The 288,358-nt window shown below is 40.0% G+C and overlaps 1 protein-coding gene across 1 annotated transcript; it reads left to right on the top strand.

Annotated features, from left to right (window-relative positions):
• Nucleotides 1-75,921: 75,921 nt before the first annotated feature.
• LOC126089246 (uncharacterized) lies at nt 75,922-253,397 on the top strand. Its single transcript, XM_049906895.1, has 10 exons — nt 75,922-76,013; nt 83,647-85,229; nt 130,592-130,672; nt 138,035-138,150; nt 148,197-148,284; nt 163,761-163,939; nt 215,736-215,846; nt 233,959-234,108; nt 249,122-249,348; nt 249,430-253,397. Exons 2-10 carry the CDS (start codon nt 83,658-83,660, stop codon nt 250,605-250,607), a joined length of 3,702 nt encoding a protein of 1,233 aa, XP_049762852.1. The 5' UTR covers nt 75,922-76,013; nt 83,647-83,657; the 3' UTR covers nt 250,608-253,397.
• Nucleotides 253,398-288,358: the final 34,961 nt, after the last annotated feature.

The following is a 288,358-nucleotide window of genomic DNA, read 5'->3' as shown; positions in this document are numbered from 1 at the left end:
ATCTTGTCTAACGGTGTTCAGATTCTGTGTCAAATTATCAATTTTGGAATTCATATCATGTTTCATATTACTGAAATTGGTGTTCATATTGTGTTTCATATCACTGAGATTGGTGTTCATATTATCAAATTTCGTCTTTAAGTTAGGTAATAGCTGCCACAGCAGTGCTTCGGTTGTACTACTGTGGTTGCTGTCAGCATTACTTTCCAAGTTAATGTTTGTGTTGTGAACAAGTGGTGTTTGTGATTTGTTGTCTAGATTCATATTTGTACCGCTCTCCAGTGCTTCATTCATGAGTGATGTATCTCTCTGGGAGATGCGTGACATTGTCTTGTCAATTGTAAACATTGAATCATCAAAGTTATTCTGCTGTGGAGTGTCGCTATAATTTGTCACACCTGCAACACTCATCTCTGACCTACTTAAACTTTCTGCGGGAGGCATGCATGGCGCCTGATTTCAATTGTTCGATTGCGCAGTTCTACGCCATCTTGGTTGATTGTGCCTTCCCTGTTACTATCAACAATGGACATATATTTCTGTGCCATGCTGTATGCATATGTAAAAATAATAATTTCACAAAAAATGGAAAAATTTCGTATGTTACTTATTACATTTGATAATTGTAATTTACGCGATGTCAAAGTCTTTTTTATGTCTATTATGATACGCAAACTATTCTGTTGCAAGACTTGATGTTTTACTGGCAATGTGTACCTCACAGAAAAATTCCTGAAATTTTTTTACAAAATTCAAGGAAGGTATGATAAGGAAAAGGTTTCTATCTACATCAAAAGATATGTTACCAAGAGTAGCCATGCAAGCAACTCACGTAGCCATCATACCTTTGCTGCGCTGAACAAAGCAGTTTACTATGGAAAATTTTACGTAACTTGGGACCAACTCTGATTTCTTTCCAAAATTTTTGCCTTTTTGCTTTACTTGCTCCTCATTGTGATTCATGTGTCCAGAAAATACAGACAGTTAGTTTTTATGACTAGTAATGATGTCATAGAAATTTCTTACTATCACAATAGTTAACAAACCGTACTTACAACCGGTGTCCTGAAGTCCTGTCACGGTCACCAGTTGTATTATAATGATAGAAAATATAATTATTAAAATGGAAAAATTAAAGGATAGTACAATATATATATATATATATATATATATATATATATATATATATGTGATGTTCCTCCCCCCATGAACCATGGACCTTGCCGTTGGTGGGGAGGCTTGCGTGCCTCAGCGATACAGATGTCCGTACCGTAGGTGTAACCACAACGGAGGGGTATCTGTTGAGAGGCCAGACAAACATGTGGTTCCTGAAGAGGGGCAGCAGCCTTTTCAGCAGTTGCAGGGGCAACAGTCTGGATGATTGACTGATCTGGCCTTGTAACATTAACCAAAACGGCCTTGCTGTGCTGGTACTGCGAACGGCTGAAAGCAAGGGGAAACTACAGCCGTAATTTTTCCCGAGGACATGCAGCTCTACTGTATGGCATGGAGAGCTGCATCAAACCAGTCTCAGGACTGAAGACCACAACAACATAACATGTGATGTTAGCAGTAGGAGCTACAAGGATCTGGAATTTTGCTACTGCAATTTCGGAGCAGGCACTGGGTGAAATCATACCCAACAAACGTGAAGCTATTTACACTGTCCTGAAGGACGATTTTGTGTAGACAAGTAAAGTACTGTACCTCAATCCTGACAAGCTACAGATAATATTTTTACAGTTTTAGCTGTGTCTGAGACACAGTATGTTCTTACAAGTTAAATACTTGGCCAATGAGCTTAGTTCAATTTCTGACTAAGTCGAAATTTTCAGTTCCCTGCCTGAAGTTTACTAGCAACTTTTACACGAGCTTATAAAATTCCATTCTTAACTCTTGGCAGGGATTCATAGCATAGGGTGGGGCAAATAAAAGTGGCCCAGAGAACAGGTCCAGGTGGAATATTCATCCGCATGATCGATGTGATATACTGGTCTCTTGCAACAGGCGTCTTGTTGATATGGTAGAACTCTGAAGCAATTCTGGTGAACTACAGACACATTTTATGGTGTGCGGGCACTCTTTGGAATGTTGGAATATTTCTTGCCTCCTTCAAAACAGATGCTGTCTGACGTCATTTTTGGAGTAAGTGTTGCATGGCACTCTGCTGGCACATTGACACCATTAAACTTCTCAGCAAACAACTGACCACGCCGTTTTCACGACTCTTTTGTCATGTAACTTCCTCAACAAACATGTGCTGCTCCATTGTGAATACTATTGTCCCCTTTGCATTGCTCAACCACACTCACACAGCCCCCACAACGCTCTGCATCAGTGTAGATCACATGGCAGCTGTACATGTGGTGTGCACATCATGGGATGTGGTTATTGTTGTGGTGAACTTAGGATATATTTTTATAGCAAGAACACAACACTTTTAGGAACAGTGATCCTGAAACGTCCTGGCAGATTAACACTGTGTGCCGGACCGAGACTCGAACTCGGGACCTTTGCCTTTCACGGGCAAGCACTCTACCGACTGAGCTACCCAAGCACGACTCACGCTCCATCCTCCAATCTTTAATTCCGCCAGTACCTCGTCTCCCACCTTCCAAACTTCACAGAAGCTCTCCTGCGAACCATGCAGAACTAGCACTCCTAGAAGAAAGGATATTGCGGAGACATGGCTTAGTAACAGCCTGGAGGATGTTTCCAGAATGAAATTTTCACTCTGCAGCGGAGTGTGCACTGATATGAAACTCCTTTCTCCAAGTGCTAGTTCTGCATGGTTCGCAGGAGAGCTTCTGTGAAGTTTGGAAGGTGGGAGACGAGGTACTGTCGGAATTAAAGCTGTGAGGACGGGGCGTGAGTCGTGTTTGGGTAGCTCAGTCGGTAGAGCGCTTGCCCGCGAAAGGCAAAGATCCCGAGTTCGAGTCTCGGTCCGGCACACAGTTTTAATCTGCCAGGAAGTCTCATATCAGCGCACACTCCGCTGCAGAGAGAACATCTCACTCTAGAAACAGTGATCTTCTCACTTTAATATCTAGAAAGATGATACGTAGCAACAAAACTTCATAGCGTAAAAGCATGAAAACGAAACTCTTAGAAGAAAAGAATTTCACACGACATAAAACCAATCACCACCATAGGAGAGGACTGGAAACACACAGTTCTTATTGATTTATTTGAACACTTCTCCCTAATTCAAACTGTGGTGAGCAGAACAACTTTTAAATTAAAAATAAGGGCTCAAAACACATTAGTTATGATGTCCTGTTTGGTTTTAAAAGCTCTATAAACATACGACCAATCTGATTTTGAGAACGTACATATTCTAAATTGATGTCCTCATTTTGATAGAGGTCCCGCACAAAATAATATCATAATTAAATGTGCTTAGAGCGTTTGTGGAACTCTGCATTTTTGACTAATTTAATGGCACTCGCTTTGTTGATGAAGAGTATAGGCGTGTTTCTTTTTCCACTCATCACCAACAGCAGTCTGTTAAGCCATACTAATTCCTTGGCTCCTTCACTTGCAGCGACGAACTCCACTTTAGTGGTTAAATAGTGCAACTAATTTCTGCAGCTGAGATGTCCACGATACAGCAATGTCGCCGATCATTGAAACAAAATCATTTGTTGATTGTTCTATTTTAGTGTTGCCAGTTAAGTCAGCATCAGCATAGGCACAAAGTTAACCGCCAGATTAAGTACAGAAGAGATCCAACTCTGAAGTAGCACGAAAATATCTGAAAATGCGTTTTACAGAGTTCCAATCAGAACAAGTGGGTTTAGCATAGATCGAGCAACTTTTGAAACAGCATAAGCGAGATCTGGACGAGCAGAATATGCCAGTTATATTAATGATCCCACAGTCGAAAAATAAGGAATATTGCTGTCCACAGTATTGCTATATTCATTATCATAGGGAGTTTTCAGTGGTTTCGAATCAGTTATGTTAAAATTATGTAGAATCTTCTCTGTATATGATTGCTGCGAAATAAACAAGGCAGACACTAGCTGCTCTATTTGCATGCCTAAAGATGATTTTAAAGATCCCACTGTTACTTTGAATTCTGCCTTTAACGTGTCTAGAAATGAATTTAGAGCGCTTTGAGTTGTTCCTGCGATAAGCCCATCATCGACATAAAACGCATTCAGCTATTTTTGTGCTTCGCTTCGTCGAATGTAGACGCAAGGATCTGCTGTAGAACTAATAAAGCCATTATGTCATGAATGAGTGAAACTTGTTATTCCAGCGACGAGGTGATAGCTTAAGTTCATAGAATGATTTCTTGGGGCGACAAACATAATCTGACCCGTTTTTGAAACCCTCTGGTTGAGTTATGTATGTTTCTGTATCCAAGCCACCGTACAAAAATGCAAATCTAACGTCGAATTGACCAACTGTTAAAATTTGTTCTGCTACAATCCCTATTACATCATAATCAAGCCCGGCATGTTGAAACATACCGCTCACAATCAAGTGAGCTCAGTATCGATCACTCGATTCATCAGATCTGTATTTAATACGAAGTACTTGTCGATTATTGATAACATGTTTACCTTTAGGCAGTTCTACCAAGTCCCAGCTATCATTCTCTTCAAACACCTTTATTTCTTCTTACATCCCATTAAACCATTTATTGGAGTTACTACTTTCCATAGCTTCGCTGAAGCTTGTTGGTGCAAGCTTTTCATGGATTGCTTTTGTCAGGCAAACTAGTGAATTTGCTTCTAGAGACTGGTCAGACTGGTGTCCTAATTTGTATCACTAAATTTCACTGCAAGACGCATTTCACGAAGTGGACGTCGATTTGGTAACTCAGACGAATGTTCTTGATCACTAGTCTCAATTTGATCAGCAGTAGATTCACTTTTCTGCCCTACTTTTTCAGGTATGGAATTAAATTCCAACTCAATAGAGTTTCCAGTTGTACATAGCTTTTCTGGTTGAAAATCGACATTGCGTAATTTCATCAAGCGATGTTTTGATATAATCCACACTTTCTAACCATCTTTGTCATTGACGTACGCAATAAATGGCCAGATATGTCTTTATCATCGAACTTAGAATGGAATTCGTTAGCAAATAAACACAGATTTTGATTAAAAAATGCATAGATACCTGACGCTGTCCGAATAACCTGCCAGTCCACAATACGAAAGGTTTTATACCTTCAACACTTGACTTCCCAGTACGATTGTGTACAAAAACGGCTGTGTCACATGCATGAGCTCAAAATAATTTAGGTAACTGGCTAGATATTAATACTGAGAGAGTTCATTCAACTATATCTCGATTTGCTTATTAAGCAACATCATTTTGCTCAGAAATGTCTGGACATGTAAGACGAAACTCAGTACCACAGTTTCATAACAGCTACCATGTAACAATGAAACTCTACTCCACTGTCAGGCCGAAACACTTTTAACCTATGACCAACAGCATCACGCTCCAACAAAATTTTTTTCAAGTTGTCAGCCACTTCAGATTTATTGCGCATGAAATATGTCCAAACGAAACAAGAATAATCAGCTTCGAAAATCGCACAGTAATGAAAACCGTTTATAGAGTCCACAGACACTGGTCCATTAACATCTGTATTGATCAACTTACTGACAGTTTGTGGGCGATCTCTGCGACACCTAAATGGTTTACAGTGGGATCTGTCAATACCACATCCATCACAAATAGATGTGGTATAAGGCACTTGCCTGATATACCAAAGTGAGGGAGCACATCTCATGCAGGACATTTATCTTGATGATTGAGTCTCTCATGCCAAGATTGTAGTTATTCTTCTAAATTTGCTAACTTCAGCATTGCTTGTGAATCTGGAGGACAATTTCGCATGTTCATAACATACTGAACCAATTAGTCTTCCTGTTGTGACTATTTCACTATGTCGCCAAATGATAACACCTTTGTTATCATAAGTCACAACATATCCACGTTGTGTAGCTTGATGGAGAGAGAAAAGTTGACGTCTGACATCAGGTACATACCAGCCATTTTCAAGCAAAACAGGTGTCCACCTTTCGTTTATGAATATTTCAGTATGAATACTGACAGTCCAAGGTATAAAAATAACTTCGTTGCCAGCTACCAGAAACTTTTCGAAGGTAGCGATATGCCGTTCTTTTGTTTTTTGGTGAAATATGATGTGTTGTGCCACAACCCAAAATCCAAGAATCAGCACTATCAAAATTAACATGAAACAACAAGCTAATGGCTAGATATGTATTTGGTTTCCTGCTCACTTTTATACTGGAACTCGCTTTATTGTTGTTAGCTGTCGTTTTTACTTCTGCTGCCATGTGCTTCGACAGTTTGTGATATGTCCAGCTTTCTTGCAATACAAACGTTTATGACTTCCTTTTTTATTCGACTTGTATTCCGCTCTGTTATAAATTTCTTCTGTTTTTGATGTTGCTCATCCGATTTTAATTTTGTGTGGAAAGCACCAGCTGCCTGTGTAGTCAGTGAGTTCTCAATCGGACACAAATTCTCAATAAGAAGCTTTGTTGTCTGCTCAGATTCAGGAACATGATACCAGGTCGACATGTAAAACTGGTGTTCAGGTCATAATATTTTGAAAATACGACGGTCAATCAGTGAAAGGGGGAAAGTTGCATTTGGATTAATTTTATTCAGTTCAGTGCATAATTCATCGAAAATATCCGCAAGTAGCGATGTGTGTTTTGTCATAGATTTGATGTCATCTTTTTATGTTTTAAAAAAAATCTAACAATGTGTAAAGCCGCTTCAATGAAGATTGTTCATATACTGACGTAGGATATCCCAAATTTTTCACCAGCCTTCTTTCCTACATGAAAAGCAGGTTCCTCTTCAAGTGCCATTCCAATGATATGTGCTGCCCATTGGCGAACAAATATCATAATCCTCACGATCTTTAGCGTTGAAACCTGGACACATAATCTGTTGTGGTGAACTTGAGATATATATTTATAGCAAGAACGCAACACTTTTGGGAATAGTTGTCTTTCCCCTTTATTACCTAAACAGATGATACACAGCGACCAAACTTTATAGAGTTGAAGCATGAAAAAGAAACTCCTAGGAGCGAAGAATTTCACAAGACACAACAAGCACCACCGTGGGAGAGATCAGGAAACACACACTTCTGATTTATTCACTTCAACCGTTATATGCATACGAGTACATTCACGTCCAATTATATCCACTTGTCTGTGGCACTTTTTTTGCCCCACCCTGTATAACAGGTAAGTTTTACTTCTTGTATTGTGGTAGTGAATCTCACAGTTCACCTCTAAATCACTCTTGTCATGAAACACCTAATACGTTAGGAAGTAAGTGAATTGTAATAATAACTATGCCCCTGAATGTACTGATCCAAGATCTTCCACTATCAGCTTAGCACTCTTCTTTAGAACGAATAGGACCTACTTTTCACTTTGCTACGCTGTCACATAAGGTTATGGCATAGGACAGTACTGAATGAAAGTATGCTAGCGACCCCCTGGCACCAGGTCGAACAGATATCGTTACTTTGCTTAACTCTTTGCGGTAAACATTCCACAACGAATTATTTTTATTACATACCATTTCCCTGTTTGCCAGAGGGTCTCTGTATAAGAATTATAAGCAGCTGCCTTCTGTCCCTATAGCTGTATTCCAAGTTTTCAGTTTTCCATGAACATGTATGACTCCTACACATTTCGATAAATTCGCCAATGAACTCTCTGTAACACTGCTAGGTATCTGCTATATTAAAATTAACTATGTACACACAGACGAAAACGCCCTGAGCTGACTCAAACATGTCTTAGCGCCAAATTTGTAGCAATCTCCTGTCCACATACTCCAACTTGTCTGCACAGGTATGATTTTAATTCACAGATTTGAGCTGTTTTGCTCAAGCCTCTAACTCCAGCTTCAAGGTTTGTACACATCTCATACCTGCGCAAATATTCTGTTCATATGCAACAATCGGTCTATGCTGATTTCATGTACACAGACATTTGCACAGACAGCTCATTGCGTGTAGATGGTCCTTTTCACTGTGTATAAATGAGAACATAACTGATGAAACAATTTTTATTAGAAACCTTCTATTAAGCGAAAAAGTCAGCTTTATTGACGGTGACAAATGAAGTTGTTTATGGCGTTATTCGCTATGTAGGGAAAAACAGGTAAGTTTAACATAGTTTAATGTGTTTGTAAGTGCACATATATGCTGGAAAATAAATGTTGATATTTTGAAATGTATTTTCACTTCTTTGCAATTTTTAATACAAAACTGATCATTACCATTCCTTACGTAACGCTTTAACATATTTTTCTTCTTTAATGTCTGGAGTGTTTGCAGTTTTTCAGCCTGCCGTTCACCATACGATCATTTTGTACTTGTCTAGTGCTATGTTCATGATTTTCTGTATTATGACGTGTATATTTCTTAGCTTCTACAGCTAGTACTATTGTTTCAAACATGCATGTAGAATAGATAGTATCTTTTCTGCCTAATATTCTCAAAGCTCTTTTCTGCAGTTTAAATGCTTGATTACTTGAGTTTTGGAAGCCACACCCCATAATACAGGACCAAATGCAAGAAAGGTATGCAGTACACCGAATTACATCTTCCTCACTGCTTGGTTGTTGACATATGGAGCTATTCTTCCTGAAACATGTAAGTCAGATGTTGCCAATTTGTTGTGCCCATAATAGTTTGCTACTTATGCATATACGTAAGAATTTACACTCACTGCAGATTTTTCGCCGGCTTGGGTGGCCGAGCGGTCCTAGGCGCTACAGTCTGGAACCGCGCCACTGCTACAGTCGCAGGTTCGAATCCTGCCTCGGGCATGGATGTGTGTGATGTTCTTAGGTTAGTTAGGTTTAAGTAGATCTAACTTCTAGGGGACTGATGACCTCAGAAGTTAAGTCCCATAGTGCTCAAAGCCATTTTTTGCAGATTTTTCCTAATGTGTTACTATCTTGAGAATCAATACAATGTTGCAAGTCATCAACATTGATGGAAATTATGTTTGATTTTTGTAAGTTGACCTTTAGACTGTTATTTTCAAACTTTCACTTTGTTATATTTACAATTTTTTACCTCTGTGCCTAGATTAAACATGTAATTTCCTCAACAAATGCCTGACGTATGTTCTGAATACATTGTAATGACGGTATCATTTTTAAATGCATTTGGGAAGTCATTGACATAGCATATAAACAGGAAGGGACCAATTATCGATACTTGAGGCACACTGAATTTAATGTTCCTGACGATTGATGTCTAACTCTTTAAGATTTCTCCATTATTGTGTGTGATTGTGTTACACTGTTGTTGTTGTTTTTTTTTAAAAAAAAAAAAGAGGACGTTGTGTAAAAGTTTTCCACTGATACTATCCCTGACCAGTTTTGATAGGGGTATCTCATAATCAACCCTAAAAAAACCTGTGATAGATGTAGAAAAACTCTAGCTACCTGCATGCCTTCATCAATCTTGTCAAGAACTTCCAGCATAAATTGTAGTGTTGCCGTCATGGTGCTGCGACCACTCCTAAAACTATGCTAAACAATCTTCCAAGAGTCACTGCATATTATAATGTTCTAACACATATTTCAGAATGATTTTTTTCAGTTAACTTACTAAAAACGGAAGTTAAAGCGATTGGTCTGTAATTTTCTGCTAGTTATTTATCACCTTTTTTTTACAGAGGTTTAACAATGGGTAATTTTAGTATATCAGGGACCACTCCTTCTTTTAAGACACTATTTATCAGATGCATCAAATGATATGCTAGATTATGTTGCCATTGTTTAACTAGAAATCGAGAAATTTCATCCCAGTTAGGAGAGTTTTTGTTTTTACATTCTCTGGCGAGCTGCAAAATATCATTGAGTTCAGCTTCTAAAAGTTGATCAGGATCAGAGTTGACCTCAGCATGATTTAGAACATGTACTTTATCTGTAGCACAAAGTCAGACTTTAAAAATCTATGACAAAGTCACTAAAAACGTTGCATATATCCTGAGGATTGGTGACACTGTTGTTATTAGATTTCTGTATGTTGATGTTATTTTTTAGTTTTGTTTTATTGTCTCTTACTATGGACCAGCCTGTCTTTGAGACACAGTCTGAGTGTTGTACTTTCAAGTTATCTTTTGAGCCCTGTTGCAGAACGGATTCTTACATTGCTAGTATTTATCCTGTCCTCTTCGTTTTCGTCTCTCTTTATATCATATGCATTTCTTCCATTTTCTCATTCAATTGTCTTGTAAAATTATCAAATTCTACAGGTCTTAACTGTAGTGCCTTATTTTCATTTATATTTATCTTCCTGATAGGAATAGTCTGATTTAGATTGAAAGATGATGAATCTAGGAAGGCATCCTTTTATTATTTACTCCTTGGGCATATAATACTAAATATTAAGATTCCTGACTAAGGATATCTCCCAGCTTAGCAGTGTTGATAACACAGAGAGTTCTTTTGCATTCAAATATTTTCTTTGATTTTATACAAGTATCTCCCTTCAGTCTTAAAAGTTGGCCTAGGAGGTACAGATGTGATCATTTACAATAGTAGTTGAAATATATCATTGGCACACTAATGTACACAGAGAAACACTGTTGTTGAAACACCAGATTGTCAAATCGTAATTTCTTTCGGTTGACACACTTCCTAGTATGTGTCGGTGTATAAGTCAAGCTGTCAAAGTTTTTGTAAGCCTTTGACAGCAACCTGGGTCTAGGGACAGAAGATCTTGGTGTCATCAGGTGAGCCAGTCGGTAGCATCGGCTGACTTCAGGTCTGCAGCTTGTAGCGCTTTATGTTGGCAGACTGTGAAAGCTTACAGACAGTAGTCTTCTGTGTTCTGTTGGCGTGATTTGATTATTGTGCGTTTTTCTGTGTTAAGATAGCTTGCATTTGAAATATGGGAAAATATAGTTTCAGTCTGTGCTCCACAACATGTGGCATTAATAAAAGCTTATATCAACAAACTGCCCAAGATAAAGGGATGATAATCAAAATTTTCGCAATGAATTTTAATCTTGCAAACAGAAATGGAAATGAGTGTTTGGCGTCATTGGGCGGGAGGCCCCTTGCGGGGCAGGTCCGGCCGCCTTGGTGCGGGTCTTACTCCATTCGACGCCACATTGGGCGACCTGCGCGACGGATGGGGATGAAATGATGATGATGAAGATAGCATAACACCCAGTCCCTGAGCGGAGAAAATCCCCGACTCAGCTGGGAATCGAACGTGGGCCCATAGATGGCAATCCGTCACACTGACCACTCAGCTATCGGGGCGGACATCTTGCTAACAATAAAATTATGGAAAGTACGATGTTGCGACGACGCCCTTCTACTGTCATCCCAAATATTACGCTTCTCGTATATGTAATTTATACCAAATTTCATCAAAATCGAAATATGAAATAAAAATACTGTACATTTATTTCATAAATCTGATATAGAAGTCTCATTTGCCACATGTGCAGTTTAAATCTAATTTCTGAGACATTTGTAAGTTTACAAATTGTATCAAAGAAACATGTTGTCATGTACTTTGTCCTGGTTCTCACCATAAAAGATTTGCTTTTACAGTTTGCTTTACCTTTTTATCTCATTGTCATTAGCAGAGACAATTTTATTTGCTTTTTATCAGCAGAAACACTAATCGCAATCAGACACAACAGTCAGTTTTTATTCAAAACTCACACTATTGTGCAGTACTAAAGTAGTCTTTATAATCAATAATTATGAATATCTGCAGCACAATTTGCACCTACTAGCAACGTCTTCATTCAAAACATCTTTAGAGAGAAAATTTCCAAGGTCAGTACCACTGTGGGAAACGCCATTGCTAGGTGTTTTGCCATCTCAAGCAAAAATTGGAAAATGAGATCCCTTCTTTTTTACTACCATTGGTCTTCTCAATTTCCCACATCTCTCCTCCATACCAGCAACATCCAGTGGCACAAAAATGCAAATATCCTGTTATATTTCTAATCATTAAATTAAGGCGGCAAGACATCCTCGTTTTCTGGGGACAGCCCTCAATTTTCATGCTTTGTCCTCAATTCCCTTAAAACTGAAGTCCACAATTTCTTATTTCTTGTCCTCAATTTTTGATATTGCTCAAAATAACTGAAATAGGAATAATGTACCCAACATTTTAAACTAGCATTCAACTAAATATACCAGTGCAACCAAATTGGCATCAATTACTAATTTTATTTTGTTTGATGAAATTGAAAAGATAACTATTTTCTGGTGCAAATGACTTTTTCCTTGGATTTAGGAATTATGCTATACTGATGGGAGACATGCTGAAGCATCAAACTAGGTCATCTGGATGATAGTGATGTTATTTCGTTTCTGTTTTACTTGAAATATTTTTAGAATGAGGTATAAATCTCAACTTTTTCAGCATCTACTTTCTTACGATTAAATAAAAACATGACAACTTGTTTGCATTTACTACTAAGTGTTCTACAACTATAAGAGGCGTTCAAAAAGAAACGAGCCAGATTCTGGAATGCGCAAACCGGTGACAGGAGGGTAATATCGTGGCATGTGGAACGAGGTGTGGTTCCAACTAGGTCCTGGAAGTTCACAGCCCATCGCTGGAGGACACGCATGCACGTCATGTGACTATACAGAGCTAGCGGCAGCGTGCATCAATCGTCAACGCTGCTAGTCAAATGGCCCACTCTCTTGCTCATCTGCAGCACTATGCTCAGGAAGGGAATGCGTTCCTGGCTCAAGTGGTGGTTGGAGATGAGTCATGGTGTCATCACTTCGAACCAGAATCAAAACGACAAAGTCTCCAGTGGAAGCCTCCAGTGTCACCACCGTCAAAAATAGCCAAGGCCATCCACACGAGTTCTTCTTTGACCAAGATGGCACCCTTCTGATTCACTTCCTGCAGCACGGGACAACAGTGAATGCCCAGCGCTACTCACAAACCTTAACGACCCTTTGCCAAGCGATCAAATCAAAACGACCTGGCAGTCTTACTCATGGGGTCATTCTGCATACGGCCAACACAGTCACGGCATTCCTGCAGAAATTCAAATGGGACGTTCTCGGCCACCCACCATACAGTCCGGACCTCTCTCCCTGTGATTACACCATTTTTGGTCACCTTAAAGAGGCTCTGAGGGGCAAACGATTCGCCTCGGACAATGACGTCCAGCTGTATGTGCGTAACTGGTTAACATTGCAGCCCCAGTAATTTTATAAGACAGCCATTCACCACCTTGTGTCATAGTGGGACAAGTGTCACGACAGCCACGGTCAATACTTCTAACATAGAGGTATTGGTTTCTGTAATTATGCGCCCAATTCGTTTCTTTTTGAACGTCCTTTATATTATTAGCCGCACTGGTGGCGCAGTTGTCTAAGAAATGTCTGTTTCATTCTCAGTAGTGGCTGCTGTAGTTTTGAATTAGGTAGAGGCAACGTCTTTAATTTCATCAAAGTAAGTAAAGACTTAAGTAACTGAAATAAATCGTTGCAGTTCCTTCGTAAGTTGCATTTTATTTCCTGATGTTGACTAGTTTCGGACACCTGTATCCATTTTCACACCCCTCATATCGTAAGTGTGACAATACAGGCAAAAGCCTATGTACAAAAAATGCCCCTGCACTGACCATCAAAGCGGAACTACGGCGCCGGCCGTGTTGGACGAGCGGTTCTAGGCGCTTCAGTCCGGAACCGCGCGATTGCTACGGTCGCAGGTTCGAATCCTGCCTCGGGCATGGATCGGTGTGATGTACTTAGGTTAGTTAGGTTTAAGTAGTTCTAAGTTCTAGGGGACCTCAGATGTTAAGTCCCATAGCGCTCAGAGCTATTTTGGCACTACGGCCGACTCAACAACAATAGACAGACCATACAGGACAGAGAGAGAAGATTTTTCATTTGCAGCATGCTGCAAGTTCGTACTTACGTAAATAATTTGGACAGTGTTTTAATTTGTCCTCGTTTCCTGTTTTTTCCTCATTTGCTCAGTTTTTTTCACTGCCTGATTTAAAATTATTTCTTTCTGTCCTTTGCCTCGCCTAAAATCTTGCCATCCTAGGCAGCTGCCTAGTCTTGCCTAACGTTAAAACGGTCCTGACTGAGGACACTACGGAGACAGTTTGACCATTTTTCAAAATATTTCATACTCTGACAAATACTACATAAAACACTGGTATCGCATAGATCATCCTCTAGTAAAGCCTGTCAGCTGTTTGATTCTCCAGTCCAGTGCAATATAGCAATAAATACCACCAAATCTGTGGCGAAGCCGTGTGCAGATACCTCTCAGCTTCATTTATTTTTAGACAAATGCATTAAGGCCATAAGGAACACAAAAAAACGATAGCTTCTTCCGAAACACAACATTATAGGGTAAATAATATTAACATAAGGACGGAAGTCAGGATTCTACTAGAAACATACAACCAAATGCCTGTTCATGTGAATGTATGTTCCTCTATTGATATTCGTAAAACGAACCCCATATAATGCAATCAGTCAGTAGAATTTAAGGCTTGTTCTTATTTTGTGTTTCTACTAAAAGGTAAACTGCATTGAAACTTAACAGTTCTTGCAACACAAAGAGTGTTCAAAAACTAAGCAGAAATTTATAGTTTTTTGTGTTGTATTAGTCCAATTTGCACTACTTTTTTGTCACTGTCTCCGTAAACATGCCTCAAAAGTATGTGTTCAATGTTATGCATATTGGATACTTACTCTGTTATCAGCTGTCAGAAAGGTTACATGTATTTTGGTAGCATGTATCATTATTTGTTTTGTATAAAAATAAATTAGAGGATCTGCATTAAATTTTGTTATAAGAATGGAATAAAGTGTATGAAATTTTTAGAAATGGTAAATATTGCTTTTGGTGAGCCTGTTATGAGTAAACCAAGGGCAGACAAGTGGTATAAACATTTCAAAGCAGGCCTTAAAGGATAGCGGTTTTACAAGCGTGGATGAGATTAAAAATGCACAGTTAAAGAAACCTATAAACTATCCTGAAGAAACAGTTCCTAAAGTGTTTTGGGTATTGGAAAAAGCACTGGCACAAGTGTATAGTATGTAATGGGGAATATTTTGAAGAGTGTAACATTGCTGTAGATTAACAAATAAAGTTCTTGCCAAAAATTAAATATTTATTTGTGAACGCACCTCTTATATCAAGCTTTCTGCTTAGAAGTCCAGAGTCGGTGTAAATGTTTCGAAGGAAATTTCAGCAGTGTTTAGAGCAGCTATGGCGCACATGTTTTAAGCAATATGTCTTAGAATCAGGTGAACAGTGACCGATATAGAGATTTAGATTTCCATAAGCATCCAAGGTTTTACGTGATTTTGAAACTGTCTGTAACGATAGGTTTCCTCCCAAAATTATTAGTTTTTCTTCGTGGCGATTCCAGTAAACCAATGCGACTTATTTTTCCTTACTTATGCGTCCTATTAGGTGAGGCTGACGTTTGCGTAAATTGCAGCCCTTTCATTGGGACTGGTAATACTAGCCAACAGTTATTTTTGGGTCACCTCTTTAATACACGCTGTAATAATATTAGAGACGATCAAACGCTCGTTATTCCCCAAATACCTCCTCTTCCTCGTATTCTGCACATTTTCTTGCAATGCTAGACGATTATCCATCACTTCCGAAGTACATCAGTAAGTATACAAAGTTTTACTGACTCTGGCAACTAAGATCCCACTAACAGAAACGACGTATATCACTGCACGCCGATCTACACCGCTAGACAGATAACGGGCAACAGATTTTGGGTGCCCCTGTAGGCCGGTGGCAGCGTTCTTCAGGGGAAAGGCCCACCAAAAGCGCTGCTCGCTCTTGAGTTTACAGAAGTTTCGTATGAGCAGTTGACAGCGGGCTCGTGCGCATGCGGAGAGCTGAATTCGCGTATGAGCAGTGCCTTCCTCCCGCTTCTGGCAACTTGAAGCGTGGCTGTTTGCTGTATCAGCAGTAGCAGCAAGTAGCCAGATGCCACCCGGAAAAATTTTTCTGGCGCGCCCAAGCTGCCAGATTCGCGCATGCGCAGAGCAAGCTGAATTATAGGGGGGATGGGGGTCCTCCTCCACGTGACCCTTGTATATGTTTCGTCATTCGTGATATATTAGATTAGATTAGATTTACTTTCATTCCAATTGATCCGTAGTGAGGAGGTCCTCCAGGATGTGGAACATGTCAGAAAAACAACAATACATGACAAATATTTACAACTGAAACAAATAAGCTAATGTACCATTCCACAGGTCCCAAGTGGAATGATCGTCATTTTTTAATGAACACTAAGAGTCATTTTACAAATACTATTGCACTGAATTTAAAATAAAAAAGTTTTTTATTTATTTATAAGGTAAGAAACATGTAATACAACTACTGTAATACTTATTTACAATGAACACATTACTGCACTGAAATGGTGCAGAAGTTAGATTATACTTACACACTTACACACACACAAGCACACACACAAACACACAAATTTTCAGTGAACACATTACTGCACTGAAATTGTGCAGAAGTTATGTTGTACTTATATACAAATCAGTTGGTTTTACTAAGAAATTCATCAATGGAGTAGAAGGAGTTGGCCACCAATAAATCCTTTAGGGTTCTCTTAAACTGAATTTCATTGGTTGTTAAGCTTTTTATGGCTGCTGGCAAGTTATTGAAAATGTGTGTTCCTGAATAATGCACACCTTTTTGTACAAGACTAAGTGACTTTAAATCCTTGTGAAGATTATTCTTATTTCTAGTATTGATTCCATGAATTGAGCTGTTGGTTTGAAAAAGTGATATATTTTTAATGACAAATTTCATTAAGGAATAAATATATTGGGAAGCTGTAGTTAGTATCCCTAGTTCCCTAAACAGGCTTCTGCAGGATGTTCTTGAGTTCACACCACATATAATTCTTACTGCACGTTTTTGTGCCCGGAAAACTTTAGCTTGGCTTGATGAATTACCCCAGAAAATAATCCCATATGACATTATGGAATGAAAGTAAGCATAGTATGCCAGCTTTTTCATTTTTATATCCCCTATGTCTGACAAAATTCGCATTGCAAACAGAGATTTGTTAAGACGCTTCAGCAGTTCTGTGGTGTGCTCCTCCCAGTTGAATTTATTATCAAGCTGTAATCCCAAGAATTTAACACCGTCCACTTCTTCTATCTTCTTGTCGTCATATGTTAGACATATACTCTTGGGACACCCCTTACAAGTTCTGAACTGCATGTAGTGTGTTTTTTCAAAGTTTAGTGACAAAGAATTGGCTGGGAACCAGTGATTAATGTCCACAAATATTTTATTGGCTGATCTTTCTAAGACTACACTTGATTTGCTATTTATTGCAATGTTTGTATCATCAGCAAACAAAACAAACTTGGCATCTGGTAATGTTACTGATGAAAGGTCATTGATATACACAAGAAAAAGTAAGGGCCCCAAAATGGAACCTTGTGGGACCCCACATGTAATTAGTTCCCAGTTGGATGATGCCTGATAGCTTGATACATGTCTCTTTCCTAATAACACCCTTTGTTTCCTGCCAGAGATATAAGATTTGAACCATTTTGCAGCATTTCCTGTTACACCATAATATTCTAGTTTACTTAAAAGGATATTGTGATTTACACAGTCAAATGCCTTTGACAGATCACAAAATATACCAGTTGCCTGCAATTTTTTGTCTAATGAATTAAGTACATTTTCACTGTAAGTGTAGATAGCCTTCTCAATATCAGAACCTTTTAGAAATCCAAACTGTGACTTTGACAGTATGTTATTTGAGATAAGATGGTTATAAAGACGACTGTACATTACTTTTTCGAAAATTTTTGAGTATGCTGGCAACAGTGAAATTGGACGGAAATTTGATGCTATTTCTTTATCTCCCTTCTTAAACAGTGGCTTAACTTCAGCATATTTCAGCCATTCAGGAAATATTCCACTGATAAACGACTGGTTACACAGATAGCTTAATATGTTACTTAGCTCAGAATCACATTCTTTAATTAACTTTGTTGATATTTCATCATACCCACTAGATGTTTTTGATTTTAAAGATTTTATGATGGACATCATTTTTGTTGGGGTAGTGAGGGTCAAATTCATATTATGGAAGTTACTTGAAATGTCTGGTCTAAGGTAATCCATAGCAGCATCTACCGAACCTGACAACCCCATCTTTTCAGTAACAGTTATAAAATGTTTGTTAAAAAGTTCTGCAACACTATACACATCTGTCACCAATGCAGCATTTACTCTTAATGCTATTTGTTCCTCTTCATGTCGGGTTCTACCAGTCTCCTCCTTCACTTTATCCCATATTGTCTTTATTTTGTTATCTGATATGACTATCTTTTCCTTGTAATATATTTGCTTTGACATCCGTATTACAGCCTTTAATATTTTGCAGTATTTCTTATAATGTGCTATAGCATCAACATTGGAAATGTTTCGGATTGACAGATACAGTTTTCTTTTTGTTTTACAAGATACCCCTATTCCTCGAGTAATCCATGGCTTCTTTGCAGACTTTGCTCTAACCTTGGTAAGTTTTGGGGGAAAGCAGTGTTCGAATAAGGTAAGCACTTTATTAGCAAAAATGTTATATTTTTCATTCATGCCATGAGCACTGTAAACATCAGTCCAGTGAATGTCTCTGAGGAGTGTCCTAAAATAATCAATTTTCGGCTTACTGATTACCCTCTTGAGCTCAGATTTAACAGATTTTATATCCTGTTCAGTATTAACATTTAACAGAAGGAACTGCATGTCATGGTCTGAGAGGCCATTGACTATTGGTTTTGTAATATAATTTTGTTCATTTGACTTTTCTATAAAGATATTATCAATTTCTGTTTGTGAGCAAGTGGCTATCCTAGTGGGGAACTTTACTGTGGGAATTAAGTTGAATGATAGTGTTACTAACTCAAATAAGTTCTTATTGGGAGAGTCTTTAAGGAAATCTACATTGAAATCACCAGCAACCACTATTTCTTTGTTTTTGGTTGTTAAATGGGCCAGTACAGCTTCAAGGTGGTTTACAAACAGATTTCTGTGGCCGGGAGCCATCAAGTAAATTAATATATATTCTCATAATCATGAATGACCAAAATAAGTTAGTGGTTTCAATTTCCTTATTTTATATTATTTCCACGTTAATATCAATCAACCATTGTCTTAACGAAGCTATTTCTGGCTGTTTTGTAGAGAAATTTGCTTTTATTAATTTATTAATTTTTTCCGCTGAGGCAGGTAGTTTATTTGAAACGAAGTGTTTCATTCCACACTATTGGCTACATTCAACTTCGTTCAATTTCAAGCGCAAATTTTCATTTTCTGGGACGAATGACATTATACCATAATAAAGAACCAGACATGAGAATACAGTACTGGACCTCCAAGAAAATTGGTATCACGAAAACCACATAGAAAAGCTGAATATCATGTATTTCAGAGTGCACCTGGACATAGAAATGTGCAATTAGAGCGGAATGAAACATATTAGTATGGTTTATGAAATTCCGATGCTGCTGGAGTAGTCTCTGATGTCCTGTTCCTTTTATGACACTGTAAGATCTCTTAATGCTATATATGTACGAACATACGTAAACATTGACTTGAAGCTGACTAAGTAAGAAGTAAGTTGGTTAGTAGTTTTGAACCAAATATTTTGTTTCAAATATATTGACAGCTGCAGCAGAATTTTACAAATATGCCTTCTGTGAAACTGTGTTATTCGATCACAAGGCACTTGTCTAGTACTTCCTCTAGGCCAGAAGTTATTTCTTAATTTGTGATTACATCTTAAATTTATAGAACGCCATTCTATGCTTAATTGTAGACTGACAGCATACCCTGTTTTATCGTTTTAACTCCTCACATGGCTTTATATTTATTCCTAGAGTAGAATATAAACTGTAATTTGTATAGTTTCTTTGCCTCACAGACAACCTTGTTAATTTTTTGCACTTTTTGAAATAGTCATGAAATTTATTGTCCTTTATTGTGTTGTAAGCTACACAAGAAACTGCTTCTTTTTTTTCTTTTTGCAAGAAATTTGTCTTCCATCCTACCAGTTTTTTGCAGTGCTGTGTAGATGGAAACCTGATTGGAAATGCTACATAACAATATTTTTGAGCACGAATTAAAAAAAAAAAAAAGTCTGTCAAAGTCACCCCATAGCAAAATCTTATGGCGCTTTGACCTGTGGAGTCTAATTTTGAAATGATATTATGCCAAGAACTGCTTCCCTATTTGCATCCTTCATCTGGGTGGGGTATGGTAAAACAATTTCTCTAAGTACATCTCTGTATCTTTAACATATTGCAGCGTGTCAGCAACTGTGAAATGTACAGCAAATAAACAATGTTTTCAGCCTTCAGTTGCAAGGTAATTTTATTATTTACCTAGGTTTCGATTCCAGTAATGGAATCTTCTTCAGAACAACAATGAAATTATTTTGTGAGCCGAACACTGGCCATGTCACAGATTAAAAATTAAAACATTAAAGACGCATAATCATAAGATTATGTCAGTCAAAATTAAAACCATTAGGGCGAACGTAGACGGAGCTGCGCCGGCCATAAATCAGGACCACACGTAAGCGGCTCTCTTACGTGTGGTCCTGATTTATGGCCGGCGCAGCTCCGTCTACGTTCGCCCTAATGGTTTTAATTTTGACTGACATAATCTTATGATTATGCGTCTTTAATGTTTTAATTTTTAATCTGTGACATGGCCAGTGTTCGGCTCACAAAATAATTTCATTGTTGTTCTGAAGAAGATTCCATTACTGGAATCGAAACCTAGGTAAATAATAAAATTACCTTGCAACTGAAGGCTGAAAACATTGTTTATTTGCTGTACATCTCTGTATGTCCTCTCAACAACATGCCGCAGGTCTGCACATGGTCACGTGATGCCCCACCACGAAAGTCTCCCACCATGAAGCGCTACGAACTGACCCGAAAGTCTCCCACCATGAAGCGCTACGAACTGACCCGAAGTCAGCCGAGCGCAACCGATCGGCACCAAGATTTGTTGTCCAGAGACATAAGTAAGACAACATGCATCTTTGGTTTGATTTGAAAGTTGGAGGAGGTTTTGGAAGCACCAATCATTTTCCTTGTGGTGGTGTTGGAATGCGTGTGAACAATGTTGTGCTGTGAGTTTCTACTACTGGCTTATGAGGACAAAATCTGATGTAGAGGTGTTAAATATCTGGACCTCAGCGTGTTTCGCTTGTTATATTGTCAACAGGCATCCGGATAATCTGCAAAGGTAATCATGTAAGGAAATTCGTAAATTTTGTGGAATGTTTATTGTAAATAGTAAGTACAGCATTTGTGTAATTGCGTGTTTTGTTCAATGTCTTTATACCTAGTAGTCATGTTTAATATAAAGTAACTGTGCAGCTGTCGCTGTGTGTAGCTGTACACTATAAATACACTTTAGCGGGCTATGTATCTTGTGATTTCTGATGATGGAAATGCAAGGAGACAAACGATGGCTTATTTACTGACCATAAATTCCCGTGGTACATATTGTAGTGAAGGCTGAATTGATAGTGTAAGCTGCAGGATTCAAACGTATTACTTTCTGCGGGATCGTTCAGGACGAAGAAAACGGAACAACTTGGCAGATCTAATTGTGAACAAATTGCGAAAGCTTTATATATTGTAACAGAAAGAGTGTCCTGTGTACGAGCCAGAATCTGGCTTTCAGTCTTATAGCTTCAGTCATCTGTTTGGTACTGCTGTTCATGCTGTGATGTAAATTTGTGGTAACTGCATCCGCGTGGAAACCGTAAAGATGAATATGATTGCCGCACACTTATCATTTTATAGCTGTTGACGGATTTTGGAAGTCGTTTAAGCTTAAGTAATCACCTTTTTATGCCGTGAAAACAAAACGTGCATATGTTTCTTTTTGCAATATCTGTATGGAAGGTTATCTCAGTCTGAATGGCTTTTGTTGTCTTTGCTTTTGTCAGTTTAAGATATTTTTTCTAAATTTGTTGTCAAAGTAATTTACACATCCACGTCAATATTATTTTTCTATTCATCCTACGTGTCAATTCAGCAGTCGTAAAAATGTATGTGTGGGTCAATTTATACTTCGCTTCATTCAATTGTGGTTAACTTTTGAGAACTGCAATGAGCTCCATAGTGTTCAAGTTAGGTTCCGTGAGAGTTGGAACACTATGTCCATTTCAGTTTGGAACACCATTTTGTGTAGCCTAATTTACTTGTTTGTTTTTCAATATGATGGGATAGCTTATTTTGTTTCAGGTAGAAAATATTTATATCATTAATCTGCATGCAAAATGACTTGTTTATAGTTGATAAAACAGTGTGTGCATCATTAGCTAGCCTGTACTTGTCACAGAAAGTGCATAAAGAGTAATAAGGAAGGGGATAACTTACATTAAAAGGTGATATAATTGTGCCTCTTGTTGGTGTGTGCTGTGCTCAGAGTTTTTACCTATGTATAAATAATACTTTTATACCTAGAAGTGTGTCCTTAGACATAGTGACTGTGTAACCTAGTACACCTACCCACAGAAGGCTATACAACATGAAGTATTTCAAATTGTGAGAAACATTTGAGCAAAGAATCATTCTCTGTGATATGCTGTTGGAGTATGCTATGTATCAGCAACTTAATACCATTTTGTACACGGTACCTGAAAAGATATTCATTTAATTTCTTTTACTTGTATTGTTTGAAATGAATTTTGAAAGACATAGTTGTCACACTGTTTCTTCTCCGAGTTCAAAATTGGGATCAGCTTGAACTGATTGGTGCAATTCCTATGTGTTGAAAGGTTTGAACTTCTGCCACTGGAACACCAAATAACAAAACTTTCATAATATTCTGTATAGTAATACATTTACAGCTTTCCTCCATGAGCCACCTTGTGATGTGTGGCAGATGGTATTTCATGTATTACTGTCACTTCCCCCTTTTCAAATTCCATTCAGCAACAGTGTATGAGGCTGCCTACTGGAATTGGATGAGCAGTCCAGTGACTCTCTTGTGCTCACTAATAATTGTCATTCATTTTTGGTGACCGTGGTAATTGAATGTTAACATTCCGAACAAAAGTGTACATAATCATTTATTTACATATGGAATCAAAATATTTTGTAACCACAGCCGAACTATGGGCAGACAGTACACCACCTTCATAACGCCTCAGTCCGTTAGTACAGTGCCACGGTACAGTCCCAGGTCTTTATCACATCGCCTGATACTGAATAGTTTACCCTTAAAATATAAACGTTATATTGTTGCACTTTTTAGTCAGATGTGGAATCAGAATGTTGTTACTTGTAGGCGAGATGGTGTGATGTTACCCTCCCATGGTCGGGGTCTCTGGCTGGTGGGTTGGGCTGATCCACTTTCTTCGCTTTTTTTTATTTTTTCTTTTACATCCCTGATTATTATAATCTAAAAATGTTACCTCATTTACTCCAGTCATTTTATTAAGCTGACCATCTCATTAGGCTTTTATAAAGATCATCGGCCTGCCACTTTAATGAACGATTTAGGCCTCTATGCCTTCCTCCACTTGACTGTCTCTGGAGGGCCTTCTGCAGTTTTCAACCACTTACTTCCCCCTCGTAATGGTACTTACCATCACTTGAAAGCTGGTTTCATCCTTCCCTTCTACCTTTTTCATTCCAGGCAAACATAATAATGGTGCCTTGGCTCTCTATCTCACTCTTTTTAGATTTTTTATTGATTTGATGCTCCCAGGATGGAGAAATTGATGATCTAATAGTTTGGTCCCTTAGAATCGTTAATCCAATCCAATGAGTGCCAATGAAGAAACTCATATTGTTTGACACTGGTGATAATGGCAGTCTCATCTGGAAGAACTGAATGACATATTGGATGTCTCCATCCCCTTCTTATGCTCCAGGAGAAAAAGTGGTTCACCAGACAAGGGAGTCGGATAATCAGCAGATTTCTTGCATGTGTACCAGGACAGGCAGTGCACCTTTTATGGTTACTAAATCTTTATTCTTTGTAGAATAGATGAAGATGAATTTAGAGTAGTTTCTTTGATAGATAAAACACGAAGTAGATCTACATTGACCAAAGCAGCATACTCCACTCAGTCATAGCTGCTATGCTCCTGCATTAAACTGGATGACATTCCTCTTTTAATCACCATACCTCATTGGGGCCTTAATATTGTTCAAGAACTTTATTTCCTGCAGTTACATACTTCAGACTTATGTTGATTTACATGCAGATGTAGAAAGATGAGTTGTCCATTTTGTCAGCTGTATCCTGTATCTACCAAAAGTTATCCGGATCATTTATTTTGACCTTTAAAGGTGACTTGTTGCAAGAAAAAGTGAAAAATAATGCTATATGAATGTGAAGTGAACGCTTAAATACCGCTCTCATGAGATGATTCAGGTGCATTTGTTTTGGCTGTATGTCATGCATCCACAAATGATCCAATTTGTGGAGACTGCAGGTGGCCGTTACACGAAAATACCCCAAACAAGCAGTCACCAATTTGCATAAATTGCAAGGATCATTTCTCCCATTGTCTCTTCCCTCTCAACACTAAGCCCTATCTACCATCCAAGTGCCAGTAGACCTGTTCATGGATTGCAGAATGATGGTAGCAGATTCCTACTCCGATATTTCTCAGCTTGAGTTCAAACTGCACAAGGAGAAAAGCAAAATGCAGGGCAAGAAAATACAATAGGTGAAGGTAGAGCCACTTGCTGTGATCACTGCCAGAGATCTTATGCACATGAGGGCAAAAGAAATTGCAACCAGTATTTCCTTATGAATTTTGATTTTCGTTTGACACACTTGTAACAGATTTTGGCACATGACATCCACTTTCAGATACTGTAGACGTTTGGTGAGGAAGAGTTCACGCGTTTTTTGTCCAATCCAAGTTGGTTCTGCAATAGCATTGGACAGGGTTTATATTTTGGTTCTTGAGACGAATTTTTAGGGAACAGGTGCTGCGTACTACAGTGCTGGAAGTAGAGCCCACATGTGTGGGCACAGAAGTCACTCTTTGAAATTTCTGTTTTACTTATGAGGGGTAGCTGACATTGTTCTACATCTACATATAATCTCTGCTAGCCACCAAGCGATGTGTGGCGGAGGGCACAATTTGCGCCAAAGTCATATTCCCCCCACCCCCTCTGTTCCACTCACGGATCGCGTGAGGGAAAAAAGACTGTCTGAACACCTCAGTACGAGCTCTTATTTCCCTTATCTTTGAATGGTGATCATTATGCAATTTGAAAGTTGGTGGTAATAATATATATATGCTCTACATCCTCGGTGAAGATTGGATTTCGGAATTTAGTGAGCAGCCCCTACTGTTTAGCGCGTCGTCTCTCTGCAAGTGTGTCCCACTTCAAGCTTTCTATGAGATTTGTAACACTCTTGCGATGGCTAAATGTACCAGTCATGAATCTTGCCGCTCTTCTTTGGACCTTCTCAATCTCTTGAATCAGACCCAACTGGTAAGGGTCCCATACAGAGGAACAGTACTCTAAGACTGGACGAACTAACGTACTGTAAGTTATTTCCTTTGTCGAAGGACTGCATCGCTTCAGGATTCTACCAATAAACTGCAATCTAGAGTTCGCCTTACCCATTACTTACCGAGCGAGGTGGCGCAGTGGTTATACACTGGACTCGCATTCGGAAGGACGACGGTTTAATCCCGCGTCCAGCCATCCTGATTTAGGTTTTCCGTGATTTCCCTAAATCACTCCAGGCAAATGCCGGGATGGTTCCTCTGAAAGGGCACGGCCGACTTCCTTCCCGAATCTGATGAGACCGATGACCACACTGTCTGGTCTCCTTCCCCAAACCAACCAACCAACCAACCCATTACTTGTGTAATCTGATCATTCCATTTGAGATCATTTCGAATAGTCACACCCAGATACTTGACTGATGTTACCACTTCCAAAGACTGAACATTTATTTTGTACTCATACAATAATGGGGATTTTCACCTTGTTATACACAGTAGGTTACACTTACTAAAATTGAGAGATAACTGCCAATCATTACACCACACATTTATTTTCTGCAAATCCACGTTGATTTGTTCACAACTTTCGTGTGATACTACTTTCCTGTAGACTACAGCATCATCGGCAAACAGTCTAAGGCCGCTGTCAGTACAATCAACCAGATCGTTTATGTAAATCGTAAAAAGCAGAAGACCTATTACGCTGCCCTGGGGCACACCTGATGTCACTCTTGTTTCTGTAACTACCCCATTCAGCATGACATAACTGCTCCTTGTCTGTTAGAAAACTTTCTATCCAACCACATATGTCATTGGATAGACCATAAGCGCGCACTTTTTGTAGCAAGCGACAGTGCGGAACTGAGTCGAAGGTCTTTCGAAAGTCGAGAATTATGGCATCAACCTGGGAGCCAGTATCTAGAGCCTGTTGTATATCGTGCACAAAGAGGGCCAGCTGTGTCTCGCATGACCACTGTTTCCTAAAACCGTGCTGGTTTCTGCAGATGAGTAGCTGAGGCTACTGACATGATTTCCCACCAACCTAACATTTCTGTCTTGAAAGCATTCATGTGGCACTTCATAGGCTACTAACAGTCAGTTCTCTCCAGTCATCGTCCTGGACTGGAACGTATGTGACATCTTACATGTTAGTATTAATTTTCCAGTTGTGTTGTCCTTACTATACCGATATATGACTGGACATTTTCCAACTGGATTTTCAAGAATGCTGATTGACACACCTTCTGCACTTCTGCGGTATTTGACATTCCTCTTCATGCAGCAATTTACAGTGCCCTCCAGGACACAGCATTTCAGTATTAGATGTGGCAGAATCAGCAGTTCTTCTTTCCATGGGACTATTTCATTGAAACTGGTCCTCTAGTGGGACCAAGAAATCACGAAACACACAGTACGCAGTCATTTCAGTTACATAAGATTCACCTGTCCAGAACACACACACACACACACACACACACACACACACACACACACACACACACACACACAGGTTGGGTCCGTTACTTCATTAAATTATGCAAGAAGGGAAGGGTACAGAACTATCATAGAGGGCTCGTGCCTCTTCTTCAAACGTATAGGCCTTGGTGGCCTCCAGTTGGTGACTGTTGTCTCCTTTATCTGCCTGGATGGTGTAGTCCAATAAGACATGTAAGCCAGTCGGACACCACCATTATTGCTGAACAACTAATACTAGACATGCTGCAGGTCCCACAATAAAGAAACTAATACTGTATTTTGCCCAAGATTTGGCATGTGCCAGAAACCCTCCCACCTTCTAGCTACCCTAAGTGTGCAGAGAATGTCAATTTATCCTATGATATACAGTGCCTGCCTGTACCTCCTTCAGTATGTGGGAGTTCTCCTACGTACTATTTCTGTGCCAAGGCAGCACCAGGTCACAATATTGATGCATACAAAAGCAAAGGCATTACAGAAATGTCTGATTCCGCCCATCTGCTTCGACCCATGACATCATCAGTATGGCAGAAACAGCTAGTTCCAGCGTATACAATATGGCGACAGTGTCCTCACTACACACATACGCCAACAACGCCTAACATAAAAGTGACACAATAACATCTCACTCCAACAAGAAAATGAGGCTAATGGAACAGCAGCAGAAAATTGGAGGTTTAGGGTGGGGAAAAGATAAATATACAATAATAAAGAAACACCGCACCATCCTGAAACAATTGATATCCAAAAAAGAAATTTAAATTACAACTTTCCGTTAAAAACCACCAGTAACTCACTGAAAACAAACACTTCAACAACCCATGTTACCGCACTAGCTACCTAAACTCGAAACCGTGTTACCACAATGATAACAAAAACTCAAATGAACCCAATGTCGCACGTTAAACTCAGCATGTCCACATCAATCACAAGTGGGCACCATCAAATACAACACAACATCTACAAACACAACCAACTCAAAAACACTGTACTGTAGTTATGTCGCACACTACATCATTACATCACGAGATAAAGCAGACGGGTGGAATCAGACGCTTCCGTTGACTGAAAGAGAGTACGAAGAAAAGAGTCTTGCTGCGTGCTAGTAGCGATGGCAGGAATGTAGATCAGATGGTACAGGAAAAACTAGCGACAGCGTACTAGATCACAAATATTGTGAAGCCGAATGACACAAGGGAAAGGGAATTTGTTTAAAGATTTTGACAGAGTATCAGTTTACCATAGTAGGTGGAGCAGGGAACATCCTGGATAAGGAAAAATTACTGCGTTAGGGATGATGTGGTTAAAATAGGACTATCAGATACATACAAAAGTGTCAATTTTGTGGAGGTCCTGCAGAGCCGTGACTGGCCCTGCTGTGAGTCATGTAAACAATGATTTAAGCAGGCTGCTGCTGGCTAAACAGAAATCTCGTATGAGTGCAGTACCTGTCGGTACAATTGGGAGATGAGGATATATGAGATATGCTGTACACCTAAATAGGGGATAGAAAGAGAGGTTGGCCGAGCTTCTTGCAGAGAATGTATAGGGTGTCACTGTCACACAAAGCAAGATATCTGTGATCGCTACTGTCAGTGGGTTATGTGTTTTATATTCAGGCATCCTGTTTTGAAAGAAGTTACAGTATCAGAAGAACATCACAAAATGTTTAAAAATGTGCAGGAAAGTAAGATTAGCTTATTTCATCAAATAGTTTGTGGACTGTGTAGTTACACAGAAAAGCTTCTTGTCTGTTTGCAAAATTTAGAGAGCTCTGGAAAGAGACACACCATGTGCCTATCTGAGTACCACATAATCACCGGGTTAGAGAAGTTCATATAAAAGATTATAGTCCAGCAACATACTCGCATACAGCTAATGTGGCAAAAAGAGGAGTTGTGACTTATATTAAGATAGAACACAAGTTCAAAAACACTGAGGCAAATAAATTTTATAGTGGTCAGCACATAGAAGTGTGTGCTGGTGAATTGATATTGAAGAATAGTTTAGTTTCAATTGTGTCTATAGATCCCCACTGGGAAATTTTAAACTGTTTGAGAAATATGTAGTCCTTACTATGGTGGCAGACAGCAGCAAGCAGTCAGGACTTTCGATATTACCTAACTCTGTGGTCATTTCATCGTAGGTTTTAAGAAGGATTCTCATAGGAAAACTGATCTGGAAACTTATTAAGAAATTTTTTTTTAAACATTGAGGAACATCCGCATTGTCAGTAATTCGGACAAGATCTACGGCTACAGGGAATGTAGTGAAACGAGACACAGGACAACAGGCCACAGAAAAGGATAACATCACCATTGCATTAAATGGAAGGTCTATAAATGGTCAGTCATGTAATGGGTTCTACAACAGTGTCTCATCAGAGCCACAATAATATCTTAAGTAAATTGTAGTCTGGATTTAGGGAAAGTTTCTAAACTGAGAATGCCATTTACACATTCATTCAAATTTTACAAGCATTAAATAACAAAATAGCACTGGTCGGTATTTTCTGTGACGTGTCTTAACGGCATTTGGCTGCTTGAAACACAATATTCTCCTAGGTAAATTGAGGTTTTATGCAATTGATGGTGTAAGCAGCCAATGGATAATGTGTTCTGAATCGCTCTCACTTCCTAATGATCAGGTCTTTTGATATTACCTACTCCAGAGAGAGCATAATAAAAGATGTAAATTTAATTTGAGGACCAGCAGAATATGGGCATATTTTATATGCCACTCCGTCTTGGTCATTGGTCTTTAGGGCCTTATATGCTTGCATTGCAAAGCCAAATCTAGTTTTTAGGCGGTTAAGAACATACTTTCCAATTAAAATGGTTTAAAAGGGTTTTTAGAAGATTAATTTTCTGCAAAAGTGTATTAATAATAACCATTTTTGGCATTTTTACAAAAATCCTCAACATTGCGCTAAGTTTGTACACTACTGAAAAGCAGTAGGACAATGAAATTTTATATTCTAAAACCTTATATTGATAAGTTACGACGTGCAGAGTTTCAGGTCTATGCTGCAGTTATGTCCAGAGGTACAAAAAGCTAAACTTCAGTTCTCTCAAGTATTTATTGTTTTGGCTGACTTTGCTTCAGATTATCCATATGAAGATTGGTGAAGAGATCTTTATTATTTCACTTAATAGAACATGAAAAGTTGTACAAGATGTAGTAGTTTTTCTTCTTTGAAGAAAATATTGGCGAGATATCATGACACAAATTTCCCAAAAACTCGGGTGCATTTTTGATAGTTGTATTATGGGGTCACACAAATGACTATTTCTGTGGAAGTATTGTATTGACAAAAGAAAAACATTTACCAGTGTTCATTGGGAACATGTACGAATGTGTACACTAAAATCCAGCAAACTTCATGATCATCATGCGGGAACTTTTTCCAAAATTAGACAACTTGGCATGGAATGCCCTGCCATTGTCACATCTGTTCCATATTAGATGAGTCTTTCTTAATAGTTGTAGGCTAAACTCACTGCTACCCTCAGTACCCATTAGTGCTGACTAGGCCTCTCTCTCTTATCTCTTGGAAAGTCAATCATACTCGTCCTGAACTTAGGTCTCATTGGTATTCAGGGGAATTATGTTGCAGAACACTAAAATGAGAAAACTACCAAGGACACTATGAAAATATCAGACTCTACTTGTGGATGATTCTGTATTATTGACTCCAGGGAACTAGGGGCTTAATTTTGCTGCTGTTTGATAACCATGAAACTAGCTAGCAACAGCCAAGTGTTGAGAAAGATCTTGGGATTTATTCAGTTGCTTAAGTATGATTTGTAAACTTTTGAGTTATTTCCTGTGTGGTCGTCTTGGCTATTGGATAGGGCAGTTGGATGTCTACTGCCACATTATCGTACCAAGTGGGTTGCAGACTGGTGAACCAGTGTGATTGCTGACCTGTGCAGTCTTTTTAAGCCTTTGCATTTCTCATTATTTTAATATGTGGGTGTTTTGTACTTCTTTCTTTACTTCATGTAATTGATTTGACTGTCTTATCCATGTTTCCCATGATTGAGATGTATGGGTACATGTTGGAGACGTGAAAGGTCTGCCTATCATCTTACAGCCTTGGGGTTCTCCACCTGCTTTCAGATATGTAACCTCATCCACTCCATGGTGTCTACAAAATCTCTTTACAGTGTCAAAAATCTATTACAATGGCAAATGACAAAATATCTTAGTAAGATTAGCGTTGTGGTCTGGGTGGTTATCAAAATTTAAAATGTCATTGCATTTGAGTGCTATATGTATCCTGTTGATGCACAGAATATTGTGAGATTAACCCAATAGAAAGTGGCTTCTCCTTGAGAGAAATCGCAGTATCATGGTTTGTTGGAAAAAAAATTGGATGTGCAGACTTAGTGAAATTTCAAAATAAGTAGGGAAGAGATTCATCACCACGTCCATCAATTCTCGCATAGCACAAGAAATTTATGGAGATGGGGACAGTGTTCAGTAAAGCGAGGAGTGGATGACTAAGAACTTCTGAGGGAAACATTGATTCTGTAAGAAAAGCCTTAGATCTTTCTCCCAGAAAGTCTATCTGTACTGCTTACAGGCATTTACAATTACCACATTCAATAGTGCACAACGTCGTACACCACAAATTACAATTGTTACAGGCATAGGTTCAAATGTTAAGCAAAGCAGCTCACATTCTGGATTGAATATATCAGATGAAACATTCCTCACCCTAGTCTGTTTCAATGATGAAGCAACTTCTCATTTTTCGAGGAAACTGAACTCTCACAATGTGGGATAAGGGAATCCTGTGGGACGTGAGAACTTCAATTAAATGGACCAAAGCTGGAAGTGTGGTGTTGTATCATATGTAATAACATTATTGGTCGTTTTCTGCTCAGTGAGACATCAGTAGGTACAAATGTGTGCCTTATAACGGGGCATGTTCCTCTAGTATTACTTTTCCCCAACAGTAGTTGTCGATACAAGTATTATTTTTCAAATTTTGGATAGGTCAGTATTATCTCAGCTGCTTTTTTGAAAACTTTCATATAATTTTATACTTAGTATGTTATATTTCAAGCTAAAATTTATGATTAGAAACATTTGAAGTTATGAGTTATGTGTCATACTTAAAATTTCTATTATTAATTACCCAATCTAGTATTGTTTACTGTGTTTATTACTGTATTCATTTACGAAATAATAATTGAAGTTAATAGAAATTCATTTGTCAAGAAGAATTGTAAACCCTTTGGAAAATGGTTATTACTACAGAGTGAAGTAGTCGCATGCCTCTGATGTGATCGGACGTATTTTTGTATTTTGGGTCAACAATGTAATTTCGACTTTGTTAATGTGAAAATTCAAAAGATTGTATGATATACTAAAATGTGACAAAATATATTAATGCAACAAAAAAATTCTGCAACAACCATATTCAAACTTGGTTACATCACTTCAAACATGAGTACCTAAAATGTGAGAATTTCAGCTTCAAGAATCGGACCCCTAGACAAGAGCAACTGGAGCCAACTCTACATGAAAAACTAAGTAAACTATGAAAGTTTATTGTAAGCTTGGTTCCTCTGAAATTTCTCGTGAAAGACTTTGCTTATTGTGGACAATATCTGGAATTAGGAAGGAAGGGGGAGATTAAAACATGGACCTTTTGATGGAATATGTGGCACCACAACATGACCTTCAACCAACCATCATTTTCCAGCTCCATGGTGCACCACCACATTTGGGACCAAAAGTTTGTGAGTTTCTAAATGAAATATTTCCAGACTATTGGATTGAAAAGGTGGATCAAATTCCCTGATCATCTTCTTCACCAGATGTTACTGCAACTTATTTCTGTAGGGTTTTGTTAAAGATGTTATGTATCAGACAATTGTATGAGGCATCACTGATCTCAGGCAGAGGATTGTTGATGACACTGCCATCATTGATAAGGTTTTGCTGCATGTGAAACATATATTTGAATGTGGGGGGGGGGGGGGTGCTTTTCCCCTCACAAAGCCATCTATCAAGATGGTTATTTTGTTGGTACAAACGACTGTGTGGCACTTACATTTGGATTGTTCATTGTGAGGTGCCTGGTTTGATCCACTTAATCCATAGTAGATTGTAATTTCAGAGCGGCGTTCCCCAGTTAACCCTTGCAATACCAGTGTGGGGGAGGAGAGAGTAGTTTATGCCCACCTTTTGAAAATATTTGATCCATCATATAGATGTGGTTGCATGACTGCAGCTGGTCAGTAACTCAGAAAAAGGATATCAGCAGCCATAATTCTTCCTGTTTTTATTATTATTTAAGCAACCATTTATGGCATGTCAGTAGCATCAAAACTGGTTGCTTAAATAATATAATTTTTAGGAAGAATTATGGCTGTTTGTAACCTTTTTCTACTGGTTTTGAAAATACTGTGTTTTAAATTTTTCAGTTAAACTTAACCCAAAAATTTAGGGCTTGGCAGTAGCTGTCACTTTCCACAGTGAATATCATATTCTGGGTTTTCAAGTTCAGGGCCTCACTTACACATCAGTATCTTTTTAAAAATTTTGTTGTTAGCTTTACGAAATTGGCATTTTTAAATTTTTTGGGTGGCCATAAAGCCACCCCAGTGTGGTAATAAATTATTGAAAAAGCATTGATATTGCAAAAAGTGTGCTAAAAGATATTTTCAGGTTCTGGACCTTACATACAAACCAGTACACCTTTAAAAAATTAATATGTTGACAACAATTAATGTTTTTTTTTTTTTTTTTTTTTTTTTTTTTTTTTTTTTTTTTTTTTTTTTTAAGAGTTGGCATAAAGCACTTCCTCCTTTAGCCTGTAATGCACGTTATGGAAAATGCATTGATATTGCTATAGTTAATGAAGTACTTACGCAAAAGTTTCTTCTCTGGGATGTGTGTTTTCTACTGATAATTTGGGGTATTCAGTTAATTTTCTAAGCACAAATTGAGTGTAAATGGTTAGAATTATTGTGATTCATAAAATAGCTTTTAGAAACAGTGTAATAGTTGCTTCTATTTATTAATGCGTGCCTTGACTTGTTTCAAGTTTCCGAAGATTCCCCATATTGATGAAGATTTGTAACATAATGTATGTGTGAGTGAATGAATGAGACACTGAACCATAGCATTTCTGAGAACAACCTGCATGTGGATTCATGTTACATAGTTTACAACAATTGCTTCTATAGAAGAATGATTACCAGAAAGAGACAGTGTTAATAGGGACATCAGACTGGAACGAAAGCTAGACAACTCAAGGTATAACGACCACTTCATAAAAAAAACATATGAACTTATAAACAGTGTAACACCACTATCAAACAACAAAAAGTGCTTCACAAAACACACACACACACACACACACACACACACACACACACCTGCAAACAACCAGTTACCATATTCAACACTGAAAGGAAATGCAGAGAGAAGTATAAAAATGCAGTGTGGAGGGAAATTTTGTGCAGTGAGATTAACTGTAGCTGGCAGATTTTATCGAAGCTAATAAAACTTATAATTGATAAACAGGATCTTTGGACCTTTGTGATCCAAAAAGTATCCTCTATGAATATTTTAATGATATTCCACTGTCAGGTGGAAAGTGTTTTTATTTCCTTGCATATCACTACTGGCCACTGTGCGTTGTTAGTTGATATGAAAAAAGGCAGAGTTGCACCATGGTTCAGAATCCACCTTAAACTGGAGGTCCTCATAAAACTGATTGGTTAAGTCAATTTATAGGAAGGCAACAGCATACAACCTCCAACAGGACCATGCCTGTTAGAGCATTGTGGTGTTCAGAACACTTTTTTAAATTGATGTTTACTCTTCTTTTTGGTATTGTCTAAGGTTGATACCATTGACTAGAAATTAAAACTCCTTGGATTTTTTATTAAAAAACATTACCTAACAAGCCCAAAGCTGCCAATAGCTTTGTCGAAGAGAGTGGAGAGCCAGATAGAAATTCAGGGCACTCTCTTACTCTTGGGATGGGAAAGTATTACCGGAGGTAGAAGAATTGGCAGTGATCAATGGCATGAGGATGCAGAAGGCAGTGGAAATCACTGCAGTAAAGCCTAACGTATATCCACAGGAAATGTAGCCTGTAATTGGAAAAGTGTCATCTCCCCCCCCCCCCCCAAATCTCTCCCCTCTCCTTCCCCCTCTACCTCTCTCTGTAAAAGATTTTGGACTGATCCCATACATAGATTGCAGGGAGAGGCTAACCAAAGGGAGGTGATGAAAGAAAAAAGGTAATTAAAATCAGTGAAAAGGTAGCAGTTATGAGTCAGGAATGGCAGAAGTTTGAATGTAGTAGGGGAGCTAGAAAATCTGGAAAGTGAAATGCAAATGATTAATCTAGATATACTAGGAGTCACTGAATCGAAATGGAAAGAAGATTAAGATTTGTGGTCAGGCAAATATAGGGTAATATCAACAGCATCAGAAAATGAAATAATGGAAGTAGGATTTGTTGTGTGTAGGAAGGTTTAGCAAAGAGTGGGTTGCTGTGAACAGTAATTAGCAAGAATCAAAAGAGGAGGTGGTATCCTTGGAACATGCTTAAACACATGGAAAGTACCAGCTGTATTACATCATGGTGAGGCTGAAATTGCGAAAGCAGGTATTGGGTTGTTAGATGTAATTGAGAGTTGATGTCGACTCGGATCACAATTTAATATTTGTGAGGATTAGACTGAAGTTTTAAGAGAATTGTCAGGAAAAATCATTGTGTAGAGGAATAGGATACTGAAGTAGTGAGCCATGATTATGTGCATTCGAAGTTTTCTTAAGCTGTAAGTATTCTGATAATGAATACCACTGTAGGCAGTCCAGTTGAAGAGGAATGGACATCCCTAAAACGACAATCACTGATATTGGACGGCAATCACTGATGTTGGACAGAAAAATAAACAATACAGTATTGCAGTGTTTGTGTAATTATTCCAAACTATAATGCAGTGTTCCTTTCTATGTGCACGCATGTCCAAAGGAACACTGCATCTTCATTCGGAATAACACATGCATTGCAATATCGTATATGTCCACCGACACTGGGCGAGCAACTTTCAAGTAAAATGTCTCCCCTGTATGGGAATATACATAATGGATGTAAGGGTACAAGTTACAGACAAATGATTGACGATGTATGGAAGTGTTTGAGTCGTGCTTGGATGCCAAATTTTAAGGCGACTGTGTGCGTTGGGAAATCTGTGTTCGATTCCTGGTCCGGCACAAATTTTCATTGTTGTAATTCCATTATACAGCTGAAGGTCATCCATATTTGCAACTGCAAATACATTTCATGTATAGAAAAATATTAGTTCCAGGAAGAGAACCGAGAGAAACCTCAGGTAAAGAAGAAAAACTCAAATTGCTTGACAAAAGAAGGAAAATACAGAATGTTCACAAAGAGGAAACAATAGAGCAACTTGCATAATTTAAGGATAAAATCTGGTGGAAGTGCATTTGAGCTGATGAGAAATGGATACAGGAAGAAGGAGAAAAAATAAACAAGGAAATGTTCACCACAAAAACAGTTGTAGCATGTAGAGAATTTAAATAACATTGATGAAACTAAAAGCAAAGGCATCAATGTTAAGATTGCAAAATGAATACTCTCTTTGCCAGTGCCAGTCTGCTTCTTCTTCGTTTTATCCCTCAAGGATTATGTTGATTCCAAGGTAGCAGAATTGTTCACGTTGTCTCTGATGTGGTCCTCAATTTATTGGTAGTCTTGTTTCTGCTGCTGTTTATTACGTTCATCTTCCTTTGGTTTACTCTCAGTCCACATCCCATTCAACAGGCCCCACAATTATTCCTTAATTTCTATGAGTATAGCAGTGTCATGAGCAAATCTTACAGTTGATATCCTTTCACCATGAATATTAATCCCACTCCTTCACCATTCCCTTTTTTCTTTTTTATCTTATTTTATTGTTAAGTTACATCATTGCTTTTCTGTTGTACAGGTTGAACAGTTGAGGAAAAAGATTGCTTCCATGCCTTATGCCCATTTTAATCCAAGCACCTTCTATTTTTTATTGTTCCATTTTGGATCTTGAAAACATTCTGTATTGCACATCTTTCCCAGTTGCTTAGACATGTTTTTCTGCGAGTTCTGAGCAATTTGCACCATTTTAGAGTGCTGAACATTTTTCTGGGTTGACAAATCGTATAAAGGTGCCTTGACTTCCCTTCACTCTTGCCTCCATTGTGAAGTGCAATGTCAGAAACTGCCTCTCTGGTGCCTTTCCCATTCCTAAAGCCAGACTGATAAACATCCAGTAGATTCTCAGTTCTCTTTTCCATTCTTTTATGTATCATTCTTGACAGCAATTAGAATTCGCGATCTGCTAACCTGATTGTGTGATAATTAGCACAGGTATCTACCTTTGTATATTCAGGATTGTGTGACTGACATTTTTCTGAAAGGCTGATGATGGTATGCCTCCAGTCTTATGGAATCCACACACTAACGGAAGGACATAACATACCTAAATACTTATTCCATAGATCATGAATATGACATTTCGTAGTGATCTGGAACATGTCACTTTAACATAAGTTTTCTTTATACAAAATAATTAATTAAAATCTTTTTTACAGCTACTACTTCATATCTGAAAATGCATCTAATGAGTAGAAGGAGTTGTCATTCAAAAATTCTTGCTTTTAAATGTTGCTTGGCTATCTGTTAGACTTTTAATGCTATTTGGCAAAAGACCAAAGATCTTTGTGGCAGCATCATTCACTCCTTTCTGTGGCAAAGTCATATTTAATCCAGAATAGTGAAGATCATCCTTTCATTTAGTGTTGTAGCTATGCACTTCGCTGTTATTTTTGAATGGGGATGGGTTGTTAATAACAAATTTCATAAGTGGATATATGTATTGCGAAGGTACTGTGAATATCCCAAGTTCCTTAAATAAATGGCATATAGGCAGTCATTTTTCCCTCGTTCTGTTTGGGAGTGGAACAGGGAGAGAAATGCTAGTTGTGGTACGAGGTACCCTCCGCCACAGACCGTATGGTGGATTGTGGAGTATGTATGTAGATGTAGAAATGTCTGCAATGTGATCTTGGGTGGGCTCCAGCTGTTATTCTGAATACACACTTTTGTGCAATGAATACTTTCTGTCTGACGAATTTCCCCAAAATATGATGCCATATGAAAGCAGTGAATGAAAATAGGCATAGTAGGCTAATTTACTGACATGTTTATCACCAAAATTTGCAATAACCCCAATAGCATAAGTAGCTGAACCTAATCATTTCAGCAGATCATGGATGTGTTTCTTCCAATTAAATTTCTCATAAATGCACACACCCAGAAATTTTGAATATTCTGCCTTAGCGACAGACTTGTGTTCATTGTCTATATTTATCTATAATGTTATGCCATTTACTGTACAGAATTGTATAAACTGTGCTTTCTCAAAATTTAGTGAAAGTCGACTTGCAGAGAACCACTTAATAATTTCCTGAAAGGCATTATTTAAACCTTCCTTTGCTGATTCTTGTTTGTTGGGGTGTGATTACTATACTTGTATCATCAGCAAAAAGAACTAGCTTTGCATCTTCATGAATATAGAGTGGCAAGTTATTAATATACATTAAGAACAATAAGGGATCCAAGATTGAACCCTGTGGGACACCATTCTTGATACCTTCCTAGTTAGAGGAATCTGCTGATTTTTGCAGACTACCTGTACTGTTAATTTCAACCTTCTGCATTCTTCCAGTTCTACATCTACATCCATACTCCGCAAGCCACCTGACGGTGTGTGGCGGAGGGTACCTTCAGTACCTCTATCGGTTCTCCCTTCTATTCAAGTCTCGTATTGTTCGTGGAAAGAAGGATTGTTGGTATGCCTCTGTGTGGGCTCTAATCTCTCTGATTTTATCCTCATGGTCTCTTCGCGAGATATACGTAGGAGGGAGCAATATACTGCTTGACTCTTCGGTGAAGGTATGTTCTCGAAACTTTGACAAAAGCCCGTACCGAGCTACTGAGCGTCTCTCCTGCAGAGTCTTCCACTGGAGTTTATCTATCATCTCTGTAACGCTTTCGCGATTACTAAATGATCCTGTAACGAAGTGCGCTGCTCTCCGTTGGATCTTCTCTATGTCTTGTATCAACCCTATCTGGTACAGATCCCACACTGCTGAACAGTAATCGAGCAGTGGGTGAACAAGCGTACTGTAACCTACTTCCTTTGTTTTCGGATTGCATTTCCTTAGGATTCTTCCAATGAATCTCAGTCTGGCATCTGCTTTACCGACAATCAACATTATATGATCATTCCATTTTAAATCACTCCTAATGCGTACTCCCAGATAATTTATGGTATTAACTGCTTCCAGTTGCTGACCTATTTTGTAGCTAAATGATAAAGGATCTATCTTTCTGTGTATTCGCAGCACATTACACTTGTCTACATTGAGATTCAGTTGCCATTCCCTGCACCATGCGTCAATTCGCTGCAGATCCTCCTGCATTTCAGTACAATTTTCCATTGTTACAACCTCTCGATACACCACAGCATCATCTGCAAAAAGCCTCAGTGAACTTCCGATGTCATCCACCAGGTCATTTATGTATATTGTGAATAGCAACGGTCCTATGACACTCCCCTGCGGCACACCTGAAATTACTCTTACTTCGGAAGACTTCTCTCCATTGAGAATAACATGCTGCGTCCTGTCCATTATAATTATCCGGGCTGTTATGCCGTGGTCGGTTGATGAATGCTGTGGTGATTCCCAACGTTTCGTCTCCGACTGCGGGAGACATCTTCAAGGGGGTCCGTAGCTTGATGGAAGATCCAACACACACACTGGCTCGCTACTGCGAGCCAGTGTGTGTGTTGGATCTTCCATCAAGCTACGGACCCCCTTGAAGATGTCTCCCGCAGTCGGAGACGAAACGTTGGGAATCACCACAGCATTCATCAACCGACCACGGCATAACAGCCCGGATAATTATAATGGACATGATATTTCCGGCCGTGAAAGTTTACATTTTAGTATGCTGCGTCCTGTTATCTAGGAACTCCTCAATCCAATCACACAATTGGTCTGATAGTCCATATGCTCTTACTTTGTTCATTAAACGACTGTGGGGAACTGTATCGAACGCCTTGCGGAAGTCAAGACACACGGCATCTACCTGTGAACCCGTGTCTATGGCCCTCTGAGTCTCGTGGACGAATAGCGCGAGCTGGGTTTCACATGACCGTCTTTTTCTAAACCCATGCTGATTCCTACAGAGTAGATTTCTAGTCTCCAGAAAAGTCATTATACTCTAACACAATACGTGTTCCAAAATTCTACAACTGATTGACGTTAGAGATATAGGTCTATAGTTCTGCACATCTGTTCGACGTCCCTTCTTGAAAACGGGGATGACCTGTGCCCTTTTCCAATCCTTTGGAACGCTATGCTCTTCTAGAGACCTACGGTATACTGCTGCAAGAAGGGGGGCAAGTTCCTTCGCGTACTCCGTGTAAAATTGAACTGGTATCCCATCAGGTCCAGAGGCCTTTCCTCTTTTGAGCGATTTTAATTGTTTCTCTATCCCTCTGTCGTCTATTTCGATATCTACCATTTTGTCATCTGTGCGACAATCTAGAGAAGGAACTACAGTGCAATCTTCCTCTGTGAAACAACTTTGGAAAAAGTCATTTAGTATTTCGGCCTTTAGTCTGTCATCCTCTGTTTCAGTACCATTTTGGTCACAGAGTGTCTGGACATTTTGTTTTGATCCACCTACCGCTTTGACATAAGACCAAAATTTCTTAGGATTTTCTGCCAAGTCAGTACATAGAACTTTACTTTCGAATTTATTGAACGCCTCTCGCATAGCTCTCTTCACACTACATTTCGCTTCGCGTAATTTTTGTTTGTCTGCAAGTCTTTGGCTATGTTTATGTTTGCTGTGAAGTTCCCTTTGCTTCCGCAGCAGTTTTCTAACTCGGTTGTTGTACCACGGTGGCTCTTTTCCATCTCTTACGATCTTGCTTGGCACATACTCATCTAACGCATATTGTACGATGGTTTTGAACTTTGTCCACTGATCCTCAACACTATCAGTACTTGAGACAAAACTTTTGTGTTGAGCCAACAGGTACTCTGAAATCTGCTTTTTGTCACTTTTTCTAAACAGAAAAATCTTCCTACCCTTTTTAATATTCCTATTTACGGCTGAAATCATCAATGCCGTAACCGCTTTATGATCGCTGATTCCCTGTTCTGCGTTAACTTTTTCAAATAGTTCGGGTCTGTTTGTCACCAGAAGGTCTAATATGTTATCGCCACGAGTCGGTTCTCTGTTTAACTGCTCAAGGTAGTTTTCAGATAAAGCACTTAAAAAAATTTCACTGGATTCTTTGTCCCTGCCACCCGTTATGAACGTTTGAGTCTCCCAGTCTATATCCGGCAAATTAAAATCTCCACCCAGAACTATAACATGGTGGGGAAATCTACTTGAAATATTTTCCAAATTATCCTTCAGGTGCTCAGCCACAACAGCTGCTGAGCCAGGGGGCCTATAGAGACATCCAATTACCATGTCTGAGCCTGCTTTAACCGCGACCTTCACCCAAATCATTTCACATTTCGGATCTCCGTCAATTTCCTTCGATACTATTGCACTTCTTATCGCTATAAACACACCTCCCCCTTCACTGTTCAGCCTGTCTCTGCGGTATACATTCCAATCTGAGTTTAGGATTTCGTTACTGTTTACGTCTGGTTTCAGCCAACTTTCTGTCCCTAGTACTATATGGGTGTTGTGATCGTTTATTAATGAGAGCAGTTCTGGGACCTTTCTATAGACGCTCCTGCAGTTTACTATTAGCACATTAATATTGTTATTCCCTGTTGCATTTTGGAAACTCCTATCTTGCCGCGTCTCAGGAGGCGTCTTGTCGGGCCTAGGGAGGGGATTCTCTAACCTAAAAAACCCCCATGTGCACTCCACACGTACTCCGCTACCCTTGTAGCCGCTTCCGGCGTGTAGTGCATGCCTGACCTATTCAGGGGGACCCTACATTTCTCCACCCGATAGCGGAGGTCGAGAAATTTGCACCCCAGATCTCCGCAGAATCGTCTGAGCCTCTGGTTTAAGCCTTCCACTCGGCTCCAAACCAGAGGACCGCGATTGGTTCTGGGAACGATACTACAAATAGTTAGCTCCGATTCCACCCCGCGAGCGAGGCTTTCCGCCTTCACCAATTCCGCCAACCGCCTGTGCGAACTGAGGATGACCTCTGAACCCAGACGGCAGGAGTCATTGGTGCCGACATGAGCAACAATTTGCAGTCGGGTGCACCCAGTGCTCTCTATCGCCGCCGGTAGGGCCTCCTCCACATCTCGGATGAGACCCCCCGGCAAGCAGACAGAGTGAACACTGGCCTTCTTCCCCGACCTTCTCGCTATTTCCCTAAGGGACTCCATCACCCGCCTAACGTTGGAGCTCCCAATAACTAATAAACCCCTCCCCCCGTGTGCCTGCTCGGACCTTGCTGAAGGAGAAGCCACATGTCCCCTCACAGGCAGAGCAGGCGATGCCACACGACCAGCCTCCACATTGACCTTCCGCCTCGTGCGCCGCGAACGCCGCTGAACCCGCCACTCCCCTTGGGGAGAGGGTGGCCCAACCGCGCCCGGTACCCGCGAAGATGTCTCGACAGCAGGGACAGTGGGTGAAGCATGTAACACCTGGGGTGTCGACTCCCCACTGCCGCTACACTCCGAGGCAGCAGCCTGAAGACGGCTGACCGCGGCCATCAGTTAAATATGAATTAAACCGTTTGTGCACTGTCCCAGTCACCACAATACTTATCTAGAAGAATTTCATGATTCACACAATCTATAGCCTTTGAGAGATCACAAACTGTACCAATGGGTGATGTTCGGTTATTCATTGCTTGTAATATTTGGCCAGTGAAAGCATATATAGCATTTTCTGTTAAAAAGCCTTTCTGAAAACCAAATTGACATTTTCTTAGTACTTCATTTTTACAAATATGTGATACTACTCTTGAATGCATTACTTTTTCATGAATTTTGGGTAAAGCTGTCAGAAGTGAGATTGGGTGGTGTATTTAGCATCAGACCTACCCCCTTTTTTATGCAACGGTTTAACAATACTGTACTTCAGTCTATCTGGAAAAATACCCTGTTTCAATGAGCTACTACATATGTGGCTGAGAATCCTACTTATTTGTTGGGAACAAGCTTTTAGTACTCTGTTGGAAATGCCATCAATTCTGTGTGTGCTTTTACGTTTGACTTAATTTATTGTTTTTCTAATTTCTGTTGAAGATGTCGGTTGAATTTCAGTTTTATCAAATTGCATAGGTATTGCCTCTTCCATACACTGGCTTGCATTTTCTAATGAATAGTTTGATCCTATTTTCTCTACAACACTTGAAAAATGATTATTAAAAATGTTTTCTACTTCTGGCTGTTTTAAGACATCAGGTAATAAGTAATTTTTGAGAACATTTCTTGTGGAGAACAGCAGTTTTTCTTCCAAGGGAACCTCCCCATCGCACCCCTCTCAGATTTAGTTATAAGTTGGCACAGTGGATAGGCCTTGAAAAACTGAACACAGATCAATCGAGAAAACAGGAAGAAGTTGAGTGGAACTATGAAAAAAATAAGCAAAATATACAAACTGAGTAGTCCATGTTGCAAGATAGGCAACATGAAGGATAGTGTGAGCTCAGGAGCGCTGTGGTCCCATGGTTAGCGTGAGCAGCTGCGGAATGAGAGGTCTTTGGTTCAGGTCTTCCCTCGAGGGAAAAGTTTACTTTCTTTATTTTCGCAAAGTTATGATCTGTCCGTTCGTTCATTGACATCTCTGTTCACTGTAATAAGTTTAGCGTCTGTGTTTTGTGACCGCACCGCAAAACCGTGCGATTAGTAGACGAAAGGACGTGCTTCTCCAATGGAAACCGAAAACATTTGATCGCAAGGTCATAGGTCAACCGATTTCTTCACAGGAGAACACGTCTGATATTTTCTATACGACACTGGTGAGGGCCTGTGCGTCACATGACAGGAATATGTTGTCAACCCACCTAACTTGTACACTTGGTGAATGGGTAAAAAGATTCTTCTACCTTGCCCGATTTAGGTTTTCTTGTGGGTGTGATAATCGTTCCCAAAAAAGTGATGAAAACATAAGTTTGTCACATAAACTGCAACAAATGAATGCAACAGTTTCACAGTTTTCCCTGTGCTCTGTCAAAACGTATGATTTTAACGTTTTCAAATTTTTCCATGTGTAGACCGTCAAATCCTGCATATGTCCAAGCAAAATCTGAACATGTCCTGGAATTTTGGAGAGTGAAGTTGATTATGTGCGAGTGCCTGAACTTTGATAATTGTCTGAAAATAAAAAAATAAACTTTTGACTCTAGGGAAGATTTGAACCAAGGACCTCTCGTTCCACAGCTCCTCATGCTAACCACGGGACCACGGCGCTCCTGTGCTCATACTATCCTTAATGTTCCCTGTCTTGCGCATGGACTACTCAGTTTGTATATTTTGCTTATTTTTTTCATAGTTCCACTCAACTTCTTCCTGTTTTCTTGATTGATCTGTGTACAGTTTTTCAAGGCCTATCCACTGTGCCAACTTATAACTAATTCTGAGGGGGGGTGCGAAGGGGAGGTTCCCTTGTTAATACTTTAAAATGAACATAAAAAGTCTCGGCCACAAGAAAATTTTATTTTTGTGATTACCGGTTTTGGTCAATTACTGACCATCTTCAGACCTCATACAAATATGAACATAGAATGGATTAGAGGGATGTGTGCAAATTGTAGTAACCTATGCAATACATCTTGTATAACAAATAATAAAAGAAAAAATTATACCCATGTTGGTAGGCATTGGTGGTGGATAGAGCAGGCATTACAAACTCCATGAACGTCAACTACTAAGGAGGGCAGTGCAGCTGTTTCTTAAATATGTGGTGCTGAGCCAACTGCACACTGAATTAAATCAGTGAGAGCCAGTCAGGTATGCAGGATGTAAAACAATTGTTACAGTAATGTGTGTACAGAATGATTACATGAAAACTAATAACAAATGAAGAAATAGGTGCCTAGCATAAAATAACTGCTATGAACAGCATTTTGTCAATCTGTGATAAAAAAATATGTATAAGAACAGTGATGACCAATCATAACCTGTTGTGAGAACACCGATAGCCATCTGTGAGGATTTATCATAAAATCGTAGGTTGTATGGCAGCAGAGATGGTGGTTAAGCGGCGCTAATAGTTCCCAAGGAGATGGCTTGGTCGTATTAGTATGTGCCATCCAGTAGAAGAGGGTTTCAGAATTGCAACTGTGACTCAATATCAAATACGTACTGGTGTACAAATCGACATGTAGAAATAAATGGATGTCAGGTGTTGAGTATTGCTCCTAGATTGTTGTGGCAGTGGAAATATTGCTTGAGCGATGTTGTTGTTTACCATTGAAGTAGCGTGGGGGTGTCAATGTGCACGTTTCACAGTTGAAAATTTCAAATTTATTACAGAATACTGGCGTGCAAGTAAGATGACTGTCGTGTTATGTGTCAGATCCCCTAGATGACATTAACCAAGTAACCAAAAAGATAAAAAGTTAAGTAGGGTTCATGATACCTAAAGAATAAAAAAATAGCAGTTGTATCAAAAGAACTACGGCACAAAATCTCATTGACCCATCGAGGTAGTCAAAGACGTAAAACAGCAAACATAAGAAAACTGAAGTTTAAAAGAATTTTGAACATAGTTGTTTACAGTTATTCCATGAAATAGATGTACACAATATCTGATGTCTAGGTATAATACACCAAGGATCCATCTAAGCAATAATAAGTGTAAAACAATGCATAAGTATTCAAAAGTTAAGACTGCAGTTGTCTGTAATCGCAAAAACTCTGTAAAATTGCAGTGAGCATCATATTACAATTCCTATTTAGAGAAATAAGAGGAGTAAATGCTAACAGAAGTAAAATAGCATTCTTTAGTTAGCATAGATCAAAATCATCATAATGCATGAAAGGAGGTGCTGCAAACGAACTGAGCCTATGCAGACAGTCACAAATAAAAAATACGAAGATAAGCAGTTAAAAAGTTTAAAATAAAGTGCGCAAAAGTTTGTTACAAACATTAAACCACACCACAAAAATAAAAAAAGAATAAAGGAGAAATGGAACAGCAGGAACATTCTATGGTAAGTCTTCAAAAAGATCATAGAAATATTTTTGTCTGAAGTCTAATTGCTCATGGAGTATGGATAAGATTTTATTTTTGTAGTGAGGTAGACAAATCACTACTTGTTTTAAGGAACACACCTTATAAATCTCGTAATAAATCAGTATTGGGTCAACACCAACACATCATAATTGCTCAGAAGGATGTATGAGGAGTAACTTGTTAAGTTCTTTACAATGCACCTAAAGGATTGTTACTTAACACCTTAGAAGAGAGAGAAAATTTATGCTCACTGCAAAAATGAGTTCAGAGGAATATATTTCCGAGATCTTTTGAAGACTTACTATAGAATATTCCCAGTGTCCCATTCCTCTTCTTTTTATTCTCTCTTTTATATTTTATGGTATGGTTTCATGTTTGTAAAAAAAAAAAAAAAAGCACAACAACAACTTGCGCACTTTATTTTAAGCTCTTGGATGCCGACATTCTTATTTTTTGTTAATGACTGTCTTAATAGAACCAGTTTGTGTACAGTCCCTCTCTTCATGCAGTATGATTATTTTGCCTTAGGCTAGCTAAATAATGCTATTTTACTTCTGTTTGCATTTATTCATCCTTTATTTCTGCCACACAATGTATAAGTTTCCAATAAATCCTCACAAATGGTGATTGATGTTCTCACAACTGACCATTGGTTCTATCTGTTTATATATACATATTTATCACAGGTTGACGAAATGCTGTTCATAGCAATTACTTTACATAATATAAGGCAGCTATTTCTTCATTTGTTATTAGCTTTTGTGTAATCATTCAGTAGATACCGTATTGCAGCAACTGTCCTGTATGCCTGATTGCCTATCGCTCTTGTCATGTGGTGTGTGGTGGGCAGAATTTTGTGTATTTAAGCAAAAGCTGCATTGCTCTCCTTAGCTGCTGACTTCATGCAGTTCTTAATGCCTGCTCTGCTCACTGTCTACCAACATGGGTATAATTTCTGCTTTTGTGATCTGTTATATAAGATGTAGTTTGTATGTTACTATTATTTGTACACATCCCTCTTAATCCATTCTGTGTTCATATTTCAGTATGAGCTCTGCTAATGATCAGCAACCACGAAAATAATGGTTTCTTGTGGTCAAGACTGTTTATGTACTGAGGGCAAAAACTGTAAGGATAGACATTGCACACGTGTGTGTGTGTGTGTGTGTGTGTGTGTGTGTGTGTGTGTGTGTGTGTGTACACACACATATATATATATATATATATATATATATATTTAAAAAGAAAGATGATGAGACTTACCCAACAAAAGCGCTGGCAGGTCGATAGACACACAAATAAACACAAACATACACACAAAACTCAAGCTTTCGCAACAAACTGTTGCCTCATCAGGAAAGAGGGAAGGAGAGGGAAAGACGAAAGGATATGGGTTTTAAGGGAGAGGGTAAGGAGTCATTCCAATCCCGGGAGCGGAAAGACTTACCTTAGGGGGAAAAAAGGACAGGTATACACTCGCACACACACACATATCCATCCATACATACAAGACACAAGCAGACATTTGTAAAGGCAAAGAGTTTGAGCAGAGATGTCAGTCGGGACGGAAGTATAGAAGCAAAGATGATGTTGAAAGACAGGTGAGGTATGAGCGGCGGCAGATTGAAATTAGGAATTAGCGGAGATTGAGGCCTGGCGGATAGCGAGAAGAGAGGATATGCTGAAGGGCAAGTTCCCATCTCCGGAGTTCTGACAGGTTGGTGTTAGTGGGAAGTATCCAGATAACCCGGACGGTGTAACACTGTGCCAAGATGTGCTGGCCGTGCACCAAGGCATGTTTAGCCACAGGGTGATCCTCATTACCAACAAACACTGTCTGCCTGTGTCCATTCATGCGAATGGACAGTTTGTTGCTGGTCATTCCCACATAGAACGCTTCACAGTGTAGGCAGGTCAGTTGGTAAATCACGTGGGTGCTTTCACACGTGGCTCTGCCTTTGATCGTGTACACCTTCCGGGTTCCAGGACTGGAATAGGTGGTGGTGGGAGGGTGCATGGGACAGGTTTTACACCGGGGGCGGTTACAGGGGTAGGAGCCAGAGGGTAGGGAAGGTGGTTTGGGGATTTCATAGGGATGAACTAAGAGGTTACGAAGGTTAGGTGGACGGCGGAAAGACACTCTTGGTGGAGTGGGGAGGATTTCATGAAGGATGGATCTCATTTCAGGGCAGGATTTGAGGAAGTCGTATCCCTGCTGGAGAGCCACATTCAGAATCTGATCCAGTCCCGGAAAGTATCCTGTCACAAGTGGGGCACTTTTGGGGTTCTTCTGTGGAAGGTTCCGGGTTTGAGGAGATGAGGAAGTGGCTCTGGTTATTTGCTTCTGTACCAGGTCGGGAGGGTAGTTACGGGATGCAAAAGCTGTTTTCAGGTTGTTGGTGTAATGGTTCAAGGATTCCGGACTGGAGCAGATTCGTTTGCCACGAAGACCTAGGCTGTAGGGAAGGGACCGTTTGATGTGGAATGGGTGGCAGCTGTCATAATGGAGGTACTGTTGCTTGTTGGTGGGTTTGATGTGGACGGACGTGTGAAGCTGGCCATTGGACAGGTGGAGGTCAACGTCAAGGAAAGTGGCATGGGATTTAGAGTAGGACCAGGTGAATCTGATGGAACCAAAGGAGTTGAGGTTGGAGAGGAAATTCTGGAGTTCTTCTTCACTGTGAGTCCAGATCATGAAAATGTCATCAATAAATCTGTACCAAACTTTGGGTTGGCAGGCCTGGGTAACCAAGAAGGCTTCCTCTAAGCGACCCATGAATAGGTTGGCGTACGAGGGGGCCATCCTGGTACCCATGGCTGTTCCCTTTAATTGTTGGTATGTCTGGCCTTCAAAAGTGAAGAAGTTGTGGGTCAGGATGAAGCTGGCTAAGGTAATGAGGAAAGAGGTTTTAGGTAGGGCGGCAGGTGATCGGCGTGAAAGGAAGTGCTCCATCGCAGCGAGGCCCTGGACATGCGGAATATTTGTGTATAAGGAAGTGGCATCAATGGTTGCAAGGATGGTTTCCGGGGGTAACAGACTGGGTAGGGATTCCAGGCGTTCGAGAAAGTGGTTGGTGTCTTTGATGAAGGATGGGAGACTGCAAGTAATGGGTTGAAGGTGTTGATCTACGTAGGCGGAGATGCGTTCTGTGGGGGCTTGGTAACCAGCTACAATGGGACGGCCGGGATGATTGGGTTTGTGAATTTTGGGAAGAAGGTAGAAGGTGGGGGTGCGGGGTGTTGGTGGGGTCAGGAGGTTGATGGAGTCAGGTGAAAGGTTTTGTAGGGGGCCTAAGGTTCTGAGGATTCCTTGAAGCTCCGCCTGGACATCAGGAATGGGATTACCATGGCAAACTTTGTAAGTAGTGTTGTCTGAAAGCTGACGCAGTCCCTCAGCCACATACTCCCGACGATCAAGTACCACAGTCGTGGAACCCTTGTCCGCCGGAAGAATGACGATGGATTGGTCGGCCTTCAGATCACGGATAGCCTGGGCTTCAGCAGTGGTGATGTTGGGAGTAGGATTAAGGTTTTTTAAGAAGGATTGAGAGGCAAGGCTGGAAGTCAGAAATTCCTGGAAGGTTAGGAGAGGGTGATTTTGAGGAAGAGGAGGTGGGTCCCGCTGTGACGGAGGACGGAACTGTTCCAGGCATGGTTCAATTTGGATAGTATCTTGGGGAGTTGGATCATTGGGAGTAGGATTAGGATCATTTTTCTTCGTGGCAAAGTGATATTTCCAGCAGAGAGTACGGCTGTAGGACAGTAAATCTTTGACAAGGGCTGTTTGGTTAAATCTGGGAGTGGGGCTGAAGGTGAGGCCTTTGGATAGGACAGAGGTTTCGGATTGGGAAAGAGGTTTGGAGGAGAGGTTAACTACTGAATTGGGGTGTTGTGGTTCCAGATTATGTTGATTGGAGTTTTGAGGTTTTGGAGGGAGTGGAGCTGGAAGTGGGAGATTGAGTAGATGGGAGAGACTGGGTTTGTGTGCAATGAGAGGAGGTTGAGGTTTGCTGGAAAGGTTGTGAAGGGTGAGTGAGGTATATATATAAAGATGATGAGACTTACCAAACAAAAGCGCTGGCAGGTCGATAGACACACAAACATACGCACAAAATTCAAGCTTTCGCAACAAACTGTTGCCTCATCAGGAAAGAGGGAAGGACAGGGAAAGACGAAAGGATGTGGGTTTTAAGGGAGAGGGTAAGGAGTCATTCCAGTCCCGGGAGCGGAAAGACTTACCTTAGGGGTAAAAAGGACGGGTATACACGCGCGCGCGCGCCCACACCCACACCCACACACACACACACACACACACACACACACACACACACACACACATATATGGTGTCTGTATATGTGTGGATGGATATGTGTGTGTGTGCGAGTGTCTCTCGGGACTGGAATGACTCCTTACCCTCTCCCTTAAAACCCACATCCTTTCGTCTTTCCCTCTCCTTCCCTCTTTCCTGATGAGGCAACAGTTTGTTGCGAAAGCTTGAATTTTGTGTGTATGTTTGTGTTCGTTTGTGTGTCTGTCGACCTGCCAGCACTTTCATTTGGTAAGTCACATCATCTTTGTTTTTAGGTATATTTTTCCTTCGTGGAATGTTTCCTTCTATTATAACTATATATATATATATATATATATATATATATATATATATATATATATTCCACGTAGGAAAAATATATTTAAAAAGACAGATGATGAGACTTACCGAACAAAAGCGCTGGCAGGTCGATAGACACACAAACAAACACAAACATACACACAAAATTCTAGCTTTCGCAACCAACGGTTGCCTCGTCAGGAAAGAGGGAAGGAGAAGGAAAGACAAAAGGATATGGGTTTTAAGGGAGAGGGTAAGGAGTCATTCCAATCCCGGGAGTGGAAAGACTTACCTTAGGGGGGAAAAAAGGACAGGTATACACTTGCGCACACACACACATATCCATCCACACATACACAGACACAAGCAGACATTTGTAAAGGCAAAGAGTTTGGGTAGAGATGTCAGTCGGGACGGAAGTACAGAGGCAAAGATGATGTTGAAAGACAGGTGAGGTATGAGCGGTGGCAGATTGAAATTAGAAATTAGCGGAGATTGAGGCCTGGCGGATAGCGAGAAGAGAGGATATGCTGAAGGGCAAGTTCCCATCTCCGGAGTTCTGACAGATTGGTGTTAGTGGGAAGTATCCATATAACCCGGACGGTGTAACACTGTGCCAAGATGTGCTGGCCGTGCACCAAGGCATGTTTAGCCACAGGGTGATCCTCATTACCAACAAACACTGTCTGCCTGTGTCCATTCATGCGAATGGACAGTTTGTTGCTGGTCATTCCCACATAGAAGGCTTCACAGTGTAGGCAGGTCAGTTGGTAAATCACGTGGGTGCTTTCACACGTGGCTCTGCCTTTGATCGTGTACACCTTCCGGGTTACAGGACTGGAATAGGTGGTGGTGGGAGGGTGAATGGGACACCACCACCTATTCCAGTCCTGTAACCCGGAAGGTGTACACGATCAAAGGCAGAGCCACGTGTGAAAGCACCTACGTGATTTACCAACTGACCTGCCTACACTGTGAAGCGTTCTATGTGGGAATGACCAGCAAAAAACTGTCCATTCGCATGAATGGACACAGGCAGACTGTGTTTGTTGGTAATGAGGATAACCCTGTGGCTAAACATGCCTTGGTGCACGGCCAGCACATCTTGGCACAGTGTTACACCGTCCGGGTTATCTGGATACTTCCCACTAACACCAACCTGTCAGAACTCCGGAGATGGGAACTTGCCCTTCAGCATATCCTCTCTTCTCGCTATCCGCCAGGCCTCAATCTCCGCTAATTTCTAATTTCAATCTGCCACCGCTCATACCTCACCTGTCTTTCAACATCATCTTTGCCTCTGTACTTCCGTCCCGACTGACATCTCTGCCCAAACTCTTTGCCTTTACAAATGTCTGCTTGTGTCTGTGTATGTGTGGATGGATATGTGTGTGTGTGCAAGTGTATACCTGTCCTTTTTTCCCCCTAAGGTAAGTCTTTCCACTCCCGGGATTGGAATGACTCCTTACCCTCTCCCTTAAAACCCATATCCTTTTGTCTTTCCTTCTCCTTCCCTCTTTCCTGACGAGGCAACCGTTGGTTGCGAAAGCTAGAATTTTGTGTGTATGTTTGTGTTTGTTTGTGTGTCTATCGACTTGCCAGCGCTTTTGTTTGGTAAGTCTCATCATCTTTCTTTTTAAAAATATATATATATATATATGCTGAAAGCTTATATGTAATAGTATTTTTCATTGTGCCTGCAGACAACTCAAATGTGTTATCTTTATGTTGAGTCGCAATGTATCCTTTTCATAATATTGTTAAACAATTGATTAAGTTAGGTTTAAGTGCTACTGTGAGATGAAGAAGTGGGTACAAAATGTATAATTGTGGCAAGTTGCATCAAATCTGTCAGAATACCAATGGTGGTGGATGAGGCTCATTGTTCTTCGGGTTTAACTACCATATTTTCCAAAAATGAATTAATATTGTGAAAGAGAATTCAAAAACCAACATTTACATTTAAAGTTGACCATGTAAATTAACACAGCACCACAGTAAAGACACCTGCTAAAACATATAGTGTTTTTAGTATGCCATTGATGCTTTCATTGTAATCTGCAGTGAATGTTACTGCTTGATTTGATTATGAACATGGTCTTCACGTTTTTCTGGAGATTGAAACATCAACTGAAGAAGGAAGGTGGGTACGAAATATGAACATGTTACCTGATACTCTGTTATTTTTTATCTATCTTGCTTTCTTGTATTTTTAATCCTATTACAGTTTGTGGCACATATGTCCATTCACAAATGGGAAAGGGCAGCTGACTGCTCTGTTTGTGCTCATTTCTTTATGAGCACAGCATTATGTAACTTTAACAACAAAATTGAATATGAGAAATACAAACCAAAATAATAAAATGTAGAATCAGATAATAATGTCATTTAATTGAACATTGAAACAAGCTCACATGCAATAGTTAAAGATCCAGCAAATATTGGACAAATGCAACCAAGAAAACACAGTGAAATATCTGTTAATTATAGTTATTAATTTTTAAATGCATTTCATCAGAAGTTCTGTGCGTGTGTGCGTGTGTGTGTGTGTGTGTGTGTGTGTGTGTGTGTGTGTGTGTGTGTGGGGGGGGGGGGGGGTTGTTTTGGTCTAAGTTGCAGTAGGCCTAATTCACATAGTGAACTTCATATAATTTCATTTTACTTTGTGCACTGTGGTGTAGTGGTTGTAGTCACAGCAATTTATCATTCAACATTGGTGATTCTTCAATTTCTCTTGGTGTGCTAGTTGATTGAACAGTTTGTGGTTATACCGCTGGATCATTATTCCAGTGGGCATATTGTTTTGGGGATCAGACACGTCTCCCTGGTGAAGTGTGCCCTGACAATAGCGTTCTGTCTGGTTGCTGAGATATTGTGCCTGCTGAACAGTATGAACTGGTAGTACCACTATGTACTGTTTGATTGTTCAGTAATGGTGATTTCTGAAAGTTGTTGTTGTTGTTGTTGTTGTTGTTGTTGTTTTTATCATCATCATCATCATTCACAAGCTCCATTAAATAGAGTAAGTAATATTACATGAATTGGCTTACTAATTATGACAAAGATATTTTAAATACAGGGTGTCCCACATAAAATGAGTACACCTCACACCCGAGCTTCGGGTAACAATGAACTATCTTAAAAACACAGATAGTGGTTAAAAAACATGTAGTTATCAATTTATGAGATGCTGGAAGTGCTGACCATGGGCATCCACTTCCAGCATCTCTTATAAACAAGTGACTACATGTTTTTTTAAGATTACCATTATCTGTGTTTTTTTTAGATAGTTCATTGTTACTTGAAGCTTGGGTTTGAGGTGTACTGTGTGTGTGATGCCATTACCAGCAACACACTGTAATTTAGCAGGTGTAATGTTATTAATTTCTCTAGTAATGCTCCATTTAAGATTGCCAATTGTGTGAGAAATGTCATCATGCAACCTCACAAACTTGCAGGAACTTCTTATATTGTCCATGTGAATTCTGTCTATAGTTTTAGGGGTGCTCACGGTCAGTCATCTGGTCCTCTTCACATTCTGAACAGATCTTGAATAATGCTGGTCATGGGGAGTTTCCTACCAGGATACTTCGCATGAAACATTTCTGTACATTCCTTGATTCAGCCTGCTCTTATGTGACACTGCACAATATCAATTCTTTGTTCTTATACAAACTGCCGTGTTTCTGTAACAACTCGTTATCATGAGCTCACAACAGCTGACACAAGAGCACACTGGTGCACTCAACTTTCCAATAAAATGCAGGGTAGCCAACTCTCAGGACAGTGTTGCCACTTCACAAGCAATTCGACTAGAGATGATTAATTGGTACATGAGACACCCAGTATTACATAATTTCTCTTACAGTGGTTACTGCTTTAAAATTAACACAGATTTTGTTTTGCAGTTGGTGACTGAAATTCATACATTTGGAAATTTGACTGAAGTGCAGAATTTATACAAGTCCCTTTTAAGAATTGTGTTAGTTCATTCTTGCTAGTTGACCAATTTCTGCTGTTCATTATTACAGTTTTCAGTAGTATGTTTCTTAGTCTGTCCAAGTTGCTACATTCCAGTAACATGCGGCCCTTGGTGTAGTTACCTCAAATGCTTGGACACAGGGCATCATTGCTTATTTTGAAATTGAGGATAGTAAGCATTCAGTTTCCTGAGGCCCTTTAAAATCTCTGTGAAGTTAGGAGAGACTGATAACCTTATTGCCAGTCTTTGGTGCACCACTGTCGATTTCTTTTGTTGTCTGTTGCCATTTTTTTCCAGTCTTCTAGAGTAGCCTTTCACAATGGTTGTTTCACACTAGTTTCAGGACATTTGGCACAAGTAACTTCCTTGTTTGGTCACAATGCCTCTTTTGACATCTGGTCTGTAAGTTCATTTTTATCTTTCTTGTTTCTTCAATTTGGCTGCTGTTGTAGTTGGAATTCCTCAAAGAATGTAATGTTGTTTTACTATCTGTATTACTGTCTTCTTTATAAGCCATCTCATGTCTTTAGTTTTTGAAGAGTATTTTAAAATGGCAAAGTGCTTTACTTGGTGCATTCATTTCCCATTGTATATTTCCCCAGGTATGTTGGCTTTTTTGTTGATGAAAATTGCTGGGCATGATCCTACTCCTCCTCCAGTTTTATCCATGTCAGTGAAAAATTGTACCAAGTACTGCATCTCATTATTTCGTTCCTCAAGAAGCACAGTATCAGTCAGATGAGGAACAACAACAGTGTTTTAATGTTTTTTTTTTAGTATCTCCAATTTTAATAATACTGGTGCTAGGCTTGACTCAATACACAGTGCTGTGTTAGCTGCTGTCCATATTCTTGGGCAGTTTTGAGGTTAGTTAATATTTGTACTCATTTGCACTTATTGTAGTTCTACTGCCTTTTCAGAGCTTTAACCCACACTGGAGATCCATATGATAACAAAGGTAGTATTGTTCCTCTATAGATGATACTTAGAACCGAGTCTCTTGTTAGGTCTAGCTGATTTCGATGGTGTGTGTGTGCGTGTGCGTGTGCGTGTGTGTGTGTGTGTGTGTGTGTGTGTGTGTGTAATTCTGTAGATTTGCCAGTGACGTGCTGTATATAGTCACTGAATCTGAACATTTCATCAATAATTATTCAAAGTTATTTTAATTGGTCAACTTCCTGCAGCTGTTTATTGTTCAAGAAGATTGATTCTTGTTCTGTCCCCTTTTTTTGCAATTTCTCCTAATTGAAACTTCTTTTTATTTTGAGCCCATTCTTAAATTTTTTGTATTTTGATATTAAAAACACTCTTAGCTGCATAGGTGTTGCTTTCTTTCATCAGTATTGTGAAATAGAAAAGACAAGTATTGTATTGTGTAAATTAAGTTGAGCAATGAGTTGTGTTGTATGTTCCAGAAATCTTGGCAACAATAAAAACCTTACGGCATCCTTTGGTTATTTGCCTCTCAGTCTTGACATTGTTGTCAGAAAAATGCCATTCCTAACTAAATATACAAGTTGTTAGTACACTGAAGTTATTGTTGAGTAATGAGAATACTAGAGCACCAAATGCCATCTAAGGCTACTTGCTCATCCAAGGTGTGTAACATGTATTGGCCATACACCAAACTGTCTTCAACAAATTTCTTAAGCATTGAAGTGCTTTTCTGCATAGTAAACCCATATTGGTTGTTGTTTAATAAGCCCTTTGAGGAAGTAAAGGGCATGATACTGTTCATTAGCAACTTTTCCAGCACTTTGGCCTCTGTATAAAGAAACCTGACTGGGCAATACTAATAGCTTCTGCTATTGGTATTATTTTGACTTCATTCAATTTATTCAGACAACAATAATTTCTGAAGCAAATGATGTACATTGCTATCGCTTCATGTTGAAAAAGACTGTACATTTAAAGGAATATTTTGCCATTGATTCCATTTTCACCAGGTCTCTTATGTGTCTTTTTATTAATTTAAGAATTTCTTGTCCTGTACATTTTCAGTCATCATTCATTTAGATTCTGTGAATTGATGGGGAATTATAATTTGCTACATCATACCATGGATGTATAAATTGGAGCTCTCTGTGTTGATGCAGGCAGTCGTCTCCTGTTATACTTTCAATGTGTTCAGTAAATGTATTGTCAGTGTGAACTGATACTGAATATCACAGACATCAACATCGCCACGCACCCACCAAGGCTACACAAAAGCCATCTGTTTCATTCACAGGAACCCAAATACACACATTACTTTCCTGATACAGATATAAGTACATCAGTGAGTCAGATTTATATCATGCATCCAGCAGTGTTTTCAGAGACACTGGCCAGGGTCCAATGAAATGGCTAAAAGTACGAGGCATGTTTTTAAGTAAGTACCGTTTTGAAATTAAAAAAAGATGTGCTAAGATATCTCAATAATTTTATTTTTACATGAAATCCTGTACCTTAATCTACTTTTCTACATAATTTCCATCAATATTGAGGTACTTGTCATAACGTTGTACCAGTTTTTGAATACCCTCCTCATAGGAGTCTGCCGCCTGACTTGTTAACCACTGCATCACCACTGTTTTGACTTCGTCATCGTCTTGAAGACGCTGACTGCCCAGGTGTTTTTCAAGTGCAGGAACAGATGGTAGTCACTCGGTGCAAGATCGGGGCTGTATGGGGGATGATTTCAAGTTTCCCACCGAAAAGATGTGATGAGATCTTTGGTCTCATTTGCCACATGCGGACGGGCATCGTCTTGCAGCAAAACGATGCCCTTGCTCAACTTCCATCGACTGTTGCTTTGATTGTGGTTTGATGTAGGCCACCCATATTTCATTGCCCATAACAATTTGGCTTAAGAAATCATCACCATTGTTGTTGTACCGCTCAAGGAAAGTCAATGCACTGTCTGAATGTTTGGTTTTGTGCACATCCGTCAACATTTTGGTACCCAACATGCGTACAATTTTCAGTAATTCAAGTACTCGGTCACAATGCCATACAAAACACAATGAGAAACATTAGGAAACTCATCCCACAAGGAGGAAATCGTAAAGCGTTTTCTCTCGCCTTATTGCCACTTCCTGCACCAAACTTTCATTAACGACCGAAGGACGCCCACTCTGTTGTTGATCATGCACATTTGTGTGGCCATCTTTAAATGCTCTCACCCACGTTCTTACCATTCCATCACTCATAATGTTTTCTCTTTAAACTGCACAGATCTCACGATGAATATTAATCGCTTTTAGGCCTTTAGCACTAAGAAATCTTATAATAGCCCGTACTTCACAGTCAGTGGGACTCATGATTATCATAGGCATCTTAAGCACTCAGTACACAACGTAAACAAGGAAGAACCAGACTGTAATGGCGTCAGTGTGTAGATTAAGGTACAGGCTTTCATGTAAAAATAAAATTATTGAGTTATCTTAGCACGTCTTTTTTTTAAACAGTACTTACTTAAAAAATGCGCCTCGTATTCACTAAATGAAACAGATGGGATGATACAGTGTGTCTTGCCGACGTCTTCTCTTACTTTGACCGTACAACACAGCAAAGGTTTGAGAACTATGACAAAAGTCCAAAGAGCTGAATAAATTTCAACTGGAAATTTAGAAAGTATTTATTAGGCAACAATCAGCAGCAGGTTCACTTAGCCATTGAACTACTGGAGAACAAACTGAACACAATACCATTGGGAGATGACGTAGTAGTATGTAAACAATGTTTTGCAACTCATATCACACAGTGAACCTGAATATGACAGAAGCTAAGTTTCCAACTTTTTGCATGACAGAGAATGCCTATGAAGCACTTCTTTTAAAGTATATCAGCACAGCTGAGGACTCAATCAAGTACTACGTTTGAATGAAGGTAAAGCTATAGAAAAGAAATTAGACAGACTTGTGAAAGCTGTATTCATCACAGTCATAGAAGACCATCAGAACATTGTGTTGCTTATATGATAAGCAGTAAGAGAAGAGGTATGAGAGTTTATAACATCTTTTTAATGTCAGACACAGTCAGGAGGAGATAGAGTTGCTGATTCAGGAAGAGATTCATTGATCATTCACACCAGACCAACATCGGGAATGGAGTCAGGAACCTTAGATGTAGTTCACAACCATCGGACAATATCAAAGGTTATCGACAACACAGATACAACCAGATCCTTCACCCATTCAACATTCGTGCAGAAAAATGTATATTTGTAGAATGAGGGACATGTTTCCAATGTGGATGCCTTAGGTGTATTGTACTGTAATTTATAGTAAGAAGTGTGTTCGACAACTGTTGTGCTGTAAGATAGCAAACAATAGGACAGTTCTGTGCAGGCCAGGCAACTGCAAATAACTACAGGCAACCTGCAGGATGAAGCCCATTGGCTTACCCCCACTGACAATGCCCTCGGATGTTTCACAGCAATTTTCTAATGGCATACAGAATTTTAAAATAAGGAAAACATTGCAGTTCCAACACTCACTATTTTATGTTGATGATGGTACCAAGTAATGTTTCAGATGTGTTGCCACCAGGGTAATAGATATCAGTGCAAGCTCACATTTGATGAGCGAAACTAGTCAAAACAAATTACATGGCATATGTGGCTGTTTTTCAGTACATGAAATCAGGAAAACTGAATGAGTCAACCATCTGTTGAGGTGAGGCCACCACAGAGTGTCATAAATTGATGACAGTTGCCAAGAATCACGAAAACATAAATGATCAACCTTTCCATGCATTGGATTATCCTGGTGTCTCAAAGGTCAAGCCATCCTCATCAGAATTGTTATACAAGAAGCCTAAAAGCGGTAAAGATCAAATATAAAGAAATACAGTAAAGTTATTTGATCACTTTCCTGGAAACTGTGTCCTTTTAAGATGTGCGTCTACATCACTGTCAACTGATAAAATAGACTAAAATGAAATTCTCATATAACAATTCTGATTATGAATGCTTGACATTTGATACACATGAATTTTATTATTCTTTACACTGTAAATTGGTGGTTGAGGCAACATTTTGCCATTGACTGTAACAACAGTGACCTCATTTCCATTATGGATGAAATCAGTTTTTTTCTGTGTTATGTCTATTGCTACCAGCTGAAGATCAGGTTCTGAGGTTCAAGTGTCATTGTGCTAAGGGTTGCTAATGGAAAACATGTCCAGCTGACAGGAACCTGTATTGTGGTGATATAGTATCTCTTCTTTCTTGCTTGTTTGCCAGATGAACAAGTATTGGACACCAATAAGCCAGCATTTCAGGATGCGCCTGTTTGCTAATATCATCAGTCTTCGGAGAGGCTCCTTCATTGTATCACCTCACGTGCAGTGCTAGCTACCTGTAATAAAGCCCCAGCAAGACACTGCACTTTCCACCACCATGATAGCAGAGCATGACAAGAATTCAGTGCAATGTGATGTAACTGATGTTGTGAACACTTTATCTGCTACAGAGTATGCTGTTCTGAGGAAAGGATCTGCTCATTTGGAGAAGGCAGACACAAGAGTGAATGAGCGCAGATTGCAGTAGGGTACTTACACCAGTTCAGAAACTTTACCCACTCATTGGCATTTCACTCCCTTGTGTCTGCTGGGGTGTAAAACCATATTTGGGACAACAAAGGTGTAATCACTCCCATCATCCAGTGCATAGATTTGCAGTCTGCTGAGACACTTGCAGTTGTAGGAAAGGCTTCATACAAATAACACAGGTCCTCATGGGTGCCATTCGGGAACTCTTGAGTGGTAAGATGGAGAATAGAACCCAGACATCGAACCAAGATGAGCCAAGCTCTGGCAGTAGGAGCCCACACACAGTGTGGTGAACTTGAACAGGATGAAGATGAGATTGCTGCACTGCAAGACCAATGTGCAGAGGGTGTGGCCTGCTTCTAGATGTAGCAGATGTTCTATGCTTGATGGCAAAGTACAAGATTTGAGCCATCTGATGCAGTGCTGCCAGCTTGATGCATCTTGTACACTAAAAGATCTTTTTAAAGTTAATTACAAAGCCACTGAATTACAAGTAAAAAAAGGGGTTCTTTTGGAAAATATTCAGCTCAAAAGTTAACTTACATTTCAGAACACTTGCCTTCGATACTTGTAGCCACTGCATGGAAGTGTCTCTTAGATTGGCTACAGTATCTAAAATGAAAATAACAAATTCTGTTAACTTGGGTACTCATAGATTAATGGCAAGAACTTGTCATCAGCTTATGAGGGAGAAGCCCTATAATTTAACAACACTGTGGTTTGATATGCAGTAGATACAGATCTTTCCAAAACTATCAATCAATGAGGCATATTATGCACATCAAATAAACTATCACACTCTATGTGTGTAACAGATGTGGATAATAAAAATCCACACCTGTATGTCTGGATAGAAAATCAATCTGGCAGAGGTTTTGTTGATGTTACTTCAGGTGTCTGCAATTTTCTGGAAAAGTTTGAGTTCCTTATTGAGAATGATAGTGTGGGGCTTTTTGTGGATGGCTGTGGAGGGCAAAGTAAGAATGCTCATGTGGTACATACTTTGACTTTCTTTCTACTTAAAAAAGCATCTTGGTGGGAACGTAACACTGTTTTCTTCCAGTAAGAGGCAACTCTTTTCTTCCTTCTGACAAAATGTTTGGAGTTTCGGAAAAACATCTTTAAGAGAAATCTGAGATACTGACACTCAAGGATTACCATATGATGTCTAAATCTGTAGGTTCAGTTCATGTTTTAGGTAAGGATTGGAGTGTGAGCGACTGCAAAGCTCCCGGTGAACATTTTAAAAAGATGGAAGATATCAGTGACATGAAATTAATTGTGTTAGGAGGTCAGTCAAAGATGAAAATGTCATCGTTAGAATATAAATGGAGCCAACTTATTGTTGTAATGATCCATCCAAGATCAGCTCGGTTCTAAAAAAAAAGGGGGGGGGGAGGGACGAAATATTATGCCGTGTTGCGGAACCATCATTAATTTCACCACACAGTAGAGTGAATGAAGTTAAAGAGTCTGATGATGTGAATAATTTACTATGTAAATGGTTTGGGGATGATTTGAGGAGCGTAGGAGATTTAGCTTTCTACACTAATATCATCAATGCAGTTGCTATGGGAACCAGCAGTGAGGAAGAAGTTAGCATGTTAGCTAGGGGTTGCTTGGAAGGAGGAGAGTGGGATTGTACCATATTATAATTATTATTATTCTATAATAATAACAAAAATAAATGCTTAATTATGTATTTACCTCTTTTCACCCTTTTATGGATGAAGGCTGTGGCTGAAAGATGTATGTGTCTTTTGAATTGTACCTGTCTGCAACTTGACATGTCTTCTTTACAGTAGGTAGCAATCTTTCTTTTGTTACATTGTTGATATTCCTACCTGGAGTTTCCATAGTTCGATATTTACCTCATTAATTGTTTTTTGTTTGTATATTTTACAAATTATTGGATCAAAGCATATTAAGTCAACACATTTTTCTTAAATGTGAAGAATACATTTGCAAATTGATTATAAAATTTATTTTTTGGATGTAATACAATTCAAAGTGATGCTTCTCAAATATAGTCTAAAGTAAATTAAACTCCACCTGCACAGGCCATGAAGGCCCAAAGATACCAACCGGCCACTGTGTTATCTTTAGTCCACAGGCGTCACTGGATGTGTGGATATGGAGGGGCATGTGGTCAGTGCATCGCTCTCCTGGCCATATGTCAGTTTATGAGACTGGAACTGCTACTTCTCAGTCAAGTAGCTCCTCAGTTTGCCTCACATGGGCTGAGTGCAACCCCCTTGCCAACAGCACTTGGCAGGCTGGATGATCATCCATCTTAGTGCTAGCCCAACCCCTTAGTGCTTAATTTTGGTTATCTGACAGAAAGCGGTGTTACTACTGTGGCAAGGCTGTTGGCTCAGATATAGTCCGTGTCACAAAATAAATCTATTGGGTGACAATCATAACCATTTTAAGCAGGCAGGGGCATTCTGGGCCACCAGTTGCCATTAACAGCCACTACTCGTCCCAAAACATAGCGCATAGTGGCAGCCAAAATAGCTTAGTGCCATTGTTGGAGACTCATGCGAAGGTAGCTTTACTGACCAACCACCCGAGAATTGTACTATCCAGCCGCCAATAGGGCCCATCTTAACCAAGGAACAATGTTGGTGAATGTTGCCCATTCCGTGGTTTTTTTTAAAAAAAGTCTGTAGTGGAGACAAGGTTGACAGGTGACCACCCAATGTGGTGCAGCATATAAACATTGGGGATCAGTATCCCTTAAGTCATTAACAATAACCTATATGCTGTGACAAGAGAAGCACAGCATATGACAGTATTACAATAGATACAAAGTAGTATGCTGTACTTGAATTTATGGAGAAAAAGCTACTGCCTCCATTCATTAGTCATAGAATAAACATAGCCATATGGCGTACTCATGTATGTATCTTCTTCTTCTTCTTCTTCTTCTTCTTCCTCCATCATGATCTAGGCCCTAAGCCTGTTCTGTCCTCTAGGTATCCAGCCCTCTCTTTCGTGGTCTTCCTAAAGATTTTGTACCGAAAGCTGTAAAAATTGACTTATTTTGGCAGTCTCAAATCTGGCATTCTCTTTAGATGTTCTAGCAAGCTCTGTTGATTAGACTTGATCTTCTCATTTATAATGTATATCCCACACTCTGCCCTTATGTATTCTTTTCTTAGTCTGTATAATCTTGTACAGCCCTTAACCCCTCTTAGAAATTTCATTACGGCTGCTTGCGTTGTACTTTCTTGCTTTTTAGTAGCAGTTCAGATTTTGCTTCCAAATAATAATGTTGGGGTGGACATTATGTTATAAAACTTTATTTTTGTGTTTTTTCTCATTTTATTTCACGACGCTCTATTTATTGTTCCGTGTATCATTTGATATTTCTGCAGTTTGTTGTCAGCGTCAAGTTCACTCTCCTAGCTTATAATATTTCCAAGGTAATTAAAGTGGCTAACTTGTTCACTGGTTTTTTTTTCCTATTTCAATCTTAGTTGTCAGTGGTTTTGTCCCTTTGAAAGCCATGTCTATTGTTTTTGGAATTGATATTTTCATATTACATTCTTTAGGAATTTGGTTTAGTCTATAGATGAATCTTTATAGTGAAGTTTTGCTATACTGTACAATTGCAAGGTTGACTCTGAAAAGCATCATATTCAAAAATATGTTGTGTGGTAATCTCAAACACAGATAAATTTGTTGTTTCCTATTTCAGTCATATCATCGATGTATATACTAAAAAGTGTAGGTGATAGCTACACCCTTGTCAGACCTCTTGGTTTATTGATGCATCTTCTGATATAGCATGGTCACTATTCATTCTTATCTTATATAGGCTTCCTATCACCTTTATTATTGGCTGAGGATATATATTCCTGTGTAATATGCTCCATAAGATTTTCCTACCTACACGGTCAAAGGCTTTCTCTGTGATGTGTATTTCCCCATTGAACTCTTTGTTTTTCTATAATTTTTTTCAGTGAGAAAACATCAGTACAGCATCTTGCTTTTCTGAAATCATTTTGTTCCTCAGATAACAGATTTTTTCAATAATTTGTAGGCATTGATTAATTATCTTGGCGTAAAACTTATATGTTGTGTCTGCTAATGTTATATCGCGAAATTTATTGCATTCCTTTCATTTACCTTTTTTAAAGATTGAAATGGTTTTTTTCTATTTGGGGTCTTTGCCTACACAAATTGTATAAATGAAGAAGTCATAAGTTTTAAAATCAATTCTGCATATTTAAATAACTCAGTGCTTATGCCACTGGAGCCTGTTGCTTTCCGATTTCTTGTTTTACTTGGGGCCTTGTTTTGTTCTTGGACCATTATGAGATCTGTGTTATGTGGTTCATCCATTTCAGGGGGTCCTTCTCTAAGGCTTAATTTGCATTACACTAGAGATGTTTATAATGTGCAATCCATTTGTATCCTGGTATTGTATTTAAGTTTGTAAATTTGTTGTCTCTTTTTCAGTTTCATTTCAAAGCTTTATCATGTTCAATTCTGCTCACAAAATTATTCCATGACTCTTCATTTGTATCTGATATGCTGGTTTCTATTCCTTGAATTTTTTGCAATATCTTCTTTCTATACTATTAGTCCCTTCTTACTTCTTTTCTCATTCTTTTTTCCTACTGACTCATTCACGGCCTGTTCAGTACAGTGCTTTTAATTTGCCCATTTGGTTTCTAAACTATCACTTGTGTCTGTCTGGCTTAGGCAAAGATTCAACCTGTTTTGGTATAGATGTTTTATGCTATCACACAGTGATAGTAAGACCTTAAAATCTTCTTCCCTTCTTGTCACAACTCTTTGTCTTCTTTCATGTAGTGAGCATAGCTAGTTTTGTTACTACTAGGTAGTGATCCGAGTAAATGTCAGTAGCTCTAAATACACAAATATCCTGAACTTATTTGCTTATTTTACTGTTGGCGATCACATAATCTGTTATTGACCTCTGTCCCTTCACGCTACAAGTGTATTTATGTATATATTTATATCTTTCTCCCTAAAAAAAAAAAAGTATATAGTATTTTTCAGTTGATTACTTGAGGCAAAATGTATAAGGCAGCGTCCATTATCATTTGTGTGTTGTCACCAAAAGTTCCCACTGTTAGAGGCACTGGATTATTTCCTATTTTGGCATTTAAATCTCTGCAGATTAATAGGTGGCCCATTTTGTTGTATTTATCTACTTCTATTTATAGGGTTTCATAAAAATCCTCAGTTTTTTCTTTTGTTTTCCATCTTCGGGAGCGTACACCCCAGTCACTGTTGGATGCCTGCGGTCTGTTTGCAAGAACCCACAACTCGGACTAAAAGTTGAGAAATGTCTCAATTTAGCCAGTGAGTCCATAGACGGTGGTATAAGGGGCATACTGTATAACTGGCCACACTTCCCCACCCAAGTCTTGCAATAATTAAGCCAGTCCGTCCTTGAACTGAGTTAGTGAGCTGCCGAGTAGGAATTCTTCCTACCCGTTATGTGGAGATGCTCTGTAGTTTTATGTCCCCTTGCAGAGCCATAGCAGCACTGTTGGATTCTGAAAGTGCAATACTACTGTCTGTTTTACATCTCCATCTATACTCTCCAAACCACTGTGAGGAGCATGGCAGAGGATACATCCCATTGTAGCAGTTACTGGGGTTTCTTCCTGTTTCATTCACATATGAAGCATGGGAAGAATGGTTGTTTGAATGCCTCTGCACCTCCGGTAATTATTCTAATGCTATTCTCACAGTCTCGGTGTAAGCGATACTTAGGGGGTTGTAGTACATCCCTAGAGTAATCTTTCAAAGCTGGTTCTTGAAATTTTGTTAGCAGACTTTCTCAGGATAGTTTATGTTTGTCTTCAAGAGTCTGCCAGTTCAGCTCCTTCAGTATCTCTGTGACACTCTCACATGAATTAAACAAACCTGTGATCATTCGTGCTACCCTTTTCTATATATGTTCAGAATCCCCCGTCAGTTCTATGTGGTATGGGTCCCACACACTTGAGCATTCTAGAACTGCTCGCACGAGTGCTTTGTAAGCAGTCTCTTTTGTAGACTGATTGCACAGCTCCAGTATTCTACCAATAAACCGAAGTCTACCAGCTGCTTTATCCTTGACTGAACCTATATGATCATCCCATTTCATACCTCTACAGTGTTACACCCAGGTATTTGTATGAGTTGGCAGATTCCAACAGTGGCCGATTAATGTTATAGGGTACTAAGTTTTTTTGTTTTGTTTTGTGAAGTGCAAAATTTTACATTTCTGAACGTTTAGAGCCAGTTGCTAATCTCTGCACGCGTTGAAATCTTATCAATATCTGACAATATTTTTGCAGCTTCTCTCAGATAGTACTTCATTATAGATAACTGCATCATCTGCAAAGAGCCTGATTTTACTTTTAATGTTGTCTGCAATGTCATTAATATACAATTTGAACAGCAAGGGTGCCAACACGTTTCGCTCGAATACACCCGATGTTACTTCTAATCTGACAGTGACTCTCCAGCTAAGATAAAACACTGTGTCCTCCTTTCCAAAAAGCCCTCAAGCCAGTCAAAAATTTCACTTGATACCCCCATATGATCATATTTTTGACAATAAGTGTGGGTGTGGTACTGAGTCAAATACTTTTCAGAAATCTAGAAAACTGCATCTAACTGGTTGCCTTGATCCAAAGCTTTCAGTACGTTGTGTGAGAAAAGTGCAAGTTGGGTTTCACATGAGCAATGTTTTCGGAATCCATGCTGGTTGTCATTGAGGAGGTCATTCTGTTCAACATACCACATTATGTTTGAGCTCAAAATGTGTTCTAAGATTCTACAACAAATTAATGTCAATGATACTGACACTAATAGTTATTTCATTCATCTTAGTGGTATGAGGATTAAATTGTGGTAATTCTCCTAGATTTTTCTTTGTAAAGGAACATTTGAAAACAGAGTTAAGCATTTCAGCTTTTGCTTTGCTACTCTCAATTTCAGTTCCAATCTCATTCACTTGGGACTGGACATGAACTTTGCTGCCACTAACAGCCTTTACATACAACAAGAATCTATTTGGATTTTGTGAAATGTCATTTGAGTATGTTCTGCTGCAGTAGTCATTAATGGCTTCAAGCATTACTCTCTTGACAGCGAAACACGCTTCATTCAGCATCTACTTCTATAGCCCTGCACTTTGTTTTACACCTATTATCCTGTAGTCTGTTTCTTTAGAAGTTTCTTTACTGTGGCTTTATACCATGGAGGTCCCCTCCCATTATGAACTGTTCCACTGGGTACATGTCTGTCCAGTGCATGGTCAACTATTCTTGTAAACTTGAGCCATAGTTTCTCTACATGCTCCTGACCTGTGCTGAAAGCTTCAAGTTCCTTATTGAGATATGACACTATTGTTTATTATATAGTTTACTTTAGTTGCCAGTTGTACTTTGGTAATCATTGTTACCACAGTCGCATCATGGTCACTGATACCGGTTTCGATGTGGACACCGTCAAAGATGTCAGGTCTGTTTGTTGTCATTAGATCCAACATGTTTCCATCGTGAGTGGGTTTCCTAACTATCTCTTCTAGGTAGTTTTCACAGGAGACATTTGGCAAAGTTTCACAGCATTTCTTATCATGCCCACCATTAACAAAACTGTAATTTCCCCATTTAATTGTTGGATGATTATAGTCTCCACCGAAGTTCTCGGTTGCATCAGGAGATGAGTCTGATGGGCAATAGAAGGATCTAATTATCATTTTATGCCCACCCCTCATACTGAGTCCTGCTCAAACAATCTCACATGCAGCATCAATTTCTATCTCGATTGATTTGAGTTTCTTGTCTGCTGCGACAAATACACCACCTCCATTTCCCATTAGCCTATACTTTTGATATACACTTAAATTTTCCCCAAAAATTTCACTGCTATCAATTTCGGGTATCAACCACCTTTCTGTACCTAGTGTTATGTGAACTTCACTGCTTTTCATGTGCACTTCAGACTCTGGCACTTCGTTGCAAATGCTTTGGCAGTTTACCATTAAGATTTTAATACTCCCATCTGTGAGAGGCACTTCTTTCAATTGTACGCTGATACCTCTGGGTTTTCTACAGTTGTCATTATCTGGATTGATGGTAGAGTCGCCTAATCTAAAAACCCCTTGTGTACACTTCACACAGAATCAGCTGCCTGAGTAGCAGCCTCTGATGTGTGGTGCACACCTGATCTATTTAGGGGGACCCTACAGTTCTCAACCCTGTGGCACAAATCCAGGAAGTTGCAGTCTAGCTTGTCACAGAACCTTCGAAGTCTCTGGTTCAGTCCTTCCACTCAACTCAGAACCAAAGGGCCTTGATCAGTTCTGGGAACAATGCTGCAGATTGAGAGCTTCGCTGAAACTCCAAGAGCAAGGCTGGTCTTCTCAAACTTCTCTGCCAGTCACTGGGATGACCCAAGAATGACCTCGGAGCCCAGATGACAGGCATCATTTGTTCCAACATGTGCCACAATCTGCGGTTGGTTACACCCTGCTCCCTCAATTGCTGCCAGAATAGTTGCTTCAACATGTTGAATGAGGCCCCCAGGCATACACACTGAATGCACTTGGTGTCATTTCCTGTCCCTTGCTGCCTAAGGAGTGTCATCATTCACCATATGTCTGAACTGGTGACGGTTAATAGACTCCTACCCTTTTGTGTTTGCCTCGCCTGACACCAGACGAGAGAGGTTTCCCCAAAACAGGTGAAGTAAGTTGCACTGGCTCAGTTTGTTTTAGTGAGAGTCAGCACCTCAAACTTGTTGATTGAGGGGATCAGTACAACACCCTGAGCCCTCCCTGGTCCCTGCCCACTCTGTATAAAAAACCTACATCTACCAGTGACAATCCATTCAGTCAGCTCGATGCATCATGACAGATCCTGTACATTCTGCAGAGGAGACAGGATCCGCAAGAGAGGAATAGTACTTAAGGAGGTACCTTTGGGTACAGGTGTCACAGGTACCCTACTCTCGGCAGCTCTTCAACACACTGATTTCCAGCAGTTCCCAATCATTTGACTTTAGTCAAGATGATTTCCAGCTGCTTACAAACATCAACCAGCTCATCCCGTGTTTGAGAACAGCATTCATAGTGGGGCTGCATTTTGGCTGGTGCAATGCATTACAAAATAGTGAACAAATGACTTTAAATTAAACTCATTGATTATCTTTTAATCTGTTGAGCTAAAAAGTTGCTAATTACCTATAAGAATTCAAGCAGATACACAAAACAAGTTTTCTATTAAGGCCAATCGAGGTTTACTTCATTTAAATGCAAGGCAGCAGCTGTTTAATTTTGTTTTTCCTCTGGGCTTATTTTCCCTAGGAAGGTTGACTTCACCACATCTGAGAGCTCTTCATACCACTTGTCTGAGCCCTCCCAGAGGCCACGTAACATGAGGCCTTCTGAAGCTTCATTATGAACTGCTCTTCGTCTGATTCAAACGCCTGTCTAGCTTGGCTGACCCTCCCAGGAGCTTAAGCTCACATCAGCATAGCTTGTTGGGTATAACAGGACATGCAAACCATCTCACTGCAGTAAGGTGGCAGTCCTTGAGGAGGCATGTATCTAGTCTCTAAATTATACACTAGCTTGTGGTTTAATCTTTTTGCCCACTACAGAACACTTTCATATAATAATACTAGATCACAAGTCAAATCTCAAGTTGATAACATTAATGGTTGCCAGAAGATAGACATTTACTGAAACTAAAAAGTTTTCATTCTTGGGTAAAGAATAGTTTTCATGTACAGTAATATGGCATAGTGTACTTGTAGAAGATATTTAGCTAAACACCTTATTTTTAAATAGTGATAAAAGAATTTTGAACAACAAAAGTAAGATGTATGCTATCACAAATATTTCAGAACATTCATTTCCATTACAAATAATTGTTGGTTAAGAATAATGGTTTTCTGTATCAGTGTGTTGTGGAGTAAATGAAGACGGTATGTGAAGAAATATTCTTAAAATTGCAAGTAAATAAGTACGTGTGTGCATGTGCATAATGTTGTGTAATAGTGTAGTGGAAGAGGTATTAGTAGACCACAAAATTATTCCACCTGGGAGTGAGAGCACTTTGGTCAGCTAATGCTGAGTTATCATCATAATATATTATGAGGATACAGTGAAACACCTGGTGGTATATGCACAGCTGTCTTGAAATTGTTCATAGTGGAGTGTGTTTACCTAAGTTACAACTGTACTTGTTTACTGTAACATCACCGCATGTTTCCGATAATGGTGGTGGGAGACCAATTGCAATAACATCATCGTTCGATATTACACTATATGAGAGATATTTTATAAAACATTCTGTATTTATATTGAGAAAGCAAGAGCTGGTTATTTAATGTGTCTGGCATTCTCTGAACTCTTAATTTGGCAATTATAAAAATTTAATTAAAGGCATAATATTGGTTGAGTATGGGTCTCACGTCACCTATTTTGGGGAAATCTGTTTGGTCCAGTATTAAGTGGCAGTGAACATAAAATGGTAGGGGGTCTATTAATTGTCGGCAGTTCAAACTCTTGTCGAATGATAGTATCTCTTAGAGAGAAATGACAACAAGGGACAGGAAACAACACCAGGTACACTCAGTTTGTATGTCTGGGGGGCCTCATTCAACAGGCTTTAGAGGCTATTCTGGCACACATTGAGAGAACAGAGTGCAAAAACTGCAGATGGTGGTCCATGTTGGAGCAAATGCTGCCAGTCATCTCAGATTCGAGGTCATACTTGGATCATTCCTGTGACTGGCAGAGAAGTTTGAGAAGACCAGACTTGTGCATGGAGCTGCAACAAAGCTCACAATTTGCAGCATTGCCCTCAGAACTGATGATGCCACCTTGGTTCTGAGTTGAGTGGAAGGACTGAACCAGAGATTTTGAAGGTTCTGTGACAAGCAACATTGCCACTTCCTGGACTTGCGCTATAGGGTTGAGAACTGCAGGGTCACCCTACATGGGTCAGGTGTGCATTATCCATCAGAGGCTGCCACCAGGTCTCTGGCTGTATGTAGTGTGCACACAAGAGTTTTTTTTTATCTTAGCCATCTCTCCATCCACTCCAGAAATTGATAGCTGTAGAAAACCCAGAACTATTAGTATAAGGTCGAAAGAAATGCCTCCCATGGGTGAGAGTATTTAAATCATAGTGGTTAACAGCTGGAACATTATCAACAAAGTGCTAGAGTTTGAAATGCTCCTGAAAAACAGTGAAGCTCACATAATACTATGTACAGAAATTTGGTTGACCCCTCAAATTGATAGCAGTGAACACTTTTGGGGAAAATTTAAGTGTATATCGAAAGGATAGGCTACTGGGAAATGGAGGTGGCGTATTTCTTGCAGTAGACAAGAAACTCAAATCCGCTGAGATAGAAATGAAGCTGCATGAGAGATTGTTTGGGCAAGACTCGGTATCAGGGGTAGGCATAAAATTGATAATTGGATCCTTATTCAAAAAGATTTCAGCTTGCAGCCAGTCGTCGTTAGGTTCCATCCATGATATTTCGACTGGACAACTGCCAGCCATCCTCAGGTGAGCCATCGAAGACTGATGAAGACGCCCTCCGTTCCGCAATATATAGCGTTCAGCTAGTATTCTGCGTATGCGTCAAAATCATATTGACAGGCGAAGCACACCGCCCACCAGCAGTGCCCTCACTGGTGGAACTACAGAACTCGGCTGTCTTCGGCATTGTCAATTGCCGCGGCCACCAGAGTACTCTGACGTCTTCGTCTGGAGCAGATCTTAGAGATGACGGGGTTCCATGCATTATCTAGCTGGTAGCCATTGTCAAGGTTCTTAAGATTGTCTGTCATGCCAATTTCCAGTGATTCTTTTACGACGGAGTCCCAAAAGGATGTTGCTGTGGCCAAAATTGTTGTCTTGTCATACTCCATTGAGTGTCCAGTGGAAATGCAATGCTCAGCAATTGAAGACTTGCTAGGTTGCAAAAGGCGAGTACAAAGTTGATGTTCAGTGCAGCGTTCTTCTACCGTTCGCAATGTTTGTCCTATATATGACATGCCACACTGACAAGGTATTTTATAAATTCCCGCCTTCCGCAATACCAGATCGTCTTTCACTGTTCCCAGCAGGTCGGAAATCTTCGATGGTGGACGAAAAATCACTTTCACTTCGAAACCGTGGAGGATTCTTGCAATTTTGAAGAAAATGTTGCCAACAAAGGGAAGAAAAGGTAAAGACTTAGTAGGCGTGCTCTCTTCTTTCTCCACTCCCTGTTCCTTTGGCTTAATTGCAAGTGCCATGCTAATTTGCTGAGTAGAATATCCACTCTCTTTGAAAACCCTATTCAGGTGGGCAAGCTCTTCAGGCAAACTATCTGCATCTGACACTACATGAGCTCCGTGTACAAGTGTTTTGTACACTCATTGTTTGCCATGGGTGATGGCAGCTGGACGAATTTAAATACAAATCAGTATGTGTGGGCTTTCGATAAACTGAATGCCCCAGAGAGCAATCACTCTTCCGTCTAACTAGCACATACAAGAAAGGGAGGCAACCATTTTTCTCTAATTCCATGGTAAACCGAATGTTCCTCATGAATGGAGTTGAGGTGATCTAAAAACTCCATTAATTTATCTTCTCCTTGAGGCCACACTACGGAAGTATCATCCACTTACCTCCAAAAAACAGTTGGTTTGAGGGCTGCTGATTCAAGTGCGCTCTCCTCAAAATCCTCCATAGAAAGGTTGGCCACCAAGGGAGACAAGGGGCTACCCATGGTGACGCCGTCAATCTGTTCAAAATATTCTTGGTTGAACATAAAATATGTTGAGGAGAGAGCGTGGCAAAACAAAGCAGTGATTCCCACCTGAAACTTATTGCCAATCAGTGACAAGGAGTCTGTGAGTGGTACCTTTGTAAAAAGACACACCACGTCAAAACAAACTAAAAGATCAGAAGTATTTATGTGGAGAGGCCCCAGTCTGTTGATAAAACCGGCAGAATTTCGTATGTGATGTGGACATTTGCCCACAAATGGCCTAAGCAAGGATGCTAGATTTTTAGCTAAATCATAAGTGGGGGGGCCCCTATATTGCTCACTATTGGCTGTAAGGGTAGTCCGTCTTTATGTACCTTCGGAAGGCCATACAGTCTTGGAGGTACGCTGCCATGAGGTCTTACGCGCTTGATCGTCTCGGGAGGCAATGAGGAAGAATTCGGGAGTTTAGATGTCTTCCATTGCACACGTCCTGTGGGATCGTTATTAGTCTTCCTGTTGGCTGAATCACTTAGTAGACCATACATCTTATCCACATACAAACTGCGAGGTAACAGTACAGTTAAATTGCCTTTATCGGCCTTCAGTACCACAACGTCTGGATCTTCTTGGAGATTTCGCAGTGCAGCCCCTTCTGCGGAGGTTATGTTACTGTGTTGAGGAGGAGCTTTCAGAAGAGCACGCAAGTTTCCCTCCTTAATTCTTCTGCAGTTTCCATAGGAAGGCGTCGTACGGCTTCTTCAAAACCACTCACAAAACTTATCAAAGGTGGTGCTCTAGGTGTAGGTGCAAAATTCAAACCCTTACTTAATACCGACAGCGTCGCGTCGTCCAAATTCTTGTCTGTGATGGTTTAGACGCATGCATGGAATACTCGCTAAACGCTATATATTGCGGAACGGAGGGCGTCTTCGTCAGTCTTCGATGGCTCACCTGAGGATGGCTGGCAGTTGTCCAGTTGAAATATTGTGGATGGAAGCTAACGATGACCAGCTGCAAGCCCGAAATCTTTTTGAATATTTAGTTCGCTGGAAAAATTTTAAATTTCACAATTGGATCCTTCTTTTATCCACCAGACTCATTTCCTGACATAACTGAAAACTTTAGAGAGAAATACTGTAATCATCAGTGGAGGCTGTAATCATCCAGCAATCAATTGGGAAAATTAGTGTTTGTTAGTGGTGGCCATGATAAGACAACCTGTGAAACAATACTAAATGCTTTCTCTGAGAGCTACCTACAGCAGATAGTTTGGAACCCCACTAATGATCAGCTGTATTGGATCTAATGGCAACAAACGGACCTGATCTCTTTGAGGATGTTGATATTGAAACTGGTGTCACTAACTAAGGCACAGTTGGGACAGCAGTGATTACCAAATTACAAAGGACAACTAGACCAAGCAGAAAGATATATGTATTCAGTAAACTAGATAAAGAATCAGTAGTATCATATCTCAGTGAGGAACTTGGGAAACTTTCAGCACAGGGCAGGAGTTTGTAGGGGAACTATGGTTCTAATTTAAAAGAATAGTTGACCGTGCACTAGATAGATGTATACGCAGTAGAACAGTTCATAATGGGAATGACCTTCCTTCGTATTCAGTCACTGTAAAGAAACTTCTAAAGAAACATAGATCACTGGATAATAGGTTTTAAAAAATCCTATGGCTGTAGATAGAGAAATGCCAAATAAAACATGTTTGACTGTCAAGAGAGCAACATGTGAAGCCTTCAGTAATTACCATAGCTGAATATTGTCAAATGGTGTTTTACAAAGCTCAAAGAAATTCTGGGTGTGTGTAAAGGCTGTCAGTGTCACCAAAATTAGTGTCCAGTCCCTAGTGACTGAGACAGGAACTGACAGTGAGGGTAGCAAAGCAAAAGCTGAAATGTTTAACTCCATTTCCAAATGTTGCTTTACAAAGGAAGACCCAGGAGAATTGCCGCAGTTTAATCCTTGAACTACTGAAAATATGAGTGAAACCAGTTTTCGTGTCAGCATTTTGAGAAACAGCTGAAATTGCTAAATCAAATGAAGCTCCAGGCCCTGATGGAATTCCTGGCTAAAGTCTATTGTAGATCCTTCGGAAAAAAAAAAAAAAAAAAAAAAAAACTTTGCCTAGTTTTTGGAAGAAATCAGAGGTCACACCTGTCTACAAGAAGGGTAGTAGAAGTGAAGCACAAACCACTGTCCAATAACCTTGCTATCACTTTATTGTAGAAACTTGAAACATATTCTGAACTCAAACATAATGAGATATCTTGAACAGAATGACCCCATCCAAGCCAACCAGCATGGTTTTCGAAAACATCCATCATGCAAAACCCAACTTAGACTTTTCTCACATGACGTACTGAAAGCTTTGGGTCAAGCCCATCAGGTAGATGCAGTAATTCTTGATTTACAAAAAGTGTTTGGTTCAGTACCACACCTATGCACACCGTGAAAAGTATGTTCATATGGGGTATCAAATGAGGTTTGTGACTGGGTTGAGGACTTCAGTTAGGAAGGATGCAGCATATGATCTTGGATGGATCGTTGTCAGATGTAGAAGTAACTTTGGGTGTGCCCCAGGAAAGTGTGTTGGGACCCTTGTTATTCTTGTTGTATGTTAATGAACTTGTGGACAATATTAAAATTAACCTCAGACTTTTTTGCAGATGATGCAGTTATATATAATGAAATACTATCTGAAAGAAGCTGCATAAATATTCAGTCAAATCTCGATAAGATTTCAACCTGTTGCAGAGATTGGCAACTTGCTCTAAATGTTCAGAAAGGTAAAATTGTCCACTTAACAATACGAAGAAAGGTAGTATCCTATGACTATAATATCAACGTGTCACTGTTGGTATCAGCCAACTTATACAAATCCCCAGGTGAAACACTTCGTTGGGATATGAAATGGAATGTTCACCTAGGTTCAGTTGTGGGTAAAGCAGATGGTAGACTTTGGTTTGTTGGTAGAATACTGGGGAAGTGCAGTCAGTCTACAAGGGAGATTGCGTATGAATCACCCTTGCGACCTGTTCTAGAATATTGTTAAAGTGTGTGGGACCTGTACCACATAGGTCTAATGAACTTGTTACAGAGATGGGCAGCACCTATGGTCACATGTGTGTTTAACCCATGGGAGAGTGTCACAGAGATACTGAAGGAACTGAAGAGAGAGACTCTTGTAGATAGACAAGAACTATCCTGAGAAAGTCTTCTAACAAAGTTTCAAGAATTGGCTTTTAATGATGACTCTAGGAATGTACAACCACCCCCTAGTTATCACTCACATAAGGGTCATGAGGACAAGATTAGAATGATTACATCATGCGCAGAGAAATTCAAACATTCTTTCTGTTCTCTATATGTGAATGGAACAGGAAGAAATCCTAAAAACCGGTACAATGGGATGTACACTCTGCCATGAACTTCTCGGTGATGTGATGAATATAGATGTACATGTAGTTTATAAAAGGACAACAACAGTGCCCATTGGCCAAAGTTTTATCTAAGCCAATCAGGAAAGGGCAAGGCCTGTAACAATTGTGCTTCGTTTAGGATGTGATTAAATTTTTTTCAATTTTGTTTTCTTGGCAAATGATAGCACCAAGTAGTGGCATTGTAACCTAATCTCCATTGTGGTGGATGCAGGTAGGACGGCAATTAGAAAATACAGTTTCAGAGAATATAAAAAGGGCTTAGAAAAAACAAACTAGAAAATAAATTAAAAAGAGACTGTCAGATAATGCAGTTTATGTGAAGTGTACAACTTCCACCATCATAACCTAATGAAAGATCTTGCCGAGAATCTGAGCAAATTCTGGTTCTACACAAAAATCACTAAGTGTGTTGTGGCTTCTATCCAGTCTCTCATAGACCAGTCTGATGCAGCATTAGAAGACAGTGAAAGGAAAGCTGAAGTTTTAAATTTCACATTCAAAAAATCATTCACGTTTGAGGATCATTTGACTGTCCCTCAGACTACGAATGGAGGACATAATAATAGGTGTCATTGGTGCAGATAAGCAACTGAAGGAGTTGAAAACAAAGAAGTCAGCATGTCCAGGTGGAATTTCGATTTGTTTGAAGTTGGCGTGCAATTAATTTCCTTCAGACAGAAAAAGCTTCTGTCCACAAATCAGCACAGATTCAGAAAACATTAGTTAGCTTGTACTTCACTCACATAATAGCCTTGTTAACCTTGTATGGAATTCCTCTGACACATTGCATATTCTTAGATTTCTGCAAAGTGTTTAACACAGTGCCCCAATCTCAACTTTTAATGAGGATACATGTGTGAAAAGGTCAAGGTGATGGTATACCAGTGTGTCATGAAACTGTATGTTATGACCCCCCACCCCCACCCCCCATTTCTATGCATTGAAATGTGAGCCCAGCCTGTCAGGACTGTGGACGACTGTACGGCTGTTGCACACGAACGTTTCATGTGCTTTTCCTCGTAATTGCATCACTGTGGAGAGCATCATTCTCTGTGCTCACGAGACTGCATTGTTTTTTTCAGGGAGAAAAAATACTGGAGTATAAGGCTCAAGACAGACTGATATACCAAGAGCCCAAGAAAAATTAAGAATGCGTCTAATCCTTCATGCATGACTATGTCGTATGCTACAGCTGTGACCATGTTGCTGCCGGTGGCACACTCCTCCATTATGCACCCTACAGGAAGTCATCAGAGCTGCTTGACCACGCTTGCCCCTCCGATGGATGGGGGCTCTCGTCTTGCTGCTTCCCTCACACCCAGTGGGGGAGCAGTGGCTCCCAACCCTCAGGGGAAGCTGATCTCAATACCCCAGCTGGAGATGCATCACTCTCATCCGGCTTCTAACACCAGGAAGGGGTTGCTCGGGATACTCCCTTCCAGAGCCAGTGGCTGAAGGAGCCATAGGCTGCTATTTGTAGGGCTTCATGGTCTTCTTCTGTTCCTGAAATTAACAAAGAAAGTTGTCCAAACCCACCAAGGAGAAGAAAGACAAAAAAATTAGATGAAGGAAATTCAGCTGGTCTTCGCACCACAGGATGCCACATATGATGCTGCTGCTGTGGCTGCAGCATCAATCCTGGTGGTCTCTGAGGCCCCAGATTGCACCACACATTTCTCAGGTCCCATGTGTGTTGCCATCACCACATCTCAACTCGTGGCCGCAGGTGACACAATCTGTTTGGCCCTTTGATGTTCTCCCAGTTTAACAACAGCACGAGTCTACAGTGGAACTGTAGTGGATTTTTCCACCACCTTGTTGAGCTGCAACTTCCTTTAAGGTCCTCCCCTGCTTTCTGCATTGCCCTTGAGGAAACAGTTTCCAGCAATGTAGACCCCTGTCCTTTGTGGCTGCTGGGGATATTTTAAGAATCATGCCGATTATGACGGGGTATGAGGTGGAGTTTGCACACATGTTCTAAACTCTATATATAGTGAACTTGGGCCACTTGATGAAACTTTGGAGGCTGTGACGTTGGGGCAGGAGTATTTCAGGATCTTACCATTTGTAATGTTTATCTCCCTCCCAATGTCAGTGGTAAAGACATTGAAAACTTCCTGGCAGGTCTCTACTCTCTCTCTTGAATATTGGTGCCTCCATATATTTCAGTGTGGGATGTGGAACTTACTCGGCCATTGTTCTTTCTATTTGCAGCTCTGGTCTTCTCTCATCCAACCACTGGAGGGTCCTCTACGACCTGTGTGGTAGTGAGCACTTACCAACCTTCCTGTCCCTCCCTCACCACTGTTTTCCTTGACTCCCTTCTATATAGGCTCTCCATAGTGCTGACTGGGATTCTTTGCCCTTCACTGTTGTACTGACCCCCCCCCCCCTCCCCCCCACTAAATGGAGGCTTTGACAAGGCTCTCCAGAACGAAACGCAACAGCAGCCATTCTATTGGCAGCCGATTAGCGACCCCATCTTATTTGGAATCCTCCCGTCAGTAAATAGTACCTTGGTGGACCTTGAAAAAGAGATCATGGCATAAGTGGCATTCATCGATTGAATACCTCATTGCCTTTAAACATGTCAGTGCCCAAGGCTGCCACTTAATAAAACGATGGAAACAAGAATGCTGGGAACGGTATGTTCCAACCATTGGGTCACGTATGCCTCCTTCACCAGGTTGGATGAAGATCAGACGCCTCTGTGGATGGATACCGGTCCTCTGCAGGTGTATTTGGTATTTTGTGAATTGTGCTGTTTTCAGTGACCCAGATGTTGTAGCCAAAACATTTTTCTCTCCTTTATGCTCGAGCCTCCACACTGAGAACTATCAACCTGCCTTTTGTGTCCTTTTCACTACACGCCACCTGGAGCCCTATAATGTTCCACCCAGTGAGTGGGAATTCTTCAGGGTCTTAGCCCTTCACCCTGGTACAGCCTCAGGACCAGACCACATCCTCAACAAAATGCTCAAACACCAATCAATGGATTGTCAGCATCATCTCCTTACTATCTACAGCTGTATTTGGAGCAAGGGTGAGCTCCCATCTTAATGGTGCGAGAGCATCATTGTCCCAGTACTGAAATGGATAAGCAACCCCTAGAGATGGACAGCTATCACCCAATCAGTCTCACAAGTGTTTTCTGTAAGTTGCTTGAACGCATGGTGAGCTGGTGGCTGTGGTGGTTTCTTGAGTCTTGGGGCCTTTTGGCTCCGTCCCAGGGTAGTTCTTACCAAGGCTGTTCCACTTCCAATAATCTCATTTGCCTGGAGTCTGTAATCCAGACAGGTTTTGACCAACATCAAACACCTTATTACTGTCTTCTTCAACCTACAAAGACTTATGACATCACTTGGTAACACTGCATCCTCACTACCTTACATGAGTATCATCTCCAGGACTCACTTCTGATTTGTCTCCAGAACTTCTTGTTGCACCATACTTTGTACATTTGAGTTAGTGCTTTCCACAGTATCTCTAGTATGCAAGAGAATGGGGTCTTGCAGGGCTCTGTATTAAGTGTCCCTGTCTTCTTAGTGGGCATCGATGCTCTAACAGCAACTGTGGGTCTTCAGTATCACCCTCCTTCTATGCCGACAATTTTTGCTTTCACTATTGCTCCTTCAGTGTAGGTGTTGCTGAACAGTGACTGCAGGGCACCATGGAAAAGTGCAGTCATGGGCTCTCACTCATGGTGTTCAGTTTTCCACCACCAAGACACATGACATGCACTTTTGTTGCCATCATACTGTTTATCCACAACCATACCTCGAAGGCCAATTACTCAATGTGGTAGAGACTTATCAATCTTTGGAGTGGTCTTTGACGCCTGGCTGACGTGACTTCAATATCTTTGTCAACTTAAGCAGAGGTACGGCTATACCGTAATACTCTTTGCTGCCTCAGTAACACCATCTGGGGTGCAGACCGCACTACTCTTCTGCACCTTTATAAAGCTTTGATACTATCCCATCTTGATTATCAGAGTGTGACGTATGGTTTGGCACCACCCTTAGCATTGTGGTCTCTGGACCCGATACATTACAGTGGAGTCCAACTTTCAAGAGGAGCCTTTTGATCTAACCCTGTGAACAGCTTACTCATGGATGCTGAGGTCCCTTCACTACAGATCAGGTGCCAACAACAACTATTCAGTTATGCTATACATGTTTGCCGCTCACCTCAACATGCAAACAACTGTGACCTTTTTCATAGTAGGTAGGTCCGCCTCCTACAGCAGACTTTGAACTGGAGTCACCATTGCAGTTTGACTACAGTGTATCTGCTGTGAACTCCAATGTCCTCCACTGTTGCCTGTTGTCAGGGACCAGTCGTGTACATCCTCATGGCGTGTAACCTGATCTTGATCTGTCTTGATTTATGCTTGGGACCGAAAGAGTCAGTTGACCTCATTGTGTTTCACGATCTGTTCCTGGCTGTCCTCGATGCATTCTAGGTTCAGAAGTGCTGTACACTGACGGCGCAATCATTAATTAATGAACATACACAAATGCAAGGGGCAGTGAACTACATTCCTTGCTGAATGGATGCAGTGTCTCTGCTGAATTGGTGGCTTTCAAATGAGCCCTTAGCCATGCTCATTTTTGCGCTTGCAGGGCGCTTGTAATCTGTAGCGACTCTCTGAGCAGCCTTCAGGCCATAGACCAGTGCTATCCTCGTCACTCATTAGTCATGACTATCCAGGATCTACTTTCTAACATCCATTGAGCTGGATGGCCAATCTTTGTTGTTTGGATCCCTGGATATGTTGGGGTGCTGACCACTTGGCGCAAAGGTGGCTACCAGGATGCTGATTTTGGAAGTGGGGGGGGGGGGGGTGGGGGTGGGACTGGACCTTTGGTCCACTAGACACCATCAGTTGTTGAATTTCTGGAACTCAGAATGGTTCGCCTTGGACTTCCCAAACAAACTGAGGGCAATGAAGGAGACCACAACCATGTGGCAGTCTTCCCTTTGCACTTCTCACTGTTTCTAATTGGAAGATAGTTGATTTGATATGGCTGCTAGCTGTTAGAGAGATGTTTAATTCACGTGAACTAAAGATTAAGAGAGATTAACAATTGCATAGAGAACTGTAGGTTATAAAAGTATGCATCTGTATTTCAGTATGAAAATATAATACCATTAATTCTCAAATTTCTTTCCTCATGTAACTGGCGAATCTGGATGTAGATTAACAGTCTATCGAGGCCAGGTTAGGGACATGTGCAGTACATTATTTTTATGGATTTTTGTGAATAAGTTATGTTGTATGTTTCCCTAGACCAGGTAACGAATTTTCATGCTTTCTGAGGTACCTGAGCTAAGAGAGAAACTAAACCACACTGCTGCAGTAGGATACGCAGTTTCATAAGTTTTCAAACAGGATATAATCTTGATAGTGTTGAGCACCATAGGTGATACTAATTTTAAAGATTGATGAAGCTGTATTATGACACTTTTATTGTCCTACAACCAGTTTCATTCTTAGAGCATATTCAGGTTGCTGAGTTGTGTTACAGTAGTGATGTAGGTGGGCTGGTTGTTGTTTGTAATATTACAGACCAAATCCAGCAACTATGATCACAAATATTTTGCCAACCACCTGGTGGAAGTACAGTGAACAGGCATGGCATGCTATGTATAGTTAAACTGCATACAGTTTACTATATGCAGTGTGCCATACCTACTCACCACACTTCCTTAAGGCAATTGGTGCATGTTTGTGATAATTGTTTTTGGACTTTCTCCTTAACATTGCCTGTTGTTGTCGTCGTCGTCTTCAGTCCAGAGACTGGTTTGATGCAGCTCTCCATGCTACTCTATCCTGCGCAAGGTCTCCCAGTACCTACTACAACCTACATCCTTCTGAATCTGTTTAGTGTACTCATCTCTTGGTCTCCCTCTGCGATTTTCACCCTCCACGCTGCCCTGCCCACCAATACTAAATTGGTGATCCCTTGATGCCTCAGAATATGCCCTACCAACAGATCCCTTCTTCCAATCAAGTTGTGCCACAAATTTCTCTTCTCTCCAATTCTATTCAATACCTCCTCATTAGTTATGTGATCTACCCATCTAATCTTCAGCATTCTTCTGTAGCACCACATTTCGAGAGCTTCTATTCTCTTCTTGTCCAAACTATTTATCGTCCATGTTTCACTTCCATACATGGGTACACTCCATACAAATACCACTTTCAGAAACGACTTCCTAACACTGAAATCTATACTCGATGTTAACAAATTTCTCTCGATGTTAACAAATTTCTCTTGTTCAGAAACACTTTCCTTGCCATTGCCAGTCTACATTTTATATACTCTCTACTTCGACCATAGTCAGTTATTTTGCTCCCCAAATAGCAATACTCACTTACTACTTTAAATGTCTCATTTCCTAATCTAATTCCTGCAGTATCACCCACTTTAATTCGACTACATTCCATTATTCTCGTTTTGCTTTTGTTGATGTTCATCTTATATCCTCCTTTCAAGATACTGCCCATTCCATTCAACTGCTCTTCCAGGTCCTTGGCTGTCTGACAGAATTACAATGTCATTGGCGAACCTCAACATTTTTATTTCTTCTCCATGGATTTTAATTCCTACTCCAAATTTTTCTTTTGTTTTCTTTACTGCTTGCTCAATATACAGATTGAATAACATTGGGGAGAGGTTACAACCCTGTCTCAATGACAACAAAACCATTTACATCATGAAACAACACCGCAACCTGAAGACGTTGTAAGAATGAAACCGGTTGTAGTACAATATGTGTGTCATAATACAGCTGAGGTAGTTTTCATTAATCATTAACATTTTTGAAAAGCATTTGTTTTGTGTCAAGGAGTTCATTAGCTACGACAGACAAACTTCATAAGATATGAGGATAAACAGGCGGTGAGATGCGTATTTACACAGTAAAAATATGTTTTGTGCAGATAAAATTTGTTTTGTTTTCTTTGTTGCAGAAATCAACAAAATGGCAGAAGCATTTCTACTTCAGCAAGGACACACAAGGGAAAAATTGATGGAAGAAGCCATGCATATTCAAAGAATCATTCCAGAGAGAAATATTGATGAGATATATTCATCACTTGAAACTTTCTTTGATGACCCAAAGAGGGTACAGAGAGTTGTGCTCAAATTTTTAGACCATGTAAGGGTAGACAAAGACACTGCTGGTGAGGCCACTGAAGAGTTACCTAAGAGAGCTAGGAAAAGAAACTATGATGCTGACCGTAATCAACCATCTACATCAGGAATTCCACCAAAAAAGCCTTCTAAAATTCATGTTAAGAGTGATGCAAATGAAGACAACAAGACTGAGAATGTTGGTGTGTCAACACATAGTGATTCTCGTCCAGCAGAGAGTGACAAAGTTACCATAGCAGATGGGCTGGATGTAGTTTTAGATCAGTGTAATTTGGTGAATAGAAGTGATTCAGTTAGTGATGTTAGTTCAGAAAGTGACAAGTTTAATGAAATTAAGGAATATTTGTGGCAAAATGAAGGATTTGCATTCTCATCTGAAGATGAACTTGAACTTTCTGATCCAGATGTAATGGATCCTAGTTCTGAACCAGTTAAGAATGTCAATGCAAGACAGAGGGATGAAGTAAGTAATGAACCATCAACCTCTTTTTGGGATCCTACAGTTCCAAGACATACTGGAAATGGAAATCATAAGAACACACTTGACAGGAACCTTCCAGTTGATTTGACACTGCCTGGACCATCTACTGCAAACTATGATGATTTACTTGCTCCTCCTCAACTTGATGACAGCGATGTTGTATGCATTGACATTAATGGGGTGGATGATGAAAAGAAACAAGCATATTACAATTCTCTCATTGAAATTTTCCCTGATGCGCAGAAGGATTTTCTGAGAGCAATATGCGATAAATGTTCACAAGATGCCGACTGGTTAAGTAATGCTATATCAGGTTTATTGGAAAATGGTTACCCAAAAGCTGCAGATAGCAGTGAACAAGAAGGGGAGCAAGCAGCAAACCAGAAACTTTCTGGAAGAACAGAAGAAGAAAAGAAAATGATAATAGATGAAAATTATACTAATCTGCTTGCTATATTTCCAAATGCTGATCCAACTTATATAAGAGAGACCTGTGAACAGATTGCAGATGATGAAGACGCAATGAAAAAATTTGTTAGTGACACTTTAGAAAGTGGCAAGTATCCAACATTAGCAGAGTATGAGGAACGAATGAAAGTAATGGAAATTAGAGAGAAGTATCTCAAGAATTTCAAAATTGAAGAGTTTCTGGAAATTTTTCCTGATCCTTTTAAGTACTTCTTTGAAGAAAAAAAAAATGATGAAAAAGAGTCTGAGTTAAGTTTAAATTACCTAAAATCCCGTTACAGAAAAATACGTATAGTAGTTTTGCAAGAATATTTGATGAAAAATAAATACAGTCTCACTAAAGCATGTGCAGAGTTAGACAAATGCCGGAATTTTATGAAATCAAAGCGTGGTGAACATGAAATACAGTACAATGAAAAAGACATGAAGAATATTCCATTTATGCAGGAGGTAAGTGTTCTGTATTATTATTCAAATATTATTAATTTTGAAATTTCTGTGGATATAATTTTATGTAAGAGTATTCTGGTGTATGTATTATTTTGTATGATGGAATTATTCCCTTACTGACGCGGCTCGTAATTAAAGGCTCTGAGGTGCAGCCGCTCCAAAATATATGTTAAAGTAAATTTCGCAAGAACGTATTACATAATTTAAATTATCAGGACGAATTTCGCATATTTCCCATTCAGATTAAAATAACGACGGTCAACATTTTTGGAACTGTTTGTATTGATAGATGTTTTCCAAACGGTTAGTAGTGTTTAGGCTGTGCCTCGGAACTTCCGTAAGCTGCATGTAGTAGCGGTTTGGGGGCATGGCTTCTACATAGTACTGCTCTTTATGGGCGACCCGAAGGCTCAGAGCTTGCAGCCTAAGGGTGTCATACCAACCACCACACGTTTTTCACATTCCATTATCTATGTAATAAAGGAATGTAGAGTGGCCGAAACTTCGCTATCCAATTTCTGTCTCTGCACATCTCTACTATGCTTCAATGCATAATTAATTAACGTTTAGTATTATTATTTTGATAATGTTTTACGTAGTTGTTTTGTTTCTGCCATTGGCTATTTTATCCATATTTAGAATAAGTTTGCAAATAACCCGCCAGAACGCACTAGACTACAGTAACATAACAGTACTGCCATCTAGCGAGAGTTTCATAAGTGATTAGAGAACAAAGTGTGCGAAATTTGTCCCATTACTTTACTTTCCTTGCTTGCTGATGCTGACTGCTTTTGTTGATACCGTGTGATATTAGCAAGTTTCTTTTTCGGAGAGTGTATTTTGCAACATTTTAGTGAGTTTTACTTGCTTGTGAATATCTGCGACATACTGCGAGTGTGAAACCAGTGCAATATGAATTCTGTTGTGGCGTTGCAAGACAGCCACGCCACTCGGAAGTAGCCGAAATGCACGCGTTACACACGCCGGCTGGCGTGAGGTCTGAAACAGGATACTTAATGAATGCTATAAAGAAAAGTACGTAGCTCCTCGAATACTTAACTTTATTCCATCATTGTGGTACATCGCTCTTGACGATACAATTGAGAGTCTTTAAATACAAGCACTGTAAGGCTAATGCGCCTTGCTAGGTCGTAGCCATGGACTTAGCTGAAGGCTATTCTAACTGTCTCTCGGCAAATGAGAGAAAGGCTTCGTCAGTGTAGTCGCTAGCAAAGTCGTCGTACAACTGGTCCGAGTGCTAGTACGTCTCACTAGACCTGCCGTGTGGTGGCGCTCGGGCTGCAATTACTGACAGTGGCGACACGCGGGTCCGACATGTACTAATGGACCGCGGCCGATTTAAAGCTACCACCTAGCAAGTGTGGTGTCTGGTGGTGACACCACATTCCTCCCCCGCAAATCGGCGAACGGTCGTGTTATAAGGCTTCCGCCCGCCGTGGGGAGGGCCCCATGTTGACGTATGCGATGAGGTGGGGAGCCTAACAACAGGCGAGGCTGTGCCACCCGCACCTGGCCATTCGGTCCGAGGGGAGCTAGCAAACGCCTGAAAACCTAGTCCAGGGTGCACATCAACATGCGGTGTATGCGCCCGTAAAGAGACAGGAGGGGCCGAAGGGTCGACCTCCATCGTGTCGGGGCACCCGACTTGCGAAGACGACAGATGGTCCGGAGCGGGCAAGAGTTCCATGGCGGAGGACAGCTGGACACGGGAAGCGATCGGCGGCGTGCGACCCAGGGAGGCGTCCGGCGGCTGCAGCGAAGCGTCCACTGCGGGCGGCGGCGGCGGCGCGTCGCCATGGGGCAAAATGGAAGGCATCGTCGGTAACACCTGGGGATGAGGCGAGCCAGTAGATGGGTCCCCAGGGCGCTGAAAGCAGACGGGGAGCGGCAGAACTCAGGCGACGACATAGGCGCAGCTGATTGAGATGCCGACGCACGTCACCAGAGGCCCCCAAAACCAAATACATCACGTGGCCGAGGCAGCGAAGAATGCGCCCTGCGAGCCAACGCCGTGAACCGCGATAGTTTCGATAGAATACAACGTCGCCTGGAGCAAAAGCAGGAGTCTGCCACTGCACAGGAACCTGATGCGGCGGATGCAGCAAAGACATCAAGGTTCGATGAGGACGACCGTGGAGCAACTCAGCCGGCGAGTGACTATCTCGGGGCTGAGAGCGATATGAAGACAAAAAGAGCAATAACGCGTCCTCCCGAGAATGCGACTCTTTCAATTTCAACATCTGGGACTTGAAAGTCCGGACCAAACGTTCAGCGGCACCGTTTGACTGAGGCGAAAACGGCGCGGATGTCAGATGTTGAATACCATTGGCCTTGCAGAATGACTGAAATTTTGCGGGCGTGAATTGTGGGCCATTGTCGGAAACAATAGTCTGTGGAAGACCTTCAATGCAAAAGATAGCAGACAACGCTTGGATGGTGGCAGATGACGTCGTGGAAGACATCCGGACAACAAATGGAAAATTACTGAATGAATCGACAACAACCCACCATCGAGCATTCCAGAATGGACCAGCAAAATCGATGTGTAAGCGTTGCCAAGGGGAAGTGGCTTTCGGCCATGCAAAGAATTTCCGCAGTGGCGCGGATTGTTGTTCGGCACACGCCATGCAAGAAGAGCACATATTCGTAATCGCAGCATCGAATCCGAACCAAGTACAGTGCTGACGAGCAAGTTGTTTCGTTCGCACTATACTCCAATGCCCTTGGTGGAGAAGCTTTAAGACAGAGGACTGTAACGAATGTGGGACCACGACCCTGGACTGATCATTATCAGAACGCAACAGCAAAACACCACGTCGTACAAAAAGTCTCTCCTTGTGAGCAAAAAATCGGCGAACCAACGGATCCGCGATCTGTGACTCCGACAAGGGCCATTGCGTAGCAACAAAACGCAAAACGGTAGCAAGGACAGGGTCAGCAGCTGTGGCTGTAGCTACACGACGAAAATCAATCGGAAACGATTCGACCACGTCATCAGTTTCCGCATCAATGAACATGCAAGCAAGTTCGGAAGAATCGAATGCTTTATCCTCAGCAACAGGCAAACGGGACAATGCATCGGCGTTTCCGTGCTTAGCAGTGGACCGATACAAGATATCGTAGCGGTACTGCGAGAGGAAAATAGACCAGCGAATGAATTTCTGCACTGTACGTGGAGGTACAGGCTGGGTCGGATGAAAAAGCGATGTCAAAGGTTTGTGGTCTGTGATGATGGTAAAGTGACGACCATACAAGAAATCATGAAACTTGATAACACCAAATACGAGAGCCAAAGCTTCTTTCTCTATCTGGGAATAAGTTCTTTGCGCTGACGACAACAATTTGGACGCAAAGGCAATAGGGCGATCATGCGAACCATCTTTGTGCGCAAGCACAGCACCGATCCCGAAATCCGATGCATCTACCATCAACAAAAGGGGTTTCCGGGGATCGTATGGCGTAAGGCAAGTATGTGAAAGCAACGCCGATTTCAATTGGCGAAAGGCGCGTTCGCATTCCGTCGACCAGACGAACGGAACACCTTTACGGCGTAAGCGATGAAGCGGAGCTGAATGGAAGAAGCGCGCGGCAGAAATTTATGGTAATAGTTAATTTTTCCCAACACACTCTGTAGCTGCTTCAAATTCTGCGGCGAAGGCAAGTTCTGTATGGCACGGAGGTGCTCTGGACTCGGATGTATGCCTTGAGCATTGATTACATGTCCCAGATATGGTAAGTCACGAGCAAAAAACACATATTTGTCCTTCCTCAAGCGAAGACCATTCTGTCGCAATACCTGAAATAACGTTCGGAGATTTTGTAAATGTTCTGCGGCCGTCTTTCCAGAGATTACAATATCGTCCAGATAGTTTGCTGCAGTAGGGACCGACGCACAAACAGTTTGCCGATATTGCTGATACAATGCAGGGGCGGATGCACACCCGAATGGCAGTCTTTTGAATCGGTACAAACCAAGATGCGTGTTAACCACCAATACGCGCTGGGATTCTTCGTCCACCGGTATTTGCAAGTACGCATCAGCTATGTCCAACTTTGAAAAATATTTTCCCGGGCACAGTTTGTCAAAAAAATCTTCCGGGCGGGGCAAAGGAAAAGTGGCAGTCACTAGTTGTGGATTCACTGTTGCCTTGAAGTCCACGCAAAGTCGCAATTTTCCGGAAGGTTTTTGCAAAATTACTAAGGGTGAGGCCCAGAGAGAAGCCTGCACACGTTCAATTACACCTTGTGATTCTAAATCGTTTAATGTTCTTGCGACCTCATCACGCAATGCGTGGGGAACATTGCGCGCTCTGAAAAATTTCGGTTGCGCGTTGACTTTGAGTTCCAAATGTGCTGCATAGTTCTTAGTGCAACCAAGGCCCGGTGCAAAAATGTCTGTAAATTCTTCACATAGACGAGAAACACTGGCGGAAGGCACAGTCTGGTTCACTGATAGGACCTGATTGACTATTGACAAGTTAAACAACTGAAATAAATCTAAACCAAACAAGTTCACTGCAGCAGAATAACGAAGAACGTAAAATGACCCAAGTTTTGTTTGTCCCTTGTATGTTGCAAGAAGGCTGCACTGTCCTAACACAGGGATATGCTGTCCTGAATAACTATGTAACTGAACATTTGCGGCACGCAAAGGAGGTGCGCCCAGTTGTTTGTATGTGGCGTGATTGAGTAGTGAAACTGCAGCTCCGGTATCAAGCTGGAACGGTATCACTTGTCCGGCAAAGTCCAAATCTACAAAAAGTTTATTGTCCTGCTGACGACAAGAGCGACTGTTTTGTGCAACTTGAACAGACACTGGTACAGAATCACTTGCGACGTGACAGGATTGCCGTCGACGTCGACGCACACTTTTTGTGGGATGAACACAGTCACTGTTAGAGAGAGTAACACTGGGCGGAGTGGCATTAACGACATGAATGTCCATGGGCGAAGGTTCCCGAGCCTGAGTGTCCTTGGTTCGATTCCAGCGCGAAGCAAAGGGCCTGGAATGGTTGTGAGTGTCCGATCGGAGCTTTTTCTGGCAAACACTTTGAACATGTCCTTTCTTATTACAGAAAAAGCAAATAGCTTGGCGTGACGGGCAATTTTCACGCGAATGTCTAGTTGCACACCGCGGGCATGATTTCACTGCATTTGCTAGCTTTCGCGGGACACGTGGCTGCGCGGACGTGCGCGAAGGCTGTTTACAGTTCCGTGCAGCTCGCCCGGCGGGCCAGTTAATGTGACACACAGCTGGCGAAGTTTCAAATGATTCCTGAGCAAAGTCAAGTGTGTCTTGCCTATCCAATATGTCCATCACTTGTTGAAGGGAGGGATTGACTAGTTTCAAAATCTGTTCCCGTATACGAACATCAGAAACGTTCTGTGCAATTGCATCACGCACCATAGTATCTGAATAAGGGAGTCCACATTCACACTCAAAAGCACAATCCCTGGTTAGGCCTTGCAATGTTGCAACCCACTCCCGATTAGTTTGACCGGCCGTACGTTTTGTACGAAAGAACGTATATCTTTTTGCAACGACATTGACTGTTTAATTGAAATAGGCATCTAAAGCAGACAAAATTTCTTCGTAGGACAGAGTCACTACGTCGCGTCGGGGAAACAATTTCACTATCACACGGTACGTCTGCACCCCGACGGATGCTAACGAAAAAGGCTGCCACTCATTACCTTGAATTCTGTAGGCGGCGAGATGGTATCCAAATTGGCGTGACCACTCCGTCCATGTTTCGTCGTCGGGTCGAAAATTACGGAACGGGGGTGCAACTGCTTGTTGTGGCTGCTGTAGCGATGAAGCGGCGGCGGCCACATCGTTTTGCAGTGCACGTTGACCCTGAACGAGCTGTCCAAGGGCATCCAATAACGCCTGCGTCTGCTGATTCTGCAAGCGATAAAATTCGGACAGTACATCTGGAGAATGTGGCGAAGCCATGACACAAGCAAATTAATACAAACTCTATTGGCTCGTCGCCAACTGTTGTGGCGTTGCAAGACAGCCACGCCACTCGGAAGTAGCCGAAATGCACGCGTTACACACGCCGGCTGGCGTGAGGTCTGAAACAGGATACTTAATGAATGCTATAAAGAAAAGTACGTAGCTCCTCGAATACTTAACTTTATTCCATCATTGTGGTACATCGCTCTTGAAGATACAATTGAGAGTCTTTAAATACAAGCACTGTAAGGCTAATGCGCCTTGCTAGGTCGTAGCCATGGACTTAGCTGAAGGCTATTCTAACTGTCTCTCGGCAAATGAGAGAAAGGCTTCGTCAGTGTAGTCGCTAGCAAAGTCGTCGTACAACTGGGCCGAGTGCTAGTACGTCTCTCTAGACCTGCCGTGTGGTGGCGCTCGGTCTGCAATTACTGACAGTGGCGACACGCGGGTCCGACATGTACTAATGGACCGTGGCCGATTTAAAGCTACCACCTAGCAAGTGTGGTGTCTGGCGATGACACCACAAATTCAATGTGCAATTTAATAGGTAAAAACTTGGGACACGACCATAGGATGAAAGTGAAAGAACTTGGTGCACCCAGACCTGATCTAATGATCAATCAAGAACAGAAACAGTGCAAATCTAGGCAAGGATACAAACACAGTTTTAATAGAGCAATGTACGATGCAGCTGAGTGGTTGTGTGGTTGTACATTTTTCTGTTTCACCTGTCTTCTTACAAATAGTACTGATAGTGCCTGGACTGAAACTGGTATCACTGACTTAACGAATTTTCACGCAAAGGTGAAAAAACATAATTCCAGCGAAAAATGTTTACATGGTTTCATTGAGTTTTCAATGCTAGGGAAAGTGGACATTATGCGCCAATTAGACAGTGCTAACTGCCATAATATAAAGATTATAATGAAAATGTATCAAAAAATTGGTATATTCTGGGTAAACTGATAGACTGTATTAAATTTTGCAGCAAATTCGAGCTTGCCTTAAGGGGCCACGACGAAACAGAAGATTCCAAAAACCCAGGAATTTTTCGAGGATTAGTCAGTCTTATGGCAGAACTGGACTGCATCTTGAAGCAGCACATTGAGAAATCAGAAAACCGTGTTTTCTTAGGCCTATCGAAGACAATTCAAAATGAACTCCTGGAATCAATTTATGAGGTATGCCTCAATCTCATCAGGAGTGAACTGTAAAAGGCAAACTTTCTCGCAATAGATGTTGATGAAACTACTGACTGTGCAAATTTGTCACAATTGGTCCTAATAATTTGCTATGAGCTACTGGGACAAACAAATGAAAGATTTATTTCCTTTGTACGCCCAAAAAGTCACAGTGCAGTTGATGTAACTGCGGCTGTTCTCTGCGAGCTAGAGAAAATGAATGTGCTTGAAACACTTGAAAAACTGATAGCTCAAGTGTTACGATGATGCTCCTGTTACGAGTGGCCATAAAAGTGGAGTTCAAACTAGAATTAGAGAAATGTACAGGAATGCTCACTTTGTTCGCTGTTATGCCCATCAGTTAAATATAATTGTTGAACGTTGTGTGACGGGCAATAAACAAGTGCGGATCTTCTTTAGCAAATTGGAAGGAATTTCCACCTTCTTTTCCCGGTCTTCTAGCCGTACAGCCAATCTTGACGAAGTAGTGAAGAAGCGTATTCCTACCTGTCCTCAGTCCATCAGATGGAATTTTAAATCACGGAGCGTAACCACTGTGTACAAATACCAAAAGGAAATTGTTAAGTGCCTAGAAAGAATTATTGGTGATGATGCCAGTGATTACAAGACAATAAACAAGGCCACGGGACTGAAGGGTTTCCTGCAAGACGAAGATTTCCTCTTCTGGTTAAATTTTTTTAATACAGTCATGCCTCATTGTGACATTCTCTTTAATCAACTCCAGCAGAGGAATATTGATGCAGTGAAAACTTTTGAATATGTATCGCACTTTTCAGATTCTATCCAGCAAATTAGGGCCTCACTTGCACAGAACACCAATATCTCACTTGAAACTGACGATCACTGGGAACAGGTAGTACCAACTGCAAAACAGGGACGTTTCACAGAATCAAGACTAGTGTGTGCACGAAATGTTTGCGATCTCATCACAACTCAGATCAGAGAACGATTCAGTTTCAATGATCACTTATCCATTGCACAGCTGTTTGATCCATCATTGTTTGCAAAACATGAAACTATTTTTTCGGAAAAAGAGCTTAAAATAGCTATTAATTTGTTCAATTTACAGTCTTCAGATTTACGTCATGAACTGAACGTGTTATACAGCCGAAAAGATTATATGAAGGCGTCAGGTGCTTTGACCTTGTTGAACTTTCTTTACGATAACAATCTGGCTAAAGCTTTTCTTCAAAGTGCAAAACTTCTGCAAATTATAGTAACCTTCCCTATGACGACCGGAGAGGCAGAAAGCTGCTTCTCTACGTTAAAGCGAGTGAAAACATTCATGCGCAACAATATGAATGAGGACAGACTTTGTATGCTTGCAATGTGTTCCCTAGAAAAAGAATTACTGAATCAGCCAAATTTCAATGAAATGGTCATAGACCATTTTGCTGTGCGGAAGGGGAGACGAGCTGACTTCATCTATAAACAAATGAATTGAGGTAAGCAAAAGTGCATTCATAATTGATAAGAGTTAATTTCTTTATATTAAGTACTACTTAGCCTATTAAGTGAAATGAGTAAAAAAGGGTAGTGTCATGTTTAGCCAGTCATAAACGTGATGACATTTTCCGAAACAAATCACTTTTTGTACCGGTACAGTGTGTTGCGCTACAGTGTCACATTTTGTGTACTTTAGCACAACAAACCATACTAAAAATGACGTATTTTGGAGAGATCGTTAATGCGTTACTTCACATAAATGCGTATTTTCATAATACACAATAAATACTAACATGTTCGCTTCTCAAACATGTGAATTAATATGGCAGTTGCACGGATTGCTCATGCCACCCAATCACAGCACAAGACCTGTATCATCACCAAAACATCACAGTATCGTCATGCGAATTCGTAAACTTCGAGCTTTGGAGGTAAACCACAATAAACGCCTTAAGTTTAGAACGGAAAACACCAAAAATATTAAGCAGCCGCAAAGTTAACATTCATCGCATTAAAGATCTCTCCGAAACGTGTCTTTTCATATGATTTGCTGCAAAGTGTCAGAAAATGTAATGATGACGTATAAAAACACTAACCAAAGATTTTTAACTCGAAGTTAGCTTCTAATGATATTTAATACCTGATTATAGAAGATACAGTATGTAAAATTATGGGTAGAGAGTGATCTGCCCACCCCCCTCCCCCTGAATTCTTAGTTGTTTGTCAGACTAATCTGTAGCGTAACCCGAGGTCTATGTTGGCTCCGATCGATAAATACCGCAGCCTTCCCCAGTATATAAACCACGAGCCGCGCCTGTTCCCTTATGTAGTGCAATATTATGGTCATGGATATTCCAGCATGGCAATAATAAACAAAAATGAGGAAAGGCTACCACTCACCCATTACTAATTGATGTGCAACATATAGATACATGTAACAGTGCAGGTTTTGCATCTTTTGAGTTACTACTCTTTTTCTGGTTTAAACACACACATGGGTCCACAGATACAAAACAATCCACTCACTTATGGTCATAACAACACTACTTTTGAGTTGGTCCTCAGGCTGACAGGAGTGAGAGGAAAAAAGGGAACTAGTGTTTCTGGCAACTGGATGGTTGGGGGGGATAGATTTGCCTGGCAAGGGGATTGAGTAAATAGGCAGGAGAAGAGAAGATAGCTGGCTCACGGTGGCAGTTTTAAAATGACTGCAATATGTGATGGTTGCCACAGCAAAGGGGGTGCGGTGGGGAAATTGGAAAATAGAGAAGACGATTTGGACATGAAGGGAATAGTGTGGGAAAGGTAAGGATAAAGAATGGAAAGTCGACTAGGGAAAGTTTTGGCTAGAGGGATTTTGAGAATAAATGATATGTTAGTGAGTGAGATACAAATGGTTCAGTTACTGAAAAGAACTGCTGAAATCTTTGGTGTTGTGGTTTTCCAAAGCCAAACCAATACAGTCCTAACACTCACTGCTGTGAAAATTGTTACTGTCTGACCATTGGAGCAACACTAGTGTACTTAGCAGTAAGAAAACAGTCTTAGGATTAACGTTCATTTTTTATTACTTTTCTACTTATTTAATGAAATAGTTATGGTAGTTTTGCCTTCTGAGCATTAGTAAATTATTGAAAGACGTGAATGATTGTGAAATAAATGTGAAACAGCCGAATCTCACCGATTCTGGATCATATGCTAAAACTTATTCGTGAGGAAATTCTTTCATATATGTGTATAATTGCAGCTTGTACTGCTAAAATTGAGAGATTATAAACACTTAGAATGTAAGCATACATTTCTATTGTTGTCTGTTCTTACAAGGCACATTCAGTAAGTAATATTTTGTTCTGAAAGCAGATTCTTTTTATTCAAGATTCCAATACACCATATTGTCTACAAAACCCCATTTTTCAGCACAGTCTGTTTTCAAAACAACACCGAGCGAGGTGGCGCAGTGGTTAGCACACTGGACTTGCATTCGGGAGGACGACGGTTCAATCCCGTCTCCGGCCATCCTGATTTAGGTTTTCCGTGATTTCCCTAAATCGTTTCCGGCAAATGCCGGGATGGTTCCTTTGAAAGGGCACGGCCGATTTCCTTCCCAATCCTTCCCTAACCCGAGCTTGCGCTCCGTCTCTAATGACCTCGTTGTCGCCGGGACGTTAAACACTAACCACCACCACCATCAAAACAACATACTTATGCCACCTTACTGGAGGGCCTATATGCATGCACAGTACCACTCTACCGATCGACATTGAAGCTGGAAGGTGAGAGATCTGGGCTGTAGGGTGGACAAAAGAGAACAATCCAGTGAATATTTGTGAGCTCCTTTGGGGTGTGCAGACTTGTGTGAGGCCTCGTGTTGTCACGAAGAGGGAGAAGTTCGTTTGCGTTTTTGTGGCAGCGAACACTCTGAAGTCGTTTCTTCAATTTCCTGAGAGCGGCACAGTAAACTTCACAATTTGTTGTTGCACCGTGAGGGAGGATATCGAACAGAGTAACCCCTTCAGAGTTCCAGAAGACCGTCACTGTGACTTTACTGCTGAGGATGCGACTGTAAACTTTTTCTTTGGAGGGGAGGTGGAGTGGCACCACATCCTGGATTGCCATTTTGCTTCCTATTCGAGGTGGTGAACCCATGTTTAATTGCTTGTGACAATGTTCAACAAAAGTCAGCCTAGTAACTTGCAAGCAATTCCACACAGATAGCCCTTCATTGCTCTTCACGGTCTTCTGTTAGCCAGTGAGGAACCCCCTTTGAGTACCCCATTTGGTGGATGAGTGTGTCGGCACTACCGACATTTATGTCCAGTTGTGCAACAAGGTGTCCCATTGTGATCTGCTGATCACCTCGAATGAGAGTGTCCGGACATTACAACATTGCAGGGGTCACTAGTGTGTGCAGCTGGCCAGCACACAAGAGATCGAACAAGTTTGCTCGACTTCGTTGCGATGGTGACAGACACCTCACACAATGGGTCACCATGCTTTTTTGTCATTGCCAGGCCTCTGCAGACATTCTACAATTGCTTATGAATATCAGCGATGCACTGGTTTTCCACCGCCTCTCCATAACAGACACCATTTTTGAAGGCTACGTGTAGTGCCATCACCTGTTGGAATTTCATGAAACTGTAGGAGATAAAGCGGGAATATTCCACAGTGTCTCACAACAAATTGTGCATTTTTAACCGAAATTGGCCAAGGGAAAACAAAGTGTTGCATTACTTATTGAACGTCCTTTGTATTATGGTAGGTACTTTCCTTGGCAGTTAATACTTTTGTATGGAGTCAAATGATTTGCATGTCCTTACACTTGACTTTCCAGTGCACAAATGTTTATGTGAATGTAACTACCTCTGATTGAAAAAAAGTGTCAAAGTCTTGCTGTTTGTGGCTCAGATGTAACAACAATAGTGGAATTGGTTTCTTTCATATTGGGAAACAGTTTTCTTATTTTGGACATTTTTATCATCACATTTATGTGTGGTTGTCCCTTCGGATACATTTGTGTCGGCTTATTTGATATGTTAAATAGTGTAGATATTGCATTCCTTACAAGTTTCCTATGTCCACATTCACTGGTTTAACTGGGAGAGTGTTCAACAGAACATCAGTTGTTGAGTAGGAGTAGGAAACATCTTTCTGCAAAAGGACAGGTTTTTTGCTATTTACCAGCCTTATTTTTATTCTGAACAGAAAAGTCATTCTTCAATAAGTACATGTAGGTTACATGACAGTTGTACCAAGCAGGTCTGTAATGTACCATTTCATACCTCTTAGGGTCTTAAAGAAACTGAAGAAAGATAAATGGGTGTCATGTTTTAGTTACTCCCCATTTTTATGGCACTATGTATTATTCCCATTGTGAACAGTATGTTACAAATCAATATAAATGATACTATTTGCACTCATCTGATATCATTTTCAAAAGTGTAACTTACTGGCCACTTGGAATGCTGCTGGCACAGAGTATAATAAAAATGAGCAGGAGTGTCATGATCATAGGTGTTAGACTGTGTGTTTACAGTATACCCTTTATGGTTTGCCATTGCATGGTGGTGGGCATTCATGCATGTTGATAGCTGGTTAGGTTTCATCCCCTCTTTGAGTGCTGCGTAGTAATTGTAGCGCAGTGGGTATATAATGTGGCTGTCTGCACACATGACACTACCTAATAGAAAATGCCTGTGACTTCGACAGCACTATGTCCATCGGTTGGACATAATTGTTCACATGGAAATGACAAAGAGTTGTAAATTGAGACCATAATTGGTCTAAAGATGGCCTACAATATTTTGTAGGTTTGAGTGGGTGGTGGAATTCTGCTTTGGTAGATAGGACATGATTTTGGGAAAGATATATATCATCTCAAAGCATAGCAAAAAGTGGTGGAAGCCACAGTTGTTGAGTTTCTTTAAGGTACAGCTGATAAGAAAGACACTGGTCACTGACTAGTGCACAATAGTAATGGATTTGGTAGTATAAGTGGCACAAAAAATGTGTTACTAGACTAATTTAGAGAATTTTGTCAGCCTGTAAAGGCTTTGGTGAGGTTACTATCATGTTTGGATTACTCCAGCTTGGCACTCAGGCGGCAACAGTTCTATCAGGAGATAGTGGTAATACAGAATGAGAGAAAGCTTCAAAATATAGGTATTGTTGGTGGTTGCTAGTTTGACTGCACAGAGTCAGCTGAGAGGTGGTAATCAACAAGTTGCTCCCTGAGTTGAGAAGATCCAGATAAACTAGATTAAAGTGCTGATGTTGAGATTCATTGAGATAGAGTGGAGGTGGTCCTTGCCATGAATCCAGATAATTAGATACATTTTATTGTAATTTTCCCCCTATTTAATGGAAATATGGCTGTGAAAATGGCAGCTTGCGTTTTGCAGTGGTTAATGTTGCATATTGCTTTGTCATCAGTTCTGTGATTTTGTTCTGTCAGATATCGTCATAAGAAAACAAAAATAAAGAACATAAAGACTTTTCTACTTGATAAACAAATCAAAACCTTACAAAAGATTCAACTGCAAACACTACTGTTCCTTCCCACTGTCATAGTGCATAACACATTGTTTATGAAACAATTTGCGCTTCTCATAACTGGAGACACTTTTGAATGTGATTAATCATACTCCTTACCAAACTGTCCAGATAAGCCTATGGGATATTGTCAGATTCCTCCACAGTAGCCTCCAAGATGCCCTGTAAGATCTCTGGGCGGACAGGACAATTGCAGACTGCACATTTTAATATGGCCCCTGCACTCTCAATGCAAGTGAGAGCTGGAGAATGTGGAGGCCATTCAGTCTGACTGATTCTGTGCTCCACTAAAAGTTGTTCACAAGATTGTGGCAGTGGATGCATCTGTTGTCATCCATCAGCATGAATCCTGCTCAGTATGTTCGTCAAATGGAGCATCAATGCATGCTAGGTTGTCATCCTAATACTTCACACTAGTCATTCTCCCATGTATTCACACAAGGGGTGTCCTGCGGTCACACACAATTCCAACTGAAAATGTGACTGAATCACCTTGATAAGTAAGGGTGGGGTGTATGATACAGTCAGGATGTAAATGCCACCCTCGTTGCTGCCATGTGACAGGAGCCCCTCTGTGAGCCCAATTTAGAAGAGAAGCCTTGAGAGGTCTTCTGGCATGTAATTGCTGCTCTTGGAGACTATTTTGCACCATTTGTGTTGATACTTGCACTCCTATAGCTGTTGGAACAGCTGCTGTAGGTGTGTACTGTTGCATTGAGGATTTCTACTTGCTGCTATCCCCTGATATCAGTCATGCAGACCTGTTGTTTCTTCTTTCACACCCACTGCTGTGATCACCCTCAGCTAATCCTGTCACTAGAAACCTGTTCCAGATTCTAGAGACACCACTTTGGCTCACAGCGACATTCGCTGCAACATCCACCTACCTCACTCCCTGCCCCGTTAGTAACTATAAGGAGCCTTTGATCGTATGTGTTGTTGTTTGATATAATGACACACATCACAAGTTCTCCAATGTTTACAGGTGATGTGGCTGACGTAGACTCAACATAATGCCCCCTCACAATACAAGTATGGACTGTTCGCCCTAGAATTTTAACTGATTCCATAGTCACGGGTTTGACACTGAACTGTGTAGATTAACTATAAAATAATTTTAAAATATCCTATATTAAAGGTTCCTCTTTCAGTATATATAATTTAAAAGGAAATTGATTAGATTATTAAGTCTGAATATAATGATACCCCCCCCCCACCCCACCCCACCCCACCCCACCCCCATGAACCATGGACCTTGCCGTTAGTGGGGAGGCTTGCGTGCCTCAGCAATACAGATAGCCGTACCGTAGGTACAACCACAATGGAGGGGTATCTATTGAGAGGCCAGACAAACGTGTGGTTCCTGAAGAGGGGCAGCAGCCTTTTCAGTAGTTGCAGGCGCAACAGTCTGGATGATTGACTGATCTGGCCTTGTAACAATAACCAAAACGGCCTTGCTGCGCTGGTACTGCGAACGGCTGAAAGCAAGGGGAAACTACAGCCGTAATCTTTCCCGAGGGCATGCAGCTTTACTGTATGATTAAATGATGATGGCGTCCTCTTGGGTAAAATATTCCGGAGGTAAAATAGTCCCCCATTCGGATCTCCAGGCAGGGACTACTCAAGAGGATGTCGTTATCAGGAGAAAGGAAACTGGCGTTCTACGGATCGGAGTGTGGAATGTCAGATCCCTTAATCGGGCAGGTAGGTTAGAAAATTTAAAAAGGGAAATGGATAGGTTAAAGTTAGATATAGTGGGAATTAGTGAAGTTCGGTGGCAGGAGGAACAAGACTTTTGGTCAGGCGAATACAGGGTTGTAAATAAAAAGTCAAATAGGGGTAATGCAAGAGTAGGTTTAATAATGAATAGGAAAATAGGAATGAGGTTAAGCTACTACAAACAGCACAGCGAACGCATTGTTGTGGCCAAGATAGATACGAAGCCCACACCTACTACAGTAGTACAAGTTTATATGCCAACTAGCTCCGCAGATGATGAAGAAATTGAAGAAATGTATGATGAGATAAAAGAAATTATTCAGATAGTGAAGGGAGATGAAAATTTAATAGTCATGGGTGACTGGGATTCGAGTGTAGGAAAAGGGAGAGAAGGAAACGTAGTAGGTGAATATGGATTGGGGCTAAGAAATGAAAGAGGAAGCCGCCTGGTAGAATTTTGCACAGAGCACAACATAATCATAGCTAACACTTGGTTTAAGAATCATGAAAGAAGGTTGTATACATGGAAGAACCCTGGAGATACTAAAAGGTATCAGATAGATTATATAATGGTAAGACAGAGATTTAGGAACCAGGTTTTAAATTGTAAGACATTTCCAGGGGCAATTGTGGACTCTGACCACAATCTATTGGTTGTGACTTGTAGATTAAAACTGAAGAAACTGCAAAAAGGTGGGAATTTAAGGAGATGGGACCTGGATAAACTGAAAGAACCAGAGGTTGTACAGAGTTTCAGGGAGAACATAAGGGAACAATTGACAGGAATGGGGGAAAGAAATACAGTAGAAGACGAATGGGTAGCTCTGAGGGATGAAGTAGTGAAGGCAGCAGACGATCAAGTAGGTAAAAAGACGAGGGCTGGTAGAAATCCTTGGGTAACAGAAGAAATATTGAATTTAATTGATGAAAGGAGAAAATATAAAAATACAGTAAATGATGCAGGCAAAAAGGAATACAAACGTCTCAAAAATGAGATCGACAGGAAGTGCAAAATGGCTAAGCAGGGATGGCTAGAGGACAAATGTAAGGATGTAGAGGCTTATCTCACTAGGGGTAAGACAGATACTGCCTACAGGAAAATTAAAGAGACCTTTGGAGATAAGAGAACCACTTGTATGAACATCAAGAGTTCAGATGGAAACCCAGTTCTAAGCAAAGAAGGGAAAGCAGAAAGGTGGAAGGAGTATATAGAGGGTCTATACAAGGGCGATGTACTTCAGGACAATATTATGGAAATGGGAGAGGATGTAGATGAAGATGAAATGGGAGATATGATACTGTGTGAAGAGTTTGACAGAGCACTGAAAGACCTGAGTCGGAACAAGGCCCCCGGAGTAGACAACATTGCATTGGAACTACTGACGCCCTTGGGAGAGCCAGTCCTGTCAGAACTCTACCATCTGGTGAGCAAGATGTATGAAACAGGCGAAGTACCCTCAGACTTCAAGAAGAATATAATAATTCCAATCCCAAAGAAAGCAGGTGTTGACAGATGTGAAAATTACCGAACAATCAGTTTAATAAGCCACAGCTGCAAAATACTAACGTGAATTCTTTACAGACAAATGGAAAAACTAGTAGAAGCCGACTTCGGGGAAGATCAGTTTGGATTCCGTAGAAACACTGGAACACGTGAGGCAATACTCACCTTACGACTTATCTTAGAAGAAAGATTAAGGAAAGGCAAACCTACATTTCTATCTAGCATTTGTAGACTTGGAGAAAGCTTTTGACAATGTTGACTGGAATACTCTCTTTCAAATTCTAAAGGTGGCAGGGGTAAAGTACAGGGAGCCAGAGGGCAGTTATAAGAGTCGAGGGACATGAAAGGGAAGCAGTGGTTGGGAAGGGAGTAAGACAGGGTTGTAGCCTCTCCCTGATGTTATTCAATCTGTATATTGAGCAAGCAGTAAAGGAAACAAAAGAAAAATTTGGAGTAGGTATTAAAATCCATGGAGAAGAAATAAAAACTTTGAGGTTCGCCGATGACATTGTAATTCTGTCAGAGACAGCTAAGGACTTGGAAGAGCAGTTGAATGGAATGGACAGTGTCTTGAAAGGAGGGTATAAGATGAACATCAACAAAAGCAAAACGAGGATAATGGAATGTAGTCGAATTAAGTCGGGTGATGATGAGGGAATTAGATTAGGAAATGAGACACTTAAAGTAGTAAAGGAGTTTTGCTATTTGGGGAGTAAAATAACTGATGATGGTCGAAGTAGAGAGGATATAAAATGTAGCATGGCAATGGCCAGGAAAGCGTTTCTGAAGAAGAGAAATTTGTTAACATCGAGTATAGATTTAAGTGTCAGGAAGTCATTTCTGAAAGTATTTGTATGGAGTGTAGCCATGTATGGAAGTGAAACATGGACGATAAATAGTTTGGACAAGAAGAGAATAGAAGCTTTCGAAATGTGGTGCTACAGAAGAATGCTGAAGATTAGATGGGTAGATCACATAACTAATGAGGAAGTATTGAATAGGATTGGGGAGAAGAGAAGTTTGTGGCATAACTTGACCAGAAGAAGGGATCGGTTAGTAGGACATGTTCTGAGGCATTAAGGGATCACCAATTTAGTATTGGAGGGCAGCTTGGTGGGTAAAAATTGTAGAGGGAAACCAAGAGATGAATACACTAAGCAGATTCAGAAGGATGTAGGTTGCAGTAGGTACTGGGAGATGAAGAAGCTTGCACAGGATAGAGTAGCATGGAGAGCTGCATCAAACCAGTCTCAGGACTGAAGACCACAACAACAACAACAGATAATGATACAGATACTTAAGCTGTAGATACAACCATGTTGTAGGGCTTCATTCCAGATTACTGTATATCATCCTTAAGAGGGGCAGCAGCTTTTTACTAGTTGTAGGGCAGAAATCTGGATGATTGACTGATCCTTGTTACAACAGTCAGTACGACATTTCTGCGTTGGTAATGCGGTACACTTGAAATTGAGGGGAAACTACAGCTGTTGCTTACTTTGAAGACCTGCAGTTCAGTGTGTGGTGTAATGACTCGGGACATCCCAGGGGAAACCCATCAGAAGAAAAATCAGAGCTAGCAATCTAAGGGTTGGAGCACAGAATGTTATAGTATGATTAAAATAGCTTGCAATTTCTGATAATTCTGTGTGGAGCGAATGAGGGGTATATTGTTTTCAGCACAAGCCAGTCATGCTGTGTGCTTTCAGCAAGTAATGGTTAATCAGTCATGAATAAGAACTTTGTTGAATAACAGACAACTGGCACAATACCATTGAATATTGTATAAATACTCAGAAATAAAGTGTAAGTGGTGTGACCCCAAAGGAAGAATTATAGCTATCCTCTTCCTCAGAACTGTATGTAGTGCTGGAGCTGACAAATTACCAATCTCCGATTTGTGCATTCTGAAATCCTTCACTAATCTAATTTTCCTCAACTACCTCCTCCTCCTCCTCCTCCTCCTCCACAACTTGTGACCAGTCCTGTGGTGTAAGTTTCCTAAGGGACTGACTTCGAGATGCCTCACCATTCTCATCTTCCTTTATTTCCTCCTGCCTTCCAATTCTCAGCACTATAGATTTATGGCTGTTCTACTCACTACTCTTGAAATGTTTAAAATCGGATCCTCATTGCTGTACTCCCATTTACAGTACAGAGCACACAAATTCGCAGCATTGTCCAGGGACTGAAATTCCTCGTCTGTACTTTGATACCATTGAAGCCAGTGAGTGTGCTCTCAGGTGACCTCTTTCATGACTCACCTCAGAGATTGGTAAATATAATCAATTTTTGAAAACATAGTGTAATTGGATTGATACAAAATCTACTCATGAAGCAGCAGCAACAGCAGCAGGAGAAGATGTATACAAAGATTAAAGAAATGTGCAAGTTTTTGGAGTCAGTGGCTCTTTCTTCTGGCAGAAGGGTTGGAGGGGATGGGAGAGAGGTGAGGAAAAAAAACTAGTGAGGCTTAGAAAATGGGGAGTGTTTGGAAAAGTCACTCAGAACCATGGGCCAGGGTTTCATTCTCATCCCATCCAGTAAGTCTTCCCTGACACAGGGTTCTGAGTGACTTCAAACGTCTCAATTTCCTTCACCTCTATTCCTTCCCCTTCAACCCACTGCCAGAAGAAGGAACAATTGACTTAAAGAGCATGCACTTTTCTTTAACTTTCCTGCAGTGCTCGGTGAGTAGATTTTTTATTTATCCAAGTACGTTATAACCTCATTTTGAGACACATCACTGTGCCATGAAAACAATGACAATACAATAACACTAGTTCACTGCAGCAGCTGATAAGCACATCACACAACACTTAGGAACACTAAACTTCACAATGAGAGCTGATGGACGTACAAAATACTGATGCTCAATATCACAAACTACTTTTTACCAGTCTTATGTCAAAAACTTGTTGGTGGCACTTGAAGTGAAGCTGTGTGATGGTATCAAGTCACTGCCACTGGGCTGAACTGTAAAAAGTCACAAGTTATTTTGTGTTACTATAGGTTATCTGTCTTGAGCTGACTGCAATTTAATTAAAAAGAATTATATCAGATGTGTTTCGCTTTTATTTACAAAGCATCTTCTGCGGCATTCTGTAAATTGGATACATATGTTTGTACATTTATTTTTTGATTCTTTTAGGTTAAAAACAGTGTTTTCTTTAGTTTAGTTTAATTTTCTTTAGTTTAGTCTGTAAGCTACTTACAGTGTTTCTTTACATAGTCTGCATCTTCCTCTCTTGCTAGCAGTGGTTGATGTCGACAGGCTTCATTTTACATCTGCAGTTTTTGGCATTTTGCGTTATTTCCTGCAGCCGCTGCACTATTTATCATTGACTTTCTTAACTGTTTTTCTTTCATCACTGCTACATCTACATCTACATTTATACTCTGCAAGCCACCCAACGGTGTGTGGCGGAGGGCACTTTACGTGCCATTGTCATTACGTCCCTTTTCTGTTCCAGTCGCGTATGGTTCGCGAGAAGAACGACTGTCTGAAAGCCTCCGTGCGTGCTCGAATCTCTCTAATTTTACATTCGTGATCTCCTCGGGAGGTATAAGTAGGGGGAAGCAATATATTCGATACCTCATCCAGAAACGCACCCTCTCAAAACCTGGCGAGCAAGCTACACCGCGATGCAGAGAGCCTCTCCTGCAGAGTCTGCCACTTGAGTTTGCTAGACATCTCCGTAACGCTATCACGGTTACCAAATAACCCTGTGACGAAACACGCCGCTCTTCTTTGGATCTTCTCTCTCTCTTCCGTCAACCCGATCTGGTACGGATCCCACACTGATGAGCAATACTCAAGTATAGGTCGAACGACTGTTTTGTAAGCCACCTTCTTTGTTGATGGACTACATTTTCTAAGGACTCTCCCAACGAATCTCAACCTGGTACCCGCCTTACCAACAATTAATTTTATATGATCATTCCACTGCAAATCATTCCGCATGCATACTCCCAGATATTTTACAGAAGTAACTGCTACCAGTGTTTGTTCCGCTATCATATAATCATAAAATTAAGGATCCTTCTTTCTATGTATTTGCAATACATTACATTTGCCTGTGTTAAGGGTCAGTTGCCACTCCCTGCACCAAGTGCCTATTCGCTGCAGGTCTTCCTGCATTTCGCTACAATTTTCTAATGCTGTAATTTCTCTGTATACTACAGCATCATCCGCGAAAAGCCGCATGGAACTTCCGACACTATCTACTAGGTCATTTATATATATTGTACAGTGTTTATGCCTATTCATTTGTTTTCGTTCACGTTGTGTGTGTTGCTGACCTATGAAACAATTTTGTGTGTGTGTGTAAAAGAGAGAGAGAGAGAGAGAGAGAGAGAGAGAGAGAGAGAGAGAGAGAGAGAGAGAGAGAAGCTGTCTTGTATGTAGATAGAGACGTAAGAGGGGTGGTTTTTGACCCCCCCTGGGGGGTGTGGGGGTGGAGAACGACAGGGATGGCCTGGACCGTGATTATGGGATAGATCTGGAAGAAAATGGTAGTGGTAAATGGAGCTTGTGGTTACATTTGTACTTTTAATGTTATATTAAGTGGTCAATCAGTTTAAAGAGCGTGTGGTTTGCCAAGTTGATCTGATCATTTATGAGTTGTTTCTTTTCAGTTATGGTTTTTTGGATGTGATAGTTTTCTTGTAAGGAGAAGAGGTGTTTTTTTGTTGTTGTTTATCCTTATGATTTCCATGTCAGTGTCCTTGGTTGTAATTTTATGTTCTTGTTGGTGTAAGCGTTCTGCAAAAGTTGAATGTTTTGTCCTATACTTCCATGCTCTTACGTGTTCTTTGTATATGGTGTCAAATGTCCTCCTGGTTTGACATATGTATCTTCCATCACATGTATTACATTTCAGTTTGGATATTCCTGATTTCTGATACAGATCAGTTTTTCCTTTTGTGTTTGGGAAGTATTTATGAATTGAGTTGTTGGTTTGCTGTGCTCCTTTTTTTCCCAATATTGGATATTCTGTGTGTGTATTTGCGTGCCATCTTTTACTTTCTGTTTCTTTCACACTTCGTGCTGTTTCTGTTCTTGTATTTTGTGTATTTCTTTGTGTGTGACTTTGTCCTTGTGTTGGTGACAGTTAGGTGTTCGTTCTTTTCTGTTTCTTGATTTTATTGTTGAGCTTTGTTACTAAGTTCTCTTTGTATCCATTGTTTGTAACTATTTGTATTATAGTATTCATTTCTTTTTTGTAATGTTTGTATCTAATGGTGCTGTGTTTAGTCTGTGGAGCATGTATCTAAGTGTTGCCTGCTTTTGAGAATTGGGGTGTTGTGATGTCTCATGTGTAATTTTTCTGTTTTTAGATTAGATTAGATTTACTTTCATTCCAATTGATCCGTAGTGAGGAGGTCCTCCAGGATGTGGAACATGTCAGAAAAACAACAATACATGACAAATATTTACAACTAAAACAAATAAGCTAATGTACCATTCCACAGGTCCCAAGTGGAATGATCGTCATTTTTTAATGAACACTAAGAGTCATTTTACAAATACTAATGCACTGAATTTAAAATAAAAAAGTTTTTTATTTATTTATAAGGCAATAAACATGTAATACAACTACTGTAATACTTATTTACAATGAACACATTACTGCACTGAAATGGTGCAGAAGTTAGATTATACTTACACACACACACACACACACACACACACACACACACACACACACACACACAAATTTTCAGTGAACACATTACTGCACTGAAATTGTGCAGAAGTTATGTTGTACTTACATACAAATCAGTTGGTTTTACTAAGAAATTCATCAATGGAGTAGAAAGAGTTGGCCACCAATAAATCCTTTAGGCTTCTCTTAAACTGAATTTCATTGGTTGTTAAGCTTTTTATGGCTGCTGGCAAGTTATTGAAAATGTGTGTTCCTGAATAATGCACACCTTTTTGTACAAGACTAAGTGACTTTAAATCCTTGTGAAGATTATTCTTATTTCTAGTATTGATTCCATGAATTGAGCTGTTGGTTTGAAAAAGTGATATATTTTTAATGACAAATTTCATTAAGGAATAAATATATTGGGAAGCTGTAGTTAGTATCCCTAGTTCCCTAAACAGGCTTCTGCAGGATGTTCTTGAGTTCACACCACATATAATTCTTACTGCACGTTTTTGTGCCCGGAAAACTTTAGCTTGGCTTGATGAATTACCCCAAAAAATAATCCCATATGACATTATGGAATGAAAGTAAGCATAGTATGCCAGCTTTTTCATTTTTATATCCCCTATGTCTGACAGAATTCGCATTGCAAACAGAGATTTGTTAAGACGCTTCAGCAGTTCTGTGGTGTGCTCCTCCCAGTTGAATTTATTATCAAGCTGTAATCCCAAGAATTTAACACTGTCCACTTCTTCTATCTTCTTGTCATCGTATGTTAGACATATACTCTTGGGACACCCCTTACAAGTTCTGAACTGCATGTAGTGTGTTTTTTCAAAGTTTAGTGACAAAGAATTGGCTGGGAACCAGTGATTAATGTCCACAAATATTTTATTGGCTGATCTTTCTAAGACTACACTTGATTTGCTATTTATTGCAATGTTTGTATCATCGGCAAACAAAACAAACTTGGCATCTGGTAATGTTACTGATGAAAGGTCATTGATATACACAAGGAAAAGTAAGGGCCCCAAAATGGAATCTTGTGGGACCCCACATGTAATTAGTTCCCAGTTGGATGATGCCTGATAACTTGATACATGTCTCTTTCCTAATAACACCCTTTGTTTCCTGCCAGAGATATAAGATTTGAACCATTTTGCAGCATTTCCTGTTACACTATAATATTCCAGTTTACTTAAAAGGATATTGTGATTTACACAGTCAAATGCCTTTGACAGATCACAAAATATACCAGTTGCCTGCAATTTTTTGTCTAATGAATTACACATTTTCACTGTAAGTGAAGATAGCCTTCTCAATATCAGAACCTTTTAGAAATCCAAACTGTGACTTTGACAGTATGTTATTTGAGATAAGATGGTTATAAAGACTACTGTACATTACTTTTTCGAAATTTTTTGAAAATGCTGGCAACAGTGAAATTGGACGGAAATTTGATGCTATTTCTTTATCTCCCTTCTTAAACAGTGGCTTAACTTCAGCATATTTCAGCCATTCAGGAAATATTCCACTGATAAACGACTGGTTACACAGATAGCTTAATATGTTACTTAGCTCAGAATCACATTCTTTAATTAACTTTGTTGATATTTCATCATACCCACTAGATGTTTTTGATTTTAAAGATTTTATGATGGACATCATTTTTGTTGGGGTAGTGAGGGTCAAATTCATATTATGGAAGTCACTTGAAATGTCTGGTCTAAGGTAATCCATAGCAGCATCTACCGAACCTGACAACCCCATCTTTTCAGTAACAGTTATAAAATGTTTGTTAAAAAGTTCTGCAACACTATACACATCTGTCACCAATGTATCATTTACTCTTAATGCTATTTGTTCCTCTTCATGTCTGGTTCTACCGGTCTCCTCCTTCACTATATCCCATATTGTCTTTATTTTGTTATCTGATATGACTATCTTTCCTTGTAATATATTTGCTTTGACATCCGTATTACAGTCTTAAATATTTTGCAGTATTTCTTATAATGTGCTATAGCATCAACATTGGAAATGTTTTGGATTGACAGATACAGTTTTCTTTTTGTTTTAAAAGATGCCCCTATTCCTCGAGTAATCCATGGTTTCTTTGTAGACTTTGCTCTAACCTTGGTAAGTTTTGGGGGAAAGCAGTGTTCAAATAAGGTAAGCACTTTATTAGCAAAAATGTTATATTTTTCATTCATGCCATGAGCACTGTAAACATCAGTCCAGTGAATGTCTCTGAGGAGTGTCCTAAAATAATCAATTTTTGGCTTACTGATTACCCTCTTGAGCTCACATTTAACAGATTTTATATCCTATTCAGTATTAACATTTAACAGAAGGAACTGCATGTCATGGTCTGAGAGGCCATTGACTATTGGTTTTGTAATATAATTTTGTTCTTTGAACTTTTCTATAAAGATATTATCAATGGCTGTTTGTGAGCAAGTGGCTATCCTAGTGGGGAACTTTACTGTGGGAATTAAGTTGAATGATAGTGTTACTAACTCAAATAAGTTCTTATTGGGAGAGTCTTTAAGGAAATCTACATTGAAATCACCAGCAACCACTATTTCTTTGTTTTTGGTTGTTAAATGGGCCAGTACAGCTTCAAGGTGGTTTACAAACAGATTAAAGTTACCTACAGGTGCTCGATATACACTTAATATTATGAAAGATTTTTTGTGAAAATCTAATTCTGTTGCACATGCTTCCATATGCTGTTCTAGGCAAAATTTATGAATGTCTATGTTCTTAAATTTATGACAGTTCCTGATGAATGTGGCGCAACTCCTCCTTTCTCCATTTCTGATCTACAAAAGTGAGATGCTAACCTAAACCCTGTGACACTTAAAAGTTCTATACCAGTGGTCAGATGATGTTCAGATAGGCAGATTATGTCATTTGGGTTTGAAGACTCTAATTCATCTATGCAGATAATTAATTCATTGATTTTATTTCTCAGTCCTCAAATATTTTGATGCAATAAAGATAGCTGACATTTCACATTGACTGAGTTAAAATTGGGTGGAGTTAAAATATCTGCTGACAGTTGAAAATTCTTAACCAATGGCTGTTTATGTTGATGTAATAAGCTGGAATTATGTTTTTTGATTTCTTTCTCAAACTGAAGGTTTGTCTCAGTTCTAAACTTTCTTAAAATTTGCTTTCTTTCTGTCCTCCCTACCCTAAAAAAGGGTCTTTTCTGAATCCTATAACCACTGGTATTTTACCACTCATGACAGTGCCTCCCCCCTTTAACTTTCCTGCTATTTCCCCGGCCAATTTACCCTTCCCCTTCCTGTTGAGATGAAGGCCATGCCTAGTATAATCCCACCTACTGATAGAATCAACATGAACCACACCAATGTGTGACCCCGCACCCGACATGAGCAGCCGTTCCAGCTCCAAATTAACTCTCTTGACAGAAGAGTTCAAATGAGGTTGGTCATGGCGCCCAAGAACAGATACAAACTCAACACTGGTATGCCTCGATGCTGATGCAATCTTCGCCAGGTCACACTCTATGCTGTACCCAGGATCTCTGTCAATACTGTTACCTGCCCCACCCACTATAACCACGGTGTCTTCCTTAGTGAAATCTTTGCAAAGTGATCCTAAATCTTCTGTCACCTGCTCTGTTGTCGGTTCGGTATATGGCAAATGTGTGTTGGTTGTTTTGAATCTTTATGGTGATGTCCCAGAAATTTAACTGTCTTATTTTGCTCTTTGTCTGTTGTAAAACGTATCTTATCATGAACAAAATTTATATCTCTGTGAAACTGGTCAATTTTATCGTTTGGTTCATCTATCAGGCACAAGATATCATCCATATATCTAATCCAGTATAGGATGTTGTACATATTTGGCACTATTTTGTTAAATATAATCTATTCTACATGGTTCATAAGTATGTTTGCTATGGTTCCGAACACTGGAGATCCCATTGGTAATCCTTCACTTTGTAAATAGAATTCATTATTGAACTGAAAATAATTCTGTTCTGTTATTAGCTCTAGAAGCTTGACTGTGTCTTTGATGTATTCAAGTGGAAGTTTACTGTGTGTCTTAAGATTTTGTTGCATAATGTTTACTGTTTCAGTTATTGGTATATTGGAATACATATTCTCTACGTCAAATGACAGGACGGTGGCTGTGTCTGGAACTTGTATGTCTTTTATGTATTGAATCAATTGTGCGTTGTTTCTAATAGTCCTGCCTTCTTGTAATTTGTAGTTTTCTGATAAGATTTTCAACATATATCTTGCAAGTTGGTAAGTGGGAGCATTTCTATAATTCACAATAGCTCTGACGGGGAGATCCTTCTTGTGGAGCTTTAGTTGGCATCGGAGGGAAGGTGCACTGGGATGTTTGTATCAGTTTTCTTTTTAATTGTTTTCTATTGTATGTTCAATGTCTTTTAGAGTCTTTCTCCGCTTTGTTTGGAATATGTTGCATCTGATTTTAATTTTATAATTTTATTTTTTATGACGAACTCTTGCGTTTTACTGATGTTTTGCTCTTTATCCAGGAGAACCACTGTTTCCTTTATTTGCCTTCATGATGGTGGTGTTGTGTTCCTGTAGTTTCTTTCTAAGTATTTTCGGTGTTATAGAATCTTTATTGTTTAGTTTTCTTCTGTTTTCTTTCATCTGTGTTGTTATGTTTTTGTACATGTGTTGTACATATTTGTACAGACCAATGTTTTTACCTCACTTGTTTTGTTTCTGTTCTCCTGTGTGAGAATGCTTTATGATTCAACTATGAGATTTTATATGTATTTTTCATCTTATCTCTGTGCTGACATTGTGCTTCAGACCTTTTTCGAGTAGTTTTATTTCTTCTGTATGCAAAATAAGGCTAGTGAGGTTGACCAGTCTTGGGTAGAACTGGTGTTTTTCGTTAGTCTGTGTGTCATTTGTGGGGTGTTTGTTTAGCTTTTAAATTTGCAATCTTTCTTTTGTGAGTTTTTTCATTTTTTTTCTGTCACTGCATATGTACGATCTTCAACCTTGCTAACAAGATGGGAGAAAACAGCAGTATCATTCAGAGCACTCATAAGATTAAGATGTACTTTATATAGTTCCCAATTTAGGGCTTGGTTTTTGGCATAAAAGAGACTTGATTTCGTTGTTTAGCCAAATTTTTTTAGCTATTTGTTTCTTTTTTTGTGCACTGGCAGAACTGTTTTAAACCTGTACATTAAGCTATTTAAGTATAATATTATTTGATCTGCAAGTATAGTTAAATTTTATATGTTGGATAGTTTTATGCATATTGAGATGTATCCTTCTTAACTTCATGTAGAGGCCACTTATAAATGCCTGACAAGGCATCCACACTAGGTTTGTTTGTATGGCTATCTCCGCGGCAGCTGTTACCATCTGTTGTTATTAGCAAGAGGGGAAGCTACAGACTACGTAAAGAAACGCCACAAGTAGCTTACAGACTAACTTCATAAAGAAAATGCTGTTTTTAACCTAAAAGAATCAAAAAATAAATGTACAAACATATGTATCCAATTTACTGAATACCACAGAAGATGCATTATAAATAAAAGGAAAATGCATCTGGTGTAATTCTTTTTAATTACATTGCAGTCGCTCAAGACAGATAACCTATAACAACAGATATTAAGAACTGCTGCGGAAGATGGCCATACAAACAAACGTATTACAATTTATTTTAATTGCACACTACATTTCATGGGTTAGTGAACAACCGGAAAAGAGAAAAACATTGCTTGAAGTGAGATATAAAGCAGTGTCAGGAACAAAAGGATTTCTGGTCAGATGAGTGCAGGGCTATCAAATACGGTGCAGAAGCAGTTGTGTTAATGAATAGGAAAATAGGAATGTGAGTGAACTACTATGAACAGTGTACTGAATAGGTTATTATACAGATACAAATCCACAACCCACCACAATAGTATTTGTGCACGTGCCTGCTAGGTCAGAAGATGATGACAAATTGAAATAGCGATAATGAGACAAAAGATATTACTCAGCATGTTAAGGGGGGACTGGAATTTGTTAGTAGGAAGAGATAGAGAGAGAGAAGGGAAAGAACATTGGCTGGGGGAGAGGAATGAAAGGGGACTGTCTGGTAAAATTTTGTACAGAACACCATTTAATCATTGCATACACCTCTGGAAGAGACCTGAAAACATAGAAAGGTTTAAGATAGATTATATAATATCAAGAAAGATATTTATAAATATTTTACTCAGGGTGTATACGAACCGGGAAAAACCCAGGATTTTTTTAGGATTCCGGGCATTTTTCATTGTTTTAGTTTTCAGTTACATTTTTGTGACATTTTCTGGTAAGAACCAATACTCTAACAAAGGATATTACTGTATCTCGATACTGCAGCAATAAAACATGAAAGAGAGAAAAAACACGAAAATAAAACTAAGTTAACAAGGAAATGCGCCATATACAGCAACAAAACAGTGCTGACACAAGCGTATGGCAACAGCAAAATGTGTCAACGGCTTTAGGAAGTCTATGTAACCCTTCATAACAGCAAGTTGCCTGCGATGAGCATGACATCACAACTGCTTTAGTAGATTCATTTGAGCAGTTGCGATCAAGCGCATGCACAGTTGAGTCGCGTATGAGTAGCACCTTCTCTCGCTTCTGGCTACAGAAGTGTGGCAGTTAGCTGTATCAGCAATAGCAGCAAGCAGCCAGGTGCTACCCGGGAAAAATTTTACTGGGGCGCGTAAGCTGTCAGATTCACGCATGCGGAACAGGCTTGGATATAGGGAGCTGGGAGCAAACCTGGGTATCTGCCCCTGCCGGCAATTTCTGGGGTGGGGAACCTTGTTTCAAAAAGCGCCTAGCATCCAGTGCATGTCGGTCTATCGATTATTCATATGATATTGAAACGCATCCTTGTTGAATAACAGGTAAGAAAGATTATGTATTACCTTCTCGGTGTATCCAAGAAAATGAAATTTTCGCTGAAAATTTTTTGCCAGAATGCTAAACTGGTAAGGGCCAGTTGTACAGTCCCCGGCTAGCAGTCATTAAAGTTCTATTGTGGGAGTAGTGCGGACAACCCGTTGTATCAACACATAATAACATGTACCGTAACCGGAGAATAAACGCAGGCTAGCTAAAACTATGATTGTGGCAGGTGTAGTCAAGTTAACTGGAGAATAAATTTTAACACTGGCCGGAATAGTTACAGAATTAATGATGACAAGCGTGTTAGAACCAGGAAGGAGAAGAAACGGGGACATTACACAAATTATGGAAGGATATGACAATTCCAAATTTGTATAAAAATTTCGTACTACTACTTTTTGATCTCGTGCATAAAAATGACCATTTGTGCCAAAACAGTGATGTTTATTCGGTGTGTGTTAAAATTCCAGGTCTGATGAGGCTGAGCCATTTATGTTTGCGTAGTTTCCAGGCAGTGGCTAGTGTAGCAGAAAAATTACATGCCCCTATGCAGAAACTTCTTTATTTTCAATTTTTACATTACTTAGGCTGCACATAAACCAAAATAAGGCTTAGTATGTTGTATTTCTTAATATGTTCATAAAGGTAAATGAAAATTTAGGATAGCATATAAATTTCTGGGAAATGATTGTACTTACAGTATCCATGAGGACTCTGCAAATAACTTTCCAAGAAAAGATAGCAATTAAACCATACAGAACTTCGTATTCCATTAGTTTCAGTTTGGCCTTCAAGTAGCATTAAACATGATTTGCTAACAAGCTGTGTCAATGAGAGAGGACGGTTTATGAATGTAAATGAAGTTTGTTTCTATGTAGAAACAGAAAAGTGTAATTATAAAAAATGTGGCACTTACAGTGTGTACAGGATGCTGAGAAAATTACTGTTTCTGCTATTTTTATGGTGAATACATCCCTAGGAAGTGTAAATCAACAACAGAAAAACAATAAAAGGACCTAATTTTATATAAAAAAAATCCTTGTGTAAGCCTTACAATATTTTCCTAGAAATTTATTTGCAGAGTTCTTGTGAATGCCATATACATACAATCCTTTCTTGGAAATTTATTTGCTATCCCAAAATTTCCTTTCCTTCCATTTTTAATTATTTTCATGAAATCATGATTATATTGAGAAGAAAACAAGGTTCTTCATAGGGTCATGACCCCACGACCCTCACATAACCATTCTCTAATCTTTTTGCTGTGCCAACCGCTGCCCGTGCATCGTCTGTCCTTCGTTCGACTTGCTGCTTTTTCTAAACGCATTTGGAACTCCTGCTTGTGTCACTTTCATTTCAGGCCAAGCCCGGCATATGTGATAAATTTGGATGCAATCGGGGATATCAAGTAGGCACAGCCCCCTTTTCAAGGTAACCTCAGTACCTAAGAAGGAAGATGCAGACAGATTAAAGTATTACTGAACTGTCATATTTGAAATTAGTAGCAATAATTATCTACAGAAAAATGGAATAACTGATAGAAGCTGATCTGAGGAAGATTAGTTTGGATTTTAAAGAAATGTAGGAAGAAGCCGGGTAAAACTTATCTTAGAAGGTAGTCTGAGGAAAGACAATCCAACATTTAAAGCATTTGTATATTTCATAAAATGTTTTGCCACTGTTGACAGGAAGTCATCAGGAATAAAATACGTTTGGGGGGGGGGGGGGTGTTTAGAAACTATCTATAACTTGCACAGAACCAGACTGCATTTATAAGATTTGTAGGATATGAAAAGAAGACTAGATCAAAGAGGAGCAAGATGTGGCAGCCTGTTCCCCGTTGTACTCAACTTGTCGACAGTGTGAGCAGAAAAAGAAAGTAAAGAGAAATTTGGCAAAAGAGTTCAAGGAGAACGTATAGCAACTTTGTTTCCTATTGACCTTGTAATTCTGCCAGATACAGCAAATTACTTGGATGAGCAGTCGAATATAATGGTTCATATTTTGGAAAGAGGTTAGTAGGTGAACGTCAGTAAAACTGAAAGAAGAGTAATGGAGTGTTCAGAATTACACATGAGAAGCTGAAAGTAGTCTTTTTCTGGTCAGAAAATGAAGAAAATATAAAATGTGGACTAGCAGTAGCAAGAAAAGCTTTTCTGGAAAAAAGAAAAATGTTAACATCAAATATAAATCTAGTAGTTAATCTCTTCTGAAAATGTTTGACTGGATTGTCGCCTTAAATGGATGTGAAGTGCGGGTGCTTAATGGAATAGACAAGAAGAGAATTGAGAATTTTGAAATATGGTGTATAGGTGAATCTGATCAGATTGGAAGATAGAATAGTTACTGAAGAGGTGCTGAATCAAACTGAGGCTAAAATAAACTTGAGACGCAAGGATAAGTCGATAGGGCACAAGCGGAGGCCTCAAGGAACAGTGAATTTAGTAATGAATGGAACTGAGGGTGAAAATTGTGATTGGACCAGGGCTTGACTACAGTGAGCAGGTTCAAATGGATGTAAGTTACAGTATTTGTGCAGATAGCATGGAGAGCTCCATGAAACCAATAATGTGACTGACTCCATCAACAACAGGGTTGAGCCAATAATTTTTGCTGTTGCCATCTATCTTCCCCACAGTTTGACTTGTGTGTTAATTCTACTGTAAATTGCTATGGGTCAGATACTGTTAGATACATAATGGATGTGACTGATTCCTGTAAATTATCACTAACATTGCAGTCAAAATAATTTTGGTTCTTGTTTCTTCTTACAAGCCTTACATTTCATTTACTTATGGTAAGGAAAGTTCCAAGTTTTTTTTCCGAGTACTGATGCTCTGTGTGGCTTCCTGCATTTTGTAACAATTTTCTTATTGGGTGTGAGAGGGAGGAGGGTGGAAGGTGTCTTCCCTCCAGGAATTCCCATTTGAGTTCCCAAAGCATCTCCGTACTACTAGCGTGTTCCGTGAACGTGCCAGTAACAAGTCTAGCAGCTCGCCTCTGAACTGTTTTGATGTCTTAACCCTTTAACTGCTCTGGATGTGTTAACGCGTACGCCTTTGTACCTGTCCCTGTGTGCTCTGAATGTGTTTATGTGCACCAGTCCTTCTACCTGGTACTATGAACGTGTCTACATGCGCATAAACACATTCAGAGCACACAGGGACAGGTACAAAGGTGCGCACATTAACATATCCAGAGCAGTTAAAGGGTTAAGACATCAAAGCAGTTCAGAGGCGAGCTGATAGACTTGTTACTGGCAGGTTCAAAGAACATGCAAGTACTATTGGTTCCGTTCATGTACCCTTCTTGTATACAGGAGTCACATGCGCTGTTTTCCAGTCCCTTGGTACTTTGTGCTGAACAAGAGATTTGTAATAAATTCAATCTAATCTTTGTCCATTTGGGACTCTGTCTGATTGTCAAACAATGTGTAAGTTTTTATGATTCTCCTGCGTGAACATGAAATTTAATACTTTGGCTTTTGTTTTGCTATCTACACCTGCCATACCAAACTGGCCAAGGACTGACTGGATGGAAACCTTAGATGCACTTAGCAATTTTACGTAGGACCAGAATTCTCTCAGGTTCTCGGCCAGATCTTTTGCTAAGGCATGACTGTGGTTATTGTCGTATGCTTCATGTGTAGATCTTTTTCACAGATGCCCAAATCTCTGCTATCCTTTAACTGTAGTGATTTGGGCATTCTGTTTTGAACCGAGATTGCTTCCTCAGTATTTTATGAATTTTGTCGTCAAATCACAGTGGGTCTTTTCAGTCCTTAATGCACTTACTACACACATGCTTCTCCAGACCACAATGTACAATCTTTTTAAACTTTGTTCATAGTTCTTCTACATCCATCATAATGGAACTAGGCTATGTCAGTTCATCTTCTAAGTGAAATGTTAACAACTGCTTATCTGTGCTCTTTCTAACAGAAACGCACGCCTAGCCTTCTTAACTGATTTATTAACAGTAACCATAGTTACTGTAGTTTATGACTTGGGCATCGACGATGATATGGACAGGAGTAATTGTGGTACTCCATGGGCTGCATGGTTACTCTGCAAGGTCGCATTACTGCCGAGGGTTGTGTGAGCATTTTGGCTTATAATGTCCATTGCAAGGTACAATGTGTCTTCCTCAATGGTGATGCTGTGTTCCAGGACGATAGGTCTCCTACTCACACAGCTCGCATCATCCAGGACTGGTTTTGTTAGCACAAGGATGAATTGTTGCGTCTCCCTTGGCCACCACAGCCACCAGATCTCATTGGAGAGAAGGGTGCATGATCGCTATCTGTGTCCATCATCGCTACCTAAATTGGCCACTAAGATTACCTTGAAAACCACACAGGGCCTACATTTATCCATTCCAAGAAGACTGGAAGGTGTTTTCAATGCCAACAGGTTTCCTACACTGTGTTAGGCAAGGTAATGTGCAGGATGGAAAACCCAAGAATACCTCCTGAGCTGTGCTGCCTGTCCCCCCCCCCCCCCCCCCCCCCCCTCGAACTACTAAAATTACTGTCATTCTATCTTCCAATCTGTACCATCCTGCAAGAAACTCATCTTTCTGGTAATCACCATCCTAAACTCAATTTCTACAACACTAACTGTAGGCGCCATACCAACCCCAACAGGGCATCCAGAGGGGCTGAACTTATGTTCATACAATTTTGGATGCTACTGCAAGCCAGATGCTGGTTGTGCCAACACAATAGACCACTCTCGTCACCATTTGCAATATGTAAATGCCGCCAGACAGGGAAATATGGTACCCTGAGCTGCTTATCCCGATACAGCAACTCTTCCCCATACTATTTCATCCTTAGGAGCTTTCGTGTGCGTAACCCCCTTTGTGGTAGTTCCATACAAATCTGTTGTGTGTCCCCTCATCAGACAATTGCTTTGTGGTTTTGAATTGTGTTATCTCAATGATGGGTTTTCTAGTCATTTCACCACAGCACATTTTCAGCCATTGAATCTACATTTTGCTCACCTAACTAAGTCACATTAAAATTGGCTGTATATAATGCTCCCACAAGCCACTGACTAGTTCCCAGTCGTCCTACTGCTCCTATTCCACCTATCTACAAACCTACCAGCCCATGACAGATTGACAGACTTGTCCCTCAAATGTCTCTTTTGCTGTTTATCCATTTGAATGTATAGGCAATAATTCATAGAGACCTAACAACAGCAATTACCAATGTTGCTGACATGGCAATCCACTCTCAAAAAGGGCCCCCCACCCTCTCCCAATTACCGGCTGCCTGTTTCATAAAGACTGTGTAAATTGTTTTGACAGTCAGAGACTGCAGGCGAACTCTTCAATGAGCCAAAAGACACTTCTCAGTACTCAGTCCCATAATCTTCTAGCTGCTTTGTTCAGGAGCTTTTTTAATGAAACACTAGTAGCTATTGGCAGAATGCTCCATTTTATATTAAAGAGAGACCACAACCAATTTACGACACGAAGTGATTCATTGAGCAGTGTTTAGGCCTCTTGCGTGGCTCCCTTTCCCGTTTAGAAAGTGCTGCGTACCATTGTGGAGCTGTGAGGCTTTGTGCGAGCGATGTGCGATTTGAGAAGTAAAGTTTGATAAGAAATTCCCGTGTGTCACTCGCACTGAAAATGTACCCAAGGGCCAGTTTAAAACTGAGTTTGAAGAATATTACAAGGGGGGGGGGGGATATAAGTAGTATGTTAATGTCGGCCTCGACTGTTCTGTCCACACAACGACAAATCGAACACGGTTGGCTCTGTGAAAAATTTGGCACATAGAAAGTAAATGATTGAGGTTGTCCAACTACCAAAGCAAACGCAAATTTAGAGTAATTGACACTATAATTATGAGCTTGGATTTAACATACATACAACATGTTAACACTTGCGTCAATAACAGTGACAGAGCCTGAGTGGTTTAAAAAGTTTAGATATCACGTAGAAATGTCCATGCATTAATCACTCTGCATTTTTCACAACATGCTAGTCCCACATGCAACAAAATGACAGTATATCTCTGTAGGTTTTAACAAATTACAAATCTTATAATGACGCCTATGTATGGTGTGTCCGTATCATACGGGAGATAAAAAGAGAGTGATATGAGAGTGATATCGTCTGGCAGGGGTGATGGGTGCGCACTTAATATTGATGTTTTTTACATGCGCGTTGAATTAGTCTATAGTTTCTTAGGTGCGTCAGTGGTGCTGGATTCATTTCTCCTTGTAAATCACCAAAATACATCATTACAATGCTTTGTTAAATATTATAATTGACAGATAAATGGCTCTTGGCCTCTTTCAGTACTCAAATCAGTGTTTTATGTGACAAGATGTGGCGATGTGAAAATACAACATCTCGGCTATTAGCCAATGCTACCCTCATCACCCAATAGTGTCCACTGTTCATGATATTTTACATTATCTCAGGCACACTGGTAATGCAGTTGTCTGCCTCTGGATCCTAAGAGGTCGGGGTTGGCTAATTGCCTAGTCCGGACAGTGATTTTGGTAATGGGGATACCTAACCTCGTCTACAAACACATTTTGACAGATGGTCAACTGCAGCAGTAACAGTGAATGGGGGGGGGGGGCGGGCTACCCTATTAACAAATAGTATATGCCACTGCTGTGTGGCATTCCTCCTTCCATTCATATCAGTGGTAGCTGGCAATTTTGTGCAGGCTGTGTGTTGCTCACAATCTGAGTCACATCATCCTGCATAGTGAGACCCAACACCCTACCACCACCACCAACCGGGAGAGCAATGTGCTGACCCCATCTACCCCCTATGTCTGCATCCAGTGATGCCTAAGGGCTGAGGATGACACAGTGGCCGGTCGGTACCGTTGGACCTTCAAGGCTTGTTCGGACAGTGTTTGTTTGTTTATATCTGAAGGTCCCAGGCTATGGTGTTTGTAGTATCATTTTCATCATTTTCATGATGAGCAATTTAGGAGTGAAAGAAAATTCCTCCCCTTCCAGGAGGATAAATTGTAAAAACTTTTACACGTTGTCTTACATACGCACAATACGTCCACCCAGAATCATGGGTGGGAAGAGACCGAGAGTTGAAGAGCGAAAAGTGTGATATCAACTTAAAGAAACATTAGAATATAGGTATATGTTCCTCTTTCCTTTCCTTCGTCTTTCCTTTCACACATATCTCTTTCTGTGTGGGCACGTTTCTATTGCATCTTTGCCCCATACAGTGTTCCAACAATTATTAAATGGAATTTTTATGGCTAAACCAGAATAAGATCTACCACAAAGCTTTATCCTTGATGCTGGTAGCCAAAGAAAGAAGAGTCAAGCAGGTTTTATGCTTTTTGCCAAGTGACTGGATTTTATTCCTGATATTGTTTACATACTAGATGCGAATGGTTTGTTATGGCAGGGGTGCCTCGTGCCAAATGCTGAGCCCCAGGAGACATTCAGCTGTATCTGCCACACCTTTTAGACCTCAGTCTTTTTTTACCCTTTACCGTGTTTTATTTTCATTGTTTCTTTCTGTTCTTTAGTATGCATTTAGTTGCCATCTTTTACACTTATTGACTTTCCCTCCCACCAGTTTAGATGGGGAGGGGGGTGTTCACTTTACGTCTTCATACTTGCACACCTTGGAGTGGTTGGTCATGGGGGTGCCTCATACTGCAGTTGAACCCTTAGGAACCCCCATTTGCTTCTCGGCATACAACCCAACCCAACCCTACATTCGCTCATCTCGTGAAATTCCTCCGACCCCGAGCAGTGTTTCTGCACCATATAGAGCAATTTTACTATTATTGCAAGCAATGGCAATTCGACCAGTTGGCCATTGCCATTAGTAAATAAAATTACCCTTTTAGGGCTTTTTTTTATGAATGAGGGATTGATGACTTCATATTTTGTACACTCAGCCTCCCTGCAACTAACAAGCTGGAACTACGAGAAATATAGCTTTAACAAGGGCTTCACTGTGTGCACATTCTTTTAGATCTCACGTATATAATCAAGCAAAGTGGTGCAGTGGTTAAGTACAGGACTAGCATTTGGAAGAATGGGGCTGAAATCCCCATTAAACTGTCCAGATTTAGGTATTTCATAATTTTCCCGAATTAGTTAATGTTGATGCCAGTATGTTTCCTGTGAAAAGGACACAGTTACCTTCACCATAATTGTATTATTCCAGCTTGAGCGGCTCCTCTGATGGCATCCAATTGATGGGATTTCAAACCATAATATTCTTTCTTTGTTCCTGTTATACAAATGAACGCGTCCACTGGAATTCAAGTCTGTTACATGAACTTTATTAAAGAATGGAATGACCTGTTAATTTTCACCATTTATGCCAGACACGCTGCTTTTGTAGTGATCTTGGTAAATGATTGAAGAGAGAACATATTAATAGATACTTTAACACATAAGTGGCCTTTCCTCTTTTAAGTGACAGTTTTTAATTTTACTCTCTCTTGATTCAGTACTGGTCACTTCTGCATCCATTCAGTGCTCAAAAGCAGGAATTACAATGTGAGCTTATTCAGATAAGTAATTTCCAAAGACAGAATTTGGCGTAGCTTCCTCATGTTATCTTCCAGTTTCATGCTTTCATAGTCATTTATCATATGACTTTCATTCAGTGGTTGCTTTTTATAGGACCAAACTGCTTGAGATTGTTTGAGAACTTGGCTGGTTAAGAACTTGCTTTTGAGTTAGTTGAACATTTTCACTTGCTGATTAGAACTATGTTCAAGTTTTGCCAGCTTGGTGTCCTATTTGTTTGAATATGCCAAGGAGCTCTTTCTGCTTTTGTAGTTAGTTTTCAATATTGTTACTAAATCGTGGGGGGCTGCTTCCCATCTTTGATTATCACCAAAAGAACATTTGGCGTCTAATATGAAAATGCAGCACAAGCTAAAGGAGTTCTCAAGAATTTATTTGAAGAGGCAGAAATTTTTTTGCAAACATGGTTACATGCCATGTTAAAGTCTCAAATGAGGAGACTGACTCACAGAACGCAAAATAATTCAGTGTAATGTAAAGTTGTTTTGAGTTGTCCCCAGTACTCATTAAAAATTTATACCTTATTCCTTGTCTGTTGTAGCAGTCAGCATTTGGTTATATTATGTACATTAACTGATTTTAGTTTCCATATGTGTCTACTGTTCTACTGTACATTTCAAAGAAGTCTGTCACCCTTCGAGGGAAACTTTACTTCCACACATGCATAGCTCTTTGTGTTTTTCAACAATGGAAAGTCCACAGTGGAATATCAACAGTGTTATGAAACGGATACATTACTACTCACTGTAAAGTTGACACATTGAGTTTTAGACAGGCACAACAGAAAGACAGTTATTCATTGAGCTGTTTGCCAAAACCTTCTTAGGAAAAGAAAATGCACACACATTCACGCAAGCAAAGGAAACAAGCATCTCTCTCTCTCTCTCTCTCTCTCTCTCTCTCTCTCTCTCACACACACACACACACACACACACACACACACACACACACACACAAACTGCTGTCTCTGGCCAGAACGCGACAGAAACACATTGGATAGGAGCAACAGTCCGGAGGAGGGCAGGGACTGGGTAGGGATAGCAGAATATGGGTGAGGGAAGAAGAATCAATGCTACCTGGTGGAGCATGTAGGAACCAGATGTGGCAGTACAGGGCTGCCAGGCACAGTGTTGGGAGGCTGTGGGGTTGGGGGGGGGGGGGGGGGGAGGGGCAGTGAGCAGCAAAGAAGGGGAAAGGACTGTGGTGTGCTGGTAAAGACAGCATACAGTGATGATGAGGGGAGGCAAATTGTGAGGAGGTGACAGGACAGATGGGTGGGAATATTTGGGTGGAGGGTGTGGGGACAATAGGTTACTCTAGGTTGAGGCTGGAATGATTCCGGGAGCAGTCAGCATGTGTTGGTAGCTTTCATCTGCACAGTTCTCATGTTGGGAGGGTGGGATCCAGAAGGCCTGGATTGTGAAACAGCCATCGAAATAAAGCATTTTATGTATAGCTGTATGCTGTGCCACAGGGTGGTCCACTTTACTCCTGGCCTCAGTTCTGCAGTGGCCATTCATCTTTGTGTTTTCAGTTGTTTTATCCATGTTGTATGTCAGATATTTTCATTGCTGTCATTCCTTAATTATAGGTTAGTCGTATCATTTACTTTTGCACATTGACATGGGTTATGAAACTTGAGTGGTAACAAATAACTGTAATCAAAAAGTTGTTCCACATAAAGATACATGGTTTGTTACATAGTTTTAATACTTATCTGTTAGCCTTTAACTGTGCATGTGGGTATACTTTTCCTGTGCCATAGTGAAGATTATGTTGTTTGAACGTCCATCGCTAGTTAGATTCGGATGCTTCTTTAACTTTTACCTATACATCTTTGTTTTGTAATACTTCAACATTAAAGTCATTGGACCAGTTTGTGATTGTAGTCACGTTTTGGTAAAGTCTATGTTATGGTATAATTATGTCGTTCTTTGACACAGTGTAAATGACAGTGGGAAAAAGTTAGTAGAAATTCATGTGTCTGTAAAAAGATTGATGTGCAAAGCATACTGCTACTACCACCGTCATGCCTTAGCTAAAGATCTTGCCAAGAACCCGAGAAAATTCTGGCCTGACGTAAAATCACTAAGGCTTCTGTCCATTCACTCGTTGATGCATCTGGATGTGACAATAGAAGTAGTTTTCAGTTTTGGATTTAAGAAACAATTACTGCTGTAGGAGCATACAAACATACCATACCATTCATTGAAAGTTGCACAGACTTCTGCATAGAATTCATTGACAGTTGCGCAGACTTCCGCATAGAGTACCTAGAAATAGGCACCCCTGGCTGAGAGAAGCAACTGAAAGAGTTGAAAACAAATTAGTCGCAAAGTCTGGATGGAATCCCAGTTTAGTTTCACGAAGACTACTCTATGGCATTGGCCCCTTACTTAGCTTGCGTTTATTGCAAGTCTCTCACCCAGCAAGAAGTTCCAGACGACTGAGAAAAAGTGCAGGTGACCCCTATGTATAAAAAGGGTAAAAGTACGGACCTACAAAATTAAAAGCCAATATCGTTAACATAGATTGTTGCAGAATTCTTGAACATATTCTCATTTTGAATATAATAAATTTCCTTGTCACAGAAAAGCTTTTGTTTGCATATCAGCAAGGATTTAGAAAGTATCGCTCCAGTGAAACTCGGCTTGCTCTTTTCTCATGTGATATCCTGCAGACCATGACTGAAGGGCAACAGGCAGATTCCATATTCCTAGATTTCCAGAAATCATTTGACACAGTGCCCCACAGCCCAGTGTTAATGAAGCTACAAGCATATGGAATAGGTTCTCATCAGGTATGTGAATGACTTGGAGACTTCTTAGAACCCAGTACATTGTTCTCAATGCCTAGTGTTCATCAGAGACAATGATACCATCAGGAATGACCCAGAAAAGTGTGATAGGACTATTCTTATTCTCTAGATACATAAATGATGTGACAGACAGGGTGAGCAGCAATCTGGAGAGCTGTGTGCTGATTGAGGATGTCGTGATGCACTGAAAGGTGTCATCCTTTAGTGATGGTAGTTGGATACAAGATGACTTTGACAAAATATCTAGTTGGTTTGTGAATGGCAGCTTGCTCTAAATGTAGAAAAATGTAAGTTAATACAGATGAGTAGGAAAAACAATCCTGTAATGTTCTAATATAGCATTAGTAGAATCCTGCTTGACACAGTCACATTGATTAAATGTCTAGGTGTAATGTTGCAAAGCGATATGAATGGAATGAGTGTGTAAGGATGGTGAATGGTTTATGGGGAGAATTTTAGGAAAGTATGATTCATCTGTAAAGGAGACCACATATAGAACACTAGTGCGACCCGTTCTTAAGTACTGCTCGAATATCTGGGATCCACACAAGGTTGGATTAAAAGAAGACATCAGAGCAGTTCAGAGGCAAGTCACTAGATTTGTTGCCGGCTAGATTCATTCGTCATGCGAATTTTGTGGAAATGCTTCATGAACTCAAATGGAAATCCCTGGAGGGAAGACCACTTCTTTTTTGCGGAACACTGTTGAGAAAATTTAGAGAATTGGCATTTAAAGGTAACTGCAGAAAGCTTCTGCTGTGGCTAACATAAATTTCATTTAAGAAAAATGAAGGTAGGATGAGAGAAATTAGGGCTTTTACAGAGCATACAGGCAAGTGGAACATGAAAGGAAATGCCATGCACCATACAGTGGCTGTGTGAGTACGTATTTAGATATATAATTATTTCAAAGTGTTTACTGCCGAGGTTATATCTTTGGTATGTACTTTCTTTGGTCATCCATCTTTCACACCTGTGTTGATTGTAGCTGAAGTATTAATATCCAGCTTTTCCTCTGCCAATGAATTGGCCATGTTTTTCATTTGCAGAAATTTTGTTTTGTGGTGTTATAAGTCTGATTGTTCTCTTATGTGGAATCATGTAAGACATTTGAAGCCTGTGTTATTGTTGTTTTTCATTTCTTTTCTTTTTTTAAAGTAACACAAAATGAATAGTTGGTTAATGTGGTCTTGCTGTTTGTTGTTCCTGCATTGTGTTTTCTTTTTTTTATGTTGATACAATTATCTGGATCATAGTTGAAATCTGGAACTGGTTGTAATAAATGAGAAATACAGTTTAGCAATGTGTTACGCATTTCTCGAACTACAATATTTCTGATTTTCTGCCATTGATCTTTTCTTCTTCTCCGCAGAACTGGATGTTGATGTTGCAACTTTGGGGATATCTTGCCCAGGCTAGGCAGAATATGTTACTATCCTTCCCCCCCCCCCCCCCCCCCCCCCCCCCCCCCCCCCATGGCTAGTGACCAGTGATGCTGTAATATCCTAGCATCCTAGAGACTGCCAGTCGATACACAGCAAGGGAAGTCAGATACTTTGACTGTTAAAATTTTATCACTAAATTGTTGAAGTATTCGTAACAAAGTTCCTGAATTTAATGCCCTCCAGGAAACTTCTCATGCTCGAATTATTCTTGTCAGTGAAGTTATCTGGTTGTGTATAACAGATGTAGGTGAAACCAAGTTAATTGTTGGATGTTTTTACTTGCCATTGATTCCACTGTGACAGCTCTAGAGTCATTCAAAGTTAAGTCTATCGTCAGTAGTGGGTAAATGCCTATCTTATCCAACAGTTGTTGGAGGGGACTTTAACCTACCAAGTACAGACTAGAATGTCTATTGATTCATTGCTGGGGATACATACAGACAATTGTGTGAAGCACTTTTGGAACTGAAAACTGTCTTGAGCAGCTAGCTCAGCAGCCCACACACAGTGGAAGTATTTTAGACCTTGTAGTTACAAATAAGCTGGACCTTATCAATAATGTCAGTATAGAAATGGGAATTAGTGATCATATAATCATCATAGCAACTATGGTTACGAAAGTTTACAAATCAATCAAGAAGGCTAGTAGAGTGTTTGTGCTAGAAATAGCAGATAATCTGTTGTTAGCATCTCATTTAGTGAAATGACATCACGTAATTCCAGTAAGATGGACATATATAGGAATTATGTGCAAAGTTTAAGCAGACTGTAAATTGTGGTCTGGAGAGTTATGTGCATATTATGTGGATTAAGGATGGAAAAGACCTGCCATGATTTAATAATGAAATTTGAAAAATGCTGAGGAGCCAGAGGCTGTTGCAGTCTCAGTTCAAAAGAGAATGCACAAATGACGACAAGCAAAGGCTGGTAGTAATTCGTGTGTATGTGACAAGATATATGCGCGAAGCATGCAGCTACTACCACTGTCATATCTTAGCAAAAGATCTTTCAGAAAAACCGAGAAAATTCTGGTCCTATGTAAAAATCACTAAGCAGGCTTCCGTCCAGTTCCTTGTTTACCAGTCTGGTGTGACAGTTGAAGATAGAAAAACAAAAGCCGTAGCTTTAAATTTCATATTCAAGAAATTGTTCATATAGGAGAATTGTACAAACATACTGTCATTTGATCATTGGACAGACTCCCGTATGGATGACACAGTAATAAGCATCCCTGGCATAGAGAAAAAACTGAAAGATTTGGCAGTAGATATGTCGCCGGGTCCAGATGAAATCCCAGTTCACTTTTGCAAAGAGTACTCTACAGCGTTGGGCCTTTACCTAACTTGCATTTATCGCGAATCTCTCACCCAGCACAAATGACTCCTGTATATAAGAAGAGTAAAAAAAAATGACCCGTAGGATTACAGACATAACTTAGGTTTGGTGCAGAATCTTTGAGCATATTCTCAGTTCGAAAAAAGTAAATTTTCTTGAGACCAAGAATGATTTCTAGAAAAGCATGGCTAATGCAAAATTCAACTTGCCCTTTTCTCACATGATGTATTGTGAGCTATGGATGGAGGGCAATAGGCAGATCCCATATTTCTAGATTTCTATGAAGCATTTGACATGGTGCTCCATTGCAGGCTGCTAATGAAGGTAGGAGCATGTGGAATAGGTTCACAAATATGCGAGTATCTCTAAGACTTTCTAAGTCATAGAAGCCCGTGTGTTGTCTTCGATGGGGAGTGTTCATCAGAGACAAGGGTATCATCAGGAATGCCCCAGGGAAGTATGATAGGACTGCTGTTTTTCTCTATGTACATAAATTATTTGGTGGTCAGGGTGGGTAGCAGTCTAGTTATTTGCTGATGATGCTGTGGTGTAGGGGGTAAGGTGTCAAAGTTGAGTGACTGCAGGAGAGTACAGGATGACTTAGACAAAATTTCTAGTTGGTGTGATGAGTGGTGGTTAGCTCTGAATCTAGAAAAGTGTTAGGTAACGCAGATGAGTAGGAAAAACAGACGTGCAATGGTTGGATACAGCATTAGTAGTGTCCTGCTTGATACAGCCATGTCATTTAAATATCTGGTCATAACAGTGCAAAGCGATATGAAATAGAATGATCATATGAGGACTGTGATAGGGAAGTGGAATGGTCAGCTTTGATTTATTCAGAAAATTTTCGGAAAGTGTTGTTCATCTGTAAAGAAGACTCCATACAGGATGCTGGTGTGACCTATTCTTGAGTATACTGGAGTGTTTGGAATCCATACCATGTCGGGTTAAAAGAAAACATCGAAGCGATTCAGAGGCGGGCTGCTAGACCTGTAACTGGTAGGTTCGAAGAACACGTAAGTGTTACAGAGGTGCTTTGGGAACTCAAATTAAAACCCCTAAAGGAAAGACAATATTCTTTTTGGGGAACACTAGTGAGAAAATTTAGAGAACCAGCATTTGAAACTGACTGTTGAGCGATTCTACTGCCACCAACATATGTTGGCTGTAAGGACCATCAAGATAAGATACGAGAAATTAGGGCTCATACAGAGGCATCTAGACAATCATTTTTCCCTCGTTCTGTCTGTGAGTGGAAGAGGAAAGGAAGTGACTAGTAGTAGTAGTAGTAGTAGTAGTAGTAGTAGTAGTACTAGTAGTACAGGGTACCCTCTGCCACGCACAATTTGGTGGGTTGTGGAGTACCCATGTAGATGTATACTTTCCTGTACCTTCTCACCTGCAGATCATGTTTGTAACATGTACTATCTCATAAGAATCTTTGCTTCTGGCATTTGTTCTAAATGCATGTGCCCCCCTGTCTATTTCTCGCAAACTGCAACTAACCATATGACTGTAATATGAATAGGGCGTATTTGTGCATATAATATATTCTCAGCATTCTATGTAGTAGTAGCTTTATGCCCATGAAACTTAGATTTTGGAAAATCAAAGATGATGCCCTTTTTTCCAATTCAAGCAAAACAACTGAATTTAGTATTCTAATTGTTAGCGTTCAGTATCAGATCTCTTACAAATGCAGAATAATAGAACTTACTTTTTGTTACAGGTAGCCTTTATTGAAAACAAAGAAAAGATAAAAAAATATCTAAATGAAAAGGAATTGAAGAGAGTTAAATCATTCAAAAAGGTAGGTAAAGTTTTCATAATGTACTGCATTAACAGGGCTATTGTTGCATTTACTTGATTTGACTCATTTTGTACAGTGGAAAGGAACATATCATTTTGTAAAGTGGTATGGGAGGTACTGCCCCACATCTCACCTCTCCACCGTCCCACTCATTCCAATATCCCCCCCCCCTCCATGTCTCCCTCCCTCCGTCTCCCTTCCCCTCTCTGCCCCCTTCCCACCTTCCCCTCTATGCCCCCTTCCCGCCTTTCCCTCTATGCCCCCTTCCCACCTTCTCTCTCCCTCCCCCCTCCCTCCCACCGTCACCCTCCTATTCCTCCTCAATATTTGAGTTTCGCAGAATTCTGTGCTCACGTTGTAAGGAAGTACTCTGATTCATTCTGTTCTGTCTACTGATTTATGGCTGCTGCTTTAAATATGTTGTCAGTAAATTACACTTTCGAGGGGCCTGAGTAGAGAGATGGGATGCACCACAAAGGAATGATTCAAATAAAGCTGCTCCTTCGTAGTTGGTGGGACATTGTAAGTAAATGAACTTCTTAGATCTCTTAGAATAACTGGATGACAGAGAAAAAAATTACTTATTTGAAATGAACATGAAAAAATTTCACTAGGTTCATATACACTAAACTCTCATTAATCCGGCCAACATCAGCCTCTAGTTGCTCAAGCATAAGTGACACAAACAACAATGAATTACCCTGTGTGTCAGTGTTAAACTATGCTCTACATATTTGGAGTTTTGGCTTTCTTTGCCGCTTAGTGTCATGGTTTTTAAAAGGAAACACATTGCGGTAACCTGAAACAGAAACTTGAAATTATATTTATGTGAAAGAGTGAGAATGAAGAAAGGAGATAGCTGTTTGTAGATGGTTCATACACCAATGAGGTAAAGGAATTTGTGTCAGTAGCATGGTAATAAAGGAAAAAGAAATTGCATTTAGGAACAACTTTGCTGCAGTATCTTGTTTGCAGCAAGCGAGAGTTGGCTATCAAACTAGAAAAATGACGTGGAATGCTGACAGTCATCGAGGAAAGTCGCTTGGCTAAAGAAAAAGATGTATAAGTATTTGTTAACAAGATATGGAAGGTAATAGAAAAAGATGATTTAACTGCTGATGCCTTGTACAGTGCTAGTGAAACTGACCTAATCCTTAAGGAAAACAAGAAATTAGCTGTTAAGTATGAAAAGGAAGCTCGTAGGTACAAACAACAGAAGCAGCCCATAAAGTTAGTGGCATATTGTAATGCAACTGAGTATCATATACTATCCACTCAGGGACTGGGAATTCCCAACATCCCACCCCACAGTGTCGGGGGCTAGAATGGACCCGTGACCATTGCTTGTCTGTCTGAAGAGGCAACTCATGGAATTTTTTTTTTTTTTTTTTTTTTTTTTTTTTTTTTTTTTTTTTTTTTTTTTTTTTTTTTTCACACCTCACATGACGACACGGTATAGCATGACCCCACCTGACACTGTTCATATTCCAGCCACAGTCTTGGCAGGATAGGATAAGCAGAAAGATAAGATACTTTCTGAGGCTTCAGATGTTATGCTCCCCAGCTGTGCAGTGGTTGAGCCTGTGCACATGGGCAGTGGATCACACAGTCGGGTGGACCATGACATGGTTGCGAAGTATTCATACCCATCTTTTCCATTCGTCACTTTCTCAGACCTGACTCAAACACTCCTTCAATGGTTCAATGGAACTGTAATGGCTACGTACTCGGCAACTGGCATAGCGCTTCAGGAACCTCATACACTCTGATATTTTCAGTGAGCAGTTGCCCCTTACGACTGCAATAGAGGCCATGGCCGTTAATGTCTAACTCTCAGTTCGAATGACAATATATAATGTTTATCTACCCCCCCAGACAGACCTTTCCATTATCACAAGGTGTTAGAGTTAGTGGCACAGCTCCCTGGCCACTTCCTCTTATTTTGTGACTTCAATGACCATAATCCTCTGTTAGATGGTGACACTATGTCTCACAGAGGCTGAGTACTAAACCTCCTCCTTTCAGAATTGGACATATGCATACTCAACAAGGGAGCTGCAACCCATTTCATTGTGGGCCACAGAACATTTTCAGCTTTAGATCTCACAGTTTGCAGCTTGAGTATCTTACTCCTGATTCAGTGGCGAGCCCTAGGCGATTTTTGTGACAGTGACATTTTTCCTAATGTTCTCTCCCTCTCCACTCGCAGACATCTAGAATATGCCCCATGTTGGTTGCTTTGGAAAGCTGATTGGTAGGCTTTCTCCTCTGCGGCCACTTTTGCAGCCAGTTGTGTGTCAGATATTGACAAACTGGTGCAGAATACTATTGATACTATGCTGCAGCAGCAATGATACCCTACTCCTCCGGCTCATCTCGATGACACCAGTACCAGGGTGGTCTGAAGATATAGCCACAGCTATCAGGGAATGCCACAGTGTGCTTCAAAGGCCCAAGTGATATAACGGATAATTTAATAGCATTAAAAATATTCTGGACGAAAGTGCAGTTTTTAATAAAGAAAAGGAATCAGGAGTGTTGGTAGCAATATGTCGCAACCATGTGATCCTACACCCCATAGTCCCAAGTATGGGCTAAACTCTGCCACATTTGCAACCATCCACCACCCACGGCAGTTCCTGGCGTTCTTGTCAATGGTCATATCTACACTGATCCCGCGGTACTTGCGATTTTTTTTTTTTTTTTTTTTTTTTTTTTTTTTTTTTTTTTTTTTTTTTTTGCAGCACACTTCGCGGAAGTGTCCACTTGTAGTGATCACCATTCTCATTTCTTGACCCAGAAACACCTCATTTAGTGATGCCCAGTATCTTTCCGTGCATGCAACTCTCTATCGTATAATGCCCCTTTTAGTGATTGGGAGCTTCACAGCGCTTGGGCAGAGTGCCAAGATATGGTCCCTGGACCTGACAAAATCCATAACCAAATGCTCAAACATTTTTGTGCCGACAGTTGGAATGTATCCTTTGGCTTCTTAATTGCAATTGGTGAGAGTGAGTGTTTTCCTCTCACTGGCAGGAAGGTATTATTATTCCTGTCCTGAAACCAGGAATAGACCCACTTGTGCAGACCTGGGCCTACGTAAATTGGGTGTTTACAAAATTCCGTGTGATTGCCGCAAATCATATATAGGGCAAACAACATGAACTGTGCAGGAACGCATTGTGGAACACCAACGGCTTACTTGCCTTCTCCAACCCACCAAGTCCGCAATCGCCGAACATTGTATTTCCACAGACCATTCCATGAATTACGACGACACAAAAATTTTGGCCCATACATCAAACTTTTGGAGCTCGATTATCAATGAATCTGTGGAAATAAGATTGTCTGACAATGAGACTCTCATCAGTCGAGATAGCAGTTATCAGCTAAACCCTGCTTGGAATCCTGTTATAGAGAAACTTTGTAGTCGACATAGTTATCTGCATAAAGATGAAAATCAACTTGATATCGATACGACAAGCTTTCACCGTGGAGGGCGCGAGGCGCAGCGCACGGAGTTGTTATGAACGTGTACGCTGAGCAGCGCATGCGCAATGTCATCTGAGTATGGCTTTAAATAGCAGAGCTGAGCACATACTCGCCAGTACTACTACAGTGGTACTCACCTGAAGATGGCCAGAAGACTCTGTGCCGAAATATCGTGGCAAGACGTTACTGATATCCAGCAGTTCTCCCGTGTTCTTATGGAACATAGACCCAGCCAATCTTTCTGACAAATAGGCTGTGTAAGCTATTCGAACAAATGGTCAACCACCGTCTTTGTTGGTGCCTTGAAGCTGGAATCAAGAATCCAAAGTGGCTTTTGGGCTTTCAGGGCCCACCATAGAATTTCTGGTTCATTTGGAATCCGCAGTGCACAATGCTTTTGCGCATTGCCAACATCTGATTGCTGTGTTCTTTAACCTACAGAAGGTGTATGATACCACCAGGTGACATCACATCCTGCATGAGTGGGGTTTCTGGGGAAATTTACCCATTTTTATCCAGAATTTCCTATCTCTCAGGTTTTTTCGGGTTTGGATAGGTTCGACTTTCAACTACCAATATATACAGGAAACTAGAGTCCCTGAGAGATCGGTTCTGAGAGTAACACAGTTTGCTATTGCCATCGATGGTATTGTAAATGCAGTGGGGCCCCACAGTCTCTCCGTAACTGTATGTGGAAGATCTTTGCCTGTACTTTGTCTCTGCATCACTACTCATTGCTGAGCATCAACTTCAGAGGCTGTTTGGAGAGTCCATGACTGGGCCTTGAATCACAGCTATCAATTTTCTCCTGCAAAATCACGAGTTGCGCATTTTTATCGACTCCAGACTGTGCACCTGCAGCCAGAAATTTATCTTGGTGACCAGTTACTTGAAGTCATTGAAGCTTTCCAATTCTTAGGTATTTTAATTGACCAAAAGCTAACTTGGCTGCCACATATCTGCTGGCTCAAGGAAACTTACATGAAGAAGCTGAATGCTCTCTGTTTTCTTAGCCTCTCTTCCTAGGGTGTGGACCTTACAGTTCTTCTGAGATTTTACAAAGTGCCGATTTATTCCCGTTTAGACTATTGATCCACTGCCTATGGGTTGGCAGCACTGTCCATACTGAGCTTGCTGGACGCAGTTCACCACACTGGTGTGCGGTCAGCAACAGGAGCCTTCCATACAAGCTTTGATGACAGTCTCTTGGCAGACGCCGGTGTCCCACCACTGCAGGTTAGATGACAGCAGCTTCTGGAAAGTTAAGCTGTCACAATCAGTCAGATGTCTGCCCATCCATGCCACTCAACTCTGTTCCCCAACCAGCAGTTCGGACTGTTTGTGCATCACCCAAAACTGGGAAGACCTCTGGGATCCGACTTGCTACTCTACTGAAGGACCTCCAAGAGCCTCCATTAGCCTGTGTCCCTAGAGCTCCGTCTCGGCACCCCCATGGCCGCCCCCCCCCCCCTCCCCGTCCCATGTGCTGTACCCTGTCCTGTGATATGGATGGACCTCTTTTGTGGCCACGAGAAGGATGCTGATCATATTCTTCTCTAACACCTGTTTCTTTCGGTCCTCCACAATTATTCTAATTCATGATGCATCTACACAGATGGATCGAAAGCCAGTGACAGGGCTGATTACGCTTTTGCACATGCAAGGAGACAAGACACAAGAAGCACTCTCTTCTGAGAGCCTGCAGTGTATACACTGCAGAGTTGTTCCCATCTCTCAGACTTTGCGGTACGTCAAATCCCAGGCCATGATGAGCTTTCTGATTTGTAGCAATTCCATGAGTTGCTTAAAAGATATAACCTCGTGCTATCCCAAAAATCTTTTGGTCACCAGCATCCAGGACCTATTGGCTGACCTCTACAGCTCTGGAAAGACAGTGACTTTCCTCTGGACACTGATCCACATAGGCATTCCAGGAAACGAACATGCCAAACATTTAGCTAAAGACACAGCTACAGGGGATCAACTTGACTTTGGGATACAAGACACAGACTTACGATTAGAACTTCAGTGCAATATTTTGAGGTTCTGGGTATTGGAATATCAGGCTACTATGACCCAAAACATGTTGAAAGTGATTACAGGGCCCACTAAGTTGTGGTATACATCTTTCCAGGTGTCTTGGAAAGATTCCACTGTGTTGTGCCAACCGCACATTGGCCATGCAACTCACCTACAAGTTCCTTCTATGTCAGGAGGATCCTTCTCACTGCAGCTGTGGTAGTCTACCGATGATAATGCATGTTGTTGTTGTTGGGTGCGCCCTGCTGGCCAATCTGCAGTACACTCTCAGCTTGCCTACCTCACTATCTCAGATGCTTGCGGATGATGCGACAGCCAGTACCAAAGTGTTGCATGTCCTGAGATAGAGTGGATTGTACTTTAACCTATAATACTTTTCTGGTTCTAGGGGCAAGAGCTTTCCAGTGTGGCAGATACCTCCAAGAAACCGCAGGTTACTATCTTCCCCTGTCACCTTGTTATGCCTATTTGAGCAGCCAACAGCCAAGTTGCTTCGCCCCCCCTCCCTCCACAACCTCCTCCCCCCCCCCTCCCCGCCAAGATAAGAAGGGACTGATGACCCAGTAGTTTAGTCCCTTTAAACACATAGTCGTTGTCATCATCGAAAAATTTGTACCAGCTTCAACATAATAGCTGAAGAAGAAAAAACTTCCACTGAAAGCTATCTGTTTAACTGACAATGGTCCCAGTCATCCTTCCAGTGTGACTCTTTAGAGTTCAGTGGTATACAAGCATTCTTTCTTCCACCCGTGTGACACCCCCAATGTAGGTTGTGGACCAGGGAATTTTGGAATCAATCAAATGTCATTATTGACATGCACTTCTTGTCTCGTTGTTGAATGAATGTGAAAATGACTCTACTGAGGCTATGTTGAAGGTGTGGAAAGCAACCAATGTATGTGACATTTTCCCAAACAGCAGAAGCATGGGATAAAATGGAGAAACTACCATAATGAAGAGCTGGAGAAAAGTTCACACTTTTCCATCCATTCATGCAGATTGGAGGGAATGCGCTAATCAATTTGGAATCGTCAGTTGCTGACAGATTGCATATTGACATGTTCCACAAGCTTCCAGGATGAGGAGTAATTGTGAAGACGATGTTGCAAAGTGGCTAAATGAGTAAAACAGTGAGACAGACCAAATTTTAGCATATGAAGAAATAACTAAGAGGTGTAGGAAAGTAACAATGAAATGATGAAGAGGACATAGGAGGAGAGTGCGTGAAGATTTCTCACACTGCTAGTACTGCGGCTGCAGACATTTTTCTGGAGTACATTACATAACTACCATGTATGTGAAGTACTGATGTTAATGCTTGTAAAACAGTTGTGCGATAAAGAATGCCACCGTCATGTACTGTCATTGCAACTATTAAAAATTCGGGACGTGTTTCATAATGAATTATACTACTGTATATATACATTCTCAAGGACTAAGTGTCCTATGAAAATGAATGTTTCTGTGAATTTAATACAGAATAGTCCCTGTGGGTTTAAACTAAATTTTAAACACACTCAATAATTTAGAACTTTTGTTAATCTGGCACCCATTTGTGCAGGGAATGGCCAGATTAGCAAGTGTCTAGTGTATTATTGTTCTTGTGGCCAGATAAAATATTGTTTTTGTACTGCAAAAGTACCCAAACAGGTACGGAGTGATCATGTAAGGTATCTAACCACAGGCTAAGGTAGCAAAAGAATTTAAAGTATGAGACATAAAATTAAAGCTTGTAGCATTGGCATTTGGTACTACTTTTTACAATAAAGATACTGAGAAGCTCTGTATTTGTTCAATTTATTTCTTAATAGCTTTTTTTCCCCCCCATAGGCTAAGGAAAATAATGAGTTGCTGGAGTGTGGTTGTTGCTATGATGATGAAGTTCTAGCAGAGGACACTGTCACATGTATTGAAGGTCATATATTCTGCAAAACCTGCTTGCAAAAGTAAGTACTGACTTGGTTAAGTTAGTTATAAAATGTATATGTCTTTGTTTAACCCTCTCCCACTATCACTGCACATCCCTCCTCCATCCTTCTTCTTTTGCCTGAAATTCCCCCCCCCCCCCCAAATTAGTCTTATCATTACCTCCCTTTCTTCCCTCTCTACACCATGATCTCTCCTCTCCCTCTCCACTTCCCTTCCTATGCCATCCCTTCTTCCCCTCTCTGTCTCTTACCATCACTCTCTCTCCCCCTCCCCCTCCCCCTCTCTCCCTCTATCTCTCTCTCTCTCTCTCTCTCTCTCTCTCTCTCTCTCTCTCTCTCCCCCCCCCCTCTCTCTATCTCTCTCTCTCTCTCTCTCTCTCTCTCTCTCTCTCTCTCTCTCTCTCTCTCTCACACACACACACACACACACACACACACACACACACACACACACCATTTTGTCATCACTGTTTCCTTTGTTCTTTAAGCATCCATACTTCATTCCGCTGAAACATCATTTCCTTTGTTGTCATTCCGCAACTTCCCCTTACTTGCCTAACATAGTGCCTGTTAACCTGAGGGTCATAACCCCCCAGGGGATTGCAAAGTCTTGCTTGTGTGATTGCAGTCACAGGAGGAAGCAGATAATGTATGTTTCATGACGATCTGGCGGGAGCTGACAGAGTGTCTATATAATTATTCCAACATCTGCAGAGCAGAAATCTGGCAGCGAGTGTCAATAATGAGGAGAACACTGCAAGTGCCATAACCTAATTGCCCAGCAACTTGGTTCAGTGGAAGAGAAGTCAAAATAAGTGAAAACTTGTCTTGGCTTATCCATAGAGACTAGACGACTGGATTTTTTTCTGGGGAGGGGGTGTATATATATAGGGTGGAGCACTTCCTTTCACGCCGATCACCTGCCACCCTACCTAAAACCTCTTTCCTCATTACCTTAGCCAGCTTCACCCTGACCCACAACTTCTTCACTTTCGAAGGCCAGACATACCAACAATTAAAGGGAACAGCCATGGCTACCAGGATGGCCCCCTCGTATGCCAACCTATTCATGGGTCGCTTAGAGGAAGCCTTCTTGGTTACCAGGCCTGCCAACCCAAAGTTTGGTACAGATTTATTGATGACATCTTCATGATCTGGACTCACAGTGAAGAAGAACTCCAGAATTTCCTCTCCAACCTCAACTCCTTTGGTTCCATCAGATTCACCTGGTCCTACTCCAAATCCCATGCCACTTTCCTTGACATTGACCTCCATCTGTCCAATGGCCAGCTTCACACGCCCGTCCACATCAAACCCACCAACAAGCCACAGTACCTCCATTATGACAGCTGCCACCCATTCTACATCAAACAGTCCCTTCCCTACAGCCTAGGTCTTCGTGGCAAACGAATCTGCTCCAGTCCGGAATCCCTGAACCATTACACCAACAACCAGAAAACAGCTTTCGCATCTCGCAACTACCCTCCCGACCTGGTACAGAAGCAAATAATCAGAGCCACTTCCTCACCCCCTCAAACCCAGAACCTCCCACAGTAGAACCCCAAAAGTGCCGCACTTGTGACAGGATACTTTCCGGGACTGGATCAGACTCTGAATGTGGCTCTCCAGCAGGGATGCTACTTCCTCAAATCCTGCCCTGAAATGAGATCCATCATTCATGAAATCCTCCCCACTCCACCAAGAGTGTCTTTCCGCCATCCACCTAACCTTCGTAACCTCTTAGTTCATCCCTATGAAATCCCCAAACCACCTTCCCTACCCTCTGGCTCCTACCCTTGTAACCGCCCCCAGTGTAAAACCTGTCCCATGCACCCTCCCACTACCACTTACTCCAGTCCTGTAACCCGGAAGGTGTACACGATCGAAGGCAGAGCCACGTGTGAAAGCACCCACGTGATTTGCCAACTGACCTCCCTACACTGTGAAGCCTTCTATGTGGGAATGACCAGCAACAAACTGTCCATTCGCATGAATGGACACAGGCAGACAGCGTTTGTTGGTAATGAGGATCACCCTGTGGCTAAACATGCCTTGGTGCACGGCCAGCACATCTTGGCACAGTGTTACACCGTCCGGGTTATCTGGATATCTGGATACTTCCCACTAACACCAACCTGTCAGAACTCCGGAGATGGGAACTTGCCCTTCAGTATATCCTCTCTTCTCGTTATCCGCCAGGCCTCAACCTCCGCTAATTTCAAGTTGCCGCCGCTCATACCTCACCTGTCTTTCAACAACATCTTTGCCTCTGTACTTCTGCCTCGACTGACATCTCTGCCCAAACTCTTTGCCTTTACAAATGTCTGTGTGTGTGTGTGTGTGTGTGTGTGTGTGTGTGTGTGCGCGCGCGCGCGCTCTCAAGTGTATACCTGTCCCTTTTTCCCCCTAAGGTAAGTCTTTCCGCTCCCGGGATTGGAATGACTCCTTACCCTCTCCCTTAAAACCCACATCCTTTCGTCTTTCCCTCTCCTTCCCTCTTTCCTGATAAAGCAACCATTGCTTGCGAAAGCTTGTTTGTGTGTATGTTTTGTGTGTCTATCAACCTGCCAGCGCTTTCGTTTGGTAAGTCACATCATCTTTGTTTTTTAAATATATTTTCCCCACGTGGAATGTTTCCCCCACTATTATTTATTCACACACACACACTCTGGTCAAAGTTTCAAGATTTTTTCGAGGTACTTTATGTGCTTTTACCGTGTGTTAGCCACAGATGAAATGGTTGTTCAGTGGTTGGTGTCCCGGTATCTTAATTTTGCGCACGTGTTAAAAACCTGGTTGTTGTTGTTGTTGTTGTTGTTGTTATATTTGTTGTTTTTTATTTATTTATCCATGTCTGTAGATGATTACTAAACGGGTGTTTTCCAGTGTATAGTAATATAAAGTTGTCATTCATCTACTAACTGTATTTCAGATGAGTGAATTGAGAGAGAGAGAGAGAGAGAGAGAGAGAGAGAATTATTTGAAATTTTTTTCGGTGAAATTCCCACAGTGCACCTTGATTCATAATCAACCGCAAGCACCAGTTTTCGAAAAAGCGATCCATTATGCATGGTTTGCAGGGAAATTATTGCCAATGTGCAAAATGTACACCAATGTTAACACAGTTTCTTTCCCAAGTGAGTTTAATGTGAAGAAAAGTCACTGTGGTACATCTGCCTTTGCGTGGTGCTCATAGTGTTTGGAATATCTGTGTTTCGAATGGTTCTACAATTGACATCTTCTAATGTGAATGCACCAAATCTTCCTGAAGAATTAACATATGAATAAAATATGAGAATAAAATATCAGAATATGAGAATTTAAAAAGAGTGTAACCCCCCTCAACATACGACACACACACACACACACCACACACACACACACACACATTTTACATAATAAATTTGTGACACTTGTAGTGAAACCCAGTTGTAATTTTACAATTAATATAACATCCTTGTGCCTCATAATTAGATAAGAAACATTCATGTATTCACTTTCTGTGCAAATGGGTAGATTAATGAAAACATTAAAAATAATAATTGGATTTCGAACAGGGGGCACAGAATTAAGAAGCTGTGATGCTGATCACTGAACTCCCATTTCATCTGAGGGTATAGTGCGTAAAAGACACACGTAAAGTATCTCAAAAAATCTGAAAAATTTTGACTGTCAGCTTTTCAGAAATGGCTGAGTATCTGTAGGTAAGGCAAGAAACGTGTTTGACTTCTCTTCCAGTGAGCGAAGTTCCTGGGAAATCAGGCAATGATAAGTGCTGTGTTCTCTTTGTAAGTACTGTACATATTGTATTCATGAGTTCACATTTAAGGGGTTTTGCGGGGAGAGGACAAGGATCACATTTTTAACTTCAGCTGGGAGCAGTGATGTGGCACAGTGTATAGTGCAGTACTGACAACTTAGTTTTTGTGCCAATGATCTTCTGTTGTAAAATTATCACATGGAACTAAAACGACTGGTGAAAGTGCCTTTAAAAGATGATTACGTTGACATGTGGTACAATATGGCTTCAACACAACTCGTGTGCAAGACTTTGCACCATAATTACTAGAATGCATTTCAGTTTAGTTAGTTTAGTTATGTCATGTTCTGTAGATCATTTTCACAATTATTTTACTGATAGGATGTGGAACTAGTCAGATACACATATGAGTAGTGCTAATATTAATGTTACTGAAATTTTTTGTTCTACATATGCAACTGGATATAGTGAGGGTTTTTTTTTTTTCTTTCAAAATTAAAGGAGAGTCCATTTTCTGAGAACCAATTAATAATTCTTAGAAAGACATCCTAAACAATAGATTCAGCTGCTTTTTCTGGAATGGGATTTATTATAATACTCATGTCATCTGCAAAAAGTACTAGTTCTTCTTGCTGAAAGTTAAGTGAGAGGTCACTCACATGAATAAGGAACAGCAAGGACCCAAAATTGAACCCTGTGGGACTCCCTGTGTGATAACTCCCCATTCACTAGAATTTACCACCCTTCCAACATTATTTGTGTTATTCAGCACAACTTTTTGCTTTCTGTTCGTTAATTATGATTCAAAACAACTGTGTATATAGCCTTCAGTTCCATAAAACCTGAGTTTTTCTAAGAGTGTGACATGATGCACACAGTCAAATGCCTTGGGGAGATCACAGAAAATACCAACTGGTGATAATTTTTTATTTAGGGCTTGTACTATTTGATGAGTAAATGTGTAGATAACATTCTCAGTCAAATAATCCTTCCAAAATCCGAACTGTGACATGCTGAGTAAATTATTTTCACTTGAATGGGAGACTACTCTTGAATTCACAACTTTTTCGAATATTTTAGAAAATGAAGTCAGCAATGAGATTGGTCTATAATTATTTAAGTCACTCTTGTCCCCTTTCTTAGGAAGAGGTTTGACAATTGCGTATTTCAGTGTGTCTGGAAAAATTCCCTGTCCCAGCGAAGCATTACATATATCCCTAAGGACTCCAGTTATTAAATTAGAACAACACTTCAAAATTCTGTTAGAGACTCCATTAACACCACATGAGCTCTTGTTTTTCAGTATATTTATAATTCCCTTAATTTCTGTGGGGGATGTTTGTGCTATTTCTAAGGCCTAAAGTCCTGGGAATGACTTTTTTAAATTTTTTTTTTTTTTTGCTTCTTCAACTGAACCCTTTATCCCTATTTTTGCTGCTACATTCAGAAAGTGATTGTTGAAAAGACTTGCAATTTGTGAATTATCACTCACAACAACAACAACATCATCATTGAGCTTTATTCCTATGGTATGCAGTGCACTGTCAGGCTGCACCGTCTCCCTTTTGACAATATTCCGTATAGTTTTAATCTTATTATCCACATTATTAATTTCTGTCAGAACACACAAGCTTCTCGACTTCTTAATGACTTTCCTTAAAATACTACAGTATCTTTTGTAGTAAGCAAGTAACGTCGGATCCTGACTTATTCTGGCCTGCCCAAATATTTCCCTCTTCCTCTTAAACAAATCTTAATTCCGTTAGTAATCCAAGGCTTACTTGCCTTTATAATGGCTTTTTTGGATAATGTTTCACAAAAGCAACTCTCAAATATTGAGACAAATTTACAGTGGAATAAATTGAATTTGGCATCATCATCATTTTCTGTGTGTAATTCATTCCATTCTACCTCTTCTAGGCTGCTCTCAAAACTGTGTACCCTGTTCGCACCAATAAGCCTTCCTGCCTCGTATGAACCTGCCTGAAACCTGTAAGGTGCTGTATGTGTCATTTCCATTAACTGTGCATCATGATCAGATAGCCCATTAACAACTGGGTACACATTAATTGTTTCTGCCTGAGCACTGTGTATGAAAATGTTATCGACAAGTGACCTACTCTCCTGCTGCACACGAGTTGGAAAATTTACAGTAGATACTAGATTGAAACAACCAAACAAAGATTCTAGCTCATTTTTCCTGTCTGTATCTTTTAAGAAATCTACATTAACATCACCACAAACCACTAAGTCCTTCTTATTGTCTGACAGGTAGCTCAATGATGCCTCTAGATTTTTCATGAATAGCTGAAGGTTACCTTGAGGGGATCTGTAGATTGTTACAATTTTTATAGAAGTATATTGCAGTAGCAATTCACAAGCACATACTCCAAGCATATGATCTACACAAAATCTATTTGTTTCAATATTTTTTACTTTGTGTCCAGTTTTTATATAAGTAGCAACTCCTCCTTTTTCCATGTTGACTCTACATGAATAAGATGCTGATCTGTAATCCCTTAAATTTAACTTCTCCATCCCTGCGGTTACATGGTGTTCAGAGAGACATAAAACATCTATACCTTCAGAATTTACCGCATTTTCTAGGCACACAAGAAGCTCATCTGTCTTATTTTCTGATCGTCTAATGTTCTGATGAAACACACAAATTTTATTTCTCTGGATACTGTCAAACGGGGTGATTTTGGACGGTTTTGTCGTTATTTTGATTGTAACTTTCATATATATTGTTAGATTAAATTGACTGTTATGGAAGTGGTAGGGTATATGTGTAACAAATAAAATATCCCAGAACCAGAAAGTGTATGTGAAGGTATATTTATCTGAGGCAGTTAAGTAAAGTATCCGAAGTCACCCCATGGATTGGGGTGATTTCGGACACATGTGTTTTTTAAATCTCTGTCCGAAGTTACAGTATATAGAGGGTGAATTTGGACAGTTACTGCCTTTTTTGAAATTCTACATGCTTTTTATTTGATTTTGGTTACGTTTTACAAATTTTAAGGTAGCCCTTTGTTACAAATAAGTAATATGGAATGATATAATGAATTTTATATATTACAGATAAGTTCTGCATGAGCTCATTTAATATTTTCGCTTAAGCGAACAGAAAGATCTTCTGACTGTTGTTCGAGGAATAAATGCACCTATTCTTCTCCTGGCAAATTATTACGAAATTGCTTCTCTTTTCAGCCAGATTTATCAAGTTAGCCTTTAACTAAATATCTAATATCCAATTTAGTACACCCCCCCCCACCCCCCTCTTTTCCCCCAGATGTGCTTTCTGCACTTTATTTTGTAGGGTTGATTTAGGTATACCATACAAATCTCACGCTTTTCTGTATGATAATTTACCACTCTAAATATTACGAACAGCTTTATCTAAAAGTTCCGGGTCATAATTACACCATACTGTAGCACCTCTCCTGCTCTTATTCGTTCTTGGCATTGTCTGAAATCACCCCACACAGTACACAGTTTTACAAAAAGCGTCGTTATTTTATAACCTTGCACAAGAAACTCGACAAACTTGTACAGAAATTGTCTCAATCCTCATAGCTACTGAGCCCATCAACAATTACCGTTACAATAACTTCCCACTTGGCGCAACAATAGGAAGTTTCCACTTCACGATAATGCATGGATTTTTAACACTGAGACTGTTCGTCAATTATTCCTCTCCCAGGCTGTGGCTAAGCCGTGTCTCCGCAATATCCTTTCTTTCAGGAGTGCTAGTCCTGCAAGGTTCGCAGGAGAGCTTCTGTAAAGTTAGTTAAAGGTAGAAGACAAGGTACTGGCGGAATTGAAGATATGAGGACGGGGCGTGAGTCGTGCTGGGGTAGCTCAGTTGGTGGAGCACTTGCCTGCGAAAGGCAAAGGTCCCGAGTTCGAGTCTCGGTCTGGCACACAGTTTTCATCTGTCAGGAAGTTTCATATCAGCGCACACTCCGCTGCAGAGTGAAAATCTCATTCTGAAGTAACTCTTTGTTTCTATGCAGTGGCAAAGAGCAAATAAGCCATACTGTCCGAATTCGCCCCGGTGTCCAAAATCACCCCGTTCGACGATACTGCTACAGACATCATGGCACTGTTCTGTTTTAATCTCTTTCAATACTCTCTGTCTGTAAGCTGACTCTAACCTAAAAAATGTGTCCCTCTGACTCCAGTAATCACAGGTATTTTGTCTTGTGTATAAGTGGCCCCTTTTACATTTTAACATTCAGTGATTGTGTTTTGAAGCAAACAATAGATCACTAGAATTAGCAGCGGTGAGAGAAGGCGTAAAGTAGAGCAGTCTTTCCCAAGTGGATCTAGGATGCTTGACTTGATCAGGATTCCCTCAAAATCATCATTGCTTGTCACCTGGTTTGATCACTGTTATTTTGATAGTGCTTTATAAAAAGAGTTGAAAATATCTTCTAAAAAAACTAGTACAATAATTTGTAACAAAGAATACCAAATATTTGTGATTAAAGAGAAATGTTCTCTTCTTCTGAAACTGGATAAAAGTAAATGAAACAGCCAGCTCAGTACCTGTCTGAATACTAGTTGTGTATACAGAACCCTTGGAGTAAGAGTCTTAGTCTCACTTGTCTAGGTTTTTTTGTACCTTTATCTCACTGTGACTATCAGTGCCCTTTTCTTTACTGGTGTGTGGTATGGTAAATTTTTTTGGAGTGTGCCATTGAATGCAATGGACGTAGTAAATACAACTAATTGTGTAACAGAAAAATCTCTGTATTTTTAAAGCTGAAAGAGCCTGTGATGGTTCGCCTTCTTTATCTCTTCGTTGATTGTCCTTGGTGTTGATGTACTGCGTTGCTACATTGGCTGAAAAATGGAGTGTGGAAGTATAACACTCACTGCTTTAAATGATGTAGCTGACAGGTGCACAGTTGCGTTTCACAATTCTTTACTTTCACTGTTCACAACCCCCAATAATACACAGTTATATGGCCAGTGCACTATTGTTTAAGTTTCGATAATCCTCGTTAATAGGTTGCAGGCAAACCTCCACATACTGCTACAATAGTTTACCGTTGAACACCTACGAGCAGCAAAACCTAACCACAAAGTTCACAGGTCTTGAAGAATAGAAAGATACGTATGGAGCAGACACTGTCATTGTTTTAAAACATGGCCTAATTGTGTAACACTTATTTCACAGTTAAGTTGAAGCATTGTTGTTGTTCTAACCAACACAGGTTTTTTGTCTGAAACTTGGCCGTGGACTGTCTCGTGACCAAAAACCGGGCCCTTATATATCCTCACAATAATAGGTGCTGAAACCACACATTGTTCGAAGTTAAATTTACAAAAATTACGATTAAAACTTAACTCATTCGAGTAACTGAATACATCGAAAAATTGGTTCTTTTTAACAGTTTCTTCTACTACAAGAGTTAAGCCGAATTATTTGTTTAAATCATGAAATTAACATATATAGTTATGCAAACTATACTTTTGACAAAACTGTTAATTCCTTTGGAATTAATTGAGGGCTGGCTTTGCTAACATGTTTTCAAATAGAGCCAAATATATACTTTAAAATTATATTTAGTACAGAATTTCTATTTGTTTATAAGTCAGCAATAGAATTTAAGTTATGAAACAATCATTGAGTTCACCCTAAAATGAAATTATTAACTATGAATAGTCAAAATAACTTAGGAAATCAATTACATACATAAAAGTAAGCACAAAATTAGATCTTGTTTTATATTCTTTAAAACTGAGGGTCAATCTTTCTCTTTTATGGAAATGCAGATTATACTCTCATATGTCAATAGTAATTAGGTAAGAGTGAAAAAACTGATTTAAGGAGGCAGATGACAAAACAAGAGGGGAAGTAAAAATATCCCAGCTTGCGTTGTCACAAGCCACATGAGATTTATAGAGTATTCAGAACACCGTTATGCAGGAGCTATTTTATTTAACCTTACTAACTCTTGAATACCACTAAAATAAACTGAAACTGTTCTTCCAAAAAGTTATATAGGCGTACAGTTTGTTGTAATAAGTGACTGTGTTACAAATAAATGAAACTTTATAGTCAGTCTATCACTGTCTCCTCAAATGAAATGTCATCTTTTCCAAAATATATATACTCTGGTGCTCGGTCTCAACAGATCCTTCGGTCTCAACAGATCCTTTTATAATCAATTGCCTGTAACTGTTAAGTTGTATTATTGTGTTACTAAAACTGTAGTAAAATTATCAGTAAGGTACTAATACAGCTAATAAATACTGTTGCAAAACTCTCATGATTTAAATTTGTTTACAGGTACGCTGAAACCCAAATTGGAGATGGAAAAACTATCTTTACATGTTTAAGTAATTGTGATGCAGAGTTCAGTCTCAAGATGTTGCAGGTGATTGATCATTAATGCATGATTGAATAATATTAGTGATTCAGACCTGTTCATTAATTAAAAGTGTAATAATTTTGCTTGTAGTTAATGCCACACATTGATTTCTTTGTTGAAATTAGTTGAGATAATGGTGAGATTGAGTAGTGTGTTTCCAATATGAGAGATCCTGTCTTTTGTTGTGTGAAACAGCTACCAATTTTGTCAGTGATGTGAAGTGAGTTCAAAAAGTAAGGTGACCTTAAATTTTTATGAAAAAATATTTATTTATTCATCAATATTCATGTTGTAAGTAAGTAATCCCCCTCAGATAAAATTCACTTGCGCCAATGCTTTTCCAATCGTTGAAGCACTTCTGAAAAGGACTTTTTAGTACAGCCTTGAATACTTCCAGCAATGCAGGTTTTTATTTCCTCAATCGTTCACTCTTCATCCTTTCATAGGTCTCTTCAGTTTTGGGAACAGGAAAAAGTGACAAGGGGCCAAATCTGGTGAGTCATGATTGTCAGGTTGTTTTTGGCCAAAAAATCTCTCACAAATAACAATGAATGGGAAGTTGCATTGTCGTGTTGCAAAAGCTATGATTTGCTTTTCCACAATTCCGCATGTTTTTTGCGTATTGCTTCTCACAAATGTTGCATAATGTCAAGGTAATACTCCTTACTGACCATAAAACCTTGAGAGGCAGAAATTCATGACACACTACGCCATTGTCATTTGGAGGGGGGGAGAAAGTGAGCAAAACTCTGATATTTGAGTGAACTTGGCATGCTTTCTTGGTCTTGGCTCTCCGGGATGGTTTCATTGATACAATTGGGCTTTGGTTTCAACGTCATAACTGTAAATCCATGTTTTGTCACCAGTTATGACCCTTTTGAGCAAATCAGGATCTCCATTGATGTCATTCAAGAGCTCCTGAGTAATACTTATGCAACGGTTCTTCTGATCAAAATTGAAAAGTTTTGGAACAAAACATCTCGAGCCCAAGGCATCCAAAAAAATTGCATGACACGAGCCGAACGATATGCCAACATCCTCAGCAACTTCTCTTAAGGTAATTCGACAATTTCCAAAACAATTTTTTTCACAGCTTTGACGTTATGATCTGTTGTTGATGTGCTGGGGCTTCCAGAGTGAGATTCGTCATTGGCATCTTCTCAGCCATCTTGGAAGAGCTTGTACCACTTGTAAACTTTATTTTTACTTAGAGCAGACTCAATGTATGCCACTGTCAACATTTCAAGTGTTTTACAGCACTTGATTCCATTTTCCACACAAAATTCGATGCAAATTCTTTGCTCCTTTTTTTATAATAATCAAAAATCGCCGAGCACACTAAAAGATGTCTATTCTGTCTATCTATCAAAAAGTAATGAAGTATGCTGTACACTTGAAACTGTGAACACATGTTCGGAACATGTGTACCAACGTAACACAAAAAAGATCGATAATCGAATACACATTGCCCGTGCAATTTAAAAGTCATCTTACATTTTGAACAGCCGTTGTGTACTATAACTGCTTAGTTTTCTTCTTCTTCTTCTCCTCCTCCTCCTCCTCCTCCTCCTCTTCCTCCTCTTCCTCCTCTTCCTCCTCCTCCTCCTCCTCCTCCTCCTCATTTCTCTTTTTAGATGTTTAAGATCAGTTTTGTATGATTGGGATTTCTTCAGTTAGAGTAACAATTCTGACAGTGCCCTCAAAACACATGTGAAGACAACCTTATTAAAAACCAACTACATATACTAAAATTGTAGATCATATGCAAATGTCTATGCAGTAAGTATTTGTAAATGCAATGTCATAGAAGAACATGGTCTACAGTTTTAATATCTTATAGCAGGTATTGGTAAGTTGCAACCTGCAGTATGCTTCCTTGGGAGTTGCTACACTGTCAAATCTATCTTAAGAGCGCTAAGTAAAATTAGAACAGAAACAAAGGATTGAACAAAGTGACACTAACACATTTATTTCATATAAGAGCTTTTTGATGAAAAACAATATGGGAAATAACATACGAGGGTCACTCCGAAAGAAATGCACACTATTTTTTTTAAATCCATCTTTTATTCTACATGTTTGGAAGTTTTACAGCTTGTAGGTACATCCTTCAGGAACAATATTTTCATTCTCCACAAAATTTCCATCCCTGTCTACTGCCTTACACCATCTTGGAACCAGCGCCTGTATACCCGCACGGTAAAATTCTGGATCAACCTGTTGGAGCCACTGTTTGGCAGCGTGCACAAGGGGGTCATCATCTTCAAACCTTGTTCCATGAAGAGAGTCTTTCAGTTTCCCAAAGAGATGATAGTCACATGGAGCCAGGTCAGGACTGTAAGGCGGGTGTTTCAATGGTGTCAATCCGAGTTTTGTGATCGCTTCCATGGTTTTTGACTGACGTGTGGCCGTGCATTGTCGTGCAACAGCAAAACATCCTGCTTTTGCCAATGTGGTCGAACACAACTCAGTCGAGCTTGAAGTTTCTTCAGTGTCGTCACATATGCATCAGAATTTATGGTGGTACTTGGCAGTGTGCAGTACGAGGCCTGCCACTGCGAGGACAATCCTCAATATTGCCGTGCCCACTTTCATCATGTAACCTGCTTGCCCACGACTAACTGTACTGTGATCGACAGTAGCATCTCTTACGGATGTTTCCCACTGTCTCGTTTTCACAGCACAGGAATTCTATGACAGCACATTGCTTCTGATGAACGTCAAGTGTAGCAGCCATCTTGAAGACATGCTGTGATGGCGCCACTCACGTGAACAGGTTGAACTAAGTTTGGAAACAAGCATGAAGGATGTATCTACACACTGTAAAACTTTCACATGTGCAGAATGAAAACTGGATTTTTACAAAAATAGTGTGCTTTTCTTTTGGAGTGACCCTTTGTATATAGTGGTAATGAGCACTAGGACTACCTAAGAAGTAACTGTGAAATCAAGGGTCTGCGGAAAACTATCAATTCCTTTTGTTAACTCTACAAAGCTATGTAAATCACTGTTTTGCTTGTCACTGAATGTGTATACGAACTGCCTATAATCGCATCACTACTGGTAAATTATTCATATTCTTTGATTTGATTATTGCAGCGATTGCACTAAAGGGCAATATAGTTTATTGGCATCAAATGAGATAGTTCGTCTACTATTTTGCTTGGTGAGATAATAGATGAGAATATACACTGCTGAGCCATAATGTTACGATCACTCCCCACCACGAGATCAAATGCTGCCTGACAGTGTTGCAGGCATGTTACATGGCAAGGAAAGTACATAAGTAGAGCAGAGAAGAATGGGAAATCATTCTAGCAATAATACAGGCTGCAAATTTGGTAATACACTGGTATGACCGATTTTGACACAGGGCAGATTGTTGTTGGCCAGCACCAGGGAACAAGCATATGGAAAGTGGTTGAAGGACAACAAAACCACAAATAGGCAACAATGTGTTAGATGCCTGCACCTCATCACAGAATGTGGTCAGGAGCTTGCCCACTCTGTAAAGCAGGAAAGTTAGATTTGATGTCGGAGTATGATGTTGGTGCAGGCATAAGTGTTCCAGAGCACACCGTTTAGCACATGTAGAACATGGAGCTCCACAACAGAAGACGTCCCCTATGTATTCCCAAGTTAGCCTTCTGCTGCCGAGCAGTGTGTCAATAGTGCACAAGTAGCAGCAAGTAGCTTATTTAGCGTTCATATAAGTGTTGTAGTGAAATTGAAAATTTATTTGAGTGTTCTTAGCGCACTTGTTTAGCTAAATCCGCCAAATCATTGTGTAGTTTCATATTTAGCAGGGGCAGATTTGCATTTTAATATCTGTAATGTGTAAAGTCATGTAGTCATCTGTCATTTGTTTATTTCTTTCAAATAGTTTTTGTACATTACTGACAGTACAGTTAGCCTTCTGCTGCCGAGCAGTGTGCAAGTAGCAGCATTACTACATTTACTAGGCAGTCTTGTATTTTAATAACTGTTTAAATTTTGTGTCAAATTGTTTGTGCTCTCTGTAGATTTGTTCAGACGTTCTTTGCACAACAGTATTTAGCATGGATAGGGACTGTGACTGCTGTGTTCGGATGCGGACTGAGTTGGCATTCCTTCGCTCCCAGCTTCAGGCAGTGTTGGCTTCGGTCACACAGCTTGAGGCTGTTGCCAATGGGCACCACTGTGGGGGGTCCGGACAGGGGTTTGCTGAGGACAGCCAGCTCGTCCCACACATCCCCCGATCGGACTACGGCTTTGGCTGCCCAGGATACCGCCCACATTGAGGCTGACCCCTCACCCGTGGTAGAGTGGGAGGTCGTCTAGAGGTGTGGCAGGGGGTGAACGACATTCCGGAGGGCTGAACGGAAGGCCTCTCCAGTTTGTCTGAAACCTCAGGCTCTGTCTCCGGCTGATGTTGATCTTCTGCCAGACATGGCTGCTTGTCCTGTTCCAGAGGTTGCTCCTCAGTCTGCAAGATCTGGGCAGTCGCAGAGGGTGGGCTTACTGATAGTTGAGAGCTCCAACGTCAGGTGCGTAATGGGGCTCCTAAGTGATATGGCTGCAAGGGAGGGGAAGAAAACCAATGTGCACTCCGTGTGCATACCAGGGGGAGTCATTGCAGATGTGGAAAGGTTCCTTCCGGATGCCATGAAGGGTACAGGGTGCACCCATCTGCAGGTGGTCGCTCACGTCGGCACCACTGATATGTGTCGCTATGGATCGGAGGAAATCCTCTCTGGCTTTCGGCGGCTATCTGATTTGGCGAAGACTGCCAGTCTCGCTAGCGGGATGAAAGCAGAGTTCACCATCTGCAGCATTGTCGACAGGACTGACTGCGGACCTTTGGTACAGAGCCGAGTGGAGGGTCTGAATCAGAGACTGAGACGGTTCTGCAACCGTGTGGGCTGCAGATTCCTCGACTTGCGCCATAGGGTGGTGGGGTTTCGGGTTCCGCTGGATAGGTCAGGAGTCCACTACACACAGCAGGCGGCTACACGGGTAGCAGGGGTTGTGTGGTGTGGACTGGGAGGATTTTTAGGTTAGATGGCCTTGGACAAGTACAGAAAGGGCAACAGCCTCAAAGGGTGTGGGGCAAAGTCAGGACATGCGGGGACCAAGCAGCAATCGGTATTGTAATTGTAAACTGTCGAACCTGCTTTGGTAAAGTATCTGAACTTCAAGTGCTGATAGAAAGCACTGAAGCTGAAATCGTCATAGGTACGGAAAGCTGGCTGAAGCCAGAGATAAATTCTGCCATAATTTTTACAAAGGCACAGATGGTGTTTAGAAAGGATAGATTGCATGCAACCGTTGGTGGCATGTTTGTTGCTGTTAGTAGTAGTTTATCCTGTAGTGAAATAGAAGTGGATAGTTCCTGTGAATTATTATGGGTAGAGGTTATACTCAACAACCGAGCTAGGTTAATAATTGGCTTCTTTTCCCGACCTCCTGACTCACAGCATTAGTGGCAGAGCAACTGAGAGAAAATCTGGAATACATTTCGCATAAATTTCCTCAGCATGTTATAGTCTTAGGTGGAGATTTCAATTTACCAGATATAGACTGGGACACTCAGATGCTTAGGACGGGTGGTAGGGACAGAGCATCGAGTGACATTATACTGAGTGCACTATCCAAAAATTACCTCCAGCAATTAAACAGAGAACTGACTCGTGGAGATAACATCTTGGACCTACTGATAACAAACAGACCCGAACTTTTCGACTCTGTATGTGCAGAACAGGGAATCAGTGATAATAAGGCCGTTGCAGCATCCCTGAATATGGAAGTAAATGGGAATATAAAAAAAGGGAGGAACACACTGTCTGATGAATTTGAGCAGGAGAATGGTGTCCACCAGGGCAGTGTTTTAAGTGTAACCCTCTTTGCCATAGCCATCAACAGTATAACGTCTATGGCAGGGAGTCCAGTACAGTGCTCCTTGTTTTCTGTTCCTCCTCCAGTGTTGCAACGGTGAGCCAGTGATGGAACAATGTACATCTGATAACTGTCATTCCAGTTACAAAAATGCATAGCTGAGATAGGTGTTGGATCTGATGATAGTCTGCTTCTAGACTGAAATCGATCATATCTAGTCAGATGTTCTGTTACAGCTGTGTATTGCATAATGCAGTTCTGAACTTTCATTAAAGCTATACACCACCACCTTTATAAAATAGTTATGTCTCACTCTCCAGTATTATGAAAAGAAAGATAGCTACTCACCATATAGTGGAGATGTTGAGCCACAGACAGGCACAACAGAAAGACTGCTAAACAAGAGAACTTTTCGGCACACTCTCTCTCTCTCTCTCTCTCTCTCTCTCTCTCTCTCTCTCTCTCACACACACACACACACACACACACACACACACACACTCATATGCAAGTACAGCTCACATGCACGACCACTGTCTGGGTGTCAACATCTCCTCTGTATCCTGTACTCATTAGACTGTTCATCCCATTCATCATCAACTCTTGTAATTCTTCTTCACTTTCACTGAGAATAGCAGTGTCAACGAATCTTATCATTGTTATGCTTTCATCCTGAATTTTAATTCACTCTGGGACCTTTTTTTTAATTTTTATTTTTATTTTTTTTTTTTCTTCTGGTATTGCTTCTTCGATGATTTAGACTCAACAGTAGGGCCAAAAGACTGTATTCCTGTCGTACACCCTTTTTAATCCACTTCGGTCTTGGTTTCCCATTCTTATTGTTCCCTCTTCTTTTTGCACATTGTCTGTATCACCCACACCTCTAGATCTTACTCCTATTTTTCTCAAAATTTTGAACATTTTGCATCATTTCACATTTCAAAGGCTTTTTCTAACTCGCTACGTTTATAAATATGTCTTCATTTTTCTTAAGTTTAGTTGCCATTATCAGTTACAACATCAGAACTGCATCGTTGGTGTCTACCTTTCCTAAAGACAAATTAACCATCGAATTAACAGGTGCTTCCATTCTTCGGTGTATTATTGTCAGCAGCTTGAGTGAACAAGCTGTTACGCCGATTGTGCAATAGTTCTCGCACTTGTCTGCCCTTGTTATCTTGGGGATTGTGTGGATATCTGTCAGAAAGCGTCATGATATACACTCCTGGAAATTGAAATAAGAACACCGTGAATTCATTGTCCCAGGAAGGGGAAACTTTATTGACACATTCCTGGGGTCAGATACATCACATGATCACACTGACAGAACCACAGGCACATAGACACAGGCAACAGAGCATGCACAATGTCGGCACTAGTACAGTGTATATCCACCTTTCGCAGCAATGCAGGCTGCTATTCTCCCATGGAGACGATCGTAGAGATGCTGGATGTAGTCCTGTGGAACGGCTTGCCATGCCATTTCCACCTGACGCCTCAGTTGGACCAGCGTTCGTGCTGGACGTGCAGACCGCGTGAGACGACGCTTCATCCAGTCCCAAACATGCTCAATGGGGGACAGATCCGGAGATCTTGCTGGCCAGGGTAGTTGACTTACACCTTCTAGAGCACGTTGGGTGGCACGGGATACATGCGGACGTGCATTGTCCTGTTGGAACAGCAAGTTCCCTTGCCGGTCTAGGAATGGTAGAACGATGGGTTCGATGACAGTTTGGATGTACCGTGCACTATTCAGTGTCCCCTCGACGATCACCAGTGGTGTACGGCCAGTGTAGGAGATCGCTCCCCACACCATGACGCCGGGTGTTGGCCCTGTGTGCCTCGGTCGTATGCAGTCCTGATTGTGGCGCTCACCTGCACGGCGCCAAACACGCATACGACCATCATTGGCACCAAGGCAGAAGCGACTCTCATCGCTGAAGACGACACGTCTCCATTCGTCCCTCCATTCACGCCTGTCGCTACACCACTGGAGGTGGGCTGCACGATGTTGGGGCGTGAGCGGAAGACGGCCTAACGGTGTGCGGGACCATAGCCCAGCTTCATGGAGACGGTTGCGAATGGTCCTCGCCGATACCCCAGGAGCAACAGTGTCCCTAATTTGCTGGGAAGTGTCGGTGCGGTCCCCTACGGCACTGCGTAGGATCCTACGGTCTTGGCGTGCGTCGCTGCGGTCCGGTCCCAGGTCGATGGGCACGTGCACCTTCCGCCGACTGCTGGCGACAACATGTGTTGAGCAATTCGGCGGTACGTCCACCCGGCCTCCCGCATGCCCACTATACGCCCTCGCTCAAAGTCCGTCAACTGCACATACGGTTCACGTCCACGCTGTCGCGGCATGCTACCAGTGTTAAAGACTGCGATGGAGCTCCGTATGCCACGGCAAACTGGCTGACACTGACGGCGGCGGTGCACAAATGCTGCGCAGCTAGCGCCATTCGACGGCCAACACCGCGGTTTCTGGTGTGTCCGCTGTGCCGTGCGTGTGATCATTGCTTGTACAGCCCTCTCGCAGTGTCCGGAGCAAGTATGGTGGGTCTGACACACCGGTGTCAGTTTGTTCTTTTTTCCATTTCCAGCAGTGTATTCCCAGTCTAATAGATTCTACACACCAACTTTTGAATAGTTATGCGATTTATAAAGTCTGAAGATATATTATTTATCCCTTCTGCCTTATTTGATTGCTAGTCTTCCAAAGCCCTGTTAAACTGTAACTCTAATACTGGACCTCCTATATCTATCATATTGAGCCCTATTTCTTCATCTTTTATGTCCCCCCTCATAGAGTTCTTCAGTGTATTCTTTTCACTTATCCACCCCTTACTCATTGTTGAACAGTGGAATTCCATTGCACTCTTAATACTGAAGCCCTTGGTTTTAATTTCGCCAAAGGTTTTTTTGACGTTTCTATACACTGTCTTTCCAATGACCATTTCTTTTTCAATTTGTTCACATTTTTCCTGCAGCCATTTCACGATGGTTTTCATGCACTTCCTATTAATTTCATTCCTAATGACTTATGTCATTGTATTCCTGTCATTCCCAGATGTTTTCGTATTTTCTACTTTCTTCTTTATTCGTTCAGTTGAAGTATCTCTTCTGTTACCCAGGAATTCTTAACAGCTCCCTTCCTTGTACCTACGTTTATCTGTGTTTCCGTGTTTGCCCCCTTTCTGTGTTTGCCCTTTTAGAGATTTCCATTCCGTTTCAATCAACCTGCCTACTGTGGTATTTGTTAAGCCAATATCAACAGCCTCATAGAACTTCAAATGCCTCTCATCATTCCTCAGTACTTCAGTATCCCACTGTCTTCCACATTGATTGTTCCGGACAATTCTCTTTAACTTCAGTCTACTCTTCAGCATTACTAAATTGCTATCGGCTTCTGTATATGCTACTGATAGTGCCTTACAATCCAGAAACCAATTTTGGAGTCTCTGTCTGACCATTACATAAACCAGCTGAAATCTGCCTTTCCCAAGCATACCTTCTCGTCTTGTTATTTAGAGTATTCACTATTACCATCTGAAATGTATTGCCGAACTCAATTAGTGTATCTCCTTTTATTCCTGCTACCAAGCCCATGTTCTCCCACAACACTAATCCATTACCACATTTCAATCCCCCATAATAATATAATTATCATCCCTGTCCCTTCCTGAATTACATGTCCATTATTAATTATCATCCCTGTTCCTTCCTGAATTACATGTCCATTATTAATTATCATCTCTCTTTTCATACTGAATTATGTGTTCATTATTCTCATATACTTTCTCTCCTCCTTGTGACATTGACATGCATATTGGAACTATTGTTGTTGGCATTGGTTATCTGTCGATTCTGATGAGAATAACCCTTTCACTGAACTGTTCAGTGATCACTCTCAGCCATATATTTCTATTCATAACTAATCCTACTCTTGTTATATAATTTTTTACTGCTGTTGCTCTTACCCTATATTCATCTGACTAGAAATACTTACCTTCTTGCCATTTCACTTCACTGATCCCTACTGTAACTATTCTGGACTTTCTCATTTCCCATTTCAGATTTTTTTGGCTTCCCTGCCACATTCAGACTGATGACATCCCACACTCAGACCCGTAGAATGTTACAAATTCATTGATTATTCCGTCTTTGTCTCATGATTATCTCCTGCATGGCAGTCTGAATGGAGGACTAATCTAGAATCTTTTGCTAGTGGAGAGTCCATCATGACACTTTTTTCAGGTACAGTCACACGTCCTGTATATAGATGGTGTGTGTCTCAAATGCAGTGGTTTCTGTTGTCTTGTGCATCCTTATACAGTTGATCATTGCTGATTCTTCTGTCTTCTAAAGGCAGTTCCTCTCACCAAGGGTAATAAGTTACTGTAAAAGTCTGTCCGCTCCTCCACCCTATTTGATAAGGCCGTTGGCGGAACAAGGGGGGCTCCTTATAATGTATATCTTCAGCCGCCATTCCTGATAATTTTATTCAAAATTAAAGCAGTGGCTGGGTTCAAATCTGGGACCCACAACATTTTAATTACTGGACCTTAATATACTGTCTGATCAGTAAAAAATGGCTTAATTTTTTCAGTAAAAGGTAGCTTAATTTTTTTTCAAAAGCCAAACTGTTGTGCTGCTGGTAAGGAGTTTCTTTTATCTTACAGCTTACAGGGAAAGATTTTGTTGATGCAGACTAGCCAGCTGAAATACTTCTAATTAAACCTGAAAAATGATTATTAAATTTATCAAAGATGTCTGTCCTATTTGTTTTAGTTGACAATTGCAGAAGTGTGTTTTTGTCAATTTGTTTGTAGTGCTGACAGTATGTCACATAGCTTTAAATTTGTATTTTGATCTTTTATGTTGGATTTATTTTTAAGTTGTTTTGTCTTAGATATTATTTTAGAAAGGATCTTTTAGTAAAATTCAAATAACTGGGGAAGTTGGGAGCACCTGTTGTTACACTTTGCCCATTGGAGAAACTCTTGCTCATACATTATACTCTTACATTTTTTATGATCCAGTTATCCTACATTGATGATGTACCTTGCCTCATTTTGCTGGGAAGGCATATTGTAATAATAATATCTCAAGGAATGTTTTCATGTCTATGTCATCTTCCTTGTAAACGTTGTGCCAGGACTGGGATTGAAGTAGATTTTTAAACATACTAATATGCTATGTTCTGTGATTCTCCTTACTTACATGGAAGAAGGTGTAAGTGTGTCCTTTCTGTGTGTTAAAGTAAGCCGAAACACAATACCCTGGTTTGTAGAGTGCCCATTTGACCAGTTCTGTACTACATTCACTGTACAGCTGCTCAGTTTCTGTTCTTGATAAGTGTTGTCCGGGTTGGATCCTTAACTTTGTTTTGGACATTGCAAGCTGCCGGGAGGTTTGTGACATGCCCTACTGTGCACAAAATGTTTGCAAAATTTAGAATGACAATGACCTCTTTGCCTTTATGTTTGTAGGGATACATGACACTTCAAAGGCCGTTCATAAACTTGGACGTGTTGCTACCAGGCTGCTTAATTTCAACAGCTCTATGTTTGTCAGTATGTAAATTATCAGTTTTGTTAAATGTGCTGAATTTGGTACCCCCCTCTACAAGTATTGGATAACTGTACACCCTGCTGTTTGATCTGCAGAAAAAAGCCACCAGTTGAATAATTTTGATTTCTTTTCACTCTATATCAAATTGCATGTTTCAGATTTATTTAATGGGTGTCGTAACTTTTGCAGTCATATTAACCGTATCTCAAAAATCTGTTATTTTTGATGATTTGTTGTGATAAATGACAAAAAAATGTATGTCGATGTTTAATGTGAGTTTCTTGTCGAACATCTGATTTCTCAAGTTGCAAAAAATATCACCATCAGTGTTTTACAAAATTGTTAGTATCTGCCCTAATAATAACATGTTTATAAGACCAGGAAAGAAAAAAAGAGATGGTATTACGTTCGTTGACAGGATACTCACACTGTTTGTAAACAGTAAGGATATGTACTGAATTGCATTTTCCAACTGTCACTGTACAGACAACTTCTAGTTTGAATTTGGTGAATTCACAGCTCGAAAGCTGTTTTTGATGTGTGATTCTCAGAAACTGAGACTGGAACAAAACTGAATGCCTTAAAACACCATGGTTATCCAACTGAAGGAGACATCACACTTAAAACTTCCTTGATTCAAAAAGTTCCTTGCTGTCATCAATTTTAGTTGGCACCTTTGCAGACATTCATCTGGCTGGAACTTGACACATTAGTCAGATGCTGTTTGCCTTTCCACCTAGAAAAAGTGAATGCCAGTGGATACCCTGCACATAACAGGAGAGTCAGAAATACCAGGCATATGGCCACATTAGTTTTGCCACGAATGTTATGATTGTGTGCTCCATTAGAGATGTGGTTGGGAGGGGGAAGTACATAGTTAAAACTACAGTAACTAGTTGCAGTTTTGCACTTGGCTCATGCAAGCGGGCCAGTTAATCTTGGAGGGGAAATAAAATATCCTTTATTTAAATGAAAATGTGGAAAGGTTTGTTTCACAACCTGGTACCTATACATTTGTTATGTACATTAGATTCACTGTAAAAAATCTAATGTAGATAAAGGGAATGTTTGTACTTGCCAAACTTACGAATATGTAAACTTTGTTGGCCGAAAACGTATTTTGTGACAGTTTTTTTTGTTGTTGTGCCTATATGCGACTCAGCATCTCCACTGTGTGGTGAGTAGCAACTATCATTTTCATAATATTGTTTAAATATGTAAATACTTGTTATTGGAGCCAAGAATGGAATGTGAAACAGGTGAAGAAGACAAAGATATTGTCATCAGCAGTGAAAAACAAGATACAATAAAAAAATTCATTTGTGAAGATGTATCATGTAGTAACAAAGTAGTAAACGATCCAAGTAACACAAATTTGGCTTTATTCATAAACGACTGAACAATAACTGAAATAAGCCTCTGGTGAATCTATACATTACGAGACTCAGAACAACTGGTGTGAATGGTATGTACGACTGAATGAACTTAGAGAGGGTCAGTCAGTGCTGCTCCACACTGAAGCACCAAAGAAACTGTTACTGGCATGCGCATTCAAATACAGAGATATGTAAACAGGCAGGACATGGCGCTGCGGTCAGAAACACCTATATAAGACAACAAGTGACTGGTGTAGTTGTTAGATCGGCTACTGCTGCTGCAATGGCACATTATCAAGATGTAAGTGATTTTGAACATGCTGTTATAGTCGGCACACGAGTGATGGGACACAGCACCTCCAAGGTAGCGAGGTGGTGAGGATTTTCCCATATGACCATTTACAAGTGTACTGTGAATATCAGGAATTGGTTAAAACATTAAATCTCCACCATCTCTGTGGTCGGAAGAAGATCCTGCAAGAATGGGACCAGTGAAGACTGAAGAGAATTGTTCAACATGACAGAAGTGCAACCTTTCCGCAAATTTCTGCAGATTTCAATGCTGGACCATCAACGAAGGTCAGCGTGCTAACCATTCAACGAAACATCATTGATATGGGCTTTTGGTGCTGAAGGCCCACTCGTGTACCCTTGATGACTGTACGACAAAAAGCTTTACACCTCGCCTGGGCCTGTCAATACCAACATTGGGCTGTTGATGACTGGAAACATGTTGCTTGGTCAGATGAGTGTCATTTCAAATTGTATCAAGTGGATGGACGTGTACAGGTATGGAGACAACCTCATGAATCCATGGACCCTGCACGCCTCAAACTGGTGGAGACTTTGTAATGGTGTGGAGCATGTGCAGTTGGAGTTAACATGGGAGTTACATGGGACACCTTATACATCTAGACGTGACTCGACAGGTGACACATACATAAGCATCCTGTCTGATCACCTGCATCCATTCATGTCCGTGTATTCTGACGGACTTGGGCAATTCCAGCAGGAAATGTGACACCCCACATGTCCACAATTGCTACAGAGTGTCTCTAGGAACGCTCTTCTGAGTTTAAACAACTTCCGGTGGCCACCAAACTCCCCAGAAATGAACATTATTGAGCATATCTGGGATGCCTTTCAATGTGCTGCTCAGAAGAGATGTCCACCCCCTTGTACTCTTACAAATTTATGGACTGCCCTGCAGGATTCATGGTGTCAATTCCCTCCAGCACTACTTCAGACATTAGTCGAGTCCGTGCCACATCGTGTTGCGGTATTTCTGTGTGCTCATGGGGGGAGTGAAACGGGGGGTGAAAGTTTTTATAGAAATATTTCATTGTGCAAGCATTTATGAAGCTAAATTCTATGAAAATTTGTATTTGGCTTCTCTGTTAGAAATAAAACATATGCATGTCACTGTCTTTTGTCTTTGGAAATTCAACCACTAAGGAGGTAAAGTAGTAGGTGAAAGTTTTTTTGAAAATAAATATTATGAAATAACTACTAAAGAATTTTTAAGACTTTGGATATTACAATTTGTATGTAATTTCTTGGTTAGAAATAAAAAAAATACTTGTTTCAATATTTCTGGAAATTCAACCTCTAAGGGAGTGCAGTAGGGGATGAAAATTTTTAAGAAAGTATTTCATTACTGTAAAAAAATTTTAAAGCTAAATTTATGAAAATTGGTACCTCATTTATCAGATTGATATAAAGAAATATTTGTTATGGGATAAAAACTGTTACGGTAATATCTTCTCAACAATGCAAAAGGCGTGATTAACAAAAACTTTGGGATTCAGCTAACAGAATCATTTTTTGGTCAAAAGGACATATGGAAAAGAGCATGCTTTCATAGCCTTAATTAGTGTGAAAAGCTTAGAAGATGTTCCAATTTGTGAACATCATAAAAATTCAATTAAATAAAAACAAAAACATAATCTGCAGCCATACAGTCTATGCGGGTGAAACATCAAGTGCTAAGCTAGTTCAAAATATTTGCCATAAAAGTTAATTATGTCAATTATAACAGCACCCAATAATGATTGATCATCTATTATAAGTTCGCTCTATCAATTTGAGTAACAGTAGGTATGGAGTGTATATTAATTTTTTAACTAACGAATAGTGCTGAAAGGGCTGTGACAACTGCATTTGTGTTGATGAATGAAACTTAAGCAGGTTTAAATACGTTATGACATGCTTTGGTGATGTATTCATCAGGTGCCAGCTGGCCAGTTTTGTGTACTCTGTGCTTTATTTGTAAAAAGACTTTGTAGGTTGACACCATCAACTTGAAAAACAATATTCATAATTGTGCAGCATTGTATGTATACAGCAGTAGTGTAAAATGGACCACAGGTGTCAGAGGGGTTGTAATAAAGCTTTAATTATAACCTGAAAAAATAAAGTTGTATAATAATCTTTCGTTTGTTTGTAGACACGTCTGCAGTCCTGGTACAGATTGAAATCCACTTGAGGCATTATTTTAACACCCCCTTAAGCCAAAACAAAATGATATAGCTCACTGATAAAATGGAAATGGGCTGTGCCATTTTGTAGGCTTTGTACAATGAGTACAGTAGTAACTCTGTACTTAAAAGAAGAGTCAATTTCATTCACCTAAGCAACAACAAAATTTTCTTTTTGTTGCAGGGTGTTCTCAGACCTTCAGTTTTTTCAAAAATGTTACAAAGGAAGCAAATAGAAGAGGTTAAATCAGCAGCTATTCCTGGCTTAGAAGTATGCCCATTCTGTGATTTTGCTTCCATTCCCCCAGAAGAAGATAAAATATTTCGCTGTCTAAATCCTGAATGCATGAAAGAATCTTGCAGGTGAGTGATAGTTCTTCATCAGAGTTTCTCATTCTGCTGCATTGAGAAGACAGAACTACTGCGTAGGTTATTGTAAATTTGCCTTGCACAAACATGCAGATGGTTCAAATGGCTCTGAGAACTATGGGACTCAACTGCTGTGGTCATCAGTCCCCTAGAACTTAGAACTACTTAAACCTAACTAACCTAAGGACAGCACACAACACCCAGCCACAAACATGCAGAGATTGAGATATATTATAAGAAGACACAAAACTTTACTACTAGTGAAACATGTGGATATTAACTAGAGATATGGTGCATAGTAACTAAGTAATTACAAGACAGAATAGAACTTTCGTTGGACATCTCTATAGTGGAATACTCAATTCCCAGAGGATTCAGCTCCAGGTAACATTGAGGAATTCATGATTATTATTTAGTAAAATATGGAATAGTTTATATTGCTGCCCTTGCAGATATTCGCACTGTGCAACTTTAAACACAGCCTTTAATTATGACAGCGTGCGATTGATTGCACATAACCATTCAACTGTGTAGGTATCTAGTAGGATCAGTTCCAGTGAGGGACTTTGTAAACATAAGGGCAACCTAAAAACTCAGTCACAGCTATATCTGGCTTAAGCCTGCTCATTTCTGATGATTCTGATACAGAACTCCTGATTTCTGCAATATACATTAAAAATAAGTATTAGCAATGTGGAAACCCTTTGTTGGAGTTTCCATATTTCCGTATTATTATTATTATTATTATTATTATTATTATTATTATTTTATTTTTTTCTAACATGGCTGCGTTGTCAGCAGCAGTTACAAGGTAAAATTAAAACTATTACAGCCCTTGGTCACAAGATAAAGTATTCATCTTGCAACCGAGGGCAGTAATTGTTTTAATTTTATTATTATTATCTATACACATTGTAAAAGGTGTGTGTGTGTGTGTGTTTGTGTTTGTTTCCACATCTCCTCTTAAACCACTGGACTGATTTCAACCAAAAGTCATTGTCGTATATCTTACTGTCAGGCAACAATTGCTGTGGGGGTAGGAAACACCTACCTATCATAGTTCAGGAGATTTGTTGCCATAAACAATGAGATGCATGAAAATCAGCTGCATCATGCATGGGGTTCAAATGTGTTATTTCTGTGGTGCTAACTGTGTTCATAATAAACTCGCAGGTATTATCCAAATATGCTGCTAAATGCACCTACAAAAATATGTCATTATGCCACACACAGTTCAGGAGATATGACGTCATTAACACTGAGATGCATGAAAAACTAACCCATTGTGGATAACATTTAAATTTATTACTTCTTTGGCACTAAATCTATTTGCAACACATTTTGTAGACAGTATCCACATATACTGCTGAACCATTGAATGTACTGCAAAATTGTACCATTGTATGACTCATAGATCAGGAGGTATGACGTAATTAAACACTGACCTTCATCTTCTCCTTCTTTTTCCCCCTTTTTCCCCCTTTTTCCCCCTTTTTCCCCCTTTTTTCCCCTTTTTTCCCCCTTTTTTCCCCCTTTTTTCCCCCTTTTTCCCCCTTTTTTCCCCTTTTTTCCCCTTTTTTCCCCCTTTTTTCCCCTTTTTTCCCCCTTTTTTCCCCTTTTCCTTTTTTCCCCTTTTTTCCCCCTTTTTTCCCCTTTTCCTTTTTTCCCCTTTTTTCCCCTTTTTTCCCCTTTTTTCCCCTTTTTTCCCCTTTTTTCCCTTCTTTTTTTTTCCTTCTTTTTTTCTCCCCCCCCACCCCCCCTGCCCCCCTATATAGTGGAGATGTTGAGTCCCAGACAGATACAACAAAAAGACTGCTAAACAAGTAAGGTTTTTGCCAAAAAGCTTTCTTCTCAATTAGACAACATACATGCACATTCATGCAGATACAATTCATAGACACATACCACTCTCTCTGGCTGCCGAGGCTAAGCTGTTGGCAACAGAGCATGATGAGAGAAGTAATCTTTGGTAGTGGGGGTAAGGAGGAGGCTATGGCAGAGAGGGAGAAGGCGGATAGCAGTGCAGGGGTGGGGCATGGTAAAGTGCTGCTTGTGGGGGCATACATACAAGGCTGTGTATGCTGAAGTGGGAACTGTGAGGGGAATAGTTTTTGTATGCCCATCCTTCTGCTTGGAGTATTGAGGGCCTTCGGCTGTTCACTTATGTAATAAAATGGAACACTTACAGCCGTCCTTATGTTGGTATTTATTATATGGCTGCCAGTTTCAGTGCTTCAGTACACCATCTTCAGGCCTTAACTGACACTGAGAGGTTTACCTCTAATCGTATACCTGATTCTGTCAGCAGCCAACGTCTGTGAACTGGTTTTGGCAGACTACCTGCAAGAACGGTGTTGTGTTGCCACCATAAACTGCCGACTGACTGAAGAAACATTTAAAACAGAAGGGGTGAAGGACAGTGACTAACAAAGGTTGAAGCCAGGTTGCTTAAAAAAATGCAATACCTTCCATGAAGATATAATACATTTTTACTTTACTACTAAGATACTACTACAGTTAAGTCAACTTAAGGAAATCCCTGACATCTGGCAGCGCTTTTGACAGCATTCAGCTCTGAAGCACAAACAGCTGTAGGCAGAAATAGTTGCCGTGTATAGAACTATGAAGAGACATTGCCTTTAAAAAATCGTATTGTAGACATGTTAAGCAGCTGTGTCCAGCATACAGAAACTATCCAGGAACATGATTTGTAATGTGGATATTGTACATTTGTACATTAAGTGTATTTCTTTGTACAACTGTTTCATAATTTCAAAAGTGTCTTCTTGAATACATGGAAATGGAATTTTTTTTGATAGTTCACTACAATTGCAGTTCAATTTTTGTGTTTGTTTCTAATAGGAAATTGACAAAATGAATCCCGGGCAAAGCCATGTTTGTCAGATAATAATAATAATAATAATAATAATAATAATATACTGAGCAACTTAGCACAATGGTTAGTATACTTGACTTTTATTTGAGCAAGCAGGGTTCAACCCTCGATTTAGCCATCCAGGTTTTTGTTTTCCATGGTTTCTCTAAATCGATTAAAGCAAATACCATGGTATTTCCTTTGAAAAGGACATAGCAAAATGCTTCCCCTATCTGAGTATACGCTCTGTTTCTGGTGACTTCTTCATTAATAGGATGTTCAGTCGTATTCTTCTTGAATAAATATGTATTAGAATTAATCGTTGCAGTTGGGAGAATAGTCTGTATAAATATGAGACAATTACTTTGGTTGGCAAGAAAGTTCCTTTTTGTTTTCAGTTACAAAAACAGTATACACTGTTTCTAGAAGATAATTTGCACCTGAATCCAGATCTAATTTCTGTACCAACTAGTTTTCATGTAATAGTAGATTTTGTAAATGCTTCCAGCAACCAATGTATTATATGTAATATATGAACATTGTAAGTCGCACTTTCACTAACATGTTGAAATCTTGCTGAAGTCCACGTAACTATATGACCATAGATTTTATAAATATTTGCTGCCAACACGTGTAAATATCACGAGCCCATAGCTCATACTCCTAAAATTTCTAAACGCAACAGAAAAGCGAGCCAATCACTGTTCATACAAATCTCCTTACTGCTCCAGCTCTGGCAAACAAATGACCCTAGCCAAGGTGGTCACCACCCTTTTGTGCCCTCGTACTGTCATAAGCAAAATTTGCATACTTGCATTTTCCATACATACTAAAAACTATTGATCTTATTCTACACACATGAATCATGTATTGAAGAAATTGAAATTTTCTCAGATTTCTGCTCCTGTCCATTTTTTGGCGAGTTCACTAGTTTGCTCAGTAATCAAGGTTTTGTAATTATTAAAAGCAAAATATCGGTAAGTCAAGAACAATTACAGTTAATACAACTAAATACATTTATACGTAAGTACCTAAGCTGAAATTTATCTGCTGCTCCTACTTTCATTATATTGTTAATCATTTAGTGTAAAATTGGAATTTTTTATGCCAGGAATTTATATTTCAGCATTAAAGTTCATTGTGATTTCAAAACCTATGTTATTGAATAACTTAACATAATCTCACCTGAATGAGGCTGCATTTCACGCACACACTCGTCCCCTTTTCTTCTGAAACCTTCTTGAATGAGTTGCTTATTGAATTCATCTCTATTTAATTGTCACTGTGGTCATTCATTTCCATCATGGCACATCACCCCTCCATGCTCCTTGCCAACAACTAAACACACCAGATTTCTGCAGCTGCTCAGTTAAATGGGATTTCTCGTATTCTGTCTGCCAGTCACTGACTCTGAATGCTACAATCTTCCACTGGACCTTGCTCTCACTCGTGGTAAAGCCCCATCCCTGTCTTGGTTCACCTTTTGAGTCCAGCCCAGTGTTGCTGGCACACCCCTTCAGCTATAAAATACTTGTGCACTGTTGCACTACTTTTCCTATAACAAAAAGAGGCATGCGTAGGGATAAGGGTTGGTCAGGGAAGTATAATACAGCCATCTTGTTCTCTGTTTAGATAAATAATCTGAGAAACAGGGTGAGCAGCAGTCTGCAACTATCCGCTGATGAAACTGTGGTATAGAGAAAAATGTCATCGTCGAGTGACTGTAGGAGGATACAGGAGGACATAAACAGAAGTACTGTTTGTTGTGATGAATAGTAACTTCCTCCAAACATCTAGTTTGCTTAAGGACTGTGAAGACAAGGTGAGAGAAATTATGGCCTGTGCAAAGCTGTGTAGACAGGGATTTTTGCCTCACACCATTTACTAGTGGAACAGGGTAGGGAATGACTATAGTCTGAACAAAATCATTTGTAAGTTGATGTCTGTGTCTGACTCACCACTACAATGCTACCACATTGGCTGCTGGCTGCCTCTCGGTTGTAGGTGACAAACAAACGCATTTAGTCACTTCACAGGCACTGTTACATCTAATATGGAGCAATGTTGGCAGTGGCCACCATGAGGTACAACAGGAATGTGAGATGCTCTGTTTACAGCTAATTTTAAATGACCAATGACTAAACTGCAGCAGATGACGTGTTTTGTAGCCCTGAATTTAAACTCGTGTCTTAACCTTACCACCACCTTGTGATGTGCTGTGTATCTGAGAAAACAATCGTCAACAAGTATCAGTCACTCTCGCTTTGTTCACAGCAATTCTTGCTAACCTCTATGAGAAAGCTCAAGGCAGAAAAATTTCAGTGCCAGCACTAAAAGCCAACTGTAATTTCTCTTTTATTGCATACCGGAGATTGTCCTCATACTCGCTGCACAAGCTGACTTGTACCAACAGCAGTTCTGGTTGGCACTTGGTTACACGTTATTGGTGACAGACAGATTCTAAACAAAAAATGAATGATAAAAAAAAATTAAATAAAAAAGTTGATAAGTTGATGAAAATGAAGTGGCAAAGGACTGGAAATTTTAGAAAATACATCTAAACCAATTAATTGATAAAGATTTAAAAATAAAAAATTTCAGAGCATCCGACAAGGTTCGAACCCAAGACCTTCTATTCATCAGTCATGTATCTTAACCAGTCTGCTGTGCCAGCATTCTGCATTAAACCACTATGTTTATGACTCTGCAGAACCAGTCGCAACAATGATTTGTTGCCCTGAAACATTTCAGCCCCACACAATATCTTATGAAGCTTATCTTGTGTAGGTCAATCCCTGTGATGATGACAATTGTGTATGTGATGCCAAATCATGTCTTGTGCAAAAGGATCCATATAGCAAGACAAGGAACTGCAAGTGAAGTGAATATTTGCTGTAGCACTTTCGCAGCATCAAATGGTTTGGATGTGACATTGAGCATTCTGATCAGAGGAAGTGTCAACCAACAAGTAATTTTAATCAGACTGTAATAGTGCTACAAAGCACCCTCTGCCATGCACTGAGTGGTGGCTTGCGGATTATGTATGCTACTGTAGATACAGATGTGTGAGTAGCAGTTTAAAGTTCTCGTACATCTTTGGATTAATGACAATGAACACTCGGAACGGGAGAAAATTTATTCTTATTGTTGAGAAGTGCTGATTTTAGTCTAACTTTGCTGGAATCTGTGAACAAGTGCCACTCATTTACACAGGAGTGGTGGACCCAGTATCATTAAAAAAGTCATCTTCAGTCAAGAAATATTCAGAAAAAAAACACAATAAACAGTTGCTTTCTTATACCAAAGAAGAACATTCCGTCCTTTTCATCGTGAAAGTAAAAGCCCAGCCTGTTGCTTCTATAAATTTAAAGATTGTTGAGATCCCCTTGAGACAAAAAGTATTATTCATGTGATCCACAGTGATGATGTAGTGTTTGCTCAGCATGCATCTCTCTTTCACTCTCTTCTTCAAGTTTCCCACTGTATTTGTCTTGAATCGGTCAGATCCTCAGGAGGCAGTGGTATTGGCAGTTTTTCACCATGACACACAGGGCATATAGCAGATGGTAAATTAGGAATTTGGCAAGTGTGTGCGAGGTGGGGAGGCAGCAGGCAGCAGTTCTTGTACTGTTTGCCAACCTTACACCCGAAAAAATTTCAAAACATAACTTCACAAGAGGAATTGGTTTCATTTTTTGTAATTTCAGTGTCATGTATCCACAGATGTAACAAAAATAACTTGTGCTACATACACAGATATGTGATATTTCCTTTTTCTGGATTAACACTAAACATAAACTTGGTGGCTTGAATGATTGCAAGAATTGTTGATTGAAAATGGGCCAGCAATTGTAAAACTAGTTAGAGATAAGTAAATCAAATAATAGCAGTGCAATGTCTGTTTCCAAAGCAAAACAAAAATTATAACATGTCTTTATTACCTGCTCACGAGTTATAAAATGATGGTAGTTAATACTGGTAGCTGTGTGCGACTGTTCCTGTATAGTACTGTGTATAATGAAGTTCTGATGCCAAGAAATTGTAGTAGTGTATACAAGCCTACAGAGAATCTGTGCTTCATGCAGGGACTGGTAGTTGACTGTCAACGTAGGCAAAGATACCTTATACTTTACTGAAGATCAAAATTTAGCATGAACTTTGATGCAAGAGGCTTTTAGTAGTTGTCACAATGAAACTGTGTCTCAAAATCTGGCAGAAATCACAAGGAGATTCTAGTCATTTGTAAAGTACAGCAGTGGCAAGACACGGTCAGTACCATCACTATGCGGTAACAATGGTGATGTTATTGATCACAGTGCTACTAAAGCAGAGTTAACTAAACAGTTTTCCTTCACAAAAGGAGATGAAGTAAATATTCCAGAATTCGAATCAAGAACAACTGCCAAATAGAGCAACTTAGAAGTAGATATCACAGTGTTTTCTTTTTGTGTGTATGTTTGTATGGTTATTTGATTGTAACACCATGAGTAGTGAACATGGCATGGCAAATCTGTCAGTTTGATGTGGTCTTAAGTTACCTTTCTTTGTTTTTCTTCACATACAGCTGCCTTTTTGTTTTGTTCTCATGGTCCAGCAACTCTGTACCGCAGCCATACGTAAACTTATTCTTCTTGACTTCGCCTCCAGCTACAATGATACTGTAAGAAGGTGTCTTTATTTCCAGCTACTGAATGATGAACATGTCTTCAACAATAATCTGCTGCATTGTTTCAACTATTTACACAGTTGTGAAGACAGATGCAATTATCAATAACTCATTACTTAGAGTATGTCATTCAGTACATCCGACCACACTGAACTGAACTTAAGGTCTAAGATTTTACAATCTTCATTTGTCTCGATCTGTTAGGTTGTCGTATTTCTGTTTTCACTGAGGTGTTCATGACTTCTCCAAGGGGTGTCATCAAGGAATAAATGTTGATGTGCAGGAAGTGTTTCCATGCTCCCCATGCCTTGCCCCTGTTGTGTTGTGTCACTGCATATACACCATCAGCACATATCACAGATTGGGGCATACTCTTTATATTTTACACACTATATAGAATGTTTATAAAAGACATTACCATCTTTCGCCAGCATGAGTGTCTTCAGTGGAACATAGGCCACTCTCACGAATATCTTTGCTACGCTACAGATGCCCCACAGAGAGGAAAGATGTCGTGTAAAACTCCTTTAACATACTCTTTGCAATTAAATGTCACATATTTGATACCCTTTACAGTTTGTTATCCATTTCATTCATTGAATATTTCCTTGTAATGTTCATGCATGATTATTTATTTGCTCTCAGAGTTAGCATGGCACATTTCTATAGCAATTGACTATACCATGGTGTTCAAGCTTGATCATTACGCACTCTATAATAACTCTGTAATAATTATTGTGCTTCTAGCTTATAAGAGCATGGGATGTGTTTTCTTCATTTTAAATTGAAATTCACAATTTCATCCTTAACTGTCAAAATCTCAGTTTTTAAAATGTCTAGATACTCAGAGTGCAAATCACCAATTTTCACTCAAAACATCTTTCCCAACCTTAATAATTGAGTGCAACCCTTTCAGTGGGCAGACACTGTACAATAGAGTCCTGCATGACCGAGTAAGCGGGCACAAAATACGAGGTGGGGCGAGCACACCCTAACTGGATAGGCTACCCGCACTAGTTCTTGTGACCGAGCATAGAAGCCGTGACCGAATACGTAGCACATAACTTCAAACACAATACACATGTTATTATCCGTGTGACGCTGCAGCCAGTACGGGCTTCTTATTTGTGGCGTGTCTCTCTCTGTAATCATGCAGCGCGAGGAAGCCAGTGTAATAAGACGTAAGATTGAAACCAATGTTTACACATTAAAGAAACGGGAAGGTCTAAAAAGCCAAGTATGGAGTACATTTCTGTTGGTTGTAGATGAAAACAGTGCGTCTACTGGGTACGTATCGTGCATAAACTACTCCACTTTATTGTTTTCCCAGTCGGGAACCACTCATTTAAAGAAACACAGTTGCAAGAAACCTCACAAAGATCGTTTCTTTGGCCGTCCTTCCGTTATCTTAATATGCTTGAAATAAGTGAAAAGCAGGAAATTCTTAACAATGTGCGACAAATGTGTGCTACGTACGCAGGTACAACATTCAATCATTAACATAATCGGTTTTGTATAGTTAGTGGAAAGTGTATTATAGAGAAACGGGACTGTTGTGACTCGTATAATATTTCATTAACGTAAAACATCTCGTTTTTATGGGAACGGGGGTCGGGTTGTTTGGGGGGAGAGACCAAACAGCGAGGTCATCGGTCTCTTACAGGAATGTTTCGATGATTTCCATATCAGTTCTGTATTACTTGTCTCTTTTGTTTATTATCATAGTTCCTTCAAGTACTGTGTCATCACCACCCAGAAAGAGAGCTCATTTCAAGGAATGGAGGAACAACAGATCATCCGCAGCAGATGAAGGAGATCTGTACATTTTAATGCAACCCGGAGATTATGATGACATCTTAAAGTGGTGGAGCAGACATGAAACAGATCTGCCAGGTTTGGCTGCAGTTGCAAGACGTATTTTATGTATCCCAGCAACAAGCGCACCTAGTGAAAGGTGCTTTAGTAAAGCCGGCATGTTACTAACAAATTGCTGCAGCCAATTAAACCCGGAACGCGTTAGTGATTTCCTGCTGATCAACAATAACTATAATTTTGTTTATGTTGCAAACAATTGAAACGTATGACAAGTTACGTCTGTAAATGTTTAATGTTCTTTGTATGCTTTCTTTATGAAGATGGATGTCTTCTAGATTACAGGGAAAGCACTTATTTAATGTTTCCTATAAATGAAAGGAAAAATATATCTTTTGTTTGGAAATGAGACTCGTCTTCTATCCACGATTGTATTGAAATATCATTTTACTTTCCAGCTGCTTTATGAATTTAGCTGTGTCTCGTACCCGTTTTTGGAAACGTTACTTTTGTATTAAAAGAGAGAGAGAGAGAGAGAGAGAGAGACGTTGGATTTGTACTGTAAAGTACAGTGCAGCGAGCCGGGGCGAGGCGAGGTGAGACGTCAGCGGTGACCGGTCATGCTCGGTTATCCGCGTGTCCGGAATCCGGACATCAGACATGGGGCGAGTACGTAACCGAGCCGAGTTGTGTGGGACCGGACACGAGCAGCTCGGTCCCCCCGTCAACAGGCGAGCCGTGACCGGTCAAACACGGAGCGTTGCAGCACTCTACTGTACAACCATTCTTCCTTTCAGATGAATGTCCCTTATTCATTCCCTACCAGAAGCAGTTTAGGTTATCTCTTTGTAGGTTCACATAACCAAAGAAATAGGTGTCTTTATTGGGTATACCTATCCCCAGATACTTCTGAAGAAAATATGGTACAGGCCACTTGTTTCCTGAATGCACTTGACCCTAGGCATAGGACACCCACTCTAAAGGTCTGCCTACCCATTTCAGCTCCCTCAATTCACCTAAAGCAAGGTACATTTCACACTATAAAATCTGTATGCACAGTACCTCAATTTCATTCCTGAAATCCTGACAGGGAGACATTCCTCCACGTCTGGTGTGCCTTTATTGGCATTTTAAAGCCTACTGCACCATAATCCTTATACAAAATTGCTTTTACCTAAATGTTTGTAGTGTACAAAAACACATCTGTGTTAGTGTATAACTTCAGATAACGATGATCTCATGTTTGTTTCTTTTTCTCTGGGTCATTTAGATCCACTATGTTTTGCATTTAATATTATCCAAGCTAACACATGAATCATTAAAAATTCCACAAGACTTACAAAGCAAGGACTGAAACTGCTATTTTCATCCCGTGAAGAATCAACGAAGTTCATGTTTGTGACAAAACCTCCTAGGTTAGTGGAGATAACTCTATTTTCTTTCACTTATGAAAACAAGCATATGTTATTCAGAAGTCAAACAATATTTAATCGCCCCATATGGGTGATTAAATATGTCTTCTGAAACTGATAAAACATTGCATTACTTAAACATAGCCTAATTTTCATGTCTGCTACTAAAATGATCTTGTTTTAAGTGTTGTTGCGCATCTGCACTATGAATTAATTGATTTCTCGCTAGATAGATGGCACAGTTATCATCTACTTATTACACTCATATTATCATGTCATTTTTCAGACATTGGCTTTCCCCCGTTATCTTTCCCCACAACATATGGTATGCCTAACATGCAGCACACGGTTTCGTATACAATAGGTTGTATGGCGGGAAAATTACATCAAAGTCATAACATCACATGTGTTGCTCTCCCTTCCTGTGACAACAGGTTACAATAGAAAAATGCAGAAAAGAGAAGGGTTTCACTGCTGGAAACTCATGAATATGGATAGAGGGAAAGATAGAACTGATACTCCTGGTGGAGAAGGAAGAACGTAAAGTAAAGAGTAGATTTGTTATGGTCGAAGAAAGAAAAAAGATAGCCTCAAAAGAGAGATGGTCAGTATACAGGGTGAGGTGAAAGTTTGGACACACTCCTACAAAAGTTGAATGATGTGAGGAATAATAATAGCTTCTGGTATGTGGTGTCTGTAGGTAGGGGTGCAACATTTAGGAACTATGACGACAGCGGTGGCCATCTTGAAATCCACCATCCTCGATTTGGGTTGTGGGCTTCAGATGGGAAGGAGATCATGTGATTCATCATTTTGAACCGTTTCTTTCACAGGAATTCACGTGTGAAATCTGTTTTAAGATATCTTTATTTGTGTAGGAGTTATGATTTGTTAAAATTGAGGACATATGTCAGTCAGCATTACAGCATATGCCCAATGAGACCTCCATTGCACTGGGCACACAGTCTTTTTTGTCAGACATGCTGCACATATCGCAAGATACTTGGGTCAATAGAGGCACAAGACTCCTGAATACGCTGGCAAAGATGGACTGTATTGTTGATTTTTACCTCTTAAACCATTGGTTCAAATGTCCCCACAGATAAAAGTCAAGACATGTAAGGGCAGGGGACCGTGGTGACTGTTCGATAAGACCCTTTCTGTATATCCAGTGATTCTGAACTGTTCGTCCAGAAACAGACTGACTTTGGTAGCATAGTGTGGTGGTCCAGCATCTTGTTGGAATGAGGTTGGGAAATCACACTCTGGATTCAACAGTGTTGGAAGCAGGTAGTTGTGGAGCTTGTTAAGATACCTCTCTCCATCAGTAAACACCAGACCCACAATTCTAGTGTTCCAAATCCCATACCAAACCATCACTTTTTCACCACCAGCATCTTCAGTGATCCACCCTGCATCTGACCAGTAACGATGATTTGGTTTGTTTACTTCTCCTTGCACGAAGAAATTAGCTTCAGCACAGAACAACACCTGTCATATGAAGATTCCTGTTACACTGATCCAGAGCCCATTCTGCAAACTGCATCCACTGATTAGAATTATCATCAGAGAGATGATGTTGCAGCTGTAACTTGTGACAACACAAAACTGATAGACATTGCATATTGCTGATAACTGGCGTGTACTGCAATGTGGACTTACAGAAACGATACGCTATTGCTGTTGAAGTCTCCTCGTCGGTGGCTGTTCTTGGGCATGCATTGCATGGCTTGTTCAGCACAGAACCTATTGCGTGAAATTTGTCCGATAACTTGGATACTGTCATATATGAAATCTCCTGTGTCTCAGGATGCCGAGCATTGAAGTCGGCAGCAGTCACTCTGGTACTTCGTCCACCATTCATTAACACAGTTCCAGTTAATTCCTGCTGTGTAAGTGCCATTGTGGTCACATGCAACAATAAACAGAATTGATCACCTCCTAGTAATTTCAAACTTTAACAGCTCATAACGCCTACACAAATAAAGACATCTTAAAACAAATTTCACATATGCATTCCTGAGAAAGATTGCCTTATAACCCCCTTCCCATTTGAAACAAGTAATCCAAATTCAGGATGGCGGATTTCAAGATGGCCGCAACTGCCGCCATGGCACCTAAAAGTTGTGACCCTCTACATGCACCCCATACCGGACACCCTTATGACTTCTCACACCATTCAAGTTTTAGAGGGGTGTATCCAAACTTTTTCCTCATCCTCAATATAACTATTTTTGAACCCCAAATCAAAGTTTGAAATTTCTTTATGCTCCAGAGTGTGGCAAGAAGTTTCTTCTCTGTGGCTGTATAATTCATTTCGTGCTTCTTAAACTACAATTTGTGAATGCAGTTGTTATGTGTTCTATTTCATGGTCACATTCTCCTTGGAATAATTCTGGAAGGTTCATGCATCACAGGATGCTTCAAAATAGCTGCGCGCACAAACACCTGTTTGGTATTACAAAATGCTTCTGCTGTACCTTCATTCCACAATTATTTTGCTTTCTGTTTCAACAAACTTAACGAGAGTGGGTCATTCATAACCTTCCACGAGTATAAGTGATAAAACCCTGCTAGTCCTAGGAAAGAACGTAACTGCCTAACATCCTGTGGCTCTGGAAATCTTTACAGTTCTTATTCAATTGGGGTCTGGCTTTATACCATTTACTCCCACTAAATGTCCCAAAAATTTATGTTATTCTCTCCCAAAATGAGATTTTGCTAACCTAATCATGATACCTTTTTCATAAAACTTTTGCAGGGTTTTAATCAACAGTGTACAATGTGCTTCCACCAACAGAATGTCATCAGTATGTCTAAGTAACTCATGAAGTACTTTTCTTCCTAATCCTTGATCTAGAGCTGAAATAAAACTCAGAGAGATATTCAAACCAAAAGGTAAGATCCAGAAGTGATAATATTTTCAATCGGATAAGAAAGCATCGTATTTCTTGGAATTTTCGTGCAGTCTTACATGCCAATAACTGGCCACTAAATCCACTGAGATAAAATACTGGCCTGCTCAAATTTTCCTAACAGTTCGTCGATACTTACAGATCTAACCCTTTCCATTTCTGTGTGCTTATTAAGTGTACATGGATCTAAAACTAAATTAACATCATCTGTGGCTTTTTTAACCACTAACATTGGTTTATTATATACACTAATACTCCATTCAATCACCTGATGATCAACCACCTTGTTAATTTTGTCCTTTACCACAAATCTTAAACTTAAAGGCACAGGCTAAGATTTACAAAAGAGTGGGTTACTGTCTTTGATCGTAAATTGGCAAATGTAATCTCCTATTATAACTCCTAGCTTATCGGAGTATACAATTTGTCATTTGATGGAATATGATACAGTGCCATTTTCTGATTGTCCGTTAAAGCTTAGATTCATAAGCTTACATATATGAGCGCAACTTGCAGGCACTATGACGATAGTTTGTGTGGGGGTAGTGTATTTGTTTCTTCCTTGCTTAGTACTTTGACATTCGCTACTAACCTTCTTACTATATTATGTGTAACACGATTTATTTTTAAAGGTACTAATACACGCTTAGCATCAACTTCACACGACAGATTAGCCATATGAAAGTGTAAAACCACTTTGTAGTTTAGTAGTCAGTCTATCCCTAACAATAAATGTAAATAAACATTTGAAACAACTAATGAAGATTGCATACATTGAAACTGATCCAATTTCATGGAGACTCTCATCTCAGACTTAACTGGCCTTGTTCCAGTCATACTTACAATATACACTCCAGCAACTGGTGGTATAGGGACTAATTGTTTCTGTTTCATGGTTGGAACTAATTCTCCCAATGTCACTAACTGAATAATGTGTATATTTACTGTATGTCCATACAGTTCTCCTAACACAACAAGTTTTGGTGATATATCTTGGGTTTCACTTTCCTCCTTCTCTAATATCCATGGGTATAGGCCGTTAATTGTTTTATATATGAGCCAACTATGGACTGGTTGCATCCTGCATTCTGGCCTGCAATCCTGGATGTTCTGTGTTTTCTGTCATTATTACCAGAGAAAAGTGTGTTATTACATCTTTATTTAACTCCAAAGTGTTACCTGCATTATCATTCACATTATTATTTTGGGTAGGTACTAATACATGAGACTGTATATTATTATTGTTAATTGTTCTCAGCTTATTACATCTATTGTTGATGCGAGAATATCATCTCTCTTTCCCTTAAAAATGAATTCGGAAATCATTACGTTGGTTGGGGAGAGCGATATGTGCAGTAATTATAGGTACGCCACATCAAAAATTGTCTTCCCAGAAAACCACGCAGGCATAGATGCATTCTACAACATTAGATAAATGTTAATCTCGTAGTTTTGATGTGCGGCTTGGTAATTTACCTTTTCTTCCCAAGGTTGTACAACAGTGCCTGTGTTGCTGCAATGGCTATTCTCTCTTTGTTAATAACTTCATCTCCGAATGTGTCCGTTCAAAGATGCAAGTTGCTGTTGCATCAGGGGAAGGAATTTAGGACATAACTCGGTAGTAGAATGAAAAGTTGCAACTTCCACATATTAGAACTTTTACTTAACAAAATACTGAGCCCGCCAGTGTGGCCGAGCAGTTCTAGGAGCTTCAGTCTGGAACCGCGCGACTGCTATGGTCACAGGTTCGAATCCTGCCTCGGACATGGATGTGTGTGATGTCCTTAGGTTAGTTAGGTTTAAGTAGTTCTAAGTTCTAGGTGACTGATGGCCTCAGATGTTAAATCCCATAGTGCTCAGAGCTATTTGAACTTAACAAAATACTGAGAATCAATGACATGCGTCTGTCTCACACCAACTCAGAAGACTGGCAGACACAGAGATCGGTGGAAAAAATACAAATTAACTACATGAAATAATTGCTGTTTTTGTTCTTCAATTTTCTGTCAGCATAGATATAATCATACATCCCTACGATATCTTTGCCGTACGGATATGGTGCGAATATTTATGGGAGGGCCATTTAAAGAACCTACACAATTGCCCCTCCACCCCACTGTATACTTGTGTGAGCCACATCACTGGACGGGACTGTTGGCATACTACACTGTTTGCATCTTTTTATTATTATTATTATTATTATTGTTATTATACTTCTTTTTAGTTTACATTGTTGGCCTGTCAGGGTGCTGAGACCTATGTTTGTGGCCAAGTTTACCTCGTTTAATCGTGGAAAGTGTCATTACATAATAAATATATGTAATATTTGTTTAATTTGCGCTATGCTATTTACAATAAATTTTAAAAGTTGCATCAACGGGCACATTTGAATTCAGAGTCTGTAGTTCGATTATTGGAATTTAACAGCTTCTATTGTGGCATTGTCCAGCAGGCGCATCTGAGTTTGTTAACATATCAGTTAAGTGGCACTGGACTGGAGTGTGCTACAGCTTTACTTGTTAACCAAAGTCAATAAAGATGTTCATCCCATTGCTGTAACGTATTGTGCTGAGGCTTGAGCAAACCCTCGTATACCATTGCGAGGAAGTTCATTGTTTATGCCCCAGGCATTTGTTCGTGTTGTAACCTACATATTTCATAGTTGAACCAGGCTCATGCTATTAAACATCCCAGACACACTTAAAAGGGTTCAAGGTAAGTCTCCAATGCCTTTATTTGTTTCCGTATGCTCTCTGTGGTAAAATATCGTGTCGATACCAGAGTCCACCAATGATATAAACGTTCATTACTGCTCTGCACTTGCATACGTTTTTCACTAGAACGCAGGGAATTAACTGGTTTCAAACATTCACAAAATGTTCGTAGCACATTTACAGTTATTATTTCACACATGCAGTCCTGGAAAACATAATCAGCTTTATAAAGTCTTTACATTTCATCATTGTTATGATAACGTAAGTATTTACATTTTAAAATATAATGACACGCCGGGTTTGCATATTTCTTGCTCCAGACGTATATATTTTCATAATGCGTTTATATTTTTTTACATAAATGTTATACAAAAATTACATAAACACTATGTAAATTATATATACAAGACAGTTAATATTTTGTACATTTCTTGTGATTTTATGTCACATAACATCTATCAGTTTGTACATTTTCATTTTTATCACATTTTGCTCTTTTGCATTAACTTTTTGAATGTTCGTTTGTGGCAACATATATTCGTAGTCTCATCTCACTTTTAATATTACAGAGGTTGTCACTTTTTCAATCTCATTTTCCGGTATTAACAAAATATTCACATGCAACATAATCAAATGATGTGCATAAGTTTTGCACTCGTACATCATATTGGACGTGAGTATCCATTGTTACAGGGGCAGAGGAAGAAAAGCTTCATAACACAAAATCATGATAAGCCTACATAACTAGGCTTATCTATGCCTCTGACAAGTTTACGAGGATGTGTTCACTGATCTACAGAAAATGTTTTGGGCAGGAATAAGCATTCAGTTTTTACCCTATTACTGCAATCCATCATTCATCACTGGAAAACCATTGAGTACATCATTTCATGACTCTCATACAAAAAAAAAAGGTTAATCCACTTACTTCCTGTTCACTGTCTACTGATACATGCTGACCATACAGTATTGTGTTAGAGAAGTGTCATCTCAACTGTAAACCGTCTGCTTCATTGTTGGTGATTTACATTTCATGTTCTACAGGATATGACTCTTGTGTACTCTGTTGTGTATGAATGTGTCACTACAAGAGTTTTCCCAATGAAAAAGTGTAAAACAATGTTGAAACAACTTGTGTTCATGTGCAAATGTATTGTAATAACTCTGCTTGGCACTCTCATCAGTCACATGGACTTATAATGCATGGTCAGACCAGTTTTCATTCGGTAGCACAAGACCTTAAGTTCAATCCTTTTATTCATCTGATGTACTGTAGCTTTTTTTCGTGCACACACACACACACACACACACACACACAGATTCACACTATCACACTCTCACACATTTGTCTACATATAATTTTTATCGGTGTGTCTTTTGTGCTTTGGTACCAAACACCTAACTATTATGTTCCCTATTTTACCCAGGACATAACTCTGCATCATTCACTGGAATGACACCTAAATATTAACTTAAAATTAAGTACATAATTGCTCGCTGGCTACTAATATATCATACTTCCAGTATTCGTATTGTCAACTGCGGTTGACATTTTTACCTACCTTTATGCACGTAGGCAGATAAGTGTTGTTTCAGGCTGGACACAATCCTACCTCCCGTAGTATATTCAAGATTTAATTTATATTCCTTCGTACCTCACATAGATATCTCCTTTCGGGTAGCATATAAATAGCCACTTGTATAAATGTAAATAACTTGTCTGTAATATCATAGTGTGTAACAAGTTTTCTGTAGATAGCGTTTACTTCGTCCTCTGTGTGTGTGTGTGTGTGTGTGTGTGTGTGTGTGTGTGTGTGTAGTGTAGTGTAGTGTAGTGTAGTGTACTAATTTCTTAATCTTAGTTTAGTTCTGTAGTGTAGAGGTTTTATTTCCTTAATAGTCAACTCATATTCTAAGGTTTCCCTGAATGTAGATTGCTTGGCGTTTCTTTTAAGCTAGCTATACTCTGTTCATCATAAGAGTAAACCTTATGCAAACATTACAACATGCATTCTTTCACATTTGCTTGAATATCATTGGCTTTCATTTCATGTGGAGCGGAAGCCAAACCGCATCCAGTACAGTCAGGTACAATCACAAGTTTTATGCAGTGTTACACAAATGTAGATTGAGCTATAATGCGGGACAACAGCTTTTGTGGCACATTTAACAGGGACAGCACTGGCCAGTCAGCTGGTCCAACTAACCTGATGTGAGCAGTTGCAACTCAGACGTAAAAGAGATGAGCAGACAAACAATATAGCTTCGAATGTTATGTAATTTTTAAAGAGAATGAAATAATATTCGACAAAACTTCAATACCACTGCACGCATCTTAGGTGACCATACGGAAAGCATAAAATACTATCTTTCTCACCTAACATAGTATTCTAATTACAAATAGTGATGAAAATTCCCAACTTAAACAAAGGGTGATTTTTCTGTGTGTATCCAAAAGTATAATGCAGGGATTTCACCATATTGTTGAATACTGAAGCCACTGAAGGTATTAATTACTGTCAGTCAGTCAGTTTGTTACTTTCTTAGCTCCTTCCTTATCTGAATCCAAAAAATACAGTTCAGTTCTGGAACTGTCATCTGCTACAAAGATCATAAACAGAATCCATGAAGCCACCGAGGCACTGTATTTTCTCCTCTTCTTTTATGACATGTCATTCTATATCCCTTGACGTGTCATTCTATATCGTGCCAGTTTTCGGCAGTGACGTGTGAAAAACCTGCGCGCGTTAGTTCCAGTATGTCTGGCAGCTTAATCATCTTGTTATTTCTTGCGACAAATCTCTTAACTTGACTCTACATCAGTTCTGTTGGGTTCATATTTTAATGGTACAATGGCAAATGTAAAAATACAGCATTTGTATGGAGTGCTCAATGCTGTGAAAATGATTGTTTTTCGTGTTTCTATGGCACTTATTACACTGGTTCGTGTGAGACTACATCTGTGGTATAAAATAATGGACATAGTCCAAATTAAGAGTATTTAGGTTTTCATTTTTGTACTAAAAATTAAACTGTTATGTTTTCTTAATTTAAGCAACCTTTGTTTACAATCTTCCATAAAATATTGATAATTAAGAATTTATATTTGAATTGAAAACGGGAATTTTGCGTGCAGTATTTAACCATAAACAAGAAGACATGCATTATTCTTTAAAAAAATTAAGATGAATTTTACAGTTATTAGATATAGGTATTACAAATTGGACGAAAAAAAAGTTGACCAAGCTGAGACTTGAACCAGCAATCCATGAACTGCACCTGATCATCAGTCTAGTATGCTATTGATTTCGCTATATATCTAGAGCACATTTATATTCTAACTGTATCAAATACAGTCCCTTGAAAAACTTTAAAGCTGATTTTTTTTTGTGTAAATTTATGAAAAACATTAAGAACAACCTATTTCTTGTCATTTTTTAACCGTGTTCCACATGTGTGTTTCACTATGGAGCAGGAAGCAGCATCAGTCATTTTCATACTGCGTATTATCAGCGCCCAGGTCGGAGCACAACAGTACAGAGACTGGGACTGTACACGATTTTTTAGTTAAAAACTACATACCTAAAGTATGATTAAGAGAAAAGTTGATGGCTGTTAATACATTAGAAGATCTTAAAGCAATAATGTAAAGAAAATTTTGTTTGAGAATAATGAATTAATTAGGAATAAAGGAAATGACTCACTGAAAGGCAGAACTGCTGTGTCATTGACAGGTGCAAAAACAAATAGTACAGAGCTTTGCTTTACTAGCTTTTGGAATAAAATTCCTTTCTCAATCTGTAGGAGAAAAGGGGAACTATCCATACAGCACATCTTTCACTCCTGTAACCTCCCTGGCCTAAACCTAAGGTAATTTGCTGTCCCCACCCAATAGAGAGAGAGAGAGAGAGAGAGTGTGTGTGTGTGTGTGTGTGTGTGTGTACACCATTCCAGTACCCCTGCACAATACGTGCCAGCTAGTTGTGTGCTGCCCTCCCACACCCTAGTCTGTGAAATCATGTGCACAGCCATCTGCCCCCTCCACCTGCACCCCTAACTAGCCCACAGATGGCTCCCCACTCTCATATGAGCCACTAGACACTTCCCCCTGACCCCCCTCCCTATCTCCCACCCTCTCAATCCCTCAGCCTGCACCACCACTTCAGCCCAGTACACTCACTGTGGCCCAGGAAAGAGCTGGCAGTCGACTGAGCACTAGAGGTGAGCCAGACAGTTATTTTGGAGTAATCGTTATCAGGGTTACAGTTTTTTTTTTATAATCATTATTTTTAATTGTTACAAACAGCTGTCATTACGGAATAGGATTATGGTGAAATAACAAAGTAGGTGGAATCCATCAGTTTAGTTATCAATATAATTATAACTGCAAGTAGTGCAAAGTGGCAGGAATGTTGTATGAATCGTGTGACGACCTTAGCTAATTAACTGTCCGGTACATTTCAGTTGCTGTTTGGACTGTTATTGGTGTTTCATATTATACGTATGTAGGTTATCGGTCACTATTAGGAATATTATCCTCGTAGCTGCAACAGAAAATAAGCGGAACTTCGCCACAGCACTGTCCAAGTGAAATGTTAAAAATGTGCTTTTAAGTTTGAAGTAATACGTAAGCTGAATTCTGTAGGTAAAATTCTGAGCTTAATTTCTTGAGCTGTTCACTCAATAGATTACGTGTATGGCTTTTTAATACAACACAAAAATATACGTAATGTGATAGATTTGTTTCTCTTGTACATGGCAGTCCATTCGAGGAAAGTGTGAGTAAACTAATCCAAGTTTTATGTTAAATTTGGAAAACTGCTTGATTTCTTCAGCTACCATGAGGGTCTTAATTTTTTGGTGGGAGAATGACTAATTGCATTTCTTCGAGCCTTCAGTTTGTTGTGTATCTCTTAGGTTTGGCGTTATTGTACATGGAATTCCAGTGGATGAGTGGATGTGTTAACCCTGTAAGTGTAACAGATTTAAACGCCTCAAGCATCATTACAATATCTTTTTACTGTGTTGATCTAATTCTTCGTTTGGTATCCAGATTGTGGAAGTCTGAATTAATAGTATTGATGTGGGGAATACAAATGTGCTGTAAGTTTTCAGACATTTCTCAATAACAAAATTTCCTGTCCTGAGGAATACTTTACCTGTCAATTCCATGCTTTACTCTTCTTTTTGCTTCTGTCACACATATTAGGCAATAATAAACACTTCATCTGTCAATGCCACCTGCCTGCTTTGGCTTTTTTTTCCTTTTTACAATTTACTATCATGACAGTTAACTATATGAATATGTAACGGACTAATTCATGAATGAGACAGATGAGTGCCCAAAACGAAGAGCTAAGTTTTGCATATAACAGAACCACAGCATAGCAATGAGTGCACCTGGCAAAGTTTTTCAGTGTTGCTTAACATAATAGAAAATAAACTGACTTGAGCTCTCTGAAAACAAAAAAGCCCATATTATTCACAAGCATTCAAGTAGTACACACATGTACTAGTAGGCCCTAATATAAGTAAATCTATTCTTTTATTTAAATACCACTGACAAACTATATAACCTCATTACTGTTGTAAGCACACCTGTATTCGTTCCAAATATGGGCCCATCAACTGGTAAATTTGTTATACATGTGTCTGAAGTGTGAATATTCCATTGTACAATTTTCCTGCAAAAAATTGATGTAGAAAATGTTTCAAAATCAGTGGCCAAAAACTAATTAAATAAAAAAAGCTTATATATATATATATATATATATATATATATATATATATATATATATATATATATATATATATATATATATATATATATATAATCTAAAAACAAAGATGATGTGACTTACCAAATGAAAGTGCTGGCAGGTCGACAGACACACAAACGAACACAAACATACACACAAAATTCAAGCTTTCGCAACAAACTGTTGCCTCATCAGGAAAGAGGGAAGGAGAGGGAAAGACGAAAGGATCAGACCTGCTTGTGTCTGTATATGTGTGGATGGATATGTGTGTGTGTGTGTGTGCGCGAGTGTGTACCCGTCCTTTTTTCCCCCTAAGGTAAGTCTTTCCACTCCCGGGACTGGAATGACTCCTTACCCTCTCCCTTAAAACCCACATCCTTTCGTCTTTCCCTCTCCTTCCCTCTTTCCTGATGAGGCAACAGTTTGTTGCGAAAGCTTGAATTTTGTGTGTATGTTTGTGTTCGTTTGTGTGTCTGTCGACCTGCCAGCACTTTCATATTTGGTAAGTCACATCATCTTTGTTTTTAGATATATTTTTCCTTCGTGGAATGTTTCCTTCTATTATAACTATATATATATATATATATATATATATGTATATATATATATATTTTTTTTTTTTTATTTTTTTTTTCTCAAGTTGATAAGATACCCTTTAATGACATTGAGCTGGTACAGTACCAACACTTTTTCATCATAATGATGCCACTACACATAAGGGATATGGTATACTTTGAGAAGATACTCAACTATTTTCCATTTTTAGATTTAGATCACCTACAATACTCAAATGTTTCGGTAAGTGTAAAATCCCTAGAAAATATTAACATCTTGCATACTCTTTGCAATATTTCATACTTTTCCATACTGTGTAAAAGACTATTGCTAGTGCTATTTGCAACAACACAGAGAAAAACAAGAACACAAAATGAAAGTCAATACCCTCTAATGCATCCTAAGGCCAGAAAGAGAGTTACATCTATTTCAGAACTACAAGAAGTGGAGAGAAAAGAATCCCTTTGTCAACTCTCTGGAACCCCTGAGGACCAGCAGTAATTTCCATAGCAGTATGAAAATGTTTTGTTCACTCTAGTAACTACCCTCTCTGCAAATATCATCGGTTTATAAGACCTTTAACTGGAGTCAAGAACACAGTTATCAACTTCCACATTACCTGTAGTGGTAGCCCATTAACTGCCAGAGAACAAGAACTGTGCGTGAAAATGATAACTGCCAGAAAAATATACCAACCTCTGACAGTTATTTCCGTAGTCACTCGAATTCATTATGGTAACTATCTGTACTACCTGCCTAAACTAAGTTGACGAACAGAGCGGTGACTCAAGGGAATGACCGTATATGTGCTGTGCCTTTATTTTGCCCTATCAGCCACCGCTGTGACATTAACTGTATGTAATTTTTTGTCCTGAAAGTAAAAAGAGCACACAAAATAGTACACAATTCTACCAACAGATGGTGTGAAGTCTCATAGTTATTTCCATGACCTATAGAACACCTACCAGAGGGTCTATCCCTCCCCATCATAGCCAGATCTCAGATGAGTTGACACGAAAGTGTAGTACAGTCCTCGGTAAACAGATGGCGCAAAGCACTGTTGGCAGTTATTGAAGTAACTGCTAGTATCAAATGAGAGGTTATCACAGTAACTGCTACTTTCAATAACAGGCTATTTGTATCAGTTTACATTATTTTTTGCCACCTCTAGTGAGCACAGTGTAGAGAGACAGGTGTGTGTGTGTGTGTGTGTGTGTGTGTGTGTGTGTGTGTGTGTGTGTGTGTGTGTGTGTGTGGGCGCGTGTGCGCACGTATTTTTCTCCTACAGCTTGAGAAAGGAATTTCATTCTGAAAATTAGCATAGCAAATCTCTGTACCTTGTGTTTGTCAGTATCTTAAAGTTCATTTAACAAAACTAAGTAATAAGGTATCTAATACATAAGTAGGACCTACTTCTAAGAGCTTAACACCACCAGTGTGTGTGCACGCTATGGCTTGTGCACAGTCATTGCATTTGTGTTTGTTTACATGAGGTTTATTCTTATGATCAATAGAGTATAATGCATGTGCGCAGTTGTGTCCTCACCCCAATGATCAATAGAGTATAATGCATGTGTGCAGTTCTGTCCTCACTCCCACTTAACCACTTACATGCGCTGCGTCGCAATCGCATGCCTATAGTGTGTTTAAACAGTACAGTGTCAAAGAATTTTTGTGCTCAGTGAGGGTAATGTTTTCTGAGCTTCTCTGGCCTGGAAACATACAATAAAAATCTTTCATAACTAAAACTTATGTCCTAATAAGGCGACACACATGAAATAGGCAAAACTGAAATCTTTCCTTAATACTAAAAATCAGTCGTAATAAGTATTTCAACTGGACCATGAGTCATCTCTTATGTAAACTTATACACATTCCTCCAAGCCGTGGTTGACCATTGTCAAATTCTGTTTAGTACACAAATTCACATAAATATTTGTGTGGGTAGAGCCCCTTTTCCTTACCACTGTTGAAGTATATGATCTTAAAGGCTCCTGGATAAGGAATTTTTTATATAACAAGTGCCAGTTTCCACTTGCGATTCAACTTACCCTGCTTTTTGGATGGGTCCTAAGGAGTACTTGTTGTCCCACATGGTACTCCACAGTGCATTCTAATTTCTTCAGGGTGTATACGGCCCGGGAGATTCGGGAAAACCCCGGGAATTTTTTCATCCGGGAAAAACCCGGGAATTTCTTAGAATTCTGGGATTTTTCATTGCTTTAGATTTCAGTTAAAGTTTTGTAGGTTTGACGTGTAAGAGCTGATACTCTGACAAAGAACTTAAGTCCACTACTGCTGAATAATACTGCAGCAATGAAACATAAATCAGGAATAGCACCAAAATAAAAGTTTAGTTGCATAGAAAATGGGTAATTTACACAATGGACAGACCAGTTTGCCAACACCGTAAAGTGTCAAAGGCTTTAGGTCGAAGATTATGCAGTACGTCCGTAACAACTAACGTGCACTCAATGTGCGTGACGTCACAATTGTTTACATTTCTAACAGATCACCAGTAAATATTACGAATAGTGGCTTGAGATGCGTTACTTTCAAAGGAAATTTCCACGCAAGATGATTTATGTTACGTGTGAGAATGTGCAGTGAATTTCTTAAATCACAGGGCGTTATAACTCTCATTCAAAACGTAACACTTTGAGGATCAGCCATTTGAAAAATGTCGGGCTGAGAAGATGAGTCACTTATGCCACTATTTAAAATTTTACCGGCACATTTGTATTTGATATGACTTAACGTGTAACACACGCTACGAAAAGACAGAGCTTCAAGTTAGTTTGCATATTTCATGTTGTTTTTACATAGATAAAAAATTATGCGATCGATGGCTAAAAGTGTAATTGACCTTCAAAAAAATGTGCATAATGTGTTACTGAGTATGGCACAAGTCTTTTCATGCCAGAACACCTCGACTGATAATCATTTTGGCACGATTTTAATTGCCAAATTAGAGCCTGTTAGTCGGCCTACGGACTTCCTATAATTGTAGGACTAATAACAGTGGATGCCAATAGACGATGCAATTCTCGTTCGTACATACACATCTACGTACGAGTTAACCGCTGTAAAAACGCACTTTGCTGAGTTGAGCGAGCTCGGCCTACCCTCGTAACGTACGCGCCGCGGCCCGTCTTTCCCGTAGGCCTCGTGCTCTGGATAACTGCCGTCATTCGCTAGCGAGATCACGTGACATGAGCTATGAGTGGCTGACAAAAGTGCATCGCTCAACGCAATCTCTATTTTAGAGTTTCCGAAGCTACCGTGCTGTAGTTTGTGGAATTTGTGTGTATACTTTCGCAATACGAAAATAAACTCTGTGCATATTGTCTTGCATCAAACATCTTTCCAAACGTTATTGTTTTTTCCTGGATTTCGTTTTCTAAAGTGCTGGGACGTCCTCTGCCGGTATAAGACCTTTACGATTCAAAGGACTGATAGGTTTTACAGCTCCCAGAGAAAGTATACTGTTGCTTAACACGGATGTATTTTCACCCGCTTTATACGTAATTTCATCCGGGAGAAATCGTGTTTTTAACCGGGAAATCCGGGAAAAATTCCGGGAATTATTTTTTCTTGTCCACGTGGACACCCTGTTCTTGTCATACAACTGTTTTCTGTACTCAGCCTTTTCTTCAGTGCTGACCAGTGCCAGACGGATTTTCTCCTTTTGCGATATTTCCTACCTAGGGACCTTGGGTAGAGGTTTTTCCCAATCTTTTACTTGGCGTTTGCTAAACACTAATTCCATAGTTGTAAAGCCAGTTGAGCTATGTGAGAGATTGTTGACAGCTTGCTGGAATGGAGTAATGTATCTTGCTGGAATGGAGTAATGTATTCGATCCACCTTGGGTGTTTCTGAGGGGTGTAAGTCCAGGTAAATCTGTTAAATTCCTTAAATACCCTCTCTATGGGACTTGGTTCTGGGTAAAACCTGGATACAAGTATATGTTTAATGTTGTGAGTGTTCATTAACTCTTTTCCAGCAGTTGCCTGTAAAGTATGATGCATTGTCTTGTCAGCAGTATTTCTGGTGGCTTGCTTACTCTGAGTAGATATTCCATTGTAATTCTTCTGATGATGGAGCTGGCAGTCACTGACCACACAGCATATAATTTGACCTAGTTGGAGAAAATGTCATATAGCACAACAACATATCGCACACTTCCTTTCCCTCGGGTACAGTCCAGCTGCATCCAAGGAAACTAAATGTAAAGTTCTTTTGGGCAATATCAGGTGTAGTTCAATTAGTTTTCACTTATTTGTGTGTTTATCCATCTGACACACAACACTTTTCCATATTACCTGCAGAACTTTTCGCCTTAAACTTGGATAGTAACAGTAACTCCTCATCTTAGAAGGCATTTGGAGACACCATACTGTCCCCAAACTTTGTGAGTGTATAATATAAAGTTCTTAACATGATCGTCTGGTAAACGAACACGCCACTGGCTCTGCTCTGAGTGGTGTTGGTGAAACAATACACGTTGGTAAATTATACAAAATTTTTCCAGCCTGTCATCATTTTCTGCAGCAGTTTTAGCCTTACCTTTTGCCACCTGGGATCCTTCTGCTGTAGTTGCTCCATGCTTCTACACACTCGAACATAGTATGGCTGTTGGGTTTTATCTTTCATCAACAGAATCCTGATTTCTGAATTGTTCTCCACGAATTCCAAGAATTTGTCTAGACCTAGAGGAATCCTTGATAAGGCAACAGCAATTACATTTTGATTACCTTTTATATATATACAATTTTGAAAACAAATTCCTGTAGATACAGACACCTCCTAGTGATCCTCCTGTGTAAGAGTTTAAAAGTGAGAAGGAAGGACGAAGATTGATGGTCGCAATACATCTTGCTATGCTTTCCCCACAGCTAGAATTTGAACTTTTTGAAAGCCAATATTGTCGTGAGAGCTTCCAATTCATTCATGGGATACACTTGTTCAGTTTCAGATAGGTTCCTACTAACAAAACTAGTTACCTTGGGGGTAAGCCCCCCTGTTCATGTCAGTGATTTGGAATAAATAAGTCCCCAGCCCTTGTGAGGACACGTCTGTACACAGACAAAAATAGTGAGTCATGTTAGGATGATGTAAGATATTGGCATTCAAAAGAGCTTCTGTAATGTTGTCAAAATCAGTTTGGCATTGCCTGGTCCATAACCAGGGGTGGTTCTTCCGTAGAAGATTCAACAGTGCATCACTATTTAAAAGCTGCTGTGGTATAAATTTTCCGAAGAAAGATACCAAATCAAGATATCCCTTCAACTGTTTCTTATTTTGAGGTACAGGGCAGTGTCTGATAACATTGATCTTCTCAGGCTATGGAAGAATGCCTTGAGGTGATATTGTGTGTTCAAAGAATGTAACCCTTCCCTTACCGAAATGTGATTTCGTTAGGTTGGCTGTGACTCCATATCCTGAAAACCTATATAAGTCCCAAGTCTCAATCTAAAGCAGAAATAAATAAAACTGCACTGATGTTTAAACCAAAAGGGAGAACACAGAACTCATAGCCTCTGCCCCCACATACAAAACCATTGTACTTACACCTATCTTCATGTATTGCAATTTGCCAGTACGATGACATAGATCTATAATGTTGAGGTACTTAACATTATGGAATTTTAGAAGTAGTTGTTCTTCTGGCTTGTCGGGCCACGTCCTGACAGGATAGACAATAATTTTATTTATTCCTCACACATTACCATCTGATGTGCTAAAGGCCAAAATGGGGCTACAGTATGGAGATACAGATAGTTGTATTATTTCTCCATTTATCATTCTATTGATCTCTTCCCTTACAGCCTCCTCCTTGGTCCGTGGAATGGGGTAAGACAAAAAGGAGAAGGTTTCATGTGGATACACCTCCATTTTGTATTTGTATCCTTTGATTATGCCAGGGCATCGTTCAAAAACGTGAGCAACATGCATTAAATGCTCCTGCAGTTCTTCCTCCTGTAAGACTCACTGACTCACTTGCCTTGGAGTGCGTGATCTCGAGGCCTATCCCCTCTTTCTATGATTGCTCAATTCCCTGTTTGTTTACAAACATGATGGTGGGATAGGAAAATTGTATTTGAACCTCAGCAGTGCGTTTTGGTTTGCTTTCTCTGGCATTTGACTTCACTGGTTCTACTAAATATTGTTGGTCATTCACAATGAAATGACACTTTCCCATACCAAAGTCAATTTGTGCTTGGTACTTCCTAGAGGTATCCATGCCGATAAGGCAGTTTACTATTAGCCTTTCAACCACAAGAAAAATGCATTGTAAAGAGAAGCTATCAATCTGAATCCATACCTGCAATTTTATTCCTTTAGACTTTTACCTCCTACAGCTGTTTATGGTTTTGGACTGGAAGCATCGGTATGTGTCCTTGTTTTTGTAATTGGTGAAACAGACCCCGTGAAATTATATTAGTGGTAGCTCCAGTGTTCAGTGCTAGGTATTTGTGAATTTGATTGCTGCCTGTACTGTGTCTTCGTTTCCATATCCACAGTTGGTAATATCCTCCTGACATAGGTCATCTTTGATATCACCACAGTTGTCATACCTAAGAAAACAGCTTTCAACTAGTTCCATGGCCCCACACCTATTACAGGTCATTGAACAGGGGCCCATCGAGACCAGTTAGAATTTTCGGAATTCCCTTGAGCACAAACCTCCTTGTCAGGGTAATCTCAACTACGTGCACATTATGCACCTAGTTTCATCAGTTGGTATCTTGCACAGTTCTCGATTTGAAATTTCACAGATTATTTTGTCTCCTGGTTGCGTTCTGCACCTGCCAGTTTCTCACCGTATGTTAGCTGTTAGTCGGCTTTTCAAGATTTTTAGGACATCTATGTGTGATATCAGGTTTGCTCAGTAACAAGTTATATAGAGATACTTCTCGAAGTATCGTCTGAGCCCTCGGTGTGCACAGCTGAATGGTGCCAGGTCAAATACTTCACGCCTCAATCTCTCTTGTACTTTGATGGACCAGAACATCGTAGGTGTGACATTTTTCTGCCATGTCGGTGACCCACAGCAAGACATCACCCTGTGTATAACCTACCACAGAGCATATCTTCTGTGCTTCATCCATTTCCTTGGGAAAACATTCTGGAAGGCTCTCATGAAAATGACTGGGTTTCTCTGCTGTGGAGGAGGAGGGGGGGGGGGGGGGGGACTGAAACTGCCTGTGTTGTAATAAGCCTTCACCCACAAGCAAACTAGTAAGTCGTGCAGCACTGTTAGTTGGCGGCGTGTCGTTTTGATGTATTGGTTAAGGGCTAGATGTTAGGATTATCTATCCTGTCTGTTGTCACCTGATAGCTTATGGTTAAATGTTCCCTTTCCTTTTCAGTGTTACTAATGATGTTAGTCCGTAATTTTTCCTTCACTACTTTCAACCTCTGATCTATTTCAACTCTTAGTTCTGCCTTATCTACCTTCACTCTTGCCTCGATTACGTCTACATCTACATCTGGACTACCTTCTGTGCCGGGATACTGCCTTGGTCAAGGATACCAGCCTCAGCTCTATCCTGTATTTCCTTATTGTCTTTATCTGCCCTTTCTTGCCCCTTTCTCATGAAATGAGTATTTAAACTTATGCTACATAGTAGCAGTGACAGGTCTTGCACCTGTTCAGGTATACCTTTGTACGCTGTTTGTAACCCATCATCGGTACCTGAGAGTGTGTTTATATTCTGGCACAATTGTGACTGCTCCTGCTGCATTTTTTGTCTGAGCCTCGGACTCTTCCTTCACCGTTTCCAGAAACTGTTCTTATGTCTTGCCTACTGATGACACTTTCTGGTGTAAATTATCTATATCTTGTATCAACTCACTGAACAGCTGTGCTTTTAGGTCTTTCCACATACTAACAAGCTTATCCCACAATTCATTTGAAAGATCAGCAAGCAAATCTTTTGCCAAGTCATTGATCTGTTGTGTTATGTCGGTTTTTAAAAATCATTAAAAATTTCGTTTTGTTGTTTTGATAAATAATTAAATTTTTCATCAGTACTTTGTTTGAGTGTTTGTTTTTGCTCTTCCTTAAACTCATCCTTAAAATTATTGAAGCTTTGTTTAAATCACTGTTTTAACATTTGCACCATGATCAGGGGTTCCGGTGTGTGTAATGCGCTGTGTCCAATCACATTTGCATTAGGTGTAAGTGTGGCAGGCAAAGAATGATTTAACAAGTCCGCACTGTCGCACGTTAAATTTTCACCAGGGGAAAAAATACTCCTTGTGGAAAATTGTGACCCTGTCTCATCTATTGCCATCATTGTATCATTTTGAATGATAATACACTCCTGGAAATGGAAAAAAGAACACATTGACACCGGTGTGTCAGACCCACCATACTTGCTCCGGACACTGCGAGAGGGCTGTACAAGCAATGATCACACGCACGGCACAGCGGACACACCAGGAACCGCGGTGTTGGCCGTCGAATGGCGCTAGCTGCACAGCATTTGTGCACCGCCGCCGTCAGTGTCAGCCAATTTGCCGTGGCATACGGAGCTCCATCGCAGTCTTTAACACTGGTAGCATGCCACGACAGCATGGACGTGAACCGTATGTGCAGTTGACGGACTTTGAGCGAGGGCGTATAGTGGGCATGCGGGAGGCCGGGTGGACGTACCGCCGAATTGCTCAACACGTGGGGCGTGAGGTCTCCACAGTACATCGATGTTGTCGCCAGTGGTCGGCGGAAGGTGCACGTGCCCGTCGACCTGGGACCGGACTGCAGCGACGCACGGATACACGCCAAGACCATAGGATCCTACGCAGTGCCGTAGGGGACCGCACCGACACTTCCCAGCAAATTAGGGACACTGTTGCTCCTGGGGTATCGGCGAGGACCATTCGCAACCGTCTCCATGAAGCTGGGCTACGGTCCCACACACCGTTAGGCCGTCTTCCGCTCACGCCCCAACATCGTGCAGCCCGCCTCCAGTGGTGTCGCGACAGGCGTGAATGGAGGGACGAATGGAGACGTGTCGTCTTCAGCGATGAGAGTCGCTTCTGCCTTGGTGCCAATGATGGTCGTATGCGTGTTTGGCGCCGTGCAGGTGAGCGCCACAATCAGGACTGCATACGACCGAGGCACACAGGGCCAACACCCGCCATCATGGTGTGGGGAGCGATCTCCTACACTGGCCGTACACCACTGGTGATCGTCGAGGGGACACTGAATAGTGCACGGTACATCCAAACCGTCATCGAACCCATCGTTCTACCATTCCTAGACCGGCAAGGGAACTTGCTGTTCCAACAGGACAATGCACGTCCGCATGTATCCCATGCCATCCAACGTGCTCTAGAAGGTGTAAGTCAACTACCCTGGCCAGCAAGATCTCCGGATCTGTGCCCCATTGAGCATGTTTGGGACTGGATGAAGCGTCGTCTCACGCGGTCTGCACGTCCAGCACGAACGCTGGTCCAACTGAGGTGCCAGGTGGAAATGGCATGGCAAACCGTTCCACAGGACTACATCCAGCATCTCTACGATCGTCTCCATGGGAGAATAGCAGCCTGCATTGCTTCGAAAGGTGGATATACACTGTACTAGTGCCGACATTGTGCATGCTCTGTTGCCTGTGTCTATGTGCCTGTGGTTCTGTCAGTGTGATCATGTGATGTATCTGACCCCAGGAATGTGTCAATAAAGTTTCCCCTTCCTGGGACAATGAATTCACGGTGTTCTTATTTCAATTTCCAGGAGTGTACTACTATCATCTGTGCCCATGTTAATTGAAAAATATAATTGGTCATTGTCAGTGCAACCGACATTTTCAGTTTTGATTTCATTTGTTGCCACATCCATTTTGGCAACATGTTGTGCCATGGCAATGGATTGGTAACAATGTGCCTATTGTGTGTACTCTCTTTTATATATATATAGAGGGAAACATTCCACGTGGGAAAAATATATCTAAAATATGATGAGACTTACCAAACAAAAGTGCTGGCAGGTCGATAGACACAGGTTTGTGTGTCTATCGACCTGCCAGCGCAGATAGATAGATATATATATATATATATATAATTTTACAAAATGACAGAGTAAATGAATACTTTTGAAAATGAAATATTGTGTTTGTAATAGTGATGACACCACCGAAAACTATTCAGTGGTGCCTCGTTACAATGTATCAAAATACTTTGTCAATGTAACTCAATTGTATGCGCACATTTCTCTCCCTAAATTTAATTTTCTGTCCAAATGTCGACGTATTTTGCAAGAATGCTTCAATTTTGGAATTGGATTAGGAAAGGTACTAAGATTACTATCGACAGAGACACTACTAAGCGCAGTCATGCCCACAATGAATTATGAATTTTTCTACCTTTTTGTTGGGTTTCTCGCCCCTTGCAGAATAATTCTCCAATTGACTGTGTTTAATCCTTTACACAGGATATCATGTGATCTCCATCCTCATTCCAATAACAAGTTATCCCATTCATGAAACAGAGAAAGACAATGATTGGTATAATATAAAATTTTCAAAATTATATGATTATTTTAAATTATTGCAAATGTGGCACACTCTCATAAGTTCTGATGTTGATTCTTGAGTTTCCCTGGCAGCCGAGTATTTCTTCCATATAATTATCAAAAAATTTTTACAAAAATTCACCTTTCTAGCATCACACAATTTTCTCATCCTTCAGTAAGGTCACCAAATGTGCATGGTCCAGCTACGGTACTCCATACCATGGCTGTGCACAACTTATTCTTCTCAACTTCGTCTCCAGGCGAGGTGAAACTGTAAGTGTGTGTCATTATTTCCAGCTACTAAATGATGAACACATCTTCAATGATAATCTGTCGTATTTTTTCACCTATTTACATCAGATGACAGAGGACAAATCCACTTATCAGTAATTCATAACTTTGAATACATTATTCAGTATATCTGACCACATCCAACTCAATATCTAAGATTTTACAATCTCCATTGTCTCGAGTGTTCACGTTGTAGTATTTCCATTTTCTTATGTTGTAGGTGTTCGACACCTTCGATGGTGTCGCCAAGGAATAAATGTCGATGTCCAGCTAGTTTTACCATGCTCACTGTGACTTGCCCCTGCTGTGTTAAGCCACAGTATACACACCATCTGCACAGATCACAGATCGAAGTGTGCACTAATTTTTACATTACATAAGATGTTTATAAAAGCCACAACCATCTTTCACCAGCGTGGGCTTCGTTAGTGGAACATAGTTCGTTCTCACGCTTATCATGTTATGCTACAACCTAAGAAAGGAAACAAGAGTAATCCAATGAATTACAGGCCCATATTACTAATGTCAATTTGCAGTAGGATTTTTGGAACATATACTGTGCATGAACATTATGAATTATCTCAAAGAAAACGATTTATTAACAAATACCCAACAGTGATTCAGAATATTTCGTTTTTGTGAAACAGAACTACTCTTTATTCTCACTAATTAATGAGTGCTGTAGACATGAAATGTCAAATTGAATCTGTGTTTTTAGATTTCCAGAAGACTTTTTGACACCGTTCCTCACAAGATACTTCTAATCAAATTGTTTGGCTACAGAATACGGTTTGTGTATTGTGTGACTAGATTCATGATTACCTGTCAGAAAGGTCTCAGTTCGTAATAATTGATGGAAAGTCATAGAATAAAACAGAAGTAATGCCCGGTGTTCCCTGGGAAGTGTTACAGGCCCTCGCTGTTCCTGATCTATAGAAACGATTTAGTGGACAATCTGAGCGACCCTCTTGGGTTACTATCTTGTAAAGTCGTCAGGTGATTGGAACCAATTGCAAAATGGTTTAGACAAGATATCTGTATGGTGCAAAAAGTGGCGATTGACTCTAAATAATAAAAAGTAATAAAAGGAAGCTGCTAAATTTTGGCTACACTTTAAATCCCACAAATCTGAAGGCTGTAAACTCAACTAAATATGTGGGATTGAAGTGAACATAAAGATAATGTTGTGAGGAAAGGAAACCAAAGACTGTGGGTTATTGGCAAACACTTAGGAAATGTAACAGGTCTACTACTAAAGAGACTGCGTACATTATGCTTATCTGCCCTGTTCCGCAGTATTGCTGTCAGTGTGGAATCTGCATCAGATAGGATTGATGGAAGACACTGAAATATTTCAGAGAAGGGAAGGTTATTTTGTACTATCACATATTAAAGGAGAGAGTGCCATGGATGTGATACAGGAATTAGAGTGGCAATCACTAAAACAGGTGTTTCTCGTTGTGGCATGATCTTCTCATGAAATTTCAATCAGCTACTTTCTCCTCAGAGTGCGAAAATATTTTTTCGGTGCCCACCTACATAGGAAGAAATGATTGTGATAGTAAAATAAGAGATATCAGAGCTCACACAGAAAGGTTTCAGTGTTTGTTTTTCCCACACACTGTTTGAGAGTGGAACAGTACAGTAGCAGTTTGAAGGTGATTTGCTGAACCCTCTGCCAGGCACTTAATTGTGAATTGCAGAGTAATCATGTAGATGTAGATGTAATCACACACAAATAGGTGGAATGGCCGTTATTCTTTGGTTACACTATTGGCAAGCAAACACTAAAAATGTTACCAATCATTAAACATCTAGGTGTGTGGAACCAGAGCAGTTTATAAAGTGGAATCGCTACATAAAACTAACTGTTGGAAAATATTTGCCAGGCGGACATTAATTGGAACCATAAAGGGTGCCGCATGAAAAACTGGCTCCGAGTAGAGACTGCTCGCCAATTACTCACGAACTGTTGCACGTCACAAGTGATACAACAAAAAATAGGCAAACATGTTATAATTTGATAATGATAATAATAATAATAATAATAATAATAATAATAATAATAATAATAATAATGAACAAGTAAGCTAATGCAAAGATCTATATTTACTGATTTGATTTTGGCTTTTACATTACATTTTGTGCTGAAAGTGCCCACCTCATGCTTCAATGCACATTTGCGTTTGACCTAACATGTTAATATAAATTTTGTGCAATTCTCCACGTAAAGTCTCAAAATTTCATTACGAATATCGTCCTTCAAGTTTTCTAATTTTATTGGATTATGTGTGTACACTTTTCCCTGGTGAACGCAGCAGTGACAATCCTTTGCTGACAATCCTTTCTTCTGTAAATATTCCATGAATTAGTGAGACTGACATGCCTGAAGCATGGCAAGCTGCCCCAACCTGTTGAAAGACAGCATACTTACATTCATAGAGCATTCAACTGTATGTAAAATTCATCAAAGATTTGCGTATACACAGCAGTGTCTACTGTTGCTTCAAGAAATATGGGATCCACAAACCGATTTGCTGACATGGCACACCACACAGCGATTTGTTCCCCATGAAGAGGTTCCTCATTAATTAAATAGTAATTGTTTGTTGACCAATATCTGGTGTTCTCGGGGTTCACATGTCCTGTTAGGTGGAACAAGGCTTCATCACTCAAGAAATGCAGCAACGGATCCAACATTCCACTCTCAGTTGCTTGACATAACCAAGTACTGTAATTCCTGTGTTTTGCCTTATCTCCCTCCATCAGTTCTTGGACAAATGTCATTTTGTAGGCCTTAATGCCTGTACGGCGTAAAATTTGTTGATGAGAACTATGTGAAACATTCACTTATTGCAACAGTGTATGTGTTGACTTCTTTGGACTTTGGATCATTCCTACTCGAAGATCCACGATAACAGCAGTTGTACAAACTGGCAGGGCTCGATTCCTTTTTGCGTTTGCAACTGACCCTCTAGTATACCACTTCATCAACCAATCTTGCTCTTTGCTGATATGGAAACACCAGGAAACATCTTTTGCAAAAATGTCATGCATTTCCTTAAGTGAACCAGCAGACACGTACATCTCCTCCATTGCTATTCTTTCTTGAAGAGGATACATCTCACTGAGATATTTATTTCACACGTCTTAACCAAGTTGCAACAGCTTTGAAATAATATAGACGACAATTGGTGGGCGACAATGAGCAATCTGGTACTTGGGATTGATTTTCCGTGCATCATGCTATGCTAAGATAATGTAAACCTGTGGAGGAGGTAGCTTAAGATACCCTCTTTTAATAAATTCTTGAATATTACTTGTTAATTTGCATATCTTACCTGATAAGATTAATAGAGGGTGTAGAGAGGATTCAAAGAAGAGCTATGCATTTTTTACAAGTGTGATTAATAGGCAAAAGTGTTTCACAGACATGCTCATAAAGACATTACAAAAGAGGCATTATACATCACAGTGTGGTTTACTGTTTTTGGGTGTTCATTTCAAGAAGAATTGAGCAACGTATTACTACTTCTTACAAGTTGCAAAATGATCAGGTCAATAAGATTTTCTGTAATTTTCCTGTCAGTTACCATTCCCCTGCACCATTTGCAATTTGGAGAGGTGGGAGGGCTTATAGAGAAATTCTGCTTATGAATAGCAGCACATCAGGTTGAATCACCAGACTCTTGTACAATTTTGTAGTTAGGGCATATGGGATAACCGTGAGAGTGCTGCTGTCATACTCAATCGTAAGAGACCATAACTCCAGGTGTAGGTCCACACAGGCAGTTGGTTGCAGGTACTCAACTGGCCTCCTCCTAACCAACACATGGCCATTACTGGCATTGATACAGCACCAGCTTTCATCAGAAAACACAATAGACCTCCACCCTTCGCTCCAGTGAGCTTCCTCTTGACACCATTGAAGTCACGAATGGCGGTGATTTGGGGTCAGTGGAATACTTGCTACAGTGTGTCTGGCTCAGAGCTGTCCTTGTAACAGTTCTTTGTGACACTATGGTGCCAATTGCGACTCTAATTGCTGCTGTGGATGTAGTACAATGTGCCAGAGCCATATGCTGAACTTGATGGTCTTTCCTCTCGGTTGTGTAACATAGCTGTCCAGAGCCCGGTCTTCTTGCAACCACGCATTCTCGTGACCACCGCTGCCAGCAGTCATTTGCAGTGGCTACATTCCTGCCGACTCTTTCTGCAGTATCACAGAAGGAACATCCAACTTTTCGTAGCCCTGTTACACGACCAAACTTGGTGAGGTGAGGTGTTCATAATGTTGTCTTTGTCACTTTAAAGGCTTTCTTGACTAACACAACTTACCACATCCAGTCTCAAAGTTAACTAGTGCTCATAACCATTACAGCGTGTATTTAAAGCAAACCTGATTTGCATTCACATAACAGTCCTACTAATGCCTCTCTTAAGTGATTGGTGTGAAATTTGAATAGACTTCACATTTCAGCTGTAAAAACGCACTTATAAAAACATACTTACCAGCTTTCATTTATGTCCCACAACTCCTTCTCTGGGCTGTGGTTTTACTTTTCTTCTTCTTTTTCTGCCATTAGTGTATTTATACTATCAGTTACATTCATATAGGAGTAATGTCATGATCCAGCACCTCCTTAAAAAAAGAAAGCCTTTGTCTTTAATATCATCCTATCTATTCAGTAAAGGGACCCAGAAGTCACAAATTCATGAAGAAATTGATTCAAGCACTCTGACAATTTATAGAATAAAACATTTCCTCTTTGGAAAACTGTAATTGTGATTGGTAACTTGTATCTGAGTGCTTTCAAATGAATTCAAAACAAAGTGGTGTCCGTTTATTTACATGCCCATCTTCTGCAGCAGATGATATGCATCAGTTCCAAACCCCCACCTCCCTCATATCCTAAGCTTAGTGCAATTTAAGTGAAGCTCGTCAGCAAACGCGTTTCACATATTATAAATATAAAGTATCTTCTGTGATCATTGCTATCTTTTCCTCTTGTTTACATGTTTTAAAGTCCACTGTTTTTCCCCTTCATTGTTAGTGGAGCTTGGAGTCAGGAAAAAAGAAACATGTTTGCACAAGTGCTCAGTGTGAAGCTTATGAAATTACAGTTCAGTTTCTGTGAAAACAATTTTTGTGAAATTTACATAGGTGAAGTGCGAAAATTGCCAAAGCCACGAAACAAAAAACAAGTTCGTAAAAGCCGAGAAATTGTGAAAGTTAAATATGCTAATATGTCTTTTTTTTTCCAACTCCAACCCCTGATAACAATGCATGTAAAAGCAGTGAACTTCAAAACATAAACAGGAGGAAAATTGCCAGTGAACACAGAAGATGCTCTGTAAATATAAGAAAAACACATCTGATGAAAACCTTTTAAATTGTAATCAGTTTAAGATGGGAAAGAACAATAAATTGCAAACGATGAAGCTATTATTCTTCATAGTTCATACAGCCTCCTCTACAAAACACATTTCCATTCAAATATCCCACTTGTTCAAGATGGGTATGTCCATTGTGACAGATTTCATAAATTTCATCAAATTATCTTTTGTCTGTAAGCTAACTGTATAATAGTCAATACCGTACCTTCAAATGTTGTTATCATGCATCAAATTACTAGTAATCAATGAAAATTTTACTGCACTAGCTCATATAGCTATGAAGAGAGAATGTGTTTTTGTTCTTGATGTCCTAACTGCGAAAGGAATGTAAATAATGAATACATTTGCATTGTCTTAATTTTATTTGTAATGTATGGTTAGCTTACATCTAATATTTGGAGCAGACAACGTTCATTCATTGTCTTCTTCAATATTGAAACATCTTTCACACTAGAGGTGGGCATGTAATCATGTTTCTCTTACAAATCAGTCTCAGCTTTCATTATAACAACTTTCTAGCATCTGGCTGTGATTTCAGTCACAACTAGGTCATAAGTATCTACTAAAAGTAGCATTTAAGCATTATAATATTCAGTGCTGTGTGGCATTTGTTGTCCAACATTCATAGTCCGTTATAATAACTTTGTGTCTCATGTTGTGAATGTACAACCTACCTATGGTCAAAGAAATTAACCAAGAAGCAAATTTGCAGCAAGAAAATTTTTACTCTTGGTGTTTTACCTGCCAGTAGCACTTATGATAATTTTTTGCAAGCCAGTGCAAAATGAAAGTCTGCCTGTTGATATGTATGTAGACAGGAAACATTGCAATTGCAAATTACTGGTTTATTTCTCACTCTGTACCAAATACATACAGCAAATTTCTGAAATAGAATGTTTCATTGCTACACATTTAATTAAGATAAATAGAAACTAAAAGTTTCATATATAACTGGAACCTTAAACTAAAAAATTATGTTGAAATATTTGCAGTTTTCACTGGGTATTCTTCAAATTTTGCAATGTGGTGGACTCTCATCATTTTTCAGGACTGGTCTTTGATGTCCAGTTGACATGACTTCCACATATTTGTCAACTAAAGCAGACATATTGGTCACTTCGATGCCTCAGCATTACCACTGGGGCCTGCACTGCTCTACTCTGCTACAGCTCTACAAAGCATTGGTCCAGTCCAGCCTAGATTACAGGAGTCTCACATATGGCTTGGCAGCACAGTCTATGTTACAGATGGTGGACCTGATACATCATTGTGGGGTGCGGCTGGCAACTAGCACATTTTAGACTAAACCCAGTCTTCAGCCTCCTAGTGGAGGCAGGGGTCCCACCATCACACGCTCTGTGCCAAAAACAGATGATCCCTTATGCATTACGCATCCACTGCTCTCCACAGCACCGAACTACCATCTCTTCTTTCCAGATACAGAGTCTGCCTCCCACAATGGCAGTCCAGGTCTGGGGTTACAAACACCATGCCGTCAGGGTCTCAGCATTTATTTGCTGGGTAAGGGCTTGGCGACCCCCAAGTTACTGAACTGGGGACTGGTAAGCGCCACCAGTCCTTTGTCATCGTAAGCTCTGGGCATGCTTCAGCACTCACTATGCGGTGTGGCAGTGGAATGTTGCATGTCACAGGAAATGGGGATCTCGGCTTGACCGCCTGGATTGTGAAGATGGTAAAAACCTCTGTAAAAAGCTCCTCAATCCCAACATGTGCTTGTGTGCCGTGGCTCTCTCCTTGTTTACTGACCTACAAGCAATAGCTGTTGCAGTTCCTGTTGGTCAGAAGATCACTAACTGGTCCCTGCACTTACCTCTGCAGGATTTAATAGACTCTGAAGCTCTCGCAGGGCTAATTTAACAACTCCTCACACATTTCCCCTACAATGTGATTTCAATGCCCATAATGTATTATGAGGCTCAATCTATTCTTGCACCATGGGTTGGGTCTTGGTGAAGAACCTCATAATGTAACAGGAGCTGTGCATCCTGAATGTGAGCAGTCCCACTGAATTCTTGGCTGCTGCTGGTTTTCCCTCAGCCATTGACGTCTCTTCCTGCTCTCCAGTCCCTGCAGACTCAGCACAGTTGGAAACAACTGGTGACCTTCATTCCAGTGACCACTTTCCACTGTGGATCCACTACTCGATGGAGGATTGGTTGAACAGAAGTCGCTGAAATGGATGGTCAGCAGGGCTAACCAGATGCTGTTTAGCCGGCTAGTTGTGTTTGAACACTACGACAGCTTACAGAAATGGGTGAATCACCTGAGTGATCCATAATGCTACAGATCTATTGGTACCAAAGTCCTTAGGTCGTCTTAGGTGGTGACCTATACCTGATGGACCGATGAGTGCTGTTCAGCATTCCAAGGCAGGCGGCGTCTCTTCGGAAATCTAAATGCCCCCCAACAGCAGTTTGCTCGACACATAATTAAAGAGAGAGCAAGAAAAGGTCATGGCAAGTGTTCCTGCACTCTGACGTCCTACATACGCTACTAAAGAATGGGAAACCAGCCAGAGGATTACCAGTAAACACAGTGAGTCTTCAAACTACCCTTTCTCCATGTGCGAGCTGAAATTGACACTGTCTGAGACTGATTGATACTGCACCTAGACACAACCAAATCCAGTATTACATGCTTAGACATTTACTAGAAGTGTCAAGGAAATCCTCCGCTAATGTTTTAAACTTATATGGCAAATAGGCCAATTTCCCACCTCATGTAGAGACTCAATTCTAATACTGCTTCTCATACCAAGATAGTTACCGGAGCATCACATTAATGAGCTATGTAGGAAAGACCCTGGAGCGCATCGTTTACCATCACCTTGTCTGGTTGTTGAGACCAGACAATTCTCCAGCCACTCTGTGTGGATTCTGGAGATTATGGTCCGCTGTCGACAACTTGACCCTACTAGGGGCAGCTATTCAGCAGCCTTTCCTACATAAATATCGTCGTCTTGCTATATTCTTCGATATCAGTAAGACGTACGACACTATTTGGAGACACAATATTCTTGTGTAACTCCATTAGTGTTGCCTTGCCACCTCACCATTTTCACAAAATCCGTCCTGTCTAATTGTTTTTCTAAGTTCTCAAGTTGGTGATTATGTGCTGTCAGATCGCTTTGAGGAGGAGAATGATGTTCCTCAGGGCAATGTATTAAGTGGTACCCTCTATTGCATAGCCATAGAAATTTTCACATCTACAGTAAGGAGTTTATACAATGCTCCTTATTTGTGGATGATTTTGCTTTTTACTGTTCCACCTCCAGTGTTAGACAGCAACCAGTCAGTTGCAACTTAAAGTGCGGAGGTGAAGGACTGGGCTACAAAGATGGGTTTTCAGTTTTTTGCAGGTGTGTGTGTGTGTGTGTGTGTGTGTGTGTGTGTGTGTGTGTGTGTGTGTGTACATTTGAATCATTCTCATCATATTTTTAATTTACCTGACTTGCATATGAGGAAAACCATTCCACGTTTTAAAGACTTAGTGTCGTTTCTATGCTTAATTTTTGACACCAAACTATTGTGGTTGCCACACCTAAGGCACCTGAGAAGATTATTGACACTACCCACCATGAGGGGATTGGGCTAGGCTGGGCACAGGTGCTTACACAACCAGCTGCACACCCAGTCTCTGTGCTGAGGGTGGGGAACCACCACTCGCCATCCAGCGGCAGCTCCTCATATAACGTGAGGCACATAAGTTACTCGCAGCTCTGATTTAACCTTCATACCACACTGTTGCTCATCTGCCTCTGGAATGCCTTTTCTCCTATCATCAAAGAGCAACAGTGCCATTTGGGATCCGCATGCAGCGTGTGCTGGAGTCAAGTGGTGTGGAGCATGTACAACCCCAAATCCAGGATTTCAGCTGCCAGCCACCATGGTTACTGCAGCAACCCAGTGTCATTTTGGATTTGGTGCAATATTTTCTGCCATTTCAAGTGAGCACTACGACAATGTAGCTGTCTTTACTGATTGGTCCAAACAGGGAAACTCCATTGGTCACTCTGTTGGTTTCCCCAATCATGATCTGAAGGTCCGACTGCCCCTAGACTGTACTGTCTTCAGTGTGGAGCACATGAGATGTTCTTAAAGTGCTAAATTACATGTATTCAGATTCTCTGAGTGCCAGTCACTCTCTACAATGCTTGTACCCAGAATATAAAGTAGTTCAGAATATCAAGCATGCTCTCCTCCAATGACAACAGCTGTTGAAGAGGTTACCTTTTTGCTTGGTACCAGGGCACACACATATTGCGGTGAACTAAAGGGTGGATCTAGCAGCCAAGGAGACAGGCATGTGATCCTTAGTTATTTCAGTGTGCCATCCCCCTGCACGCTATTAGCCTCGCTGTTGAAGTACAGTGTCTTGCATCAAAAGGAAGATGAGTGGGTGAAAGTGACAAGACAATAAGCTCTGTCTAGTAAAGTCCACAACGCATCTGTGGCATACCTCCTTCCAGCCACGTTAACAGGATGAGGTCCTCCTTACTAGTCTACGCACAGGCCACAGCCCTATGACAGATGACTTCCTGCTCCATTGTGTGGTACTTGTGTACAGATAACTGTAAGGTTCAAACAAATGTAGTGAGTTTTAAAGTCCTGTGATATGTCCAACTTGTTTCCTAAAGTTTTATGGCTATGTTCTTAATGTGTTCACAGGGTGACTGGCTCACCCAGTTTTTGTAAGTGGTCTGCCAGTCACATTGCCCTGTGCCTTTCTTGTAGCTCTTCTGCAGTTTTACTTCTGTTTTAACCCCATGTATAGGACCTTTCACCCCATCTCCATTGTCTTAAGGCATGTGAGATAGAGTGAGTGTGTAGGTTTCTTTTAGGATTTGTAAAGGTCATAATAACCTTTTTGAGCACACGCACGCCCCCCCACACACACACACACACACACACACACACACAAAGATCGCCAACAATAACAACCCCCACCCCCCCCCCCCCTTTTTTTCTTTTTTTCCCAGAACTCCCGCTTTCCACTCATATCACATCTTCTCCGGGGCTGCTCCTGTACAACTCCATGGTGCACACCCCCTCCCCCTCCCATCCACAACTCTGTCTTGACCTACAACTAGGTCCGAAAGACTTGGCACTGCCTGAGGCCTTTAGCCACCAATTCTTCTCCATTCTCAGTGTGTTCAAGATTCACAAGTAGTCTGTACTGAGGGCTCGATGGTTGCCAGTCACACTGTCCTTGCTTACGTCATGTGGAATGTAATGAACTCCATGCCTTGCCGAATGACTACAGTGTTTTCTCTGCGGAGTTGGTAGCCATCTCATGTGCTCTTGAGCATATCCATTCCTGCACTAGTGAGTCTTTCTTCACCTATAGAGACTCCTTGAATAGTTTACAAGCTCTTCATGTGTTACCCTCGCCATCCCTTGGTCCTGACTATCCAGGATTCCATTTTTGCCCTTGAATAGCATGGATGCTCAGTGGTCTTTGTCTGGACCCCTGGTCACATTGGGATCCCGGGGAATGAACTCACTGACAGGCTGGCCAAATTGGCTACTGGCAAGCTGCCTCTTGAGATTGGTATTCCAGCGCTGGACCTTTGATCAGTATCCCGCCATCAAGTGCTAAGAATTTGGAATACAGAATGGCATACCCTTGTCTTCTCTGAACTAACTATGGATGATAAAGGAGACCATGAATTTGTGGAGGTACTCTATGCAGTCCTCTTGCAAGGATTCCATTGTCCTTCGCCAGCTCTTCATTGGCTATACTTGGCTGACTAATGGTAATCTCCTCCATTGCAAGGATCTGTCCCAGTGTCGTTGTGATGCCCATTTGACAGTGGTCCACATTTGGCTGGACTGTCCTAACCTCACCACCCTACAGTGGACTCTTTAATCTTCCTGACTCGCTACCCCTGGTGTTAGCAGACGAAGCCTGAGTGACTGACCTGGTTTTAAGGTTTATTCATGAAAGGTGTTTATAATCACTCCCTGTAAGGGAGAATGTCTCGGCCTTGTCAGCCCACTTAGGGGTTGGCAGGTTACCCTGTTGAATTCTCTGCCCCAACCAGACAATAGCTGACTATCTGGGTTGGTGGTCTGCCCTAGTCCTCACCCTGCCCATTCTTGTGTTCCTCTTCCCTTTCTTGCTTCTTCTGTGTGACTTGGTGTTCTTCATCTGTTTTCTTGTGCTTTCCTTGCCCTGTCCTTACTGCTTTACAGTGTATTGTTGGGGGAGGTGCCTCTGGAGGAGGAGGAGGGGGGGGGTCATCTTCCATTGCAGTTTCTTCCATTGAGGGCTTCCTGCTGCTCCCAGGACGGAGCACCTGGCCCGCCTATCTTCCTTTTCCCCTTTTCTTCTTCCTTGTACCTTTGTCTAGGCTCTGTTGAACTTTGATAGACCTTGAGGGTTTCTTCCATTGGGTTTTGCCCACTAGGATCTTCTCTGGTGTATAGTTTTATTGCCTTGCCTGTTCCAAGTAGAACTGTATAGTATTGTATATTTATTCGTCCTTTGAATCATATGTTATACACGGGTACATAATGATATAGGACTAGTCAAATAATTGAAATAAATTTTGAACAGAAACTGTTGTACGATTTACAGTATACAGCAATATAAGCCTAACATAAGAGAGAAACAGTCCATGAGAGTATATCTATTAGTCCACACATACATAGAATACAAAGATAAATTTATACATACACATTTCCTATTTTGACCTTAACTGTATAAACTATTTAAATTTTCTCACATATTTACATAGTAGATAAAATCCATCAACACTATAGTAACAGTTCTGTAGTAGGTAGTCACTCACTGCAGTTTTGAATTTATGCAAGCCAGTTATAGCCTTAATTTTTTTTTGGGTGGTATTCTATATATGGAAACTGCACATGTAAATCTTGATTATTCCATGTTTGTATGAATGGACATTTTGGTTTTTTGGAACAGTCTTGCTGTTGTTATCTATGATTTTCCTTTTTTTATTTTGCTATTGTTATCTAAGATTTTCCTTTTGTTTCAAGACTTTTGCCCAACAGTTCTATGGTTGCAGCTAAAAGGCTGTTTATTCTGCAGTGTGTATACAGTAGATGCATAGTGTTCGTTTTCTGTGTGTTTATTGTTAAGTTGTTCATTGGGAACCATTCTGATATATGTGAAGTGCTCTATTGTATTTCATTTTGGAGCTCTTTGGGGGTCTTTCCATCGATAAGAATATTTGTATTATCAGCATATTTAATGTACTTATAGGTAGGGCTGGATGGTTCCAAGTCGTTTACAAACAGCAAGAACAAGATTGATCCCAGTACAGAATCCCTTGGCACACTGTATTTAACATAGTGTTTTTATGAGTGATGGAGAATTAAATTTTTGCCTTCTTTGTACAAGACATCAATATTTGTTGTCTGTTGTGTAGGTATGACTTCACCCACTCATACACTGGGCCTCTTGACACCAACATTGTCTAGATTTCTACATAGTAGATCATGATAAATGATGTCAAATGGTTTTTTTATTTTTTATTATTTATTTTTTATTTTGTTTGTGTGTGTGTGTGTGTGTTCAAAGCTTCATTTAGGAAATCGATAATAGCAGACTTGGTGGATATGTTGTTGTTGTGGTCTTCAGTCCTGAGACTGGTTTGATGCAGCTCTCCATGCTACTCTATCCTGTGCAAGCTTCTTCATGTCCCAGTACCTACTGCAACCTACATCCTTCTGAATCTGCTTAGTGTATTCATCTCTTGGTCTCCCTCCACAATTTTTACCTTCCACGCTGCCCTCCAATGCTAAATTTGTGATCCCTTGATGCCTCCCCCTACCAACCGGTCCCTTCTTCTGGTCAAGTTGTCCCACAAACTCCTCTTCTCCCCTCCCCAATCATATTCAATACCTCCTCATAGGTTATGTGATCTACCCATCTAATCTTCAGCATTCTTCTGTAGCACCACATTTCGAAAGCTTCTATTCTCTTCTTGTCCAAACTATTTATCGTCCATGTTTCACTTCCATACATGGCTACACTCCATACAAATACTTTCAGAAGTGACTTCCTGACACTTAAATCTATACTCGATGTTAACAAATTTCTCTTCTTCAGAAACGCTTTCCTTGCCATTGCCAGTCTACATTTTATATCCTCTCTACTTCGACCATCATCAGTTATTTTACTCCCCAAATAGCAAAACTCCTTTACTACATTAAGTTCTCATTTCCTAATCTAATTCCCTCATCATCACCCGACTTAATTCGACTACATTCCATTATCCTCGTTTTGCTTTTGTTGATGTTCATCTTATACCCTACTTTCAAGACACTGTCCATTCCATTCAACTGCTCTTCCAAGTCCTTAGCTGTCTCTGACAGAATTAAAATGTCATCGGCGAACCTCAAAGTTTTTATTTCTTCTCCATGGATTTTAATACCTACTCCGAATTTTTCTTTTGTTTCCTTTACTGCTTGCTCAATATACAGATTGAACAACATCGGGGAGAGGCTACAACCCTGTCTTATTCCCTTCCCAACCACTGCTTCCCTTTCATGTCCCTCGACTCTTATAACTGCCATCTGGTTTCTGTACAAATTGTAAATAGCCTTTCGCTCCCTGTATTTTACCCCTGCCACCTTTAGAATTTGAAAGAGAGTATTCCAGTCAACATTGTCAAAAGCTTTCTCTAAGTCTACAAATGCTGGAAACGTAGGTTTGCCTTTCCTTAATCTTTCTTCTAAGATAAGTCGTAAGGTCAGTATTGCCTCACGTGTTCCAGTGTTTCTACGGAATCCAAACTGATCTTCCCCAAAGTCGGCTTCTACTAGTTTTTCCATTCGTCTGTAAAGAACACGCGTTAGTATTTTGCAGCTGTGACTTATTAAACTGATAGTTCGGTAATTTCCACATCTGTCAACACCTGCTTTCTTTGGGATTGGAATTATTATATTCTTCTTGAAGTCTGAGGGTATTTCGCCTGTCTCATACATCTTGCTCACCAGATGGTAGAGTTTTGTCAGGACTGGCTCTCCCAAGGCCGTCAGTAGTTCTAATGGAATGTTGTCTACTCCGGGGGCCTTGTTTCGACTCAGGTCTTTCAGTGCTCTGTCAAACTCTTCACGCAGTATTGTATCTCCCATTTCATTTTCATCTACATCCTCTTACCTTTCCATAATATTGTCCTCAAGTACATCACCCTTGTATAGACCATCTATATACTCCTTCCACCTTTCTGCTTTCCCTTCTTTGCTTAGAATTGGGTTTCCATCTGAGATTTTGATATTTGAGGATATACCTTTTTGGAAACCATGCTGTGTGGTCGAGGAAAGTTTATTTTATTCAGTGAAACCTATAGGTCTTTTTGTAAAAGGTTTTTCAGTTACTTTAGAAAGAAACAGATAGTAGAGAGAGTGGCCTACAATTTGTCATATCTGTTTTTTCACCTTTTTCGTACAATGGCTTCACTTTAGCTTTATCTTTTCTGGGAATATTCCATTAAAAGTGAGCTATTGCATATGTCAATAATGGGCCTAACTACTAAGGGTGCACATTTTTTAAAGATATGGCCTGCTAAGTTGTCAGTACCAAAGGAAGATTCCGATTTTAGCTCCCTTACTACATTTTAGTATTTCTCGTTCGTGTGTTGGGTATAGGAAGAGAGACTTGTTACTAGGGATAGTTTTAATCTGATTTGCAGTGGGAGCGTATTGAAAGTTTTGCTTCCAGAATCACAGCTGCTTCGGTGAAATATGAGTTAAAATTATTTGCTATCTGCTTGGAACCAAATATTACAGATGAATGTTCTTTCCATTTGATGTTGTACTATTTTCTTTGTGTTTCTCCTGTTTCCTGTCGTAGTGTCCCATGTGGTTTTCATTTTATTTGATGTGTTTGGTATGAAGACATTATTTGACATTCTTTTTGCTTCTTTTATGGCTTTAGTTTTTTGTAATTCTTAAAATAGGAATAAATTTCTGGAGATGCGGTGTGCTGTCTAGATATTTCATGAAGTAAACATTTTTTTCGTTGCAGATATTTGTTTGTATCCCTGCTGTGATCCATTATATTTTCAAATCCTATTTGTGATTATCTTTTTATGAAGTGGAAAGCAAAGTTCAAAATAATAGCTAGAACTATTCAAGAATTCATTGAACTTACCCTTCATATTTTTACATTCATAGATGTCTTTCCACGTTCCTTTACTCAGACAGTGAAGGAAATTTATGTTTTGCTCATTATACTTCTTAGATGTAGTTTTAGGCATTTGGCTGAAACAAGCTGTTTTCCTAGTCTTATATTAATTTCTTGGGCTGTGTGATCCCCAAAACCTATATTGAAGGTTTGTGTTAAATATTTCAAGTGCCCATTCACGATTATTTAATCAACGATTGTGGCTGAGGTATTTTTAATGTGTGTTGGTGTTTCTGTATTAGCCTTTAAAGGTGCTAAGGATCTCAGTAAACAGCTTTTTGCTTGGACTCGCTTGCAAACTCAATATTGAAATCCCCACATATAATTACTTTTCTGTTATTTGTGTAGTCTTGAGTAAAATATTTTAGAGGCCCTTTAACATGGTGTTAATATTGCCCATTGGTGTCATTTATAGACAAATAATAGCTATTTTTTCATCAGTGATTTCAAATACATTACCCTCAAATTATTTCTCTGTGGATAATTTTTCTATATCAGGTATACATTTAAAATTTATGCCATTTTTAATATAAATGCAATTACCACCACGTTTATACAGTTTCCCACAAAAAATAACTACCCAATACAAAATCTGGAACGGATACCATGTGAAGTTTCTCTCAGTCAAGTCAATGTCCAGTAAAATGTAATACAGGAGTGTTTTTCCTGTCATTTTCTTACAAAATACGATATTGATTTAATTTGTTGGATAGCAATTGTACATTTTGAGAAAATACCATCAGGTTTGGAGTTGAGTTCTGAAGCACACTGTCCTTAATACTTACATTAATATCGGAATTTCTGCCTGGGAGATATTTTTATTTTCATTGTCACTTTTGAAATTTCACCCCCTTCACATGGTATCAGTTTCCCCTGTTCTTAATGATTTTACAGATGTCTCTAATCATTCATTGAGCCTAGTCTGTTTAAATCCACACCATCCTTTCGCAAGCATTTGTCACTTAAAATTTGTTAAGATCAGTGCTGGTTTTCTGGGGGAACGCTAGGGTATGTGTACCCCTAAGATTTATTTCACGGACACGAATTTTTTATTTCATTTTCTCGTGTTGGTAATTGCAATACGAACGATACCCCCAGTGCAGTTTTTGGTGGGAAAAGCAATGTCATTGACTGTTTCAAGCGTTTCGAAGCTGCGGCAACCGTTCTCGACAACTGAATCGCTGGCAGCCAGTTCGACAAGCATGTAATGCCCTCTCCCGCTAATAGTGGCTGATAATAGTGCTAAACGGATATGCATACGCTCAAATGCCGAGCTACTGAAAGATGTATCTACGTTCCTGCCACCACTATCCTTCACGATCCATTGTCGTCTTTGTTTTGTTGTTCTTTATTCGTTTCAGTTTGCTGTTACATTCTTGTCGGTTGTGCGAAGTTTTACAGTGTGTCCTGTCTTTCGTTGCAACTTGTAAGTTAAGTTGGAGGTGAGAGATGAGCAGAAAACCAACAAATTATTTTACTTGTTCTTCTGCATCTAAAAAACCAAAAACTGTCAACAATTCGTGTGCGAGTGAAAAGCCAGGAAGTTCAGTATCAGTGGATGATGAAAGTGAGACTGTAAACCTTCATTTGAGCTGTAGTAAAGTCAACTGAAGAGTCCGAAACTACTTTTTTTTTTTAATTTTTTTTTTTTTTTTTTCTTAAGTTAGACGTGTTGATTGTCATGGCTAAAAGCAGACGGGTGGTATCCCATGCTTCAGTTATAAGTAATTTTTGCTGCATTATATCCAATGCCGGAGTACCCTCAAACGTTTTTTTTGGGGGAAAAAAACTGGTTAAGATGAATGAAAATTGTTCAGAGTTTGCCACACTGTTCTCTGATTTTGTTTATGGAAGAACTGCTTACTGACGTTCTGTGCAGAGTTCCACTTTTAACCAGTCTTGAGTTTGTGAACAATGCTTTGGCTGAACGAATAATGTTTGGAGGGACTGATGACCTCAGTTTGTTCCCTTTAATCCTTAAACCAACCAACCAACCTACCTACCTTTGTGGAATTCAAAACAATCTTTTACTGAAAAATATTTTTCTTTATACTATGACCTGTTTCGGACTATGAGATACATCATCGGATCAGTAGTTAATCATCATCAAAAGAAGTAAAAACATAATACATTGTTCCATCTGGTTTTTACATCCTTTTGACTGTGCGTATCTTGGCTACACGAGCTTTTTTTTTTGTACTAGTTTAGGAAGATAGAGGCTTATGATGTTGATCTTATTAATTGAAACCAGTTACAAAATAAAGAAAAAGTTTTATGCCCAAGGAATGTTTTGAATTCCACTAACTTTAAACATTTTGTCACAATCTACTTCAACAATTTTGATACTAATGAAAATATTGTGAGCAATTTGAAGCCTGCACCTCCTCATTTAGTAAAGAACATAAATACATCTCATAATACATTGGAAGTGTTTATTTTAAATGTCAAATTATGATTCAGGTACATCATATTTTGGAAAGTCCTTGACAGTACATTATCTGTCACATCCAGAAATTCTTCATTGATTAACACCATAAAAAATACAATTTGATTTTGCTGAATGTCTCCCAAAAAAAGAAGTAGAGGTTCTAATCTTAACTGGATTGGTGTCACAGTACTTGACATAGCTACTCATAGATATTCTAATAACTTTTTGGTGATATAAGCAATAGTAAGGCAGCATGTTTCATATTTACAGGAAATGTAAAGAGCTCAGTCACATACCTCTGCGATGTGAAGAAGTTGAGAAGCCTGAAGAAGTGAAGATAAGAACTTACATTGAAGACAGGATGACCCAGGCATTAATAAGGTATGGCTGTTAACATTCAGAGTTAATTTTGTGTATTCTTCTTCTCTAATCGTCATCATTTTTAGCTTGAGGAACCTGCCTAATCAGTCCTTCATTGAGAACAGTAAATGTAATGTTTCTTTTAAGGAATTTTTTTCTGATTTCCTTTGGTTTTGGTCTAATACCTATTATTAATGGACCAGATGTCAGTAGTAGCCTGTTTATTATGTCCACATTGCATTCTTCTTCTAAGAATTTCCTGGCAAACATTTGTCTGTACAGATGAAAGTACTTACTGTGGGCCTCGGCTGCTTATTCTGGTAAACTACATATGGGTAAGAGGGCATGTTCAATGACAGTTGAACCATGAAGCAAAATCTTGCATTCAGTGGGAGACATACGGTGCCATGGATAAAAATCAATATACAGTCTTAATGTTTCAACAGTACAAGCAGAAAAGTCGTCTATGCCTGTCTTACATCCATTGGAAATAGCTTCTAGAATAGCCCTGAATCTGTATGTGTTGCAGCTCTACACCTATTATTTTTGCTGATGTTTTCAAGGTCTGCAAAAAATCTTCTACTGATATTTCCATCATTGCTATTTCTATAGCCTTGCTTGGGAACATAGACTATTAATCACAATCGATTTCTAAACTTTTCTTGTGTGACTTTTTTTCTCTGTTGAGCAAGTACCTTTTTCTCTTTTGAATAAATTCACGTCTTGAGTTTTATTTTATAGGACAATTGCAACAAACATTTGGAAAATCTAATTCGGCATTCCGTACAGATGGGCCAAACTGAATAGCTCTTGCATTTGTTACGTTGGGTTTTGACAAGTCATTGAAGTCCTTTGAGGTAGCCTTGCACACGTAGCATCTCATTGTCGATGCTGGCCCTGTTGCTGCATTGCAGACCTATGTATATATCATAGTCATCAGCAGTGTGTGTTTCACACTCTCTGTTCTTGCAATTTTTGTTTCGTGTAATTTTTCGCCTGGTGCTATACCAATTTTTTCAGCTGTTTCATGAATACATCTTATTCTTATTGTTCTGTGATGGTTCTAGAAAATGTTAATAATTTTAATTACATATCAGATCATAACATAAGAAGTGAGCCGGGTTTCATAAGCGAGACGGCCCGTGTGTGTGATGGGGGGAAATTAAACTGGATATCAGGGGCATATAATGCGTCTCAAAGCAGCTGGACACTATTTGCTTCTTTGAGGCTGTCCAAACAAGCCGGCAAGCAGTACACTTAACACCTCACCAGCAGGGCCAAGGGACAAGATCAGCGGAATGATAGGGAACTTTCCAACGCGTGTAATGGAGGAAACTCTAGCATAAATTTGAGTGACTGTTAAACATTAAGATGATCAAATGTCGAAGAAAGCTTTCAAGAGAGTATTCCCAACAGATATCACAAAAGGCTGTGTGCACCAAGAATCAGTGTAGAATGAAGTAAAAGCTCAGAGAGGGGCACATTAAACAAGAGAGATATCAGAAATAGCAACAGTTGTAGCAGAGAGGAGATTTGGCGAAAAATCCTAGCAGCTGAAGTACAGTGATGCTTTGTAGAACCACCTGATGGAGCTGTGGGCACTTCAGCTATGACGATGATAGAATCTGGTGGTCAAACAGCAACTGCAAGCTAAGTAGCAGTTTTCAGTGTTCATTGGAATAGCATTGAATAGTGACTGCCTATCAATGTCTCAAAGAATCAAGGTAGAGGAATTTCAGTGAATATTAGGAACAAGCTACTGTTTGGTACTTGCCTCTTGTACTATATGGCAAGAGGCTCTTGACTAATAGTGAGTTACTTCAAAGTGTTGTTGATTTGTGATTTAGGCCAAGTGGCTAATAATTAGCAGAATGAATGGCACTGAAAGCACTCATTTCTGATAAGTCCTTCCTATTGGTTACTGAAGGCATTTGACTTTCTGTTAAGGGGTTTTGATCTGACACTTCAATAAACAAATTGACTAAATGTAAAACTTGCTACTTCAGTAGGTCACTCCTGCCAATTCCTTGAAAATTACCAGCCAGTTGTAACTAAATACCCATTCCAACCAAGGAGATTTCGTCCTTCTCATGTGCATTATAAAGGTTGACAAACAAGCTAACTAAAGCCATATTGTTGTTAGCATCCTGATTGCACCATCCAGATAATACCAAAAACCGAAAGGAAAAAAAAAATGCTTTAGGGAAAGACTGCCAGGCCGCAACAGGTCTGCACTAGTGAGAAGATGATGGTTTAGGATTTTTCCAAACAATTAGGTCTTTACTTTTGCAATTAAAAGTAGAGGGACACTAAGGATGACTGAAATATGTTCACATCACAATCACAGTTCTTTTAAAATTTTTGTTTGAACTGAATTTTCTGTGAACTATCACAGCCTCATTTATAGATAAGTCCCAATGCATTTATGTCATCATTTCGAAAATCATTTAAAACCCCTTCCAAATACAATATTAATTGCTTGCACCTATGATTAAGCAAGACGTGAAGTTGAATCTCTGTTCATGTGGCAGTCATCTGAGAGGATTCAGTTGTGGTTTAGCACAGCTTTTTAGCTCTTTGAAGGATATTGTAACAGGGATAGACCTTCATATTAGCTGTTCAGATTATTGTGTGCTGTTTCCTAGTCTTTCCTTCGAGAAAGTTGATAAGGTTTGGATATGTGAAAGTTGACTTTTTGCTTGTAAGTCTTCACAACTTCAATCTAGTGCTTGTTTGTATTTAGATATCTTTAACCATTTTGGGACCTTCAACATTTCCAGATTCTCGGAACATTATTTGACTGGTGTATGTTGACAATGTGGCTCCAGAACTGTTTCTTAGTAGCTGTGCAGTACGCTTTTTACTGTCTACTAACTAGAGTTTTGCAACATGGAAATTCAATGGTACTTTGCAGCCAGTTATGGTTAGTTTTTGAGGAGATACTTTCAGCTTTGTGTGAAGCAATCCATCGTTTCTTTAATTGTGACTTTATATATGACAGCTAATGTTTAAGACCTTTTCTTTTTTTTTTTTCATCACAGAAGTTAGGCTCTGATAATATGCAATTTTCCTTAAAGTCCAATCTTTTTACAAACTCCTTTTCAGAAAATCTCTTCGTAAGATGTAAGATGTAAGAGGCCTTTCCTTGTCATAATTTTGGCTTTTGAAGGACATAGGATAAAAACAGAATGCTTTCAAAATTAATTTCAGAGATGATGTTTCTTATAGCTAACAACTAATTAATATAAAACAGCTCTACAAAATCAAACTGCAGTATTCAGCAGGCACTGTTTTAAATTTCCAGTAGAGAAATGATATTTCTATAACACTGCAGTAACAAGTATGCAGGGAAACCACCAGAACTATGACAAAAAGGAAGATTACTAATAAAAGTAGTAAATAATATGAATGAAAATAATTATAAATGATGACACATACCTGGATCTTTGGACAAGTAAAAACACACTTTTAACACATTCAGCAGTGCACCATCAGACTATCACAAGAAGTTACGCATTCCAGGAATTACTTGCATTTGAAAAGTGGACTTTTGGCCAGCTGTTAGGGCAAAATACACCTACATGGTGCTTTTGAGTAACTTAAACATACTTGCAGTGCACCTTAGCAGTTAAAATTTTGACTGAGAATTTCTTTCGGTGTATTCCTCCTGTGAGAAAATTTTCAGGGTACCGTATTTACTCGAATCTGAGCCGCACTTTTTTTCTGGTTTTCATAATCCAAAAAACCGCCTGCGGCTTAGAATCGAGTGCAAAGCAAGCGGAAGTTATGAAAAATGTTGGTACGTGCCGTCACAACTAACTTCTGCCGTCGAATATATGTAGCACTACGCAGGCATGCTTTGTAGGCACAAAGATAAATACTGGCGCCAAAACCTCTGCGTCAGTAAATAAAAAAAAAAGTGGAAGAAGAGCTTTTTTTCTCCGCTGCGAGTTTCGACCACTGCATTTTCATACATTATCCAACGAAGTAAATACAAATTCCGTATTGTTCATCTTCGAATGTAGCACAATTTCAGTGTACTACAAAAATCTGACTGGCAAGACTGTTTGGGATGTTTGTCAATATGGCCAACTCTACGTTCTGAATTTTTTCCTATCTGTGAGAAGAGATGGTTGCTAATAGGAACCTGATGACATTTGAATCACATACACTATTCTCTTCACCATAAGAATAATATGAATATAAACATTTTGCCATGTATTCTTTCGTGTTTGCTGCTATCTCATTTAAATCCTGTCTGCCTAATAAACTACGAAACTAGAGTGAGACAACAGCAAACGCGGAAGAATATACGTATCGCGTCATGTTTATATTCGTATTATTCTTATGCCTAATAGTGATACAGTCAGATATGAAGCACGGCAAGTGACTAGATTTTTAAATCTAAGATGACTCTAATTTCTGTGCAGAATGTGATGTAATAAAGAAGCGGCCGCAAAGATTTTCAAACAGAGAAAAATTTTCACCTAACTCTCATTCAGAACATGTTCTATCATACGCAGTCTATTATTTGATTCTTGTTGATCATTATCAAAGAAAGCAGCAGTGTAAGTTACAACAAAAAGCAGTCTCTTGCTATGCCGCGAACCGCGACAGGCCATAAACACGCACTATCAGAATGCGACAAACAATGCATGACACAGTGCAGTAATGCATTTTCGGCTTAAGAGTGATGCAAACACCTATAACAAAGAAAACGGCACTTATCAGATCAAAGCAAAATAAGCAATCGATTCAAACCAGACGAAGCACGTGAAAAAGGAAGGGTACCTGTATAAATACGGACGGAGTGCCTGACGCATAGCAATGACTACGTGGTAAAGCTTAACTGCTAAGCTTATGACTCGAACCAAACTACTGTAGCTGTATCGTCATTCATTCGACCTAAATTGTGTCTCATATTACAATGGACCAACTTTGTTTCGATTTGGAGGTGCGGCCTAAAACTTTTCTCTCCCCTTGAATTTCGAGTCGCATTTTTCAGGTGCGGCTTAGATTTGAGTGTGGCTTAGATTCGAGTAAATACGAGGTTTTGAAATGTTGGATTGGACCGTTCCCGTGTTAGCAAATCCATATACAAGTAATCACAGTGAAACTTATGTATTTGTGATCCTGGATACTTTAACCAAGAGCACAGAAGAAATATACTTGTGGAAATTATGCTTTTAAAATGTTTGTAGCAGCTTGTACTGATACACCAGCATAACAAGCAGTGCATAGACAAACTAGTTTCACTGTATGATTAAAATTTCTTGCCTTGCTTCTTGATCATGTGGTTTTATAATATTCATTACTATTTCATTACCTTCACGAAGACTTGTCTGTCCCTTCTTGCAATCTAAAGATATTGTAGAGGCAGAAGTTATAATCCCAGTGGCTAAAGGCTCACCAGTCATTAATCTGTGCATTGTTCTTGCCAATATAAAAACAATAATGAAACAAAAAAAGTAGTTACAGAAATGTGTGCTGCCATGCTACACGTTCTGCCGCGTCTCAGTTTGTGCCTAACCTTGTATTTTGGTCCATGTTATTGCAGTCATTATTGTTGTTCCTAAATCTTAATCTGCATTATTTTGTCCATAGTGAATTAAGAATTTGTTTTAAATGTTTGTATGACAATTACCACCCAAACAACAAGCATCTTGCGACAAAAAATAAGTTGTTGATACAATTGCACAGCCAATATGTATAAATTGTTTTGTCTTTTGTTTTCCCCTCCTACCTTTTGCTTCATCTCTAATGATCTAACTGTCAGTCATTCGTTAAATCGTGATAACTCTTTCCATTCTTGCTTCATACGTAATTTTTTTAAGTATTGACATACAGCAAAACTGTCTGAAAATGTCATGAAATTCCACAATACCTTCGTCATCTCGTTGTACAAGGTTGTCTGTAGCAAGACTTGCATCATTGACGCCATTCATCATGCACATCAGTATGGTCAGCTTTACATTTTCACCGTCATTCACACACAGCAACATCACTCATAAAATTTTCTCCATGTACTTTGCTCATTCTTCGATGAATGTGTGCTGCATTATTCCCTTTGACTTGCCAGAAACAAATAATGCTTTGCAATTTGCACACGGTAGTAAAATCAGTTGATGTGGCTCTTTTTATGTGACTGCAGCACCACAAAGTCTGGTCTTGAACTTGGCAGTGACAGAGTGGTGCAGGAGATGCACAATCACTTTCTGTGAACACAACCTGCTTGTTCCATGTCTGGCATTTATGCCGTGCTATGAGAACTTTAAAAAAATTACCCTCATACACATGCATCATGTATATAAAAAATATCACCATCACTTAGTGTGTTATACAGGATGGCAAAGTGGTCATTTTTCAGGAGGGGATCCCCATCCAGAAATGCAAATTTTGGCCCTGCAGTGCACCTGAGTTTGAGAAATGTGGCATGAAAATTTCTTCTAATGTGTTTCATATCCAATTAGTTATACATTCCATTAACCACCAGTCTGAGGTAAAGTAACATCTGTGCCTCATAGCGTTCCTGCACATACACCGCAGCTTTCCAAAGTCCTTTATTCTTGTCCTAGTGGTGTTCAGATATGTGATATAAGCACATCAACAGCTCTACTGCACTGATACACAAATATAATATTAAAATGACCAGTATGCTGCTTCTATGCAGAAAGGTTTCCCAGCAGAAATACTCCACATAATTCATCATTCAGATCAGTTGAGAAAGTTTATTTGGAGCAAAAACACACCCTTGGACAGCTTCCGGTGATGCTTCGTTAAAGCTTCCCAGTAACCCTGCATTTCTCCATGATGGTTAGGCATCTTAGGATGTCATCTGGAATGACTCAACATGGCTGCAACATTTCTGTTGTCAAAGATGTTGGATACTGAGCCATGACTGACTTCCACTTTTTACACTGTTGCCTCAGTTGTGACACACAGGTCTTCAAACACTAGGTCCTCCGTGTTTCTTGAATTACCAGTGCTTTGCAGGGAGATGATTTCCTATTTCATTTTTTGTCATTTAGACTTGTTTGTCTTCATTGGAAGCATCTGTGCCACCTAACCACTCTGTCGTATGATGGTGCATTGTTGCCATACACTTCCATCAACCCAGCATGGATTATTGCAGCACTGTTCCCCCACAAATGAAGAAAATGAGTTACCGTGTGATAGTCCACAAGAAGCTACATCGTTTTGTTTTGCCTCTTCAAGTGTCGTGGTGCAGTACTGTGGTGTGGGGATTTCAGTGTTTATCATACTGCAGACATGTATGTACAAACTGAAGTGGTGATTAAATATTTGACCACCCCTCCCAGTTGTGATCCAACATTAGTTGTAAATGTGGCAAAGCCTTCTCCTTCTGTGCAAATCTTGCCTCTCTACATGCTCATGTTCCATAATGTTCACAATAAATGACAGTGACTCAATGTTCATTCCAACAAATCTTTATTTTATGTAATAAAATGGTACACCTGCAGCTGTTTTTCAGATGTTATTTATTATGTAGCTATCAGTTCCGGTGACTGAATACACCATCTTCAGGCCTCAATCGACACTGAGGAGTAAACTCCAATCGTATACATGATCCCTTCAGTGGCCAACATCTGTCAACTGATTGCCGTAGACTACTGTAACAGTAACGTTGTGTCTGCAACCATCAACTAACAAATGAGCCACTTGGTAGGTGATGGTTGCAAACACAACATTGCTGTTACAGTAATCTATGGAAATCAGTTCATAGATGTTGGCCACAGATGGGATGTTATATACAACTGGAGTTTACCCCATCAGCGTCAGTGAAGGACTGAAGATGGTGTATTCAGTCACCGAAACTGGTAGCTATATAATAAATAACATCAAAAGGATGGCTCTCACTATACCGTAAACAATCAGTTCATCTGCCTGTAGAGTTTTCATGTTGCCTATCCCTTGTCTCCCTGATGGTAGATACTGGTTTTGACAACAAAAGCAAAGTTGATGAAAATTCGACTAAATACCTACCACACAAAGGCCACAAAACTACAGTCCATGGGCAGTAGCTGAAAGTTAGTTAAACTATCGAGTGTACAGGATTCCTGCATGATTCATTTGAAAAAAGTCTAAACTTTCCTTTAAGTTAGTTTATTGTTTTTAAAACATGGAAAATGGCTATCAAGTCCATATGTAATATCTCAACATGAATTATGCTATGTTACTGACTGTCTCTGTTAAAAAGTTCACACCCGAAAGCAGGCAGAAGATCTTTAATCGAACCCGATATTCTGAATGTTCTAAACAATCACTGACCCACAGCTACATGTGAGTTAAAACATGCAGTTGTTCAGGAAGCTTCTTATTAAAAGGGCTCACCATAACGTCTCATAATCTGCACGAAACACAGCACGCAGAGTTTATATACAACATGAACTGTTCACAAGCAAATATCTCCTAAAACTAAAATAAACCACTCACAAAGCCCAAACTTTCACAAAATACTCAGTTCTGTCATTGCTTTTTGTCAACAACATGAGAACCAATCAAAGGTTCGAATGACTTCATTTTGGTGCAAATTTAATCAGTGCAGTTTATAATAGGTGTTCACCAGAAGACAGCTGCTGTGAGACTATCTCAACTCGTAGAGCTAAGGCACAATGCTCTACTCAAATGCATGGGAAATGCTGAATTCCTATTGGCTAGTATGTTAAGCAACCAGTTGGATCATCTTGAGCATTTGTATATTCATGGTATTTCTAATGTCAGCCAATCAGATTACTACAAGTAACTTAAACTAGAAATCTCGTAATTTCAAAACTAAATAAAATTTAATGAAAACAAAATAAGATTCCTTTCCACAGATTAAAATACTAATAAATTTAATACTCAGCACCCCTTCTGGCTGCCTTTCACAAAATCATTTTACTAAAATATTACATTCTCACTTTATGTATGTCCCATTTGCTCTCTCTCTCTCTCTCTCTCTCTCTCTCTCTCTCTCTCTCTCTCCAAAACTCTCACACATCCAAAATAAATGAAATATTTTAATTTCCCACATTACTTTTAATTGTCAGAAATCTGTGGTAATGAAACTACAGAAAATTCTAGAAAATTAGGTTACATTGACCTATCCTCTTGGTTGTAGTTTCAAGTGATACTATAGATGAATGCATTACACTGCCTAACTCAGTTTCACAGTGCCAGACCGGTTATTATATGTTTTAGGTAAAAATTTATATCTCTGAAAGTATTGAAGCTATTGATTTGAAATTTAACAGCATGGTTGTTTTATCCATAGAATTTCGTATGCTAAGTATGAAAAAATCGAGTAATATTATAACAGTACTTCTTCAGATTCCTAGAGAGTATGTGTAACGTATTGCACGCAGCGTTAGACAAGTACACTCCTGGAAATTGAAATAAGAACACCGTGAATTCATTGTCCCAGGAAGGGGAAACTTTATTGACACATTCCTGGGGTCAGATACATCACATGATCACACTGACAGAACCACAGGCACATAGACACAGGCAACAGAGCATGCACAATGTCGGCACTAGTACAGTGTATATCCACCTTTCGCAGCAATGCAGGCTGCTATTCTCCCATGGAGACGATCGTAGAGATGCTGGATGTAGTCCTGTGGAACGGCTTGCCATGCCATTTCCACCTGGCGCCTCAGTTGGACCAGCGTTCGTGCTGGACGTGCAGACCGCGTGAGACGACGCTTCATCCAGTCCCAAACATGCTCAATGGGGGACAGATCCGGAGATCTTGCTGGCCAGGGTAGTTGACTTACACCTTCTAGAGCACGTTGGGTGGCACGGGATACATGCGGACGTGTATTGTCCTGTTGGAACAGCAAGTTCCCTTGCCGGTCTAGGAATGGTAGAACGATGGGTTCGATGACGGTTTGGATGTACCGTGCACTATTCAGTGTCCCCTCGACGATCACCAGTGGTGTACGGACAGTGTAGGAGATCGCTCCCCACACCATGATGCCGGGTGTTGGCCCTGTGTGCCTCGGTTGTATGCAGTCGTGATTGTGGCGCTCACCTGCACGGCGCCAAACACGCATATGACCATCATTGGCACCAAGGCAGAAGCGACTCTCATCGCTGAAGACGACACGTCTCCATTCGTCCCTCCATTCACGGTTGCGAATGGTCCTCGCCGATACCCCAGGAGCAACAGTGTCCCTAATTTGCTGGGAAGTGGCGGTGCGGTCCCCTACGGCACTGCGTAGGATCCTACGGTCTTGGCGTGCATCCGTGCGTCGCTGCGGTCCGGTCCCAGGTCGACGGGCACGTGCACCTTCCGCCGACCACTGGCGACAACATCGATGTACTTTGGAGACCTCACGCCCCACGTGTTGAGCAATTCGGCGGTACGTGCACCCGGCCTCCCGCATGCCCACTATTCGCCCTCGCTCAAAGTCTGTCAACTGCACATACGGTTCACGTCCACGCTGTCGCGGCATGCTACCAGTGTTAAAGACTGCGATGGAGCTCCGTATGCCACGGCAAACTGGCTGACACTGACGGCGGCGGTGCACAAATGCTGCGCAGCTAGCGCCATTCGACGGCCAACACCGCGGTTCCTGGTGTGTCCGCTGTGCCGTGCGTGTGATCATTGCTTGTACAGCCCTCTCGCAGTGTCCGGAGCAAGTATGGTGGGTCTGACACACCGGTGTCAATGTGTTCTTTTTTCCATTTCCAGGAGTGTATATGGCTCACTCAGCCCTGTAGCCAGTGTCAGCTGTGACAGCTTGAGAACCAAAATCTCCTCTCCTCCCGGCTCAATGGCAAGCTACGCCTTCAGTGCAAGATGACAACTCATAACAACTTGCTGCATTACAAAGTGTACCATTTTATTACATAAGTGAATGGCCAAAGTCCCTCAAACCTTCAATCAGAAAGAAAACGTACGAAAAAATCTATATTTTGGCCCCAGTAGGTTCAGATATTGTTTCTCAAGTATTAAAACAGCTTCATGTGCATTATCAAACATTCGTTCTGATTCAGCACAGGTATTTATCTTAACTCATCAAACCAACTGATGTCAAATCAAGCAAAAGGGGTGGCAGTGTTTTATCCTAAAATGACTTTGACATTGTTTGCCAGTACTTAATTACTTCACATTTTGTTACTATTAACGTGTTGACAATCCTTCCTGTACATTATGCCAGACACCAATGCCAGGAAGCAATCACACTCAACATTGACGCCTTTGTTGTGGTCCCCATCTGATGCACTCATGCACACACCACTGTAGTCACAGAACGTATCAGAGCGATGCAACAGTACAAGTTAACAAGTACAAGGTATATACATACATACATTAATCCTTGTTCCATAGATCATGAATACGACATTTCGTATGTATACAATCAAAAGCCTTTGAGAGACCACAAAATATCCCAATGGGTGATGTTTGGTTATACAATGCATTTAATATTTGATCACTGAAAGCATATATAGCATTTTCTGTTGGAAAGCCTTTCTGAAAAACAAATTGACTTTTTGTTAGTACTTTGTTTTTACAAATATTTAATGCTAACCTTGAATACATTACTTTTTCAAGAATTTTGGATGAAGCTGTCAGAAGTAGATTGGGCAGTAGTTGTTAGCATCAGACCTATCCCCTTTTTTATGCAATGGTTTAAAAATAGCATATTTCAGTCTACCTGGAAGAATACCCTGTTTCAGTGAGCTACTACATATTTGGCTGAGAATCCTACTTATTTGTTGGGAAAAAGCTTTTAGTACTCTATTGGAAGTGCCATCAATTCCATGTGAGCTTTTACTTTTGAATGAATTTATTATTTTCCCAGTTTCAGTAGGAGAGGTGATTTGAATTTCAGTTTTATCAAATTGCATAGGTACTGTCTTTTCAATATATTGCCTTGATTTTCTAATGAATAACTAGATACTATTTTCTCTACAGCTCTTAAAAAATGATTATTAAAAATGTTTTCTACTTTTGACTTCTTGTTAACAAACTTTTCATTGTTTGATAGAAATAGCGTTCCTATGCTTTCAGTTGCCCTGTTTCCCTTTTAACAGTATTCCAAATTGTTTTAATTTTATTATCAGATGTGCTAATCTCAGACATAATGCACATGTGTCTGAACTTTTTAATAACTTTTCGTAATACAGTGCAGTAGTTTTTACAATGTTCCTTTGTTTCGGGATCATTACTACTCCTAGCGGTAAGATACATTTCCCTTTTCTGTTTACAAGATATTTTTATCCCTTTAGTAAGCCATGGCTTTTTACGTGGTTTCTTACAATTATATTTCACTGTTTTCTTAGGGAAACTGTTTTCAGATACTCTCGCAAAGGTACCATGAAATAGGTTAAATTTTAAATTAGCATCATGTTCCCTGTTCACATCATCTCAGTCTAACTGTTACAAGCTTTCCCTAAAATTTTGAATTGAATTGTTAAATCATTAACTGTTTTGCATTATTGTATGGAGCTATATCATATACTGTAACTAGCTATGGATTATGTTCAGACAGACTATTCTTAACAGGAAAAGTTTTTATTTGATTAAATTTATTTTGGTCTTTGAAAACATTATCTATCTGTGTGCTGCTTTCCTGTACCACTTGAGTAGGAAAATCAATAACTGATGTCAAATTGAAAGAACCAAGTTATACTTCAAGATCAAGTTTTCTATCAGACTCTTTCAGAAAATCTACATTGAAATGTCCACAAACAATAATTTGCTTTCCTCTGTCTGGCAGCTAGCACAACAAAGAATCCAAGTTTTTAAAAAAAATAGTTGAAAATTTCCCAAAGGGGACTTATACATGGCTACAATTATAAAAGTGCCATTATTTAGTTAAAGCTCACACGCACATGCTTCTACAGGGTGGTCCATCTGAAGTTTCGGATGAGATTATCTCGAAACCTATATATTGGGTAAAAATAGTGGGTAAGAAAAGTTCGTAAGCTAAAATGGGGACATCAAATCATACTACACGTGACCCCCAGCCCCCACCCCCTTGGGTGGGGTGGGGGGCAACTTTTAAATCTTAAATGCAAACCCCCATTTTTTATTGCAGATTTGGATTCTCCATAAAAAAGTAATCAAGTTTTGTCTGAAACATTTTTTAAAACCATCTGAATTTCGAATAATGTTTTCGCTTGGATGTCGTCTGTTTGGGAAACAATCCGCATACAGATGTGCAGCTGCAGCGTAATTGTTATGGTGTTCACTTAAAATTAACATCATATCAACATTCCCTGTAGAAGGATAGTGAACCATGTTTCACCCAAGAATAATTTACTTTTGTCATTTGATGTTTACGGTTCACAATCTGAAAGTGAACTGACGTCTAATCACATTGCACCGACCTTTTTACTGAACCATAGTTCGCAGTTTGGCCACAGTAGCGCCACAGTCAGGTGAGTAAAGCAATTGTGAAGAGTTCCCTAACGAGATTTTAATGCCATTCCACCTCCCTCCATCAAAAACTGTGGTGGGTAGGATACATTTTGTATTAAAAAAAAAAAAAAAAAAAAAGCTTAATTTGGCGTAATGAAAGAATTGGTGCACATTTTGTATCGATTTGATGTGCCCTTCTTGGATCATTCTAAATAAATCGGAGTTCTTCCCCAGTTTTAATTTTTCTTGATTTCTGTGCCATCCGTCAATGGTTTGAAAAAAATGTTTCAGACAAAACTTGATTACATTTTTATGGAGAATCCGAATCTGCAATAAAAAATGGGAGTTTCCATTTGAGATTTAAAAGTTGCCCCATCCAAGAGGGCGGGGGCTGGAGGTCACTTGTAGTATCATTTGATCTCCCCCTTTGAGCTTATGAACTTTTCTTACCCACTACTTTTACCCAATGTATAGTTTTCGAGATAATCTCATCCGAAACTTCAGATGGACCACCCTGTGTATGTTACTCTAAGCAAAATTTTTTAGTTGCCAGATTTTTCACACTGCGACAGATTTTATCGTATATGGCAACTCCTCCTCTCTCCATAGTGTCTCTACATGTGCTGAAAGCATATATCCACCTACATTTACCATTTCCATACCTGTGACTATGACATTGTTCATGGCTAGTTGGCTTTCATGACGTTACGATGCAAGTTACTAGATATGGGTGTAACATAATTATGGCATACCTAAATGTGTGGTGTAGGAAATGTGTAAACCAAGAAATTCTGCAAAGTGATACAGAGATGCTTAAAACATCTAAGCAAGTGCAGATTGATAGCAGAGCAATAACTGGTCAGCGAAGGACAGTGTAACGGCTCTGTCCCTACAGAAGGTCAGTCACTTCTACTTGCAAGCTCAAATTGTCCTTAATTTGGTGATGTAATTTTAGTTACTTATTCTTTATTTGACCGCCTCTTATAATTCATCATCTATCAAAATGCTCATTGCAAAGTTCTAAAATATTGAAACCATGTTTATTATGGTAACGTGCTTTAAAATACATTTTATACACAGCACAATATTTTCTTGGTTACCCTAGCACTGCCTCTTCTGATTGAGTCAATTCATCCAAACAGCATATTTCCTCACATTTTCTATAGTGAGCCCTCATCCTATCAGAGCTTGTTCAGCAAGAGCTTTCTAGAAGCCTCCACATCATGGTCACATGTCACCCAAAACTTCCTTGCTTTGTGGCTTGTGCTACAAAATGCCTTTGTGTTTCTTCAGTACTTATAATAAATTAGCTGTAAAATTGAGCGTTAATTAACAATCAGTAGTTGGCATTCAAGATTAAATTTAAACTTAGTGGGCTTAATTAATGGCACAGATTAATGGTGTGCTTTCAGATGTTCTGCCGAGTTGTTTCCATTTTATGAAAAATACCCAGACGCACACCATTAATCAGTCAAGCTGAGAAAGGCTGAGAGATCAAATAACACAGACCATTGTATACAAATAATCACTTTGAGTAAGTGGGTATTGCTTACATAGATCTGTTAAAAGTGCTTATCTTCAGTTGTACCATTGTACAATAGAATTCTGTGTGCCTTTAATCTGCTCGGAGAATCCACAAGTATTAACTGAGGATATGTGCTTATACTGTAGAGCTAGAGTCTTCAGTGCTAAAAATGGTACTGTGGAGAATAAGTGACAGCCACTGATATTAAACAGCTTATTTTTACTGAGCCTCCTTGTTCCAAAAAGGTGCTCTAAACACCCAACCACAAATAGAATTTTATTGTAATGTTCAGCTTATGATGAATTCTGTTGACTGCAGTGTCCACTTTGATACATACAAATGAAATGGTGTACCAAGTTACTGACAACTTTTCCACTAAATATAACAAAACACATTTTAGTTGACAGGTAACTGAACATTTACCCAAATATGTAAACACTTTTATTTTGTCTGTGCATTCCTTTGGTGTTGTCAGTGTCAAGCAAAAGAGCCATAAATCCTTTTGGCTTTTATTGCAGGCGGTTTTGTGAAAATTTTTATTGTGGTTTCATTAAAGTTCTATTGATCATGAGTTTGATCCGATTTTAACGTACTTTGTCCCAAGCACAGAAATAGTGACTCGGTGTTTCTGAAAACATTCTGTTTTTAGTGAAAACAGACATGCTTTCGAACAATCTGCTTTTTGAAAGGAAAAAAAGAATGTATGGGACATAAGTTTCTTTGGCAGATCAACTAATGAGGAAATTGCTTTTTAAAAGTGAAAATTTTTTCTTTTCTTTCATTTCCGGTCAGACTTTTAGCTATTACAGGTAAGTTAAGGTGAAAAGAAAAATAATTTTTGTATCGTACTACATATACAGCTATAAATCAAACCATGTGATCAGATGATTACAGAGTGTCCAAGCTGGAAGACAGTGAAGTTGGATGAACGAAGTGCTGCTGGATGTAATTCCCATTTTGACCCACCATTTTCAAGAAAAATATTGATTTACCAGATGTTACTGATTTTTAATTGTTGGAAAACAATGAGGCAGGCATGTTGACCTTCACAGATATTTAAATCCACACAGGAGGCAATTGTTAAAACGTTTTCTTTAGTAGGTCTCATGGCTCCCTTGGTGAGAATGAGTCGACAGGACAGCACTGCATGCCTGTCAAGAAGGTAAGACCTAAATTTTTTGGTCATTCAGACTCCACACTGGCTCTGCAAAATTTCCATTGAAGTCCATGTTAGTGGTCTGGGGTTGATGTCTGATATTTGATTAAACTATCAGGGAGTGATTCAGATTACAATTTTTTTGAAATATACAACTTGTAAAATTAAGACTCCAAAATGGTATATTATTTACATGCTATGCTGTATTTTTGACTACACTGTACAGAACAGTAATTCTACAAGTATGTCCTAGCAAAACACACTTACCTGCAAGTGTTTCCTAGCAAAGCACACCAAACCTCCGTGAAAACAGTAGAATATTAAAAAGTTTTCGATGGTGCTGAGCCTCAGTCACACAGTATTTTTTGGAAATATACACCACCATGTGATTGTGTATTACAGTATTTTTATTCTGTACAATCTAGATTTCAGATTTTATCCCATTATTGAGTACAGTGTACTTAGTCCACAACACACTATATCTGGTAAGGTCAGCCCAAAGCTGATTTGATGTGCTACCGTCTTTAATCTTATCGCCATTGCTTGCAACTTGTTTTAGTCTGCCCATACTTCTAATATTGTAACCTGACATCACTGTTCATTGCTTTTTAGATCTATGACCTGCTTGTTAACTTCCATTTCAACACAGTTTGTAATTTTTTTTTATGTATGTATTTTTTGCTGATTGATATTTTTTATATTTGTTCGCATTTAATACTGTGCCATGTTTTGCACATACACAATGTGATCAAACATATCCAGACACCTGGCTGAAAATGACTTACAAGTTCGTGGCGCCCTCCATCGGTAATTGCTGGGATTCAATATGGTGTTGGCCCAGCCTTAGCCTTGACGACAGCTTCCACTTCCACAGGCATACATTCAGTCAGGTGCTGGAAGGTTTCTTGGGGAATGGCAGCCCATTCTTCACGGAGTGCTGCACTGATGAGAGATACGAATGTCAGTCAGTGAGGCCTGGCATGAAGTCGACGTTTCAAAACATCCGAAAGGGTTCTATAGGACTCAGGTCAGGACTCTGTGCAGGCCAGTCCATTACAGGGATGTTATTGTTGTGTAACCATTCTGCACAGGCTGTGCATTATGAACAGGTGCTCGATCGTGTTGAAAGATGCAATCGCCATCCCTGAATTGCTCTTCAACACTGGGAAACAAGAAGGTGCTTAAAACTTCAATGTAGGCCTGTGCCGTGATAGTGCCACGCAAAACAAGAAGGGGAGCAAGCCCCCTCCATGAAAAACACGACCACACCATAACACCACTGCCTCCAAATTTTAATGTTGGCACTACAGATGCTGGCAGACGACGTTCATTGGGCATTCACCATACCCACGCCCTGCCATTGGATCGCCACATTGTGTACTATGATTCGTCACTCCATACAGCGTTTTTCCACTGTTCAGTTGTCCAATGTTTACGCTCTTTACACCAAGTTAGGCGCCGTTTGCCATTTACTGGCATGATGTGTGGCTTATGAGCAACTGCTCAACCATGATATCAAAGTTTTCTCACCTCCCCCTAACTGTCATAGTACTTGCAGTGGATACTGATGCAGTTTGGAATTACTGTGTGATGGTCTGGATAGGTGTCTGCCTATTACGCATTACGACCCTCTTCAACTGTCGGCAGTGTCTGTCAGTCAACAGACAAGGTTGTCCTGTACACCTTCTAGTTTCCACTTCACTATCACATCAGAAACAGAGGACATAAGAATGCTTAGGAGTGCGGAAATCTCGCGTACGGACATATGACACAAGTGACACCCGGTCACCTGACCACGTTCGAAGTCCATGACTTCCACAGAGAGCCCCATTCTGCTCTCTCACGATATCTAATGACTACTGAGGTGACCGATATGGAGTACCTGGCAGTAGGTGACAGCATAAAGGACCTAATATGAAAAATGTATGTGTCTGGGTGTGTCCGGATACTTTTGATCACATAGTGTAAGTGTCATTGTTGACAAGAAAATGTCATGAAAAAAATTCTAGTACTATAGCAGAAAAAAATTTGAGTTCCAAGAAGTCAAAATATAATACACTGTAAAAATATTCATTTACAGAACATGTTGGCGATGTGAAAAAAAATTTATCAAGATTGATGGTTGCAATAAGATGACATGCACCTGTGGGGCTCTAATGTGCTACATTTGCCGCAAACCTGTAAAAGATTACACACATTTCAATGGAGAAGGTGGTACAGAGTACCATAAGTAAGTATATCCTGTCAGTTTGAATTCCTTGTCATAAAAGGGGGAAAATATCTGTGTAGTTTATTAAATGACTTAAACATATGTATGAATTATTTTTTATATAGATTCATATTGCATGTATGTTCTGTCAACAACCTTTCATGGGTGGCTTGTGTAATTCCAGCTTTTCAGTACTTTCTAATAGACCCTCTTCTATCTTCCATTCTCACACTATCAGAGATATTAACTACTCTCCAATATCCTTGACATCCATTATATGAAACCAAACTCGTGCTTTTCTCATATGACATCCTGTAAATCAAAGCAGTCAAGCAGATACAGTATTTCTTCACTTTTGAAAAGAATTTGACTCGTTACCTCACATATGCTTATAAACGATAGTACAGTCATTTGGGTTATTAAGTGAAATTTGTGACTCGATTGGTTAATTGGTGGGGAGGATGAATGATACGAGGGCTATTCAGAAAGTAGGGATTTTGACATTAAGAAAAAATTAAGTACAACATATATATGTTATTATATACATCTGAAAGAGCGATTGACATACTACTTTCCACATAGTCACCAGATACATTGAGGCACTTATCGTAGCCGTGGAGAAGCTTTGAAAGACCTTCGTCGTAAAATTCTGCCACCTGAGACTTCAGCTAGTGAGTCACGCTCACCAGGAGTTCTGCGTTGTCATCAAAACACTGCGTTGCAAGCCAGTTCTTCATCTTGAAAAACAAATGGAAGTTGCTTGGTTCAAGATTGGGGCTGTAGGGCAAATGAGGGAAAATTTCCCTTTTGAATGAATTAAGGAGTTCTTTAGTGTGGTTTGCTGTGTGAGGTTGGGCTTTGTCATGTAAAAACAAAATTTTGGACGTCAGCTTTCTTCGGCGTTTGTTTCGAATTGCTCTTCTGAGGCTGTGCGAAGTTTGACAGTACCAGGCAGAATTTATGGTTGCTCCACATTCGAGAAAATCATTAAGAATCACACCTTGAATCTCAAAGCCCTGTCACCATCAACCTCCTTGTTGACGAGGTTTTCACCTTGTTGACGAGGTTTTCAAACATTTTCTTGGTTTTCTTTTCTCTCTCTCTCTCTCTCTCTCTCTCTCTCTCTCTCTCTCACACTTGTCGTGAATCTTGGATTATACTACAACCTCCTGCATGTTGTTCCAGTAGGGATCATGAAGAAAAGATCAGGCATTTAAGCAATCATTCCTCCTGCACTCCATATGTGAATGGAATGGGGAAAAAGCCCTAATAACTGGTGCAGTGGGAAATACCCTCTACCATGTACTTCACAGTGGTTTTGTAGTGTGTAGCTGTAGACATTATTTTTGTTTCCATAGTTTGCTTAATTGGGTTGCAATAGATGCCCAACGATGCTGTAAGACAGTGGCTGCAATGTACAAGGGGCACTCAAAAGAAAACAAACTTTTTTAACTTATAGTTTCATATTTTAAGAACAAACCTTCAATTCCTTTCAAAGTATTCTCCACTTGCACTAATACACTTCCCGAATCTTGCATTCTATTTTTGAAAACATTGTTTAAATTCATCTTTTGTATACTTCGCAGTGCCTTCATTGATTTTTTTTTTCTTTTTTTTTTCTGCACCTCATCAAAATCAGCAAAAATTTTCCTTTCTTGTCTCTTCCCATTCTAGGAAACAAAACAAGTCACTTGGGGCAAGGTCAGGTGAATATGGGAGGGTTTGATTTCGCATAATGTACTTTCTTGGTGCGAGGCGAACCCGAAGATTCCTACACTAATTTGATTATTTCCTTGATTCAGGATCCTAAGCAACATTGGGATCTTTCTTTCAAAGCACAACATGCTTCCAGATGACCTTGTTTTTGTTCAGCAGTCAGCAGTCGTGGCACAAATTTGGCAGCCACCTTTTCATTCCCAAATCTTCTAACACAATTTGCTACACTGAACTAAGTCACACTCGACAGTGCCACAATCTCTTAAATGGTCAATCATCAATCTTCGTTGATGATTGCATGAATGCTTTCAACATTTTCAGGTTTCGGGCCATGGAAGGCTGACCAGAATGAGGTTTCGTCATCAACTGACATTTCACCATTTTTGAAACGGGAAAATCACTATAGCACTTGTAGCACTTGAGATTTCTCCATAGCATTGTCCTTGTATGCTGTTTTTAACATTTCAAGAATTTTTGTCTCCACTTTTTCATAGCAAAAAGCATAATTTCCCTACTGCATGCACTTCATGAAAATCAGCCATTGTAAAAATGACAGTCGTACAGAACAGTTGTCACTATAAACTCTGCTGAAACTAGTCCTTGACTGCCTTTGGTGACTGCAGTTGGCTTGCTGATCCTAGAATGTTTGCTCTATGTGCTCCTAGTGACAAAACACAGTACTAAAAAAGCTCTGACCACCAAAAAATTAGTATGGGTTCATTTGGGTACCCTCTCATCTGTAGCAAATTTGTGTGAGAATAACTTTCTCTCATACTTTTAGTGGTATTTATGTAAGTTGCTTCTGTAATACTTCCATATGAACTGGATTGGCCAATTTTTACTATATCAACAGTTCTGATTTCATTGTATTTATTATAGTTTGATTTGCTGTGCTAGGCTCTGAAGGCACCACTATTGGGTACTAAATAATTAACTTCTGCTTGTCGCGTGGGAGGGTAGCACCTTGTGTTAGAAAAGGGTGAAAAATTGTTGACTCAGTAGAGAGATGGTGCTGATATCAACAGAATGTTATTTTTGTTATGTTGGCATACTCCGTGCAGTAATGTATATCAACTGTTGACTTCATCAGCAGAACTGTTTTGTTCATGCTAATTTTTAAGGTAATAAAATTATGTCTGATTTTGCTCGCCTCTTTCTGTCTTGTTTTCAATGGTTTGTAACATTTGGAACAAATGGAAATTCATTCAAAGTTGGATAAGGTTTATAAGGAGTCCCTTCATTTTCAACAGTAGATAGATGTGTGTCTTGTGAGAGATGTGGCTCCACCCTTCTTGAAGATAATACAAATGAAGTACTTCCCAAAGCTGCAACCACAGATGAAGTCTTGCAAAAAGTTAACTGTTGGATTTGTTGGAAGCTTACCAGAAGCCTGTTTGAAAACAGCTGTATTTGGACCACTTTATAGCCACAAACAGGTTTTGTGTTCAGATTTGTTGCTGTAGGTCCAACACTTCATACCGGAAACAAAACAGAAGGTGAATACCACTATTCTTGTACCAAAAGAGGCAAAGTTTATTATGGACTGTGTGCTATAGTATGCTAACAGGGTGTATATTACCCGTGGCAACCGGGAGATCCGGGAAAAACCTGGGAATTTTTTAGTATTCCGGGAATTTTTCATTGTGTTAGTTTTCTGTTAAATTTTTGTCATTTTGACTGGTAAGAACTGATACTCTAACAAAGGATATTACTGTATCCCGCTACTGCAAGATAATACTTCAACAATAAAACATAAACTAGAGAAAAAAATGAAAATAACTTAAATTGCAGAGGAAATGTGCCATGTATGACGACAACACACAGTGCTCATGCGAGCCTCTGCGAACAGCAAAATGTGTCAAAAGGCTTTTGGAAGACAATGCAATGCTTCATAGCAACAAATTACCCCCGATGAGCGTGACGTCACAAATGTTTACATTAGATTCGTTTTAGCAGTTACGAGCGGACTCATGCATGCACATTTGAATCGCGTTTGAGTAGTAGATTCTCCTGCTTCTGGCTACAGGAATGTGACTGTTGCCTGTGCAAGCAGTCGCAGCAAGCAGCTAGATGCTGGGGAAAGGGGGCACCAAATTCGTATTCTTGACCAAAAAAAAAAAAAACAACTTGTTTCACAAAGCTCTAGCATCCAGCGCACGTTGGTCTATAGATTGTTCATATGATTTTGAAATGCATCCCTGTTGGTTTCTGAAAATTTTTGAACATATTTTAAGTTGATTTCTGAGTAAATCATAAGTTGATTTTTGAATGTGGGCATAGTGTACATGATGTCTCTGTCAAGAGAATCCTCGTCGCATCTAGAAATAAATTTCCTCAGACAAAAGGGGACGGGGCTATACGAGCTGAGCGGAGTAAAGCCGAATGGATGAATGCCAATCACGGTCTGATTATGTGGTTGATTGGGTTTGCGAGTGATAAGTGCTGTTACAATTACCAGAGAAATCCATAGATTCAGACTACCAGTATGGAAATAAATGACTAACAGGAATAACAGGTGAGAAAGATTACGTATTATCTTCTCGGTGTATCCAAGAAATGGAATTTTGACAGAAAATTTTCGGCCCAATCACTTCAGTAGTAAGGACCAGTTGTACAGTTCCCGGCTAGCAGCCGTTTAAGTTCTATTCTGGAAGTAACGCGGAAAACATGTTGTATGAACATGTAACAACGCGTAACCGGAGAATAATCGCAGGATAACTGAACCTGTGATTCTGGCAGGGTTAGTAAAGTTAATCGGCGAACAAATTTTGACAATGGCAGGAATAGCTACAGAATTGGTGATGACAAGATTGTTTGTTAGAACAAGGAAGGAGAAGCAACGAGGACATCACACAAATTATGGAAGAGTAATGCGATTCCAAATTTATAAAAATTTCGTAATACTACTTCTCAGTCTCATGCTTGAGAAACTGGTGCGTATGAATGAAATGTGAAATCATTTCCTATAAAGCTTTTTGCTTGTAGTAGGCCTTATAGCCATTTGATATTGGTACTTTGTAAATTATATTGTCATATTATAAAAATTACCATTTGTGCCAAAACAGTCTTGATTATTTGGTGTGTGTGTTACAAAATGACAAAACAGACGTAATAACAAGATTTGAGAGAAGAAAATGCTAGGAGCTAAGGATTGAAGAAACGTGTTCTTTCTTGCATGTCTCCTGTCTTTATTGGTTTTATGTATCCTATATTTAATTTTATGTCACACAAAACAGCAAGTTATTAGCTAATAGGCAATAAAGAGTGCAGATTTTCTGAAGCGTCCTTGTTCTCCAGATTACAAATAATCCCATCCGCTATTAATTGCGAGATTTTTTTGTAAGAGGGGGCAGGCTGTCAAACCGGCCGACTGGGAGCAGGAGAGGCACCACAGGTCATTTCAATTTCCACCGGCCTGAATATAGTTTGATGGCCACCATTACAAAATATACACGTTTCAATTCCACAGAGCGAAATACAGTGACATGCGATAGAAGAACGTGTATGAAGAGGCGTGGCACTGCACTTGGGCATACTTATGACCAAATAACATGTCTTACATTTCCTCGAACACATATGTTTTTTGTGTCAGACTTTTCAAAAAGATGTGCACTACAAGATAACCATTATTATTATTATTATTATTATTATTATTATTATTATTATTATTGACCCAGTTAGCAAATATCATAGATCCGGGGCTTATGCGCAGAGCAGTCTGAGTTATAGTGGGTAGTCTCCATGTGACTCGTGTTTACATTTAGTGATTTTGCTCTTTCCCCCTCGTTTACTCTCACGTCAAATGAAAACGAAATGGATATCTGTGGCTGGGAGCTATCAAGTGACTTAAAATACATTCACATAATTATGGAAATTTTATTTTATTTCCACCTTTCTGACAGTCATAATCGCCTTGCAGAACATTGAAGTTATTTTTGTCTGTTTGCTAAGAAATTTGACTTTTATTAACCTTTTCCGCAGAGGCAGTCAATGTATTTGAAACAAAATGTTTAATTCCATAGTACTGGCTAGTTTCAACTGTTCGCTGCATTTCAGGTGCACATTTTCATCCTCTGGCACGTATGGCATTATTCCGTAATAAAGAACCAAACATGATGTAATACAGTACTGGTGCTCCAAGACAATTTACGTCCTGAAAACCACACTGAGAAGCTTAATATCAGGTCGAGGTCTACTCCATTGGGAATCTGGACATAAGAATGTACACATTTTAGTATGGTTCACAAAATTCCAATGCTCTTGAAGTATTCTCTGATGTCTTGTTTCTTTTATGACATAATGTATGATCTTTCAATATTTTACACATACATACATATGGGCTTCCTACGTCATGGTAGCTGGGCAAGTACGGTGTCGTCTGTTATCTGCACTCCCTGGCAACTGCTGAAATGAACCTGTTTCTAACAAGTCACAAGAAAATATTGCGAATGATAGTTCGAAAAGCATTACTTTCAAAGTAAACATCCTTATACAGCAGTTGAACTATGTGCGAGAATGTACCAGGAATTTCATAAATCGCAGATCATTTGACTCCTATTTAAAAATCGACTCTTTGATGACAAGCCATTTAGATGAATTTTGAACCCTGAAGATCAGGCATTTATGTCTTTATTAAAAATTTTACTGGCACATTTGTGTGGTATATCTTAAAGTGTAACACATGCAGAAAAGATCAACATTGTAAGCAAAAGCTTAGCTTCTCTTGCGGCTTATTAACCTTAGAGACCAAAATTATATGTGAAAGCTTTGCTTTTCTTGTAGAAACACTACGTATATTAATCTAAGCTAAATTTCTCTGTTTGTGTGTTCATGCTACTTAACAGTGATGTTGATGTTGGCTGACTACATCACGTGTCCTATGCTCAGAATATTTGCTTTCATCAGTGCGCGAGATCACATGACGAGCTATAACTGGCTTACAAAAGTGCATCGCAATCTCGATTTCAATTATTTGGAAAGTAACATACGGTGTCTGGCGGAATTCCAGTGTATACTTTCGTAATATGAAAATATGCAGCGCACATGTTGTTGCACATTAAAGATATTTCCAAAACGTGTCTTTTTCCCTAAGTTTCGTTTTCTAAAGTGCCGGGAAATTCTACGCCCATTTATAAAACCATAACCATTCAAAGAATTGATAAGTTTTGCAGTTTCGAGGGAAAATATACTGTCACCTAACACAGAAAATGTGTGTTTTCACCCGGGAGAAAGTGTATTTTTAACCTGGAAAAATCTGGGATTTCCCCCCCCCCCCCTCTCCCCCTCCCTACATACCCTGGCTAAAGAAATTATTTGTATTGATAACCTTGCAATGAGGGAGATATCTGTATGGCAAAGGGGGGCAAAAATCGTCGTCAATCAGGACAGTGAAAAATGTTTTGCTCTCGTATAGGTCCTACACAGCACAGCTGTTGGTGTACCTGTGTGCTGTTACGTGTAACTATATACACAGTGGGATGAGGAACAGTAACACCCTGTATAGGGGAGACCTTGAGCAGTGAGCAAGCATATAAATGCGTGAACAAAATAACTCGGTTTACAAACTTAATTTGTTGTTCAGTTTTCTGTAACATTGCTCAAATTCTCTGAACAGCATGCAAATTAATCAAATGTAATGTATAAAAAAATCTACTCACCAAACGGCAGCAGTGCAAAAAACACACACACACACACACACACAAGAGTTTAACTTTTACAAGCTTTCAGAGCCAGTGGCTCCATTGTCTGGCAGAAGAGTTGAAGGGGAAGAAAGAGTGGTGAAGGGAAAGGACTGGTGAGAGTTAGGGAAAGTGGTACAGTTCAGAAAAGCCACCCAGAACCCCGGGTCAGGGGAGACTTACCGAATGGGCTGAGAAGGAAAAAAAATCATTAAAATACAAATTAATGAGTATTTGTACCCAACAGAAGGATTTCTATCGAATCCTGTAAAACAGGAAAATGAAGTTTCATTTTTGTGGTGGCAGCAAACAAAAGGATTCAGCAGTATGAGATAGGTCTGCTTGTTGCTGAGAAATGCCAGTGTAAATATATTTTAAGCTTAAAGGCTTATTGAATACAATCCTAGTAAGAAAGTAGGCCCTGTCATAGTGACAGAGAGATGATTATGGAACAAGCTGTGAAAAAAAGTGCCAAATATTGCTTGACATATGGCCTTCGGGAGTTACTACTTAGTATATTTGTTCAATAACAATTTAGTATAGTTGCCAGTGAGGAGAACTATCCTTTACCTGAAGCTGCAAAGTTTATCCATTTTGATACAGTGCCACACCTGCTGCAGAAACAGAATGCTAGATTAGCTGCAATGGCCGTATTCTTAATCATTAGTTAAATCCCAAATGTTTGTCCATTTGCACAGGTGTTCAGGGTATGTTTAAAAATACTGATGTGGGGTCCTCTACTTCTTGTAGCCCAGTGTTAAATGTGTCATGTAGCATTTCTACAACTTTGATGACTGCTAATGGAGTTCAGTTTTATGTCACTGTGTTATGGACAGTTGTGAAAGAAACAGGAATGGAGAGAATGAGGCCTGGCATTGGCACATAGCCTACTTCTCCAAAATAATGCCATAGACTTCATTTGACAGACAAATTGTCATGGAAAGTGCCATGTGCCTTGGCTCAATGAAATATTTCAGAGACGATATTAGTGTAAAGTTTGGTGATAATAAGCTGTTAATCTTTGAACCATGCCAGTGTAATTATGGTAGACTTCATTGCCGATGCAGTCTTGGTTATGCTGGAATCTACAAGTTTCAACCAATACAGAGTATCTGTTAATGAATACAAAGTGTTTCTTCTCTAACTAACTTCATATATTATCTCCCAAGACACAGTGACTTCTAATATACAAATTTTACAATATATGGAACATTAATTGAATGAACATCTGAAGTTCATTTATAAGACTGATATCTCAAATTCTCTCTTCTGTCTTGCCTGGACGTTATACTGCATGTTATGTCACATGCTTTTACTTGGTGGTACACTGTGCTGCTCCAGCCTGGGGTGTGAACTCCAGGAGAATACGCAAAGCCCGTGCAAGTACTGCAACTTGTGGTCGTACTGCAATCGACATGACTGCCTTGTGAAGACTCACTGCGTCACTTCGGACACTCGCCACATGCGAAACACGTAACAAAAACCTCCAAATAAATTAACTAATAGACTGTTATATCATTAAATGATCATGGCCACAATTCGTCAGCTGGCTGGAGATAGTGCTACACGTCACTCTGCCGGAGTGATATGTGGCACCGCACTTGGTGTTATAATATTCTTTATTTTGAACAGTTTATCACCATCAAAAATTCACTCAAAGCTTATACATTTTCAAATGTTATGAAATTTATAGCTATACTACTCTTGTAAAAAATGTACATGAATGTTGTCCCAAAGCTTCGAGCACAGAAAGTGTACAGTAGCATACTGAACAGTTTTCAAGCAATGCTGTATGGAGTAGTGGATGACGTCATATTGGAAGAAACAATATGGTGCATACTAATTAAAGAATTAACTGTGAGAAAGCTTTGCTTTGGACAGTAGGAACTACAGTATGAAATAACTAAAAGCATGAATTGCTACTCACCACATTGAGGAGACGTTAATTTGCAGAGAGGCACAAGAAGAAGACTGCTGTACACTTAAGCTTTCAGCCAAAGACCCACTTCTGAATTAGAAAACACACACACACACACACACACACACACACACACACACACGCACACGCACGCGCACGCGCGCCTTTAATGCCTTTTTCTACATGTCAGATGGCTGACAAAAGTGCATCATAATCTCATTTTCAGTTCTTCGAAACCAACATACTGTGTTTGGTGGCATTCATATTTATACTTTTGTAATATAAAAATATGCAGTGTATGTGTTGGTGCGTATTAAAGATCTTTCCAAAACATGTTTTTTCACTATCTAAGGTGCCGATAATTTCTACGTGTGTGGTGGAAAACACATGTACCATTCAAAGGATTGACAATTTTTACAGTTCAGAGTGAAAGTATACTGTCACATAACATGGAGAAAGTGTATTTTCACCTGGGAAAAGGGGTCAAGAGGAATGTTCGATACGAGTCGTAGCCTTTGACCAGTGACATAAGTTAATGGCTGCTATCACAGCACCTTTTGGTGCATATATTCCCATTTTTACTGTTAGCTGGTGAAAATGACATTTGAAAAAATAAATAAATAAACTGGTTGTGGTGATACACTGCTCTGTGACTTAGTCCGAGGTATAGGTTAGGTTCGAAGGCAACAATTTGGTTACAAGTTGGCAAAACCAACGAATGTAATACTAAAAAAACCTGGTTGTGGTTATGGACTGATCTGTATCTTAGTCCGTTCTAAAAAATTGCCAATAAAATCATGTTATAGTCGCCATATTATTTACGCTGTTCGTCGTGTGTTTCCAATGTGACTGGTGGTAGCCACTGACTAGTATCAAAACATTCGTCTATATTGCAAAAATGTGTATTTTCACCCTGGAAATTTTTTTTTTTTTTTTTTAACTTGAAAATCCGAGAATTTTATTTCCTTGTCTGCATGTACACCCTGTCATATTGCATAAAAATTTTGCTTTTCGTCGCTGTTAACTTCAAGCTACCTATGTACTTCATTTCTTTTCATGGATTGGTCATTTGTTCTGATTTGGGGTTTCTCGTTCTGATAACATTTATTTTAGTAACATATAAAAGGTTTTGTGTGCTGCTATTGTTAGTTTGTGTTCTACGAACCATTGACTTAGTGCTTCAAGAACTGTTATACTATTTTCCTCTAATTCAGCTCTTGGGATGAAATCTACTATAATTAGCACATCATTTGCATAGGTGATGCAGCCTCTAGTTTTAAACATGGCTGACAGCAGCTACTGTAAATAAATTTTCAGTATATAAGCTATATAGCCACTAGTTGCATAAGACCATTTGACTATATACTTTATATATTGCAGCTTCTAGTGTTGTTATACTCTGCAGCTGATTCAGTAATAGCTCTGTGCCAACATCCCAGAAATCTGGACCACAAGCAGGGCCCTGTGGGCAGCCTTGGTGATGCCTTTCTCAGTTTTCTTTCTAGGGCATTCTAATTGCACCTGTCTGTCTGTACAGTAACCTCATGGACTGTTGTACAGATACCTGGGACAATCCATCTGTTCCAGTCTTTTGAAGAAAAGGGCAGGTAACTACCACAAATTATCAAACACCCCACCTATATCACTCATTACGCCTATAATATATTTGCCATCTGTAGTGTTTGCAGTATCCATTGTGCGATTGATTTCCTGCAACTGTACTACAGGGGGTTCGTGCCTCTACCTGTCTCTGGTCCCTCAGGCAGTGGCACAGCTTTTCTTGTATTTTGGCAAGAGCATTTATCAAACAGATCAGCCTGTAAGATTTTGGTTCCCTTGGGTCTTTTTCTTCCCAGTGTTTTTAGTATAATGATTTTTGAGATTTTTCAGTTTCTTGGCACCTGTACCTGCAAAAGATGTTTGTTTAACAAATCTGTTATATATGATAAAATTTGGTCCACTATCTAATGCAACCTTGTGCCAGTATTCTATCAGATCCTGGTGCTTTCTTTTTCTTTAACTTTATTGTTGCCAGCCTCACTTATTCCTGGGTAAATGAAATCATAACACTATTATTCACATCCTGCTCTAGTAATTCAGAGCAAGATGCTGATAGTACTCTGTGCCTTCCATCATCGTGTTACCTGGCAATAATTCTTTGAGTAGGTACTGCACTGATGTCTGTCATCATTGTGCCATCACGTCATCTCAGGGTTGATAATGAAGTGTGCAGTTTCATACCCTGCATTGGAACAAATCTTTTATCTTTTGCTGTGTATTTTATTCCTGCTACCTTCAAAATTTAAAAGAAAGTATTCCAGTCAGTATTGTCAAAGGCTTTTTTGAAAACTACAAATGCTATAAACATAGATTCACATTTCTTTAACCTATCTTCTAAGATAAGTTGCATGGTGAATGTGGCCTTGTATGTTCTTATATCTCTTTGTAACCCAAATTGATCTTCCCCCAGATTCAGTTCTACCTATTTTAACATTCTTCTATAAATAAGCCGTGTATGTTGCAACCATGATTTTTAAATATTCACACCTGTCTTCTTTGGAACTGGAATTAAGATTAGTACCCTGTTGTTGAAGTTTGCAAGCAATTCACCTGTCTCATGTATCTTGCATAACAGGTGGAATAGTTTCGTCATTGTAGGGAGTACTAAGGATCTCTATAATACTGAAGGAATATCTACTCCAGGTGTCTTGTTTCAGCTTGTAGCTTTCAGTGCTTTATCAAATTATTCTTACAGTATCAAATCTCCCATCACATTTTCATCTGTTTGTTCTTTCATTTCCACAACACTGCCTTTCAAGTTCAGTATCTTGTAGAATTAAGGTCAGTTCACAGTTTGTGTCATGCTAAGTCATAATATTCCACAATGCAGTTCAAATAGCGTCATTCACACAGGCTGTCAATGGGCCATCATGTTATGTAATGTCACATCACCATTTCTTGGGTAGAAAGTTTTGACAGACTAGTCCTCTACTAATATCGGAAACTGACCTCTTTTTCACTACACTTACTCATGTTATAATAGTGGAGTTATAGCTTTTGTGTCTTCTTAACCTCTTTTTTTATTATTTTGCTTTGTTGTCATGGCAAACTGCAAATGTTCCTTGACAACTTGGATACATTCCCACTGAGTGTTCTTCCATAAGTGAGGTCAGGTATCTGAAGACAAAAAATGATGTAGGTTTGCAATAATTGAACAGGGCTGATGCCTATGCTATGTATAAAGGAGAAAATAATTTGATGAAGCAGTTTACATTAAATAACATTTTAAAGTGAAAAAAATCAGCTATAATGAGGGAGGAATAATAAATTGTTAATGGCGTAATTTTCTGTGAAGGAAGGAAAAACATAACGGGTGAGGTAAACAGGCCCACATATTCCCTTGTAAATATTATTTGAGATATATATGCTAGCAAATAAATGTCAATGCTTTGAAATGATGTTTCACTTTCAGCACTTTGCCACACAAAACTGATCAAGAACATATGTCACAAAGTTCACTATGGCCTAATAAACTACATCAATGTTGCTGCCTCACTAATACTATACTCCAACCTTTTATATCATAGATGGCATCTCATAACATCACTTTTATCGTTCAGCACTGGTCTTCAGCAAATTGACAGACTTGATGTCCAGTGCGAATATACCGTGACGTGACATGACGGTGTGTTGATGTCCAGTGTGAATTAGCCTTTAAGGACCATATGGTTCATGTTTATGGTGGTAATTCTGGAGGGTGATTAACTTTAGGAATTGACAGGGATGTTTTTGTTCCAAGAGACAATTAGGCATTCCTTAGCTTTTAATATTAGTTTCGGTCAGGGAGTGAAGCAGAAAACACAGGTCAACTACTTCCCACGAGTAACACTGGTGCACCTGCCAGCTCAGGCATTGTATGCCCATTGGCTGTTCTGTCTCATATTGAAACATTATTTAGAAGGGAGATGAAAGGGATTAGAGAGAGAGGGAACAGCAGGTATAGCAATTTATTGCTGTTTAATTGCCCTATTCTGAGGACTGAATAACAGAGAGTCATTAAAAGTGATGACAGTGCTTACAACAAACTTCATAGCAGCTCAAAATTGAAATCATTTTCTCTTATAGCAATTTCTTCCTTCTTTTTATTTGAATTAGGAATTTACTCCATTTTTCTTGAATGATCAGTGGCATTATCCATAACAGAAACAAAAGTTCTTCTGAACTATGTAATAAATCTAAAACCAATGTTTAAATACATCACTCTTCATCTCTTCATGATGGTCACTGGATTTGCAGGATGTATATTGGCCATCAAACCAGTCTCAGGACTGAAGACCACAACAACAACATATATTGGCTTTGCAATTTTGATAGAGCGATGCTCAGATGATCTTTTTTGACAGAAAGTAGTCTGCTTACGTTGCCATACTTTCAAATGCCCACTGCCCTTCGAATAGTGCCAGATGTGCTTTCTGGAGTGATTTTGATTCAGCCAGGTCTCACTAAGGTAAATAACAGGACACCAATGATTTTCCTTTCCAATATTTTGCATTTTTCTCAGAAAAGTTTCCCTAACTGTTACAGCAGTAGGTCTTTCAATCAGTCTGTGTTTTCCATTGTTCCATTTTCTGTAACTGAAATCCAAAGACTAGAATTCTTCCACTCAAATGGCAAACCCCTGCGAAAACAGTTTTGTTGTGTAAAACATTTGCTACCTTTTGGCTTGTATGATATTCACCATTGTCATAAATTTCCTATACAGTACAATGAACAAGTCTTGATGGAAATAGTCCATATCAGTGACAGTTCTTCTTCCACTATTATCTTTCCTTGGAGAATAAAACTTCTGACCACAGGTTTCCATTGCCCAGACTTCTGCATATATTCTCTGTATAGTTCCTAATCAAATACTACCACATGCCTTTGCTGTATCAAGCTGCAGTGCTAATAAAATTGTGACTTTCTGTCATTGTCTTAAAGATCACAAAGAAATTTGTATATCTTGTATATGACTCCCTTTGGCTGTGTGTGTCTTGAAATCTGGTCATCTTACTTTGTAAACAAAAATAGAAATAAACTGTGATGAAAATCACGTCCTGGCAGATATGTGGCATTTTCAAACAGGAAACACATAAATGAATGCTGGGTAGTGTGGTCCCTGCTATAAACTTAATCCTATCAAATGGTGCATCCATTGCAATGCGTATTGTGTGAAGTAGCAGAAATGGTGTTTGTAATCTTTTAAGGAAGTGCAAAGAACTTACTTATTACATTTTTCCCCATGACCATCTTTTCTCTTATATTGCATTACAGTGTGAAAAATTGGAAGAAAAGGACCCCAATTGATGGTCCATGATTGATTCAGAGTTTAGTATTGCAGAAACTTGTGCAGTTTATTGTTGTGATAAATCAGGGATAATGGAGTGCATGTTTGCCAAATTATTTTATTATTCTTGTAACAGACTCTACTTGTAGGGCTATTATTGCTTCTTAGAAACATTATACAATAGAAACCTGAACTGTACATGAGAGGAAATTTTAAAATATCAAGAGAAAAAAGTGCTACAGCGATTTTATTTCAATTCATGGTGTTTTCTAATTGGAATAATATTTAAAAAGTGTCAGTCCTTGGAGTATTATCTGCTGTGCGTTACAGTTTGTTGTTACCAAAAATGCTCTGATGTTTCCAGTTAATTTACTTTCTTCATTTTTCTCCCTTAAGGTGTCCACTGTTCAGTAAAAATGATGACCTACATGTCAAGGCTGTGGAAGAAGAAGCAGCAAAGGCTAGAAATGAGGCTCTAGCTAAGAATCCCAATATACAATTGAAACATGATCCAACACACATACTTCCAGAACGGACTCAGCCAGATGTTCCTGATCGACATAATGTTCATTTTGTGCCGTATAATGGAAGATATCCAGTTCATGTCAATTTACACTTGCCAGGTTTGCTTCATTTGCAAGTAAATATTAATCCTTTTTACAGTGAAAATCCAGACCACATTACTCAATTGCCTAACTATGCAGCAGGTGCAGCGGAAATTTTGCCAGCCCGCCGTCACCACAATGTACACCCTCCGCCAGGTGGTGCAGCAGAGCTGAATTGGCTGAATCCAGTAATTGCTGTAGGTCAGCAACGTTTCATGGTAGCCCAGGGGCCTCATATTGTGGTGGAAGGACCCAGGCACGGTGCCAGGCTAATAGTTCCCCCTGGAATCGACAATGGGCCAGAAGCACAAGGACAACAGGACAGGCCTGCTGTGAGGCTAATAGTGCCCCCCAGATTCGACAATGGGCCAGAAGCACAAGGACAACGGGACAGGCCTGTGGAACGGGTTCAGCTGGCCAGACCGGCAGTGGGACAGGGTCAGCAAGTCGTGGCAATGGCGCAGGCAGTAGTGGCAGCAGCTGTGCACCAGCAGCACGCCAGGGTGATAGAATTGGTGCACGGTCAGCGGGCCAGGGCGGCAGAAGCGGCGCACGGTCAGCGGGCCAGGGCGGCAGAAGCGGCGCACGGTCAGCGGGCCAGGGCGGCAGAAGCGGCGCACGGTCAGCGGGCCAGGGCGGCAGAAGCGGCGCACGGTCAGCGGGCCAGGGCGGCAGAAGCGGCACGTGGTCAGCGGGCCAGGGCAGCAGAAGTGGCGCACGGTCAACGAGACAGGGCGGCAGAAGCAGCACATGGTCAGCGACCCAAAGGAGCAACACAGCGTCATCAGGTTAGGCTGGTGGCATCAGCAGGAGGGGCTCAGGCTCTGCAGGCCAGGCAAGGTGCTCAGGGACAGCAGGTGAGGTTGGCAGCAGCACAGGGACAGCAGGCAATGCCAGCAGCAGCACAGGGACAGCAGGCAATGCCAGCAGCAGCACAGGGGCAACAGGCAATGCCAACAGCAACACAGGAGCAGCAGGCAATGCCGGCGGCAGCACAGGGACAGCAGGCCCGACCTGTGGTGCCGCACCGTCCGGTTAGGCGAGCAGTGGAGGCTCAGAGAGGCAGTCCTGTGGCACACCTGCTGTTAGCAAGAGTTCAGCGGCAGCTGCCACCACCTGCAGGTCAGCCTGCAGCTCAGCTGGAAGTTCCTCTAGTCAACCATCCTCCACTAGCAGCTGATGACTTTGTTGCCCAGTGGTTAGCTGCAATTCCACCCGAGCTGGAAATACCAGTCGCTCAGGATCAACAGAGACCGCAGGAACCTTTGCCACATTAGAGAGGACAAATTGTCTTCTTAAAAAACTACATTTTTAGTATCTGATAGGTGAATAATTTCAGACAATTTGTGCCAATTGTGTGTGAAGTTTTCATCACATGTTGTTGTTCAGAATCCTATTACTTTATTATCTGTGTCCCCCCTAAAGGTTACGTGCTGTAAACCTGGAATAACATCATGTTATTGGATGAGAGTGTTACTGAATAAACCAGTGTGTTACTTAACCTAGTATGTTTCCTATGTGGAACCAGTGCAACCTATACGGGCTGAAATGGACCCGAGTCGGCTGTAAAAATATTGTATACCGTCAGTAGCAGCTGTTTACACAACCCATTGAAGCACAAAAATTTAACATTTTTCTGTGAATTCTCTCTCTACATATACAGCAAAGAATGTTAAATTATGTACTGTGTGATGGTCTCTCTCTCTATCTGTGTGTGTGTGTGTGTGTGTGTGTGTGTGTGTGAGAGAGAGAGAGAGAGAGAGAGAGAGAGAGAGAGAGAGAGAGAGAGCGAGCTTAGCTGAAAGAGCTAAACACATTAATATGTTTTTCTGAGAATGTATAAAAATATTGTAAATCGGCAGGGGTCTCTCAGTTTCTCGAATAAAAAAAAAAAAAACTTTGTGTCTCTTTTAAATAAACATCCTGTAAAGCTTTTAATTTGTGACTTCACTGTTACCAATTCATATATATGTATATCCCTTGTTATTAAGTTGAAAGTCAAAAGATACTGAGCAAAAGTCTATACAAATCATATAGTATGATTTTGTATATAATATAATATTCCATAATTTAATGCTTATTTGAAAATGGTTCATTCTGAAATTTAAATTGTCATTTTAAGAATGATTTAGCAGAGTTAACTGGGGATCCTCTGGTATATATTTTTCAGATGTAGCACAACATGTGAAGATGTCTTACCAAAGAAAAACTTGTACAGTGTATATTTAAGGAAAAAATACGCTTAGATTGTATTTTATGTCCTGTGTATGTGCGTCTCCCCCCCCCCCCCTCCCCTATCAAACTGTTACAGAGAGCATAGACTGATAAAAACAGGCTCCATGGTGTGCAAAAATAGCCAGCTAGTTATCACAACAAACGCTTCTTAAGAGTTGAAGACACCTCAAAACAGTACTCCCCATATTATGCTGAATAATTTATGTAACATTCATTCTATCTTTTGGTGTGTTCTCTACTCATGTGAAGCAATTTTTAATATTCTGAACACTTTACTATTTGCAGTCTAAAACCGATACTGAGTAAAAATGATTCAGTGGTAAACTGTCAGTCCCGAGCAAGTAGAGGCCAGTTAAATAATAGTGTCTTGATGAGACAGGAAAACTCTAAAATAGACACACTCAGGAGGAACAAGGAAATAATGGGAGATGTTTTTAAGCTTTGTTTCATAGTGGTAAGAAAATTTGAGGTGATGACATATCACTCTCAAATTCAGAGGCAGCTGTGCTAACATATGAAGCTGGTTGTATGCAGTTACTTTGTAATCTATAGAATGTATACTGTTTCAGGGTTGTCATATACTTACCTTGTTTGTTTACATCATGGAATCATTTCTATTTATGTAACCTCTATATTTTCATTATATCATAAAAGGCAAAGGCTAATCAATGGTTCTGACCATTGTTGCATGCATTTGAATCTGTTAAATACTTTTTATGGAGTATCAGTAGAATCGAGGATTTCATAACTTTCTTTAAAATCATTATAATGACCTTACTGAGGGATGTTGTTCTGTAATCTAGTAGTATGTGACACAACTACTGTGGTGGAACTTTGGCACAAGTAAAAGAATTTTAAGAATGAAGGTCTTATATTGATCAGGAGATTCCGTTGTTGTTGTAGAAGTGAGATAGTGATGAGACGTGGAAGCAAAAAACATGGTGTCAGCAGCTGTGCTTGAAGTGAGTTACTAGGTCGAAGCAAACACCATTTGTCCTTTGTCTAACATGGAATTTGCACATTAAATGATCAATAAAAGTTTGCTTAGAGAGAATGGGGATTAAGCTGCAGAGGAAGATAAAACATATGGCAAATTTTAATTTACTGACATTGAACCATCTCTAACCTACAGGGAAAAAAAGAATGCATTTACTGTGGAAGTCTAAAAACCAGATCATGGTTCTCCCTTTCCACTCACATTCTTTTGCCACAATCATCTTGTCCCCTTCCATCACTCCACTACCAATTATTTTTGTTCTACCCCATTACAGTTTTGTAGCAGTTTTTGCTTTAAACTGTCATTTACACAAGGAGCCTGACAGCTGATTTTCTGCATTTGCAGTATTGTTTATTTATATACTTATTCATTACTCCTAGTACTGTAGCAACAAAATTACAACTAAGCCATAGAGTGAGTACTGCATAAGACATTATTTGGCAATTTACACATATGTGTTTTGCATGCACAGAGTGCAATGGTACTTCATCTGTTCCCCTCGTGAGTATCCCTTCTGCTTTATCTCTTCAGCACTGCAAAAGTGTGTGTTGTGCTTGTATTATTTCATTTTGTGTATGTTTATGAGTTTGGACATCAAAGTGTGTGATTTTTATATTTCTGCTGTTGTGTTTATTTATAAGAGTTTTTAACATAATCTTTTATAATTTTATACATTATTGAAAATAATCATATGGTTCCTTTTAATTATATTCCATAGTGTTATATCTCTTTTAATTATATTCCATAGTGTTATATCTCAAAAATCAATGTTGAACAGTTTGAATGTGATGACATTGAATATGAATATATTGTTGTGATTTTATGACAGTATTTTACACGAACTGAAATTATAGTTTTGTATATTCTTGTGTTAAATTCTATTTTCAATAAAATTATTTTATTAAGAAGAATTTCGAAGTATCTTTCTCAGCCTCAGTCCTGTCAAGATTTCAGGGGAACAGTGTTATAGCTAGGTGAAGGACCTGCAGATTAAAATCTATTCTTCTCCTGAATTCCTAGTTGCAAATAAACTTCTACTTCCACATTTCATGCCTAATTAAACTTTAAATTGTTAATTTTACAACACCTATGACAGCCTATTTTTATGTTAATGCCTATTATCTTTAAAATCCTAAAATTTACCAATTTCCTTTAAAGTGAAATTTTTTGTTTACAAAGGATTACAGTTGCTTACAAGAATTGGAGGTTGGAAGATGGAAGGTGGTATTTGAAAATCTGTAGCTCATAAAATCCTGCAAGATTTGAGTTGCAACAAAAATCTTGTTCAGTGACAGGATGGTTGAAAAACTAATTGCTAAACTTTATTGTACTTTTTTTAAAATACAAGTATCCCGTAACAATACGAAGTACTTGTTATATGCATTTGTGTAGCATCTTGTTTCTTTCTTGTGTTGGGTTTCGAGCGAAAAAAGTCCCACTTAGATCGACATGCAGATGGAGTGCTACATAAGCAGGGTGTGTACGACCCGGGACAAGTGGGAGATCCAAGAAAAACCCGGGAATTTTTCATTTGGGAAAAACCCGGGAATTTTTTAGAATTCCAGAAATTTTTCATTGTTTTAGTTTCCAGTTAAATTTTTGTAATTTTGGCTGGTAAGAATCGATATTCTAACAAAGGATATTACTGTATCCTGCTACAGCAGAATAATACTGCAACAATAAAACATGAACGAGGGGAAAAAGACGAAAATAAAACTTCAGTTGCAAACAAAATGCGCCACAAACAACAAAACACAGTGCTCATACAAGTGTCTGCAAACAGCAAAATGTGTCAAAGGCTTTTAGGAAGACTATGCAATGCTTCATAACAACAAATTGCCACCAATGAGCGTGATGTCATAACTATTTACATTAAATTCGTTCAAGCAGTTGCGAGCGATCTCATGCGCATGTGCAATTGAATCACATGAGTAGTACCTTTGCCCGCTTCTGGCTACAGATGTGTGGCTGTTAGCTGTATAAGCAGTAGCAGAAAGCAGCCAGACGCTACATAGAAATTTTACTGGCGCACCCAAGCTGCCCGATCCACGCATGCCCAGATCTGTGGGCCGTGGATGGGGGGGCGGGGGGGGGGGGGGGCTGGGGTGTCTGCCTCGGGCGGCTTTTTCATGAGAGGAGGTGCCAGATTCATAATTTTTTAATTATTTGTACCCAGGAGAACAAGAACTCTTCAGAAAATTTGTCTTTATTGCTTATTCGCTAATAGCTTGCTGTTTCGTGTGACATAAAATTAAATATGGGATACATAAAACCACAAAGACAAGAGACAAGCAAGAAAGTACACATTTCTTCAATCCTTAGGCCCTCGGCAGGATGTCAAATGGGCTGACGGGGAACAGGAGAGCCTCCACAGAACATTTCAATTTCCACTGTCATGAATATAATTAACAATTCAAATTTACATTGAAAAATTGAAAATACATATCTGATGGTATATTTACTCCAGAACAGCTAGTACACTATGATATTAGTACATGTCTGTTGTTATATTAGAGAATAAATTCTCGAATAAGAAATTACAATAATACATTTACATTTTTTATTGATTACTAGACGCTCCCTTCATGAGAATTGTTCCCTTCATTTACAGAGCTTCTACACTTTGAAGTGAAAGAGATTAAACAGTTTTTCTAGATGAGTTACATATTTTGTTTACATGTGCGATTCTGAATTAGACTGGAAAATGTTCATTTTAAGTGGGTCTTAATGGGCTGTTACGTTTCAACACCCCCAAAAGGATTTGTGAAACTGAAATTTGAACAAAACCTTTTCTGACAGATCTATGTAACAGTACACATTTTGCAATAAACGGAGGAACCAGCATTTTACTTATGGTATGAGATAAATCTTATGTTTGATTAAAAACGTAAATTAATTATGATGCATTATGCAAGACTATTACTCAATAGTACAAGGCAAGAAGCTAACGTGTAACTTAAGAGTTCCAAACTACTACAAAATTCCTAAGTGTAAATGCACTAATCTGTACTTTACATAAATGTAAATAGTCTTGATGTGTATAGTACGCAGACTGCTTTATGGATAATCTTGAAGTTTGCAGTATGCAGACTGCTTTATAGGATGAAATGTCTGACCAATGACCAGTCTTACTATTTTTCATTTGTCAAGACACTTCTGATGCTTCACTCCTTTCCTTTACAATCTTTCACACATTAATTAACAGAATTATACATAAGAGTGCAGTTACATATTACTCTGAGTGGTAATATAAGTGACTAATACGTTATATTGGTTATTTTTTATAATTAATTGAAACAGCACCAACAACTATGTGTTTGGGCCTTATATGCAGGTATGTGTTCACCAGTTGGGTGTGAATACACAATAAATGAATCGTAAGTGATTGGTACATCATGACAAAAAATGGTTAGGCATTATACACGAGTAAGTGTTCACCACTTACGCGTGAATACACAATAAATGAATCATAAATGACTGGTACATCATGACAATAATATGAATAGGTTTTATACATTGGTAAGTTGGTTTGAGCATTATATAATGGTAAATTGGTACGTAAGTGGCAGATACATCATGACAATTACATGGTTGAGCATTATACATTGGTAATTGGTTCATAAGTGATAGGTACATCATGACAATAATATGAATAGGTTTCGTAAATTGGTAAGTTGGTTTGAGCATTATATATAACCTATAAAATTATTAAAAACTTATTCAATGACAAAGTGTTGATATGGTAAATTAGAATTATCTCAGCAATAGAGGTATATGCATGTGGACAGGGGGAAGAACAGCTTTGTACTCTGAAGTAAGAAATTAAATAGGAAATTTGGAGTGTTGGAGTTGAATAAGAAAAGATGATACACCCCACAGATTAGAAGAGCATTACACATGAAACAAAATTATGTGACAGAGAATAGTATAAGCAAGTCATTCCTCACAACAATATACTGACAAAGCATACTTGTATAAGTGATTGTTCACAACTTTGAGTGCTGGTATTTAGGAAAAGGAAATACATAAGTAAATTTTTACTAATTGGGTGACAACATACAACAAAATCAGACATAAACAAATAATATAGTATGACAGAGCATAGTTACATCTAATAACACAGAAAAGCTAGCTTGTTCCCCGGATCCTCCTATAAAATAGGTTTTAGTCGCTTAGTAAAACTGACACGGTAAACTAGAAGGGTCTCAGCAATAGAGACAAATGCATGTGGACAGAGGGAAGGATAGCTTGGCACTCTAATGAGAAGTAAGAAATGAAACAGAAGGTTGGAGTGTTGGGGATGAAGAAGAAAAGACGACAGACCCCAAAGACAGGAAACGCCCTACCCAGGGCCCCCACTGTTCCAGCACTTCATTGTGGCACCGGAGGGAGAAGAGTGTTTGGCATTCCCTGCAGAACGGACTTGACACAGCCTCACCTTCCCAGTCCCCAAAAATTAACCCCAACACTCCATATTGACTAATCAATGAAGGGTGAACAAGTAGCTTTCTGCAGGACAGAGTAAATGACATATGTAATGCTGTATTGGCCAACCCAAGTAACAAATGTTAGATCCTACCAGCCGACTTACAAGTAGTCTCTCTAGTATCCGGGTTTGATCAAACATAATCAATTACTTAAACATGAGATAGTGAAACCTGTGACATATCTGAGAAATAAACATGAAAATACTAAAGCGAGGTACAGAATTACTGTATTCCTCTGATATCTGTTGCTGCTCAAACATAAATTAGTACATAAATATAATAATATAGAAATAAGGTACCCAAATTCATCGAAATACAGCATATCTCATATTAATTAATAAACAAAGTCAACTGCCTCATTGGGCAGATCATCCAAGTGTTACAGTGTTCACATTATGTGAAGTATTTTCTCATGCATCAATATATTTGCTAAACACCACAGAGATAAGTGTCACGAGGCAGGTCTGAGATATGAAATTAAAGTTACTGGAATCTCAGCCAAGTGATATATAAGTCTCCTTTCCAATTGACAATTACATTAATTTCAAGACATATTCTATGTGTTTATAATGTTACAAAATTTTATATAAGGCAAAGATAAAGATATTCAAGTGGCACTACGTTTAAATAAACAGTCATTAGCAGAGTGATAGAATCAATTATAGTTATGATATTGCTGTTAATAATAACTGGAGCAGGCTCTTATGTCGCAAGAAAGCAGTTTACCTCTTAGACAATGAATGATTACAGAGAATTAGGTTGCATGTGACAGCACATCACAGTATAATATATGTCAATACATCAGTAGTTCTAATTTTGTGCCTGTAAGTTGTAGATTAATTAAAGTAAGTATATTTCTTTTGAAAAGAATAGAACATTAATAATAAGTGGTTACTGAGAACCACGTTGCATGTAACAGTATGTCATTGTATTAAGTATACCATAGGCAGAAAATATTTCAAACAGCAGTGCATACAGATAAACTCTCATAAACTTGAGAATACGTTGACAATGGGTGATTACAAGAATTATATTGCATGTAACACAGTATATCATTGTATTAAATCTAGATAGACCAGATTAAACAGATGATTATAGTGTGCATCGTATCATGTAAAGGTAGCTGTCAAGCAATTTACAAGAAACAGTCATTGTTAGCCTTTCAGACATCTATTCTCATGGAAAAATTATTTCAGTTTTCAACTGTTGAAATGCACATAGACATAATGACTGTACCATTTGTAGGATCAAAGGTCCTCATTTCATTACAAGTCAAACTCAGACTTTAGAGCAACTGAACCAACATGAACATGAACATTTCATGTCAGGAAACCACAAGGATGGATAAAGGGATTTGCCCACAATAACTGTCAAAGGCACCTTGTTCTCGTAGCATAGATGTAGTCATTCCAAATTTTTCAGCCATCTTCTTGTAGAGACTGAGAGCCACCATGGCCACATACCACTACAGAATCAGATTTACATTGGTAATTATCTGCAAGGTACTTCCCAAATATATACTGCTCAATAACCAGTTGACAGACTTCTCGTTGATCGTCACCACATTAGACATGATGTAGCAACATCAGACCAGACAATAAATAAAATGGGGCACAGATAAGGTAAATTCAAAAATAGGTTAAGGCAAAGGGTAAAGTACCAGTGGTTAAATATGAATGGGTTAATATTAGGAATAGAATGGTTCGTTCAGCCACTCTAAAGGTATGATAAATATATCATATTTTAAACCCACCCAAAGTTTGTACTCGTATCCAGATAACCAGAAAAGGGGAGCTGGCTTTGTATAAAATACGTGCACCAATTCCTTTCAGCACCCAGTCTCTAAGTATTTGTCTGAAACATAAAGTGGAAGAGGATGAGTTTGTACAGAAAAGTAAGAGAGGATGTGACTTGAAAAGGAAAGAGTCACACCAGCCTTGGGTTTGTCCACCCCCGAATTACAAAAAGAGCTTGCAACCTCCTGGGGAAAGACAATTCTTGTGATGTTGTATGAGTAATGAAGGCTGTTTGTATAATTTCAGGTGCGTAATATTCCTGAGTCCAAATAACAACAAATTCAAATAGTCCTACATAAAAATCAAACAACCCCCAATCTATGCCAGGTAAAAGCATACACAAATGTTCAAATATACCCTTTTCAACCCCCACTCTATGAATAGATAAATATAGATAAAAATATGCAGAAATTCACACATAAAAGAAATATGAATATAAACTACAAAAAATATATTACAGTATTAGCTTCAAATGTGTTAAGTTATCCAATTCCTCACTTCTCAGTGTTTGAATTTGCAAAAAGCAGTGAACATTAATTGAGCTTTTAATGAGTTGTAATTTTCTTTCAATTAGTATTTTCATGACTACTGGATCACAATATTCATAGCATGGCATGACAAGGTGTACAACACGGATTTGTCTGTGTGGTATAAAGTATAAATTCTTCAGCACAGGTTTACTATTTGCTGGTTGTTTATTTGGTTTTGTGAAACTTTCATTAACTAGCTAATTGTTTTTGGTAGGGTTCCTCAAATCTGTCTGCAAGCTACTGATTTCAACACATACAATCCCTTCCTTCACTACTTGTACACATTCGCTAATCATATTACTACCAGGAGACTGTTCCATATTTTTCTTGGCAATTTTATCATCTGAGTACACACTTTGACAAATTTCACTTATGACCTTACACTTTTGATCACCGTATACTGACATTTGCTACTATAGTCATTTGACTACATTTAGTATTCTGTCACTAATTAGATCTTTTTTTCCATTTTCACAAACACATTCAGACAGAACATCACTAACATCAACTGGTAACATTAATCTATCAGGCAAATTTCACTTATGACCTTACACTTTTGATCACCGTATACTGACATTTGCTACTATAGTCATTTGACTACATTTGGTATTCTGTCACTAATTAGATCTTCTTTTCCATTTTCACAAACACATTCAGACAGAACATCACTAACATCAACTGGTAACATTAATCTATCAGGCACTGCTCTGTTAGTTTCTAACTCGTTACTCGAGTATACACCAGAATTTCCAGAATCATTCAGCATCAAATCATCAACTTTAACTTTTACATATACCATTCCATCTAATTCTGTAGGCAACATATTATCAACATCATTATCATCATCATCTGAGACATTCTCATCAGAAACATTAGCATCACACTTAGGCCTAATATTATTTTCAATACCCAACTCATTTCTCTCTTCACACACTTCTTCAACAACCTCAACACTGTGACTACTCTCTTCTACCACATCCTCATTTTCTTGTCTATTATCTACTGCAATCTCATTAGAAATTGCTCTATCATTCTCATTTCCAATGCCAAGCACATGAACATCAGCTTCCACACATACAGCACCAGTATCAGCTTTTTCACTCATTTCACATTCACTCAACATTCTCACCAAACCATACTGTTCTCATCACTATCAACAACTACTACTGCATTTCTACTGTTAAGGAATGTTGTCAAAGTGTTTTCTTCTAATTCAAATTTTCTACTTTTTGCTCATCTTTGTTTTCAGATAAAAAAATTTCCTAAAATTCCCTATCTAACTTCATTCTACTAACTACAGGTTGTACTTTGGGTACAAAATTTTGGTACATTCTATTTGTTCTGCCCCTTCCCCTTCTGAAATTACTACAATGTGCCTGATTGTAATTCCCATTTCTATGTGCCCCATTTCGCCAGGCTCCGAAAGAGGCAGGTCTTAGTTTACCAGTCCATTTCTTCTGTTCCCAAAATTGTTAATATTGTTTCCCTGATTTTGCCCCCACTGCCTATTTCTTGGTTCAAAATTCCTGTTCTTTTTGGTCTCTGCCTATCATTCCTCTCCCCATCTCTTCTGTTGTCATTTCTGAATATTCTATTAAAATAATCATTGACAGCTCTGTTATTGTTATTCCTGCTATCCTCAGGTCTGTCATTACATCTGTCATTTCTCTCCCATGCTAAGTCCAATTTGTCTATGTTGTTGTTGTGGTCTTCAGTCCTGAGACTGGTTTGATGCAGCTCTTCATGCTACTCTATCCTGTGCAAGCTTCTTCATCTCCCAGTATCTACTGCAACCTACATCCTTCTGAATCTGCTTAGTGTAGTCATCTCTTGGTCTCCCTCTACGATTTTTACCCTCCACACTGCCCTCCAATGCTAAATTTGTGATCCCTTGATGCCTCAAAACATGTCCTACCAACCGATCCCTTCTTCTAGTCAAGTTGTGCCACAAACTTCTCTTCTCCCCAATCCTATTCAATACCTCCTCATTAGTTACGTGATCTACCCACCTTATCTTCAGCATTCTTCTGTAGCATCACATTTCGAAAGCTTGTCTATATATCTAATAAATTGTTCAATTGTATCATCAGGTCCGTAGACAAGACCCCACTGTAACCAGTTTGGCAATCTACGTTTTAATGCATCTATCTGGATCATCTCGTCCAGTGGTTGATCAAGATGCACCAAAGTTCGTAATTGTTGTTCACAAAAGATTTTCATACGTCCACTACCTGGTTTGAAATTTGGCCCATTCAAAAATTCTGACTTAATTCTGGTTTGTTTAGTTTCTGAACAGAATTTGTTGATGAAAGCTCGTTCTACACCATTAAACGACATTTCGGGTTTGATTGATTGGTTCGCCCATGACAAAGCATCCCCATCTAAAAACTTTTTAAAAAATTTAATTTTCAAACTGTCGCTCGTTATCTGTTACATGAGATCAACTGGATGTATATTGCCCTCCCCTGAAAATGTTTTTATGTTAACATTGTTCCACAATGGACTGCAACTACAGAAAGATTTCACAGCAACGGAATCTTCGATTACTTGAAATTTACATTAGAAGTTCGAAATTTCGACTAAACAAGTGCCTACATCTTTTAACTCTGCGAAATTCTCATTTGCAATTATAGTGAAATTTTGTATGTTTTGGTTTGTTTCTGTGAATTTCTTTACGAAATCTTTGTTGAGCTTTTTTAATTGTAACACTTAAACAGTAGCAACTTTTTCGAAATTTTCCACGGAATCTAGTCTCTCTTCGAATTTTGGTATTCCTGTTTCAAGGTGACAGTTTCCCCTTCTATAGTCGACACGTCTGGAATTTTCGTCTACTTTTTCCCAGCATTTTTATAAACTCTGTGATTCTATGTTCGTCAATTGACCGTTTTTGTTCATTCATCGATCGTTTTCGTTCTTCCATCGATCGTTTTTATTCTTCCGTAAGTTGAAGTAACCTATCCAAGGCTGATACATTAGGTTCAAATCCACGAAAGGGTGAACATACACTACTGTGATCACTATCCTCTCCGACTTCATTGTCTCGATTAACTACATTATTATCAGTAATATCTACGCTATTTTGCATGTTTCCATTAACCTCCCCATTATTGTTAACTTCCCTATTGTTGTCAACCTCCCTATTGTCCTCCATAATGACAATACAGATGAAAAAAAAATTTCTAAAAGTAAAAATTCAAATAAATTTTGTACTTACAGTTGGTTCTCCAAGTTGCGTTTTCACATAAGTATCATTACTTCCTTCGTAGTGCTACTCACTTTCTTCGTTGTTCTGTTCTCGAAAAAAATGGAATATTATTTCAACAAGCGGGTTAACTCTGAAACAAAATACAAGATTAGTTTACAGAATTACACTGCACCCCAGCTCCATACACCAATTGTAATGTGCTTATGCCTCATTTTACTTATCGTAGCTGGCAATCTGTCACAGCAGAAGTCCTAAATTCTCAGTCACTGTAAAAATTCCAACGTCGGAAAAGTTAAAATTAAAAGTCAATCACGTATGGTGTTTTAGCTGAATATTTATTACAATTTCAAAGTAATTAAAAGCATCTTGACAAATCTGAAATAAGTTGTAACATACTTACAAAAATCGTGATCAACAAGCTACATGCTTTCGGTCTAATATCACACAAAGTACTGACTCCCTTTCCCTTCACTTCACTTCACTTCGCACAGGGCTGAGGGATGGATCCTCTTCAGTAAACGAAGTTCTAGCGCTTATGCGCTTCTCCTTCTGAAATGGTGGGGTGATGCTAAGGGATAACATGGCGGGTGTTTCTTCTGCATGACTTGTGTGCTGGTTTTTTTTTTTTTCTAAATAAAAGAAAGATTAAAGGATAGTGAGAGGGATAGTGAGAGAAGTGGAAAACGAACGGCCGAAATGACGGGCCGGTGGGGTTTGCAGGGGTCCCGCTACACTGGTGATGGCCTCGCATTACATTACTGGAACTGTCGCTGGTTACGTTCGATTTCTGCAATGGCTTCCAGGTCTTCAGGGGTCGGCTTCCTCCTACCAGACCGGAACTCTTCCTTCATGAATAAGTCTATAACGTCCACTAATTCGTCCCACTGTGAAGGCGTGAAGATGGGGTGTGAGTTTATCAAGGTTAGTTCCTTCTTCGTGATCACTTCCGTAAATACGCAGCGGTAGCTGTACGTGCGAAGGTGGAGCGGTCGATGGGGGAGGGGAGGTATGGGTTGGTCTGGCGGGGTGAAAGGGTAGGGTTGGTCGGTATAGAGGTAGGACCCGTTCTTCAGAGCCGCGGCTAAGTCCTTCAGAATGACCTGAACGTTGTACCTGTCGGGGAATGGGAGGCTAATCCTCCTCTTCTGCGCTGGCTTCCCGACAAGCGTGGAGTCAGGAGGCGTCTTGGCGCCCTTCCTTGCGGCTGCCACCCTGGAGGGGGGCAGCGCTGGCGGCACATCCTCTGTTTCCATGGGCGCCACCTCCTGCATTGTTGCGGGAGGGGGAGCGGCGGATGTTTGCGTGGTCGCGTCGACCCTCACCGGACGGCTCACGGCGGGGGCGGCGGCGGGAACTGGCGGCTCCTTCTTGATAGCCCGCAGCTCCTCGCGCAGCTGTTGGAGCTGGCGATGGACCGCTGCGAGCTCCTCCTTCAGTGCGGCCCTTTCGGCCGCAAAGGCGGCTTGGAAGCCGGCCAGAGCTTCGTCGGTGGCAGCCTCGCGTTGGCGCGGATCGCACCCCACGCCGGAGCGGGGGGGCGGGGCGGCCGTTGAGGCGCTTGGCATCACCGCAGGGCGTGGTGCGGCGAGTGGACGGCGTGACTCGCGGAGGTAGCCGCAGCTACGCGAGTTGGCGGCGTGTGACCCGCCGCAGTTCGCGCAGCTGCAAGCCACCCCACGAGGTTTCGTGCAGCTGCGGGTGTCGTGGGCCGCCGCGCACTTTAAGCACACGACGGCGTTCTTACACCCGCGCGCGGTGTGCCCCAGCTGCTGACAATTGTAGCACTGGAGCATCGTCTCGTTCCGCTGCGATCTTTTGCGCCTTGACTGCCGTTGGCGGCCGCCGGTGAAACCCAACGCCTTGATCAGGTCTTCTAATGCGGCGGCAATCTGCTTCCCAGTCATGGCGTTGCGTGCGCGGAGACAATGTGCTTCGCAGCGAGTCCGGCAGCGGAATGGGCGGGCCGACTCCCTTTCCCAACATGGCTGTAACTATTTATACTTTCTTAACAATCCCGAACAATCCTTTTTGATTAATTAACAATTAAAATTTACATTGAAAAATTGAAAATACATATCTGATAGTATATTTACTCAAGAACAGCTAGTACACTACGATATAAGTACATATCTGTTTTTTCTCTCTCGAATAAGAAATTACAATAATACATTAACATTTTTTATTAATTACTAGAGGCTCCCTTCATGGGAATTGTTCCCTTCAATTACAGAGCTTCTACCCTTTGAAGTGAAAGAGATTAAACAGTTATTTTTACAGTTATAATTTTTTTCTAGACGAGTTACATATTTTGTTTACATGTGCGATTCTGATCAGACTGGAAAATGTTCGTTTTAAGTGGGTCTTAATGGGCTGTAACAGGTCGAGGCCTACTTCATTGCGAATCTGGACATATGAATGTGCACTATAAGCCGAATTATGCATTTGAGTATGGTTCGCGAAATTCCGATGCTTTTGGAATATTTTACGAAATAATGTAAGATCTTTAATGAACGAACATACGGGCTTCCAATGTCATCGTAGCTGCGCAAGCGCAGTGACGCCTATTATCTGGAGCTCTCTGCCAACTGCTGAAACGAACCTATTTCTAACAGGTCGCGGGAAAATATTGCAAATGGTGGTTTGCAAGGGGTTAAGCCTAGTGTATAAGACGACATTGGGTCGCGCCACTCGTTGCGTGGAATGAGTTGCACGCAAATAGTTTCATATACAGGGTGTTACAAAAAATTACGGCCAAACTTTCAGGAAACATTCCTCACACACAAAGAAAGAAAATATGTTATGTGAACATGTGTCCGGAAAACGCTTACTTTCCATGTTAGAGCTCATTTTATTACTTTTCTTCAAATCACATTAATCATGGAATGGAAACACACAGCAACAAAACGTACCAGCGTGACTTCAAACACTTTGTTACAGGAAATGTTCAAAATGTCCTCCGTTAGCGAGGATACATGCATCCACCCTCCGTCGCACGGAATCCCTGATGCGCTGATGCAGCCCTGGAGAATGGCGTATTGTATCACAGCCGTCGCCAATACGAGCACGAAGAGTCTACATTTGGTACCGGGGTTGCGTAGACAAGAGCTGTCAAATGCCCCCATAAATGAAAGTCAAGAGGGTTGAGGTCAGGAGAGCGTGGAGGCCATGGAATTGGTCCGCCTCTACCAATCCATCGGTCATCGAATCTGTTGTTGAGAAGCGTACGACGTGCATGAACCACATGTTGTGTCGTACTGGTAAAGGCACATGTTCTAGCAGCACAGGTAGAGTATCCCGTATGAAATCATGATAACGTGCTCCATTGAGCGTAGGTGGAAGAACATGGGGCCCAATCAAGACATCACCAACAATGCCTGCCCAAACGTTCACAGAAAATCTGTGTTGATGACGTGATAGCACAATTGCGTACGGATTCTCGTCAGCCCACACATGTTGATTGTGAAAATTTACAATTTGATCATCAGAATCGAGGAAGTACAGTACATACTGACGAAACTAAAATGAGCTCTAACATGGAAAGTAAGCGTTTCCGGACACATGTCCACATAACATCTTTTCTTTATTTGAGTGTGAGGAATGTTTCCTGAAAATTTGGCCGTACCTTTTAGCAACACCCTCTATGATTGTAGACCCGGTGACACCAGTATACACATCAGTTTCGTGGTTTTGTAGGCTCCTGAGTCGTGTCTGAAATGAAAGTTTTGGCAGCTGCACGTCGCATGAGTTGTGATGTAGTTAAAGCTTGTTGTGTGGAGTCGCTGCATAAGCAAAAAATAAGAAACGTGTCTCGATTCGTGTCTGGATGAGGAAAAGAAAAAAAGCTCGGTTGCTCAGCAAACTTGCTACAATAATTTATAATGGAAGATCCAAGAAGGTCTTTTAGCTATCTGTCACCAGAAATGTTCACGTTTCTTCTAAATAGAGTTAATTATGTGATAAGGAATAAATACTGTAATACACGAAGCCCTGTCGCCGGAACTGAAATTACGAGGGTCCACCAAAAGAAATGCACACTATTTTTGTAAAAATACTGTTTTTATTCTGCATGTGTGAAAGTTTTACAGTGTGTAGATACATCCTTCCCGCTTGTTTTCAAACTTAGTTCAACCTGTTCCCGCGAGTGTCGCCGTCACAGCATGTCTTCAAGATGGCTACTACACTTGACGTTGGTCAGAAGCAACTTGCTGTCATAGAATTTCTGTGCTGTGAAAACGAGACAGTGGGAAACATCCACAAGAGGTTGAAAAAGGTGTATGGAGATGATGCTGTCGATCGCACTACAGTTAGTCGGTGGGTAAGCAGGTTACGTGATGAAAGTGGTCACGGCAATATTGAGGATTGTCCTCGCAGTGGCAGGCCTCGTACTGCACACTGCCAAGTATCACCATAAATTCTGATGCATATGTGACGACACTGAAGAAACTTCAAGCCCGACTGAGTCGTGTTCGACCACATCGGCAAAAGCAGGATGTTTTGCTGTTGCACAACAATGCATGGCCACATGCCAGTCAAAAAACCATGGAAGCGATCACAAAACTTGGATGGACAACACTGAAACACCCGCCTTACAGTCCTGACCTGGCTCCATGTGACTATCATCTCTTTGGGAAACTGAAAGACTCTCTTCATGGAACAAAGTTTGAAGATGATGACTCCCTTGTGCACACTGCCAAACAGTGGCTACAACAGGTTGGTCCAGAATTTTACCATGCAGATATACAGGCACTGGTTCCAAGATGGCGTAAGGCAGTTGACAGGGATGGAAATTATGTGGAGAAATGAAAATATTGTTTCTAAAGGATGTATCTCCATAATGTAAAACTTTCAAACATGTAGAATAAAAGATGGATTTTAAAAAAAATATTGTGCATTTCTTTTGTAGTGACTCCCGTGTATATCACATTGCGTGCATTACAACGAGAACACTCGGCATGCTAGAAGATTCAGTTTTAGTTGGTGATGACATTTTTTCATTAACTCCAATCATTATTAACATTAACTAAGAATTATTAACATTAACAGCAGTAGCTCTTCGAAGCAGGCCACATTAAGAAGAGAATGGTTTGCAAACTACTGTCTTGGAGATAGATCTGTACAGTGGCATTATTTCAAAATTCTAACTTATGTGAATGGGGAGCACTGCTGCAACATTTTAAATAGATGAATACTGAATAAAGAATGCAGCATCTTGATTTGTGTACCCTTACCTCCTGTCAACAATATTCCTTAAAAAAGATTTGGCCAACTCGAACGATGGGATTTTAGTCTTGTAGACGAGAGCATTTCCACTGCCAGAATTGTACTTGCTTGTATTTTTCTTAGTTGAATTGTATATTTGCTCCTAATTCAATAAATTTTGCACTGCAGCTCAGATGTTGTCAAATCTTTTGTGTTCTGATCGCACATGACAATCTCAGGAGCAGCAAAATGCTGTTTATTTTTGTAATCAGCATCATTGAAACCCCACAAACACCTATGCAAACTATAGATATCCAAAAAGCGAACATTATTCTCCATTCCCCACTTCATATTTCAGTTTGTCCACGCACTATGAACACACGTAACCTCAAAACTCTTGGAACTAGTGTCTCCAAAGTTGGAACACGCCGAAAGCGTTTAATTTCGCCAACGACTTGAGCAAACGCGTGGCTGGCATTCGCAGGGGCCGGTAGCGCAGTTGTCTGCAATCTAGTGTCGTTGTGTAACCTAGGGTTTACTTTCAAAGTAAATTTCCTTTTGCGCAAGATGAACTATGTGCAATGTATCTTAAAGTGTAACACTAGGAAAAAAATCAACATTATATGTGAAAGCTTAGCTTCTCTTGCAGTTTATTGATCTGTAGGTAGTGGAGAGCGGGCGTAGTAATTACGACGATAAATAGTCACGCGCACTTCCGTCAGTTACTGTGAATATTTTTACTCTCGCAGCGTATACCCTATACGTGTAGTATAGAGCGCGTACTGCAGAGAACTAATATGGCAAAGTTACGATTGTTCCTGCTGCGGTAGGATAGCGATAGTATAGGGGGGTGAGCCAGTGGTTCTACGTCCCCACAAATCTTAGTGACCAATATTATAAGTGAAAGCGTTGCTTTTCTTGTAGCAACACTATGTATATTAATTTAAACCATTAACGTTTCCTATGACGGCCCCTGTGGCCTAGCGGTTTTAGGCGCTTCAGTCCGGAACTGTGCTGCTGCTACAGTCGCAGGTTCGAATCTTGCATCTGGCATGGTTGTGTGTGATGTCCTTAGGTTAGTTAGGTTTAAGTAATTCTAAGTCTAGGGAACTGATGACCTCAGATGTTGTGGTGTCACCGCCAGACACCACACTTGCTAGGTGGTAGCCTTTAAATCGGCCGCGGTCCGTTAGTATACGTCGGACCCGCGTGTCGCCACTATCAGTGATTGCAGACCGAGCGCCGCCACACGGCAGGTCTAGAGAGACTTCCTAGCACTCGCCCCAGTTGTACAACCGACTTTGCTATTGATGGTTCACTGACAAAATACGCTGTCATTTGCCGAAACGATAGTTAGCATAGCCTTCAGCTACGTCATTTGCTACGACCTAGCAAGGCGCCATTACCAGTTACTATTGATACTGTAAATAAATAGTGCTTAGAGTCATTTGAACTTTAACTATTTGTGTGTTCGCGCTACTTAACAGTGGTTGAAATTGGCTGACAATATCACGTATCTTATACTCCGTATATCTGCTGTCATCAGCTGGTGAGAGCACATGACATGAGCTGTGATGCTTACAAGACCGCATCGCAATCTCGATTTCAATGCTTCAGATAGTAACATGCGGTATTTGGTGGAATTCGCAATTATTCTTTCGTAATACGAAAATATGCAGCGTACATATCGCTGCACATCAAAGATCTTTCCAAAACGTGTTCTCCCCCACCCCCCACCCCTCAAGTTTCGTTTTCTAAAGTACTGAGACATTCTACGCCAGTGTATAAAACCATAGCCATTCAAAGGATTGATAGCTTTTACAGTTTGAGGGAGAGTATAATGTCACTTAACATGGAGAAAGTGTATTTTCACGCAGGAGAAAATGTATTTTTAACCGGGAAATCCAGGAATTTTTTTTCCTTGTCCACGTATACACCCTGATGAGGCAAATATTAAACGAAACTGAAGCAAACAGTGTGAACAGAGACATCTGATGAATGCACCAAAAAGAGCCAGTTGTGCAGTGTCTTGTGACATGCTATTGTAGCAGCAAACCTTCCTTTTCGAAAACTAGTAAACCTGTTTTCAAAGGTTTTATTAAGAAACACTGCCATCAGACTGCTCCTGCAGAGTCAACATTGCATAGAAATTTGTGGATACAACTTACACTGACGCTTTGCAAAAAACCCAAGTGGATATTGGGGAGTCTTGGATATGGATTTCCGTTAATGCACCTATTGACATTTTTAATTGGTACAGTGCAAGTCAGTCTGTTGGCAAGTTGGACCCAGACGCACCATCTGGGACTTACTTGATTTGTTCAAAACAACTTCCAAAGACTAACCAGCATACAGTTGCGCAGTTTGTCAACAATGGGCTGAAGGTGCTATATTCAAATGGCGCTAATTAAAGAAGATGCTCTGGATCTTCACAGAAGCTGCTGCACACATCGTTGCAGTATTTTAAGTGTTCTACCCTTTCTACATCTACATCTACATTTATACTCCGCAAGCCACATAACGGTGTGTGGCGGAGGGCACTTTACGTGCCACTGTCATTACCTCCCTTTCCTGTTCCATTCGCGTATGGTTCATGGGAAGAACCAACGTAAAGTCCCGAGCGACTGGAAAAAAGCATAGGTGACGCCTGTATACCAGAAGGGTAGAAGAACGGATCCTCAAAATTACAGACCAATATCCTTAACATCGGTTTGTTTCAGGATTCTCAAACATATTATACATAATATAATGAATTTCCTTGAGACAGAGAAGTTGCTGTCCATGAATCAGCACGGCTTTAGAAAGCATCGCTCCTGCGAAACACAACTCGCCCTTTTTTCGCATGATATCTTGCGAACCATGGATGAAGGGTATCAGACGGATGCCATATTCCTTGACGTCCGGAAAGCATTTGACTCGGTGTGCCACTGCAGACTCCTAAGGTACGAGCATATGGGATTGGTTCCCAAATATGTGATTGGCTTAAAGACTTCTTAAGTAATAGAAACCAGTACGTTGTCCTCGATGGTGAGTGTTCATTGGAGATGAGGGTATCATTTGGAGTGCCCCAGGGAAGTATGGTAGGTCCGCTGTTGTTTTCTATCTGCATAAATGATTTTTTGGATAGGGTGGATAGCAATGTGCGGCTGTTTGCTGATGATGCTGTGGTGTACAGGAAGGTGTCGTCATTGAGTGACTGTAGGAGACAAGATGACTTGGACAGGATTTGTGATTGGTGTAAAGAATGGCAGCTAACTCTAAATATAGCTAAATGTAAATTAATGCAGATGAATAGGAAAAAGAATCCCATAATGTTTGAATACTCCATCAGTAGTGTAGCGCTTGACACAGTCACGCCGATTAAATATTTGGGCGTAACATTGCAGGGCGATATGAAGTGGGACAAGCATGTAGTGGCAGTTGTGGGGAAGGCGGATAGTCGTCTTCGGTTCATTGGTAGAATTTTAGGAAGATGTGGTTCATCAGTAAAGGAGACCGATTATAAAACACTAATACGACCTATTCTTGAATACTGCTCGAGCGTTTGGGATCCCTATGAGGTCGGATTGAGGGAGGACATAGAAACAATTCAGAGGCGGACTGCTAGATTTGTTATTGGTAGGTTTGATCATCATGCGAGCGTTACGGGAATGCTTCAGGAACACGGGTGGGAGTCTCTGAAGGAAAGGAGTCGTTCTTTTCGTGAATCGCTACTGAGGAAATTTAGAGAACCAGCATTTGAGGCTAACTGCAGTACAGTTTTACTGCCGCCAACTTTTTTTTCGCGGAAAGATCACAAAGATAACATAAGAGAGATTAGGGCTCATACAGAGGCATATAGGCAGTCATTTTCCCTCGTTCTGTTTGGGAGTGGAACAGGGAGAGAAGATGCTAGTTGTGGTACGAGGTACCCTCCGCCACGCATCGTATGGTGGATTGCGAAGTATGTATGTACAGGGTGTTTCAAAAATGACCGGTATATTTGAAACGGCAATAAAAACTAAACGAGCATCGATAGAAATACACCGTTTGTTGCAATATGCTTGGGACAACAGTACATTTTCAGGCGGACAAACTTTCGAAATTACAGTAGTTACAATTTTCAACAACAGATGGCGCTGCAAGTGATGTGAAAGATGTAGAAGACAACGCAGTCTGTGGGTGCGCCATTCTGTACGTCGTCTTTCTGCTGTAAGCGTGTGCTGTTCACAACATGCAAGTGTGCTGTAGACAACATGGTTTATTCCTTAGAACAGAGGATTTTTCTGGTGTTGGAATTCCACCGCCTAGAACACAGTGTTGTTGCAGCAAGACGAAGTTTTCAACGGAGGTTTAATGTAACCAAAGGACCGAAAAGCGATACAATAAAGGATCTGTTTGAAAAATTTCAACGGACTGGGAATGTGACGGATGAACGTGCTGGAAAGGTGGGGCGACCGCGTACGGCAACCACAGAGGGCAACGCGCAGCTAGTGCAGCAGGTGATCCAACAGCAGCCTCGGGTTTCCGTTCGTCGTGTTGCAGCTGCGGTCCAAATGACGCGAACGTCCATGTATTGTCTCATGCGCCAGAGTTTACACCTCTATCCATACAAAATTCAAACGCGGCAACCCCTCAGCGCTGCTACCATTGCTGCACGAGAGACATTCGCTAACGATATAGTGCACAGGATTGATGACGGCGATATGCATGTGGGCAGCATTTGGTTTACTGACGAAGCTTATTTTTACCTGGACGGCTTCGTCAATAAACAGATCTGGCGCATATGGGGAACCGAAAAGCCCCATGTTGCAGTCCCATCGTCCCTGCATCCTCAAAAAGTACTGGTCTGGGCCGCCATTTCTTCCAAAGGAATCATTGGCCCATTTTTCAGATCCGAAACGATTACTGCATCACGCTATCTGGACATTCTTCGTGAATTTGTGGCGGTACAAACTGCCTTAGACGACACTGCGAACACCTCGTGGTTTATGCAAGATGGTGCCCGGCCACATCGCACGGTCGACGTCTTTAATTTCCCGAATGACTATTTCGATGATCGTGTGATTGCTTTCGGCTATCCGAAACATACAGGAGGCGGCGTGGATTGGCCTCCCTATTCGCCAGACATGAACCCCTGTGACTTCTTTCTGTGGGGACACTTGAAAGACCAGGTGTACCGCCAGAATCCAGAAACAATTGAACAGCTGAAGCAGTACATCTCATCTGCATGTGAAACCATTCCGCCAGACACGTTGTCAAAGGTTTCGGGTAATTTCATTCAGAGACTACGCCATATTATTGCTACGCTTGATGGATATGTGGAAAATATCGTACTATAGAGTTTCCCAGACCGCAGCGCCATCTGTTGTTGAAAATTGTAACTACTGTAATTTCGAAAGTTTGTCTGCCTGAAAATGTACTGTTGTCCCGAGCATATTGCAACAAACGGTGTATTTCTATCGCTGCTCGTTTAGTTTTTATTGCCGTTTCAAATATACCGGTCATTTTTGAAACACCCTGTAGATGTAGATGTAAGAAAGACTGCGGGAAAGACTATGTGCGCGCTCGAATCTATCTAATTTTACATTCGTGATCTCCTCAAGAGATATAAGTAGGGTGAACGAATATATTCGATACCTCATCCAGAAACGCACCCTCTCGAAACCTGGACAGCAAGCTACACCGCGGTGCAGAGCGCCTCTCTTGCAGAGTCCGCCACTTGAGTTTGCTAAACATCTCCATAACACTATCACGCTTACCAAATAACCCTGTGACGAAACGTGCCGCTCTTCTATGGATCTTCTCTATCTCCTCTGTCAACCCAACCTGATACAGATCCCACACTGATGAGCAATACTCAAGTATAGGTCGAACGAGTGTTTTGTAAGCCACCTCCTTTGTTGATGGACTACATTTTCTAATAACTCTCCCAATTAATCTCAACCTGGCACTCGCCTTACCAACAATTAATTTTATATGATCATTCCACTTCAAATCGTTCCATAGGCATACTCCCAGATATTTTACAGAAGTAACTGCTACCAGTGTTTGTTCCGCTATCATATAATCATACAATAAAGGATCCTCCTTTCTATGTATTCGCAATACATTACATTTGTCTATGTTAAGGGTCAGTTGCCACTCCCTGTACCAAGTGCCTATCAGCTGCAGATCTTCCTGCATTTCGCTGTAATTTTCTTATGCTGCAACTTCTCTTTATACTACAGCATCATCCGCGAAAAGCCGCATGGAACTTCCGACACTATCTACTAGGTCACTTATATATATTGTGAAAAGCAATGGTCCCACAACACTCCCCTGTGGCACGCCAGAGGTTACTTTAACGTCTGTAGACGTCTCTCCATTGAGAACAACATGCTGTGTTCTGTTTGCTAAAAACTCTTCAATCCAGCCACACAGCTGGTCTGATATTCCGTAGGCTCTTGCTCTGTTTATTAGGCTGCAGTGCGGAACTGTATCGAACGCCTTCTGGGAGTCAACGAAAATGGCATCTACCTGGGAGCCTGTATCTAATATTTTCTTGGTCTCATGAACAAATAAAGCGAGTTGGGTCTCACACGATCGCTGTTTCCGGAATCCATGTTGATTCCTAGAGAGTAGATTCTGGGTTTCCAGAAATGACATGATGCGCGAGCAAAAAACATGTTCTAAAATTCTACAACAGATCGATGTCAGAGATATAGGCCTATAGTTTTGCGCATCTGCTCAACGACCCTTTTTGCAAACTGGAACTACCTGTGCTCTTTTCCAATCATTTGGAACCTTCCATTCCTCTAGAGACTTGCGGTACACGGCTGTTAGAAGGGGGCAAGCTCTTTCGCATACTCTGTGTAGAATCGAATTGATATCCTGTCAGGTCCAGTGGACTTTCCTCTGTTGAGTGATTTCAGTTGCTTTTCTATTCCTTGGACACTTATTTCGATGTCAGCCATTTTTTCGTTCGTGCGAGGATTTAGAGAAGGAACTGCCATACGGTCTTCCTCTGTGAAACAGCTTAGGAAAAAGGTGTTTAGTATTTTAGCTTTAAGCGTGTCATCCTCTGTTTCAATGCCATTATCATCCCAAAGTGTCTGGATATGCTGTTTCGATCCACTTACTGATTTAACATAAGACCAGAACTTCCTAGGATTTTCTGTCAAGTCGCTACATAGAATTTTAATTTTGAATTTACTGAACGCTTCACTCATAAAACCTATCTTAACCTAACCTAACCTAACCTAATCTAATCAAGCCCTCCTTACGCTAACTTTGACATCGCTTAGCTTCTGTTTGTCTGAGAGGTTTTGGCTGCGTTTAAATTTGCAGTGAAGTTCCCTTTGCTTTCGCAGTAGTTTCCTAACTATGTTGTTGAACCACGCTGGGTTTTTCCTGTCCCTCACAGTTTTACTCGGCACGTACCTGTCTCAAACGCATTTTACGATTGCCTTGAACTTTTTACATTGTCAGTGTTGGAACAGAAATTTTCGTTTTGATGTGTTAGGTAGTCTGAAATCTGCCTCCTATTACTCTTGCTAAACAGATAAACCTTCCTCCCTTTTTTTATATTCAGGGATGCTGCAACGGCTTTATGATCACTGATTCCCTGTTCTGCTCTTACAGAGTCGAAAAGTTCGGGTCTTTTTGTTATCAGTAGGTCCAAGATGTTGTCTCCACGAGTCGATTCTCTGTTTAATTGCTCGAGGTAATTTTCGGATGCTGCACGTAACGTATCACGTGGTATCAATCTAATAGCATATCACATAAGGCAAGAATTCCGCGAGGTACATAAATTGATTTCCATAGTAAAGAAAGTTGTTGTAAGACACCATCAAGGAAACAAGCATTCAAAGAACAAATTCCAGATATCCCATTACCACCTGAACTTGTTACCCATTGGGGCACATGGGTAGCAGAAGTTGACTACAGTAACCATCTCTTAGCAGCCCAGAAGCTAACTGAAAAGTTCACCAAAGGATGCCATCTTTGTTACTTCAGCAAGACAATTACTCAAATAATCCTTCAAACCAATGGGGTTTGGCTTATATTACAGCTGACTATACATTTATGGAAAGAATTATTTCCCTATTAGGAGTCTCAAGGAGACCCATCTCGCAAGCACATTTCTTTAGTGGTGGAAATTAAAAATAAAATTAATGAAGCAACATGTGAAGTGGGAGGACAAGTATGAGCAAGAACGCACAAAGTTTGGTGAACAACACCACCCTGAAGGACTTGGGGACAACAGCATAGATGCTTAGCAGAAAACCAGTTACCCAATTGCAACATTGCTGTCCAACATGTGTTGAAAGTGAAGTTTGCCCCATTCACATCCATTGATGCAGAACATTACTTTTTGGGCGTATGAATTAATACTGACAAGCGCCATAGTTTTTCTCTGGAAAATCTAGAAAAGGTTTGTTATTTACTATGAAGCCAACTATGATCTGAATGTTTTAAAACACTGGCATGTCTGGCATTTAATATCATACATTACACATTACAAGTATTTTGGCATATGGTTATAATTGTTTTGTACTATATCTTTATCTTGGCAAAACTAGTAAGGTTTGTGATTAGTATAAAAGGCATTCAAAAAGAAACAAGCTGGAAGCATAATTACAAAAACCAGTACCTGTATGATAGAAGTATTGACTGTAGCTGTTGAGACACTTACCCCACTGTGACAAGACGGTGAACGGCGACCATAAAATTCCCAGGGCTGTGATGTCAACCACTTCCACACGTACAACTGGACGTCGTCGTCCGAGGTGAATCGAAAAGGTTACGGTGACGTTCTTTTTTAACCAAGATGGCCCCCTTCTGATTCAATTCCTCCAGCACGGGACAAAAGTGAATGCCCAGCGTTACTAGAAACCTTGACCACCCTTCATCAAGCGATCAAATCAAAACGATTATGTCATCTCACCCTGTGGGGTCATTCTGCTACACGACAATACAAAGCCTCATACGGCCAACACAATCGCGGCAGTCCTGCAGAAATTCAAATGGGAAGTTCTTGGCCATCCTCCATACAGTCTGGACTTCTCTCCCTGTGATCACGCTATTTTTGGTCCCCTTAAAAAGGCTCTGAGGGGCAAACGATTCACCTCGGACGACAACGTCCAGCTGTACATGCAGAACTAGTTAACATTGCAGCCCAGGGAATTTTATGAGACAGCCATTCACCGCCTTGCGTCACAGTGGGACAAGTGTCTCAACAGCCAGGGTCAATACTTCTAACATACAGATACTGGTTTCTGCAATTATGTCCCCGGCTCGTTTCTTTTTGAACTCCCCTTATATAACATGCTCATTTGTCAACCCTGTCTATTTTACATTACATTTAATTTTCTGAATAATACTTTTTGGACCTATTTTAGGTTTTATATAGCCTAAATGTGGTACTGAAAGAGCCTGTTTAAGGCACCTAAAATTCATTTTTTATTACCTCTAAATCCATGGCCTAATTGTAACTGTGTAGGTCAGTGAAAGGTTTATAGTCCAAGCAAACACTAGGTGTCATTCCTGTTGCTATAAAAAGCACTATCTGCACCCATATGTTGTCAAAATTTATGAAACATGACACTGAGTACACTAAACTCTCGCTAATACAGCCCTCAGTAGTCCAGCCTCTCAGTAATCCAGCACACTTCCAGCTTCTAGTCGTTCAACCTGAAATGACGCCCACAATAATGAAATTTCGTCTGCAACGTTGTTAATTAATTATAATGTTCAGCATTCCTGTACACTTTGAAATTGTGGTTTTCCTTACGGATCATTATCATGGCTTCTAAAGGGAAACACGTTATGCTAGACCTCAAGCAGAAAATCTAAATTACGTATAAACTGATCTGAGGTTCTTCACAAAAAACCATTGTTGCTCGCAGTAGTGTTGGACGAGCAACTATTTATGACCAAACTTCAGCATAAAAGAGGTAATCATAAACTCACAGGAAAGTTACGATGAAACTGATGAAGAAGAGGACATAGGAGGAGAGAACATGAGGATATCTCAAACTGCTGGTACTGAAGCTGGAGACGTCTCCCTGGAGTACATTATGCAACAATCAGACACATGGCAGTACCTACGAAATGCTTGTAACGCCTTTGTGTGATAAAGCATACTGCAATCACGTATCATCATGGTGACAACTAAAACTTTGGGACATGTTTCATAGTGAATGTCGATTGATACTAATATGCAAGTATACACTCAAGGGCTACGTTTTCTGTAAAAATGGATGTATCTCTTGATTTGATAAAGTGTTTATACTAAATTTTTAGACACTCTAAACAATCTGGCACTTCCAATAATCTGACACCGATATGTGCGAGGAGTAAGAGTCTAGTGCAGTTACGTATACTCAATAACACAAAACTCAGACCAACCCTGAATCCCAACCTGACTGTATGCAACCAACATAGCATTTATTTTACTCGTTCAGCATCACAGTGGCATAATTACAATATTCTTATCACTATATACTAAAAAGAAAACAATATAATTCTACACTATATTAGATATGTTTTTGAGCCACTCTATGGCTGAGTCACTGAGTCTATGTATGTCCATGAGTTCACCACCATAGCCATACACTTTGCACACGAGTAGATGGTCCATTGTCTGTATTTCACCGCACTCACATACAGCGCTGTCTGCCAGGCCCCACTTGTTCATCAGGTGTTTACATCTCCCAACATTCGTTCTGAACCGGTTTAGAGCTGTCCACACTCTTCTTGGTAGGTTGAAGCCATCAATCTTCTTGTTCGGATCGTGTACTAAGTTCTTGTTCTTAAATTCACTTGCCGACCATACTTCGTTCCAGGTCGTTCTCGGCTCAAAGGCTTGTAGTTCTTCACCGATTTTCCAAAAAGGTGATCTGGATTTAATCCTGTGTGTCGGTGTCATATCTTGGTGGATAGGGAGGTTCGGGTTGTCTATAATTTTCCTGTAGGTTTTTAGGGCTAGCTGTGATCGCCTGATTTCTGGAGGCTCTATGTTCGCTAGCACAGGAAAGCCATGCACAGGGGGTGGCCCTGAGTGTTCCCGAGATTATTCGCATTGTCTCCCTCAGCTGGACATCCACTTTAGATACGTGTGCACTTCTCCTCCAGACTGGTGAACAGTATTCAGCTACACTGTAGACAAGGGCTAGTGCTGAAGTTCTCAAAGTGCTCGCTTCACATCCCCATGTTGTTCCAGCCAGTTTCGAAAGGATAGCATTGCGGGATTTTAGTTTTTGCTTTGTGTCTTCGAGGTGTGAGCTGTACGTTAGGGTCCGGTCTAGTTTCACTCCCAAATATTTAGGCTTATCCTCATGTATTATGCTTTGGCCATTCGAAAAGATCTGTAATTTTCTGTGTGTCTCTCTGTTGTTGAGGTGCATTATAGTGCTGGTTGTTTTGTTGGGGTTGGGAAGTAGGTGCCACTTGGAGTAATAGGTGTTCAGGACTTCAAGGTCTGTATTCAGTGTTTCGTCGAGATCGTTGTAGTTTTTACTCTGATATGCGATGGCCAGGTCATCTGCATATGCAAATTTGCGTGATTTAGTTTCTGGCAAGTCAGCTATATATAAATTGAAGAGAGCGGGTGCTAGTGCCGAACCCTGTGGCAGACCATTATTCAGAACCATGCTCTTACTGTTCGTACCATGGAGTGAGACCTTGATTTTCCTGTTCGTTAGTATGTTCTTGAGTAGTTTGTACGTCTGCTTGCAATTTATGATTCTAGTTAGCTTAAGCAGTAACCCTTCAATCCATACTGTGTCGTAAGCTGATGTGAGGTCTATGAGGACCAGGCCAGTTTTCATCTTGTTCTGGAAGCCTTTCTCAATATAGGTTGTGAGGGACAGCACTTGATCACAGCAGTTTCTACCTGCTCGGAAACCCGCTTGATATGTTGGGAGGTTGGCTTCGATGTATGGAGTTAATCTAGTCAGCAATATTCTCTCGAATAATTTATAGGATTTTCTCCAGTCTTTCCGGGTTTCAGCACTGCGATGACTTTTGCTTCTTTCCATTCCTTAGGCACAACCCCCGTGCTTATGCATTCTGTACAAAGTTTGGCCAGCCACCTTCTTCCTAAAGTTCCCAATTCCTTTAAGAATTCTGGTAGGATGTTGTCGGGTCCGGCTGCTTTTCCTGTCTTCATTAGCTTCAAGGCCTGGGATATCTCTTCTGTCTCCACTTCTTTTACAATGCCCGTGTTGGTTGGGTTATTAAGCAATAAACTGCTTAGCTCTTGGGAAATTTCTCTCTTTTCGGCTGTTTTTAGCTGGATTTTGGAGGTCTGTTTCAGGACAGCTGCAATCTTAGATGCGCTTGTTCCAAGAGTCGGCCTGTTAGGCGCTGTGGCACCGCCTAATTTCCTCAGCAGGCCCCAGCTCTTCCTGCTGGAGTGGGTAAAATCTAGATTTTCCATCGCCTCCTTCCATCTACTAATACGTTCCTCATTCATGGCGTTGAGCAGTTGGTCTGCAGTCTCCTCGTCCCCAGTCTTCTCATATTCCTCCAGTAGTGTTTCACACTCTTTCGTCCAGCAGGGGGTGTATTCCTTTCTCGATCCTCGTGGAATTGCATTTAGGGCCGCTTTTTGTAATAAGTTTACGAATCTTTTGTAGTTCTCAGGTTTTGGTGGTATCCGATTTATCGTTTTCTCAACATAGGATCGGTATTTATTCCAGTCAGCTTTCCTCAGGTTCCACCGGGGGATTGGGGGGCTTTTTATGACTGGGATTGATAGTCCGATCTCCACTATTACTGGATTGTGCTGGCTTCGGGGGAACGCCTCGAGGACCCTTCTTATAGCTCGCACGGGTGTACCTGTTGCTCCACGTGTGACGAAGGTCAGGTCAGGTGTTGACGTTGTGCCCCACGCCTTTGATTTGAAGGTCGCTGTGTCCTTGGGGTCGAAAAGGAGGTGTAGGTCCCAGTTGTCTGCCCAGTCACTTAGTCCAGTCCCTTCAGCTGTGGATCTCGGGTATCCCCACCTGGTGTGCTGAGAGTTAAAATCGCCAGCGTAAACTGCTGGGTGGTTAGCCTCGGGTAGGATACCTGTGGGCCATTTCTGTGATGGAGGTTTGTAGACATTATACAATGTCGTCTCTCCCAGTTTTATGCCTATCGCATGCTCTGCTGGTACCACTTTGGTGTCCAAATTCCTTAGGAGTTCGTTCTTTACTAGGGTGGCTATGCCATGTTTGTCGTGTCCAATGTAGCTCACAGCTGTAAATCCTGGTATTTTGAGTCGGTTGATGGTTTCATCTGTGAGGTGGGTCTCTTGTAGGAGTACGACACTTACTCGTTCTCTCGTTAAGATCTTTTCGAGGATTTCTCCCTTGGTCCTCGTGTAGCCTTCTATGTTGAACTGGCATACGTTCAGCTTCTTCATGCTAAGACTCTGCACTATTTGCCTCTGTGTGCGCCGGGAGGCATTGTCGCGTCCGGCCGCCGTGGATGTGTAGACTTTTCGCCGCTGTACCATGTTACAGCGTTGCCCGGGGTACACCATCTAGCATAGCTGTGTTACAGTCGTTTGACTATACGCAGTGGGCACCTCAAGAGACCACTGCTCTGCATGGTATCCAGTCCAGATGTAAACTAATACCGTCATACAACAAATATTAGAAAACACGTTATTAGATGTGAGACAGTCCTTAACACTTGTAAATTAAGCTTCATTACAATAAGTCACACTGCAGAAGTGTTCTGCATTCCTGAAATGACGAGATGTTGGTCATGATCCAAATTTGAACCCATTGTTAACCAAATAAAGCTTGCATGTCTGATCGAGATTCGATTAGGCATAAAGACACGCAAGATATCGAAGTGTTCACCAGTATCAGTTTACAAGGTCGAATGTCCAAATCCGGAAATAAATGACGATACGTTAAGCACTGCATCAGGAACCCCATGAAGTCTATATTGCTCTTGAGAAGTAATGAAGAAAGGTATTTAATAATGTGAAATGCCATGAAATAAAGTTATGGTGGCGGTTGGGAACTAGAAGCCAGTACGTTTATGATTTGTTAGCTAAGCACAATCAAATATTAAATACGTTCTCCAATAATGTGATATTGGAAACTGAAATGACAATACAAATGATTTTTGCCTCGCAGGAATTTGAAACCGGCACCTTTTGCTATTGTCTGATAACTACGAATAGACATGGAATATTTATCCTTTCTTCACCAGTAGCAAGATGTCCACATATTCGTCTAGAGGTAAAACAACGAATAGTTCTGAGCTGCCTGAGAGCCCGGCTCTATGCATATCATCGTTGTTGACCGCACACCAACAGGTCTCAGCTATCAAATTTTGTAGTTAGGATCGCGCCGTTCATAGGGAACTGGAGGAGTCTGGCATCGTGGGGAAACAACGAAATGATGGGACATTTTAATCTCGAAGTGCTCAAAACTAAAGAAAAATTGGAGTAGGAGCTCGAATCGGACCAATATTTTCGAAATCTCAAGGTCGCGTAAAATAAGAATTGCAGAACCTATGACGTTACATGACGATTGGTTTGTGAATTAAAGTAACATTACTAGAGACAGAGTTTCTGCAAGCAGTGACTTCCACCTCTGACAGCCAAAACTAATCTAACTCTGTTCCAGTCAGCAGCGAATGAACATGTGTAATGTTGATTTGGAACCACAGCACAGTCCTGCGTTCTTTTTACTTTGCATTATTGGAGGTGCAGAGGGTATGTTTGTAGCTGTTAAAAATTGATACCTCCAGCGTGAATCGAACGCACATCTTAGCCATTATAAGCTAGCCTCAGTTCAACCAACCACCGAATTTCACATGTGTTGGTATCATGTTTTTGCTATAATGGGGTGCGCAGTACACGGTGCGAGAAATATAGACTTCTACTTGAGCTGTTGTGAATAACCTCTTCGTGGTCTAGTATTCAACATCATGCAGTTCCAACGCAAAGACGTGATATTAAACCCATTCTTTTCCTTCCTTTTTTAAGCTGTATTCCATATTTCTACTAATAGCATCAGTGAGACAGAAGGTAAGAGCCGGTTTCGTTCATTCTATAACCAGCAATTAATAGAAAAATCTTGCGCAAACATTTTTGAGAAAGGGCTCTTGGGTGTCTGTCACAGTAAGGCCAATTTCGGCGCCATCAGCCAGCGGCCCGGCATCTGCCCAAGATAGCAATGCGTTGAACATGGAGCCGGTGATCTTCAGCGGACTTTTCTGCGCTCGAATTAGCAAGTATAACATTATGTAACGTTGCGTTTGTAGTATAGCTCGTGCCATGACAACTTGAATACTTCTCATTTTTGACATTATGAGGAGCGTCGTTTATGCATTAGAAACGGAGTCTAAAACAGAGTGAATCTAACATTGGGACATGTATGTATTCCATTTGTGTTTAATTTAAAGGGCGAAAGTAATGGAGGCAATTCGAAACACCTGTGCCCAGTATTGACTGAATGTTGTGGAGAAAATCAAGTTCTATCATTTCAAGTACGATCATTTTGAGATAAATAATCACCACAGTCAGATAAACAGGCGTTGAAGGACGTTTCTGCGATTTACTACTATGGTCGTTGACATATGTATTCGGTAACTGGCTAGTGTGACACTTGCCTTCATTAGTCACATTGAAGTTGAAAGAAAGGAACGAGGAATACGGTCCAACGTCTCGTCGAAAACGAGATTAGACACGAAGCAGTAAAGATGAGGAGGGAAGTCATCTGTGTCCTTTCAAAGGATTGATCTTGGCATTTGCCGTGATAGATTTGAGGAGGTAAACCTAAATCAGTGCAACGTGATGGCGATTTGAAGTACCGTATGATAACTTTGTAAGGAAAAAAGAGTGGGTAAGCCATAACAAACATTATGTCAAACTATGGCCTGTGCATGTCCACAAAATGTATTTTTATTGATATACATTTGGTGGCACAAAGAAGGCGCTTTTTGTTACGAACTGCCACACAGGGGTGTGTCCTTCGCAGTTGACATTTGTTGCCAACAAATGAGATGCCTTGCAGTTGCAATGCAACAAATGCGAGCTGGAGACAACGGCAAGGAGCTTGATTGGCAAACGCGCCTACGGCACGTCTTCTAATCATGCACCCGCATGTGTTTACCTTTCTAGCCTCTTATCGTTCTACCACCAAGAAAGTTAGTTTTTGTTTTCTTTTGTTTGTTTTGTTTTGGCGAATGTGCTTTAAATTTGGCTTAACTGAGAATCAGCAAGTCGCTACATGCGTGGGATTGAAAGACGACCTGCACATCGTCAGACAGTTTGCAATAACGTTGAATGTATTGTTGACATTTCCTCTGATATTTGTCACTCTTTTGTTCAATAATCTAACGGGAAAAGCAATTAATTTGGACTACACTAATGCTACTAGTGTCTCATGGTAATACCATACAATGAATGGCTATAGTAATTAAATGTGAATTCTTTCGTCATTTTGTTTCTTACCACTAGATCTACTGGTTTCTGAACATAGCAAGACGTCTTGTTGTTGTTGTGGTCTTCACTCCTGAGACTGGTTTGATGTAGCTCTCCATGCTACTCTATCCTGTGTAAGCCCCGCCTTGGGCATGGATGTGTGTGATCTCCTTAGGTTAGTTAGGTTTGAGTAGTTCTACGATCTAGGGGACTGATGACCACAGCAGTTGAGTCCCATAGTGCTCAGAGCCCCTGTGAGCCCCTGTGCAAGCCCCTTCATCTCCCAGTACCTGCTGCAGCCTACATCCTTCTGAATCTGCTTAGTGTATTCATCTCTTGGTCTCCCTCTACGATTTTTACCCTCCACGCTGCCCTACAATACTAAATTGGTGATCCCTCGATGTCTCAGAACATGTCCTACTGAAATGTCCCCTTAGAAAAATTATTGAATTACTGTGCTGATAAATCCCTTACCTTATTTGATTTTCAATCAGCTGAGCAGAACTGAACGTACTCAGACATTTCGCTCTTTACCTATTCTGGTCAACACTAAACTGACACACAATATTTTTAGCACAACGCAATCTGACTTTCAAAAATCCCTGCAAAAGAATGGCCCTGACTAACATTAACGTATACCTTTCACAAATCACTTACCTCACAAAACAAAAATCTTCGTTACTCGAACTACTGCAATACAGCGAGCTCCACTACTGCCAGCTAAATAAAAGATTCAAACTACTGAAGGCACTAACTACTGATAGGCATAGTTAGCAAATGAAAGATTTTGATAGAGAACAAACAATGTATTTACCTTAATAGTTTTCAAAAGTCATAATATATATAGCAGTTCATGACATCCATTCTTACAAATGTACTGTTTCTGATGGACACACGTCCAGATCATCCGCTCTCAAAAATTCGCCATCTCACTTCCCCACATCCACCACTGCTGGCGGCTCACGTCCAACTGCGCAACGCTACGCGCTGTTAAGAGCCAACAGCCCAACACTACAACAGCCAACAACAATGCAGACCAGCCACAGACTGCACACAGCACAGTCAGTGATTTACATATAGAGCGCTACGTGGCGTTACCAACAAAAGAACCTAAACATCCTACTTACACAGTCCCCATGCTCCCCACAAAAATTTTTACAAATTGTTTTGGGCAGTGGCCAATACAGATTTGAAAAATTTTTTCATAATTACAATAACAAAGAAATCAAATGCACACACTTATCGATACAATAGTGGCCAAAAGCTAAAATTTTCTCACAGTCCATAAAGACAGTCCCGATTGTTCATCACAGTAAAATTGCACTGTTTTTTTTTTTTTTTTTTCTTTCTCAAAGTCTGAGCAGTACAAGAGAATGCACACAGAAGTAGTGGATTTCCATGCAGTCTTGAACAAGTAGTGTTGTCCTTCCAACGGAAAGACAGTGCTGATTCTTGACATGCAGACAAGTAATGGGCCACAACAGAGCAAGCCCACCGCAGAGTCAGTCGAAGTTTTGAAGAATATTGGTAGGTAGGTCATCACAGAGCAGACCCACTGTAGTCCTGGTAGAGATTACGGTATTGGTGGGCCATCAAAGATTCCGCCCCACTGTAGTCCTTGTAGAGATGGCCAGCAGCCATCTGTTGCGACTGTGCAGGTGCACAATCACCATCGAAGAGTCTTGTGGACAATGTAGCAAGTCCATAAACCACCACTTGTGCACTCACAAAATTTTTGGAATTGTCCTTAGAACCAGCAATGCTGTTAACCAGTCCCTTGCTGAATTATTAACACACGTGCAAACACTAACAGTCGCAACTTCTCATCTACTGTGCGTATACTATGACCAACAGAGACGTGTGCAGTGAAATGTATGCTTACAAGGTACTTAATTTGTTCAACTGGTGTCCATTACAATTTTATAACATGAGAGTACTATCACAAAGGCACAGAAAACATCGTTATAGAACATAATAGTACAGATAACATTTGTAGTAATACAGGCTCTACAAAAGAATAGAAATAGACATATACATCAGTGTTACAGGAATTCTGACATAAGTAAATATATAAAATAATGAGAATAGTTTTTTGCGATGCTTTCTACAAAGGAATGTCAATAGCGACGTTAATGGCCTCTTTCCTCTCCACCTAATGGCTTTTTCTCAAGGCGGCTGGCACACCTGGCCGCTCACAACGCATTACATCACGGTCACTTACCTTTCTTATCGAAATATTTATGACAGCAGTTTCCGCTACAGTGACAGTCTCACATAAAAATTTCACAGGTCGAGAATTTGCATTACAAATGTGTAGAAACAAAATCGTATAAATATAACAGTGTTCAAAAAATTTTCGTCGGCATTGTGATACATTCACACATTTCTACACATTTCATAACTCTTAAAGTACTATTCTTGGTTTCCAACATCCTTTTTCACAAGTCAGAGTCCCTAACCACTACTCATTATTCCTTACCTTATTACACATATACATATTCGTCGACACTTCTTCAGTATTTCATCATAATAAATATGTAGCATAAGCAAATTCCTCATATAGCATCAGCTTATTGATCATAAACGTAACTCAACAGCATAATACACATCGTCGTAGTAATAATAACATCACAGCACCTAAGTCAAATCTCAAAATCGTCGTAGCTTCTTCCAATAACATCAAAACCTAAAAATAATTCTCTGCTCATTTAAATAGTGTCATCTACCTCAAACGTACTTTAAAAATCATGATCCCATACCAAATACATCATTCAAAGCTCTCATAGTATCACAATGGTTCCGAAAAAATATGAAGAGTTCACAAAGTACATACAAAATTCAGTTTCATGAGTGTGAAGTTATCCAACTGTGTAATTGCGTAAACATCTATCACTGATGTAGTAAAAAAATGTTTGTTTCTCTGTTAAATAATCAGGTAGCTGTGTAATTCTGTGTTGGAGAAATATAGTACCGATGTGTAAAGTTGTATAAGCAAATACCGTATTAGCTAGGGCTCTTTGTGCTTGCCACACACGTGGTACACAAAGTAAGCGTGTACCCCCCTGAGGATTAATGTAATTATACCATCAGGTGTTACAGATTACAGCAATGGAATGAAATGTATCACGGAAAACTTTCTTTGTAATTCAAAAATCTTTAAAAATAAATGTTTTAAGTACAAAATTAATCACTCAAATGCGTGTCCTGTAGCGCTAAATGTGCGTCTTGCTGTAAGATAATTCTGTGGAAGTGTCGTAGTTATCGTCCTCTGTAAGCAAAGTTCTGCTGAAGTCAATGTACTCACCTCATCATAAACAAAACTGAAATGCTTTGCGTATAGATATCTTAGTTATTAGGCTTATTGCCGTGATGAAGAGAGTAATGTATTTTCAAGTAAACCAAAATGTTGCAGTAAAATCTCATTAGCAGTACTCTTATATGTTCTAAGTATGTAAGACTGATAGTCGTTACGTAATCGTGCAACTAACAAGCAAGAATGTACAAATAACAACACTGTGTCGTCTGTTCAGTATAACAATGCATTCGTAATTTCTGTTTAAATAAGTTCTCTTGGTTCTTGACTGGATATTTAACTTCAAACATTGTTGCATGTTAACAGTTTATAAGTCTGACAAAGCATACTAGAAATGTTAAGTGAAAAGTTTTATGGCAAAGACAAAGTTAAAAACCAGATTATCTTTCAATAAACGGTTTTACATGTGAAATGTGGTGTAAACCTTTACTCTTCCTAGTACTCAGAGTTTCAACTTCAACGCAATTATCATGTGGTATACGTCGGTAAGCAATGCCAAAAATTTTTCTCAAAGTTAGCGTCAATGCTATTTTTCTCTGAGCCAGCCGCCGCACGTGGCTGCCTGCGGTGCGAGTCATTGTCTGTCTCTTTGTTGGCGCGCATCGTTATTAGGATTAGGAGACCCAACTTCTACAAATTCACCTTGCCGAGAGTGCCCTGTTCTGTTTGAATCCCGCCAATTCTGATGCAATTCAGGTATGTCGTTACGATTATATCGTCTGTCGTCATGTCGGTAATTTCTGTAAATAATTTCTTGTCAGTCACGTGGTGGAGAACTTCTCCCTGAGTCGTAACTGCGCGGAGGATCGTTATGTCTGACGTTATTCTGTCTCCCTTGATTATAATTGTTTTAGTTCCCATATTGTCTGT

The sequence above is a fragment of the Schistocerca cancellata genome, chromosome 1 (genome assembly GCF_023864275.1).
Source record: "Schistocerca cancellata isolate TAMUIC-IGC-003103 chromosome 1, iqSchCanc2.1, whole genome shotgun sequence".
Classification (NCBI taxonomy): domain Eukaryota; kingdom Metazoa; phylum Arthropoda; class Insecta; order Orthoptera; family Acrididae; genus Schistocerca; species Schistocerca cancellata.
The sequence above is the reverse complement of the archived record's forward strand: the minus strand, read 5'-3'. Positions and strand labels throughout refer to the sequence as shown.

Coding starts and splice junctions, on each gene's coding strand:
- LOC126089246 (XM_049906895.1), top strand. CDS start 83,658: ATGGCAGAAGCATTTCTACTTCAGCAAGGACACACAAGGGAAAAATTG. Junction 85,230..130,591: donor ATATTCCATTTATGCAGGAG/GTAAGTGTTCTG, acceptor TTTTTGTTACAG/GTAGCCTTTATTGAAAACAA. Junction 249,349..249,429: donor TGTCAATTTACACTTGCCAG/GTTTGCTTCATT, acceptor CTAACTATGCAG/CAGGTGCAGCGGAAATTTTG.